This window comes from Phasianus colchicus, chromosome 2, assembly GCF_987193195.1.
Source record: "Phasianus colchicus chromosome 2, bPhaCol1.hap1.1, whole genome shotgun sequence".
NCBI lineage: Eukaryota > Metazoa > Chordata > Aves > Galliformes > Phasianidae > Phasianus > Phasianus colchicus.
The window spans coordinates 86,304,802-86,539,010 of NC_143437.1; the positions used below are offsets into that span (position 1 = coordinate 86,304,802).

A 234,209-nucleotide genomic window follows, 5' to 3' on the forward strand; every position below is an offset into this window, starting at 1 on the left:
GGATAAACATGTCCCTTCCTACTCGGTAGTCACTGCCCTGTAGTAGAGGTGTGCCCACCTGGGTGACCCCTTGCTACTGGCATCCTATTGCAGTCCATCAAAATGGTGCAAACCAAAACATGTGGACACTGCCTCAATTATTCTATCATTCCCGTGCCAGTATGTAGCTGGGAGATTGCTCTACAACACTGAGCACCTTTTAAAGCACACAGGTTTGCCTAGACCTGTAGATACTGTGAAACGGACAATATAATTTCATGCAGAATATAAACTCAGCCATAATACTGTTCGTGTGAAAAACAAGATTGTAATTACACACACATTACAGATCTGCTTCTGGGGGGCATGTAGAAATGAACAGAAGCTAGGATCAGTTACTTCTTCTAGCTTATTTCCAGACACAAATTTGAATATACGAGGAAGTTTTTGCCTTTTAACATTTCCCAACATATTGTTATGGTAGTTTTTAATAAAATGTTCCAAAACTTCAGTGAAATTCTTGCAAGTCCCTATATTAACCATCAGTGCATCATAGAAATGGATATGGTGGGTATCGATATCTTCAGGCTACTTGAAACAAGTGTGCTCTGAGCTCCCTGTCATCTCAGAGCAACAAGAATCTTCCCCAAGGGATGAGAAAATGGTAAAAAAAATGCCACTGATGAAGATGCAATCAATACATTTTAAAATCCTCAAAGGCATGCTTGTGTGATTTATCCCAGATGGGTGCAAATTCTTTTTTTTTGTAGTTCATAAAGGATTTGTACTTCTGAGGAAACAGAAGGTCTGAATTTGCTATACAATGTTATGAAAGATCCACAGAAGTTCTGATGTGCTACTAAACACTGGAACTTAATCTCTGTGTTTCGTCTCATTATGTCTCTGTTATCACTTTTATCAATGACATGTCTTAATTAACATGGCAAAGTTTGTCACAGTACACATTCTGCTGGCTTTAACTGTAGGTTTGTTACTGCACATGCTTAAAGATTCCTTTAATATTGCATATGTTATTATAATCTATATTTGCAAGTCTCAGTCATGACAGGGATTCCAGTCTCATACATTTTCTTTTGGTTGATTCCTGGTTTCTTGTGATAATAAATCATCAACTCAGGAGTCATTGGTTTAAAAACTTGTCTCTTTGATGTGATCAGGTCAGGATAAAATTTGGAAGAAAATGCCATCTGCATCTACTCAGAGACTTCATTCTATTAACTGTCAACCAACTCACCATCTACAAAGGCTGCTCCAAAAATAGTACCTCCTATTTTATTAAGTTGGCCCACAACATCAGAGGTGAATGTTGGTGATATGACAATAGAGGCTGAACCTGCCCATATTCCATTACATTTTATTGCCATGGGCAGCCTGACAAAACAACATCTGACATAGAAGTGCATATGAAGTAAAGATGAGGCACTGAATTTCTCTATGTGGAAAAAAATTGCATCTGCTGACAGTCAACAATTCTTCCTGAATTCTCATGGAGACCAAAGCACAGTGAGGCAATGGGGGGTGCATTTCAGAAATAGCAAGAGTGACAGTGGGTCACCTCTAGTGGGTTTTATGAGCACAGACTGCAGGCTCTTGTTCATCGCTGGTGAAAACGCAGAGCTAATAGTGCTGACTATGTTGAAAAATAGAGTTTTGTAATAGAATTAACTCTATCGAACTGTGTTCTCTTTGTGTCTGTTGCAATCTCCATGGAAATACATAGGAGGCATTATTTTAAGAGCAGCCTATTATCATCTAGATGATGTCCCCTCCAATAAGATGCAAGCACAGTTTTCTTGCTTCCTTCTTTTATTACACGCTACCACAAGAGATGCTGACTCTGACTTGTCAATTCATTCATCTCACATTGTTCTTGATTTCCATCCCAGTAAGTTCTTGATTCCAAAAATCCTTGACTGCCACCCCCTTCCCTTGGCATACTTTTCCTTCTTCCAATAGAATCTATGTTAGTAGTATTTTAAAGAGACATTTTTAATGAGAATTATCTCATCTCCCTCCTATGTTTTGAGATTTCTTCTGCTTCCCTATTCTTCCATATTGGTTACTGGTTTTTATATAAGGATTATTCCTTTAATTTCCCTTGTAGGACAGAAGATATGAAGGATAACTCAAGTTATCTCCTCTTCTAGTCTTTGATTTAGGCAATTTGCATTTGGTATTACTGCATAATTTCCTAGTTAAGCATTATTAGGATTTTTGGCCTTCTTTTCCATTGCCTGAAAACAGGTGTGCACCCAATATATACTATGTTTCATATTTATATGTCATAAAGAAGTCATAAAAGGAACCTGTTTTTTAAGTGCTTACAGACTTCATCTGTCCTTTCCAGGAATGAGACTATACAAACACCATTAAAGCATGGCAATCATTAAAAAAAGTTTGAGGAAAAACAAAGGGTAAATTTTACAAAAACAAACAAACAAAAAAAAAACAAAAAACAAAAACAAAAAAAACAACAACAACAACAAAAACCCTCTCTGGCACTCCCAGTTAAAACTCTCCAATGTTGAATCCAATATAATTTTATTCTTCCATCTATGTGTAGTATACGTGAAGCTGGGGAGAACTTAGAGTAACTAGGTTAGCTTTGAAGTAGCACAGATGTATCTACTGGTGAGAGAATACTGACATATTCATCCCCATAAGATGTTCTAAGAAGTGGGCTTCTTCATTCATGCTTCAGGAGTTTGTATTGAACATGTGATGGTCTTCTGAAATTCATGCACAAAAAATATGCTTTCATTCTACCTCAAAAAAATGGCAAATATGAAAAGGCTATTTGAAAGAGTTGGTGATTTCTACATTTGGTATTATTTCATGTTTTCAGCAAAGTTAAGGTGTTTCTTTTACAAAGTTCTTACCACAGTTAAAACAGCAGCTCATAACTGTGGGGTTTTGACATAGAAATGATGACATATGATCAGCCAATTTAAAATTTTAAAAAAAAATTACATAATATAGGGTCCTAAAATGACCACTGTATCAGATATATTTATCCATCAGTGTTCATTCAGTAATGTTTGGCTAATTTTCCTGGCTATAAGTGACTTATTACTCCTCTGCTATACACGTTATAATTTGGAGGATAACATATCTCAAACCTCAGTATCTCTGTGTGCTCTTGGAGAAATCTTAGGCAAACTAATGATTTTCATTTCAGATTTCCATTTCACTCTGCACTTTTCATTGCTTTGAGGCCTTTGTGGCGATCACGAAATGTTTACCCAAGCAAAATAAAACCAAAATGCATCTAAGGTATTCAGAAGTCTATTGTAGTACACTTGGAAAATGCGTAATTTTATTCAACAATGTTGGCTTCACTAAATGCAGATACTTTTTTACATTCATGTAAGCCTACATTATGAATACTGACACAAAAACAATGTATGATCAGGTCCAGAAATAAAACATTCCTCTTTCTCTAGCTAATCAAAGTCAGCCTAATGTTCATTTTTTAAGTCAAAATCTGTAGTAGGATGTCCTGTGGAGCAAAATTTGCCACATGCTTCATTACATGCAACTGCCATTTTTATTTCATCTCAAAATGGAAATGACTATATGATTTCTAGGTTTTGCTTTATTTATGAAAAGCCGACTTCTGACTTCCTGATGCTTTTGAGGTAAAGTTGTTCTGTATGTTTTATTATTTTTATCAGCCTTTCTTCATCCAAAACCTTCCACAAGTGCATTTTCTGTTTGTATTTTTGTCACTTTGTCATTGTTATCTGTTACACATCAGATTCAATGGACACTAGTATATGTTTCTTAACTCTGAACGAGTATTTTTTTTTTATGACTTCAAGTTTACATCAAGAATAAATCACACAAAACTGAATATACTATTTATATTCAAATTAGTTCATAAAAACACACACACAAAAAAATCTATGTTAAATTTAAAGTTTAAAAATCGATCTGAATCTAAGTTAAATAATAATAATAACCTGCTCAAAACATAACAAATCTTTCTTTGAACCTTAAAACAGATCTGCTAACATAGCAACTAATGACTGTGAGGTTTTTGTGTGTATTATTCCCTGGCTTGCTATTAATAGCAATAGTAACAATTCACAGATAAGCATGATTATAATATTATACATAGTTGTTAGACTAAATCACTTCCAGGCTTTACTAGAGATAATTCAACACATACTCAACACTCTACAAAGATAGTATTGGATACTAATGCTGACATAAAATTAGGTTTCATGTCTAGATAAATGATATGATGAATGTATTGCAGTATTTGTTCTAATGAATGTTGTATATAAAGAAGCAATATAGGAAAGCAATACTAATTAATTAAATATTGCTCAACAGATGTTTGTCAAAAGAACTATGACAAAAGAGGCCAGAATTTCACTGTCCAAGCTACCTTGGCCTGTACGATAAATAAATAGGTGAAAATAACCATAAAAGAATAACACCTCCCTTATATGACATATGTGAACAGTCCTTTCTATGGAATAATTCATCTGAACTCTTTTTATTAGTGATAACTTCAGAAACAAAATTTCAAAATAATATATGAAAAGTAACAAAATGTCCCTTGTACCAACTTCAGTATGTGTATGGAAGAAAGAAACACTGAAGTGAATACAGAGCAAAGAAGGGAAACAGCAGCATATAAGTATTCTGACCAAAATCAGCCATTAAGCCATTAATGAAAGTAGTGTTGCTTTGTTTTCCCTGTAGTGTAAAATTTAACTCCTGAAATGTGCTGTCTTCTAGGTAGCACAATTTGTAAAGCCTATGCACAACAATTTGCTTGGCAGTTACAATTTAGTGATCTATTAAAGACTTATCTTTAGGCTCCAGGTCCCTGAATCCATCAATCAGAGCTAAAGCAATAAAAGCTTGCTGGGGGCAGAAGCTTTGGGGCTCATTTTCAGAACAGCTGAGTACCCTCAGCCATCACAGTCATAGCTACAGGTATCTAGCACAATAAAACAAAATAAAAAGATCTATATTCTGTCTGTTTTATTTCTTTTTCCTGCAATGTCAGTGAAAAAAAAAAAATTGCCTTTGTGTACTTCCAAGTCAACTCTTACATTTCTTCAACTAATCTCATGTTAATTTGTTAAATTCAGAATTGGTCATTCGGTAGTAACAACATATGCTGTGTGGTCACATCAAAGAACTTCCAAACACTGAGAAGACAAGGTATGAGCTAGGAATAGCCAAGAAATTTATGCCATTGTGAAAAAGGGAGCTCACAAGAAGTGGGACAGCTCCTTGTCTTGCCACTGAACCTACATACCACTGAACTGAGCAAGAGAATACTTGCTAATAATTCATGAAAAAAAACTGTGTTTGGAATTGAAACAGAAGACTTTTGAAACAGGGACTAAATTTTCACAAGGGGGAGTTACCGTAGTTAAATTTACATTTCAAATGTGCCTTTCTCTACCCCAAAGATATAGAAGTGTTTATATTTAGGATTATGACTTAAACCAGTTTATGGACATGAACGATGCCTAAAATTCAGATACAAAACTAACAATTGCATTTCAGAGCTTAAAAATATCCAGATGTTGTATGTTTATTTGGTCATTTGGAGTACATGCATGATTGTATACAAGCCCCACTAGCTGAATGTATGAGTGCTGCTCTGAAAGTAATGCCTCCCATTTCATTATGTTGGCCCTTGACATGAGAGGCAGGTGGTGGTGGTATGGCAGTAGAAGTTGAATCTTCCCACCAATTTTCCATTATATTTTGTTACCATGCAACAGATGGCAGCAAAGGGGCAGTCTGACAAAATGGCATCTGACATGGAAGTACATATGAAGTGAAGGTGTGGCACAGTATTTCTCTATGTGGAAAAAAATTGCACCCATTGAGATTCATCCATGCTTGCTGAACATTTATGGAAACCAAAACATGGATGTGAGGACAGTGGTGGTGCATTTCGGCAGTGGCAGCAGCAATGGAAAGACAAGCCCAATTCTGGATGGCCATGCAGATTTTAATGAGCATGGCATGCAGGCTCTTGTTCATTGCTGGTGAAAGTGCATAGCTAATGGTGGTTACTATATTGAAAAACAGTGTTTTGTAGCTGAGAATTTGCTCCATCAAATAGTGTTATTGTTATATTTCTATTTGTTGTAGTTCCCATGGAAATAAATAGGAAGAATTACTTTCAGAAAGACTGAAGCCCCAGTTGCTATATTGAGTTGAAGATGCATTCTGGTCAGCTAGAAAGCTATTCTTTAGAGTGAGTATGTGATTGCCAAAAATCCTGAGACACATGCAAAATTAATGTTGCCAGCTCCTCCACTCTTCCTATTTTTTTCATGACAATAATATTTCTCCAACTCCTCAAATGAGAGCCTCAGTTTTCATTATCTAAAAAAAAAGATTTCCAGTTATTTCTATTGCAAAGAAAAGTTTTAAAAGTTTTAAAATGAGATTTCAAGGCACTCTAACAGTTTAGAACAAATAAAAGGAACTTATTACTTTTTTATTATTTTGATTTTTTAAAACTGGTTAAAAATTCATCTGGGAAATGTGATTTACTGTTTGCTAATGGATAAGATTGAGAGAAATACACAAAGGCTTCTTCATGTCAGAGAGTGGGAACACCAAGAGAGATACATAAGATATTTATAGAAGATATTTTGGTCTTCTATGGAAGGATATCTCTAAACTAAAAAATATAAATAGCAACTGGGAAGAAAGCTGCTGTGACCTGCCTTCACTTTGTTTTATTTTCCTTTCAGCTGAGAAAAGAAAGCACACATTGTAGGCCTGTATGAACTGTGCAGCTTGCATCATATACACGATCAGTAAGGTCCTAGCTGGAGGCTGGCTAAAAGACAGATAGCACATGGAGAGAAGGCTGAAAAGGGATGTAAAGTCACTATGAATTTGTTCCTGATCAGCAGACTGTAAAGACAACAAAGCCAAAGACCAGGAATTGTTCAATCTCTCAGACACTAAATGCCAGGGTAAATAAAAAGGGCAAAGTGGAAAGTCCTGTGGAGTAGAGAAAATGTGATTTAATTGGTAACATTAAATCCAATTCATTTTACTGGAATGTTAGAATCACAAGTGTAGGTCTGGAAAGGAGAGGTAAGTAGGTGTTGTGATCTGTTACATGTCAGAGAAAATGTTTCTTGTAGAATAAACGAGGACTCTCTACAGCAGTTTCTGCATGTTATGGTATATAGATCAACATGCCAATAAAGACCAAGAGAGTCTAATAACAGGCTGTGACATAGTCAACAAAATCAGCTTGGTGAATATGGTAAATCAACCTCTTGTAACGGTATAAAATAGAATTTGGTTGAGCAGGAGGCTGCCACTGACAAATCAGATTAGATGTCCTGTCTGATTAAGATGATAACTGTCCACAGAGCGTACACAAGTTGAACTTTGTTTTGGGAGAAGCTGTGGAATGAAGAGTTAGAAATCACATCTGTGATAGAGGTGGTTGCCTATAGCTAGCTTTCAAACTGTCTAAAGGTTACTTAGGGCTCAGCTGTCTCTTTGATAGGTTCTACTCTAAGTTCTGAAATGATTACAGAATACTACCAGCTTGCTAAACTATTGCTATCAATAGATAGGACGTTCGTGGATGTTAAAATCCATGTTGCTTATTTTATCTTAATCCAGAATGGCAGATGATGGTTGGCCAGTCTATAGAAGAACAACCCAATAAGGCCTGTGCTATAAGCCCTAGATTGAGTTGTGTCTTTGTTAAATCTTTTCAGTTATCACATGGAGCATGCAGGCAGTATACATGCCCCCACACAAAACATCTGAAGACAAAAATATAAAACATCTCTATTTATAAACATAGTCACCTGCCATGAAATCAGTGGTGGAAGAGAGGGGTGGGGGGGGAAGTGAGCAGCTGCCAGTGCAGATAAAACTGGGTATATTCTTGGGTGAAATACTTTCATAATGGCAGGTCTGAAAAACTGATGACACATCCCCAAATCCACGTACGCTGCCAGTGTAAGATGAACAAGGATGACTATCACTGTACCACCTCAGACACTCTTTCCTGACAGTGGCTGGCAGTCAGATGCAGCTGAACATGGTCACTGGTTTATTTTGGTTATGGTGCTTGGCTTATTGTGTCACAAAGTAGATATGGCTAGAGTTTTGAAAACACGCTTGCCTTATTTTCTTATTGCCCTTCTCTTTATTGCGGGCACAGAGAAGCAAAAAAACCATCTGCTTATTGGGAAGTACTGGGAGAGACTGGGGAGTTCATGCAGCCAGTTGCAGTCATTAACTCCTTCTTCTGTGAGTAGATTTGAGGATGCTGTAAGAAGTATGTCAAGGTCACATTTACCCAATTCTAATGAAGCACAGCATAAACTACAAATTGTTAACCATCCACTGGGAATAAAAGTGTAATTTTTTTTTAACAGTCAAGTAATTAAAAAGGCAAATGTGTTCCATATTGAAAGAATGTTACTATATTAGATAAGGGAATGGTCCATGACCATGTGACACTATTAATATGACCAAAAAATGATCTGGGCTCTGAAATTACTTTATTTCCCTTAGCAGACTATTAATTTCAGGTTACTAATTTAAAGTACATTAATATCTGACTGCTTGAAAGTGGCATTTCATTTCATTTTCAAAGTTGTTCCTCTTTTAATTTCTTCTCCTTCTACCAAAGGGTTCTGTTTATTTTAATTGAGAGATACTTATGCCAGATTGTGTACTGACACTCCATGACATTTTTTAAATACAATATTCTTTTCAGATGCAACATACTGCAGAATCACTCAAAACAACAAAGAGAACCCAAAATCCAATCTCATTTAAATGGAGAATCTCTCTCTTCAAGATGGAAAATGACCAAATAATTTCATATTCACCATTTGCTTTTACTTGACTCTGTCTCCCTTTCTCATACTTATTAGCAATGTCATTTGCAAGTAACATCAGGGAAACCAAGGAAGCAAATAATACATTTCCCATAACATCTATTTTACACAATGGAAGAAGACATAGGATGGCTACTTTCTCCAACGTAGAAACACAATATTTGACAATAATTATGTGACTACTCCTATTCTGTTAGCTTTGTCACAAAATTAGAAAATAGATTTACCTCTTTCTCATTAAAGGCAATATTTACATTACGATTTAATTCTTCCCTTGCCACAGCTTGTTTCCTTGGTAACTAAAAACTTCACCACAAACTTCAATGAATGATGAGCAGTGTAATCAATTAACTTACAGTGATATTTACTGAATAAGCAGTACTTGCCACCAGTAGCCACACAGTGATATCTAAAATACCACAGTATTTTTTAATCAAGAAGTAGATGCTGATCATGTAAAAATGATTTGGTGTAGGAAAGAAAGAAAGAAAATTAAAAGTTGTAATCGGTGCTGAATGGGGAATATTTTGCTACCATATGGCTAAAATAAAATGAGTTTTGACTTCCCAGGAGAGATGAACTGGAAGAGAAAAACGTCCAAGAGCTTTGCCACGGAGGTTACTTACTCAGTATTGTATAATGAGGTGTTTACTTTGCACCTACCAGGTGTGCATGCACGTATGGAAAACTACAAACCTGGCAGCAGTGTATCCTTCTAGATTATGAAATATGATGTACAACTCCACAGTGTTGACATCTTGGTTAACTGAGTACTGCAGGCCTGTCTTACTGAAACAAACCTACAGAGGGTTAGAACCCACTGTATCCACATCTTGCATGCTCTAAAGCACACTGTACAAGGTAGTTGGTGAATTACAAGCAGAGTTTAACCAAATACAGCAATATTTTGTGACAGAGGTTTCCTCAGAATAAAAGACTTCAGACCAGTATATACAATTAAAATCAGTAAAGAATTGTATATGTATACGATCATAAATATTGTATGACTTAGCAAGAGCAATAATGAATGAGATGTCATGTATGGTGTCTTTGTTATTCAGACCCTGGTTTTAGCAGCACAAGAAGTCAGAAGGAAAATCAAGGCAAAAATGGTTGTCTTCCAAGAAGACCTTCCATTGCAATTCAGTCCCAATGTATTCATGATAACACACAGGTGAGTAACTAAAAGATCTTTTTTAACCTTACACAAAAAGCTTTCTAGCATTTTCCATTTGTTCCTTTTTTTCAAGACAAAGAGCATAAGAGCAGTTTAAAAATAATAAAACCTTACAAAATAGCACTTGGATATTCTTTAATATTTAATATATAATTGATAAAGGAAACTGATGAATTCATAGAGTTTAGTGCAGGAACTGCACAGCTGTTTGCTTTTGGATAATTATATTACTCATCCTGTTACCACTATCTGATATGGCAAATAGCAACTGCAATATAACATCTAGATATTTTTTGTAGACATTTGTAAGTTCCATAGGAATCAAGGAAAAGAATGTGTAACATTTCCAACACCCATAGTATTCCCTGTTAAATCACAATCTCAGTGTCTCCTCTTATTACAGTATTACTAAAAGAAGCGCTGAAGAAAATTATAGAACCATTTTTTTTTCCAGGCATATAATACTTAGAACAGACCATAAATAATACTTACTGATTTTAAAAATTAGTGGATACAGATGAAATCAATTCTCCTTGTGAATGGCACGATACACCAACACAGCTTTAGTTGCAATTTTAAGGGTTCTCAGTGATAATGGTAAGATTTAGCTAAATAGAAAAGAAAGAAAAACTCCTGTAATCGGCTTACTGTGATTAAATGTCTATATAGGAAGTAAACACATTCCTCCTGCTTTAAGTGAGATACGCTAAAATTCACACAGGATTTGGAATTCTTCATTGATAAATGATGCAATAAGCACATCCATAAAACATGCTCCTTTGTTGAATTCAGAGGCATCTCAACACTCTGCTTTTATTTGAGGAACATAGTAGCAGAAACTTCCCATTACATCATGTGCATGTTACACTGACCTAAAGCTACCAAAACAGAGTGGGCACAACTGCAGAATAAATTTCCCAACATATCATGTTTTGTCAATTTTTACAAAAATTATGACTAAGAATAAATCTGTTTAGCAATCCCAGATCTGAGGAAGTCAGGGTACCTCCAGTGCTAAATATATGCTTCCTCTAAATTCAGTGGAAGAAAGACCTGATGTTACAGCAAGAACTTGACTGTGAAGAATTTTTTTGTTGTTAACTGCTGGTAAAAATGCTATCTGACCAATAGTGAAATATGGTGCCGAATGACCAGATCTGAAGGACTAAAATTGCTCCTTCTAGCAATGAATGAGAAACTGACACAAAATCCTTTAAAGGCTTTGAGTATTACCCAGATTGGAGATTTTGAAGGGACAAACATCTGTTTTCTACCTAGTTTCTTAATTCTTAAAGGAATTATCTTTGGTATTTGGTCTACACAAAATTATACATAGGTCTTTAACTATGTCTTTTTAAGGCCCTGAGAAAATCTTGGTCAATCTTGGTTAATCTTGGTCAAAGTTGTCAAGGATTAGTGGCTATTAAAGGCTGCTGAGTATTGTAGTGAGTTATTGGTCTCTTCATGATTCAGTAACAAGATTTTTTTTACAGCTGCTGGCTTCTTTTCATGAGTTCTTCTGGAAGTTTATTACTTATAGGAAGAAACTCTACAAAGCACCATAGTGCCTAAAGGCTTGAGTGGGCTGGCATCATCTGTTCCTGATGACAGACAGGGAGGATTCAAACACCATATGCTTTAATCTGCAAAACGCCTACTTCCAACTCCAAGTGCCCCATAAAATTATCTTCCTGCTGAATCCAAAGTAATTTGCAAATCTGCTTCTTTTAAACAAGCTCAGAAATAAGATTAGCAGAGTAATGAAATTAACTCTGAACCAAACCAACTATATCTCCTGACTCTTTCAGCAGGTTCTGAATTTCCATGGCCCCTTTGCAACCACATTTTCACAGGACTCTGTTCAAAACCCTTTATCACCTTTCCTGCAGTAAACAAAAGTTCTCTCTTGCAATAGCAGCATTGTTCTTCTCCTGACTTCTGGAGATTGCTTGAAGTCAAACATCATTTAAAAAAAACAATACATATATTACTTGGCTTCATTCTGTTTTCATTGTTTCTTTAATTAGTTCATGTCAACTGATTTGAAGATTTTAAACATATCCTAACAAATTCACAGACACCTCGGGAAAGTGATGCTTTCTTGTCACATCTCCAGGTTTTGTTATTAGCATCACTCTTGTTCTAATTACCAGATGCACGAACACTGAATGCTGCAGAACTGCTGAGATCCTCTGTGGTGCCCGGAGGTGATGCTACAGGAGAAGCACAACTCACCTGTACAGTGTACCCATGTGATCCTTTATCACTTCTCCAGTAATGAAGAAACAGTAGTAAATCAATTAACAGCGTTAAAGCAATTGGTAGACCAGAAGTAAATACTGACAGCACGGCAAACTGAGAATCTTGTCTTGACATCAAAGCTAGAAGGACGGCTTATTGGAAGTGTAACAGAGGGTTCTGCCTATATAGCCAAGGATGCAGCCTCCCTCTGAGCACAGCCCACAAGGAGGTTAATTATTAGAATGCAGAAGTGAAACATGCTGAGTACGTGCTACATTTCTTACAGCTGAGGAATAAACAGTGCAAATGCAGACTTCTGAAATGCAAAATGAAAATACCTATATATTTGTTTCTGATTGTGACAGAGAGGCTAGAACACTGATTATGTAGTTTGCTTTTGTTTTCTTTAACAGAATTTACATGAAAAGCTAATAGTATCTGAAAAAAAACAGGAAAACTTTTCATTCGAGACATATCATCCAAAACATTTTGTAGCTTTCCAAAATGGTCTAAATAGGACAATACAAACATGGAGAAAAATTGCTACTCTTTTCTCTGACTGAAACAAAAGACTTCCAATGTGAAGGAAATTGTGTGGTGACTCATATACCATCAAGTGACTGTGAAATAAAATGGGTTCCATATATCACAATAAAAGAGAGGAGGACAAAATATAAAATAAACAAATTTCATGGCATGATGTGATTCAACTCCTGAAAGTTTTCATTTTTATTCTGAAATCCTAATTCCTCTCTGCCAAATCCTGGCTGGGTTCATCTTTCATTTCCATTGCAGCAGACTCAGATGCCTTTAATGTGTTACACAACTGCTTTCCTGAAACCAAATGATAGAGCTTTGTTAGCAGAACTATGTGCAGAAACACTACTTCAGTCTAAACTTGAATGAAAATCTATTTTCAGTTTTTACACCGAGTACATTTACTTCTCCAGTAAAGTAAGAATACTTATCAGAGACACACAGTGCTTAGAAGAATTATTGATTTTTAGAAATTAAAGCCAGTTTCACATAGCTCTAGGCTTCAATGAGTCATAAAGCCCCATCAACACTTACTTCCAATGTTTTTTGTTCCTGGAAGACAGAAATAGGTGAACTAACAGGTACAAATGTATTCGCTGGGAAAACTTTGGAAGGAATTTTTGAAATGGGACTCTAAGCAGAAAGAGGTTGGTTTTAACTAACCCACAACTAGCTCAGTGCACAGAGCAATTTGTATTGAAATGGGGTCATAACATTAGGGACAGCTGATTCAAACCTGCAGATGTTCACGCAGGATGCATGTCTTAACCCCTGGAGTCTTCAAGGCTGCGCTTTAAAAATGTATTCTGTGAGAACAGGGATTTTTCTTTTCTTGTGACATTTCCACCTCACAGTAGTGCAAAATAAATCCCAGAGCACAATCTCAAGGTCAGCACTTCTTCAGTTTCAAGATATGTAAAGATGGCAAAGGTAGAAATACAACTCAAAAAATGAAAGAAAATATATCTTAAGGAAATAAGATCATACATTTCTCAAGAACAAATGTGCTTTAGCTGTTTCTATCACTATGACTCAATGTATTTCTTTAGTAGATGTTCAATTACAGATGACTGACTGGAAAAAAACATTACTTTTCTCACATGACAATACATATATCAGACCCTGTTTGCATTCAAATGTATTAAAATATGGAAAATGTGTTTTCATATTTAACATGTAAATAAGAAAAATACTATAATTACTATTGCCAAAATTATGAAGTTATTACTCAGACATAGGCTTCTGATTCCCAGTATCCCACCTGTATCAAGAAATCATTAGGCATTATGGTACCACTGAAATGCACAGTTACCTGGGAAAGAGCAAGGAAGAATTCAATGAACTCTCCTCATGTAATTTCTTTATAGTTATTTATCTCCCACTATCAACAGGCAGTGCTTCCCAAACTGTATTTGCAGGGTCTCCACAGTTTTATCTGAAGGATTTAATATCTGGATTGAGTTAATGGATGCGTGTCCTGCCCAATCCGATTGTTTAATTCTTCCCATTTTCCAATTAGAGACTGTACATAGGGTCTTAAAATGAAGATTATTTTTCATTTTCTCATTATATTTGTTCTTGCCACCAAGGCATGAGATCCAGATACAGGATTCTCTTTTCAGCACATAAACCTTTTCAGGCATTTCATACAGGTGAATGCTTTGTATGGTTGTTCCTGATAGGATATTCTAGCAGGTAGAATTCTCATAGGATAATTAAGGTTTGGAGTGACTTCAGGAGATCTCCAGTCTGCTCTAAGCAATATCAGCTATGGACTTTCTCAAGGTTTCAACCAGTTGGGTCTTGAAAATCTCCAAGGCCACAGAGTATCTCTGACCAACTCAATCTGTTACAGAGCTGTCCTCATAGTAAATGTTTTCCTTTTATTTACTTTTACATTATTAATATGTTTATTTATTTATTCCTAATCTGTTTTTCCTATCCTATGCCTCCAGTCTCTCATTCTCTTGCCACATACTGCTGTGAAAAGCCTGTCTCTGCCTTCTATTGTTCTGCACGGTCCTTGAGTTTTAGAACTTCTGGAAGTTCTGTCCTTTGTCCACTCATCTTTCTAAAGGCTGTCTGTCTTTCACTGCTTACAAAAAGAGGACATTTTGTTCCTCTCCCTTGCTGCACATATCTAAGTAATTTTCTGTTGAGTCAACCTTCTCACCTGGGAAAAGTAAAGTCTCGAGTGTATCCTCTCAAACATCAAGCCACAAATTTTAGTCCAGAGTACTGAGCAACACTGGAGAAATCCTGACAACTACCAGGGCCCAGAAGGTGAGGCAAAACTTATTCCTATATCAAATAGCAGGGTGCTTCAGTATGCCTCACTTCACACTGCAGTTGCAGGAGACCAGCTGCTGAGTTGAACTATGTGAGTCACCTTCATGCTTAATGTGAAGGGGGTGTTACTGGAATTCTGTCATTTGCAAACTTCACATGGTAACAGCACTACTGAATATTTTAGTTTAGGATTCAGACATCCAGCTGAAGCTAACACCGTTACTTCTCAGTTAGATGGGTTGAAAGCACAGTCGGACTTTAATGATAGCTCATTTGAGAAGTAATAAGCTGTTTGCCTCATTTCTATGTTTCTCACCCTTGGTTTTATGCTTCAGACCCATAACTCAAAAATCACACCATTTAAAAAAAGAAAAAGGAAAAGCAAGCAATTAAAGTTCAATCCTTGAATAATCTGTATAAAAAATAGATCTAGGACCATCTGTAAAATGAAACTCGAGGGACAGTAGGTTCAGGTTATATACACTGTTTTCAAAAGCTTTCTTTCAGCACGAGTTATTTGCACACCAGTGTAAAGTCATTGCTTTCTCAGCAATAACATTCCTGTAAACTGGTATTAATGTCAAATTTATACTTGTAAAAACATGCAAACTTAAACAATAAATGACAGGCATTGATTTAATTTCTTATCATGCATATATTTGCATGGGATTTACAGATTAATAAATGAGACACAGCTCATGTGTAAATCAATAGCTGCCCTCCTTGTGCAGTGTAAACTTCATTATTCATGGTCTTACACTATGTTGAATGAAACATTAAAGATACAAGTAAAACTGCTGTGGATTGCCTTAAAGGACACAGGGAAGGTCATTTTCTTAGAAAAATTAACAGGGAGGCAGAGCATTTCATGAGTTCTACTGTGTTCTTTTCTCCATTCCTTTACATTATTTTCCCTGTTCCCAATTCTGTCAAACTGAGATGAAAGCATCTCAGAGTCATTGCGAGGTGTTACTAGTATGGCTTTGTAAATGTCTGAGAAAAGGATACTTACTATACAGGCACAGGTTCCTTCTAATTTAGAGCGTCATTAAGCCATTTTCTTAATTAGTAGACTCACATGAAGTGGTCACTTACATTTCATGGAAAGAAAGCTTCATGAAAAACAACAGACAGATATTTCCCATTTCCCCATTGAATTTTATCACCACAGATTGGTATCACATGATGCATTTGTGATTGATGTTACAGCTAAAGACAACAAAATTAGTCCCATTCTGTTCCCTTTACTCAAACAAGCTGTTTTTACGGAAGATGGGAATGGCAGCAGTCTGGTCGTACTGGATTGGGCCAGGAGGTATCACCCCAGTCCTCAGGGCCAACAGATTTGATTCCGGTGGACCAGTAGGTATAAATCTCTTAGATATTAAGATCTCCTAGATACTAGGTCCAGTAACCTTTCCCATGTGAAGAGATAAATATTCTCCTCTCTCACCAGCACATCAACTGTCTGCATGACCCCACGTTATTGCTGGAAATATCATGTCATTCCAGTCTCTCCTTCCCACACAAATATGATGGGAACATATGGTGCCTTCTCATCCTTTCTTCCTTCATAGCTATTATTGTTGTGTTACCTTTGTAAGCGAAATGTACAGAGCTGAGGTTAGGAATAAATATTATGTGACATGGCATGATGTTATTACCAAACTACACTTTATTGAAGCTTCTGTGCCCAGAATCCAAAATTCCATGTATATCGAGTTTAAATTGTTCTAGATTTCAAATCTTCAGTAGAAGCCAGCCCACTGCATCTGGAATAGTTCTTTAATACTCTCTCAGTCAAGGCTGTACTACTTCCAAAGGCTTCCAAAGAGTCTTTTGGGAACTCATCTTTTGTTCGACATTGGTAGATGGGAAACAGGAGAATGGTGGTGAAAAGTAGGCTGTAGAAAGAATGTAGCAGAAGCTATGAGCCCATATTGCTCAAGCCAAGAACAGAAAACTAATGCTATGAATTTATAAAGGTAAAATGAAACCAGAAAACCCTCACCATGCCCTGCCCGATCCTATAAACCCTGGCACATTGTACCAATCTAATCTTTTATAGTTGATAGCACTACTGGTTCTTCATAACATGAAGGAAAATAAATCTTCATGGAAAAAAAAGCTCACATAAAACTATGGTTTAACTTTTGTTTTACTTCTCAAACACCTTTTGCTCACCCCAATTGATCTTTGCCTGATCAAATGGAAAACAAATCTCCACAGAAATAACAGAGCTTTCTGTGTTTTTATCTTATTTCTGGGCTCTCAAGTCATTTGGATAGGAGGTGCAGTCAATCAGAACTGAAAAGTATTGTTTTCTCGTTTTCTTCCCTCCTTCTCTATATCCCCCCAAAAAATAGACAGTGGAAGTCATCATGAAGCACCAAAAGATAGGAAGGGCAAAACCTCTAATCCCTCTAGCAAAATGGAAAAGTAAAAAGAAGGTTAAAGAATACTAGTGGTAATAGAAGCAGAGAGACTCAAACATGGAGCTTTCTAAAAGGGTTTAAATATAAACTTACACTCACGTCTAAATTTAATATATTGTCTTCAGAGGAGATGGGTACAAACTTGAACAAAAGATGCCCCATAGAAATATCAGGAAGCACTTATTTACTGTGCAGGTGATGGTGCACTGGCACAGATTGCCCAGAGAGATTGTGGAATGTTCTCTGTGGAGATCTTCAAACGCCTCCTGGACATGGTCCTGAGCAACCTGCTCCGAGTGCCCCTTCTTGAGAAGGGGGTTAAACCAGATGATCTCTAGAGTTGACTGCCAACCTTTACTATTCTATGATTCTGTGAAATTCTAAGGCCATGAGATGAGGAAGAAACACAGTAAGAGTGTTCAGGGGTTTATCATCATTTATCTATTACACAGAAGAGCAAAAAATGAAAATAGCAAGATGGTAGCCATGCTTATGGCATCCATAAGCATCTACAGCTACATAATTGTGGGAAGTTAAGTAAGGGACAGGGAAGCAGGATGGGAAGACTTTGCTCATTTATTCTTATCACATTTCTCACACAGCATGAATGAAAACTATAAAAGCAAGCAGAAAAAAAATCTTTCTTCCGGGAGAATTACTAGACCGTGCATTAAGAGGAACCTGACACAGGATCTGAAAAACATATCGCTAGAAAACAAGGAAATAAAAGAACAATAGTGTAACACCATCTGTGTCAAAGTAAGAGCAAAGTTAGGGTCTAGGCACCTGAAAGAATAAAGAAATTAACTCGCTAAAGCCTACACATGTGCACAACTATCCTTGCAGAATACCATCTCCACTCAAATAAAGAACAATTGCAACAGAAAGGTGAATAGTAAGGTACACAGTCTGACTGATCTTGTTCCAGTTGATGTGTCATAAGCTTCTCAGAGAAAATACATATATGGTTTTATTCCATGTTTCTAATGGTTATTTTTCTACTGTTTTTCAGCAACAACAGAAGCAAAAACACTGGAAAACTGTACTGAACAGCAAACTAAAACATGCCTGCGGCAAGAGACAGCTTTTTAAACTTCCATCTCACTAGTGTCTGTCTGTGTGAATAATGTCGCTGTGTCACTGCCTTTCCTGCACTGCTACAGTATATTCTTCCCCCACGTTTATTATGCTATTCTATTTCAACTTGATGAATTATCCATATTACTATTTTTTCAGAAACATTCCCTCTAGGGATGGACACACTTAGTTTAGAAAGTTTCCAGCAGAATAAAAGGAAAAGGGGAAAAGAAAAAGAAACTTCCACAACTCTACTGTTTTAAAACAACCCTTGGGAGTAGGACATAATTATCCTCATTCTGCCATTGACAGCCAATTCTTAGCAGAAGCAGCATATTTAGGCCAATGAAAATCAATAGTACTAAGGAAGTGATGCTCGAACAAGCCTAAACAGAAGGAAAAGAAATGTCTGTTAGTAGAGAGCAAGAATGGGAAGCAGAAAACACAAGATAGGGCCCATGCTAAATAGTTTCATTGGCATTAAGGTTTATTTTTCTACTCTTTTCTTTGTTGTTCCACAAGTGATGTGCTTACTCATTCAACCAAAGATAACAGGCTCAGTAACAACCTCTTTGAAAGTAGTGAGAAATAACTTGCCCCACAGCAGCCATTAGCAGATAAGGCATGTTTGCTCTAGGTTATGTAGTAAAGAAGATTTCATGTCTGACAGAAACAAATTTGAGTTCAAAATCTGTGACTCTGTGAATAAAGCTTTCAGTTCATCTTTCTCACCAATATGAGGGAGGAAAAATACTTGCTAAGTTACTTTATGTTTCTAGGTAGAGTTGCTAATAGATTTTGTTATGTTTCTCCATTATAGCAGACTCCACAGGCCAGGTATGCATACTTTACATACTTTAGCTTGTTTGCCCTTTTTTTTTTTTTTTTTTTTTTTTTTTTTTTTTTTTTTTTTTTACAGCAGCCCATACTTTCACATGAATATGAAAATCCATTCCCACAGTGTCAGCCTTCCATAGAAATTCAGTGCTGAACATGTAAGCTTCTGTTCTGTTGGGTTACTGCAGATATGCTTTTATGCACAGAAACCTGTTTTGTCACCACTGTAGTTTTGGACAAGGAGACCCTGAAGATATTTTTGATACAAATAATAAATCATTCTGCAAAAATAAGTTCCACTATTTGAGCTGATTTCAAATAAATCTGTAAGTAATTATACATACATTTTTCTAAGACTAATCAGTCCTCAAGGATCCACAAGTCAACTTTAACATATAGGATGTTGGCAGCACAAGACATCCTTCTTACCATCACTAAATGCTTGTAAATAAGTATTAATACTTGACATTTTGAAGTGCCTATTTGTTTAGAATTAGAAATGACTTCCTATACATACGCATGTTCCGTTAGCATGTAAAGTATTCCAGAAACAGTCTTCCAAATTTCACATAAAACACAACAAAAAAATTCAAAGAATTAATGCTTTTTTTTTTTCCATTTTAAAAAACAGCTCATTGCTGTATATGCTTAAAGGGTATGATCCCCCTAAAAGGTATGTAGATAAGACGACTACATGATTTAAACTGGTATGTGAGAGCATGTGATGCCCTGCATACTGTTACAACAGCTCATTTTGAAGACCAACATTATAAGTTGTAGCCTAGCTATAATTATGTCTCATCATTTACTACTTTCTTCCTGACCTTTCCTTGTGCTTTTAATTTCCCGTGTTCTTCTGGGGAAATTGTATGGTTATCTAATCATCTCAAAATGGATCAGTTGAGTTCTCCACGGATCTGGGTATGACTATGGTAATAACAACACAAACATGATTTCTCAAATGACTTTCATCTAAAAAGCAGAGCTCATGGAGGTTTACCACTTCCTCACTGAGAAAACATGTTTGCAAGTGTCTTAGCTACACATATTGCTTCTTACAAAACTGCAGACGCAGGTCACTTCTAGGATATTATGAGGGACCCCAGGAAAGACTAAAGTGGGAAAAAATAGTCTTCATATCTGGCTGCTTCTCAAAGAGGCATGTCTTGAATGTTCATTGTCAGGCACACTATATTTTATCATGGAACAGCAGAAAGAATCTCACCAGCATTTTGATCCCTGTCTTGCAAGGCCAAAATATCTCTCACGATCAGAAAAAAACAGAGCTAAAAGTTGGTTGAGTAAGAGTTTGGTCCCTGCTATTTATCAACATTAATAACCTTTAAAATACATTTGAATTTAAGAGTAAGACTTCACTGTTTAACTCTGGAATTTCTTTGATACAATCCCTTTCATTCCACACATTCAAAATACAAATATATACCCCATTTCACACAACACTGGAAGACTAAACTGTGAACAGTTTGTATTCTGGAGAAACCCTGATGTCAATAGTGCATTTGTCACCTACAAACCTCTTCCTCACTTTTTTAAAAATCATTCATTTATACACAACCTTGACTCCCTTGGTCTAAGCACCCTTATTTTTCAAAGAAAGGAAAAAGAAAGTTTGGAGAGATTTTACGTTGTGTCTTTTTTCTTGCTGTTGTTTTCCTTACCTAGATGTAAGATTAAAGATTGGGTGTTGAAATATCTTTTAACTCTAACCGGGATTGGTCTGTTCTCAGTTGGAAGGCAACTTGCTTGAGTACTGACACTCCTTGGTGGTGGGTTTTCTTTTTTTTTCCACCCCCAAAACTTTGTACACAGTAGGATTGAGGAAAATAAAAATGTTCAAAGGAATGATTTCTTAACAGGAATGTCTTTCAGCGCTGCACTTAGAGTGTTTCCTATTATATCCAAAGTTCTATGTGCACATGCAGAAAATGTCTTTTTCATGTGTCAAAAATTTAAACAAATACATAAAAATCAGACAGCATAATGAACTGCGGATTTCAAAATGAATGTTCGTTTTTAAATTTACATTTATCTTTCATGCAATGACTACCTCACAATCTCACTGAAACATGAGTAATGGTTGAGTAAGACAAACAGCAAAAACTGGTGGGAAAAAAATTATGTTTACAGGTTCCCAGTCCTATTATCTTAGCAAGAAATTTCATCCACAATAATCAAGAAAAGGAAAAAATAATAGTTTAATACACGGGGTACTCTGTAGTTTGATTTCTCAGCAGTTCCTTGGACAAAAGAAATGAGAGGCACTAAAATTTATGAATTTCTTGAGGGCCTTTAACATGTAATTCCCAGGAAAACATTCAGGTTTTTGACATAACCATTAAGAATCTAAGGTATGACTGTCTCCCATAACCAAATCTGTCCCCTTTCAACTCTATATTCAGTAGCTACATGTGTTCTCTTTTGATCCATGATAAGGTAATAAACTCTCAGATCTCAGTATGGCCCGTGCCGGCTAAAATGATTGCAGTTTTGTAGTAAAGTAATTTTTCTAGAGAAAAAACGCTGCAGATTTAAAACACAGAGAGCATATAAACCAAAGTTAATTGAGCACATAATGGTTCTCGAGCCGTGAGGTTAAGTATCGAAAAACAAGGAGATAAACAAATCCCTTACACCACACTACAGAGAATGCCATGTTGTAATTGATGTAATGCACTTCTCAGCTCTCCTTCAGAATGGAAGAAATGTTAGGGAGTGAAGTGAAGCAAATAATACCATACGTTATCTGAAACAATAGTAATCGTATTAATTTGATAAAGTGCTGTACCAGAGCAGCCCCTCTAATCTTGTAGGAATTTATCACAGAACTATTTCACAGTTAGAAACCACTGGATTCAGCTCCTAACAAGAAGAGACATTAAGTCTTATAAAAAAAACTGACCAAGCTCTCTACAGAAATAACACACTCTGCAATTATGATACTGCACTGCCAACTTTGATTTTTAAGAGTTTTGTGATAACAGAGGTTTTCTCTGCACAAAACATTTCCAGAAGCATGTATTCTGAATGCAGAGTCACTGCCAGAAGATCAAGGTCTCACAGTTCTGGAGGTTTCTTGTCTGTCAACTTTTGCTTCTTCGCAAGATTAGGTCTTTGTACACTATAAAAAGAAGCTGAATCTATTTTATGAGTTTTACTTCTTTTTTCCAAGGCATTTTCAGTTTTACTTTCTTCTGCTACAGCTATATTTTTGCTTTTAAAACTGAAAGCTATTATTTAAACACAGAAAACTTTTTACTGCTTCCTAGTAATACATATTTGAACTTCGCATCCCTTCAGTTTAGGAGGTACTGTAAGTACAGATATTTAGATGCTTAGAAAATGTAAAATCTATTTTCAGAGATTAAGGCATCTGATTTGCAGATACCTCTTTTCAGTCGCCTTTCATCTAGGATTGAATTTTCTTGTTCAGCTTTAAACACAAAACAGCTTCTTATGCTTTCAAAGAACACTCTTGCCAATTAAATATAAATATATATAAATACAATAATTGTCATAACCTCAACTTCAATGACAACAAACTTCCCTCCAGTGAATAAAAGCCAGGAATTTTACAACAGTGTAAGACAAAGCAATATGTTGAATCATACCAGTATGAAAATAATGATTTTATGCCATAAACAAGTGATGTTTACAAAACACTAACTAATTTTGAAAATTTATGCCAAACTGAAAATGCTTTCTACACCTCTAGCATAAGACATTTAAGTTTAAAGAGAGAGCGATTTATACTTTTGTACAAAAAGGTTGCTTGTAGCTGTCATCTTCCCTTATCTGCAGGTTATTTTTATACAGTTTAACATGGGTGACAGAAGCACTGTATTCTAGAAATGCGGATATATGCAGTTTACTACATAAATGTGAGAAGAAGAAAGTCCAAACAGCTCTTAGCAAGCAGCAGGAAGCAGGTATTCCACACAAAATGGCAAAAGGAGATGAAATGCCATAAAAACCCCAGGTTTCCTGACTAAAATTTTATGCACATGTGCACACTGCCTTTACTGTTTAGAAACCCTGTCATTGCACTGAACAGGTTTTCACCTGAATTGAATTCTGTCTTCTTTTGGGGGGGAATTTCTTCCAAAGCAGATATCCCTGAATCCAAGCCTAAAAGGAAAATTATCTTTTAGGAATCAAGTAAGTTTATCACCCACTGTGCTGCAGAATAGCTATTAAATACAATTTAATAGCAAACAATTAAAGAACAGTAGTGGTGCCTTACTTTCGTTTTCCTGTAGCTCCCAGTTCCCAACGTAGAACAAGAAAGTAGAAAGACAAAACACTCCTCTGGCAGCTGCCAGCTTGAAGAGGTACTCATCATAACTCCCTTGCAGAGAAAATACACATTCTTCAGTAGAATCATAGAACAATTTGGGTTAGAAAGGACGTTTAAGATCATCTAGTCCCTACCCAACAAATATAGGCAGGGACACTTCCCTAGACCAGGTTGCTCAGAGCCCCATCCAGCCCAGACATGAATGCCTCCAGGGAGAGGGCATTCACAGCCTCTCTGGGCAACCTGTTCCAGTGTCTCACCACCCTCACAGTAAAGAGTCTAAATCTATCTGCCTCCAGTTTAAATCTGTTTCCCCTTGTCCACATGCTACAAGTCCTTATAAAGAGTCCCTCCCCACCTGTAGGCCTCCTTCAGGTACTGGAAGGCTGCTATAAGGTCCCCCCCCCAAACCTTCCCTTCTCCAGGCTGAAGACCCCCAGCTCTCAGTCTGTCCCCATTGGGGGGGGGGGTGCTCCAACCCTCTAATTAACTTCATGGCCCTCCCCTGGACCCATTTCAACAGCTCAGTGCCCTTCCTGTATCGGGGCCTCAGAACTGGATGCAGTACTTCAGGTGAGGTCTCACAAGAGCAGAGCGACCTTCTCGTGATGCATCTCTTGATGCAGGTGAGGATATGGTTGGCATTCTGTGCTGCAAGTGCACCTTGCCAGCTCATGCTGAATCCTTCATCAACCAACACTCCCAAATCCTCCTCAGGGCTGCTCTCAAACCATCCTCCCAACCTTTGTTTGTGCTTGGGATTGCCCCAACTCATGTGCAGGACCTTGTACTTGACTTTGCTGAATTTCATGAAGTTGGTGTGGAACCACCTCTCAAGCCTGTCCAGGTCCCTTTGGATAATACCCCTTCCCTGTAGTGTGTTAACTGTACCACTCAGCTTGGTGTTGTCTCCAAACTTGCTGAGAGTGCACTCGATCCCACTGTCCACGTCACCTATAATGACATTAAACAACACTGGTGCCAGCACTGATCCTTGAGGAACACCCCTTGTCACTGGTCTCCACTTTGACATTGAGCTGTTGACCACAATTCTCTGAGGGCAACCATTTAGCCAGTTCCTTAGCCAGAGAGTGGATGAAACACTCCTCTAACTAAAACAAACTCATGTTTCATTTGTAGCACAATGCAGAGAGCTACCTAGCAATAGGGAGACTAGGAGAGAGAATTCTGATCTTTGAGGACACTCAGGGATGTTGATCTTGCTTTCAAGTTCCTCCTCCCTTTTATCCTGTTATGAAATACAGGAATAACAGTTGGAAAGGACTGAAGTTGTGTTTTCACAAAGATAAACTGGTCATCTAAAGATCTCATCCAATCATTCTTACACTCAGATGTGGTAGAATCTTTTTGAAAGTTATTATCATAACATTCTTTTAAAGGTACAGATTACAATCACAGATTGCAGGAACGATCAAAAATTATAAGAACAGAAGTCTGGAAAAGCACTTATGCCATTGGGATATTTTGAAACATTCTTAGACCACCCCCAGCAGATATTTGTTTCAACTGTTCTTAAAGATATCTAATTCCACCAGCTCCTTAATGCAGCTGCTTCTAGATTTTCACAATGAGAAAGGATTTCTTAATATCCTGCTTAAGTCATCTTTCCTTCAAATCCGATTGCTTTCCTCTTTTCTTGTTCTCAAGGACCCCAGGGAACAGTTGATCAGAGGCATCATTATAAAAATCCTTTAACATACCACAAAATGTCTCTAGCTCCTCCTTTCTCTTCTCTACTTTCAATAAAAAACACTGCAGTTCCTTCAACCTTTTCCTGTTGCTTAGGTTTCATAAATCTCTCATAATTACTAATGCGCTTTCATGGATGCTCTCCAATTTGTTTACATCCTTCCTGAGGTTCAGTGCACAACACTGGACACAGTTCTCTAGATAACCTCACTACCAACAAGTGGAACAAAATAAATATCCTCCCTGTCTGAACTAACCTCTTCCTTATATTAATTCCTGAACAATTGTAAGCTTCTGGCAGCAGCTTTATTTCTTAGCTTTATTTGTATGCACCTCACATTATAATCCCCTGCCATTATCAGAAGTACTGTTGTCTACTTGTTTTCACCTCTCAGTATCATGTTTAATACTTTCCTCTGAAGAACAATGGATTGTGTTTGCCATTATTTCACATTGCTGATACCACAGCATTTGTTCAAACCACAAATGAAGGATTCTGTTGATGCTGTTTTGATGTCTTTCATTGTAACAGTTTGGATGAAGATTTTATAGATTTTTCTGATCTCCTATATATTCTTGGCATGGTCAAGATCAACGCCGTATTTTCTTACTCTCAGTATTTTTTGTTTAATTCTTGTTCTCTTTTACTGGGAAGAAATCAGAGAACTATTAATAATTTTTCTTTCCTCTGTAGAATAAAGGTCACCCTTGACAACTTAAAAGAATCACAAAAGAATCACAAAATGTACCTGAACAAAGTCAGAAAATAGTAATTTACACCAAAAATGGGACTCTAACCTATTGAAATGATTATATATATATATTATTGAACAGAAATAAGAGAGAATTTGTATCAGAGGACTACTTATTGTAATGTAAAATATATTATCTTGTTCATCAAGGAAGATGTCCAGGAATATGCGTTCCCTAGTCCACCAACAAAATCAACCTGTTTGGAAAGTGTTTTTCAAAGAAGAAAAGGCTCCAGATGCTCTAATGATGGAGCCTACAGAGCCAAGCCAGACCAAGGAAACCAAACCAGAGAAAGACAGACCAAGCTCATCAAACCAAGGAACTGATAGATAACTTCTTTTGAAAATCTACCCTTTGATTATTCTTTTGACACTTGTTTTGAAATTAAATAGCACAGAAACACATTAGGAGTTTCTAGCCAGTGGGGAAAATAGTTGTAAACACGAAAGGAAAGGACATCTGGAAAAAAGTGAGAGTGATTTAAGAGAAAAGGCAAAAATATGAACAAAACCAGCAGGATTTATGAGGACATCTTTCAAAATATAGCAGCAATTTTAAGATAAAACCTTCTAGGGAGACTAAGCAAGGTGCAAAGCTGTTAAAGAGACTGGGTTACTTAAAGAAACTGCATTAAGGGCAAATATGCAAACAATCATAATGCAGAAAAAAGAAACAAAGTACAGACAACAGACTGACATGGCCAAAACTCAGTTGCTTTATGGACTTCAAAGATGAGGTATACAGGAGCAGTGACAAGGTTGGCTTAAAAATGGAAAAAGACAAAAGTTACAATATGACAAGACTCTACATTCCCAAACTTAGCCATATTTCTGTTCTGAACATTTTACTTACCTGGAAGTTTTCTATAGCAACCTTGATCTCCCTTACTGTATTTTACATCATTCTTTTCTATATAGCTGAAAACTTTTAGCATGTTTCTCTTCTGAACAAAACTCCATTTTCCAAGACACCACTCAACTCCTTTACAAACCAGTCAACAGTTTAAGCAAATATGATATCATGGGGTGTAGAAGAACATCAAAAGTTGCAAAAGTGGGTAACCATAACCCAGTATCTTGTCCCCTATTTTTATAACTTCTACAGTGGTCTCCTAATGAGCAGTCACATGCTCGTGCTGTGCTCACTTCTGATACTTGACATTACAGTATCACCAGAAAAAGATGCCTTTAAGTGAAAACTCCTATGATTTCAGAATGAATTGAGTCCTTTCCAAAGCTGCCAATTTACGCAGATCAGTAATAAATTCGGGATTGCTTGAAAAAACTCCCACACTCAGGTAGATTTTCACCAGCTCTGCAATCTGCTCACAAAGTATCAAGATATCCCATGAAAGCAAAGGATTTAGAGACTTTCTGAATGATACTAAGAGAATTAAATGAATATTGCATAAATTACAGTAAAAATGTGCAAAAAGCAGTTTATAGTTTGAATTTAGGTTTCTGATTTTGGTTTAAAGTTATCCAAAAAACTCTCTGTTTTCAACAACAGATACAACTCTCAGACTTCCTAGTATAGTTATTTTTGTATTATAGCTAGACCAGATAAGATTAAGTATTGTACTGGCAGTAGATCTTCATGATGTAAAATTTCCATGCTGATTACATGCCATGATGCCAAGCAGTCAGATTAATAACAGTGTGTCACTGTGGAACAGATTCCTGACTCGAGTCAGAAAAATAATTTACTTGTAGCTATGGATGGACACATTTCTTCCTCCGAGAAAATTTAAACACAGCCAGACACATTCACAGAACCTGCTTATCACATGTGGTTCACAGCCAGCCTGGCACATCTATAAGGTTATCCCTCCCCTCACTGTACTAAATGGGAAAAATGAAAACGTAATGGATTTAGCAAAACCATCAAACATAAACCTTGCAGAAGAGGACAGGACAAGATAAGTCAGTGTGATTGCAGAGGACAGGCTATGCTCCACACATATGGTAGTGCCTGAAGACTGGTGCCATGGTCAGAGTACCAAAGCCTGTCAGCAGCCAAGGAGACACAGTGCATGGCAGGTCAAGGCAAGGCAAACATTAAAAGGTCTGACCAAAGTTCAAGAAATCTGCATTTGACTGCATAAAGTGTATAATTTTCTAGCCATATTGAGAACCACAACCAGAATAAAGTGAGTTTTGATTCAGGAAGAGCAAAAAGGCTTAGGAAGCTGGTTTGGAGATGAGGTCAATAGCAGGAAAAGAGACAGCTCATGGGGGCCAAGAGCATGTTCTCCACATAAACACACCTACCTGCCATCTGTATGCCATCCGCAGTGCACAGTAACCCATCAGCAGGTGTCCTAGCTGGACGGCAGTACTCCTGAGGCAGGCTGTACCCCATGATGGCCCACCCATTAGGAATCAGGTCCTTTTAAGGACCCTTTCAACCCAAGCCATTCTATTATAAGATTCTAACCAGCTGCTGAAACCATCCACACCAGATGGTTTTGATGGTTTTCATTCCAAGGCAACTCAAGCATCACACAGAGAGGAAATACCTGATATTTGATGACAAGTTAGGCTCAAATAGAGAAATGATCAACTACATCACTGTGATGTAAGCAAACCTTAAGCAGATCAAAAGGAAAAAATGTCATAAGAATATGCATTTCACAAGAAACAGAGATTACATTTCTTTCTGCCTTTAAAGAAAGATTAATTCCCTCATTCCTTTACCTTTTTAATGTCAAAACTGACATGCTAAAAGTGTTATTGAATTCTAGGAAAAAAAACCATCTGAAAAACTACAAAAATGAATAGAATTTTGATAATAGCTACATCTGATCTCTAACATCACAAGAGAGTCGGAAAGTAACTACAGTGCTAGAAAAAATATTTTATGTGAAAAGAATATATATTTTTTTAGATGTAAGACTTGCAACATCAAATAGAAGGAAATAACTTGTGTACGGCAAGGAAGACTGTGTGGATGACAGAAAAATGTCTTCACAGTTATTCCCAGGTAAATTCCAGCTGGAGCAGACAAAATCTGAATCGTGAGCAGGGTACAAACAAGAAGTCTGGGACCGGAGAGAGCAAAGCACGTTAAATAAACTCAGTGTTACAGTCAGGACTCGAGTTCTATACTCAGATTTGGCACTTTTTCTTGTAGTTCCACAGTCTGACTGTTCCTCTTTAAAATAGATGCCTCAAAGGAGAGCTGTGCCATCCTGTACACTGTTTATGCTAGTAAACTGAACAATCCCTGCAAATACAACCAAGCACTCAATTATCTCAACAGGGAATTGTTAGCACTGGCACAGATTTGGCCTCTGCTCCCAGATGATTTCTGGGCTTAATCAGGAATTAGCAGAAGCCAAAAACCCTTCTCACTAGGCATGCTGAGTGTTAGAGGAAAAATTTTAGTAGTGCTTTACGAGCAGGTCATTTCAAGTCACATGGTGTCAGTACCATACAACGCTCGTGAACACATCTAATTTACCAGTATAGACTCAGCCTGAGTGTCTGTTAACAGTGTTGATGCAGAACTCGAGGAAGCTGTGCACACAAAAGCACATCAGTAAGTCCATAATCAGGCAGCCCTTGGTGACTCCAGCATAGGTAACACTTGTAGTCCCCAGGTGCCCACAGAGGGATGTGCCAAAGCAAACTGTAACAGCATCAAGACAATCCATTGTCCATTTCAAGACAATCACCCAGACTCATTTCAACTGCCTTCATCAATGAGTTAAATTAATCCAGCTAGTTTTAAACTCCTCTGGTTTAGCAATATCTGAGCCACCATGGGCATTACATTCATTGGAAGAGAAAATAAATCTGAGAACAGGCAGCCTGGAGACGGACGTTTCTGACTGTTCTGACTACATGAAAGGATGCCTCATTGCACTTTAAGATCATTCTGTCCAATAGTCAGAACAGAGCAGAAATATAACTGATCGTAATTTTATGTTTTTCTAATAAAAGATTTTATTTGCTATGAACATGCAAAAAGTGTCCAGGTGTAATTTTGTGCTTTAGCTGTAGAGTGAGGCAATTAAAAGGGGAAGAAAAGTAGATATTAGCTGATTGCCTAGAGTAAAGTAAATGACTTGCATCTTCCCTTTCCAATATGATCATGTCACAGAACCAGAATCTTTTAAGTTGGAAAAAACACTTAAAATCATCAAATCCAACCATCATCTTACACTACCAAGTCCACCAGTAAACCAAATCCCTAGGTGTCATGTCGACATGTCTCTTGAATACCTCCAGGGATGGGGAATCCATCACTGCCCTTGGCAGACCCTGTCAGAGCATGACCACCCTCTCTGTGAAGAAATTCATCCTGATATGCAATTTAAACCTCCCCTGGTATAACTTGAGGTCATTTCCTTATGTCTGTCACTTGTCACTTAAAGAAAGAGACGGACACGCTCCTCACTGCTGCATCTTTTCAAATAGTTGCACAGCACAATGAGGCCTTCCCTGAGCCTTCTCTTCTTTAAATTAAACAACCCCAGTTCCCTCAGCTGCTCCTCATATGTCTGTCTACTAGAAGATTTTAAAAACAGCATTTTAATATTTTTTCCTAATTATTCAGTCTTTCCCCATGCTTCTAGGCATAAGATAGAAGTAACTGAAAACAACAGAAGTCCAAAATTCTACTTTCAGAGTAATGCTTTCAGACAATCCAGAAGAATGAATATTGGAAGCTTTGCAAGTTTTCCTGTGTTGATTCTATTTCAGACTCTCTTGGCACACCACTGGAAAATAAAATTTGTCAACGCAAAACAAGATGAAGATATGCAGACCTGATTCAGTCTCCTGTCACAAACATTAGGTGAGAATTAGATACTTCAGATGGTTTCTCCAACATCGTTTTAAGCCTGATGTTTTCAGTTTTTAAAGCCCTAAAAACTTTTCAGAGAAATGTGGAGACCCTTGTAGAGCAAATTTCATCTATTCTGGGTTGGTTTTCATGCCTGTCTTTTTCAGACTTCTTTAGATGTAGGCAAGTCATCATCAAGTTTTAGGTTGCAAATCAGTGATCAAAAGGAAACAGAAGTGTGTCACCTTCCCATTTTACAGCGAGAGAAAATTGTTTAGGAAAATTACAACTACTGAAACAGCAGTGAATTTTGTCTCCAAATGACCCAGTTTACTTATTACTGATTCACAAAGCTTCTGAATGACAAAAGCATTAAATGTTCATGTGATGTAATACAGATTCATGTCAATTGGTAGTAACATGCAGAAGCCAACATGCAGGCCATGTGAGCAACTACATACTCACTGTAGTTTAGTAGCAGCACAGGATTTACTTAGAAGAGCTATGAAGGAGGCATTAGTATTGCCCTTATGCTTTAAGGTACTTCGGCTTTACAAATCAGAAACTGGTGTTTCTGTATCATAATTCATGTAGTGCATTATTGCTTTATATTACACTCAATTCTATTTCCAGGTTCTACATTAAAAGGTGAGTCCGCTCTCCATCCAATAATATTCTCCAAAGAATTATTTTTTTCCATTGTAATTTATTCACCGGGATGTTTTGGAAGAAGATGCTCATGTACATGTCCTTTTCACTCCAATCCAAAACCAAGAGAGGTTTTATTTCACATATTCACTTGGGAATACCTGTTTGATCTTCTCCTTTCTCTAGGCCATGGTTTCTCATCCAGTTCAGTCCACTTCATCCAGTTCAGCCACTCCTGACATAAATCCTCCTATCTCTTTACATAGTAAAATACTTCCTCCCACACAAATGTGGTATATCCTTACTGTTCCTCAGATCAGCAGCTTCTCTGCATGGCCTTCCCCATCATCTGCCCAGCCACATTCTGTGTCCCCATTTGGCAGACTGGCCCACATCTTCTTCCTACTCCTCTTGTTCTTCAGTTTGCTGTCTGTCCATTGCATCTTGCACTGAAAAATATTGCCTTCTCCTCTCACAACTAGATCTACTCAGCTCATCTCTTGCATTATGACTTCCTCCAGAGCTCTCTACAAATACAATCCAACTTCAAGAAAAAATAAGACTGCATGCTTATGGCAATATGTAATTTGAAAGCAGAGACATGATAAGTGCATTGTTTTAAATAAAGAGCCTGATTTTCTTCTCATCTGCAGAACAGATTAATACTGCAGAACAGGTAGCACTGTAGGAAATAATGTCTCAGTACTGTAGCAACCATGTAGGAACTGGCAATGCAGCATCTTATAGGAGAGGGAGTTGATTTTATTTTTAAACAAGACCAATTTTAGTCTTCCATACTCAGCTTTGCACATGCACATGTACAACACAGAAATGTGTGAGTCCAAACTGTCTGTCCAGCATGCAGACAAGAGCCCACACATATGCATGTGCAGTATCTGGGAGTCCCCGTGGTGAAGTGGGGGACAAAGGGACATCAACTATCGAGTCCTTCTCCTATTTCTAGGTTCCTTTTAGCATAGTAACCAGGTGCTGGCTTTAGATATAACTTTTCATACCCATTAGGAACTGATAATTTCTCCATCCCTATCTTCAGGTCCCTGAGTAATCAAGATTTGCTCATTGCTCCTTGCCTCCATATCTTGGTAGGAAAATGCAGGTAGATACAAGCTAGGATCTTGCTGAGCACAAACTCATGCCATTTTCACAGCCTCTTCCTGACTCTCCCTCAGTGCTTCTGCAACCAGACATTCCCACTCTTAATATTTCTGTAATAATCTGTGCAACACCATCTACAAGAGAAAGCATCCTGGGTTCCAGGTTGGACTACTCATCTGAAATGAAGCTAAGTGTTCAAGAATGGCTATTTCTTCAGAACAGGATACCTAAAATACCAATTTGGCTGTAAGGTGGCTTGAATTTGTGCCCAGAGACTACATAATATGTTCATTGCATCATTGTGAACAGCCTGCTATGAGCAGCTGGAAACTGCAGAAATGCAAATTAACTTTTTCACTTGCTGCTCTGAAAGTTCATTTATAACTCTCAGAGCCTTTGTAAAATTCCATCAAGGCCAATGCATTACATTTAAATAAATCAATTGTTAGGAAATTTCCAGCAATAATCATAATTACTTTATACTGAGTAAGACAAAAACATTCCTAGAAAAACACTTTCAAGCGATTATTTCCAGGGAAGATCACACACACTGGAAAAAAATTAACTGTTGACAGTAAACAGTTATACTTTAAACAATCGACGTAATACAAAGAAACTGTGAGCAGAATAGGAAATATTCTTCTGCATTAACCATATGACATCTAGAAATAAATGATAGATACAGATGATTGTATTTTTCTGGTTTGTTCCAGACCCCCACTCCAGCAGACATCTCCAATTCCTGCTATCAAATCTCACTTTCTCTATCAATCCACCTGATGCTCCTAACCACTTTGGTAAAATGTCACCCACTCAGTATTTTTTTATTTCCTAATCCCTAACTTTGTCTCCCAAATGTTAGCAATAGTCCTGCCATAATAATGAAACTCACTTTCCTGGGAAGGACCAAGCTACCATGGTTGTGCACAGTATCAACACAGCAACAATATTTAAAATAAAAACCAATTTTTTTAAAAAGAGCTTTTAGGTACTTACCTTCAAGTCCTTTCAGATGGATATGGCCTTAAAACAGTTTGTGAATGATGTTCACTCACCCTTTTGTATTGATTTGTTTATGCAGGGAGGTGCATGATGCTTCCATGGCAGAAGGGTCTTCCCTGTGCTCTAAGGCCAACTCATGCGGTTGCTTTTCCAGCCTCCTTGCTTTGATATCCTCAAAAGCCCAACGGTGAGCAACTCTGGAAAAACAGCATTTGCTGGAAGTGAAGGATGAAACAACATCCCTGAAGAAAATAAAAGGGCTTAATCTAAACATATCAGTGGCTCTGTGCACGGCCAGAGGGCTGTCTGCATTCAACCTTCACTGTTACTTTCATGCTGGGACTTCACAATGTGATTGTTATTTCAGAGAGCTAAGGTCACTCTGGGGCTAGGAGGTGGCCTGTGCCCAAATCCCAACTTCAGACTTTTGCAAAAAACATTTTAAAAAGAAGTAATGACATTATATTGGCAAATATCTAAGAAACACACAGAGTGATCCCTAGAAACCTGCAGCCTTCTCAGCTTTCCAGCTGACAACAAATATCACTATGTGAAGTGGGCATTGTGCTAAAATAGTGCTTTATGTATAAAATGAAATGGCCTGCAACAAATTGGTAGTATTTATTCAAACCTTTTTGTATGTAACACAGAGATAATAATATATACTGGAAAATATATTAACGTAACATTTAAATCACTGTGATTTTTTTACAGTAAAACTCTGAGGAATGTGAGATTTTCAACACTGAAGCATAATTATTAGATGACTTCCAAACACTCCACTTCATTGCTGCTTATGTGTTTGTTCAAATAATACACATAACTTGCACTTATATGTGATGCGCTGCAAGTTTATGCCACAAAAGACATTTACAGTTGTGTCAACTGATCTCATGTATTTGATGGCAGCAGATCTGCTGAAGAAGTCTGTCTTCAGATTGCAATCTTGGAACCTCTCCCATGAAACTGTCTGTGATAAGCAATTTACAGTAATGGCATCCAATAACATGCTGCCATCCAGCCATGCAAAATCAGAAGACTATGCACATTAAGGAGATTAAAAGAAAGAAACTTTCAACTCCCCTTTGAGAAAATAACTCAGATTATTGTGCAGCAGATCACACACAGCCCTGCAAAAGGAACCCCCCTGAATGCTATCAATTTCCAAACACTGTGCACGTGAAATTTTCCTGTTTGTTTGGCTTGTGCTTTTTTTTTTTTTTTTTGGATGTTTCATAATGGTGCAGCAGTGGAAATGAAGATGTTTTTGTTTCTGCATAGAACAGGACTGCAGAGCACAACTGCATCTGCCAGCAGTGATGTCTCTGCCTCTGTGTGATGCAGTGACTGCTTGAAAAACACAGACTGTTCTGACAGTGTCACAAGCCCATGCAGGTAGTGCTCATCATGCAGAGCTCTGCTTTATCTGACTGCTGTCAAAAAAGGACACCCGTAGCAAGGCAATTTTGGGGCAACTGCTCACCAGAACCTGGGGAGGAGCACATGTCCTTGTAGCTGGGAGTAATGTCAGTGGCACTGCTACATGTAGGACCTGAGCCCACCTGCCCAGCTCACATCACACTGGCCAAAATGGAGGTGAGAAGAAACCTGAAGGGAACCTGGTATCAATTCCTTTGGGCATAGGTGAATGTTTCACCTCTTATATGCTATCTGCATTAAAACTGTCCTGCAGTCTGGTTGGTTGTGTTTTTCATGTATACAAACACTAAGAAATATCTGTAGGGGCCTGAAGCTAAGATCTTTTAAAGAAAGGCATTTCAACAGAACATCCTGACTGGGAGAGGATCCTACTTTAAATGATGAATATTTTAATAATGTCACTTTTAGGGAGCAAAACAATACAGAGCTGACATTACATACTATGTGGGTTGCTCAGAAATAGTTTCAGGGATGGAAAATTCTTGCTCATATTATTCACTGAAGTAATAAAATGACAGCAGGAAAAGTCACCTTTTTTACTGTACTCTCCTGGATCAGCTTTGTCAGAACACATGGTCAGAAATATTTAACAGTTCAGCATTGCAAAGAGCAGATGGGGGAAAAAAAAAAAAAACAAAAAAAAACAAAAAACATGCCTTTCCTCACACTAGATTGCTTGCAGTGAAATGGCAGCAATTGTGAGAAGGAAATTCCAGGAGCACTGGAGACGTTTCAGACTTGACCTGAGCTTGACTTTCAACTTACATTCAAACTTGACAGACGTGGCTGCAGGATTTTTCCCTCTCCCCCTGAACCCACTGGGCATTAAGGGTGCTCAGCACCTTGCAGGAGCAAACCTTTTTCTGTCTCTTCTTGTCATGTATCTCTTCCTTTCAGATATTTGCTGCTGCCCCTCTGCCTTCTCCCTGCTCCCTCCTTATTTCCAGTAGCATGACTCCTCTATTTAGATATCCGTGCCAGTGCACACTGCAGGCAGCTCCACTCTTAACTCCAGCTATCAGTTTTCTTGTCCAAACAAGTACGCTTCACATTTTCCCTTGCTTTTTTCTAAGCACAGCAATGCTCGCATGTTCAAGTGTCTCAATATACCCTTCTCTGCAGCCCTGCCCAGCTGCTGGAGCAAACATACATCTCTCCTGTAGGAGAGGGGAGCTTGGCAGCATGGTGTTCCAAGCCCTGCTGCTGGCTGAGATGTTTCTCACTGACACTGTCAGCCCACCAAGGGAAGTGGATGCATGGCCAGGAGCAAACATGTGCAGGATGATTCCCTGAACCATGTCAGGCCTCTTTAGTAGTTACATGATACGATTAAATATTGCATGATGGGCAGGTCTACCTTTACCCTAGCATTTGTTTTTTTGTCATGACACATTTGTATGCTTCTTATGTTTGAATAAGAAACATGGACGGCCACAAAGATGATCACAGTGCTGGAACACCTCTCCTATGAAGAGAGGCTGAAAGAGTCAGGATTGTTTATCCTGGAGAAGGCTTCAGGGAGACCTCATTGCACCTATCAGTACTTGAAGAGATCTTATAGGCAGGAGGGGGGTTAACTTTTTATATAGTTTGATACCGATAGGACAAGAAGTGACTTTAAACTAGAAGAGGGGAAAAAATGGTTAGACATAAGGAGGAAATTCTTTACTTAGAGGGTGGAGAGGCACTGGAACATGTCCAGAGAAGTTGTGGATGCTCCATCCCAGAGGTGTTCAAGGCCAGGTTGGAAGGGCCCTGGGCAGCCTGATGTAGTGGTCGGCAACCCTGCCCATGGCAAGGAGGTTACAGCTTGATGATGTTTTTAAGGTCCCTTCCAACCTAAGACATTTCTATAATTCTGTGAAGGAAATCCAGACATCTACAACACCCTAGCACATTTCAGCCTACCTATACTGTATGACTGGAAAAATACCTCTACATTAAAACACCTCTGCAATGATACACAGTTCATGATGTCAAGAACCATGTGATTGCAAATCATTTTGTTCTACAGCTGCCTCCTCTTGTTGGAAGAGCAAAGTCTCCTAAAGCAGTTGGCAGCAGAAATAATTTTAGTCTCAAGTATACACAAGGCCATCCACCCGCCTGCCCTCTAATCCAACAGGCAAAAACGATGCTGTGCTTCTCTGTGGCACTGGAGCTAGCAGGAAGTCCTGAGCTGTAACTAATCCGACACAGCAACTGATTCATTGCGTGGCCTTAGGCAAATCCCTTCACTCCCTTCCTTTCCATTTCTGTAAGTGAGAACAGCAGTGTATACTTCATGGGGATGCTGCCATCATGGGCTGCAGAGGTGCCAGTGCCTCACAGCCCCCTCTGCCAAGGAAACTGGCACCTGCCCACATGGAAAGCAAGGCTAGTTTGTTCCCATAGTGCAGGCTCAGCAGAGCAAAACCAGAACTTTGCAGAGGAAATCTCCAAATTAAAAAGCAGAAATCAGAGCTGGGAAAACAGAGGATAAAGACATTGCATTCAAATGGGTGCCGTCTCCTCTGGGATTCACCACGCCTCCTCTGGCATATCAAAACTTCTGCTTTTCTTAACTCCATGTAGAAGTTTTGGCAAAGTCCATAGGTGAAATATTAACCTGAGGTTGAAATTAAAAGCTGTTTGAAGTGACTGTGATTCTGACTTAAATCTAAAGGGAAATTTTATGCAGACATTAGAGCCAACATTATCAAATCCACAAACAATATCAATTTTCTTGGTATGTCATGTTTCCCTTCTGACTGGTTCTTACTATCACCGAGCAGCCTTCATTTTATAGAGCAGAGCAAAATGCAATAGGTATTATCAAGAAGAAAAACAACAACAATTGAGGCACTCTATCACAGCCTGTCATATTTTAACTGAGGCTCTACCACAGCAAACAACAAAATGTGCCAACGCCAGCAACTGGGGGAAGATGCATTTACAAGATAAAGCTCAGCCTTCTCTATACAAAAGCACCCACCAGAACAGATGAAGGCTGTGCATGATTATTGCTTGGAGCACACGGCTGGTGGGAAGGTTTTCCTACAGCCGCAATAGTGAGTGGTAATTGAAAATGTCTATCCTAGTCTCCATCCCTGTGCGACAGGACAGCTGTGATATGTCTTCTGACTCCGCCATCTTCTGCCAAGTCAATCCCTTCATTAGCTTCCTTAAACACCACCTGTCCCTGTTGAGAAATTGCTCTGAAACAACAGCAGTAAAGTGTCACACGCTACTCTTATTAGGGAGCTAACTGCAAGCATCGCAGATGTAAGAGCAGGGTGTGCAGCCTGAGCCACCTATTTTGCCACCTATTTTGGCCATTCCCCAGTCTTTACTGGCCTGATTTCTTAGAACTAAAATCTAACAGGCCCCTTATTTTCTGCTGGTTGTTGGAGGGAAGGCTGAAATGCATCGTTGTGAATTATTTCTAACTGATAGTCCACTGTTTATACAGCCACAGGATTTAATCAGCAGAGGAAAGATTTTCAGACAAATGTTTTGCCCATAACTGTCCACTTTACACAGAATAATGAAAATCATCTTTGATCAGATCCATTTTCCTCCTTTTCAGGCACTTCTTTACAGGCAGCTTGGATTCCTGTCTGTGGCTTAGATCTTAGATCTTCCGCACTTGCCAGACACATATTGTCATTACTCAGCCAATTCCCACAGAATTATGGTAATTACAGACATTAATCTGCCAGTGCCTCCACAAGCTCATGCTCCTGCGTTCAGTGTAAGTCATCCCATTTATTTACATACTCATCACCTTTTTTCCCCCTCAGCTGAGTCACCAGTCCCAACACAGTGACAATTGGAGTTTCTTTGAACTCTCTTGCTGATATCCATTCTGTATCTGTTGTATGAATTTTGAGATGAGGGCTGACCCATTAGCAGAGCAAGGTGGAGGGTACATTCCTCCATCCTTGACTGCAGTATTCCACAGAATGAACCTTTGCAGGAATCTTAATGCATTAAAATTGCTTTTGTACAGCAGAGAATGGCATAGTGAGTTTTCCCAGTCACACTGCCATTGAACTGGGCACTACACCCACCTAACAACATTAGAAGACAATTACCATGCAAAGTAGGGAAACGTGATCTGGCAGCACGGAGGTTTAACCATCTCTGCAGTTCCCTGTGATACAATGGGTTGCACAGCATCGCCCAGTGTGATGTCTGCCTACACAAATCCCTGTCTAGGCTAAATAGTCCTTCTGCTTTAATTTTGTCTGCAGTGAGATCTCTGTGCTAGATTGTGATAGGAATAAGAGAAAGGGTGAAGAAAGGAGACAGCTATTTCCCCTCTGTTCTCTTTGATGCATTAAGTGTAGTTTTTTCTATTCTGTGTCAATAATTCATAATATTAGCATGTAGTGCCTTTAGGATCCATCTGCAGTACGTACAGCCCCGCAACACTGCCTTTCAGCAAATACTCCTGACACTCCTTTGCCCACACCAAAGGCTCAGGAAGGAGCAGCAGGTCACCAGGACATTGGTCATGAGGAAGCCCCACAGGGATTTTGCAGTAACAAAGAGGATAAGGATGAATCTCCGAGGCCTTCATGCACATCCATTGCAAACCCAGCAGGCTCAAAGCGCAGGAAAAGCTTTTCCAACTGCAACTGGGATTTGAGGCCAGCCACTGCAGCACACGAGGCTCTTCTAAAAGGTTAAGCAATTTATTTTTCATGTCCATAAAAGTACATGGGCCTTGGGAATAACTCCTATCTCCCCCTCCACTTCTGTTCAGCCCCGATACACACTGAAGTACACAACACATGGATAATGCCATGACCAGGCTGGCTCACAAGGTATCTTTTTCCAGTTTCTAAGCATTAACCATCTTGGAGAAACGGGCAAAAAATTACTTGAAACACATTAAAAATAAACAGCTGGAACAGTAAAGGGATGGAAGTGTGCTACTCATTACAGTTACTCCCACAAAATGCCTCGAAAACAAAGAAGATTAAGTTGTTGAGCAATCGCTTCAAAACTAAGATGCAAAAGGAGATGAGGAAACCAGTGCGTGCATTAAAACTGTGAGGTAGCAGCAGGCTATTTTCAGCACCTAAATCATGATCTCCAGTACTGTAGTAACTAATAGCTGCATCCTGTCATAAGGACACAGTCAGTAGAAGGGTGCTGTCATCCCAGCATGAATACTGCAGGATGGGTGCTGCAGCTTACAATAGTTTTTCCTTTTCCTGGAGGAAATGGCTTTACTGCTGGAATGTGTTTGTGCTAAATTATCACACTCACATTAGCCAGAAAGTAGTGGAAAAGCAGTGTGATTTTGCTCATTTCTCTTCCCATGTCCATTTACTCTCAAAGGATAGCAACAAGCAAAATTTTTCATATTTATCCCTGCATGGCTAGACCTAGCTTCCTAGAGAACACCATACAAAGCCTGCAAGGCAGGCAGCCTGTAGTCACAAAATCCAGATCTCTCCAAAGCCTGAGCTGTCTGACACTGTTCTGAAAGAGTTGCAACTCAGGTACGACACTGATGAAATATTACCACCATTCCTCCTGAAAGTGAATCAATTTATCACAATGTTGTTGGCTTTTATTCCAGAAATTCCAGACATTAAGTAAAAAATATCATGGTACTAAACATTTTGTGGTAATAAATTAATATAATTACAAATTTAATACCATCTATAAAATGCATTCCCTGAGGAGAAAACAGGCATTCTTCTCCTATTATGATATTCCTGACAGTTGAGAGAAATGCAAAGTTAAACAACAGAACCGCCTTTAATTTCACAGGCCATGATTCTTTCATAAAACTTTTAAAGATCAAAGATGTCCCATCAATACAGAAGCCAGGCTTAACTGATTTATGCATAAATAGTCCTATACAGACAATGTTGAGAACAAGCAGTTTGTCTGTTAAATATACGTTCAAAGAACTGTTATTCCGGCACTGTACTATACTTTACCATTACATCAGTTTTCCCAGTTCTTCATATTTCTGTCATGGAGGCATCTTGTTTTTCACGTAACTGTGCAACTTTCACAAAACATATGCTGCTGAATAAAACAGAAATTGAAATCGGAGAGCAATTGTTTGCTGATGGAACAGTATTCCAAAAACAAAGTGAAAAAAGGGAATTAATGTTTTACAAAGCCACCTTCATTCTTTAGGTTTATCTCACAGAGACAGTTTCTTTGAGTGTAAGAAAAGATGAATTCATTTTCCTTTTCTGGAGAAGAGAAGGCTCCGGGGAGACCTCATTATGGCCTTCTGGTACCTGAAGGGAGCGTATGAACTGGAGGAGGTATGTCTGTTTAAAAGAGTGGATAGTGATAGGACAAGGGGGAATGGTCTGAAACTGAAACAGAGGAGGTTTAGGTTAAATATTAGGAAGAAGTTTTTCACTCAAAGGGTGGTGACGCAGTGAAACAGATTGCCCAAGGAGGCTGTGGATGCCCCATCCCTGGAGGCATTCAAGGCCAGGCTGGATGTGGCTCTGGGCAGCCTGGTCTGCTGGTTGGCGACCCTGCACATAGCAGGGGGGTTGAAACTAGATGATCATTGTGATCCTTTTCAACCCAGGCCATTCTATGGTTCTCTTCCCTGGAAAACAAAGTTGGCATTTGTTTCCAATAGAATCTGAAAGCATGGCTAAGTTTGACTTTTGAACAAATATTGCAATAGCTTGTTGGGTCCTTAAATTAGAAGGAGGGCTAGACAAAAAAACTAAAGGCACTCTTTCTCACCTGGATCAGAGGTGAGCAGCTGATATCTTGCGAATGACACTCAAACAGGTTCCTGAAAGCCAGTTCTCCAAGAGAGGCTGGAAATATCAACTAGCTAGTGTTAAATCTTGCATGCTCTGGTGAGGGCTGGAGAGAACTGTGTCTGTCTTATTCTCACCTCTACAGTCCACAGGAATTGGTAACTATACCTCTCAGCACTGCCATATGACATCAGGCAGTGCTCATGCTAGTGGAGCATGGAGAGCATCTGGCTTTTCCCTCTTCTGCAGTGCAGAGGAGCAGAGCTGGAGGAAGGATGCACCTCCAACTTTGGCACGATAGAGCCCTGCCCTGCTCCCACAAAAAGCTGTTACATATCTACTCAAACAAGCCTCAGACTACCAGAGCAAAATGTTGGCATGTGCATGCACCTTTGTGAGTCTGAGAAATGGTCTGTATAGTCAGTAAGGAAGCAGAGATCTTTGGAAGTGTTTTTGGAATGGCTTATAAAATATACCCACACACTAGGGGAAATGGTGAATATTTTAATTTCACAGTTTTAACTGAAGAATTAGAATTATCCTCAAGATGACTCCTCAATCAGTCAGAAGAGCCTCTGGGTATTTTGATTTTTGCTGTTAAACAGACCTGCAAGCTCAAACTCAAAACAGTACACAATCTGAATTCTGAAGTAACAAAGAAATCCTACCGCAGAAAGAAGCAGGCAAAAACTATTCAGAAAATATACAACAGAGCACAACAGCAATACCCCAAATTTTTTTCCATATTAGGCCTGTGATCATCCAGTGGAGAACGTGAGTTGAAGTGCATCTTTAAAACTTCCCTGTAAAAAATATAATTGGAGAACATTACAGCAACGTGAGCCTTACTGCATGTCAAAAGCTATTACCTATAACAAAAAGCTACAACACAGTCATATCAAAAAGCCTGTCTAGAAAAACAGAGTAGAATTTTCCACCATCATTGGGATGACCATGGGGGAATCCAGGAAATACATTTCTCTCTGGGCCTGATTTATTATTATTTGCCTGTGGCGGAGCTCCTAAGGAATAAGGCCCTTCGTGCTGCTCTGTAGCATGAGGGTAGATGGAGGGCTCTGCACCCACAGCAACTCCACACTCCCTCTACTTTGAAGTGGAGCTGTGGGTGGAAGACCAGAACACAACCATCTCAGTGCACTGCAGAAAGTTAAGATCAAAACCCCCAAAAATATAACCATAAAGACTTACAATCCTGTACACAGCTGTCACCAGTGTTTAGAAGGAGAATGAAGGAATCAGAGTCTGTTTCTTACAAGGTCGATATTTCCTGGAAAACTCTAATCAAAAGAACACAGTTTATTTTCAGAGGAGGTTTCTCTGTCATGTCCTCACATGCTCTGAGCACACTGTACTTCCAGAATTTCATGTTTTATTGAGCATCCCATACTTGAGTTTAGATAATGGATGGTACTAGTTATTCAGTCTGTTGGTACAGGAGAGATTTTAGTCATGCCTGAATGCAAATATGACTCACAGGACCACAATCTTTGCAGATTTTATGCAACTGTTAGAGCACTATAGCCTACAGTTCAAACACAGAAGAGATTTTTAAAAGCAGAGCAGAATGACTGCCTCCACAGTGCTCTGTATCCAGTAATCTCTTTCTTTCACACTAAATGGGAACATAACACAGTCAAATGAGAGCAGTGGTTTGCATCTGCTTTCCATTGGCATGACCAAGGCACCTGTCCAGCAGATCACCTACAGGCACATTTAGTCTTCAGCACATAATAGTGCAATGCTACCTTTACCCACCCAAGAGGGTAGCAAGAGCTTCTGCTTTGCTGGACTGGGGCATGAAAACATACTTAGCACACACGTCAAATTCAAATACAGTATTTTCTAGTAGATAACCATTTCTACCTTTTCTTTGAGTAAACAGAGCACAAGGTAATGAAGGTTCAGCCTAGCTAGCAGGAAAGCTTGCTTTGTTAGTAATGGGAGTTTAACCTATAGGAACTGTAAGGGCAAAGGAGTGCAAATTAATTTCAAGCAGTTCCATCTGAACATATGATCACAGCTTTCAGAGAGGCACTTTGCTTTGAGGTCCTTGGCACCAAGGAGAAAATTTGTATTAATTTATCTTGGAGAACAGCAGGCACAGAAAGAAAAGGGATCCTTTTGCTTTCCAGCCTGGAAGGGACTGCAGCAAGCAGATAGAGGCAGCTGCAGCACAGCAATCTTTAACAGAGGCTACCTCATGCAGATAAGCAGGCTGAGCATGAAAAGGAGTTTCTGTGATGCTGCCTTGATGGGAGTGCCTACCTTTGTAGGCAAGAGTACCCTTTCAGCTTCTTGTATCAAGAGGCTTCCCACCTTTCTTTGGATGCAGCGAAGGCAGGCAGCCCAGACAAGACAAAAAAAAATGCAAGTCTGAAGACAGAGATGTCAGGAGATTTTGTTAATCCCCTTCCTTCCTGAAAGATGTGAGGCAGGACCATGTGTAAGGATGGTCAACAGCAACTACAGTGAAGAAAGTGTGGGAGGCTTGAAGTCTCCATGATTGTCACAATGCTTGTGTTGCTATACGGTAATACAACAAGACATTTTTGTCATAGTTCCTCTGATATGCTGAGCTTCTTCCTGAGGTTACTCTTCCTCCAAGAATTTTGTGTTGCTGCAGCTTTGCTTTTCTTTGTAAAGGAGAAGAGCATCAGCATCTCCTGTGATTTGGGAAGGACTGCAAAACCCCTGATTTGGAAGGACTTCCAGACCTGCTGCCAGATCATCAGGCAGCAAAGATTTGCATGGTATTGAATTACAATCTTATGTGTACAAAGGAAGCAGCAAGGGAACGCTCACTGGCTGCTAGCACAGCTGCTGAAGCATCTTTTCACAGATTTTAAGCATCAGCTCTCTCTCCTGTAGTGGCTATGTTGCATAAACTGCACATTTGGTGCCTTAGCTTTCAAATTGGCATCCAAATCCCAAAAGCAACTTACCATGAATTATGGTGGTGTCGTTCTAAAAGCATGTGTAAATGTGCATTAATGTTTGTGCATTACAGAATTACGTCATACACGTATACAGAAATGTGATCATCTTTTTATAAGGTAGACATGTTTACATCACAGAACAGCTGCTCCCAAAGTCCTGTGGAGCCATTTGATATAAAGACATATTATAGAGAGGAAATTGGGTTTTTAGTGTTTAAATAGAAAACATTTATAGATTTTCATTTTGTAATCATATGTAGTCTCTAGAAAATGTTGCAGTTATGCACACAAACATGATGGTTGGTAGAGATATCATATGTGTATGTAAAGAAATATGTACATGTATAAAATCACAGACAGCATACATAAAGACATTCTCTGTGACACGAATGCATTATGTAAGAAGAGAACATAACAGCTTGTTTCCAGGGAAATTACAGCTAAGGTCTTTAAGCACATCTCTCCTCTGTGCACATGGAAAGTGTTTGAAGTAGAAGGGGAAAAAAATAAGACTATGATCTTGCATGCTGTGATCTCACAATGGCACGCAAGGCAGAAGCTTGCAGGATGTCAAGGAGGATGTACAATTTCTTAGGCTCCCAGAGGCTGCTGAGGATACATTCCTCTCTCAGTCAAAGCACTTCCAAGCCACCAGTGACTCCATCTCCCGTTAATATGAAGGTGACAGCATTCTGAGGGTAGCCATGAAATGTTTCAAAAGTGGCAGTGAATATGCTCTCTCCACCTCCTTTGATAGCTGTACACACACCACAGAGTCAAATATACATGCAGACTACCTCCCTTATACTTATGAATATATTTCTCTATCGCATGTGCACGAGTGCCCAACATATAGTGGGATTTTAGAACAAATAGTTAAAAGTAGGTAAAAACATAAACACCTCTATGTGTGCGTGGATTATCTAGGACTCTGTTATTCATGAGCAGAACAAATGCATGTGAACGCCTAAAACTGCACAAAGCTGTCTTTCACCTGTTTTATTTATTTATAACATTTATGGAGTGTTTTGCAAAGATAATTCTCAACCGTTACTTGCCATTTTACAAACATGTTAAACATCTGCCACGTCAGGTAAATGTGTAGCTATTTACTCCTCTTTAGAAATGGTGCTGATTACATAAAGGAGCAGGTGTATTTCTTGGGTAATGCAGCTGAAACAGAAATATTTTGTCCCAGGGGAAACCAGCCATGATGTATGAAATGTGCTGAGGATACAGGACACAGTGCTTACTATGAAAGCCTCAGCAAATTTCCCCACAAGGTGCATCGCCACCAGGTACCTGAACATGCTATAATGAAATTACTGCATTAACAACAGCAGACTATGATTTGAAGGGGGAGGCCATCAGCAAATTCCCTTCTCAGCAGGAGAGTAACAAAGCCTTTTCTCCCCCTCTGTCTCTCTCATGCATACACACACACCTTGCACACAACAGCCCCTTATGCACTGTTCTTTCCTTTTGGAAATGTCGATGTCCTGACTCTGCAAGATTGTGCAGCTGGCCAGGAGCCTGCTGTGCAGCCTCATTACTGCAATGGTTATGAAGCACGTCAACACCTAAAGCCTTTTGCTCCTGTGCAGGTGCTGCAGTTAGCTCCGGGTGCTCTCCTCCCATGCTTGATCTCAGATTACAGCCCCTACTCATCACTGTCTACCGTGATGTTGTTCCTCTAAAGCAAAGTTATCCTCCCCTACATTCAGCTCCTTTCTCCATTTTAGCTTAACTTATCTTTCATTTCACCCAGCTAAAAATAAAAGTACCTCCAAGTCATATCACAAATAGGCACCTTGTCTTTCAACAGTTACCCCAAATATTTACTGCACAATTTGGTAGTTCACTCTTTCATGGGCTCCACTTGGACTGCAGGCAGACTTCATCAAGGTGTGCTAATTAATTATCAGTCAGACATATGCAATGTTGGCCTGGTAACTAATGACTGAAATTTTTCATCATCCCAAACTGTTTTCGAGCCCATCTAAATTGCTTCGCATCATCTCAGCAGGGCTGACTCAGAGGTATGACTGTATGATACATAAAGGGTGAATTGCTCTAATGAAAAACTCTCTTTGTGAGTAGTATGCAAATGGAATTTGTTTCATCCTTTGTAGTCAGCAACTCAAAACACTGTATGACTGCCTCACTCATTAGACCAAAGGCATCATGCTGGATATACATGCTGCCCTCTCTCCCTGTTGCTATCTACAGTAAAATTCATGCTCAGGAAGAATTACATGATAAATCTCACTCAGTGGCTGACATAGCACATAGGAAATGAGGGGCTCTTGCAGAGAGTATATAATAGTGTGACACTGCAGCCTTCTCGCTTCTGAAAGCCCAAGTGTTTTCCAAATGCTACATCTTTCCTTGTACATTCTGCTCATGATCTGAAAATTCTTTGAAGACTCTTAGTTTAGAATTCCACAGAAAGGGCAATGAAATATTGTTCTGCTGGCACAGGTCAATGGTAGGATCTCTATTACTTAAGGAATTACAAGAGAGCATGGACTCTTGCCTGATGGAGAAATTCTGTGGATTTCTAACAATCTTTGATCTCAGAACTCACACTATGATACACAAATTGTCTGAAAGACACAGTAATGCTACTGAAGTTGAGTATTGTTGTGATACGGAATTGCACTAGCTCCCCTTGTCACCTATGTCATTTAATCTTCCTTGAGTTTCTTCCCTGGTTTTTCTAATCCCAGAAGATTTCTGTACGGTGCAGAACATCAGATTGTTCTCAACCTTTTGCTAAAGCCTACCTCTTTTGTGGTAGAGCTTACCTCCATACTTTCATCTCATCCATACCAATACATTCAGAGATGAGTGTTCAGAAAAAAACTAAATATATGAGAACAGACCTTGCAGAAGGTGAGTTTGTCATTATTCTCTTTAATGGCATTGATTTCCTTTTCATTTTCCCTGCTGAAGAGAAAGGAAGAACTGTAAATAAGAGAATAATGCTACTGTCACACTGACATACTGTAATGAACAGCACAATATGCCATGAATGAAAAACACCAAAAAGCAGTTCTGCAAAACTATCACTTCCAGGGTCATAGGTGATGTATTTATGGAGCTTTATTTTTTACCTAGCTTACTGTGTAATGGAATCATTGAAAGGCAGAAACATAAGAGGCTCAAGGGGTCCTGTAGGACAGCCCTCTGTGAGACATTTCACCTCCCCCAAGGATGGCGAGTTCAGCATCCTTCTGCACCTACCCTGTTGTGCAATAAGTGGGGTGCAGAATGCCCCATGTTCACTGCAGAGGTGTTCTGCACCTATTTAACACTCCTGTCCCCATGGGAGCTGTAGACCAGTGTAGCAAGGTGAGCTGAGGAAGACTTTGCCCCAAGATGGCTCACTGCTGCACTGGAGCAAATCAACCCAGCAGCTCCATTTTGGGCAAGCTACAGGCACCAGGCTGAAACCTGTCCTCCATGTATCCAGCTTGCACATCTAAACTTAACCCAAGACACTCTATAACAGTGCATGCTGCATTAACTCTAGAGATAAAGCTTTTCCTGATATCTCAACTAAATGGTTTCCTTATGCAAATTAGCCTAATTTATTCTGGTCCCTATGTAGAAAGTAAACCACAGCATAAATGATAAGTACCGACGAGATCATGTTCCTTGCACCTATCATACCACAATCTAAAACGTGACCCTAAGCATTTTGAGACTTACACTTTTCAAACAAGACTGTCATAAACATAACTGAATAAGAAGACAAGGACAGAAATCTTTGCCATTTTGTAATGAGAAGGAAGCTTGGGAACATCTCTTTTGGGGGGTGATGCTGAGAGACCCAGAGTAAGCAACTTGTAACAATGCTATATGGTAGGGAAGATCAAAGACAACCTGAGAAAATGACCTGAAGAATTTGGTTTGGTGATTATCACAAGAGAAAGCAAGTTGCTTGAATGGAATCACTTCCTGACATAACTATTTGGATGTATTTGAGTTCATCAATGAGTCAGACTCAAAAGTGATGAAGCTATTTGGACTCATCCAACCAAATCTTATTGAAAGTGACCTTCAAGAAAAAAGTTTTAAGGCTTTGGAGAAAGGAGCCTGAGGTGGGAGGTGCTGACCACCACTGGAAGGTAGTTAAAAAGGTGAAAGAAACAAAAGGGGGGGTGGGTGGGTGGGGGTGGGGGTGTGTGTGTGTGTGTGTGTGTGTGTGTGTGTGTGTGTGTGTGTGTGATTGCAAAATAAGCCCAGAGGATATTGTGAATTCTTCTAGGTTTCAGCAGGCTACCAGTCATAGCAACTTTGCCCCTCTTTTATCTACCAAACCTGTGCTCATATTTTACTTGATCTTGGTCACAGTTCTTTAATCCTTCTTATACAGCAGACTTTACTGAAACAGATTACTGTACAGCAAGGTCTTTGCTATTTCCCTTGCTGTATTTATCTCTCCTGAGACTTGTGTAGGAAACTAATCAGAGCATCAGCTTCTTTCCATCTGTGCAGAAACATGAGAGGTTATGAGTCTCACTGTTGAAGATTGCCTTACCGCCCAGTATTTTAAATGTGACCATCTGAAAGAGAGCTAAACCTCAGAAAACACTGCAAACTTCTTGTGAAGGATATGTATGCTTCTGCAAGTTAAATTTACTTAGAAAGACTGAATTACAGTTAAGCTTAGTATATACATGCAGCAGAAGGAAGGAGTAAATGCCAAAAGGCTGTACTAAGACAGACCTGTTTGAGAAAGGAAAAAAAAAATACATATGTGAAATGCTGAAGTACCTGGAAGCAGTGAATCTGAGCATTAGTATCCACAGAGGGAATTTTTGCGATACTCAGATTAAGCTGTTCTTATGGGGTCAAATCTTTTATACTACAGACATACTAGTAAGGTTGTAGTTTTCATGCACACTTCAGCTCATGATGTTGGCTTCCGAATATCTCTTTGCCTAACAACCATTCACAGACGGAGTAGGAATAAAGATCAGTGTATTTTTAACTCACTTACATGGTGCATTTGTTACAGATTATGCAGTTTTGAAGACACAAAACAAGTCTGAGAGCATGACAGTGAAACAGACCTTCATCCAGAAATAAGTTCTGCCTATAGCAAAATAAGCAAAAGAAAGCACACTTAGATGAAGAATTACTGTATATCAGACACTAAATGATAGGCAGAAGGAAAGCCACAAGGAAAGCCAGCAATGATTTAACTGTATACCAACAAGTGCAAGCTGGGTCTGCTTGAAGATCTTCCAAAGAAAACCCAAAAAGCCCAACTAGACACCAGTCAGTCACTGGCTCGTACCTAAGTGTGACCACATTTCTATCGAACAAACTCTTCAAGCAGTTGTTTATTTATGTGTATATATGTAAGTATTCATTATCAGAGAAAGAAAAGGGCAGAAAGGAGGAGATATGTTAAGGGTAACTGGGCAACCAGGAGGCTCGTGGCAGCTGCAGGGGCAGCAGCCTGGTCCTTTGGGCCTGCAGAATATGCAGGACATGAGCAAAGAGAGCTTCAAAAGCCTGATCAACATCCAGACTTGAGTCAAGGCAAGTGCTGTCTGGAGCCCAAGCAGCAACCGGAGGAGTTAGGGTGGCCTAGCTGGGCCCAGAGCAGCAGCAACCACTGCACCACAGTCAGCCCTGACCACAGGGCTATGGGAGAAAGGGACTGCAATTCCTGCAGCTGAAGTCAGCTCTTTCCGGGCAAACTTGTTACAAGGAGGGTGAAAGATCACGCTGGTCCTCATTGCATGAACAGACAATACTGAGTTAAAGCACTGTCTTCCTGCTACACCATGTGAAATGGGCTCCAGAGAGCTTCCAAGTGCTGTGGGAGCAGCAGCTCAGGAAGGTGCAAAGGAAATGTCACAGCACTGTGATTCACGCTGACGTACATTGCTGAACCCTCTCCCACACCGTTTGCATCTACAAAACAAGGAACTCAGACTTACAGTTCACATCTTTATTCATTATTTAATTTCTGATGCTTTCCTCAGGGAGCTTCTAGGGTATGAATAGTGCCATTCTGCAGATGAGAAAGACAGTACCTGGAAGGCTGCGCAGTGTTTCAGAAGCAGCAGACAGCCTGAAGTCCAGCTTTCCCTCACAGCCATCACAGCCTTTGCAGGTAGCTTCAGCAACATTAAATGTAACGGACATGAAGATGTAACTGAATGCTGCTAGCTTGTGCGTGCCAGCTGATATCAAACTGTGCAGAGGCGTCACCGAGCTGGTGACCAACGGGAGTACATCAGCACCACCTCCTGGTGGCTGCCTAATTCCATAACTTCATGGAATGAAGAACAGCAGGAGGCGAAAAAACTCACCTCTGCGTGGGAAAACAGCAAAGCTGTGCCCTACCGGTAACATTTCCAATTCCTGTAACATCCCTTTGGTACCAAGGCACCAGTATGTGTCCCTGATATAGAGGAATAACGGGTGGTTCTTTAAATAATTCAGGAGAACATGCTGGGCAGGATGAGACATAACACACCAAGGCACATTCTTGACATACAAAGGCTAAGGTGAAGTAAGCCCAAAAGCTCTCCCCACATCACAAGTTGTCATCTGAAAATCAGAGCATTCTAAAATGTCAGGAAAAAGGCCTGAGAGAGATTTTGAAATGTGTATAAACAGCATTTGCAGCAAGAATCCAAGCACATTCATGCTTTACATGCCTACTTATGCCTCAGCCCATCACAGTAGCCAAGACTGTACTCCGCTTACAGAAGCCAGAAAAGAAATGCCAACGTTTGTCTGGAGCAAAGAGAAAGCAATTCAAAGATAAGTGCTGGCAGTTTCCTTCAAAAGGTGTTGGATCCTGTACTTGAACACGACAGTCTCGCAAAGGGCAGCAGGTTGATTATCAGCACTGCTAAGAGGACGAAGACAGCTTCCTGGCTGTTTCTTTGACAGTGCAAAATGATGATGTAGAAAGGAAATTGCTAAGCATAAAATACTCTCTGACTCTTGACACCTGCATGGAAAAAAAAAAAAAAAAGGAAAGAATCTTGTTAAACAAAATGAAATCATATTACGCTTACACCAGTTTTTCAAGTTATGAGATTACTCAAACAGAAATGCTGGTAACCAGAAGGAGGAGAAAAATGAATTTGGAAGAAACCCTGACACCAGTGTCTCAGAAGAAACCTGCAAACTTCAGCGTTTCATGAAGGCTGAATAATGAACCCTGCACAGAGGGCTTCTAATTAGAGGGTTAGAAAACTCACTGTCTCACTCTCAAAGTTCACTGAAAATCTTCTCAAGAGTCCTCTTCTTTTTCTGGCATATATAGTTCTCTTCACTTTTTTGTGGCCAAATGCAATTTCTAATATACATCAACAGAAGATCTACTTGCAAATATTAGTAAGGATTAATACATTTCTTTTTCTTATACATACACAAAGCCTTTATTTTTAATTAAAATAGTTATTAATTATTAATTGAATAGTTATTTTAATGGTGATATAAGGATAGCTTTTCTAAATTGCTCGTCTATGAAAAAAAATGTCACAAGTGTACTTGTTTTTTGTGGGCAAACAGAATGACACTCCAAGGACAGATTACTTCTTTCTGCTTTTCAGTCTTTTGAGGAAGAGACACCCAGACAAATGTCTCTCCAGTTCTTTAAGAGGAAATCACCTTTAAGTCCAGCAAATATGGGGAGAGAAAAGCTTTTCCATATTTCAGAACTGAATTGCATATTGTGCTCTAAAAATTAAGCTGATCAGGGAATAAATCAATGTCTAAATCTGCTTGGAAGCAGGAGGAGGGAATATTAATGTGAGATGTGTCACAAACTCATTTCTTATCTACTATTCTCCAAGCATACTAATATGTCGTATTTAATCATTACCCAAAAATTGGTCAGGAAGTTACCACAGGGAGAGCCTGGCTGTGCAGCATACATACGTGGGGAAAAAAAAAAAAAAGAGTAGGGGGGGAGGGAGCAGATATGCAGGGCAACCTTAAGAAGAATATTTTCATTTTCAGGTAAGCTTAGTGTCTCAAACGAATGTCACTTTTCTGACTGGACATCCAACACCTGGTTTTCGTCCTAGATTTTCCTGTGATACCAAACCTTTAGGCTAAGGAGAAAGGAATGCTTGCTTCCACTGCTGGCTATGACTCCATCTCAGGTAGGTAGCTATGTTGTGCTGGTAGCAGTTCAGGCTCTAACATAGAAAACGCTTTTCTTTAGCATTTATACCCAACAATCTCCCCAATTGCACAATGTTTCCAAACGCTGTGAGCTCGGCTTTGTTTCAGTCTGTGCAGCAAGATCTCATTAAAATCCAAAGGTTCTACAGGACAGGGTTAAGTCAAGCTTCTTCACTGATGTGCTCAAAGCAAAAACCTTCTGTCAGTCTCCAGATATTGCATCATATCAGATGCATTCTTTCCACGAGTGTATTCAAATATATTTTATTGTGTACCATAAGTTTGAAGAGAAGAACTGTAGTAATTCATGTTCCCAAGCCATGGAATAAATAGTTATTGAAGTCTATCATAAAAAGCAGAAAGCAAGTATTGTATTATTTATCTTCCATATAAAAAAGCAAAACTATTGTTATTAAAAAGACTAGGTAGCTGCAAATTAATTCAGGAGAAACACTGGTGAATAAAAACACAGCCTCCAAGCTCTGAACTTACAGCACTTTTGTAAATTATAAATAAACAAACAATTTCTTAATGATAAATAGTCAGATATAAGCCTGATAGTCATTTTCTCTTGAAAGAGGTCTAAAGATCAATTGAGAAGTTTGGCTTACTAAAACATGGTCATGTTTTGCAAATGAAATAATTCAAGTTAGAAACTTTTAATTAAAAATGCTTTATAAATTACGTTCATTATATATGTTTGCAGTGATATATTTCTTTGCTCTCTGGAACAATCTGTTTTCCTTGGTTTCTTTTTCTTTCACTTAATAAATTATCCTCATTTACACAAAATGTTAGTGCCACGCTTTTATTAATAAGATAAATATGGACTTCAGTAACAACAAATTATGGGGTGTCACTATTAAATGATCTGCCCCTCCCCAACTCAAGTTCACTGCTGAACACCAAGCCTGCCAAAAGCTTGGCAGTTGCTTTTTACAGCACAGCATAAGAAACATTTAAAGCAAAGCTTTCAGGAATTACTCCTTTGGGGTGGTCCAGCACTGTTAAAGGTTTTCTGTGTCTGAGTTCAAAACAAGACTGTGAGCTTTCCCCTCTCTGCACTGACCTTCCTCCCAGTGTGCAGGGGGAGATTAGGATGTTCAGAAAAGCTGGTGGCAGGGCTAACTGACTCTATTTCTTAGATGATTTGAAGAGTTTGTCATTGAAACACATTTAAGACATGAGACTCCATACATTACGTTTTCTCACAGATTTTGTCTGCTATGCCAGATGCTCCATTCTTACAGAGACCACACAAAAACAGCTTGATGGGAAGGGGCAAAGACTCCTTCCATGGTAGCATTAACAAGCTGCAAGGCTTATGCAAAGCTAGCAGAGTATCTTGCTTTTCTTTTAAAACCTTACTGATGTTTTTGGCTATTAAGTACATCATGGCTTTAATAATAATTCTAGCCCAGCTGCTAAGCCACGCAGCTTCAAATCAGAGTGCTCCAAGTGGGATAGCAAAGTCTGTGTGGGAGCACCTGAATACAGATGCCTTTATTTGGTAATTTGCACTCAGAAAGTCAAAGGAAATTAACTGCTTAGTGGAGGACTGCACTTGTCTTGTAAGTTAGACAAGCACTGAACCCTCCTGGAGAAGTCTGGGTGAGACACTGTACCTCTAAATGATTTTTTTTCCTGTGACTGTCATATAAAATAAAGATACGCTCTACCTTGCCTTTTATTGTGCCACTGGTGCTTCAATCAACGTAAAGACTCGCACACTGATGCAGCATGGAAACCACCTTTAAACACCAGCCCAGCCTCCTCCAAACTGACCCAGGCTTTTACATTTCTCACTGCATTTACAGGACTGATCTCAAACCAGCAAATGGCAATTTCCATAAATTTTCCCCTATCACCAACTCTTCTGTATTACTTCCAGAACTTAGAATTCTGTGGAAAAATGAAAAAGTTAGGGCGTCCGTACTTCTAAAATCCCAGGAAAACACTGGCATTTCTTCAAGGATTTAAAAGTTTGTTTGTTTGTTTTTTAAAAAAAGGTAGAATTAAGGTTTTGCACACACTAAGACAGCACCACTTTGCACAAATTCACCATAATATGGTTAACATATTGGTATGGAAACATATGACATCACACCTTTTTAAAGGACCTCCTACATGTTTTAGTGAATAAAACAGACAGTGCTCAAAAACACATTTTGTTTTCAGTGCTCACTGTGATGACTCAGGTCTTGCATTCCGCAATATTGTTGACCAACAAACACCAAGGGATTGGGTTTCATCTAAAATTAAATGCCCTCACGCCTAAGATGGACATCTACATTCTCTTCAAAGCAAAATAGATTAAATATGCAGTTTTAGGAAGGAATTACTGAGATGTTACTATCAAAACATGCCATGGTACGAACATTGATACCTACTTGAATAAATCCCATACTTACATTCTGGTATTTTATCAAGATTCCTTGCACACGACTTTTAATCTCTTCAGGCGTAGTTGTTGAGTTCTTATCAGTGTTGAGAATTGGACCTGGATGTATCCAGTCACGTTTTTAAGAATGAGATATTTATATCCAGTGGTCTTCTGTTTCATGAAGGAAATCCTACTGGAAGATACGCTAAGGCATATGGAAGAGGTGATACAGAAAAACCAGCATGACTTCACCAAGGACAGGTCCTGCCTGACCAAGTTTTTTCCTTTTTATGGTGTAACTTTATCAGTAGACAAGGGAAGAGCCACTGATGTCATCTACCTGGACTTCAGTAAGGCCTTTGACATGGTACCGCATAACATCCTTCCCTTCCAACTCAAAAGGTTCTATGATTCTATGATCTGAGAAAGTAGACAGGCAACATCTGGGAGTCTGTAGCAGAAGTGAGGAAATAACGCCCTCTCTCCAGGGCAGTAGTATTCCCTCAGATAAGCAGCTGTCTTTTCCCTAATTTACAGTTTTCTCAGCTTCAGTTTTGCCATTTCCTATTTTTAGGTGATTTTGCAACTCACTGACCCTTAGGATGTAAGCTGTGCATGTACACAGCAAAGGTGTAAGACTAGAAGATTAATTCAATGTCAATGTTATTAAATGCAAAGGCAGTCTCAGATGCTGTAGGATTGCTGTAGCTGACCTCTGGAGGGTCATCAAACAGCTAAAGCTTATTTGCTCTGCATAGGCAGCAGAGTTTTACAGCAATTTTCTAAGGTGTTTTCTGTCTTCATCCTAACAGAAAAAAGCAGGCTGGAGAGCTGATCATATTGTAGCCTGAGAAAGTATGGAGACAGACAGGATTATTGAGACAAGGGTCAAGATCTTCAGAAAATCACCTGATTAGTTTCCTTAAGGAATAGGGCTCATTTTCTCTACCTCTTGGCAGAACATTCTTTGTCTGTCCTTGGTCTGATCCTACATTAAAAAAAAAAACAAAAAAAAACACATTTTTCTCCCTTTACAGATATTTGTGTTAATGCAATAATGTAATTCCAGTAGCATCCTGTCATTCCTTCCTGAAACACCCTGCCTTCTTTTTTCCTGCAGGCAAGAGCCCACGCAAAGGCAGTATCCCCTAGTGAAGAAATTGTGAAGGTGTGCAGGAAGCTACTAGAACATGAGTGTTGGCTGGTTTGAAAAAGTCTTTTAGTAAAACTCTACAGTCTTCAAATTGAATATGTGCTCAGCCTCACACGTGCCTGAAAATAAGTTACAGAAATGAGCATGCTTAGTTATGGAAAATGAGCTTCATTAAGAGAAAAACTTAACGTATCCACAAAGCTAATGGGTAATAGCAGCATGTGCTTGTTCATATTTCCTAATGACATTTTTGACATGAAGCTTAGTCTGGAATGGAAAAGATATAAATATGTATTTCATTTGTCAGTCTGGCCTAGATAAACAGTTTATCACTTTTGTGGATACAGGATTTACAAATGTCTCTGGAGACCAGAAACTCTTGACAATTCTGAGCACAGTAATTGATCTTACTTGCTGGCCTTTTGCATTTATATCACTTTGGTCTCATATGTTAAATAATTCAAGCATCTTATTTTCTGATTGCAAGGAGTTGGACTAGACTCAGGTTTTTCAACAGCAAAAGCTCGTGGAGCAACGAAAAGGTAACAGCAGGCTCCTGTGTGCTAGATCACTTTTGTGACAGCATTTTGTTCTTGCTGGGAGTGTGAGCTACACTAGTGTCTATTTATATTTTATTGAATAAGTCATAGTGTGAATTCCAAAAATAAATGCACAAATGTTTCCTTCACAGGGAAAAATGCTGGTTGTCAAATACATATACTTATTTTTGAGAATGCGAATGAGTTATCAGCATGTCTAACCTTTATTAAGGAAGAGTAGCCCTGCTATTCAGATGAAAAAGCAGGTATCACTTTCTGTGCAGGAGCCTGATGCAACACAGAAAGAATTGAACCATTAAACGTGGACTCATTGACTGCTTTCCTAAGAGGAGTGGTTCTTGCAGTATGTTTCACACTTGGTTTATAATAACTCCTGTCAAAATAGTCCTCATAAACATATGGAAGGGTCATTTTAATCCCTCTTAAGTACACTGACTTGAAAGTACTCAGCAGAGGAGTGCTGGTGACAACCAGTAAGTAATAAGTGCATTTCAAGGATTCCTCTGATTAGCTCCTGAAACCTGGATGAGCTACTTGAGTAGCTCATAGTAGTAAATGCACTGAAAATACAACTGGAAGTGACCCTGGGATGTCCCTCAGCTTGTGCTACATGGGAGGCCATCTGGCCCTCACCCCTGTGGGTCAGGACTTGCCATACAGAATTATACTCACCTGAAGCATCTTTATCATCAACAAGGAGAGCAGTGGGACACAGTGGTGGCAGCCACAAGGCCTGGCTCCCCTTCTTGCTTTTCTTGTTTCCCTTGGTTACAGTGACCATGCAGCACTGCTTCCTGCTGCTGCCCAAGTTTTCCTTCCTCCTGACCTCTTCACACTACAGGAGAGATTCAGACTGCATGCAGTGGAGTTAAGAGCAAACAAACAATTTCACATACAGCCTAATAAATACATAATAGCCCATTACAAGATAGCAAAAATTCCTAATGCTGCCCCTACAATTCTGAACAGGCATACATTCTGACTGCATATATTAACAACATTCAAGTCTTTACAGTTTTAAAGGATGGCTATTTGAAGTGTACAGTGTAAAAAAGCATAGTGGGAATTGTTACTTGTAGATTTTTTTTTATGGGCTTCTCTTTGCTAGTACATATATGTTTAAGATGTTCAGCTTGTCATTTGGCAAAAGACCTACTTGGAGACATACTCAAGGTTTTCTGCCTTTGACAGCTTTATGTTCTTGTTATCAGCATGTTCATCTTTTCTTGGAGTTTTAGCATACTGAATGTTCCTACAATGGTGTCTTCAAATCAAAATAATGAGACACAGGCAGGCACTATCTTACATATGTCATTGTCAGTAATTGGCAGGGACTGCTTACTTGCAGACCCTCGTGACTCTAACCCAGGCAAAGTGCTTAAACTCTACTGAATCATAACTCTATATTTAAAACCATTATGGTCCTTTATTAATAACAGCAATACTCAGCACTTGTATACTGTTGTGCTTCTATAGGAGAATCTTGAACATGCACTGCAAGCACTAAGGAAGCCACAAAATACCCTTGGGTGATTCTGAATGATTATTATATCTTCAATTTACAAATGAGTTTCAAGAGGTCCTTTTTTTTTTTTTTTTTTTTTTTATAACCACCATTACTGCTGCATCTAAATTTTTGCATGAAGTACCAGGTCTGTCCAGCTAGATTGTTAGTAGATTTTGTGGACCACACTGTTTTCTTTCATAAATGTAAAGAGTATGAGGAATGACCGTGATCTTCTAGTTTGACCTCATGGACAATACGAGACTATTCATTCTGGCTAAAAAACGGAAATTCTCCACTTCTATAGAGCAGTATTATATCCATACATTTACTATACACATAATACACAGATGCCATACTTATTGGCTTAGTAAATCAGTCCTCTCAGAGTCAAATCAGAGTATTTTGTGACATGTCAATCTCTCTTACAAATTCATTTCACAGTTGACCTTCCTCAGCTGAGCGCACACATTGCTAGCACCCACACTGCAGTAGAGTGGCTTATTGCAAGTGGACTCAATTCATCTACCACTATGACTAAACACAGCAGAGGTTTATTGCAATTAGAATAGCATGAGGCTTGGTGACTTACTGCCCAGAGTGAATTACGTCCTCACCGTAAGCGGACTATTTAGTGTTCAACAATAAAAGATGGCTGATGTCTGCAAGGAATATTTTGTAGCCATCACTCTGAGCCACGTGCATTAGCATAGCAATGAACGACTCCCTTTCAAGATAACGTGAAGGAAAATCTACTTCAGAGGTTTTTCTCTTTCTCATGTAATATTTAAGACATTTCAAACTTACAAGATGTGAGAGCAAAACAGAGTGGGCAAGATAGAGTAATTATGGTAATGCATGAGTACATGCATAAATTCACCTGAGAATGCAAAGATAGACACCAGAGGTCCAGATTCACTAGCAGAAGGATGTACATATACCATAATAAACTGTTCCTTTTACCGGTGTACTTAATTCTGTAGAGGAATAATTCTATTCCTATTCTCTTCAAGGGAGGTGCACCATGTATAAATCACTAGTCGGTGTACATTTGATATTCAAAAGCATTTCCTATTAGACACATATCCCCGGTGTTTACTATTCAGAATTTTTTTTCCAGGGAGACTTCTTGTCTAATGTTGAACTAGTGGCTGATGGCATATTAGTGAAAAGATCTGCTGTGGACGTCTGCTGAGCTTCAAAATGAATGTCTTGCCTACCAGAACTTGGTGTTTTTTAAAAGCAATAATGTAAGAATGCATTCCAGACCTTTAGAGAATGTATCTTCTAACTACTTGCAAATAAACTCAGGAATTGGAAGGAGAAGATATGAAGAAATGATGGGGAAAAAATGACTTCTTAACCACAGCATCTTACTAACAATGCTTTGGGAACATTATTGTCCTCAGTAGCAGAGATATTACTGGAATATTAGTTCGTAAGAATTTTTCTATTTGTAGCAGAAACAGAGCAGCAGCTGTTGTTTGTCTGTCCTATCAGGACTCACAAGAATGAAAAAAAATGTATGTCTTATCTACCAATTTGCATTCCAATAAACCCTGCAACAAGAAAAGAAATGCACATTAGGTAGATGTTAAACTCAATAGTTTCAATGTTGTTCTGGTTTAAGCCAACAGGTAGCTAAGCCCCACACAGTCATTTACTCACTCCTCCCACTTCCCAATGTGATAGGGGAGAAAATGGGGGGAAAAAAATGAACAAAGTAGAACTGTTGGGTTGAGATGAAAACTACTTGCTAAGATAGAGAAAAGGAAGAGGGGAAAAAAGGGATAATAGTTATGACAAATATATATGTATGTATATATATAACAAGTGATGCACAAGCTCACCACCTACCAACCGATGCCCAGCCAGTCCCTGAGCAGCAAAAAACTGCCTGATGAAGTCCCTCCTTTTGCAAACTTTCCTTCTGCATGACATCATCTGGTATGGACTATCCCTTCGACCAGTTTAGGTCCTGATTCTGTCCCCTACCAGCCTTCTGTTTGTAAGAGCTGAGAAACTGGAGGGGCCTTGATGCTGCACAACACTGCTTACAAAAATTATAAATATTGGTGTGTTATCAACATTGTTTTTCTCCTAAACGCAAAACATAGCATCATACCAGACACTATGAAGAAAAATGACTCCATCCCATTTGACACTAATACAATACCCGCCCCTTAATTCCATACAATTTACACCATGCTCAGGTCCCACAGTTTGTACACATCCTAAACAATTACCATCACCTATCTTGCTTTTTGATACGTACGCACACATATCATTCCCCTAGTCTACAGTCCATCCATGAAAATTATCCCATGCGTTCATAACCTCAGACTCCATCTGTCATAACAGTCCTTCAGTGCAGAAGGCATGATCCACAGTGTTGGGTTACTGCAGGCAGAAGCTAGTTCTGGTTCCATCAAACTTTATTCTTCTATAACCTGTTCTTATTGTAACACTGTTAACAAAAGATATAAGAACTGTAGTAATGATAACACAGTGTATTAAGTAGTAATTTAATGTCATACAATTTAAATTACTGGCTGTTCTCACCCAGCACCAAATCCCCTTAAGGTATACAACTTTCAGTGCCAACTAGGTATATACAGCCCAAGACAATTCCTCTATACTCAACACAACCTAAGCAAACCAAAAGGTTGAACATCCATGAAGGAGAAAAAGCAGCCCTATCTGTTATTTCACATATATACATCTTTGACTCATCCAAAATATATTGCCTGAACAGCATGGCATTAACCCTTTAAGCCTTGTTTGTGTTAGACGTGGTGGGTCAAATTCAACACTCAGAGTTTAAGACCAGTCCTGTTGTTTCTATGCAATGAACCTGGAATGCACTCTGGCCATTCCTAAGGACATTTCTATCGCAAATGAAGATGAAGTTACTGATCAAACATTCTTTGCATAATCAAACTCACAATGGTTTATAATAACAAGGAAAACTGACTACATTTTTATCTAATACCAAGGAAAGAATATTTCTCTTACAGCTTCCCACTCAAGAAATCCCTTTATATTTTTATGGTAAATTTTCAGACCGTGTGTGTGTGTGTATTTAAAACAAAGAGCTTCCTAGTAATTCTATTTTTAGTATTATTTGACAAAGGACTATGACAGGTATCTAGATGCCAACATATTTTAATCCTATAGAAAATAAATGAACAAACAAAATGCCTGCCACAAGTCACATAAATTAAATAATACACAGCCAAGGAAATCAAGGGTGTTACGACCAAAACAGAGAGGGTATGTAATAAAAGGTGAACAGGGATTATTTCCTATAACAGCTGTTTGAAATTGAAGATATTTTTGGCAAACCAAATTTAAGAAGGATATGAAAAAAGGGAAATAATAAAAAAGCTGTGAGAAACTATGAAGGTTTAGTAAGAAACAGAAATATTCAGAAAGGGAATAAAAGACTATGAAGGTGCCTCTGAAGAAAGGGGAAGACCCAAGGGAAAAAGAAATCTGAGACCTTTTGTTAAAAGCAGCCACAGCCCTAGGTTAAGGAGAAGCTGAAAGAGCAGAAAATGTCCTGTGATTGTCGCTTCAAGTTAATTGCACATAATCATAAGCACCTGCTTGTCAAGCACTTTCACTGCCTTAAAGCACAGATTATAAACCTTATGAAAAAGATAATCTGAATGATTTGGTATTTCTGTAGTTAGCAAAATGTAACAATAATTTCTTTGTAGATCTACAATAAGAGAAGGACCTTTATTAATTGTAGAAATTGTTCAGGACTCTGCAGCCATAGAATCATAGAATGGTTTGTGTTGGAAAGGAACTCTAAGAACATCTAGCTATAGGCAGGGACATCTCCCACTAGACCAGGTTGCTCAAAGCCTCATCCATGCTGGCCCTTGAATGCCTCTGTGGTGGGGCATCCACATCCTCTCTGGACAACCCGTTTCAGTGTCTCACCACCCTCACAGTAAAGAATTTACCCTTCACAGTCAATGCAGTAATTTTCCTCTTACTGGCCTAATTCATATTTCTAGGTCCCAAAAAAGGTAACTAAAGCCAGCAGTCTGTTACAAATAGACTAATAAATAGACTCTGCAGGAATCCGTAGCTCTCCTGGAAAGCGCTGAAGCATTAATGCTTTGAAAAAGGTCTAAGCTGCTGATCTTTTGTCATTTTGCAAAAATCAGCAATGGAGAAAGAGCGACTGTGCCTTTGTGAGCTGTGTCTGTGCCTTGCTAGAAAGCCCAGGGGCAGAGGAGGTCCCATGACCCCCAGGTACCTCATGCCAGGATGCTGCCCACTGCCAGTGCCTCTGTGTCCCCATAGGCAACAGCATACCAATTGGATTAAGAACTGCCTCAGGTCTTCACAGTTTGCTTAATTTCTATGCTTTTATATAACAGGAGACATTATGCCCTTTGTCTCACTCAATCTACACTGAAGACACTTTCCTTGCAGGGCTGGATTTCAGCTAGCACTTGGGATAGAACAAGAGTTTGAGAAGAAATGGTTGCAATATTTGAGAGACTTTCTCTTGTTTTAAGAACTGCAGTCCCAAAAATCGGTGGAGGAGATGATACTATGTAAAAAATATTCATCTAACTTGAAAGTAACTCCAAAAAGCTCTATAATCTATTACCTTTCAGTAGGATGCAAAATACACATGTGCTGGCAGATGTTTGTCTAATCTAATCTAAACAACGTAGCAGGAAGGATCACTCAAAACTTCTCAAAGCAACCTGTTTCCATGAATAACACTTTAACATTAAAGCTTAGGCTGGCTTTTACTGTTGTTGTGTTATTTTTTATTTCATTCTTTTATGTTTTGCTGTCTCATTCAAACTTGCCTTGCTGCAACAAAAGCCCATTTCTATTCATCCTATCTAGAGGAAAAAAAACATTTGGAAGGACTGTTTTTCTCCTATTCAGAACAATGAATAAAACCCTTCTCTCCTTAAGAAGATGAAGATATGTACCAGGTTTTCGTTCCTACAGAATTTTTCTTAGCATCCACAAGTTCCCAAAGACAATAGTGACTCTCAGCCAGTTCATCAAGACAAAGCATTAAATTGCTTCTAAGTGTTTTCCTACCCATCCATCCTCTGGTCTATCCAGACCTGTCATCCATTTATTGCCAGCCTAAATAATGCCTGGCCAAGTGATGGCCTTTTTGTGAGAAATGAAGTTAAGAATGTTTTAAATATTTCTATATTTTAGGTTTCATCTGCCTATAACTTTCCTGTTTGTTGAGTGGAAATTTTTTCTTATTTCTGTTGTAGCAATACAATGAGATCTTTTTACAACACAGGTTCCTTGTTGCATATCTTTCTAAGTCTTGGTCTTTTTGATTTTTTTCTCTAACTCAAACTTTATTTATCTATAGTAACTCCCTTTTCTTCCTCCTCAATGGAATGATTAATACTTACACATTTAATACAGCTTCTCAGGGAAGTGTCAAATATTACTAACTCCTTTCTTCTCTCAGACTTGCCTTCTGTGATTAGCAATACCACTGCAGCAGCCATAAATCTGAAACCACATGCAGAAACCTAACACAACCTTTGCACGTTGCAGGGAATTAATTTCAGAAGTGAGAAATGACTTGCAGAGCAAATATGAACTCCTTGTACATATATGAAATGGGGAAAGTCTCCTTTCAAAGGGTACATGGATTTGTCAGGTTTTTAAAAATGCAATGATGAGTTAATGTTACCTCATTGAGTTCCAGCAGTCAGCAGAGAAGAAAATAGACTTTTATATAATATATGTTATATATAATATGTTATTATAATTCAGGAAGCCACATGAAGAATTAGAACCGATTCAAAAGTTTTAAATGGTCCTTCTGAATGGCAAGAGCAAAACAAAAAAAAAAAACAAAAACAAAACAAAAAAAAAAAAAGAAGGTTCTGTTATAGGACACAGTATTCATTAATTGTCAAGATGACATGCTTTTGCTTTAAATCATAAAATGGCAATTATGAGTTTACTCAACATAGAGTGGACAACGTTATTGCCAATATATCTTTTTCATATAAAATTTGGATGTCCCCATTGGGATGGAAATGGGGCCCACTGCAATCAGTCCAAAGCCTCTGAGTTGCCTTAGTGGGTACCTTCAATCTGATCCACCTTTAAGGTATATGACAAGAGAATGTGAAGGGAAAATCTTGAAGGCAAACAAGCAAAGCATGACTGAAGAGTTCCACAGTCACACAGATTTGTTAACTGAATAAAGGTGCATGGCATCACTGTTCAGATACAGAGAAACACATAAATTCTATCCCATATGTCAAGTCTGGGGAAAGAATAAATAGGTGCTGATGTAGAAAGATCTATAGAGCTGTTTGTCCTGTTGGTGTTGAGCCAACTTATGACTACTGAAAAACATATCATTCAAATGACTTTTATACTGCTGTATAATGGACTGATTAAATAGCCTTATAAAACATTAAAGAATGTTGAAAGACTGCTACAGATAGCAGAAGGTTTGGGCATTTCAACAATGCTTCAGGAAAGGGAGAGATCTGAAAAGAAAGACAGACCTCTGCAAGAATCCAAGTAGTTACACTTCCCAGTCCACCCTCAATACTACAGACTGACAGTGCACACTGGTTGCTTAAAAAACTGAAAACACAGGGATGCACTATAAGATTTGATTGTGCATTTCCCAAACAAAATGACTAGATCTTTTCTACTTGAACTTGAACTGTGAAAAGGTGATATTTAGAGGACATCTTATTCTCTGGGCACCATCACACTTCCAGACAGGAAGGATTTAGGATTTCATAGTGTCACATCTGTTTTTGTGTAAAGCCACTACCCATCCCAGCCACACAAAGAATTTAGTGCCTTTAACAGATAACTGCCTACAAATCAAAAACGTAAACAGTAACAGCAAGACAATGTAACCCTGAGAGAAAAGAAAATAAAGAACTCCATCTGACAGCAGATCAGCTTTCCCACATCAAGTAACCACTAAAATGTATAATTCTTTTCTTAAAAGACAATGTATTGCGAAGTGCCAAACTGAACCACAAAACTGAGCCACATATGTATTCTCCTAAAAAAAAGTTTCATAAATTGCTCTCTCTCACCTAAATGAGTGCTATTATTCTGAGTATTGAGTTTAAAGAGAATACAATCCTATAAGAAGCTGGTGCACAACATGTAGATATTCACTGGCATTGCTGTCACTCACAATTTTCTTCTTAGCTACTCAGAAATAACTGAGTTGATATTAAACAGTGAGAGAAGTAGGGTTTTATACAAATTCAGCATGGAGCTGGATGAGGGGAGACATTTCTCTACCTAAGACATAAATGTAACTGCAAGTGAAAACATCTTAGGAATTACGACAGCTTAAAGGTTTCACTTTCACCTTATTTTTTAAATGTCACACAGGATCTTAGCTTCTCAAAGAAAAAAATCTATTTTACAGTCACTTCTGTGTGATCGCAGTGTGAGGTCTGAGCCCAGCAGCTTCAAGAGTTTCCTTCCCCAGAGGCAAGATGGAAGCCAAACTCCACTTACAGGTATGGAGTCCAAACTTATATATATTGATTGACAGGTTATAAACATACATGAAACTGAAATTTCATTTTGTTCATTGCTTCTAGCTTTGCTGTAAATACTTCTGAAACAGAGAGACAATCCTTAGAGTAGTTGCTGCCCTTGAATGAGTCACAGATGAAACCATTTGGCCCAAGAGGTTTAAATAGTGACTGAACAAGGAAAATGAGAAGACTCAAACACTCTTTTCAAGAACATTCTCTATCCTGCCTGTTCACACAAAGGTCTTCTTTTAAACTTATTCTTCCAGAATAAGGTATTTGAATTCAGCCATAGAAATGGCTTGTGTTCAGCACTCAGTTAGTGCCAGTAGCAGTACCATCAAATGCATGATCCCAGAACTTGATCATCTATTCCTGCAGATAGTTACAGTCCTAAGCATTATGCTACATCATTTGGAAGGAAATTCTGATAGTGCAGACAGTACTTACTCCAACAGATGTTTATGACCAAATTAGGTAAGGACCACACGTCTTGTAGGAATGACTCGTGGAGAGCTCAAGATACTCCCAGAGCACAAAAAGCTTCAGGTTATCTCTTCCCAGCTGACACTTGGCATCAGACCACATGCAATTCCATCCATTTGCATTGCAAAGTGAACAACACGCACATGAATCACTTGACTTCTCAGGCGTTCACATGACAATGCTACAAAGAGTAGATGATTAACAGCACTTAGCTATGGCTAAATTAGAAGTGGCATAAGGTTTTCTCCGTGTTGTACAATTGGTATTTCATTTTTGTTCTCGTCTCTGCTTTGCTTTGCATTGCACTTTGTTAATTGCTTCAGGAAATGGCTAGAGTTTACAGGCTGCCTGGAAATTGGGATGTTTTAAGAGAATGTACTGAAGTGCATTGATCTGAATGATATCAAATCTATTCTTTTCTGACAGTGCATAGCAAGTGACCTAACCTGACTGCAGGAGTCTACTGCTCTCCATTAATAGTTTACAACTCACGGTTCCAGTTTCCATCCATATTAAATATATTATAAGCCTTTGAATTCAGAAGCTGCCAGTCAATATGTAGGACTTTGTGATGCATAGAAAAGTCTCTGCTGTTTGAATTCTGGTTAGCTGCAGAGGATGAATTTCCCTTTGGACAGGGAAGGGCTCTTTGCTGGACACTATGCTATAAAAAAAGCAGTCACAGGTGGATTTCTCACTTAAAAAAAAATAATAAAACCACACACACTAACAACTCTATGCAAGTCATCATGACCAGATGCTTTAGCAAGCATATAGAATATGTTAACTATGACGTTACATTACTTTTGTTCTCTGTTCCCTATTGGATGGTCCCAAAGCCCTGTACAAATTAGTGCCTAAGCAGGTCTTATAAACCCAAATTCAGAATTGTCCTTCAGCATTGCAGTTTTTCTCAGATATATATATATATACATCTAATTAGGTTGATTTTCATCTGACATATCTGTCATTATTGTGTCATTATAATTAACAAACATTTTCAGAAGACAAAATAAACTCTGGAGCTGTTAACTTCTTAATGCAAGTGCCCTCCACAGCATAAAGGGGATTTTTGTAGTTGCCATTTTAGTTTCTTGGAAATAGATCTGAAAAATTTGAGATTGCAGCTTCTCATTTTTCTTTCAAAGCAACAAAGTGTCAGACATCATTAACTATGTGCAACGCACCTGAATACAAATGAGAAATAAAATGTCAAGAAAACCTTAAAGCAGTGCTACCAGATACCGCAGTCATATAATATCCACATAGACAAGAAAAAACAAAACTGTTTCTAATGAAGTTGTAGTGGCAGCCTCGCGTTATAACAAACTGGCAGAATACGGATGAATGTAGCATTATCAGTTTCCTAAAGAAAGAAGTTGATGATAGGGTAGTCATTAATAAAGGAGGTGTTATTCTTAAACAACTCATCTCCAAGATTATAATTTCCAAGAGGGGTTTTGTGTTTACCTTTCCACATTTGTGCCTGGAAATGTCCATGTGGCTGTGGGTTTTTTTTTTACACAGATTTGCCAAGTTTGCCTTGGGGTGGACTTGCTGTCCCTGCTCTGAAACCTGACAGGTAGATCCGAGGGAACCAGGGAATGATGGCTTTGCTGGACTGCAGCTTGCCCCCCTTATGCCCATTAGAATTAAAGAGTCTGGCCTTGCTGAGTGGGGAATGTTTATTACTGGAATAATTTGGGGCTCTGAAAAGGTGGTATTTTGTAGAGACTCAGCAGCCTGCTACAACCATTTCAGTTTTCTAATGTAATTTTTCCATAAGCAAGTTCCAAAAGTTTCTCCATCAAAAATACAGGACTTTTTCTAGTCTAAAGGATAATTTGAAAGATGGCAGGTAAGCCTGGAGATGTCACAAATTCCCATTTTCCAGTTCCAATACCTGCTGTTGGATTAAATTTAGTAGGGGAGCTTAAGCGATGTTTTTCTTATTTTCTGAGGGAGACTTGAACATACCTGGACATGCACTCCCCTGAATTAAAAAAGTCCACCCTTAGTTGGTAATTTGCAATTCTGATTTCTGATGCTGTGACACAAACCAGTTGTCTGCTGAGAAACTTCACATTCGCAGAACTTCCTAGTAAGTTTATGCTGTTCAAATACCCTATATAACCTAAAAAAAATAAAAATAAAAATAAAAAATAAAACCAACTCCAGAGGCTTGCGCAGATTTAGCTCCCTTTCTCACTAACATTGTCAAATACGTGCGGGAATTTCCAGGTCAGCAATTTTAACACCTTTTATTTTTATAGGAGGTGGCTTACTTGTTTTTGCAGTGATTTCTGCATGACACCAAACTCTGTGTGAAGACCAAAACCCAAAACTCTATTTTAATGCAACAGTGCTGCTTTACTACTTCATCCCCTATATGAATGAAATGAGAGCAACAGAGGCTCATCTTTGCCCAATGTAATAATGGTATTACATTGATATGAATTATATTAAAACATAACCAGTAAAAGAAAAAGATATCTGATACATATATATATACATATAGTATGTTTATAAAAGAAACAATTCAGTAGAAAATCTAGACATAATATCATAAGCAGTCATTTCACAAAGTACCTAACCTCAGCAAGCAGTACCTTCCTGTGATTTGAATGGAGTTGCCCTTCAGAATGTAAGATTTCTTGACTAAGTTTAAATAGCTCCTGTTTTCCAATTAGGTAGAGAAAGAGCGGGCAAACACTTGGACACAGCTCAAATGAAAATCCACAAGTTTCTACCCTCATTTCCATTATCTCTAATGTCTGTCACCACTAAAGATGTGACAAATTGCAGAACCAGGTCAATACCAGCTCGAACCACTGACTGAGTCTAACTTCAGCATCTACTCCCAGCTCTCATGTGTAAGGAGAACTACTGCTAAACTCATTTGAATTCAGGAGAACATTTATTAGACATATTCAATCACAAAAAGTGACCTCTTGGTCTTACAAATATACATTAATGGGAGAAGACATAATGGTCTGTTAGGTCATATAACTTTGGGTAATGAGATTTACCTGAAGGAGCTAAGAGAGGTTTTCTTGCAATCTCACTAACTCCTGCCATCAGTAGGTACGTAGGTTATGGTACCAGTAACACTCACTGCCTTTAGTTTTACAGCTCTTACACAGAAACTATGGACTTGCACAAAGAGGACTTTTTCTCAAGGAAACATATGCTGTTCTTTCATGGCCTGCATAGTTCTCTCACTTCAGTATCCCTGCATATCCTTCTTCTCACTGGTGGATGCAATTAATAACAGTAAAAACTAAAAATAAAATAAAATAATAAAAAAAGAACATTTAAAACACCCAACCTCTAAATGAAATACTCCTGCTTGCTGCAGAGGAAATGCTTATAAATGACCTGTTGCAATTTTCTGTAATGACAAGCATATACAAAACAGTGTCTTCCACATGCCTAAAAGATGTACTTATCTTCAAGGTACGGTCTCAGTGCTGTCTGCAACAAAATATTGTTTCAAAAACAATTTCACAAAACAATTCAGCACAAATACCTACAAATGGTTTGTCATGCCTTCACAACAAAGGAAACATAGAATATCCTGAACTAGAAGGGACCCAGAAGAATCATCAAGTCCAGCTCCACGTGGGACTGCCCAAAACCTTATATCTGAAAGCGCTGTCCAAATGCTTGAACTCCTTCAGCTTGGGGCTGTGCCCACTGTCCTGTGCAGCCTGTTCCATGCCCACCACCCTCTGGTGCAGACCCTGTCCCTAACCCCCAGCCTTCCCTCCCCTGACACAGCTCCATGCCGTTCCCTCGGGCCCTGCCGCTGTCACACAGAGCAGAGCTCAGCGCTGCCCTCCGCTCCCTGTGAGGAGCTGCAGCCGCCATCAGGCCTCCCCTCAGCTCTGTGCTTGGCCCACCAAGGGACCTCAGTCATTCCTCATATATCTTGCCCTCCAGACCCTTCATCATCTTAGATGCCCCTGCACATGACAGTTGTTCATTTCACAAAGAAGGAGATGGGTATTTCTCACACCAGATATTTGAAGTTCCTGCTGTGTTACTCCTGACCTCCATCACTGAAGTTCTCAGTCTAAGCTCATTCTCTATTCCCTTAGTGTTCTTCCACAGAGTCAAGTAGGGGCTCCACCTAGCACTGCAAACAGGCCTCATTTAACAGTTCCCTTGTGTTGGTAAAATCAGAAGACTCATTTCAGTCCTTTCCAGATGGATTTGCAAGACTAAGAGCAAGAAGAAAAATAAGAAAAAAAAATTTAGAAAATCATCAGCAATGGGCAAAACTAAATCCAAATCTATATACACAGAGGAAACAAAATTGTTTCATAAGATTCTACTGCTTTTGCATATTAGCTCTCTAGAGGTAAAATGCACTTTAAATATGAGTTATGGAAATCATAAGAAAGCAGAGAGAATGAAATTCCAACCACCTACCTTGGGTGCTAAGAGGAAAATTCAGAAAATATCAAACTGCTTCTACAGTTCATAGCAGACCTACCAATACACAAGAGGCAGAGGGAGCTTCTGATTGAGTGGATCCCTTCCAAGGTCATGCCAGCATAATAGGGATATTTTGCAATTTTGTTTTCCTTTATCCCCAGGCTATTCCACTTCCAGTCACCACAAAAAATAGCATGTTCCTGCTTACAAAAGAAGAGTAACCTAATAGTTTTATTACTAGGTTCTGGTAAACTGGGATGCATAAACAATAACACAAGAAAAGGAGTTTTTATTTACTGAATGTAGACAAACTTATGAACATGAGGGAGTATCGAGTGGAAAGCAACCACCTCCAAACTTGGATCCAACGCAAAACATTACCCCACTGCCAAGCTTGTACCATTCAGGATGTGTCAGGAGTAATAAATGAAGAGCAAGCTATCAAAGTACACAAAGTGCTGATCATCATAAGACTGGGAAAAAAAAAAAAAGCTTCATGTACAAATTAGAAACATACCTGCAAGTATGTTTGCTCAACAATACTAGAAGCTTAATTCACTTGATGATTTTGAATAAGAACAAGAAAAAATTCCATTTTTGGATACAATTGCATTATCATCCAGTTAGTAACACTTGCTGAATAACTATACTGTGCTGCATCTCTTTCTTTTAATATCCTTTTTCTGAAGACAGAAAAAGCTTGTGTGGTATAGTGATTATAGGCAAGCAACCACATCTGGTCTGCTGTATTCCCTACAAAAGCATAATTTATGATGATCATTTATTATTTAACAAATTAGATACTGGATTGTACAAGCAGAGCTATTCAATTTTCTTCCTCATTGGCAAGGGATGAAGAAAACAAATAAGACAGGCAAGAGTTAAGAGTAGCATTGCTGAATAAACTGCATCTGTACTGCAAAAGAGAAGCTCGAGCACTGCCTTGCAGAGTTTGCAGAACTCTTCAAAAGCGTTTGAAAAAAAAAAAAAAGCTCCTTTAAAACACAAACAAGTTTTTGAGCTCTAGTGAACGGGGAGAGGAACAAGGAAGAGGTATCTACACCTGGCATGAGATAGGAGTGACACAAGGGCCACTGCTCCAGGCCCAGACAGAAGAAGATCCAGCATTGGTGGATGTTGTTTATAACTCTCATTTGTTGTTTTCCTTCCCTCATAAATTAGGTAACAGACACTTCATTGCCAGGACACTCCCAACCTTCTTGAGAATTGCTAGCATTTCATAGCTAGAGACAGGAATTACATTATTAAATGTGTCATTAAATAAAGCAGCTGCTTTTATTGTAGTACATTAACTTCTGTGTTATTCTGGAGAAAATGTTTACGGTTGGGCTAAGTGCATGCTCCATTCCTCCAAAGGTAGCCATTGAGCTTAAAACATTTGTCAAGTATTAAGTGAGTCAGATCCCTACCAGAGGTCACAGTCTGCCTCATACATTCATTTCCTATTAAATCATTTTTTCTAAGCATCCAAGGCACTTCTTTACAATAACCTCTACGTGATACCTATCTTCATTCCCGGTAATGTCATACAGCACTTACAGAATCTGTCAAAATCTGTAGTTGCCTAAAGGATAATTTGGAATCACAGAATGGCCAGGGTTGGAAGCGACCTCAAGGATCATGAATCTCCAACCCCCCTGCCACATGCAGGGCCACCAACCTCCTCATTTAATGCTAGACCAGGCTGCCCAGGGCCCCATCCAACCTGGCCTTGAACAGCTCCAGGGACGGGGCATCCACAACCTCTCTGGGCAGCCTGTTCCAGCACCTCACCACTCTCTCTGTAAAGAATTTCTCCCTGACATCCAACCTAAATCTTAACTCCCTCAACTTAAAACCATTTCCCCTTGTCCTGCTGTTATCTACCCTTTCAAAGAGTTGCCTCCCCTCCTATTTATAGACTCCCTATAGGTATTGAAAGGAAGGTGAGGAAGTGGCCCTCTAGGAATAACAGTTCTACTGAGGGAGCAACTTCTTAGGTTTTGGTGCTTTGGGTTTTATTTTTAATGCAAATATAGTGTTGTTTTTATCTGCCAGCCCTGCCAATTTTTAAAACACACACTGAAGCACCTCATGGGATTCTCAGTGCAGGTGGTGGTGTACAGGCAGCCTAAGAAAAGAGATGGAGAATTTTATTTTACAGGAAGAGTCATATAAGATATCTTAAGGAAGGACAACAGGGAAAACAAATGGAGGTAAAGGTGGAGGGCAGGGGCTAGCAATATGAAAGAGCACCCCCACTGCATGCTCAGTGGAAAATCAGATCCTTTCAGCTTACTCTAAAGAGGATATTTTCTAACTGCTGCTTTGGACCACTGAAATGTAAATTAAAATCTCTCAGGGCTGCAGTCTAGCAATTTAATTTGAGCCTGTGCAAAGCTATGGAGGAATGCCAGAGAATAATCTTCCTCCCCTTGTTAAAAGAAAAAAAAAAAGTCAGATTAAAATATGGAAGCTGTTTTAGAGTCCTTTCTACTCACCCCATGCCACCTGTGTCAAATAAATGGCTGGCAACCAGGCTGTCACCAATACATGTCAGAACTGTCCATGATCGTTATGTGCTCTGTATAGAATATCTAAAGCACCTCTCTGCATGAATCCTCCAAGGTGGAGCTGAAGAGCATCTGTGCTTTATACCTGCAAACACCAACCATTGTTGTACCTACACCAGAACAAACAGGTAATACCGGTGTAAGGAAAATGTATTTCAGATAAAGACACTGAAGTTGGCAGAAACTGAGTCTGGGTTCGTGGAAAAAGTGACACTAAGCTATAGACACATTTCCCATTTTAAATCATAAAGAAAAAGAAAAATCTGGATTTTTTCATTATTAAAATAGGTGTTAAGGAAGGGAAGGGGTCTGGGGAGAGCAAGCACACTTCAGAGGCCATTACTGTTAAATATAGGATCAAATGATCAAAGGATCAAATGATTGTCCCTCTTCAACCTAATCCTTTCTTGCATCCAGTGTGCAAGGTGATTGCTGTAGCATCACAGCAAGCACATGAAGCAGAGAAGCAATCCCACACCTTTGTGACAGCCCTGCATGTTGGGTCCTCCAGGCCTCTGTTCCCAAAATGGCTGCAAAGAGGCTGCTTCCCAGACAATGCTTTCCATGCTGTGCAGGATCAGTTCTTTCACTGCAATCACTATTTGTCAGTCCTGCCACAGTAGTAGGAAAGTAGTAGGAACACCGGTATGGAGGTCAGCAAGACTAAGCCCATGCTCCACAACGTGCTGGCCAACCAGTTTCTCCAGAGCAAGCTGAGGTAAATTTGGAAGGGTTTTTTTATTTTATTGTTTTTTATTTAACACTGTTAGAGGAGAATTTCACTATCACAACTTTCACCAGAAGAGGTAGGGCTGTAATCAAGAGTGATTTGCCTGATTGTGAGCTTAAATTAACTATGCTGAAAACACAGCGAGCAACAAACACTCTGATTTATCATAGCAGGCTCCAACCCCCATTTATAAAAACAGGAATTTGTTCTGTACAATGGATCGACAAAAAGCCTCGGTAAGGCATTCGCTTTCCAATAGCTACATTGAGTTATCACACGAGCAGCCATTACTCAAGGTGACAGTCTCGGCACAACAAGCCCCCGTTGAGAGCATTTGAGTTGATGTCAACATGAAACAGATGAACCTAATGGATATACGCCTGGGTGAATCCAGCTTCTGTACTTAGCCACAAGCCCTACTGTACATGGTGTGGTAAATCGACCGAACAGCGCATCTCCCCAACGGTATTCGCTGCACGCATTTTTTCTGCTTTTCTTCAGATAAGCCTGTTTTTTTTGGTTGACGTTTTTGTGGCCTGGGAGGTAAAACTAACTCCCAACATCCACCATATTTCAAGTTCGGGTGGGTAACCTTCCAAAAGCATTACCAGTGATGGGGAAAGCTTGGCTTCCTTTTTATCTAAAATCTATAATCTTAGAATCAAAGAAACATCAAGGTTGGAAAAGAGCTCGAAGGTTGCCTAGTCCAACTGCCCACGCATCATCAATATTTCCCAAAAAAAACATGTCCCTTAAAACCACATCTAAATGTTTCTTGAACACCTGCATGGACGATGACTCCACCACCTCCCTGGGCAATCCATTCCATATTCCTGATCACTCTTTTAGAGAAAAAATTTTTCCCAATATCCAACCTGAGCCTCCCCTAGTGCAAACCAAAGCCATTCCCTCTATACTTATCCCAAGTTATGTGGGAGAAGAGGCCGACCCTCACCTTGCCACAATCTCCTTTAAGGTAGGTTTCAGACCTGTCAAGGTCTTCCCTGAGCCTCCTCTTCTCCAGACTAAACAACTCCAGTTCCCTTGGCCACTCTCCATAAGACTTGTGTTCCAGATCCTTCACAGCTTCGCTGCCCTTCTCCTGACATGCTCCAGGGTCTCAGTGTCCTTCTTGTAGTGAGAGGCCAAGATGGAATGTATTTGCTCCTTGTTCATTCCTAAGACTTCTTCCACAGAATCTGCTCTACCAGCTATGGACTAAGCACTCTGGAGAGCATTTGCTTTCCCTGACATGGCATTGGTGTCTGTTTGTCACACTGGGACAGGGACAAGCTAGTCCATGGGCAGAAATACGATGGCTCTGCTTTGTGGGAAGACAGCCCCTCTGAAGCTGGGAAACCCTGTTGCTGTTGTTATCTAAGCAAAGCTAAAAAAGCAAGAGATAAATAAGGATATTTAAGGATTTACAAGATCAAAACATGGCAACAGATGAAAGATATGCAAAAAAGGAGCAAAGAAGAGAGCAAAAGGAAGATCTATGCCATCTTAGCTCTAGCAAGCTGTGCAAGTACTGCAATGTCACTGGAACACTGCAGAGCTTGTGTGTGTGCAGTACTCTGAGTATAGGCAGCACAGGGTCATGCTATTATATACACTTATTTCATCAGACACCTCAAAAGGCAAGATTTCTAAAGCTACTAGATGAGAATGACCAACATTTCCTGCCTGGTTCTCTCTCCTGATCAGGAAATAGATCTTTCCTGCAAGCAGACATGACTGTTTCTGAGTTGATCCCCAGGTTGTTTCTTTGTCACAAACTATGGCTCAGCCTCTTGGTGCAGAATAGAGAAGTAGAGAACAAACAGAACACACAACAGCTATTTTTCTGATGCCAACATCACTTCATTGTCATTTTCTAATATACAATTCTCTAAAATACCCAAAGAAATTTCCTTCTTTTGCCAAAAAAAAGTAACAATATTCAACATCTGATAGAAGAAAATTCATCTTCTGACTTTTTTACTGCAGTTTTAGGCTTTTAAATCTTGACTGCATATTAGAAGGGAAAAAAAAGTAGCTAGTGAGATTGATTTCTGGACCTGTTACTTAATTCTCTGGGAGATCTGCAGCACTTAATACAACATAGCCACTAGGGAACAGCACTACTTTGCATCCATTCATTTGATGAAGGGGAAAAAGTCACTTCCAAGTGCCACCTGCTTAGCAGGGGATTGGCTGGATTTCTGTGGTGTGAGCCACCAGAGCTGTGCCCTGTCCCCTGCAGGACCATGCAGACAAGGGGAACACAGCCTGGCCCTGCTCCAGCAGCACCCCAAGCCTTGCTGTACCAGCACCACCAGGGCAGCACCCAGCAGGGCCAAGAAACAGAAAGCTGACAGGACGAGAGGTAATGGTTTTTAGTGGCACCAAGATAGGTACCGGATGGATATTAGGAAAAATTTCTTCTCAGAAAGAGTGGTGCATTATTGGAACAGGCTGCTCTGTTCCAATTCCAGGAAGGTGGTGGAATCACTGACCTGAAGGCATTCAAGAAATGTGCAGATGTGACACTAGGTGATATGATTGAGTGATACGGTGGTGATGGGTCAGTGGTTGGACAAGACGCTCTTAGTGGTCTTTTTAACCCTAATGAGTCTATGAAGTTGCTGACAAGTCCACTTTACCATTGCCACTATGGAAACTTCATCACACAACAAGGTAAGAGGAAAACGTGCATCTGCAGCTGTTTGTTTGGATCTTAGTTTAAACAGAACATGTAGAATAAACCTGCAGCAAGGATTGAGCAGGGATAACAAATAAGACGACAACATTGAACTCTGCTTTGGGGGAGCAAGTCAGTAATCTTATCTAACAATACGTCCCTTCAGTGATAATACACTGGAAACAATCCGAAATCATATTAATATAAATAAGGAGTAGCTGTTACCAGAGGTCATTTTAAATGACAAAGCCCTCTGCTAGAATGAGTGTATCATATCCTCCTCCCTAGCTGCGTACCTAATTTGCAACTGAATTATTTGATGGTTTCTGCTGCATGCTGCATGCACCTGTGCTGCAGTGCAGCTGCCCTGGAGCTGGAGGGAGCAGCCTTTATCCAGTACCACTACTGAGCACCGCAGGGCAGTGCTTTCAGTGCCTGAGCAGGCAGAACTCATCTAAGAGGCCACAGGTAGTTGCAGGGAATAAAGAGCTCTGCTCTGCAGCACGTCTTTCAAAAACAACACTGTGCTTCTGCCCAGAGATAGAGAAGAGCACTTGCAGAAACTTTGCCACCGAAACTACAGCAAAATTGGTTGTGTCGTCCTTCATCCATCACAGTGCCCACAGATTCTGAGGTGGGCAGGATGAGGACAAGTACTAAGCCAGCATATTACTCTGTGGTTTTCCTGAGCTGCACGTAAAACTGCCAGTAGGTTCTGCCTCCCCTGGAGGAAGAATAACCAAGGAGAGAGAGAGGCAAGAAAGCAGAGGGAGCTGCTTAATGGAGTGATGCTCATGTTCCTCTGCAGCCATGGTCCTACAGAATGGAGCATGCAGTCCCAATCTGGCACTGTTTACAAACACACTGCAGCTGGCATTGTCCCAATATCATCATAGCAGGTGAGCACATGGAGGAAATAGCAATTTTATTGACAGACAAATTGCAGTAGTGCATTATATTGGACATCCCAATTGAAAAACAGAGCAAGCCCTGCCTAAAATACAGCACTGTACAAAGGTTAGCAGCACAGGAGTCCTCTTTATCATGGCTAAGTGCACCTATAAAGCTTCCTCTGGAACAACCATGTTGATTATGAATGCTTAAAAAAAAAAAAAAATCTTATCTCAGTGCCAGCTTAGCTCTGCCTAGGAAGCCCTCAGGGTAGATACAGAGATGCTTTATCAGCTTAGTTAGGCTTCTTGAGGAAACAGTTAACAAAAGCAGCATGGCTATCTGCATCTTTCCTGCAGGTCTCAGCAGTGCTATCACCACCTCTGCAGCACAGCTGCTACATGCATCTCTGTGTGTGTATAAGCCCTTCAGCTGCTTCCAGGGCAGACACAGCCCCAGCAGATCCTCGTGGTGCTCATGGCACCCCATTGCCACCTCCTCGTGCTTTGGGCCTGTCTCAGCTCAGATCCATGAAGAATAAAAGGGGTAAAAAGTTATTGCGCACATAAAACTTCATCACAAAGATTTGGCAGGGATCTGAACTACCTCTCTGCTTATTATACATCTTGTTCTCTCTGCTCTTGACAACTTCAAGACTGGAATCTTGCCCGATTTCTGCACTTCCATTTCTACAGCAACCAGTGCTTACTTGCTAATCAAACGCCATTACGCATCAAATACCACAGAGAACAACTATTCTGTGTTGTCAAAAGCAACTCCACAAAAGGTTATATCAATTAAAAGCATTCAGGAGATATTGGGGAATAGCCAAATAAGTCTGGATGAGATGACTTCCCTGTCCTGAAAAAAAAAATCCCATTTCTTTACTCTTTGCATCCTGATAAAAGGGGACTTGGGGGGGGGGAGGGGACAGGGGGAACCAACCTCTCAAGACAGGAATTTCTCCAAAATAACTGCTATACCAATCAGAATATGGAACCCAAACACAAGAGAGATGGGAATCAAATCTCCCATCTCTTTCAGATTAGGAATTTCCCTCTAAATCCACTCCCTTTGAGAAACATCTCGCAAATACATAAATAAAAAAATAATAATCTGCAACCTCTGTCATCTTCAACATAAAAACACTTCACTGGACTATCAGACCAGGAGGGAATTGATAGCAGGATGTTATGCCAGCAGCATGTGGTGAACACAGGAGCTGCTGCTCCAGCTGAGAAGCATTTCCTCACCTCAATTTCTGTCCACTTTTGTGCAGACCCAGCACGGCATTTCCCTCATTGCCTATATTGCACGTAGACCCATATTGCACAAAGTCACATAGTCCCTCACTTGGAGCATGGTTGGGAAATATTTTTTGGGAAGAAAGTACATTAGGTATGACATTCCTCATGAAAGAGGACAGAGAATGCTGGTGTTTGGACGACTAAAAAAACCAATTTACTACCTAGACACCCTTGTTCTCTGCAGCTGTAGCAACTCATTTTTCAAGCACTCCTGAGCTTGGGGCTTGGATAACAAATGGACAAGTGGAGAACAAGGCTGAAAGCAACTCACCATCTGGGAAGCTGATTTCTCTACCGCAGAACACACCAATATTTCTTACAGAAAAGAGCAATGCTCTCTCAGCCTCTCCTTCAATATAGCAGAGCCTGGTTGGGGACACAGCAGCAGAGCCCCTGCCCAGAGCTCCGCTCCCCAAGGGCAGTGCTGCCATTGGCTGCTACCATCAAAAGACATCTCATGAAACATGACAACACCTATGTTTACAGCACATGGAAAGCACAAAATTGTGCATTTTAGAAGTGGCAGAGAAAATTATAAACAATTTTTTTTATTTATCAGTGTCTTCCAAAGCCTGAAAAAAGTTATCCTATAATGAATAACACTGCAGTTTCTCCAGCCTGTTCACATTCTCACTTCCAACATACTCTTAAATTTCCTTGAAATTAGCATTTAAAAGGATTTGGGACTTTTTTTTTTCCCATCATGAGATAGAATAATCTGTGCACTACAACAGATGAGATAAGGAGCCACCAAAATCCAGTGCAGTTGAAAGACTTCTCAAAAACATAACTCCAATCTTTGGTCCAGAGTTTACTTTGTATGCTCACCCTCCACCGGTTGCTGGCAGCAACACAATGTAGTTCCTGTTTTTTCACAGTGTGAGCCACCAGAATTGATAAATGCCGCTCATCTAAAATCCAGGTGTTTAGTCTCCAGCTCTAATAACACTCTGCTGAGTGATGAGTGATTAATTGACAGGCATTTTTGGGATACCTGGTGATGAAAGTCAACAGCGGAGGGAAATGTCAGCCAGTGAATGAAATATATTGCAAGGCTTACATGGATTATAGGAAGTTGTATTATCAAACAAGAGAAGGAAGACAAGGGATAAGCAAGCATAGAATCAGAGCAACCAGCAGGTATCCAAGGAGATAATTTTATAAACACTGATTTAACAGCTTTACTTAAATTCTCACCTTTTCTTGTATAACCAGAGTTTTCTTGTATAACCGGTTGTTTATTCAGAGACCACGTCAGTAATCAACTTGAGTAGATGTGGTAATGTGAGTCGGAAAAAGGCTGTACAGTTGAGCAGTTAGGTGGAAGAAAAGCAAAATTATAACTTCCCTACTGCCTGCTAATGACTTAATGACCCCAAATGTGATCCACAGGGGGCTTAAGAAGAAAACCAACTTCTGAAATTCAAGCAGGAGTTTCATATCTATGATGCTAATTCCCAGACACTAATGTGGCCAAATTATATATAAACAACAATTTAATGTGTCATTTAGGGTTCACACTGCAGTCCTTTTCAGCAAAAAAATTATGAGCAAGTAAGTAATAATGTGCCTTGGGTAGAGGTGTGACCTTGCTGCCATCCAGAAAACAAGCTGTGTTAATGGCCCAGCTGCAGCACCACGGAAATAAACACATCTGCTCAAGAGCTATTGCCTGTTTTAATGAACCTGTTACTGGGTAAGTCATAGGCACCATGCTACATTTTTAACAAGGCTGGTGTAAAAGTAAACCCTCTGCTTAACAAAATTGTTTGTATTTTACTACTGATTTTGTTCTAAGGATGAGTGGAAACAACTGTCATGGGTTTAGGAAGGGATAAGAAAAAAAAGCCACAGTGGTAGGATAATTATCCTGGATATCCAGTGCTAAATCACCATTCCTAGACACCTGATTTTCAATCTGTTCCCCAGCCACAACACTGTGCAATCAATACTGCACCCTGCAAGTAAAATTAAACAATCAACTTCCAATTTGAGGTCTCCAGATCCAAAAGGAGCTCATGGAACGACCCTAAGTTGACCAAGATTTAAAAAAAACAAAAACAAAAACACCCCACAACTCTACATATATATATATTCTACATATGGTTGGGTGACGGGTTTCTTTGCTTATCCAAAATTTCTAGGAAGTGTAATTCTCTACAGGAGCAGGCTAAGGAGGTGGAAACCAGCAAAATCCCAAGGGCTGACCTCTGGTCTCATAAACCCAACCCAAGTGCTCCCAAGGGCTTTCTCAATCTTTTTGCCACACAAGCTCCAGAGCTTGAGGAGTTTTTCCAGCAGATAGCTCCTTGAAATGTCTCCCCAGAACTTTTAATTTCAACATGTGAGTTTTCCAACACCAAACACTTTCCCATTACCTGTAATAAACACTTGCGTGCAGTTTGCAGTAGTTCAATCTTTAGGATATTTTTAAGCTTGAAAATAACAATTCAACTGGAAAATTGAAGAAAGCCTCAGTGTAGTTGGAGACTACAACCAAACAGAATGGTCGTGTGAAAATAAATGCATATTCTTTTTAAACTAAAAGTCTGATTTCAAATGTAAGCAATTGTTTTGTTATAACAACACTTAGACAGCTATAATTACACTTTGGTTTCTATTATTCAGACCATTCTGTATGCATGTGTGAGGCAACTGCTTAAGATATAAATCCCAGGCAGTGATTATTTTTAATCGTGCTATTATTTTCTCATCATAATCACTGGGGTCCAATTCCTGTTAAACTATTCAGCATTCCTTGGGAAAGTTAAGTAAAAATCAATCTGATTTACTCTAAGGTAAAGGCTTCCCAGCTCTGCTCCCTCCCCCTTCTCTTCTCAAATAATTATAAATGGGTATTAGCTATGGGGAGAATCAATGAAAATATATTAAACTTGCAATTCAGCCAAGTGTGTGCAAATTCCACTAATTATTTATATCTGAGTCTCGTTGATGCTACTGTTATTGAAAGGCTCAACAACACATCTCTTTAATGTAAGCAATATCCGAGGCTTTTACACTTCCATTTCATTAAAGTTGAAACATTTTGTGGCCTGGATAAGTGGTTTAAATAGTTCTATAATTATTTACTGGAAACAATGAAAAAAAAGTTTGGACTTCCGAAATGCATTTTATAAAGCAGTGCATTTCAGTAGGTGCTGATAGCTTACTATACATGCTGTATAAAACAATGTGGACATTAGATCCTTTTAAAGACAGGAGTGACCACGTGTCCTTACCATAAGGCTTCTCTGCAGAGCTCTTGATTGTGGTTATGGACAAGCAGGTCTCTCCATCCCCTGTACACCATGGCCTGCCCCAATAAGCAAGATAAACAAACATCATTCCCCCCTGTTTCAGCAATTAGCCTGTGAAAGCAATTAACCCGATGCTAGTAAACCCTGACATAGATGAGGAAAGCCTGCCTGTTGGCTTCAGCCCATGGTATGACAAAGGCTAGTGCAAACACCTCAATATCGATTCAAACGCGCAGGGCTGAGTTCACCCCCCCATGGCTGCTAAACTCCTGTGAGGTTTATTGGAAGAGTACAAGTAACGATCTCGCTGCTTCTTGGCAGATTACATTCTGCCTCCATGAACTCACCTGTACAATTTCGAATGGATTCTACATTATTCATTTCCTATTTCAGATGTCCATTATTAGTAAAGATGACATTTCGGTCGGGAGAGAAACGATTTTCATGCAATCTGCAAATCAATTTGTAAGGATTTCAGCAAAGCAATTAGGGTAATTCCTAGACTAAAAACACTATGTAATGTGAGATTTCATCTTGACTGATAGAACTGCCAGGATTTCCATTCAAAAATACAGCTGCTTTTCCCCCTCTCCACCCAACATTTTTATGAGTTTTATCTTGTATTTATTACTGGCTCTTGGGCAACTTTCCCAATTTTAAAAGTATTTTAATCCTGCTGTTGACCCACTGAGCAGAACATATGCCAAGAAGGGCTGGGGGAAAAGGACAAATCAGTGCTGCACCTTGAGTTCCCAGGAGCCACTAATGAGAAGCACAAATCCAGCTGAACCTCTGCCACTGAAATGTATACAATGTGACTGGCAGGGAACACAAAACTGACCAAAGCTGAGTTTAGGTACATCATGTTTGGGTCCCAGCGTTTCCCAGCAAGACAGGAAACTGCAGGACCATAAGCTACAAGGTCTGCCAAAAGGCCCCAGGGTATCATCTTAGGAAGCTATACAGCTTCCTCCCTTTTTGAGCTGTTTCCCTCTCTTTTCCTCTAAGTGCAGTGAATTCATAGTTGTGTTACAGATTATTTTCAACTGCACACTGGAGACATTATAAATAACAACCTTGCTGTCATCTCATTAAGAATCAGAAATTTACCAGCCATTAAAAAAACAAACTCCTCTTACATTTGCAGGTCATGCTTCTCGCTGTCAGCTCCCTCCAAGAGCTTCCTGACACTCCATGCTTACTACAAATAAAATCTGAACCTTAACTCATCTTGACTTCGCCCTCCCTTCTGTGTTAGATGTGTCAAATCCACAATGCTGCATTTCTGGCCCCATATCTCTAAGGTCAGTCCCCAACTCTTCCCTCTCAATAGCCTGTGTTATGCCCAGTTCTTTTCCTCCTTGGAGACAGCCATGTTCCATTATGATTACTGCACTTTTCCTTCTGTGGCCCTTTCTTCACTATTATTTTTCCTAGTGCATACAAAACCAGTCTCTATTTCTGCCTGGTGAATGCTCTCAAGACTAGCTAGTAGGTTAGTAAACTTAATTTCAGTGATTAAATCTTACACATTGTGTATGAATCTTACAAATCATACACAACGTTTTACAAATGTCTTATGAGCAGCCAGTGTCCTAACTCTTCTTCTGAACAGCAGCATCTTATAAAACTAAACCATGAAGTATTTAACCAACTGTACAGCTTCTGATGGACGACAGATTGGCCATGAGCCAGTAGTGTGACCTGATGACCAAGAAGGCCAATGGTATCCTGGGATGCATTAAAAGGAGTGTGGCCAGCAGGTCGAGGGAGGTGTCCACTTCTGGGCACCCTGGTACAAGAAAGACAGGGATCTCCTGGAAAGACTCCAGCAGAGGGCTACAATGATGATGAAGGGCCTGGAGCATCACTTAAGAGAAGGGGCTGAGTGACATGGGTCTGTTCAGCCTTGAGAAAAGACGACTCAGAGGAGATCTGATTAATGTTTTTAAGTATCTTATGTGGGGGAGTCAGGGAGACACAGCCAACCTCTTTTCAGTGATCTGTGGGGACAGGACAAGGGAAAATGGCCATTAACTGGGGCATAGGAAGTTCCACACCAATATGCTGTACTTCTTCACAGTGAGGTTGATGGAGCACTGGAACAGGCTGCCCAGGGACCAGAGTAAATTCTCTTTGTAGAATTTGGTGTTTTAGGTGAAAAACAGGCATATGCAAAAGTGTTACAAAATAAGCAACTTTCTAAACACAACCACAAACCTCAAGCTTCTCAGCCTGACCCTAGGCATGCTAATGCCTTCACTGACCACTCGCTTACACAGAAAACAATGTAAACAAGAGGAAACAGGAGTGAAATTTTGCTGCTCGCACTTGGTGCAGCAGCTACACCTCAGCCAACTCCCCTCAGCTCTCCTCAGATTTATCATTCAGTCTAATGTCACATAGTATGGAATATGCTTTTGTCTAATTTAGGTCAGTGATCTGTAAGATATTATTCTTTTACATCATTGTCTCAAAGCTTGCTGGGGACACAGATGAACAAGGAGCAAGACACCATCCTGGTTCTGTCCCATTCCAGGTCCTTGTGCCCACACAGCCTCCCTTGCTGGCAGGTCAGTACCAGAGCTGAAATGTCCTTGGCTGTGTGTACCACAGTGAGTAAAACATTGGTGTGTTATCAACATTATCGTCATCCTAAATCCAAAACACAACACCCTACCAGCAACTAGGAAGAAAATTAACTCTCTCCCAGCTGAAACCAGGGTAATCTCCCAGTTCACCAAGGCAGACTCTATTCCACCAACTTTTCTGGGACATGAACCTAATTTCCCTGGCAGGTGTACTACCTTTCTCCCATTTACTATGCTTCATCGTGCAAGTTAAATGCTGTAACCTTAATTCACAGCCAGTAGATGCAGTTTTGCAGATTTTCATTATTTTCTCCACAAGTCATGCTGCATCTTTGTGTAATTAGGTAGATGAAAAGAGGTCATTTTCTTCCTCCAGGCTCCCCACTTTTGAAATACCGAGTAAAGCACATGAAACTCACTACTTTTACTAACTCCTACACCTGAGAGTTGCCATTTTGAGGCACATCGGTGAGAAATGAGTGTCAGAATGTGGAAGTCTGCCGGTTGTGACAAAGCATTTCATTCAGTGTTCAGCCCCCAGCTGGTCTCCCTGTGCCACCCAAAAGCTGTCCGTGGGGGTGAGCAGTGCCCATCAACACAGCCCTATCACTTCAGAGAAAAGCAAAAGAGCAAACAGCTCCCACACAGGCACCTTTCCTTACAATTAACATTCAAGGGACAAAGCAAAACAAAAGACAGATGTAAACGTATTTTATATGTTAATCAGCTGCAGAAAGCAAATAAAACATGTTTTGGAAAATAGAAAATTGACTTCTTCCAAATCAGGAGAGCGCGCAAGCATATATTCCTGCTCCAGAAAGCAATGGCAAGTGATCTATGTGCATACAAGAGCAGCCCCAGACAAAGGCAAGGAAGCTCCTGAGCATGGTGCTGCTCAGCAGGCAGAGGAGAACTCCTCCAGGGCTGGGGGGTTTGTGGATGAGGGCAGTGCCCTTCCTCCAGCAGAGGCTTCAGACATCATACAAGGGGATAAGGTGCAAAAATTATTTGGTCTAGTTTTGGTTTTTTGTTTGCTATCTTTTTAGGCTCTTTGATACTATGTACTTGGAACTGAAAGCTCAAAAGGCAACTACAGGAAACTGGGTTTTGTTCTTCTCCAACCTTTTGTCAGGAACACAAGCGTTTGCTTATTGAACCTCCTGTGGAGAAACACAAAGCAGTGTTTCCATCACTCATTGCAAGTCAGAAACATGACACAAAGCCACACAACTGGGAGCCTGCTTACAGGATCATAAATTTCCTTCTGCCACCCCATCACTCTAACAAGCTTCTGTCCCTGAAAGCACTATTTATAAACAAATTTTGTCTCCTTTACTGCAATTCTAGATTGGTAGAAATAAATTAAGAACTGACTGGAATACCGCTTTGAAGAAATCTGCAGTGCTTATGAAATACATTGAAAATATTCAACCCGTAGAAATAAAAATTTCTACCAACAGGAAGAAATGGAGACAGCAGCAGCTCCATGCATCTGTCTTTAACGTATTAGGAGGAATACGTCTAGAGTGAGGAAGATAATGAATATTTCAGTCATTATGTCAAAAATGAATCAAGTATCCAATTATAGGACATGGAGAAATGGTTTCAAACTATCAGAAGGGAGATTCAGATTGGATAAAAGGAAAATGTTTTTTACAATAAGGGTGGTGGGGTGCTGGAACAGGTTGCCCAGAGAGGTGGTGGACATTCCATCCCTGGAGACATTCAAGGCCAGGCTGCACGGGGCTCTCAGCAACCTGATGTAGCTGCAGGTGTCCCCATTCATTGCACGAGATTTGGACCAGATGGCCTTCACGGATCCCTTCCAACTCAAATGATTCTATGATTATGCCTTTTGGATATCCAAACCTTACTTGTCATAAATACACTTTAAACTGATAAGCTGATCACCGCAGAAGTTTTCTTATTCCTTGGACAATTAAATCTGCCAGACAAAAGTTTTTGTTGCTTTACTTACTTGTATAGTAATTTGCATATAAAAAATTTAAACAGTTACTTATGATTATAAAATAATAATTAAACCATGAAGTAGCCCGGTTTTATGGCATCAATCCAAAATCATTTGCCACAGCACATAAGCTGGTGCAGGAAATGTGCTGAAGCTGAAGTTTCACTCTGGCTGTATAGTTACAGCACCGGAATACAAAATACAGCATTCCAAATTCAAACACATTTATGAAGCTTAAATCCCTGTTTTTAAAGACTGTGAGATCAGCAATGCTCAGAATGAGAGGAAGCCGTTACAGAGTATGTACAATCCAATGCCTTGGTCACTCCGTAATGATAAAAACAGTTTATATTTGATGCATTCCATCTCAAGATTTCTTATAGAGGACCACGACGATAAAACATTGGGCTTACTTCAGCTCCTGCAACACTGAAAGCAATCATTCATCTGTATACAGGTAAATAGGATAATAAATTGTGCTCGTCACACCTGCAACCATTTTTCTGAAAACAGAAGATGTAACAATTTACAGAATCTCAGATGCTCTATATTTATCCTTTCCTAGCCCTGAAGGAAGAATCCATCCCCTGCTTTTTTTTTTTTTTTTTAATAGACCACACTTTTTAATAGTAGATTTTGTATTCCAGCCAAAGCTTTGCTTGAGGTAAATGGCGATGGAAGTGGTGGAAGTGGTGCACTCCGGGCTCTGTGGAGTGGCTGAAATATGAATCTCAACATTCAACATGAAGGCTGACAAAATACAAATCCTACCTATTGCATCTGTTTAATTTACCATTTCTTTCTACATATATTTTCTAGTTATGTTTGTTCTCATTGGTAAAAGAGAACAATAGAACAATATGGGAAATTAAATTAGAAAAAAAAAGCACATGCTGTTGTCTACTCTTAGTCACAGAATTACTTGCTTTCACTTCATTGCCTCAGTAATTCACCAACCAATATGCTCTAGTACATACTCAGGCAGGTCAGTCCCAAATACAGGCCCTTACCACCCACAAATGTGCTTGAGGCATCTGTTTCTGGAGCTAACTACACACAAGAGAGCCATTCCTCTACATCATGTCCAGCCACCTTGAGATACTCCCAGGTGAAATTACCAGGTACCAATTACAGGTGAGTTAATTGGCAGCCATGCAGGTTCAACAAGAGACATGAACTGAGCTTGTGACTGAACAGAGGCTCATCAGCCACGTTGCAGCAGAAACCGAGCAGCTGACACTGACAGCACCATCCAAGGTGAGGGCAGAGATGAACCATACACAGAAAAGATGTAGAAAGAAGGAACATCAGAGGTACAGGGTAACAACCACCTGCAGAAATACAGGATGATTCTTTGGTTTAGAAAAGCAGTAACCGAGGAAGGATACAGTTAGGAGCTGTTATATTTTGAAGGCAAAAAGAACAATTAGTTGCTGCTTCTCATCATATAACAATGATACAATTGGGTACCAAGCTTAAATAATTTTTACAAGTGTTTTTTCCACTTTAAATAATAAAAAAAGTTTTTTCCACATAATACATAATCACATCAATGGAACAATTATTACAGAAGTATCGGCAGGTCAAAAATACAAATGACTTTAAAAACTACTGTATTTCAACAGGATTTTTACAAGTCTAGAGGTGGCTACTGACTAGCATAGTCCAACCAGGAACCAGCACTTGGAGGCAGGTGGGGCTGCCCAGAGGAGGGTGAATGCCCACATGACCTCTTTCTTTTCCCAGGCATCTGGCCAGGCGCATCTGCCAGGGATGGGATGCTACAGGACTCACAAACAGGGGCAAAGCTTTGATTTGTAGAAAGTACTTATCTCAATTCAGAGCACTCAGGGATTTCAAGCATCAACAACAAGGAATGAGCAGAATTTGTCCATCAAAATTAAAAGGACACAGAATAGACAATAAGTATACGTCCAGCTTGTTACTGCCATTCTACACTATGAGAATTAGAGCTGGGACTGAGAGACTGCACGGACATTATTTTTCACCTGAAATACTCTTTGAAGCAAATGGTCTTTCAAAACAGAAAGAACCAGGAATAGCTTGTTTGCACAATATTTACTTATTTTTATTCAGATTGAAACAACCAAAGAAATTCAGGCTCTTAGATGCTCTCGCTATCCTAGGGCACAAAAATATTTACAAGTAATTATGATCTGAAAGCCTGAGAGCTGAGGTGACAAGCCTTAGCCCAGTGTCACTCAAAGCCAATGCACTTTTACTCAGATCAGAATTACCTGCTACTGTGGATTTCCCTCTGAATAAGGCATAGGTGAAAGCTCTGCCAGGACAAATCTGACTCTCATGCATTTATTAGAGAGCATCCCATAAACCATCCACCTGCGGGATTCATATTAGACACAGCAGCAAGGCCAAAACATAGAGGTTAATTCCAAAAAGGGCAACATTATGAATGCAGGTCTTGTCAGACATCAAAGCATCCTTTCCACATATGTATAGGCAAAACATAAGTGCAGTATGTGGATTATGATCCTTGGGAAAACATGCAGTCTCATCTCATTCCACCTACTGTTATACCTGTAATCAGCAGTTTGTTGGTCAAAGCTTGTTCTCCTCCTCCTTCCTCCTGGCAGATATCTCGGAATCTGTGTTGTTTTCTCAGATGCAGAAGTTTTCATCCAGCTTTTCCAGGTAGTGATTTCTGAACTGCTATCACCCATAGGCTTCTGCTTTCAACATAATGTATTACTGAGCAGCAATGGAGACAACTATTTTTCTCTAAGCCATTGCTAGTTGAAACCAAGCCTACGAAAGCATACAAAGCAATACTGTGCATGACAGACACAAGCTGTTGAATTTATTTTCATACACAAGCACCTCTTAAACCTTAACATATATATCCTTCAGGTTGTTTATCACCAGCTGGAAAGGTGCAAATGGTTTGCAATACCTTCACAGCTGCCTAAACAGTTAGGATTTGAGCTTTCGTCTTTTGGATTATTGATGTGACATTGCAGTGGTAATGAAGAGTCTGTTCCAACAAGAGTTTCTGCACTGTCCAAGAACCTGCAGAGTTGTGGACAGCACAAGATAGCAAGGCAGGCACAGACATCAGCTCAGGGTCCTTCAGCATCTAATTTGATTTCAACTGTTTTCCTGCTCTGTATTCACTGGTTTCAAATCCTTCCTTAGTACCTATTTCTGCCACAATAGCTATGATAGATGGGCAGCTCATATTGGATAGGCACATGAGATCACAGACATTATTAACATGTCTATTTTAGCAAACCACCTCAAACCTTTAACTTAACGCATCTATGGAAAAACTTCTCTTAGCCTCAGGCCTTGTCATTTTTTGTTTTCTCTTCCAACTCTTTTATTTGTCACACTCACTCATCACAACATCTCAATTTAAACTGCAAAGCACAGAGGAAAAAAATTCTGTAATGACACCATGAAAAATGGGAACTTGTTCCATCAGTACCTCTGGAAGTTAATGTACATAGGAATAGTACCATATTCCAAATGTTAACTTGTCATTTCTAAGTATATTTTTCCTCATTTTTTAAGCAGAATAATGGAAGCTGCTCTGATTGTATTCAGATGTCAACAGGATGCCAAGCCCTGCACCTCTCTGCACTGGGCATTCCTTACAGCATCTATTTTCTGTAGAAAAGGTGTGTTGCAGTGGTGGCAGATTAAGTGAATCCAGGCATTTTGTCCTTCGGGGAAAGATCCTTTGTTTTTGTCACACTCTGATCTGCCAGAGCTCTGAAGTCACAGCATAGCAGTCTCCAGACCAATGGAAATTGTGTTCTTCGGGATCAAATGGTTTTTCAGACAATTTCTGTTGACCAAAATGTTGCAGCTCTGGTAAGCAGTCGTCTTCTGACCAGCTTATGACTTCTCACAAACTAATGGTGGAAGCAGATGGATTCACACGTTCCTGGTGCACATTTCCTCTTTTCTAGATTTCAAGAGCACAAAACATGCAAAACAGCCTGAAGTTCTGAACATTTCCATTAAGCCAAAACTATTTTGAAGAACAAAGCTGACATCAAAAACCCATCTGGGGAGAGTTTTCCACCAAAGCCCCGCTCAGAGAGCACACACACTGGAAAAGGCTCACTGCCTGCCAAAGGTAAAAGGCTCTCAGGGCTGAATCACATACCCTATAGTGGCTGTGAATAGCAACAACAGCCTGTAAAAGTGTGAGCACTATGTACTGAATAGTTCACGTAATACCATTTTGCCTATGGACAGATACATTTTTGATTTTATTTTTTGAAAACAAAACAACCAGGTTCAAAGTCACACTTCTTTTGATAGAGCGATTCTATGGGTTCAAAAAAAAAAAAAAAAATCTGCACTGGATTTTGGTTTTTTACGTTATTCTAGTAAGTTGTAAGCAAAGTTCCCAGAAGCCCTCAGAACTCCTGTTTTCCTAGGGCTATGACAGCTCTTTTGACTACCTGCAGCTACCAGCTAATGTCCTTCCTAGCTCACTATTCTACAACTAGCTCTTCCCACAGAAAATACATATGCTCATGCTTCTAACCCTTCCTTCCCTTTACTATTCCAAAGCCATCCTATGACTCCAAAGAACAAGCTGGGCACCTTTCATCACTAACAAGTACTCTAAGAGCTGGGGCGATTAGCAACTGAAACCAGACAGTCCTCAATCTACCCAAAAAGTGAAGGCTTTACCAGCCACAGAGGTCCAACTGAGATGACTTTTGTATATACACGTTCATTATGCATCAGTCTTCCACCTAGCAGACAAGCAGACACAGAGAAAGCCATGGCTTTACTCATTTGTTATCTGCAGACACTGTCCTGCCACACAACTAATTTACGCTGTAAGTTCTGCTCAGTGAAGCACTGCAAATTATGCACACAAGCAAAAAACATTTCCAGAGAGTAGATATCAAGTAAGTTTCATTCATATATTTGCATGCAAAACTAGCATCACAGAGAACAACAAAGATATTAACACCAAGACACATTGAAAAGATACACTGAAGGCATTTATCCAGAGGGCAAGAACCACCAGCTTTTCATGAAACAATCACTTAGTGACAGCTGAAAATTAAAACTACAAATCTGAGTCTCTTCAGAAGTACTCAGGAATAGAATCATAGAGTTATTTGAGTTGGAAGGGATCCTTAAGGGCCATCTAGTCCAACTCTCCTGCAACAAATAGGGACACCTCCAGCTAGATCAGGTTGCTCAGAGCCCCCCATCCAGCCTGACCATGAATGTCTCCAGGGACAGGGCTTCCACCACTTCTCTCAACAGGACAATCTGTTCCAGTGCTTCACCAACCTTATTGTAAAAAGCTTCTCCCTTATGTCCCATCTAAATCTCCCTTCTAGTTGGAAGACATTTCCCTTTATCTTATCACAACGGACCCTGTTCACAGAAACAAAAACAGAAGTCCCAATCAAACCTCCTTGTATAACTACATATTGAGTATTGAAATTCAAGTAAGATCTCCAAGTTTTCCAAGCAGCTGATCAAGGTGCAGCACAAGGCCCACAAGCCAATTGGAGCCAATGCCACAAGCCTGCACTCAGAAAAATTCTGAGGAACACACACTTCAGGCTACCATGCAGGACCACAGCTTTATTCAGCTAATGCTACAGTATAAACCTTGCTCAGTAAAGCAGAAAAAGCCTGCTGACTTCTTTACAGCATCAGTTTGATAATGTTAAAGATGGTCTTTACAAAAAGTTGGAATGCAGTCATTTAGACTTTTATTCCAGGTGTATGGATGACCTCAGATCTTAGCAATCATTTTCTACAGTTCTGATGGTTAAGAAGGTGACATCTGAACAAGTAACATTACATATGGCAGCTCTGTTTTTAAGATACTGTTCTTTCAGACTACAGAAATATCTTCAGATTAAATTCTGTTACAGAAAAGGGTTCTTCAAGCCAGTATCAACAAGAATAGTGACTCAGTACAGAATTAACACAAAGGGAAAAAATTCTATTCTTGAGAACAAGCTCTCTCACTGGCAGTAGACTGCTGATGCTTTAAGAAACTATCATTAAGAAATGCAGCATTCATTAAAATAATTAAAATGTGATTAAAAAAAAAATAAATCACTGCCTAGAAATACTCAACCACTACAGATGAAGGGTGAAAATAAGATTTTTGAAAAAGCAATGATTTCTAATAAGAAAAAAAAAAGAAAGCATGACTAGAGTTTGTTGTATATCCAAAGGTACAACCAACCCCAAGCCTTTTGGAAACCTGGCTCTGAACCAAGAGCTTCAGCTGCTGCATTTACTGCAGAGATTTGAGAAGCAATCCCTGAGAAAATGCTTTAACGTCTTTTAAATTCTGCACAATGGGCAGTTTAATAAATATTGAATCTGGCATAGACTAAGTCAATCACACAGCAAGAACATCACTTGCAAAAAATAACACAGGCCTGTTACCACTACAGCTATGTTTTTCAGTCATAAAAAACTATTTATCAAGCAGAACCATTTACAGCTGACATACATCTATATGGTGTACAGAGATGATTTTACCCTCTCAGAACTCTAGTAAAGCATCCTAAGCAAGAGTCACTGCTTAGAACAATTTTCAGCTACCTCCAGGAAGCAATGGGCTCTTTGCTCTGCAGCAATCCAGTGCAATAAGTGCTAGGAGCTGAGAAAGGACCCTTCCACATCACTGTCCCATCAGATCTTCTTAATAACCAATTTGGATATGCCTGTTTGATGGCTATATTTCAGATTATATGTGTCCTTCAGCCTGGAAGCAGCTAGGCCAGCTGAGTATTGTACTGCGGACATTTCTGCTGTGGATAGCAAGGTTGGTTTGCTTTTCCCTCCAAAGACTTATTTACATAAGCTGGAAAACAATTTGGAGATCAAAAGCAAAACTCTGCATCTAGAACAGGTATAAACATACTGTCATGAGGCTGCCCAGGTGAAACAGGGAAACAACTCCAGAAAGTTGACTGCTTGTGCTTAGAATGAATTTTGCTTAGACATTTTTTCATCTATATGCACTCATCATTTCAGCTGGGGGAGGATGGCAAAGAGAGGAGTTAAATTAATACAGTCTACAACAGTTCTGGAGCTCTTTAAAATGCTTATTGTGTTGGGACTGTATTCTAATTGGTGCTTGGAAAGAAAATAAAACAGCATTTCTTAATTCCGTCACAAAATCTTAAGGTTAAGGGAGAGGGCTTTATATACCTCATGAAAATCAGTTTAAGCCAAAGTAAGGAAGTAATGGAATATCCACCCCCCAAAAAAATGAGTGATCTATTTTAAAAGGACATTTAAATGCATTTTTCCAGTATATATTTGAAATGTTTACAGTACAAAATTTTAATTTTCTTTAATTGAATGTTAAAAAGGTGAAAAATATTTTTTCAAGGATCACTTCTAAACAAAATGAATAGAAGTAGAGAGAGGAGTAATGATTCCACAGTTATACTGCACACCCTAATATATATTTACATTCAGCAAAACATATCTGCGTTACTGACATATTCTACTATATTACACATTATTCAACTTGTATTACAAATCCTACTACTGATTTGAAGCACATACTCATGCAACTTCCTTGTCCTATGTGTATGTTGACTCAGATGTTTGCATATTCGTTATCCCTGATGTGCCAGCATTGTGATAAATTCTAAGCAGCAAGGTCATGATCTAAATCCAAATGAAAAGTTCTTTCAACTGTCAAAAATTACACTTCTGTTAATGCCAGATCTTGAAAAGCACAGTATTATAATTACCAATTGGGGCATCATAATAAAGAGAAAAATGTACTCAGCTGTAGGCAAAACTACTACATTCAGCCTCTAGAGGTAAGAGAAGAACAGTCTAAGAACCACTTCAGTCATAGCAACAAGGATTCTCTTCCATTCAAAACCCTGTAGCAACAGCAAATATAGCCTATAGGACATGAAGAACTTTATAGGCAGCATATTTTTATTTATTTTCTAAAGGCAGAGATCAGAGTAGAATGTATGCTATTCAGCAGCTTTTCTCATATTTTTCCCCTAAAAGCACTGACACTGCAAAGACTCACACTGCAGCCACGCCATGCTTTGCTGGCTTCTGCCTACTGTCCAACACATCAGAGCTGAACCAAGGATGCTCTGCAGCTTTCAGGATTTGCTTCTTCTTAAACATTAAAATAAATCCCAGCATCACAGGCTTTAAAGTCCAAAAAGGCCATCTGGAGCGTCTACTTTGATGAATACAGCAACACAGATCATTACACTTCATCCAGCAGCTCATGCACCAATTTGACCAGTTCAGGTGGAGCAAAGGCACTCCTCCTGAACTGACCTAGCCTGATTCTTACCAGTTCATTAAGTGCTAGAGTTACACATTGCAAAGATTTTCTTCTGCTTGTAGAACACCTTCCACTATACAGCTCTGATCTTTAGTAGAGCATAATGTTCCTCTAAAAGATAATTAAATAGCAAGGTTGTCATATTTATCTCTCCTATATTAATGCCTATTTCATGATCCCATTTTCCCTTTCTTAATTGAAGTTCACAACTACATGACAAAGCAACTTCAACTTGCCTGAGTCTTTTTGTTTCAGCTAGAACCAGAATCTCATGACATTTTCACTGTGCCTATCATTTTTGCTTTAAGGGATATAAAGAGTTCATACATGTTCCTGCTGGCTGCAGCCGGACCGCCAAGTCCTGCTCTCCCTCAACAGATGACAGATCAATAGCTGGAGATAGGGAGGTTGTGTCAGCATACATCTACATTTTATCTACCCTAAAACCACTTCTGAAGTCTTCCAATATTTCCTCTCTCTTAACAAGTCAGTGCTTACCCATCTATGTGCTTATTTCCCAGCTACAATTCACTCTTGAAGTTATTCCAAGCATTTCTATTCCTGTATTCCACTTGATTTACCTTCATACATACAAGTTCACGTTCCTTGGGGGACTGAATTGCACCCACTGATCACAACCTCTGTCCAATTCAAATGCCCTAAATCCTCCAGCATTTAAGGGATTTAAACAAATCTTAGCAAACAAGCATGCAAAAGAACAAGCTATGTTCCTTTTGAAAAATTCTCCACATTTAATTATGGTACATTTAAGACCATATGTTGTAAAGAGGAGCACTTTCCACATGAACATCATGGCTGTACAGAGCAGTCTTCCAGTGACAGTTGCATACATCCTCTCAAAAATGCAACCACATGTTCTCTTAACATCATCTTTACTGACACAAAATACACAAGTGTCTCATTGAGAACAGTTTCACACTGTCAAAGTTCGAGCTTCTTGAAGACGCAAAATATAACAGAAGTTTAGAGAGCCACTTGGTAGGAGAGCTAAGAGAGCGCATGTTTGCAAACAGATCTGCAGCCTTTTACTTTAGAAATACATGTTCTTGTCAAGCTGTAAAAGAGTAGAGTTTGTTTCCTTTGTACTTCTTTCTTGACTACTGCATGATCATATCAGACTCGGTTGGTTTTCAAAGAATCCTTGTCTTCTAACTAGATGTAATTTTGAAACAGCGTTACAACAATGCAGGAAAAAAGCTTTTCTAAATGACTGATTTACATATTCTTACTGATTTTGCCTTTCCAATCTCAAACAGCTCTACAATCAAGGAACAAGTGATTCTTATTTAAATTACACAGCAGTAAGTTTTCAAAAGCTCTGGAAGACAAATAACTCCTCAGTGTCCAGCTGCTGAGCGGGAAGATTCCCATTTTGGGTTTTTACCAATAACCAAATTTAAAATATTCTGCTTTCAAACTCAAGATGGTAAAAAATTTGAAAATAAATTGCCTTCAATTGTCTTTGAATAGCACAAAAAAGAAAAACACTAATTATATTTTGTAAGCTACTTCTAACTGTATGCACTAATTTGTATGTATTGCTATATTGCTATTCCTTTTTTTTTTTTTAAACAATTCACCTGGCAGTTAACAAAAGGGAAGAAAATACAGTTAAAAGGCATTTAAACTGAGACATAAACCAGCAGTGGTGAAAACTAGAAGGACACAGGCTTTGTCAAATAATGTTATGTTAACTGCATTCCAGATTAAGATTTATCCACTTAACAGAGGATAAGTGAGGTTATATTCTTCCCTATAACAAAGACCTATTTTAAATTCTATGTTTGAATTCCTAAAAATAATTGTATTCTACTAATGTAACAATCAATGAAGATATATAAACAGGGAGCCCCCATTCCCAACATAACAGATTTCAGGGTAAAGGTAAAGAAAGTGCTAAGAATTTTAATTGCAATGTGATTAAAGTGACAATGTCATCATTTAGGAGAGTTAGGGCAGAATAAATTCAAAATTAGAGCACTGTCACCACTTACAAACGCACTTCAAAACCTTCAGGTGAAAATCTTCCCATCATCTATGGATTCCATAGAATCCTTCACCATCAATGGAGTCCAACAGTCCTACGCATAAGTCTGGTGCTTCACCAGCATCACTGTCTGTAACTCCTTGCTGCTTCAATCTTCAGTATCTGGAGTGCAGCTTTTTTCAGGATGGATTTCTACAACTCCTTTGAATATACAGTATTCAAGGAGTAAGATTCTGGTAGTTTACACAGAGCAGTCATTAATTAAAATAGGAATAATTTAAGGAACAATGAACCTTACTAGCCAATCCTCTTCTAACAACAAAAGATACATTTTCTTCTAACACCCAGCGTTGCACTAGGTATGTGCAAGTTACACACGTTTAAGCGAACACATAACATACAAGAAGCAAAGACTGAAGGTTTGTCCAAAATCTTCATAGTAATAAAAGAAAAATTCCAACTACACCATTAATAGTTTGAATCAGTCAGCTGTTGCAAAGAATAAAACCTCTAGCATAATACAACTACACAGGTTACATGCACACCCTAGCTAGGTTCTACCTCAAGTACCATTAACAGGCTCTTGAAATTCAATGCTGAGGTACACAAATTAGGAAGCCGATTTCCTTCAGCTCCTCATGTAGAAAACATGTTCACTCCTTCAGAAGGCAGTTAAGATCATAAGGAAGAAGTCCCACTTAATTACCATATAAAGACAGGTAAAAATAAAACACTGCAATTTTTTATCTTGCAATTTATTTATTAATAATATACAAAAATGACCACAAAATAGGATAAAATAATTATACATCTTAAACAAAAATCAAAAAAGGCAAGTCAGGCAAAAGTCACCTAAGAAACGGGAAGGAATTTCCATTTCCCATCCTTCAAGATGCCCTATGCAATAGCATCCTACAGCAACAACAATAAGCGCTGCATGTGATTACAGCTTCAGTATCCTTCTTTCTTTTCCATCAGCCAACTCTAATTGCTAAATGCTTGTGACTTCTAGGTAGTGAAGTGCATGTTCCTTAGTAAAAGGATGAATTTAGTTAGAGTAGAAAGAGAAAAAAGCTACCATAGTTGCTTAGTCTTCAGTGAAGTATGCCTCCAGTCCCTCCAGCTCTGCATCAGTAGTCATATTTGAAGTGGTGGGAGTAGAATTTGAATTCATGCTTTCCTGACTATTATTTTTTTGTTGAGAGTTTCCCAAATGACTCGGTTCCTTCTTCACTTCTCTACCACCACTTAATATCCTTTGACTTTCTGCAAAATACTGATTAGGATGATTCAAAGAAAATCCAATGTCATCAACCTACAAAAATGAAAGGAAAAGTTACTATTTTTATTTTTAAAAATCATTTCAATTCATATTCAAGAATAATTATTAATTTAATAATTTCAAATTCTGTTGAATGCAGTGGTTTGCCAATATTAGCCCAATAAATATAACCTTGACTTTTTCTTGAATCACACAATTTCTTCCCTCACATTAGGAATAAAATTATTGCTTTGGCATAATCATCAAGCAATATTTTTAATTGTCTTTCCTGTATTAAAAACAAACAAAAAAGCAATATAGGTAAAATAGCATACATTCGAAGATTTAGGACAACTGAATCAATACCTAAAAGCAGCATCATTTTACACAAGAAATGAACCATGCTAAGTCTAAAGTACAAATGGAAATAGAGAAAATAAGTAAAGGTTTTTACAACAGCACAAAAAGAACCCAGAACTTAAAGTATCAATGTGAAGCACTGAACAGAAACCAGGAGCTTCATCTCTTTTCCTTTTTTTCCCCCCAATAGTAATAAATACACTGTTTACAGAACAACAAGCTAAGCAAGCCCAGTAGGTTAAGCTCCAGTGCTAAACATCAGCATCCACTATCTGCAAAATCAATAGCACAAAACAGCTAGATGCCTTTTCAGTGAAAAAGAACAGAATATTAGCATAGAGAGCACTGTATTTGTATTGCTCTTTTCTACTTAGCCAACATTCTTTCAGATCCATAATTATTTGAGTAATGCAAATTCAATTAATGCTCATGAAGTACTTCAACACAGCTTTCAGTTTTAGTAGTGAGCTCCTCTAACATATCCACCACAATCTCTGATGTAACCTTTGTATCAACACTTCCACCTCGCATTCAGGGGAGGTGTACTTTTTAATCTGCCTGTCAGTTCATGTGAATATTAAGAACACTGAGAAAATACTGCTTTCATAGATAGGAGTGGTTCTTGTAGTCTGCCATACAGTAGTGGATGAGGCCTGAAGGTCTCAGACCACGGATATCTCCCAGAAGCAGCCCAGGCCAGAGCTACAGCCAAAGAGAACAGCCCACAGTGGGAAAGGAGAGCTTCAGAGCTGTGTTGGGGGAGTGCTGGGAGAGCTGTAGCCTGGGGGAAGCCCACATGGGATCAGTTGGGGAAGGGCAGCATCCCATGGGAGGGAGCCTGCATGGAACAAGGGCAAAGAGTGATTGTGGAGAAGCAAGACAAAGTGTTACGGACTGACAGCAGTCCGCACTCCCCTTCACTGCTTGGGGAAGGAGGTAGGGGAGGGAGAATGAGTGGAAGATGCTTCTCAGTGTTCTAGTCTATTATCAATAAGCAATGAATTACATTAGTCTCCCTACAGTGAGTCCATTTTTCCCATGACAGTAATTGGTGAGTGATCTCCCTGCCCTTATCTCTGCCCATGAGCTGCTTTCCATCATACATTTTCCCCCATCCGTCTGAGTGGTGTGGCAGTGCTGAGTAACCTACCAGTGAACACCACAGTATTTTTACAAAAAAGGCTCAAGAATATTGTCAAGATTCCCAAATGTGGGATACGATAAGCCAGCAAACACTAAGAGACACAGACTGGTAATTTTCTGCTTCCACAATCTTCCTCTTTACTCAGAAAAGTGGAGTCAATTCCAACTTAACAAGCAACTCTGCACACACCCACACCTCCCTCATGAGGATATACACAGTGGCTGATTTAATATGCAAAGCCATGAGCCTAAATTTCAGCCACTTGTGAAAAATCATCAAGCAGAGAATCAATGTGTGTCCAAAATGAGATCCTGATTAAATGTATTGCTGCAACCTACCTTAGCTCCATCAGAAAACAGCTACACATACAACAAAATCTAATTCAGGCATGAAAAAAGATATTAGTGACTGTAGCAAGTGACCTTGATTGAAAAAAATCTTAAAAATAAGTGGCTGGCCCACCATGCTAATTAGGAATTCAAAATAAAAGACACATTAGCAAAAAATAAATCCAAAACCATGAGTAAATTTAATTTCAGTCTTATCTGAGTGAATTTCATCCAGCCAGCTTTCATCCATGTTCTAATTTCCATTGTGTGGGAAGTACCAAATTACTTCTTCACATCAAAAGGCTTAAAAATAAGTAATACAGTAAAAAGCTGATCTTTATTTATTTAAAGCTCTTAATTGGTTCTTTTTTTTTTCCTTAAAATCTCATTTTTCTTCAGACCAATACGATCCATTTTGTAATTCTACTTTTGTTTTAAACCACTCTCTCCCCAGTAAGTTAGAACATGCTCACCATATAAGTGAAATCTCCAGCCACGTTTCCAAAGGTGACCAATGAATTTTGGCTAAAAGCTATTTAAACACTGTTAGTTTAAACTGTAGGATGAGTCCACGTACTCTCTTTTTCAAACTTGAATGTTACTAAAATAAAGCTGTAGTGGATTAAGTTTAGGCAACATCATTTTTATTAAAAGAATTCTACCCATTCAGTCACCTCTTTTGAGAGTTGGAAGAAATAAATGGGAAGTTTTGTACATAATTATCTCCAGCATTTCTGATAGTGATAAATCAATAATCCCTGTGTAATTTTCAGTAACTTTCAGTGAATATTTCCCTGAACAAAAATATTCTGCTCTGACTGGAAATACACAACAAGTGTTCAACACAAAAATAGAGGTGAAGCATTAAAAAACAATCACAGAAATTTTTCTATCTTAGACCACTCACGTAAGTCTTACAATGTTTTTAGGTAATATTCAAAAAAAGAAACATCAGAAATAGCACCAAGTTGAAAACCATCCTCAGCTTACAGAAAAGTTATCAGAAGCTTACTGCCAGAAACAGATAAACTAGATTTCTCTAACAGTTTTATCCATTCACACCTGTAAATCCATCTAGAATCCACTATGCCCAAAGAAAAATGTATTTTCTGGGCAGTCAGAAATTTAAGCTTGTAGCATGTATTGATTCAAGTGAAGAAATCTGTCACTTCAGACAGAACTCCTTATTCCACCTAGCAGCTGATACTATCAGAAGACTATTCTTGGATTCAACACATGGTGCACACACTGACCTTCAGACCAACTCTAATTTTATAGTTCCTGCTATAACAAATGTTCTAAAAGAAACTGAAACAACAATTTTACAGCAATTTCTTTGCTTGCAGTTTCTTTGCATTTTAATCAAGAACTTTTAAAATTATAGCTGGTATTACAGAAAAACCATGTGGAACAATTATGTGCTAGAGTAAATGACATCAACCAAATCAAGTTGAATATTCTTGAGATTTAAGCACAGACTAAGAAAAAATTTTTATATGTATATATTTTTTAAAATAACTCCAGGTGATTCCTTGGCATCAGAAAGCTTGCTAAGTGTGTTAGATTTCATTTACTTCTTAAAAATACACAATGATTGTAAAACATTAATGGTCTGGAATAAAATTTTGAGAGATTAATATTAACATAAATAATCACCTGCTTATTTACAGCAATTGCTAGTACAGCAATACTCATGCAAATGTCATTATTAGTTCCTTTGGAATACAACTTAACACAGTCAATGGCCAGTTAGGTTTTCTTTTCTTAACAGCTAGGGGCTTAAAACAGCAAATGGTGATTTATTTACAAGCAAATTTCAAAGCACGAATTCTTTTTACAGACAATCTGTCACAGGAATATTAATTTGACTTATTAGCAGCTTACAGCTGATATCAATCTATTTTACTTGACTGCATGTTATGTAGCTCAGATTGCTGAACTGTTTGTCTGATAACATTTTTCTCTATTTTGAATTGAGATCCAACTTTATCAACTAAATTAGAATAAAACCTCAATGCTATTGTAACCTTGAAAGACATTCCTCACTACTGTATTTGCTTGGAGTTCAGGTTATACTCCCTACATTTGTAAGGTGTCTCATTTCTCTTCACTTAAGTTGCCTTGTATCCTCGCATCAGTACAAATCTAACCAATCTAAGAGGGATAATAAACATGAAATAGCTCATTGAGAATTCAAGTGCAAATACTAGAACTTCAAGCAGTTATGATGCTTTTCAGATGTGCCTTATAACTCAAATTAGACCATAAATACAGATGTTAGTAGCGTTTGAATACTTACTCTGGTTTCATATACAATAAAAAATTCTTGATTCTTATTAAAATATTATAATTTTGAAAATATCTAGCCATCCAATCATACTTTTATGATATTTATTCTATCATGCTTCTGCACAGGCTGTTCAGTCATACCTATCAAGTCAAGATACCTTATTTTCATCACACATGTAGAAGAGCTTTTCTTGATCAAACTACAGTACTATTATTTAGAAAAGAACTTTCTCAAAAAGCAGTACACCCTAACCTTACAGAACATGAAAAGCTATTCATGCATTCTATGTAGTGCTTAGTGTGTACCTTTCACACAGTTAGTCAAAGGCTTAAATTGCACAGAGGTGCATTTCTTAACACATTAGTTCCTTCTTGAAGAGAATACACTGGACCACACAAACGATAGCTGCTTTTGTTCTGTGTTGTGAGATGGTGACACAAAGGTCAAGGTGAAGTATAGCAATTAAATTAGTAAAGCCCAGTTTACAATGAATCTGAAGAGAAGCATCTTTTAGGTATGCCTTGAACCTGAAACACTGAGGTGCAAGGACTCTACTCTCAACAGTTGTAAATATTCTCATTCTAATCCAGTTGGATTTATTAAGACAGACTTAGCGTCAAGCATTACACAACAGAAACTGTAACAATCATGAGAAGCTGTAACAATCTGAGAAAATGCAACAGAAACTTGATAAATGATAATGGGAAGAAATGCAAAAACAGTTAAGTAGACATAGCTTGTGACTGACTCTGAACTTAGAAAAGTATCATCACAGGCAATACTGAATATGGCTTCAGAGCATACTTTTGCTGTACATGCAAGCCTTATGATTGCTGGGAATTTGAGGAGACAAACAGTTCCACAAATCAAACGTGAAAACCAATGAGAACAAAAAAGTCAATGGCAAAAGTCATCTAATCCTCATCAAGATCTTTAACAAGATCATTTCGTGTTCTGATGTTCGGAAAGGGATGTTTCAATTTTTTCAGTTGTGGAGACAAGAAAATTAAAGGAAGGGCTGTGCTCCTACTTCTTTCTTGACAGTGAGGAATCTTGAACCAATGAGAAAATTATTTTTGCTGAATCAAGAAATCACACAGGAGATGTGCCAGTGCCTTCTGCTATCTTATGCCTCCTTTGTGGAGGATCTTAATTTAATAGTGTATAGAAGCTTACAATTAAGCAAGGGAAAGGTCTGCTTATCTTGATTTAAAAATTAATCACACATGACAAATGACATGAGAAAAATATCAAGTGAAAATTAACATCAACTCTCTTAAGTGCTGGAAGATTAGAGTTTCGGTTACATTTGTTACATCTATTCTGCTTAAGGTGTATCTTATAATACTAAACTTGCATGACGGGTTAAAAACAACAACTTGTTTAAAAACAGGATATTGAAAAAGTTAAATGGTTTGAAATATATTTAACATTTGAGTGTGTATATCTAAATGAAAACATTTAAACAAATTAATAGTATTGACTATTTTAGGAAGAAAGCATAGATTTTTACTCTATCTTGCAATGTTCATTGATGATGTACACATCGTATATAAATGAAGGGAATTACAAAAGAAATCATTAAAATGAAAACTAAAAATGCAAGATAGCTAGCGCTGGACAGAAAAATTGCAAATAGCCTAAGGATTTCATACACAATTTCCAAGGTCTTCTTCAAAACAAAGTCAATGGTTACAGTTTAACAAAAATTACTACTAGCTACTTACATCATGTGTCAATTCAAAGTACTTCTGACAGGCCAGCTGGTAATGCATGCCCTTCACCAATTCCAGGATCTACACAGAGGAAGAAAAAATGTAAAGGATCCAGAAGTAGCACACACATGCAACACAGAACTTTGCATTTTGTTGATATTTACTACAACAAGGCAAATATCACCTTTCCCAACAGATGCGTGTAATACTTCAAGTAACTTTGCAGCACGTTTCATCTTTGACTTGTGTATTCTACTAATAACTGAAAGAATTTAGACATGCTATAGTTCTTTTAAAATAACCATGTCATATTAAAAACCAAGATAAAACCACAGGAAGATGCACGTGGTGCCTAAAACTTAGTTTCAGTACCTTCATTTCAAGAATAAGTTGAATTTATATTTTGTTAGTAAAATTGTGACAACTATTGCTAAATTATATTGTGACATCTCTTCCATAATAGCAGATGTAAATCTAGTAATTCAAGTGTTCAAAACACAAAACAATCAAGTACACTATTTGTATCTTTATTTTCCATATTACCAGTTCATACAGATGCAGAATAAAATAGTACAGTGCTCCCATCATCAAGAAAATTTAATGCAAACCCTTCAGACAAGTATCTCTGAGAGGGAAATGCTTCTAACCTTCAATCATATTTGTCCTTTTAAAATGAAGCTATTTCTGGCCAAGCTCAGCAGAATACGTGAGTGAATAGCCTGCTTTGAACACCTATTAGGAAAATCATGCCATCTTTTGTAAACACAATTTGCGTCCCAATTCTACTGCCTGTAATCTCTTCTGTGCTGTACAAAGTCCCATTCTTATCAGCAGAACACAATGTCAGCTGACTTTTTTTTTTTCCTTTTTTTTGTGTGTTAAAGTTTCATCACCTCCTCCCTCCTTCATATTATCAAAATATATGCTCTCCCTGCTTATCAAAATGAGAAGACTGCTGGAATTAAGAGATAACCTCAGTGGATGGAAAAGTAGTTTTCAAGAAATGTTAATTTCAAGTCCCTTTTCCAGGTTTGACCTTTGTGTCAAACATAGCAACGTACTCCAGCTTAAATCCCTTCTGTCCTCATTACTGGATGCCACCTCATATTTATTGACAGATGTATAAATAAATTACATTTGCTGAATGGATAAAAAAATGGCAACACACTGCCAAGAAAGTACTTAACCACATACTTTCTCTGTTATACTCTAACTGATTATGCTTCTATGCTTCTTGCCAATTCCTGTTAAATCTTCTGTAAGAGTTCAAGATCAAGCCAACTGGGCAACAAAGTCTGAAATTCAGCTCTCTGACATACATGCATATGTATGCACAGAAACATGCACACTTCGATTTTTTTCTCTCTCTCCTTTGAAAATGACTGAAAAAAAGAATAGCGTTACATTAAGGAAATGGTTGAAGAAACCTGTTCTAAATGCTTCGACTGTGCTTTGCCTTACATTTTTCTCTTTCTATTCCTTACAAAAAATATCTGTATTGTGCAAAAGAGCTATCTCAACTTTCAAATAAATGCTAACTACATTGTATTAAACACTAACAACATTGTATTGTTTACTTATATATATTACAGATAGATGCAACACATATTTGAATAGGTCAGAAACATTATACCAGCTTTCATTATTCCAAAAAGCCATTATGTTTTTCTCCTAATTCGGAATACTGATCAGAGACCTATGTGCCCATTGGCGGGTTGAATGTTTTATTTTATTGCATTCAGATTTTTCTAAATCAATCTTTCCAGCTGGAAGAGTCAATTAATTCAATCTAGTTCATGAACACTTCAGGTTTTCTCAGATTTATTAATTTAACCAAGATTACACTTCAATATAAATAGTTCTAATCCTCAGCTGGAAATGTATTCTAAGACTCAGAATCAAGTGAGCAAACAAAACCTTTCTAAAGCCTTAACAACTTCTGTGTATAAAATCCAAAAGTTTAAAAGCATCAAAATTCTCTTGCAAAGTTTTCTTCTAGAAAACTTTTAGGAAGAGCTGTTCAGTTAAAAAGTTAGTCATGCTGCAGGTTGTTCTACTTTTCCATTTGAGACCGCAACACCAGAGCTACTTTTTGTATCAATTATGCCAGTATCCAACTATCCTTAAAAGCAGAAATGACAAGATCCACCAAAGCCAATGTTTGATTTACTAACTCACAGTGACTCACAGGATGTAAGATCACTGCTGTCCTCTCCGGCAACTTCAAGTGACAGGTATCACTGACAAAGCATGGATGATGACAGAATAAAGGGACACTTATAACTTCCAGTCTTGTAGGAGAGATTATTCAGAACAAACTATTCTGGTATCGTGCCCACTTAAGCCCTTGACCCATCTATGAGAAAATCTTGACCCATCTTTTAAGTGAAGAAGAGTACTCCATTCAATCAATACTGTTCACATATACATAATGTTATCAGAGCTCTCCTTGAGGAACTCAAATTTATAAAGAAAAGCTTTATTATTTCGTAGCTGCTCAATCCTTCCAATTTCTTTGCAGATCCAACTTCCTCAAGAATACTCCAACCTCCCTGAGGTGACTGCTGTGTCATCACACAGACAGTACAGACCAGATACTTTCATCCAATTTCCCCAAATAATGTTATATGATCGCATCATTAACCACGCACTGTTCTAACATACTTATCCATAACTCCTTTCCCCTCTCCACCAAATCATCTCTCCAACTTCGGCTGCTGAGTTAATTTCAGCCAAATTTGTCAGATAGAGATGACAACACTATACAATTCCTACACGGTGATTAAAAACTGTGGTTGGACAAAAAAGCCAGACAAACTTTTGTAACTTATTTAGGGAACAGCAGTTAAAATTCAGTTCCTATCCATACTGACAGGCATCCAGAAGGCAGACAAGCCATAAACCTGATAATTAGCATATAAGTAACTTTAAATTGGTCACCTCACATGGGAAAAGACTCACTTTTCTGTATATGATGGAGCTGAGGAATGAGGATTACCATAAATATATCCTAGGAAGAACAGGTTTAGCAGATTAACGGGCTTTAACAGGAGCAAGTTGCTGTGAGAAAAAAAAAAACAGAAAAGACAACAGTGGAGCCCAACTAGGAAAGTCTTCTGTGAGAGAGGAACAGTATTCTATTTCAACAAAACAGAATTATAATTCATAATAAAAATCACCATTCCTACTCATTTGTGCTTATAATGAAAGCAAACTTGCAGCTGCTTTTCACTAGTGTTATCCAGAAAGAGTTCTCCTCTCAAAACTACCTTAATTACCCACAACAATCTTTTGCCTCCTCGTATACTCAGACATTTACACTAAATTGCTTTACTTTGCAAGGAAGGGTAGACACTAAAGGACTCTTTTTGTTACTTCTTACACGCCTTTCCTTTGCTGCCATCTGCAACTTGCTTTTCTGATGTTGCTTTACTGACTACTAATGAGGTTAAGATGATGTTTGGCAGCTGCATGCAGCCACCTGCTTTATAGATCTTCATCTTTTTCAGCTGAGATGCTGCCTAGCTGGATAGTTTGAGCTCTGCAATTATCCATAGTTATTTTCATTTACTCCAAGTTAGTTTGTTTTATTTGACAGCTGCTAAACTACCTCAGATTTTCAAAACCAAATTCTGTTGTAGATTCAGTTAAGTACAACTCCTTTCTACCCTTCGTTGTATTCCAAAAGTGGCTAAAGATACGGCTGCTGATATGATTACTGGCCACCTTAGCTTCAGTCCTGCCCCAGGAATCCATACTGCATTTCACTTCCTGACTAATAACAATATATTCCCTCCCCAGTCTGCCCATTTTTTTTTTTTTATTTTGCATTTTCTTTATATTCTAAACTGATTACTAGCAATTTTTGAAGGTTCTACTTGTATAATGAATACATATTGCACAGTTTTCCACACGTTTTCCCTCTCTGATTCGCTACCAGCTAGAAAACCATTGCTGCATCTTTACCAGAGCTTGTGTTTCTCCTACACTCCCCTTCAGTTGTCCTTCTGGAGCTGAGAGCACTTCATCTCACGGCACTCAGCATCACGCTCGGTAATATTCAGGGTAGCATAACAGATCAATTTCTCTCTTGCAACTTGCGTCCCAACAACAAATAACAAAAATTAATTGTATTCCAAATTGTATTTACAAAGGTAAAAATACGAGGCAGTCAAGATCTGGGTGGAACCTGCGGCAAAAGGGTTGGAGATTCATGATCCTTGAGATCCCTTCCAACCAGGCCCATTCTGTGATTCTGTGGAATTACTTTATTAATTACTCTTTAAAATTACTTGCTTTTTCCCCTTTTCCATTTTTAATGTAAAAGAAATGTGAGGTTTTCCAAATTTAAGTTTTTATTTTACCTATGACAGTTAGGAACTCATTAAACACTTAAGAATAAATGACAACTGAACGAAAAGCATTTCTCAATACACAACTATATTTGCTGCAGCAACCTCTGGGCAACTTATTTAGCAAAATCAGACATGAATTCAGGCTGAGTTAATCATCTTAAAAGGAAACAGCTCTAAAGCTATGCATTTCTTTGCTTTCTTCAGAGTTATTTTCCAAAGTTTTACACTCTGCTGGTGGAAGTTACTGGTGTGAACATTAGGTGCATTAACTCTACACGCACTTTAGAATTTCATTTCTACGATTTTACCAAGTTTTAAAATACCACTTCAGTAATATAAATTTAACAATCACAATTTTGGGGGCTATTTTTAAGTGACACATTTTCATTTTTCTCTGGCAGATGCTGTATCAGTCTGTGGCCGCTTATTTTATAAAAAAATGTACTGCCTAGTTTTAGATATGGTAGATAACCCACATTCCTGCATAGCAAGGAAATGCTCAAAGGCTACACTGCTATCAGGTTTCTGAAATACGTAAAACTAAAAAAAAAAACCTTACAAAATTGAAGCAATTAGTATACATTCTAAGTTTACGGAACAGTTTCAAGAATAAGGAGCTGAAACATGTTTGCTTCACATTGGTTGTTTTCCTGCTTTCTGATCTTTGTGTTTATGCTTTTGACTTTCTCTATGTCATTCTTCTTTCCTTTGTTTTCTTCTGAATAAAAATTTTATGAGCACTTCCGAATAACAAAAACTGAAGCTACTGAATACACAGATGGTAATTCTATCCACCCCCCATTCCTCCCAGTTCAGTTCTAATGACAGGCTGAAAGTGAACCCTCCCTCCTCACTTTCCCCAGGTTCACTTACAGCTGGATATTTTTTTTTTCACCTATTTAACCACGTAGTCTAAAGGTCAGTAAAAGGAAAGGAATGAAAACTGAACAAGCAAGGATGAAAAAACCTCACTGAACTGAAGTCTAACATTTGACTAATGACTGTAAATACTTTACATTGAATTTGCTTAAATTAATTCTTCTCTAACAGTCTTGGGCACCCCGTTCTGGGTGTCCCTGCTTGAGCAGGGATTGGACCAAATTGAGCCACAGAGGTCTCTGTTCACCTCAGCCATTCTATGATTCAAGAACAGGCACTCTCAGTAACAAACAGTTTCTATTCCATCCTTCTGGCAGTTAGAATACCAAATTCAAATTTAAAATATATATATTTTCCAGTCCAACCTTCACTAGTTTCTATCTTAGCAAAACATCTATGTTAAGCACTTTAAATCACGTTCTACACAAAATAAAATCCACACATACTCTAAAAATATTCTGTATTACTTTTAATATTGAACAGATTAGCTATTCTGAGTAACCACAAGCAAAGAGCAACGTCAAAATACCAGGTCTATCAAGTATATGAGAGGAAGTGCAATCTCACATAAAACGGGGAAGACACACTCCCAGCACACAACTGTTACTTTCAAAATCATGGCTGAATGCTATCTCCAGTCAATAAATGATTCCCATCTATGGGTGGGAACAGTCAGCACTCACATTCACACCAGAGTACCAAAAGAATTTATTTTCACTACAAAGATTCCTTGACATAAGCTTACTTTGAAGACACATACTATCCACCTTGAAACCTTTAATCATTTTAAAGCATTTGCAAGTTTTGATGTAAAGACGATAACAATGCAATCAATTTTGGAAAGCAAGTGGTTTTAACCTTCCACTTGAGAGATCTGAACCATGTACAATTTCTAGATTGAAGATCTAATGCTTTTTAAGATTTTCTTGACAGCCAACATGTAGCGCTATCCTGTTTTAGGACTTGAGTTTTAACCACTTACTTTACTAGAGAATAACCCCACCACAAAACACCGAAACACTCAGTGTCTTTGTTCTGAGTAAAATCTTAAAAATATTAAACTGTTTTCAAAAACTGGCAAATATGAAGTTCTACATGGTATCACTAACAATTACATATTTAATATAGCCACAAGTCATAGAAGACTAGCAATTGCTAGAATTAAGAAACGTTAATACTGAATAATATTACAGTAAAACTGTAATAATAAAAATCAGTCTCCCACAACATTTGTCTGTATCAAGAATTTCAGCTGTTGTTGTAGTTTTCTTCCTGTTTTATATATTTCCACAATAAATAGTAGTATAAAAACTATTAATAACTATCATTGAAATGGTATCCTCATAACTTAAAAAAGCACTACTAACACTAACTGAGGATAGGGCAAAATTCTTCAGCTGCAGAGAAAACATTTTTACAGCTAAAGCTTCTCTAATATGAATCATCAGAAGAGTGAGTATGGTTTGCCCAGGCATGGCTTGGCTAATTAATTTCTCTATCTGTAAAGACTCTCCAGTCCACTAAAACACCCAACTTGACAGAAAACAATAGCCTCATTTCAATGACTTATTTGGAATTTTTAAATTTGATCAAAATCTGGAAAACAGCTTTTTTTTTTTTAATTAAGAGAACAATGCTTTTAGAAAGAAATACTATTCTGAAGTTACCTGTCTTCTGTTCATTTACATGATTTTTTTCTTATTTTTAAGTGGAAGTAGTTGGAACAAAAGCAAAAATAAATGTGGATATTCTATTTCTCCTGACTGTAGAACTGTAAGTGTTTGTACCATTTGCTATTGTGAAAGCAGTGAACTGGGAAAAGGACTCAGGCAATTTCTTCAAGAATAGATTTTTTTAAAAGTAATTCTAATTCAAAGCCAATATCTATTCTTCTATTTGAGTTATGTAAACAACACATTATAGTACATTTAGCACAGCACAACAGATACATTTATCTGATATATGCTTTCATCTTCATATTCTTCAAACTGATCAGCCATTCTCAGATGTTATTTTACCTGATGAGCATTATACCAAATACAGAAATGAAATGTGATTCAAAATAATATAAATTCAAATACTATGCAATCACACATTAGATGCTCAGCTAACCATATTACTTTTCCAAGAAGCAATTTTTAAGCAAACAAAAAAATCTAATTTCACAAATAAAGAAACAGCTTAACCTAAGGAAAATGTGAACTAAATACAAGTCAAATAATTCAGCTCTTGAAATAAACATCAGGATTAATTCTTTCTGCTTCAGGGTATATAATAACTAGGTATGACCTGGAAATCACTTTCTGTATTAGTTCAGAAAGACCGTTTTAGGGGAGACAATCTCAGACAAGGCACAGCCTCAGAAAATCCAGACTGAGATAGCAAGCTGGATCTTGATACTTTACATTGAGGAGATTCACATATTCAAATGTTTTCATCTCTTTTTTCAATACTACCTGTACTACAAAATGAGTGCACTGGAAGCAGCACTCACACTATTGACTCATGGGAAGCCTGGCACTCTTTACTCTGTATCACAGTCCCAAAGACCAGCTTTCTTGTTTAACACCTCTTCCATGCACAGAAGCCACTTGGAAAAATACTGTGATTACAACATTTGTTCCCTCCACAGAACGGCCTAATGCTTTATTTGCATGGAAAAACTTCAGCAACTTCCTGGTCCTGTGAATCTTAAAGGAAAAAAAAGGAGTACTTCTTATGTAAAGGGTATGAAGAACAGCCCTAGAAACATAAGGCTGAGGACAGCACTGAGAAAGTAACCTCCGTGAGTAAGAACTCAGACACATATCTTTACAAAGCCCAGCAATATTTATTAAATTTAGAAGCCTTCCTTCTAAATACACAATATCCTTTAAAAACTTGATCTAAGGGGGATTATGAGAGATAGAGTGCAGTGAAAGAAGAGAGACTGCTGCTTGGTGCAGTTCAAAAGCAATAGTGAACACACTGCAGAGTATTTTGCTCTTCAAGCAACGTTCATTTGCTTCTTTATTAGTCATTTTTAGACACAGTGTCCAGTTTGAAAATGAGAGCAGTGCTAATCTGACAAGATATATGCATCTGCTAGAATTGATCTACCAACTTGTGGCATTCACTGACTTGGTGTCCAACCTCTCTAATCTCTTATTTTTTTTTTTTTCCTTTTCTGGAATTGATGATCATAGAATTATAGAATCACAAGGTTGGAAAGGACCTATACATAAGCTAGACAGTAGCTCATATTTTGGCCCACACAACAGCATTGAGGAATAAGCTTTGTAAACAAGACAGGGTAATAATTCACTTGCTTGAAGGCAAGACATACAAGTACTCTAAAACAACAGATTGAAATCCCAGAACTAAAATCAAGTTGGAGCACAGGTGATTTGGAATGAACCCAAGGAAACAGAAGGTATAAACTAAACAGGATGGAAAATGCATCCAAACCAACAGGTTGCTGCTTGCAATTATTCGTGAAACAACAAAACCCACCTGCAGCCATTCCAATCAACCTGGGATCAATTAAGACAGTAACCCAGCTTTCATGATTCAAGGATCTCTTCAGATGAGTCATAAAAGTTGCAGGAGAACAAGAAAAAAGAATCACTGATGTTGTTGCTGATATACTACAAATCCAAATCTGATGGTCTAGAGCACTGTGAGCTCACTTATTTGAAGATAAGCCACCACTATTCAGTTTATATGATCTTGTTGAACACAGTATAATCAGGAGTAAACCACAGGGGTTTTTCTTGCACTGACAGCACAGATGTTTTTGAAGAGAAACACAAAAGAACATCAAAATGTAAAAACCTTTGGTACTCTAATCAGAAAAAAAAAAGTCCTCAACATTATCAGATTATCCTTCATGGATACTAAAACCATTTTGATCAAATGGAAATGAAACACCCCAAAAAAGTAATAGTTCTGATCCAGATCACTCTGTATGAACTGGAGATCCAAGATTGGATCTGTTGGAGGGTCCAACAGACTGCTATGAATAACAGTCCTCCCAACTACAAAATGCAAATCATGATGCACTGCAAAGACAGTGTTAAGTCTCCATCAAGCTCAAACTTGAACAGCTGTATTCATACTTGCACAGATTAAGGTTAAGCAGCTTTATTTTGGGCACAAACTAGCTGTGCCAACATGAAACCCTCTGTGCATAGCCTTAGCTACCACAGCTTCTCTAGCCCCTCCAGCCAGGACAGTATCAGAGCTCTGATGAAGGATGTTGATACGTGTGGAAGGCCTGATGAGTTTCCAATCAACCTCATTTTTTGGAATGAGAAATTAATTTCAGTAGCCGACAAACTCTTGACCTTTCAATCCCTTAAAACAAACTTCTTAGTAGAAGAGAAGCATCGACAACTGTTCATTAGAGCAACATAGCATGATGCATGCTCTCGTTCACCCCTCTACCAAGGAGAGTGATTGCCTTGGAGTATCTAGTACAACAAAAACCACAGGACCACATGGCAGTTTCAACAAGAATACTTGGCAAGCACATTAACAGAACTCTGGGTGGCAAGCTTGAAGATCTCAAGCCCTTGCACACAGAGATGCACCTTGAGACTTATCATGAAGATGCCTTTTGAAAAATCTCATCTGTCTCCATAACAACAGCTACATAACAAATGTACACATTGTCAGAAAAACCTCGAATTTTACAGCAGAAACCATCCACCGAGGAGGTCTCTTGGGTATAAACGTAGACACATTCTTAAAAAGAAGAATTTCTTATGCTTACAGCATACAAAGGAATCTGTAGTCCTCTACTCCTCAGAGAAAAACCTAGAAATAGTGCCTTCTCTTCTGCATAGGGTAATGAGTTCTCAGCTGTAGATCATATTAACGCTTACGATAATCCAATTAACTCGTCACACCAATATAGTTGAGAATGATTCCTTGACCTCCACAGAAATCTGCTCAGCCACTGCTAACCACTTTTAGAAACAACAGAAAGGTTACTTATAAGTAGTTGAACCTAAAAACATCTGTACATAAGAAAAAGGAACATCTTTTGGCATTGAAAATATGAAACATGGGCATGTTTTTCTGGGATAGGGGGAAGATTCTAACCCAGAAAGGGTTAATTTCCTGGGAAGTTGGGGATGACTCTGGAGACTAAAAGATGCATGGGGAATGCTCTAGGACCACAGCTTGTAATGCCTGAGGCTGAAGCAACTATATAGGTGCTGTCATGACTTTCTACATGATCCTCCCAGATCAGTGATTTCAGCTACTTTGCAAACTGTTTTTTTTACCAGGTGGATGTGGAATTTTCACATCTCAGAGTCCTGAAACATTTATATAAAATTCAAGTTGGCTGTCCTTATCACGAGGCCGCTTGAGCATCCCCTCAGTTCAGAAAAATGCATTTTTCACTATGACAAAGCAGGCAGAACTGAAAAAGCATTGCAGTACACACATTGATCTGGTTGTAACAACACAGAAAGAAATTTTTCACTTTGTGACAACCATCTAGAACACAAAGCAACAGAAACAAAACAAAACTTCATATTTGAAGACAGCAAAAGAATTTCAGTAGAAGATAAGGAGCAGCTGTGAGAAGCCATGACCCACAGGTCACACACTGTTTATTGAAATAGCTGAAAGGTCAAGTTCTGAATCATTCATTCAAACTAGGAATCTGTCAGATTTTAAAGGAGGCTCTCTCTGATCTGAAGTTAGGAGAACATCTAACAGATTCAGAAGGTACATACACTTAATGAAAGTCAGTTCTGAGGCCAAGCAACTACATCAGAGATTCTGAAAGATGGATGAACCATTCACCCCCTGCTCACCCCATTCACTTAGCTTAAGAAAAACAACATTGCTGATACCACTGGAAGATCAACAATTGTTACGAGCACTGGAGAAGACAAGTCACAGCCTGGACTGAAGGACTATGAACTGTTATTGGCCGTGAATGACCAAGCAGATGTGTAAGAATATTGACGGTAATAAGATCAGTACAATATCACAGGAGATTTGAAACACTCTCTCCTGAATATCTCAGCCTGTCTGATATAGAAGATGAATATCTGAAAATTTAAGATTTGTACTGAGTCCCAATCCTATTTGACAACAAAATTGATAAATAAGAAAATTCACAAGTGAGCTAAGGAACTGTGTTAAATATACAGATCCTGCCTCACTGTGCAAACGCACTGAAGAAATGGCCTCAGCTGAATCCTACCCATGTATAGTAAGGCAGCTAATACATTAAATCCTTACCAATCTTTCCAATGATTAGCAGGATAAAAATCTGAGAGCAGTGCGATTTTTTGATGCATATAAAAAGGAAATATGCAGAAAGTATCTCTAGATACTGTCAGATATATGAAAGACAGTTACATGTCTATTTATGGACCAGGAAGGATTGAAAAAAAAAAAAAAAGGAAATAAGACATTTCCAGGAAAAAGTATTAGTATTTCTTAAATTTGCAAAAAGTTAATTGTCTTCACCAATTAAAAAATATAAAATATTCTCTTTAATTTTGTATCCTAATTACTTCTTCCAAGGGGATTAAGTGAAATTAGCACTTCTTTTCTAACTTTTCTAACTGGTTCAGCACTCTGTTGCTGCCTGATCAGCAATGGTGATATTCCACATTAACAAGAAAAAAAAATCTTTCAGACTGAAAGTAGTTTCAAACAGTTCATATACATGACTTTTCGCTGAATTGTCTCGCCTGAACTTTAACCTGTATATCTCCCTTCAATGAAGATGACAACACACGTATAGATCCTTTAAACTCCTGCAAGAAGAATCAATGAGATTCGCCGTCCTTCAGTATGAGTGTGAAGAAGTTCCAATTTCTGTACTGCTCTCGCTATAAATGACAGGTTTTCAATTTACTGCTACCACTCAAAAATCTGATAAACTCTGTCAAATTTCAGTAGGCATCTCATGCGTTCTCATTGTCTCAGGGAAGTTAGCACTATGCATGATTAAGAATGTATGGGGTTTAGAAGTTTATTACAGAAAACAGTGACACCAACTTATGACGCACAGTACTACCTTCCACAAGTTGGTGCAAAATTAAAAAATAAATTCTCTAAAAATACTGCCAGATTCATTTGATTTTTTTCTTAACCACGATGAAGTAAAATGAAGTAAAACAAAATTCTGTATTGCATTCATTATAGTAATAAACCAATTCATAATATTAAACAACAGAAGGTGATGACAACAGTCAGCACATCAGTGGGAACACTGGAACAAGACAAGATTCTGGCTTAGATCCTTCCTAAGAGATATTTAACACACATATTGACAATTTACGTGTAGTATTCCTACATCAGTATGAAATAAAATTAAAAAACAATGCCTCATTAAAGAGAGTTCCAAACAAATTATATCTTACCTGAGTTACTCCACTGGGAGGAACCTTGTATGACTGCAGCTTCTGCTTCAGTAGCTCAGGATCGCTGTGGCGGAATGGGCATCCTGACAGCAAAACACACAAGCTCACAAACAAGGTTGTTTACCCAGAAGGGAGCACAGTAACACACTCAAGAGACCAACTAAACTGCTCCTAATTGTCCAACAGCTTACTAATATACAAGTTAATTGTCCATATGTGCAATTATTTTTTTTCTTTTAATTTTTTTTTTTTTATAATAATTACTCCACTGCATTGTCAGCAGTGCACCAGAGGCCCAAGAGTTACATAAAATAACCTAATATAAAGAGGCCACAGTTGTCACTCGCTGACAGGAAAGGAGATTTCGTTAGTAGCTTACTTACAGTGATAGCACTGGTACATTTAATTGCTGTGAAAAACCAGGAAGAAACAAGTAATAAGAGTCAACCAGTCTTTAAAGCATAGCCCTTTGTAAAAATATTACTTTTAAAAGTTCCAGCACTTTGAAAAAGCATTGCTTTTCTCATGTCCCAGAATTAATCTTGGGAGAAAACTAAAGGAAACAACCTTCAGAACCATCCCAGGAGTTTTCTAGAAAAAGGTAAACATTGCACTGAGAAAAATAGTCTAGCAGGCATGGTGGTGATGGGTTGATTGCTGGACTAAATGGCGTTGGTGATCTATCCAACCTTAACAATTCTATGACTGTGCTAACTAACACTAGAGTTACAACAGTGAGGCTGGTGCACTTTTTTCTCACTTAATCACACAGAAATAGGAGGTTTAAAGTACTGCAGCAAATGTAGGAACTCATGTTTGATTTAATTCATATCTCAGAGCCTCTATAAGTGTTCACACTCTATACTGTGTGACACAATACATACAAAGCTAGAAGCCACCAAGTGTGATCTAGAAAGATTATTGCAAGACCACTGTAAACCTGAAATTAAAAACATAACTTAAGAGACTACAGGGGTGAGTAACGTGACAGACACTGTAGAAAAAATCCTTCAGATAATTTCTCAATAGAAAACTAATACTTATGAAAATATGATCTTAATCTGAAGTGAGAATTTTAAGAAGACCAAAACATAATTTTTGTTTGAGTAAGGAAACTAGTTTCGTAAAACTGGCTTTGCAAATAAGCTCAGTGTAAAAGATAACACTCAAATACTATGCATGCTACATAGTCACTATTTGGACCTCTGTTCAGCACTACACATCACTGCAAAACAAATTGCTGAAATATTTATTTCTTTCTAATATTGAAAAAACATTGTCAACTCAGATCTCATTAAGTTTCTCTTTGCAGTATCTATGTAGTCTGGGTTACATACATGTAAGCCATGACTTCCACAGTGATAACTTAAACACTGCAGCCCCCAGTAAATACATACATCAATACTTGGTCTTTTTTTTTTTTTTTTTTTTTTTTTTTTTTTTACACATAATGGGAGAAGAGGAGGGAAGGAAAAAGAACCAAAGTTGAGTACAAAAGTGAACTTTACTTGCTGAATGATATCAGCCAAGAAAGACTGACCACAAGAAGAGTAACAGAGAACAGCAGTGGCTACCTTAGTTAGCAGTCAAACTAACTAACTTCCACTTTAAATCAAATGCAATCTCTTTGGTTCTCTTCTTTAGCCAGGGGCTTCCAATATTTTTGAACCTGTTGGTTTTAGGAACTCACCATGATAATCCCCTTGACTTGGTGGATTGGACATGATAATCTTCATGCAGCTGTATGGAGTATAGTCAGTTCTCTTTCCTTCTTTCCCATAGTTGTGGCGAATGCTGTACGCATATCCTTTGTCAAACTAAAACAACAAAAGAATATATTTTCATATACCGTATCAAGTCATTATTCTCTCTACTCTGCCAAGAGAAACACTGGATTATAAAGCAAATCTTACAAACCTACTCAAATGTAGAGAAATGGAATTGCTTACTGTTACCTTTGATTTTTTTATTATAAGGAGTTGTATGTTTCTGTATGCATGTTTCATACACACAAAAGAAGAGAACTAATATTAAAGATCTTCTAAGCAGATGAAAGAATCATTAAAGTTAAGGTGATTTAAAGATCAAAACTGTGAACTGTATGATCTTAGTTAATGGAGAAGATGTTGTAATATTAAACCTTTCATAAACGTCCACAAATCAATGGCTTTATCAGTGAAAAGCCAAAATTACAGACTTCTTTACTGAGGTTCACATTTTTGTTCTCCTAAAGCATAACAGTTCTCCTACATTTTGCTTCAGCTCTGAAATTCACTGTTTTTGGTCTAGAATTGTGTATTTTTGCTTGAAAATTATAAGATTTTAGCAAATCTCTTCTGTCTAACAATAGAGTGTCAGCTCCCACTAACTCCTCCAATAAAATTAAGAGAGAAACTAATATAGGCATAAACAAGCATTTACCTTGGCAACTACGTACGTTGCTATATCATTTTAGCTAAGTCCTGTGAATAAGGACTTAGCTAAAATGATTTCAAGTTATTTTAGATGTAGCCATTCAAGCACACAACCGGTCACGTCCACTAGTTCAAAATTACCCCCATTTCTACACATAAAATTAATTGCCTGCTAAACAATTCAGAATATTCAGACGACTGTGGAACATCTTAACCTGCTAAAATTAATTCAAAATATAACAGAAGTATGCTTTTCATAATCTAACATTTGAAAAATTTAATTATATAGAACTTAAAACCTACAACATAATAAGCAAATACATAAAATGTTTAAATAAACTTTTGAACATAAACATTGAAACATACACTGCATCTGTCAGATGGTAGAAAAAGAACTTCTTTATCAAGATGCTGTCATAAACAAGTTAATTGTGTTTTCCAGCGCAGACAAGACAGGATGTAGCACACAGGGATAACCTAGCTAGTAAATCCTATTGAGCAGAGAGGGAAAAAACATAGCACATTTGTTTGCTTGCAAAGGAGAGCTGGGTTTACCAACAGCACTAACTAAGGACAAGGAGGAAGACTGTACAAGGATCTCCCTTCAGGAAGGGCAGGTAAAAGAGGTGTCCTCCCTTAGTGACGCAAGCAGCAGCTGTTGGCTGAGAGTTGCTGCTGCAGGAGCTGCAAAATATAAATACAGCCTTTGCAGCTGTCAGCTGTAGAGAAGCTTAATACAGCAAAAAATCAATAGTTCTGTGCACTACAGCAACAGATAGCATTACAATAGTGAAAATGTGATATTAGTAACCGCCGTGTGAAACCATTAAGCAATGCGTGAAGCCCATGAACATACAGCCACAAATTCTTCCAACCAGAAACTCTGGAACCTTTCTTCCTTCTTCATAAAACAATGGATGAATACATATTTCATTTGATTAATGAAGGATATATGTGTAAGCAAGTCAAAGTAGATAGCTCTTTATAAGGGAAAACTAAATCCTTACTGCTTCAGATGTATTGCTTAGTTTGCAAAACAATAAATACAGCCCTCTAACAGTGCTGCATACTAAAAACCTGAGCTGTGCTTTTCTTATCACTTGTCTTAATGCTCACAGAAACTATTACTACCCAAAAGGATTTTATGCTGAGATGTGACTTTTGTAGTAACAGCTGCAGAGTAACGCAACACGGCCTTGGTACAAGTTGGGTATCTTCACACTGCTTTCTTTACAGACCTCTTCGGATCTTTTGTAGCCATTTCCTATCAGTTCCACTGTATTTCACCCAGATGTTCTTTAGGCCAAGCTTACTTATTTTAATTCTTCCTTTTAGGAAGACTTTAGTAAGACTACAATAGAACAGTATTTTGAAAGCTAACACACATGCAAACACAAACAGCTGCTGCACGTGAACCTAAAATCCTAAGATATCAGAAGACTTTTTATCATCTACACACTTGGGTGAGAATCTCTTAAACTGCACAGAACAGAGAAGCCTTAAAAGCTTAAAAAATAGGAATAACTTTATAAATCTGATTTTACTCTAGCAGTGTAATTATAACTACTTTACTTTTTAATACAACAGAAATACTAGCACTAAGGAACGGAGCAAGAAATTGCAGAGGCTTTTTTGCTTGCTCATGTTTCAATAGTGGCCATTCTTCTGAAATTGATACTATAAGGATAAGGTCATGACAATCTGTTGAAATTACCACGATCTGCCTAAAACAAATATTGTTCTAGCATTATTTTTTAAACTCAGAAAACACATACACAGTATCTTTGTGGCTACTTGGCAGAATTAATGCTGTCCCATACAAGCACTGTACTACCCAATCCATATTTTCTATGTTGTATTTTGGGAATTGAGCATAAACGCCCCAGTGCTCCTCCTCAGCAGTCACTTTCAAAATGCAGACTCCACACTGCAGAGCCTTCACGTGCAAACTATTCATTTCTCTCAAAGAAAAAGAATTTGTCTAATAGCAAAGGTTAGCAAAATTTACATCTGTAAGAGAAAGTATTTCATAATGACTAATATTTGCACAGCTCAGCACTTGCTTCAAGTTTTTAACTGCTTCTTGGAGTCTTCACAGCAGCAGATGGAAGGAAAGAAGTGGTACAAGTCAGCGTGTGCACATTTAGATGGTTTGCCTCCTGACCTTTTGTTTCTGTTTCCGATTGTTGATCATGGAAACAGACTTTTAGCTGCACTGATTTCCAGCAGGCTGTGCAGTACTCCTTGATGGAAAAAAATCATGAATTGAGGAATTCCATTTCAGAAAGCACATCCTGAAGAACAGCCCTCTGTACTGGGGGATGAACTCAATGACCAGAAAAGATCCTTCCTAATACTGGTGCTCAACAATACGCACAAAGAAAAATCACCCACAGAAGCAATTTCTGCCAGTGGATACACACATATGTATACAAGTGCAGATATAACTAGACATGTTTGAAATCTAGACATAGGGAATTGTCCCTTCCCTTTATCCCAACTTTCCACATAGATGTAGTATGATTCTCCCACCTACTTAAACAAAAGAGACTGTATGCAGAACACATCATGCATGTCATTGTTCGCAGGGTTGTTCTAATTGCTCATAAATCACTTGCTTTTAAACTATTCCAGAAAACAATGTTTCAAAACTATAAAATGCCCATTAAAGTATAGACCAACTACTACATACCACAGGATTATTATGGCAGAAGACTATAAAAAATAAAAGCTCAGTGACTTGGAACACGAAAAACAAAGAAACCTTTTTTGTGACAGCACTCTGAGAAATTAAGAGTTTTCATTGAAGCCTGATATGAACTGGCTTAACAGTAATGACGTACCATTATTGAGTACATCACCTCCTACTGTGTGACAGTTTCCATCAACACAAGAAAAAAATAATCAGGCAAAAAGCAATTCTACTAATGCAGAAAAACTATGTATATACATCCACCACAGCCTGCTTTGGCACCAAAAGTTATTGCTGAAGGTACAATATAATAGCAGTCCTAAAGGAACATCCTCATATTATTGAGCAACTACCTACACTAGATCACCTGCTGCTAGTAGTAGTTTAGAACAGTGATTTTTTGCAACTTTTAACAATATAGTCTCAACTACCTAAATTGTTTTTCCTCTGTTCAACTCTCAGAGCTTTCCAATATCTGCCAGGAATTTGTAACTTTTTTCCCAGCATTGGGCTGAAGACTAATGGCTTTAATGAGAGAGAAAGGGATCAAGAAATGAGTCCGATTTAAGCAATGAACCATTCAACCAAAAGCCAAGAAGCTGAGAACACTACTTTCTATAAAGTCTGTCAATTTAGTGCTGGCATGTGCAAATGTTAGCACCTATGTAATTTTTTTAATTTTTTTTTTTTTTTCATTTTAAAAGAGTGCAAGTAAATTGCTTGATCTGTAACCTGTTTCCTGATGACAAAAAATTTTTGAGAACTTTTCTTTCCTCTGGACATAGCTGTAGGATGCACACTATGTCTGGACTGAGATACACCACAGAAAGAACATAAGTAGGCAGTTTTTCAGATTACTATGTTTTGGATAAGTATTTACAGAAATTTTATTTTCAGTAGACCTTGATTACATAAATACGAGATCTTTGGATAGGTTAATTCAAAGTAGTAATGGTGTTAAATTATAATTCATATAACTCAATCAGAAATATGAAATTTGCTACAGATGTAGCTTAATTGGGATCAAAGTAATCCTGGACACTTTTTGTTCATGAGGGAAGGAAAGCAGTAAAAGAGAACAGCTGGGAGGGGAAAGGGAAAAAGGGAAGTTGAAAGGGCTGTCAAATGTGATCAGTGCTTTTCAGTGGTCTCTGTCAATCAGCCTTGTGCCTGTAGCTTGTAGCAGGAACAGTTTGTTTCCACTGTACTCCTCTAATCTGCCTCCATGGTCAGCAGGTTCCTGGCAAGCTTTCCCTGCCATCAGTGAGGATTTGCTGGGATCCTTCTTCCTAACACCAAAAGGGAATGGAAGGAGGGCACCATCTAACAGCCCTATCCTTCCCCTACCACCTTGAACAGTTCCTTTGAGATGCCTGTGATCTCAGAATATCCAGCTCAATTTGGAGTTGTTGGGATGCTACTGATAAAGCTCTCAGTTTCTGTTTACTCTTTAATAAAAAATATAGGCATCTAGAGATGCCATTCAGTTGTGGGGGGGAACCACACACTTCCAGTATTCCATGATTTACAAGCACATCACTGACTCTTCTGTTGCTGTTTTTTTCAAAGCATTTATTGCATTTCAATATTCAGAGATGTCAGCTGATGTAGTTTTTAAGTGTTTCTTTCAGCAGAAGGTAATAAGTAAATTAACAGCATTATTAACTTTATCAGAAGTGGTACTCAGAGAATAACAGTATCCAACATGCTTAATTCAGTGATAACGCTTCGTGTTCTCTGCAAGAGATGTAAGAGTGTTAACAGATTGCAAAGCAGACAGGAATTTGGCATGTAGTACAATAACAAGGACTAAAGAAGTTAAACAGAAGCAGAATAGTAACAGACTTTGTGTGCATCTATAGGAATAAGATTCAGCTCCAGACATCTAAATTCAGACATCTCCCGTTATTGTCAATGGAGGTCGATGCAATCAGAGGAGTCTGGGGAGCAATTCAATTTACCCTAACAGAGGCACCAAGAGGCTCACTAAATAAATCATTATCTAGACACTATTGACTGTATTGGCTAGAGCTCTATTGATCATAATGGCAACCTGGGATCCTAGAATAAAGAATATGTATACCAGAGAGAAATTAGATTCAGTAAGCTTGTATCAGAATTGATAGAAATCCATATTTATGTATACCACTGCAGCAGGTATTGCATATTTCAGGCAAAGATGGATAAATACTAGCCAGGGCCCTCTGCAGAGCCTGAAAAGTAAATTCCTACTGCTCTGTCTATACTCTAAACAACAGAGCCATCATATTTTATTTAGTTTAACTTAAGCACAGTAATCTAACGCATTTGGTCTGGTATAGCTCAGGATCCTTTATATTATTCACAGTAACCTGGATGACTACGTACAATAAAAACTTAAAAAGGAAAGAAATAGGGAAGAAAACAGATTAATTTTTCATAGAAATATCAGCATGGAGTCACGCTGTTACTTTGTGAAAAATTCTGAAACATATCCAAATAGATTCTCTTTTTGAACAGGCGATAAGATATGCAATAAAAAGCAGCACTGGGAAACAAGGTCTAGATCGCACAGAAGGAATATTTGTACTAGTCTATCATAACATTTTAAAGCTATGGATGAGAAGACACAGGGATTCAGGGCAGGGACAGCAGAAGAGAAACTCATCAAGATCAGCTCTGAGGAAAACCAGTCTCAGCTACTCCAGTCAATGAAAATTAGACAGGTCCTCCTACAACAGTGTTCAAAAACAAGACCAAAAATGCATGTGGAGGCACGATGTACAGCCATCAGCTCTTGAAGAAGAGCACTGTTGGTGGTATGGTCTGCACTTCACTTCTGCTATGATGTTCCCAGTTTCAAAGACATCGCAGGAGACCGGAATGAATCCAAGAAAGTCTGGTTCACCACCTGGTGTGACATTTCTGCTTAGCACACCTGCCACAGAGTTGAAAGACCTAAGCACACTCAGCACAGAAGTTGAAGCTCTCTTAGAATCATAGAATTATCTAGCCCAACCATCAGCCCACACCTGTGATCGCTCTAGACCACATTCCTCAGTGCAATCCCTACCCTCTTCCTGAAAACCTCTCCTAAAGAAATTTGAGACTCAATGGTTTGGGTTGGAGAACACGCCTTCATATCACTATATGATTCTATTTTCTTTTTTTTTTTTCGCATAATCATAACAAAAAACAAGATGTTTGCAGTTACTGAGATACGGTTAAATCTCTTAGATAATGACAATGGTGCCAGAACAGAAGGACATCAGGTGTCCAAACATGTAATGTTCTAATATATCAGCAAATCCCTTCCCTCCTCAAAAAAAAACTGACTAATGAACACGTTTCCTCAGATAGATACATAAACTTTATGTCTACTCTCGAAACATCTTATCTGTTTTATGCTGGCATAAAAGAATGAGAAAAAACAAGGGATTTAGAGATTTGCTATTTGCTTAAGAATACTACCATCCTCCCTGTAAAAACTCTGCCATAAAAATACTTCTTCCATTACTAGCAGTACTGCAAAAGGCAAAAATCACATTTTTATATGATGATCAAAGGAAATTGAAAAACACAGACATCAGTCCTTACTGCCATAATAAGCATAACTGCTTACATACAATAAAGAAGGGTACTTATATCTTACAGTGTAGTCCAGTCAACACTTACTTGAACTCTCTAGACTTTGTGTAACAACTCCTTCTGCATTCAGTGGCAGAAGTTTTGTTTGTTTTTGCTTTTTCTGAAGGACATACGACTATTTCCCCATCTTTTGTTTTGTTGTCGTTCATTACTCGTTAAAGGATGAACTGACTAAAGAAAAAAATGCAAACTGAAAACTAAAGAAGCTGTACTGCCAGATTGCTCTGAAGTAACATACATCTCAATTATTAGTGCTGGATGCAAAAGTCTAAAAATTAATACAATTTCAGGGAAAATAGTCTGGTAACAAAACATAAGAAGGACAACTCAACTACTGTAATCCATCTAAAACCCAATGTTTTTAAACAAAGCTATTTCCTCATTGGTATTTAACACTCATGCCTCAAATCCAGCTTCAATAAGAAAATTTATGAGAAAAATAATGAAATTCCAATCCAAATTCATTGCAAATCCAAAGGAATTTGCACTTGCTTAAGATCACTAGATTCTGTTCCCCATGTACAGCAGAGTACATCTGAGCCAGAGATCTTCAGTAAGGACAAAGGGAACACAAAAAAAACAGAGCATAACACATTATGCAGAATGTAGGTTCTCAGCTAAACAGCACAGTGTATTAGAATATAAAATCAGTACCTTACTTTCTTTCAAGAGGCAGTAACCTCTCTAGTGTTGAAATATTTAAATCTGATGACAGTAATTCAACTTTTCCAGATCAATAAAGTAAATTTCTGAATCCTGAAGCGTTGATAGCACGAATTAGATATAAAAAAAAGATGTCTTTATTCATGAGATTCAATACATTTCAAGAGACATGAGGCACAATGCTAAATCAATTCTGAAAGTAAAAATACTTTCTTATTTACATTTAAACCTACGTGGTATATCAGCAGATTGCACATTTGATACAACATGCTGCTTTTCTGGATGACTGAATATGAGATATAGCCACAATTTGCTGCTTGAATATAGACATATGGAATACAACACTGAGATATAACAGGAATTACTCGGACCTTATCAGAAGAGAAGACAGTACATGATTCTGGATTTTAGTTTGGAAGTCAGTTTATAAGACTACAGCAAATCTGAACATTTAATAATTTAAAAATATCATTTCAAACAATTGTATCAACATTAATTAGCTTCTCTACCAAAACCAGTGCTTTTCTGTTCTAAAAACACAGGAGCACAACTGGAAGAGACCAGTCATGTCATTCATCGCAGATGTTAACAAAAGGATACAATTGAGCGGATTTGCTTCTAAAAAACCTTGACTTCTGTATCAGAAATTAGGGTAAACAACCAAAAACGTTATACAGCAGGTATTTCTTTTTCAACAGATGGCTATAAAGAGAAAGCTATATCGTTAGGAAGATATCAAAACAGCCTGCTAAAGCACATACTGCCAAAGAACATATTGATACTCAGATCCTTCACAATCATTGAACATAAAGTTGGCAACCAGATAAACAAACCTATTACTTTTCTTAAAATATCACTGATGTACCTACCACCCTGCTGTTGCTGTAACAGCCAATGAAACAGAAACTTCTAACAATTACAGTGTTCCTACAGTGATATTGAAGTCTGACAAGAGGTTTAAGTCTACAAAAGAATTATCAAAAATTAAATGACTTGTTTTCCATTCATTTTTATACATAAAATTCTATGAAGATACTACAGTAATGAAAGTTATGTCCAAAAATGTGCGTTTATTAGGAATAAAATGTCGTAAAATCTAATCTTTGATGTAGTTTTAGAACAGGAAACATTTATTGCTTTCATACTAGTCAGTCTAAGGACCTTATCACCAACCTGCACATACTGAAATCTGTTTTACTATTCAATGTGCCTAATATGTAATTAAGAAAAACCAACCCTAATTCTCTTTACTTTAGTTAGCACAATTTTAAAAAAACAAAAACTGTAATTAATGTCCTGGGAAATAAATTATGATCTTTTCTGCCCTTAAGACACACCACAGGCTGAAAGACAGTCCGAACCTTCCCTTCACAATACAAGCCAAATGCTGAAAATTGAAAATCAACATTAAGGTAGATAAGTTTTGAACAGGTTTTTTAAAAATTAGGCTGAAGAACTTGATTATTTTGAAGTGAGTGATCACAGGAAAAATGAATGCAATTAAGAAATTTTGTAGCAATTCTAAGGAGGATTTCATGCTTTCTAGTATATCATCATCAGTCATGGTCTCATTGAATAACACCCATGAATCAAAAACATGCTGAAAAATAACATGTTTTTATACTAGCTCCCTTTCATTTAAAAAATTGTGCTCTAAGATTTTTCACCTGTTACATGAAATGGAACTTTTTATTACTTTAAATTCTAAGGGTTGGTTTTTTTTTTAAACAAAGTATCCATAAGAAAAATACTGCCTTATAAAAACTATGTTAAGATGTGGAATGACAATTAATGAAACGGATTCTCGTCAATATTCAGTTGACTTAGACAACCTTAGGGTACACCAACATGCTGATTTGTAATTTAAGGCCTGAGTAAAGACGGTTTCAGAGGGAAATGCACAGAAGCCTGATTGAGTTTAATATGCATCTACATTTGCTACCGGGCATAATTAAAACTACATCTCTCTCTCAATCTACATAATTATGTCCCAAAGACACTTTTTCTTTAGTATCCTTAGCTTCGCTGTTAAACCAGGAAAGGCCTCAGGTTTAAGAGGTCATCCAGTATAGTTTTAAAGTAAAATACATCCTTCAACAGAAAGAGTTTCCAAAATAAAACAAAAAGTTCCTGTTAGGCTTTGTTCATTTTAGTGCACAGAATTCCAAACACGTGGTAGGTAAAATAAAATTTTAATGCACTCTTAAAAAAAACACTAAATGAGGTTGCAGCTTACTCCCCTGACAAAGGTACAGGGAATTGACACAGCTCCTGCTACTGGGAAAAAGAAAATTGAACACTGCTAATTTTGGAAACGCCATTAATTGATACTAAAATGAATCATTTATTCACTGGAGGGAATAAACCCTTTACCAGTGAATATTCCATCCGCAAATGTAAATGATAGCCAGGCTAACCAGTTCAATAAAACAGCACAACATTATGCACCACTTACAATGTATTACTATTCTTATTTGAACTTTAAGAACCTCTGAACACAGTTAAATCATGTGCATTTTTAATACAAAGTTGTAGGTTAACTACTATTTCAGTGATGATTACATACATTGTGCATTGGCAAAAAAACGGTGAAAGATTTATTACTTTCATCTTGCTTTGCTGAAATAAGTGGTAAGACTTTCTTATGTATCACAAAGAAGCTACAGAGGGCTTAAACATCTTGTCCTCTATTCACATCTAATTTCTCATCAACTGACTGATAATGCCAACTGGAGCTATGAAGTACTTCCTTTAATTGCTTAATTAACACATATTACATTCGATACAGTCAGTAAGGAATCTTATCCTTCCTAAGACTTCGAAGCATTTGCAAGAAGTTGTTTGCATTGGAACACACTTCTTAGAACAGAGCCAAATGCAAGAAAGGGGAGCATGCTTTCCAAGTCCTCTCCCTTCCAAATTCCGTCGCAGATCTCTTTCCTGCTGTTTTATTCAATAGATACACACAGCAAACTGAAGAAATCAAATCATGTAGACTAGCATGTCAGAAATACACAGACAGTACTCATCTGAGTTTCAAAATGCTCAAGTGCTCCACAAGAGAGAATTGAAGAAGAATACTAGAAAGCATAAATGAATACAGGACAGAGAGCAAAAATCCCCATTACTAAAACAACTTCAAACAAAAATAACATAACAGCAGGATTCCTGCACATATTTAATATATTCATTGTGATATACTTATTGACAAAAAATAACCAAATTCCAACAGCAATTGAAACATTTCCATTCAACAGAAGATACCATGATTCTTTGGGACTAAACTCCATAACCAGAGAGCAGAAGTTTTGCAAGAATGCCCTGGATTCAGTTATCACGATTTTCAATTTTTTGTGTGAAACTTCTCACTGTTTCTTGTTAGGAAATTATCAGAGAGAAAAAAAAAACAATCCTTTTCAAGCTACCACAAACAGGAAAGTTGTACTAATTCAGCTTGATTCAGACACAACAACAGTAATCCATCCACTCGTGGTTTCAAGTTTTAATTCTCATGTCTAGCTGCATAAGTTTTGACTATAAAACAAATTCACTCACAATACCTCTAGTGCTAATTGTTTATTATAAAAACACCAGACCATCCTGAATTTTTCAGCTTAGACTCCTTCAGCTAATTAACCTCAGCAGCCCGTAACTATGACCTTCCCCAACAAGGAAGTACCATTTGAAGAATGCACCTCTGAACACCAAGTCTTCAATTTAATACACATAAAAGATACCAAAGCAAGCTATATGAAAGGAGATCTCTTGATGATGGACTCAATGCCACAAAGCTGATTTCTGGAAAGAAGCACCACTAGGGAATTCAGATTGGGCATTTTTCTCATGATAAATATCAATGCTGCAATGGCTGTTCAGCTACTAACAACAGGTATCTTGGTTTATTCACTTCTGTTTTGTAAAATATACTCATTGCACAGACCTAGCTCTTCAGAGGAATGACATGAAGTTCTATAATAAAGAAACATAAATAAAAGAACTCAGGAACAGCAAAATCTGGAGTTCCTTCTCTTCAGCTTTTGAGGTTGCAATTTAAATTAAATACTCTTTTAAAAAAACTCTAGTATGCTTTGTTTTCTTTAAACTTGCTTTTAAAGAAAAGATGCAATACATTTTCATGTTTCTTTTGATTATTAAGTCATTTAACCTGCTGTTAAAGCAGCTTGAAGAGCTATCTTCGTTCATAGAACATAAAAAGCATTTGAAAACATAGCATGAAAGTATTTTGACCTTCTTTACGCTCAGCTGCCCTATGATTCTGTGAAAGCAGTCATTCAACATATGTGTTAAGCAACGTCATCTTTGCCAATACAGATAAAAATCATTCACCCAAAAAATCTTTATTTTGGTGTAAAAATGCTCTCTCTCACTACACTTAGAGAATGAAATGATTTCCAAACTATGAGAGGAATACAGTCAGTGATTCTACTGAAGCTAATTTCTGCAGCCAATAGCCAAATCTGTGGGCGTTTCATGTAAAAATGCAATTTGTTCAAGATCCTGACTATCCAGTCCTCCAATAACCAATGAAAGCAAGGATGCTTAACTATAATATCAATAGTTCGTTACCACAATGCACTACTCTACTATTTTCCACAAACTTCAGGGGGATAATATTTTATAGGTAATATATGGAACACATCTGTTCTGGTTTTGCAATCCTAAAAGACAATAATCATTTCCTTAAAGTTTTACTGTCACCTTTAGACATCTCCAGAGAATTCACACCTATCCATCTATTTGCATTACAGTACTACTGATGTACAATGAAAAATAAAAGTTCAAATGTTAATCTGTATGAAGGAATTTCAGTTAGATTCATATTTCTATTTCTTAGATGTCAAATATTGTGGTTCTTTTCCAATGTATCACTAGGCTTTGGCAGTTTTCTAAGATTTAAATAACTCCAGAACAAAAGCAGCAAGTTTCATCCAACTAGAGAATTATAACTGTGACAGAACAGAGATCTTCCTTAATCTCATGAATCAAAAAATGCTCCAAAAATAGTAGGTACCATTATTATCCCAATAGAAGAAGGACAGGTAAAGCAAACCTTGCTGTAAATCAACTCCCAAAGTTGAAACAAATGAGAAAGTAAAATACCAAAATTAAATGCAATCAGCTGACTGACAGTATATTCCAGGAGATTTAAGGAGGTAGAGGTTGTTTTAAGGAACCACCATGCCATTTTGTGCATTAGAAAAATCCACTGTAGAATGCTCTGTATGATTAAAAGCACTGCTCAGCTTATTAGCAGATACCTATTGCTATTTTCATTCTAAAGTATCGTTTGTTTTCACAATGTAAATATACAAACCTGCAAAGCATTACAGTATAAGCACTTTGAACTTAGATCTACAGGTTGTATTTGTTCATTCTTTATGATCTTGTCTCCCTCTAGTGGCTAGCTCCCACAACAATTTAATTCTACCTATAACCAGATGCATGTGCAGAATCACAGAACTAAAAAAGAACTTCAGAAGACCTCCAGACCAACCTCCAGCTTCAAGCAGCAGCAGACTGCTCAGCACTTTGTCCAGTTGGGTCTTTGAAACTTCTTAGTACAGAGATCACACAACATCTCTGAAGAAACTGCTCCAGTGCCTCCATGCTGAGCTCTTCACTACATCCAGTCTGAATCCCTTATTTTAACTTAAGCCTCGATGCCAAGCTATTAGCTACAGGAACTGAAAGCAGCAGGTTTCATTCTTTTCTTTGCTCTAAACTCACGTTCCTTCAAGTCCCCGACTTCACATTCACAGAACACTCATATAAACAGATCATATAAACAACAGCAACCAAGTAACAATTTCCACTGTAAAAAAGGAATTTGTTTTCAACTATCCTGCCTTTTTACCTCGTTGCAACTATTTAACATGTCTTAGTTCACCTTACTAGTCCTTTGTTTCAATTATTTTAAAAGTATATTGAGTATTATTGACTATTTGGATATATACTTTTTTTGGGGGGGGGGAGAAGAGGGAAGGCAGGTTGGGGAGGACGGTTACTCCAGAAAAGAATGTAGAAAAATATATTGGGACTAATGTTTGCTTAGAGTAATATCACATATTTCATAGATAAAAAACAAAAAATACCTTAAAATAACACTGAGGTTTTGAAGCCAAACAGTGTAACCGTTCAGTCACACCTATCACAATTTAACAGTCAATCCTATCATCTGAACAACAATTTAACATTAAGGCATTTTAGCCTAGCAATTAGCAAAATCATTTTCATTTCAGTGCTGCAAGCAAAAGCACGTTTTGTTTTGTGCTCTGCTTCTGTCTGCAGTGAACATGTCACTACTTGATCACTTTCCCCACAGGATCACCACCAGTTTCGGGGTGTTCTTCCTAGGTTCCGCTTGACTTCTTGCATTAAATGAAGTGTGAAACTTTGTATTCATAACGCACCATAGTTTCCTCTCAAGAGAAAAAGAATGTGCTTTCTAAAGTGGTTTTTCATCACTGAAATCTGGACTATGCCCCCCTCACTGATTTAAGAGCACAGGAGGACTTACTCTTCGGTGCAAATTCTCCTTGCACCTGTGCTTAGGCTGTAATATTCACTTCACTACACTGTTCATGTGGCTAAGGTGATTCCCTTCCTGCTGAAAACTGAAATTGGGAACTAATCTTAAGACTGAAAACCATCCTAAACGTTATTGCCATTCAAGACCAATGTGAACACACAATTTTAAAATAATAACCATTTGCAACAAACCAAACACTCCTTTTTCATAATACACCACCCAGTAATTAACACTAATCTTTAGCAAGGTACCATCATCATCTACCTTTGCAATGCTCTGATGGGACAAAACAGTGTAATTACCTCAAATCTACAGGAAAGGAAACACTGCACCAGTGTCAGAAAATAAAAATGCCAAAAGAAAAAAAGTAACAATTAGAAGAGCATTCATCTTCATTTCTGGGGGACTTTAAGCATTACTGAACATTTTGCTGTGAAAGTCACAGCCAGCAAAACCCAGGGTCATAAAACTTAGCTGAAAACATGATACAAACTGCATGCATATTTTCATAAATGTGCACACAGCTGGTATCAACGTGCATGTGGGTGGAATGGGACACATTCATGCAATATTTTTTTCATCAGAAATAATAAATGTACATATTTGTATTGGTGTTATGTGGCAAGGCTTTCATCATGGGGACTGCATGAGTGGCTTCTGGGAAGAGTCCCCATATCAGGTCAGAGCCAGCTCCAGCTGTTCCAAAAGGGATTCACTGCTGCCAGCAGTTAATTGATATTCAACTGCAAAATTAAAATTACTACCTAGATTGAAATCTCTTTTTGAATCTTTGTAAAAAATTACGTTTCAGATTTTTCTGCTTTTATGAAACACATTCTTCCTCTTAAATCATGCATCAATAAAGGAATTAGATTTACACAGGTCTAAGTCTTTATTAAAATGCTGTTTTCATCTCTCTTCTCAAAAGATTTGCAGATCAGTTCTCCTATCTTCTGGGACTTGGAAGAGAAGATGCATACTGTAATTCATTATACCCAGAGCTACATTTTTTTTTGTTGAAATAGCCAAGGCATAGGAACTTGAGCTAATAAAAAAGAAAATCATCTGCCAACCTTCGTAGTACTCTGGAAAGCTAAGATCTCATAACATTAATGTAAAATAACATAGTCCAAACAAAAGTGATGCAAGGTCTGAAACTTTTGCTCCAAGAGAACGGTCCTGAACTCTGCCTGTATGCCCTAATGACATATACCACAGGCCAACCACATGGATAAAGCAGGGCACCTGCTTGATTCAGCTGGTTAAAACACTAGACTGAGCAAAACAAGGAGCAAGTTTCTTTTTAGACTGTGAATTTGCTACAGCAAGCTCACCTCTCACACAGTTGTTCAACTAATTTTATTTTTATTAATGAACAAAAAGACTAACCTCTCCTTACAGACCGTAATGTCACTTACCTACGCTGTGAGCTAATTTAGTCACTCAGCACTTGTTTCACAACAGCAATTTCCCACTGATTTGAGTGGTAAAATAAGATTTCCTAGACCTTACATAAAAAAGCCTCTGGTTCTGTGGCTAGTCTGCATTTTTCCATGCTTCACAAGAATTACCAAAACGTAATGAATAAAATCATAATGAAAAAGAAAAAAAAAAAACAACCAAAGCTTTAGAATACGTAACTGTGTTTTTGTACAACTATCTACTTTAACAAGCACATACCCAAACCTACAGCACACATGTACACTAACTACACCCTCACGCTCACATTAGGTCTTTTTCACTAGTTGAATTACCTTGTCTGCGTCCACTTTTCCTTTGATAAATTCCTTCTTCCAAAATTCCAGTGCCTGTTCTAGAGTCAGACCAATTCCTTTTAAGAAAAGTCCATATTGCATACGGCCTCCATGACGAAGGTGATGGTTCTCACGTAGGGCTTTGTGCAACTGGCGCATGCAAAGAGGGAATGATTTCACAGAAAGCTGTCAAGAGAAAAAAAGGCATAGCAGTCATTTCATTTGTAGGTGCAATCAATAAATATACAGATATTACAGTATACCATAGAGCTTGGCTACAAAGTCATTACACTAAAGCAGAAAAGACAGGACAATTACCCATATCCTGGGCTCACTTGTGAAACTCCAGAGGAGGGGATCTACAGAAGAGATCCTTCTCCGCTGGTAGTCAGCTCTTAAATGGGTCTAGGAGAGGTGGAGCCAGGCTCCACCCCTTCCAGCAGCACAGGTGAATTGCCTTCACCTGTGCTCCCATGGCTGACTCATTGCTCGCCTCAGGTGATCAATCGGAGGTTCAGGCTGTGATTCAGCAGTTCCCATACAGTAGGATACAAGCTTACTAGGATCACTTCAAAATGTGAATGGCTAGAAGGAATAATATGCATGTACAGGGCATCCTTTAGACATCATCTCAAGAAAAAAGTCCAAAAGACAGTAACAGATAATAATATTAGAATGCCTTCTGTCCCAAGTAACAAAGGTTTAATTGCTGTCAGGTTTCCAATACTTCTTTCTTCTTCCTTATTTTATATTCTGCAATAGCAAGGTGACCTTTGTTAGAGGGTTTTTGGTGGGGTGGTTCTAGTTTTTTTTCTTGTTTTGGCTTTATTTTGTTGTTTGGATTCATCTTGGATGTTTGTAAAAACATCTTCAAGCAACTACAAGCAAGACTAAAATTGATTGCAGCTGATCTGCAGATTCTTTATCTGAAGAAAATTATTTCTTATGAAACGAGATCCCCGATAGAAAAAACAACAAAACACTTCAGTTTACTTGGGCCTTGCATCTTCATTTTTGAACATCTGAGTCATGTCGCGGAATTCAAAACTAAAATGAATGCTGTTGTGTTTAAGATAGATACTAAAACCTATTTCTACGGTTCAGATAAAAGACCTGTAAAATGTTTAAGCTGAAAAATAACTAAATAAGAAAATTTTATTAAAATCTGCTTATAGTGGTTGCTTTAGGCACTTACGAAAATACACAGAATTAAGCAACAAATTAGGCAATTCATTACAGCTTCAGTTTAAATCCTGATTAGATACATTTTCAGTTAATTTTGTTCCATTTTAAAATCACAATTTCAATCAAGTAGTTCTCAACAGTTACAAAACAAATACCGAATAAAAAATGAACAGATTGTCTGCATATAAGGCGTTTGGCTTTAAATCAGAATTCATCAACATATTATAGAACTCAATAAACAGAGAGGACTTACAGCATCGATGTGCTCTAGAGCAATTTTTCCAGTGTTTTTTTGTACGCTGTAATCTGGGCCAACATAAGAATGGCTGAAAAACAAAGCAAGCAATACAGCATCATTTAAAATTATCTCCATTCAACTTTTTTTCTTTTTTAATATTTACAAATTTGGGAAGAAATTATTTTACCAATTAAGGGCTAGATTTACAGCAGACAAAACCAAAAAAAAAACAGTTAACAAGTCATGTAATTTAGATTTAAAGAGCCAGCATGAAGAAACCCTCCTTTCCTATATCGTAAGGGAATGTTGCATCATCATCCAGAATTTAGATCACAGAATCACGCTATTGTTGAGACTTCTGAAGATCAGCTAGTCCAATCCCCCTGCTTAAAACAGAGTTAACTAAGCAGGCTGCTCAGCATCTTATCCTGTTGGGTTTTCTGTACTTCCAAGGGGAACTCCACAACCTCCTGGGCAACTTGATCCAGTGTTCAAATTGCATTAAAAAATGTTTACTTATGTTTAAATAGAATTGCTTGGATTTCAGTTTGTGCCCACTGCTTCCTGATTTATCACTGGATATCACTGAGAAGTGTCTGGTTTAATCTTCTTTACACCCCTTATACAGTACTTACTTGTCAGTAGGACATACACACCTAAACCTCCACTCTACGTTAAACAATCCCAGCTCTCAGCCTTTCCTTCTAAGACAGAACTGGGCCCAGCACTCCAAATGGCCTTCAACAAAAGTGAGCAAAGAGGAAGAATCCTCCCTTGACCTGCAGGCAGTGCTCTTCCTAATAACACCCAAGAGACAGCTGATTTTCCTTGATTCTGCGGTATGGTGGCTCTCAGTTTGTTGTCTACCATGACCCCAAGAACTCCTCCTGCAAGTCTGTTTCACAGCTGTAACCCCCAGACTGTACTTGTATACAGGGTTGCTCCTATCCAGATGCAGTGCCTGGCATTTCCCTCCATTAACTTCATGGAACTTCTGTTAGCACATTTGTTCAGCCAGTCCAATTTGTTCTGATTAAGTCTGCACAACCCCTGGTGAGGCAAACTCCTCTCAGTTTTGCATCCGCCATTTTTTAAGTGTGCACTCCATCCCATCATTTAACTTATTAAAGGAGACACCGAACCATACAGGATCCAACACTGACTCCTGAGGCTCTCCACTAACAGCAGGCCTCTAAACTGGTCTTCAACCCTCTGAGCGAAGCACTCTTCAGACCACCTCACTGTCCATACACCTAGCCCATGCTTCATCAGTTTACCAATGAAACTGTTACTTGAGAGGGAGTCAGAAGTCCTGCTAAAATCAAGATAAACATCCACTGCTCTCCTCCATCAATTGAGCTACTCATTCTACCTCAGAAGGCATTAAGATTGGTGAAGCATAATTTCACCTTCTGAAATCCATGCTCGTGATCTCCTCCTTGTCTTTCATAGGTCTGAAACCAAGATGAGAATGACCAGCCTGTACTTTCCTAAATCCTTATCCTTTTTAAAGGTGGGGTGCTTCTGTTTTCTTCTAGCAAGAACTTCTTGTACCTTCCTACTCTTCTACTTCTGCAGCATTTAAGGAAAAAAAAAGCCATTACTTACATATCACTATATGAACATCTGCTGGGATGGAAAAGGAAAAACTGAACACCTGCTTCTTCAGAGTATCAACAAAAAGCTGAAGAGGATTTATTGCAGTACTGACATAAAAACTCCTGACAGTAGCTGTCTAACCAAAATAGCACAGGATTCAACAAACGCAGCCTCATCTCTCACACATAATGTAGCAAAACTACTTCTGGCAACTGAGTTTAGCTCAGGCAATGCTATACTATATCAGAGCAAACATGTAAACACCATCAATGAAGTCATTTCAAATCAAATACAAGTATGAGGTGCCCAGGTTTTGCTTTTAAATATACAGCTTTGTTGTTTGAGAATATACAGTACTGCAGAACAGGCCAAGAGAAATGCTTACAGCAGAACCCTATAGAAATTAGGAGCTGACAGTGCAGCAGGCAAAGCAAGCACAAAGATACATCTAGTTTAAGGGATCAAAAATCATTTTTAACCTAGTAAGCTGTAAAGCCTGGGTAAGAACAAATTTCTTTGTGCCAAAGGGATTTTGCAAGCGACGTACAGAGATCATTTCTCAAATCCTCTGGACAAATAGAGAGATAAACATCAGAAAAAAAAAAGAAGAATTTAACTAAAATGATGATACTGGGTGCCACTGATTATTTTGTGACATTTCAATGCTGTAGTGTCTGAAAAAACATACAGTTACAAGTTGATTTTACCCTGGCACAAATCACTTGTTTTATTCTACATGCTACTCATTGGTCATTTAGGCTTATTTCTGGGACCAACTGAAACACAGCACTAGTTTGCTTGTTTTCATTAATACAACAATGCATAGCTAAGACAGAGAACTGAAGTGGGGGGTGGATGGAATAAATAATACTTTCCAGACTCTGAAAAGTTTAAATATCCTCAGTAGGCAAAGAGGGAACGTTTCAAGTGTGCTTCCCAGCTTTTACATTAAGAAGTAGTACATGACCATGGCAAGGTCATGTGGTGTACTGTACTTGTACACGGTGTTGTTCCTACCCAGACACAGTGCCTGGCATTTTCCTCTGCTGAACTTCATGGAACTTCTGTCAGCATATTTGTTCAGCCTGTCCAAGTTGCTTCATTCCTGACACCACAGAGCTGAATTTTACACACTGCATTCAAAGGTGAACAAAACCAAAAGAACACTTTCATCCATGCAGAGTATGTGGTAGACTGGGGCTGGACATAACAAGGGCAGAACTGCTTACATGGCTGTAAGATCCCATGGGACAGGAATTTGTGGATTTGCAGTTTTATGCATCAGGTCTTTCATTTTCAACAGTAGAAATTCTCTAGATCCCTTGATCACAATGAAACAACTCTTTATTGCCTTCCCAATTGCTATTATTTTCTCTACTTTTCTACTGAAAATCTCAACAACCTTGAGGAAAAAAAAAAGACAATCCTTTTTTCTATAAATAACAGCACTTATTTCTTCACACTATTACACATTGTCAGATAGCCTCATACTACTGATTTGGAAATGCTTTACAACACATCTTCTGTGGTTACTCCGCGATTTTGATAGTTCCTTACTCAGTTAAAATCCATATAACTCTTCACAATTTTTTTTTGTCTGCTGGCATTCCAAGAAGCCACAATGTCTTCATTTTTTCACTCTTAAATAGTTTTATTTTCCCTCCATACAGAAATTCCTCCATCTCTCCATTCAGCATGCCTCAATCACTCAAGAACTATCCACAACCCGACAACCACAGACACTAAAATAATTCAAGCCTATCTTGCAACTAAAGATTAACTGCAGGTTCAAATTACAGCTCTAAAATCTCATTAGTCTTACAATTCCTCAGTAAACATCATAGCACCGTTTCAATATTGTTTTTTCAATCATCAGATGTAAAGCTTTTGGATGTAATCTATTTCTAGAGTTTCTTTCAGAAGTACGCCCACATCATCCAGATGAAAGACCAGTATTCCTTTCTACAAAACATGTATAAAAAGCAGTATTTAAGAATAAAAATGTGTTTCAATGTATGCTGGTAGGCAGACTGAAATAAAAATAAGGGAACAAAATGCAAAGTCCAGCATAGGTGTGAAGTACTGTCATTTGAACGCAAAGGGGTCAAAAAGTGGCAACAATCAGCAACTACAAGAACAAAAGCACCTCTGTCAGTGTTTATGCATTTTTTTCCATGCAAGTTTATGTTGTTGCACAGAACACAATTCTAAAGACACTCTTACACACATTTTCCACAGGAAAACAATTAGAGATATGTATTTTCTTAAGCGTTTCTAGCTGGCAAAAAGTATTAAACTTTGTAAGGATTTTCAAAGAATCACAGAATCGTAGGGGTTGGAAGGGACCTCTAGAGATCATCGAGTCCAACCCCCTGCCAAAGCAGGATCCCTACACCAGGTCGCACAGGTAGGCGTCCAGGCGGGTCTTGAATATCTCCAGAGAAGGAGACTCCACAACCTCCCTGGGCAGCCTGTTCCAGTGCTCCGTCACCCTCACCGTAAAGAAGTTCTTGCGCACATTGGTGCGGAACTTCCTATGCTCCAGCTTCTGGCCATTTCCCCTTGTCCTGTCTCCACACACTGCTGAAAACAGTCTGGCCTCGCCACTTTGCCCCCCACACCTTAGATATTTATAGACCTGGATCAGGTCCCCTCTCAGTCTTCTTTTCTCAAGGTTAAACAGACCCAGCTCACTCAGCCTTTCTTCATAGGGGAGATGCTCCAGGCCCTTCACCATCTTTGTGGCCCTCTGCTGGACTCTTTCCAAGAGATCCTTGTCTTTTTTGTACTGAGGAGCCCAGAACTGGACACAGTACTCCAGACGATGCCTTACGAGGGCAGAGTAGAGGGGGAGGATCACCTCCCTCGACCTGCTGGCCACGCTCTTTTTAATGCACCCCAGAATGCCATTGGCCCTCTTGGCCACAAGGGCACACTGCTGGCTCATGGCCAACCTGTCATCCACCAGGACACCCAGGTACCTCTCCGCAGAGCTCCTCTCCAGCAGGTCATCCCCATGACCTGCATGCAATTATTCCTCCCCAGATGCAAGACTCTACACTTGCTTTTGTTAAACCTCATCTGGTTCCTTACTGCCCAGCTCTCCAGCCAGTCCAGGTCTCACTGAATAGCAGCACAGCCTTCAGGTGTGTCAGCCAATCCTCCCAACTTCGTATCATCAGCAAACTTGCTGAGGGTGGCCACTATCCCCTCATCAAGGTCATTGATGAAGATGTTGAACAAGGCCAGCCCCAGCACCGACCCCTGGGGAACACCGCTGGTTACAGGTCTCCAACCAGACTCTGCACCGCCAATGACGACCCTCTGCGCTCTGCCAGTCAGCCAGTTCTCAACCCACCTCACTGTCCACTCATCTATCCCGCACTTCCTCAGCTTTGTTATAAGGATGTTGTGGGAGACAGTGTCAAATGCCTTGCTGAAATCAAGGTAGACTACATCCACTGCTCTCCCCCCATACACCCAGCCAGTGACAACATCATAGAAGGCAACGAGGTTGGTCAAGCACGACCTCCCCCTGGTGAACCCGTGCTGACTACTGATTTTGGAACTGAGTCACATTCAGCAAAATTGTCAGAATTGTAGTAATGCTGGTTTGAACAAACAATGCTAGGAAACAGTTAAGCCATTAATGTAACACTGAATGCAAAATAATTTTAAGAATATGAAAGGAAGAAAAGCTTAGAATTTTTTATTTTACACAGGTTGCAGTAAACAGATCATATCTGTATGATGTAATTTATTCTTTCATTGTCTGCTTTTAGGAATTCAACGAATAAAATTTTCCTGTAATACAAAATCCTATTTCCTATATTATTACATGCCAAACAATTTAAATTTGACACCATTAAGTCAAAGAAAATATGTGGACTTAAAAAAAAAATACAAGATAACCAAACGCCAAAATTGTAGCAATGAAATCTACTTGCAGTATCAAGAGCTCTTAAATGAGTGCAATTCATGCAAGAGAGACTCACTGAGGAGTACTGGCAGCAGAAACCACTTCTGAAGGTGCCGAGACACTCAAAGAAGTAGGAAACCTGAGCTGGAAATGTCTGGAGTTTAGGAAACTGCTGCAGATGAAGGAAGAGAGGTGCTACATTTGCTTATGTATCATGATTTATGGCAGGAACAGAACACTTCAGTTGCTGTCTTTCATTTAGACCAAGTTAAGTTGTTCTAAAATAGTCTACACATCTGATTACATGTGAATGGGTTAAAATTCAAAAGCTGGATTACACACTAAACTGAGACAGAAAGTGAGGAGGAAGACAAAGATAAACATGGGCTACTTATCATAAGCACTCAATTTGCTGGGACTTAAATTCCCTATGACTGCTCATACGTACATATGCATTGTTGTTGACCACCAAGAAGAAATGACCATACCCACATTCCCAGGAGTAGGATATGACTTTCAAAAAACATCTGTTAAACCATTCTGACAAATAAAGCAGTTAGTGTACCAGGAGATTCAGTAGAGATAGGAAGGACGTTTTGCTGATGTTGAGGATAGGAAATGACAAGTCTATGGTGGTGTTCCTTCTTTACAGTATGAGTGTAAGGAGAGTAAACATATCTGCACAAGAACTGTGCAGATTCATTTAAAAAAACATCTAGACTTGTAAAACAACTCGTTTCAGCACCAACCCTGAGAACTATCATTTGATAACAGAACAAACAAAATTATACAAATGTTGCCTGTGAGAGATGCTAAAAGACCATGTAGTTCCACATTCAACTTAAAGTGGTACTATGACCAACTTCAATCAGGTCAGCCCTGGATTTTTTCTAGCTTGTTCCTAATAATTTCCAAAAACAAAAGATTCCCCATCTCTGGGTTACATGCTGCACAATAACCCTAGCAGAGATATTTTTGCTAATATCTCATCTGAAACTCTGAAGTTGCTACGTGTAACTGCTGTCATTTATTATATCCTCTGGCACCATTAAGAACTCTGAACCTGTGAGTACCCAGGTCTCAGATAAAATAGACATTTAGTCTAAACTAGTCCAACCACAAATATGCCCATTTTAAAAGAAAATGAGCAGGAATTTAAGTGTCTATGCTGACACAATCCATAGTGAAATCAGCTTTGAGGACTAGCTAATTTAAAAGTCCCATACGGTCATGAATATATGCAAACAAATGTACACAGCATTAACAACCAAACAGTGCTCTGCAACTATCAATTGTGTTCTCTTTTCACACTTTTCTATCTGAGCCTCAGACAAAGCTCTATTGACATGTGCAAGAAATAAAATGTTGCAGTAAGAATTCACACGCTGAAGGAACAGGAAAGCCAACAACTAATATTCTCTTTTTTTTCCTGAGTAAGATGAAGCAAAAATGAATCTAGATTTGTGGAAATAAGTAACAGAGAAGACCTATTTGATCATTTGTCTGTTCACTGCCAGAGCCTGTTTTTCAAGTTGTAAGGTTTTATGTATTCCGCCTATTTTAAATGAATTTGCCAAAAGACAATGATTTTTGCATAATTTTTTTAAGTGGGGACAAAACGTACTGGGAACAGCTCCTTCATTATCACAACTGTAAAATAAAAGCAACTCAATGGTTGCTTAACACAAAAACCCAAATTAACATCAGAATGCAAAAAAAAAAAGCCATTTTGCATAAACATCAGATAACGTCTCTGTTAGTTTAAACAGGCAGCGTTAAACTCTATGTTTTTTATGTAGGCTTTCCTTTACCAAAGTTATTTTAAAAATGTGCAATGTTCTGTGATTGTGTGATAGTGAAGACTGTTCCACATATGTGAGATTTCAGATTTCTCAATAATGCCTCTTGGAGAGCATAATTCAGAAAAAGCTGACCTAATTGCTCTTCAAAGTCGAATGGAGAAAGGTATGCCACAGAGCATATTTGGAACGTCCCACTAAGATGTATGGTAATAAAAACATGAAAGACTCGCAGTTATTAGCAATCAGAAGCAGTCCCTGAATAGTAAAGTAACAGTTACGGTGCACTTTTTCAATTTACTGCTCTGAAACAAAATCTAAACATATGTCAATAAACAATTTTTCTTATTCTCATTTACACTAAAGCATATAAGAACATCTTTATGTATTATTAATAAAAATGATGAAAAAATAAAATGCTGTGATTTTTTGGTTTGTTTTTTTTTTAGGTACAGATATCTCAAGCAGCAGAGCATCATAGGAAATGAACTGCATGCTGACTAGATCTGCATCCTAAATCAGGTACACTGCTGTCATGATGGAGCCTCACTGTTTCCATTTCTAATTCATTTAGCATCATTTCAGTAAACTTAATGCTGCATAATGTTAAAAAGGGCTTTTGTTATGGACATTCAATATTTAAGTAAATTTATACTCTTAACAAGAATTCAACAATTCAAACTGGTATGTACCTGAACCATCCAATCTAATTGGATTTGCTTTGAGCAGGGGCTAGATAAGATCATTTCCAGAGGTTCACTCCAAGCTAAATATTTCATTAACTCTAAACCAGCGCACCTCCTTCTTGTTGCATGGTTTAGTCTTACTGTATACTACTAAGAGAATTCTCCAAACCATATAAAGTGTGGGGGGGAGGGAAATAATCATACATGGATGAAAAACCTATGCCTACGTGAAGAATATCAGAAAAGTATTCTTACTCTTCAACCTCAAATACTTTCCAAAAAACTAGAATATCTCTATTCTTCCAGCTTGTCTTTTTTTTCCAGTCAAAGCCAATCACACAGCTAAAGTACCTGAAAAAAAAATTCTACCCCCAAGTGCATTCTATTTACGCTACCTGAGATGATTAAGCAGTGGTTGTAGTCTCTCATCAGACTGTATGGAAGGCAGTGATCTTGCTGTCAACTAGAAGACAAGAGAAGTGCAATGAATGAAATATAAGCTTCAAGAAATACACATAGCACAAAGCCAGAATGATGCCATAAAGTCTTCCTGCGTTGCTAACACTGAACAGCATTGGCTAAGGCATATTTTCTCCTATGAAAAATAATTAAGTCCGGCCTTACACAATCTGAAGTTAGCAGAAATATTTATAAATTAAGAAAGTTAAACAGTGAAAAATAACAATGACAACATTATCTGAAATAAACAGTAAAATATCATTGAAAGTTTTTTCTAAACATATTTGGGCTGGAAGTCATATTCAACCTAAACAACCTTCTTGCTCTGTAATATATAATGTAATACAGCGTATGTAATATATGTAATACATATTGTAATACAGTCCATTAAGCCTTAATATACACAATTTACACCTGCATATAAAAATTTACATAACATTTATAACTATATAACTTTTATGTAGACATGTCTCTGCATACACTGCTGCTACTGTTTATTAAAATAACCTGTATTTTGTAATTGGACTATTTTAAACCAAATATGAACTGTTCTTCTTGTAACAAATGACTAATTAAAGCATTAAAACATGTCATGCAATTGAGAAATATTAGTTAATTATGTATTAAACAATATACATTTGCTTAATACTATATATGTATCTGCCTTTCCTATAAAACTTACAAGCGTAACAGCTCTGACATTAATCTAATATAAAATATTTAATGTAGTATCCATTTCATTATCCTAGTGCTGTCAAGTTAGGCTGTATTTTGAAAACTACCTTCAGACAAACGTAAACTAAAATGGTGACAAATCTTACATGATATACATCACCATCAAGTTCTTAAATATTTTTACAGGTAACTTGAATATGTTTAATGTTACACATACGTTTTTTTTGATCTTTAAAACCAAAACGTTTAGGATCAGCAATGCAGATTCTCTTGGCTGGCTCCAAGACACCAGAAAAGCAAGCTCTGCAGTTGAAATCCAAAATACAGATCTTCTTGGTATACAATAACCCAAACATGATCCAAAGGGAACTCTGAAGTGCCAGCAATCCATCGATATTTAAAACAGGCCAGAAACTTGGCAATTTACAAAATCATAGAATCCTTAGTGTTGGAAGGGACCTTTAAAGGTTATCTAGTCCAACTCCACTGCAATGCACAGGCCTTGAAAGTCTCCATGGACAGGGCATCAACCACACCACTGGGCAACTTGTTCCAGTGCCTCATCACCCTCACTGGAAAAGACTTTTCTTTATATACAACCTAAATCTACCCTTTCTGAGTGTCAAGCCATTTCCCCTTGTTCTGTCACCACAGGCCCTGCTAAAGAGTCCATCTCCTCCTTTCCTGTAGCTCCCCTTTGTATACTGAAAGGCCACCATCAGATCACCTCGCAGCCTTCTCTTCTCCAGGCTGAACAGCCCCAGCTCTCTCAGCCTGTCCTCATAGGAGAGGCATTCCACCACCCCTTGGATCATTTTTGTGGCCCTTCTCTAGACACACTCCAACAGGTCCATGTCTCTCCTGTACTGAGGACTCCACATCTGGACACAGTACTCCAGGTGAAGGCTCACCAACACAGAGCAGAGGGGCAGGATCACCTCTCTCAGCCTGCTGGCCACACTTCTTTTGACACAGCTCAGGATATGCTTGGCTTTCTGGGCTGCAAGAGCACTTTGTGGCTCACATCCAGCTTTCCACACATCAGTAATGCACAGGTATATATTAAAGCATCAGCCACATCACCTTTGTATTATCAAGCTAGGCTGAGATACATACAGCATACTACAAATTCCATATGCTTCTTTTAAATCAAAACTCATTTTCTTATCACTGAATGCTACAGGCTCATGAAGTGCTAAGTAACCAACTACTTATTCTATATTCATAACCTATATAAAGCAACAATCCACTTTGTTTGAAACTCACCCAGCCAGAAATTATTTCTGACTGGAATTTGGAAGCCCTCTAAACACTGCCAAGCTACTTTGCTTGGCTAAAAACACAGCAGTCTGAATTACCTGAAACGCCATCTGCTTCTCTTGCTACTAATATTTGACTCATATACATACTTGACAGAACAGCATTTGCGTGCACATGCTCATGTACAGACTTTCACATGAGACAAGGGTGCAGTATTTTTCTCTACCCTACGTAGCACCAGGAGAATAAGTTTTCTTCATGTCTGAATCCATTGGTATGGCTCAATTATTAGGTCCATTTTTTATTGTTTTTAGAAAATGAATTCTAAATGTTACATTTACTCAAAAACAAAAACGATTCTTCTTCCTGTTGTAAGCACCACATTTCTGACAAGACAAGGTTTATGAAAATCAAACTGGACAGCGGTGTAAAAAAAAGCAAGACAACTTTCAAAGAACAGTAAAATTCAAAAGCTACAAAAATACAGAGAGCTTTGGCATTAATATCATTATGTAATAAACTAAGTTGCATGTAACATTAACTGAACAGAAATACTGTTTTAAAGTTAACCTAGGAAACTTGTAGGAACTGAGATAGAACCACGAACTGGTTATCTCTGTGTTTAGCCAAGTTTTACTTTGATAGTACAGTGAAAGAATACAGAAATAGTCTATGTTGCCCAGTTCAGGGATCACTGCAAAGGGAAAAACAACAATCACTTCAAATCACAGGAGAATCCACACACATAGTGTTATTCCTCCACTTTTTCTTTCTTTCTTACTGTCTTTTGTTTCGCCTACAACCACGTTTTATCAGCAAAATGAATCCCTCCTTTGTGTCACTTGGAATAGCAAGATAAATATTTCTATATAATACACTCCCATGAAAATGGGATCATCTATCTTTCCTGAACACAAACTTTGTTAGGTTGATTCAAGTATTTATTTTCAAGAAGAAGAGGTATCCTCACAACACAATTCATTTCCATTTAAAATGGAGCATCTCCTCAGCACAGCTATTTACTCCGCAATCACCAAAAGCCCTTTTTGGTTTTCCATGTTCTGTTTAGAACTGCTCTTCCAATACCACTACACATTTTTCCCTTACAGAGGCATTCAAGAGCTACTTCAAAGTCAGGCACTACAAAATCATAAAGAATAGGAAAAAAGGGAATACGGGCATGACCAAATAAATCTATTTAAAATGGTCAGATATGCTGACCATTACACCCTTAGCTAGAATGTTGTACTTGCCATCAGTACAAATCTTCAACAAAAAAAGAGGGGGGGGGGGGGGGGGGTTGGAAATCCTCAGGATACTCAAGATATCCAGTTTTAATTATTTATTCTAGTAGATAAAAAGATGTTCATCAATCATGCATGGAAAACACCGAAGAAATGAGAAACCACTTGAAGACTTCTGTATGAGAAATCGTATCAGGCAAAGCCGATTTGTTCAGCTGAAACTTAGAACAGATTAACAGTGCTAAACACTGTAATCACTCTTATCTTAACTTCTTTACAGGAGAGAAAGAAGTTTTCCTGAATGTTATTGAAAACTTGCTACAATCTCATAAATAAATAAAGCATGCCTGACACAAAACCTGAAGTTAAGCAGCAGCTCTACATGCTACCAGGATGGCATTTATATACATGGCAATTAAGAACAAGATTAGTGTGACTCAATTACCTTGTCTCCATTTTTTAGGGGTATGAATTTTTTTGACTTTGAGGTTACAGTATGAGAACTGTTTGCTCTCTAAGAGATTTTCTGTGCAAAAAGGATAAAAGATTTTTATTGTCACAAAGAGCTTGCTTTCTGGACAAGATGTCCTAATTAGCTAGAGTGCACAAGAGGATTTTAATGCTGTCAACACTTGATGAATATGTTTTTTAAAAGACATATTAAGTTGGATGTTATTTTGCAAAATTACATGGGAGGTTTACAAGGAAGCACAGAAAAAAAGGACTTAGACAAAGGTTATTTTTTGCTGAGAGAACCTACTGAATCACTCCAGGCTCCTCCTACATCTAATCAGAAAAATCAAGATCTGTTTGGAGGATGCATTAGAGAATCTACAATGTACATCATTACCTAGAGTATCTCTTTATCAGCTGTAAGTGCTTCCAGAACCCACTGTCCACGTGCACATCTACAGCTTGTACAGAATTCGTCAAACTCTTTTCTTTTTCCCCCTTAATCTAAAAACTACCTTTGCTGGAACAGACTGTCCAGGACGGTGTTGGAGTCACCATCTCTGGAGATGTCCAAGAAATGTCTAGATGTGGTCCTGAGGGTAACAGTTTAGTGGGTGGTAGGTGAATGGCTGGACTGGATGATCTTGGAGGTCTTTTCCAATCTTGACGATTTTATGATTCTGTGCTGGTGTACATGCTGTTTCTTTCATGAAAAGACTTCTTCATAAACATTTATTTTAAAATCATTAATGAATAGGAACATACTAACTTTCAAACATCATTTTTAACAAACTCCTAACTTTTAGGTAGTGATTTCCTTAACAAGTGGTTTTAAAGTACATGAACTCTGCAATGCAACAGCCTCTTTTTGTATCCTAAATGCATCAGACACCGTAACAGTTGCTTTAGTTTAAATTTAAAAAAGAAAATAAATTCTAAAAAAAAATCTCAGAAAGCCTCAGACTTCTGAGAAAGCTCCACTTTCTTTTAATTAAGAGATCTGTGAGTGACAACCTCACATCACCTTCTAAAACCATACAATATCTTTGCCACTAAGAAGCTATGAGACTCTCATATTGCCAAAACCCAAGAATTCAATTTAATCACATCTCCCAGAGAAGTCTGCACCATCCAACAAAACTTGCAGGCTGCCTCGTATCAACGGATTGATTTTGAAACATCAACTGTCTCGCTAATGGGGTAACAAAATGTCACCATGCAAATGCTATGCAGCTAGGGAACCTGAGTGAGGAGAGCAGTGTTTGCATGCCGGCGTATTGCTGTACCTAGACGGATGACATTTGAGCACTGATCAATTTTCCTCTGAAAAAGAAGTTGTGTTTAACCTTTCACAACATGTTGCAAATCTCAAATGCTGTAAAAAAAATTAATAAGCAATTTTGCCAATGTTTTTTCAGCTATTAGAAGTTATTTCAGCAGCACTGACACTGAGATACGCTCAAGAAAAAACAAAGAAAATAATACTATATTTATTCCTTATTCCATGTGAATTATTAGCATAACCCATAGGAAAGATGGTAACATTTTTCAAAACCAATGGAACTATTTACACAAAATTGTTTTTGACATTAGAAAACATTTCTGCAATGAGCCAGATGGATTTAGGACATAAAACATTATTTTTACATAGCACCAAGTTCATGAAAGAAAGGAAATAAATAATATAGATTGGAGTTAGTGGGCTTTTAGTACAAAACTAACAACTCAGTGACATTTTCAAATGACAGGAGACAGATTTCTCTCATGAATCTCTACTGACTGACACAGGTATCAATACAAAACTGTACTTTGATTCTTTTAAATAAATAACACTCCCAACCCCTCTGTCTCACACTTCCACAGAAAATGTAAAGTGGGCTTTTATCTTTTAAGGAAAGCAAAGCCAACAGCAAAATCATGATTAAAAATTCAGGTTACAGTCTTAGCATTTTCATTTTATATATACACACACACACACACACAGCTTAAATATATATATACACACAGCTCAGGCAGAAGGGAGCAGAAGGGAGTAACAGTAGCATAAGCGTTGCTGAAATAGTATATCCTAGAATGCAAAAGATATATACAAATAAAATTATATTTTTCATGTGCACTATAAGATTCATATTCTTATCTACAAATAAAAATTAATGTATGTTTATATTTAGCTGGTTAATTCAAGTTGCCAAAGGACAAATGTTCCATAGCAGAAACAAATCAACAGGAGTAAAGAACTCCATTGCCCGCACGTCCTACATATTTACCTAATAGAACTTCAGAACTTTGAAGAAACTCAACTCCACTAATTTCAGCTCAGCATTTATCAAATGCATTCAGAATAATAATTTATGTTTTCCTGAGGCATTTGCATCTGAAAGTAATTGATTTCTTTTTTCCTGTTTGGAAATGTCTAGCTTTCACATTGCGGTATAAATAACATTTGGGTTGAAGATTAGTATTTAGTCTTTGAAGCAGAATTTTTCAATAATTAAACCTTTTTTAATTGGTAAGTGAGCTGTTGCAGGTTTTTGTATCATTATTACTTGTGGAAATATTCATTTCACTTGCAATCAGGGTGGAAGTATGTAAATTAACTCATCTCATGTATTTTTTTTTTGCATTCTGGTATAAAGCTAAAGTTGACAGTTACCAAGATTCTCATTAGATATTTCTCCCCCTAAAACAGATTACAATATTGCAAGAAAGATGGAATTAATATAGTCTGTTCCAGACTTTAATTATATGTAGATTGAAGTAGCTACTTTGAAAGCTACCTTGTCAGCAAAATCCAAATCTTCTGTTAAATAACATTGCTTTTCATAACAGCAGAGCCTTCGACAAATTGATTTCACTGATTTGGCCCTTACCAACAGCTTTCTCCAACTTTTGATGTAGTCCTCCTCCTTTTTTGCTATCTAGTTCAAGATATCTATTCTTTTTAAAAAGAAGACAACAGCATACTGGAACACTGCTCTTCACAGCCAGGCTGCCAAGTCATGCCATTTGCTTTATTTCACTACCAACTTGATCATGCAAGTATTCCATTCTGTCTTCAGTACTGCTCACTGTATTTCGGCTGAATGAAGATTTTGTCTCTTCTTCTGGCAGTATTTGCTGTCTTTCTCCCACTCTCACAGACTAAATATTAATTCCAGTAGTCCTCATACTGGGATCTGTTGTTCAGTCCATTTAAGCACTGCTGATATAACGAAGCTGCTTTAATAGCGCTTTGCAAAGGGGTGGAAAGGAAGGTGGTTTCACTCAGAAAGTCGTGACTTCCTTAAGATCTTAACATTATGACTCTGAATTTTTGCCTTCTTCCCATTATTCAAGAGAAGATAATTAAGAAAACAAATATCCCTGCATAACCAATGCCACACAAGAAACAGTTAGCTAGAAAGCATGAAAGACTCATTATTGCTTCATTAAGCACCCTCATAAAAACACCATCAGAAATCATGATAGGTTTTCCTACCAAAAACTTTATTAGTCTAACACTAATGCCATGCTCAGCAGAACTAGAACAGTTTTAAGAACAGCCCTAAACAACGTCAGCAAAACCTCTCCAGCGGTGAAGACTGGGAGAAGAAACTAGCACGTCCTCATCTAACTCATGTAATTAAAATATCATTTTCCCTAACCATTATCACTACTACGTGGCTTTATCTACTGTTCTACAAAGTTCATCATAAACATACTGAGTTAAAAAATTATGAAGTATTTATTATTAATCTTTACAAATGCTGTTACCAAAGCCCTGTGCCACTGCAAAGGCATGGCAGGAAATAAATAGGTCAGCCATTGTAGAAAAGTCACAGCTTTATTATCTTCAGAGATTTCATTTTCTTAATAGGATTTTATTACTAGGAACCAATTACTCAGTACCAGTGTTTTATTACTGCACTCAAAGACAGTTTTCCTGAAGTGTCAAAATCTGATGCTGTTTATCCCACACAAGAGCTGACCTGAATTTCTTGGCAATTTGCTCTACACCACTATATGAATTTATTATAGCTACAATCCATAAGTAAAAACCATGATCTGTGTACTACCATTTCGGAAACAGCCTCAGAACAGAAAGCTGTGTCCAGCATAATGCTTAGAAATAAAGAAATAAAAATGAAAACCATCACAGCTGTACAAGTTCTGCCAGTCTGCAGTTACCCAACTATCAAAGATAATCCCAGTTGCTTAAACCAAACACAAAATACATAATATAAAATCAACATACCAAATATTTCCTCACAGCTAATTCCAATGCTCTTCTCCTTAGAAAGAATTTTGCTTTCTCATGCATTCTCAGAAGTGCATTTTAATCTGCAACATAGCACAATTTTCGAAGTTACCTGTGTTCAGCAATTCTAGAAAGATCATTAAATCCTTTCTCAAAAGCTACAAGCACTAAATGAAACCTCTTCTTTTTTTTTTTAGAAATAAGACAGCATCTTTCTCTAAGCAACCTTAGAGAAAAAAGTTAACAAAAATCTCAACAATACTTGTTGTTAGGGACCAGGATGATTCACCAGTCTATACTGCTTAAGGCTGTGTTCCCATTCAGTCTCCAAGCTATGGTAAAGTCACCACCATCTAAGGAAAAAGACTCCAATTCCAAAGCTTTTTCTCTGTATTTAATGAGCTAGTCAAATCTTCATTAAGTGACATTCTTGTTCCTTGAGAAAGTTACTATACAACTTCAGATACATTTAAGTAGTCCTTAAGAAAAGATTCTATCACAACATCCCATGTAATGCCAACTTCTTACTTTCAAATCTCTAAAGGTATGAATTTCAGTGTTTCAACTTCTCAACATGTGGTTCCTGCTTGGAAGTAACTGTTGCAGTTTCTAAGAGTTAGAAAACATCCATATTCTAAAAATAAAACAGTATTTGGAACACATTTACTCAGTTATTCATATTTTACAACATTGTCTTTTTTAAAATAAGTAAAATCAAATCTTGGCAACACTTCAAAGAGTTTTAAGCCCTAGATTCCCATATGTTCAAGTATCAGTGATTACATTCTTATCTGTAGAGAATAGAGCTAAAAACATGACAGGCATTCACATTTCATCGTCCTAAAAAACCAGCATTAATCTGAGCCTACTTATCAGCATTTTCAAATATTTTACTTAATCTTAACTCTCATTGCTTGCAATGACATTTCCCAAATACGAGTAGGAGCTAATGCTTAAACATTTTCTCTTTGAATCCGAAAAGGATATTCACACTAAAGGAAAATCACTAGCAACACCGAAAACATGCATGTTTTTAATTTCTTTTGTGTGTGGATTATCTAAGTTCACAAATCCTACAAATATCTTACTTCTGAATAAAAACTGATGCAAGAAACACTTCCCCCAGGACTCAAGTGCATGAAGCAGAAAACCAAGACATGAAAAAAACTAATTAATGGACATTTCAGAACATAATATCGTTGCCTCAGAACGTAATTGTGGAAGTAGGACCTTCCATGTCAAAACAGAACTGCACCCAGCAAGCTGAACTGCAGTCTGAGAAGGGGTTCTGAGGCCCAGGGATGTTCCCTCTCCAGTGATTGTTCAGGAAAGAGAAGCAGTTAGAGAGGTGTACACAGAATGATCTCCCGTAACAGAACCTTACACACAGGCTAGCAAGTCCATTCCTACCTAGGGTATAAATCCATTTTCTTTTCCTAAGGACAAATGAAAAAAAAATAATAATACAGATAATATCACCAAGACACTGGATCTTTCAGTCTCCATTTTCCCTCTGGGCAATAACTAGCACAGTCACTCTGGCAAAGACACAATTTTCAACCAATGCAAATCAAGAAAAATCAAAAGTTAAGTAAATACCATAACAACTTTTCTGCACATTTTTCCCAGAGAAAATGAAGCTAGGGGGATCTTGCTATTTACACTCATAGATGAGTGCTAGAATTAATATTGTAGCCAATCTCCCCATGTTTAATAGCGAAAAGAATCTGAAAGACACTAACTCCTGGCAACTTTAACAAGGAAAACATTAGGTGAGAGACACAATTATCACTCAGAGAAACACTACCAAGAAAGAGCAGAGTTGCACAGCACAGCAGACTCTGTAAGGAAAATGCACTGTATGTCAATTACAAGAAAACTTTCAGAGTTTACAGTTTGTTTGGTATTTTTACCTTAGTTTAACAACTTCAAGAAAGCTTCCTGCTCAGATAGCAATTAAGATTACTAGACAAAAATAGAACCATTAACTAGTATCTGAGCTGTGATGCTGCTTTTCAAGGACAGGATGCTAGTAGAATATCAGAGAACATCATAAACTGCAAGATCCGAGCTCACACCAGCGTGTATTTTTTTGTGACTAAGGGCTATCTGGAAGAAAGCCTGAAAGTAGCTCTTCCTACCTATTGTATCTTACTTAATGTGAGATAATTAATGAAATAACTATATCCTGAAAGAATAAATGCATTTAATTGCAGCAGAAGACTATAAAGCCCAAATACAAAGAATTCTCAGGAAAGGTACAGGAGACTGTTTGAAGCCAGATGAACAAGCAAGAGAACACCCAGGCTAAGGAAGTATCAAAACAGGTACAATCACTGCACTATGTAAAGTTATATTAGAGTATGAGGGCATGAAAAAAGTTCTTATGATGAACTTGCTCGCAAAAGCATTCATTTTTGAATAGCATTAGTATCCATATTTAAAAGTAAGGTCAACAAATTGTAAACCAAAATCTGCAAGTAACTCTTTTTTCTATTATTTATATTGGCCCATTGCATGTTGCAGCTTATGATCCACTGGAACTATGAAAAAAGATCACAGGTATTGGCCAAACGTTTGAGTTTGATGGAAACTCAGTGGAAGTTTGTTTCCTCCTGAATTACAGCAGTTCACTACCCCTGGGGCACAGGAACACAGAATGTGATTACTATTGGCAAAGCACTGGGGGCTATAATTACAATCATCATAGAATTTTTTGAGTTGGAAGGGATCCTTAAGGTCATCTAGTCCAACTCCCCTGCAATGAACAGGGACACCTACAGCAAGATCAGGTTGTTCTGAGACCAATCCAGCCTGACCTTGGATATCTCCAGGGACAGGACATCCTTCACCTCTCCAGGCAACCTGTTCCAGTGCTTCACTACCCTTACTGTAAAAAAAAAAAAAGAAAAATAAGAAAATGTTCCTCCTTACATCCAGGCATAATCTCCCTTTGCTTAGTTTGAAACCATCTCACCTCATCCCATCACTCTTTTAATGAAAAGATAATGATGCATTCTCCCTCTACACTGCTAGCTTTACATGACAGTCTTTACATGCTCAAAAGAAACAAGCATTTCTTTCAAAAACCAGGAAACTAAGTTGTTTGAGAATGTTTTTGATCTTCTTTTATGAGGTAAATCTTGCTTTAGAGCAATGGCACATTCAGAACTTCACCATTCAATCACTAAACTAATCTGTCCCATCCACAGCAACAGTCTGACTGCAACAGCAGCAGATATAATCAACTTTAAATTATTAGTAAATTCAATAACTATACTGAGAGCTGTTTCATTTTCCCAAGTAAGCATTTTCTTTCGATTCATGTTTTAAATAGTAAAACAAAAATGCCTGAACATACAAATTTGAAACATACAATAGTATAGTTCCTTTTCAGGTAGAGATTACAAGTATTTCAATAAATTGTATAAAAAAACAACTAACTCCTGTGCAAGCAGAAAGAAATATTTAATTAGGTCTAGGTTGGAAAGTTTAGAATACCTTTGCTTCAACTCACACAATGCAGTACTATAGTTAGTTTAGAATAATTTTGTATACTCACAACATTTCAACTTATCTTGCAGCTAAAGAAATTTTATCTTCTGAAGAACAAAAAAAGATATCTGGTAATGCCCTTCATGAACAAAAGTTTTCAGTTAATAAGTCAAGATGGATTTTTTCATGCCCATTGCTAGGTGTTTGAAATATCTCCAGAAACCCATATAATCTAATCTAATGCTGCATAACTGGATTGTAACGAGGTTGGTTGTATCTTCCATTCAGCTCAGAATATGAGTACAGATAGCACAGAAGTACTCTCTGACTCAAGCATCATAAATATGGTTTATAAATGCAAGTTGTTAACAAAAGTCAGGTTTTATTGCTAAGAGCTTATGGTTATGATTTATAAAGCCAGGTCAGCTCTTGAGGAAGTACTCATTACTTACACTACTTTGAGAAAGACTGCCACAAATTGCATGAGGAAACTTCATTACCAGAGGAAAACAGCTGAACTGAGCTATACAAGATGCGTTGCTTACAGATAGATTACGTCAGAAAACATGTCAAATATTTTTCAAGATATTTTATTGCTTTGTCTTGCCACAAGGGTGGACAACTGAAGTGACAGACAAAAATATACAAACACCAGCAGATAAACACATTCCAAACAGATGCATTTTGTTATTTAAGCCTCTACCACTTAATGGGCTTACCAAGTAGAACACCAGCAGTAAGAGGGTTTCAACTCACTCCTGATGCACAAAACAAACTGAATTTATATTCTCATTTGAATTAGACAAACAGAAAGCAAATCAGAACTACATTTTTGCACTACATTCAACTCCATAAGCAATAAAACCATTATACATAGACTCACGTTCAAAACATAGCTGCCTCCATACAGGCTAGACAAGCACAACCTTCAGAGATGCTACCACAAACCCTAAGGATAAAATTATTATGCCAGCATGGAACTACAACTGTTACTACTTTTTTCTTCTATCAGCCACAGCATGACTTAACACAGAAGTGGCTCTATTATCTCCAGCTCCGTATGTAGCTAACTCTGTTACCTCTGCAGTAAGCTCCTAAAGCTTTGGCTCTATAGAGAATAAGCAGTGTAATTTTTCATTATTGGTTTTTTTGTTGTTGTTGTTACTGTAGGCATCTGTGCTTAGAGTTGTACTTAGGATTTGAGTTGGGATTTTTTTTGTGTTTAAGCTTACTACAGAAATTGATTTGTTGCCAGGTGGGAAACATGCAATGCAACCTAAGACATATCTGACAAGCAGAATCCAAACAGGACACAAGTCTGTAGGAAATAAGATTTTATCATTAACACATTATTTGTTAGTTGCCTTGGTAAGCTGATTTCAAATATTTTTTATCGGTCTAGTGAACAAAGATCTGGTTTCACAAACAGACTGTCAGAAAGTAATAAAGTATTTGGAAAAACAGATGTAGAACTTTGCAACAGTGACTTCCAAAACTGAGCATGAGAAAGATCACTGCAACAAGTCAGTTGGTACCTTCCAACCCAAGCCATTCTGTGATTCTATTACTACTGCTAAGGAAGCTACATGAAGTGATCACCCAAGCAGCATCAACAGATCTCTCAGCTATAAGTATCAGAATGAGGAACAGTGACCATTTCAGTGTGCAATCACACTGAATGTGGAAACATGGTTGTACACAAGTATGCACAAGCACACCAAATACTGAAATAATGCTAAACTCTTAAAAAAGGTTATTTCAAGCTTTAAAAAACCTGTTCAGTTGCCAGCCAATATGACTTATTTAAAACTGAACACCTTTGGCAAATTCTATGGGTAAAGGTCTTTCCTGACCATGATGTGTTGAAGATAAGGGACTGGAAATCAGCTCAGTGAAAAAAACAAACAGCTCAGAAATTGGGGATATTAATGTCACATCCTCTGCTTGAAAAGTTTTAGACACAATCTTGTGGTATTAGCTAAAGTCTATAATGCGTCTAACTTTTCTAAAGGAAACATGACACACAATTTCATATCAGTTCGTGAAAGGAATAAGAAAAGCAATCTGAGACCAAGGAAAGAAGCATCATAACACTACAGCATTGGCAACAGTCTGAGTTCTTCATACAATCTCAACTACAGTACAGCCAACTGGTGAAATGCTATCTGTAGAAATCCAGTGTGCTCCATTTGAAGAAACATCACACACACCTTCAGCTACTTAAAAGCTGTCTAGACTGCAAGTCCCGTGAAGCTTAGGTGAGATGATCAGAACAACATCAAGGTCATGAACAGAGCTCTAAATACAGGGCGTTCCTTACAGCCAGACATCTGTGGGTGACAATGCATCAGCAGTAATAACACTGCAGCACAGAGTATCTCAGGATACTTGAGGGAGCCCAGAAGGATACTGAAGGAAAATGCCCAAGTAACAGTTTTAAACAATAAAAAAAGACAGTAGTCTAGATCTTTCAAAATGAACAAACTGTTCATTTGTTAACAAAGTTAACTAAGACACAAAGGAGAACAAACAAGAACAAGGAATGGCCCATAAAAAGCAATGCTTAGCAGGCTAGACAACAATTAAAGAGAAAAACACAATTGGTCATTAATAATTAGACACTGGCTTTAGTTGATGTTGCACCTTATGGCAAGAAGTCTCACGACACTAAGATACAGTCATAACACCAACAGGACAGAAATAAAAATTGAAATCTTCAAGCATACATTTGATATAGCAAATTAAAAACCAGAATGGGTTAAATATTATAAATACATCAAAACTGAATAACTGGGAATGACAAGCACGCAGATTCATGAGGCTACTATTAAGACATCTCTAGAATTTTTATGTTAGCCATTTTTTAAAACTTTTGTTCATACTGACAGATGCAGAAAAATTAATCACAGAACTGAAAATTAATGACATTTAGTGAAATGCTTACCAGCACTTGGTGTATATGAATGGAATAAAATCAACCTCATTTACATCCCTTCTGCATTACATATTTTTCTTCAGAATTAAGAAGTCTCATGCCTTCTCCTTCTACGGCACACAGTTGCTGTACAGAGAGGCACAAAAGCTCTGCATTCCCTCCTTCAGTACTCCTGCGGTGCCCTCTGATGGCCAAGGCCACAAGGTGCAGCTGGAACCCCTCAGGCCAACTAATATGCACAGGTAATGATCGTGAGCCTGACAAAAACCACTACAGGAATGCACTGACAGTTTGATTTTAGGCCAGATTAAATGCAACAGCAAGCTAGAATCTTCTTCCAAACCTCAAGCATTAACTCTGTTCTGATCAGAAGTAGGATGGCCAACAGACTTCAGAGACACAATAAGTTATTCCAAACTCAGCAGCAAAACACCTGCAAGAGCTAAGCTGTGGCGCTGCAGTGACCTGGATGGAAAACTGATACAAAGCATTTGCCTTCAGCATTCTCTCTGGGTTTGTATCTGCCTTTCTGAAAGCTTCCTTAAATTCAAGCTTAACGCAGTAAATGATACTTTCATTCAGTTCACTTTATAGAACTAAACAAAGACTTCAAACAAAACATCTTTTAAAACATTTTACAAACTAACTGAAAAATTGACAATTACCCAAAAGTATTTTGCAGTCTCCATGCTTTGCAGTTTGAATATCATGAATATAGAAGAACTGCTTTAGCCCAAACATGCAAAACCATTCCCAAGTAATACTAAAACTGCTTTGTTTAATAATATTTGCTAAGTGGCAGGACACAGTAAACAACAAAAAAGAAAGGAATATTTCCTTTGTAAATTTCCAAAAATATAAGGAATTAATTAATTCTGAACTATTTTAACTTCAAAGAGTACTGCTACAAATTAGAGACAGGCATTTAATACAAATGCATTTTACAGAGCAATTCTACCCTCTATGTTTTCTGCTCATCTTTACTGAGTTTTCTATGCCTCAGAGATTAGTCAAGGAAGAGAATGACCATGCAGTCAAAAAAGGACTGAGTACAGGATCTACCAATCTACCAAGCAATCTCCTGTCACACGAGTTGATAAAGTCTGGTGGGACGTAGCTGAGGGTGCTGAGAGAACTGACACTGTGAGCCTGCTATCATCGCTGAAAGGCCACTATGATCAGGAGAAGATTCTATTGACCTGAAAGCAGCAAGTCATGCACCCATATTTTGACAGAGCAATAAGGATGGCTGGGGAAAAACGCTGGTCAGCCTTACTTTAGACCCTGAGAAAATTGCAGAGTATGTCTTCTTGCAAGCATTTTCAGGTACACACCAGCAAATCATGTGCTGGCTGTACTTGGTATTTCATAGAATGGCTTAGATTGGAAGAGTTCCTAAAGACAATCTAGTTCCACACCCTTGTGTCATGAGCAGGGTTGCTGCCCACCAGATCAGACTGCCAAGGGTCCCATTCAACTTGGAGGTCAGTTACAAGCAGAGTTCCTCAAGCCTCTATCCCAAAATGCTGTTCAATGTTTTCATTGTTTTCATTACCTTAAGCACACAAAACACACCTTCATTAGGATCATTAGCAACAAACTGGGGAGCACAATTGATACACGAAAGAGGAGGGCTGCCCTTTAGGAAGATCTAAACAGGATGGAGGAATGGACTGAGAAGACCCTCATGAACTTACAGTGAGGGTGGTGAGGCATTGGAACAGGGAACCTAGTGTTGTGGTTGATGCCCCATCCTTTGAGATTTTCAAGACAAGGCTGAGCAACCTGATCTAGTTGTGGTGCTGCTGTTCATTCCAGGGGAGTTGGACTAGATGGCCTTCAGAGGTCCATTCCAACTCTAAGGAATCTATGAAATAAACCAGAGACAACAGAAAAGTCCTGTGATAAAGTAAGTCCCTGCATTGGTACAGGCTGGCAGCCAACTCCTTGGGAACAGCACTTTTGGAAATGACCTGAAAGTCTGTCAAACAACAGGCTCAATTTTGTCAGTAGACAGGCAAAAAATGTAGAATTGCATTAAACTTGTCCCAGTTGATCAGCATCTATCTGGTAATGGTAGCCTCAAAACCGGGCACAGTATTTTAGAGACAGTCTAATGAATGCAAAGTAAAAGGTAATCCTTTCTATCTCACAGAGTTCTGTTGATGCAGCCCAAGATACTGACAAACCTCTCTTCTGCCAAGCAACTCAACTGGCTCATGCTGAGCCTGCTGCTTGTTAGGCAGTAACTACACTACACACAAACAGTGGTTAACATAGAAGTTTAAGAAGAAGGATAACAGAAGCCTAACTGCATCTCATTAAACTCAGTCCCACTGTGGTTGGCTGTTTCTACATGTCATTTAAGTGGATGTAGAAACAGGTATCAGGAGCCTATGAAGCCCTCAGTGCCAATGACTTAGATTTCAATAGTCACACCCAATATTCACAAGAAAATAAGAAAAACATCTTGAGCTTGAAGAAATCACTTGCTACATAAAAACATTTTACCATCTGCTTTACAAAACAGTGTATTTATACGGTGAAACATATTTAACATACGTAAAAGTCTTTTCTATTCCTGGGAACGTTACTCAGTGCCTTCTAAACAGTGTCATAAAGGCAAAGTAGGTTATGAGAAATTTAAGAAAATGCATTTATTTGTGAATATCCAATACCCTGCTACTACTTGTAATGGAATTCATGCCTAAGGAACAGGAAAAGATTTCCCCTCAAAGAAATGCTCACAGTGACCTTCATAAACTGCTGCACATGGCTGCCAATGCTGACAGAGAATCCTGCACAGACCAGGACAGGAGTTTTCATTCTCCAGCACTCCCCAGCTACATTTTATCCCACTGTGCAGAGTGCAAGTTTATGGCACAGGCTTTGCGTAATGTATTCTTTGCATTAACTGAATTGAGGAATTTCAACATCAGCTCCTGAAACAATACAGGTTTTTAAACAGGCAGGCAGGCAGCAGACCGTGGCCTGTACTTCACAAGAAATAACCTTGCCTCTGAGCTATAAGTTGTTGCTCAAAAAATCACAGATCCAGTCACAACGCTGACTTCAAGCACTGCAGCTTAGAAGAACTTTCATTATTAATAGCCCCCCTAATTACTACTCTGAGCATCTCTCTGCCTTTATTTCAGGCTTTACCACGAATTATTTTATAATGTAGTGGAACTGCAACACCTAATAGTTTTCCACAAGAACCTGCCCTGACTGAAAATTAAGCCTTATTCCCAAATCTAAACTTAGGCAAATGTACATCAGATAATCCAAAACACCTCTTTCTTCTTCCCAGTATAGATTCAGGTCAAAAGCTCAGATGAGAATTTTTTAATTATTATTTTTTTAAAATCATCTATGCATTGAAAGGTTGGAGTAAGAAGCCCTAACTTTAATGAGGGTAACAAAGCTGGTAGAAGAACAATTTTCAATTTATTTTGGCAGAATAAATAGGGGAAAAAAAAAAAAAAAAAAGCAGTTGAGTTTTTCCTATTACACAAGAAGCTTTAAGCACTACATCAAAATGTATTCCCTTACATCAGTATGTACCTATATAAACAAAGGCTGTAGTCATTAACAAATCATGTCACTTTGCTCACCTCATGACAGATGATTAAAATAACTTTGCCTTCTGATATTTTTCTTGAACAAATAGATTATTTAAACATCAGCCCTGAGAGTATTTAAACAAAATGGAATTTGTTTACAGATAATTAAAATAAAAAAGATATTTCACAAGCTACATGTAAACCAAAGCTACATACCTGCATTCATCTGTATCTGCATTCATCTATTTGCTGGTATTTCACTGTGTTTTCTACTGATCCATAACTCAGACAATGAGTAGCTAATTCAGTGTCCCTTCGAAACCCACAAAGCACATTTTTCACTTATATCTGGAGACTCCCCTGATACTAATAATCCTTTGTCACCTTTCAAAACCCATTTTCACTGCAGAACGTGCATATGAGAGCTTTTTGTTTGTTTGGCCTCTTCCCTTATGCTAGTAAGGCATCAGCAGACAGCAGAGATGGACACCAAACAGGAAGGCAGCACTTAATGATTCCCATGACTGCCAGCACAGGTTGCCTGTAAGACCCAGGGATGTTTTTATACAGCACTCACAATTTTTAAAATGTTTACTGTGGCTAAACTCTGACTAAATCTATCACTGTATTTTTTTGAAGCAGCTGCAGGAAGCTTGGCCACTTTAATACTAAAATTCTGTTCAATTTCACTGTCTCTACAACATGCCTTACCTTCCTATTACCAGCAAAAATTATTCTGACAAATAGTCTTCTTTAAAGAGATATTCCACAAAGTTCCATTTCCTCTCTAGAACACACACGCAGCAATTGTTTGCAGAAGAAATGCATTAACAGATGAATTCCTCTGTGAAAATTTGCAGGAAAAGCCACACAAATGAAACCACCCAGCTGTAGCAACACTGACAGTGACCGATATTTCTAAAAAAAATATTTATTTCATCTATATTTAAAGTCAAAATGAACTATTCCACAAGTTCAAAAAGTATATGACTACCATTTTTCTTAAATGCTCACTGTTAGCGTTTATTCTAGAAGTCTTACAGAAGAACTTCTTTTAAATAAGTCTTGAGATAAGATTTCCACACACTTCAAAGTTTTTCCTGCTGCTTAAAGGAGAAGTGCTCCAACCTGTGGAAAAGTTCTGCACTGCATTAACCTCGTGTCATCCGATATGACAGTCACTTGTTCAACTTATTTCACTTTAAACTACTGGCAGTTTCCCATTCTTCCTGCAGATTAAAAAGAAAGCGTTTAACCTTTAGTCCTTCCCTGAGAGTCAGATGATCTTTATCATCAGTAAGAATAGCCAAAACACGTCAACCTTTCATATATAATGTACATTCACTAGCTTGGGAAATCTTAGTTACTCTCCATATTACAAGGAAAAACATGCAAAACAAAACCAAAAAACAGCACACAATTGAAAGTCACTTCACAATTTTTAGAGAGATTTAACTTATTCCTCTTTGCTTGTTCCACAAACTCACTTAAACATTTTAAAACATATTTTCTTATTCCTCTACATTCTACAGTTATTACAGCCTTCTCTTTGCCTGCAAAGTTTGCCATACACAGGTAGAGCTGTAACGAAAATTTAAGATATTACAGCTTAATTCAGGTCTCAAAATAGCTTACAGATTAAGTCTAGTAACTTACACGACTCCAGCTCTTTCTTAAATGCCTAACCTGACACTCACTGTACATGCTGCTTTCAGCAGCTACAAGACTGTAATTTCACCAACACTATTTGCAACAAGTCCTACAAGCATCCATATTTGATATGCTATTAAAAATTGTTTATTAAAAAGGCAAAACACGGGATACTCGTAGATTAAGTTTATGCAAATGTGTGATATGCTATCTGGAATCTAACATCTAATCAAGGATGGTAAGAAACATGGGTTACAGACACAGGAGATGATGAAAAATCACAGTGATGAATGCAGGTGCATCCATCTACTCTTGCCCTGTCTGTACGCTTCTCATAACTTTGAGGCTTGTACTGCAAATCTTTCAAAATACTCCTCTTTACTTCATAACAGCTCTTAGCTAGCAAGCACAGCAAGAATTATTTTGAAAAGCAGACACAGAGTGAGCACTCAAATTTAATGAAGAAAAACAAAAGAAAAAATACATTTCTATGAAGTACTGAGTAGCAGATCAGAAAGGATGATGAAATGGAGCAGGAAAAAGTCCAATTTTAAGAAATGGGCAAGGGCACGTACTCCACAAAGCTTTCAGAAATTTTAGTTTCTCCAATAGAAGCAATGAAATGTATTGCTAGAGTGACAGAGCAAACAGGCAAGAGCATTATTTCTACAGAAACAGGAAATTTAGTCTAAGAACTGGGAGAGTTCAAGTCAAACTTTGGACAAATCTGGCAGACATCTGAGAGATGGCGAAAAAATCGAGGATCGGGATCACATCTGTTCAAATGCTTCAGTGAGGTAGCAACAGTACTTTTCAACAATCAATTTAAGAATCCACTGACTAAGCCCAGTAAGTAAGTGTTCTCTTCTAAGAGCAGTTTGCTACCAACTACACCTTTTGAAAGAGCTCCTTTAGACTAAGAATATCCAAGATTTATGCTCCTTTACAGAAATCTGCAGTTGTATGCAAATATTCAATGTAGTCAATAAAAATTAATGACTGAACATACATTACAGCAGAAGCTAAATCGTACCACTTGAACCATTTATTAGGCCTGTAAGCTCTTTCAATCATAGAACCCTTAGAGTTGGAAGGGGCCTCGGAGGGCCATCTAGTCTGACTCTCCTGCAGGGAACAAGGACACCACAGCTAGATCAGGTTGCCCAGGGCCTGATTCAGTCTCACCTTGAAAGCCTCCATGGATGGGGCATCAACCACACCACTAGGCAACCTATTCCACTGCCTCACCACTCTCTTTTTCCTTATATCTAACCTAAATCTACCCTCCTTGAAAATGAAGTGATTCACCACAGGCCCTGCTAAAGAGTCTGTCCCCTTCTTTCTTTAGCCCCCTTCCAGATACTGAAAGGCCACAATCAGGTCACTTTGCAGCTTCCTCTTCTCCAGGCTTAACAGCCCCAGCTCTCTCAGCTGTCCTCACAGGTGTTCCATCTCTTGGATCGTTTTAGTGGCCTTTCTCTCACTGGGGAGAGTTGGATCTCAAAAATGAACCTTCTGAGGTAGAGTGGTGGAAAATTCAAATCCCCACTAGAGTAAGTAGGATTTAATTAGCATTAGTGAAACTTAAATTTCTAACAGAAAGTCATACTAAAAGACACACTTGGTTTTACTTATTGACATCACATGTCACTACAGTTCTTTCTTACTGACTTCACTGCATCATTCTCAAGTAACATTATAAAAGGTATTATGTTAACTGAAGCATTCCTAGGTTACTAACTCTATTGTACAAAATATAAATAAATTGCATTTCCTACTTTTGTATTCCATTCCAAAACAATTTTTCTGAAATCTAAGGAATTGCTAAGAGTTAAGGAAGCCTTCCACATATTTCAAATCCCATGCATTCTGCTGCATGAGTTTTACTACCACAACACGCCATAGATGATTTGGAGACAGAATTGCTTCAGTACAAATCAAACCAAACAGGACAATCCAAGGATCATAGCAATAGTTTCGACAGCAAAAGTATTTACAAAGAAGCTGTACTCTGCAGTAGATGCAAGCAACAGAACAAATGTGAAGACAAAATACTGAATGCATTCAAATTTCATTTAGAATTCTAGCATCACTTACTTTTACTTACATTACAATTACTTTACGCTAGCAATCTATAATAATCAACAACAAAAGGACAACTGAAAAGTCATAGCTCTTTAAGAAAAACAACCATTCCATAAAGAAAAGTCTAGTAGCTTACACCATCTTGCAGGTGACCATTCTGAAGGCTTAAGTTCTCTCTGACACACAAGCACACACTCAAGTTGCTTCCTTTAATTTTGTTTCTGCCACTCCACACATCACCATTTTCTTCAGCAGAACTGTGCCTTGGACAATAACCTTACAATAAAACACGAAGAAATGAAGAGCAGCTGCTCCCCTGCAAAACTTACAGAAATGCTTTTATCTGGGAAACACAGAGGACAAGAATGAATGTAATCACGTTTTACACTGCAGTGCCAAAGTTATTACCTTACTAACCTTGTAGGCGCATATTACAAAAATCATCCATTTATGTTACAGGGAATTACTTAGCACTGGGAACACAATACCTGAAATGAATTTCAAGTGGCAAGACCATCATTAATCATACTTTCTCAACATTAATGCCATGGAACAAAGCCTTCTGCTTCACTGCTTGAAAGCACAGGTGTTTTAGGAAGAAAACGTTTAACAGATGGTGCTATGCATGCCATACCTGAATAGAGGTTCTTGGAATATATGGCATATACAAACCAGAAGACCATGCTTGACAAACGTTTTGTTTTAAAAGACAAATCATTACAAATATTGGTAAAAATGAAAGCAACACCATCAATATTTCTAACAGTTTCAAACATTGATCCCAAGAAGAGAGAGGAATAAACAAAAAACACATCAAAATTGGAAAAAGCCAGTGAAGCCTTTGTGCTAAAGCTCCAAAATCTAGTAAATTGACTTGCAGACATCCGAACAAATTAACAACATCACTCTGCAACATAAAACCATGCTCTTAGCAAGTTAAGAAGAAATGCATGCTATTAAAATTGTATTGTAACACACGCCAGTAAAATCATATACAAAATTGTACATCCTATTAAAATGGTATTTATCAGGACTAGAATCTCAATTTCTTAGAGTACTGGAGTTTATTTTTTTATTTAATTTCATTTGCAGAAAGTTTAATCTTACATCACATTCTCACAAAATATTTTCACAAAAGCAACTTACTGCAGTGGATTTATAATACAAAGACCAACCAAGCTGTAACTTCAACTGATAACCATAGGATGGGGGAATCATGGCTGTGTTTAGATCTGACAGCCCTACTGAAAGACCGCTGTCAGGCTCTGATTGTAACGTACAGCCATTGCTAACAAAAATAATTGCAGATCTTTGCAAAGTACTCTTTAAACTGACAATGAAAGAACTCATGTAAAATGGGACTGTTTACATTCAGAAGCGTTTGTCGATCTGCAAACAAGTTATGTTTAACAAGCACTAAAACCTAAAACATTCTTTGAAGAGTAACACTGTAACTGTAACATATTAAGATAAAAAAAAGACATACACAATCCTAGAATCTGTAAGATGGTTTGAGTTGGAAGGGACTTTCAAGATCATTTAGTTCCTAGTTCTGCCACAGGCAGGGACACCTCCCTCTACACCAGTTGCTCAAATGCCCATCAAGCCTGGCCTCGAAGGCCTCCAGGGAGGAGGCATCCACAACCTCACTGGGCAGCCTTTGCCAGTGTCTCACCATCATCACAGTGAAGGATTTCTTCCTTAGAATTAATGCACAACTACCCTCTTCTGGTTTAAAGCCTCACCTCACTGAGGAGCATGAAGCCCCACTGCCAGCACCTTGCTAAGCACACAAAATAGACAGGTTTAGTCATGACTGCTACTGTTTTTTAATAACCAAATATAGCATTTCACATGCTCAACCTAAAAACATGATCTATAAAAAGGATTTTCTGTTCAACCACACAGGAAGACAGCCTATATCTGACACTAAGTACTAAGTAGTACTACTGTTCAAAAAACCTTAAATGCATTTTCAAAGATAATGTCATTTCTGGGGATGAGACATGGTGTGGCAGCTCTCACTAAACACTGCAACAGATCCACCATGTGAGAGATATCAGCCAACCCTACAGCCAGTTCAGCTAACTACACAGACTGAAACTGCAGAGGCCAAAGGTTGCTCAGCATAAACTCCAGTCCAAACAAGTTACAAAACTGCCAAAGCAGCATTAAGTCAAACCAATGATTCAAAAGCCTCTTCTTTTCCCTTTTGTGCCACTTCTGTACTTTTTTTTTAAAAAAAACAACCTTTCATTGTGCAGTACAGAGTTTAACAGAGCTGTGATATTGGTCTGACATTCCGAGCAGCATCCCTAACCCACACCTTCTGTGGAGAATCTCCTGATTTCAAGAAATCAGAGGTTAAAACAACTATCCACAAAAAAGGACATTTAACACTAGTAATAATTTCAAAACCGAAGTTCTCTATGTCACTATAACTGAAATTAACATCAAATGCAACATAACATTACTGCAGAAAAGTGTGTTTGCTTAAACTCAGTAGAATTCTCATGAATTAAATATAATGCAATTTGAATTAATAAAAGTTTGCTTTATGTTATAAAAAATTGTAGAGCTAATCTAAAATGTACAACAGAAAATATTTATGCTTTCTACTGTTTAGTCATTATTAGACAAAATTATTTACCAATGAATGGGTGAGAGAAAACAGAGAGAAGGTCTTTACATGATTGATTTCGCACAAATAACGAACTTCAGTTGTATGTGCAACCATCAAGGAGGCTCCCAAGAGTATTGACTCCCCCTGTGACAGAGCTTTGAAGAACAGATGCATAACTGAAACATTAGACTTGTTTTTAAAAAGGATGAAATATATATGACTGCTTCACAGGGCTGACTAGTAAGCAAGTGAAGCATAAATGTGACCAAAATTAAATTGTGCCAGTGACAATGGCATAGAATCATAGAATGGCCTGGGTTGAAAAGGACCACAACGATCATCTAGTTTCAATCCCCTGCTATGTGCAGGGTCGCCAACCGCCAGACCAGGCTGCCCAGAGCCACATCCAGCCTGGCCTTGAATGCCTCCAGGGATGGGGCATCCACAACCTCCTTGGGCAAACTGTTCCAGTGCGTCACCACCCTCTGAGTGAAGAACTTCCTCCTGATATCTAACCTAAACTTCTCCTGTCTCAGTTTAAAACCATTCCCCCTTGTCCTATCACTATACACCCTTGTAAACAGCCATTCTCCCTCCTGTTCATACACTCCCTTCAACGTAAAGCCTTTTAAAAAGTATGTACTATGAGGTATTCACCATTTTCTGAAATGCCAGTATCAAAAGCATTCATTTTATCATTTCATTCACATTTCATTATTCTTCCTGTAGAAACCTGGCTAGAACCACTCCATAACACACATGTAGGCAGAGGGCTGAGCCAGCAATGTAGTGGGCAACGTGATGAGGCAAGGCCCACACCCCAAAATCTCAGTGTTTTGGTGACCTAAGAACAGTACCTTTAGCATTAGTGTACCTCAGATTATAACAGCTTCAGAGCACCTTAAGAAGAGAGGGTTATTAAATAATTGCTGTATATGGATAAGTCCTTCCAAAAACGCATGCATGCAATTTCTTGGGATAGCACCAAAGAACCTCCCAGAAGCACAACAACACATCACAGCACACATAATCAATAACATCACTCAAAGAACTGTTAGAAAAGAGCTTTTCTTTATCGCTGAAGAACTAAACCACTGAAGACAACTATAGACAAAGAAAGATTCCTCATACCTACATGTCTGAAAGACCATCTTTTAACTATATTCAGAGTGCTTTGTCATTTAGAAGCTTGTAACAGCCAGTCCAAAAGCCAAGACTGTTTGCCAGAGGCAAACTGTCTCACAAGAGATTAAATACTACCCAGAGAAGACAAGCCAATCTTTAGAAATATCATTTGAGTCTAATTTGCATTATCACAATATTATGGTATTTAATCATCAAATCTTAATAAAACAAAGACTGTGCAGTGATGACTGACTTGTAAACCCTACGAAGATTCAAATATAATAAATCTAGCAATTCTTACAATGATCTCTGCATTATTACCAATTTACATACAGTGTTAACCACAGACATCCTCTGATACTTCAGCATTCATACAATGAAGACCTATTTTTGCTTGACAACCTCAAACTTAGTACTGCTTCTCCTTACTTTAGTTCTCACTGACAGAAGAAGAGGGGGCACAGAGAACTTCTTTAAAAAAGAAAGTTGCAAAACCTCACTGAAAGTATATGAAGATACAAAAAACAGTCACGTTACTCTTTATGTAGGAAAGCTTTTAAATCCTCTAGTAAAAATTATTTACAGTGAGCATCGTACGTATCATAAATGTCAATTAAAATTAAGAAACACTCAGCTTATTAATGATGGTCTTTTTGTTTGCTTGCTTTTAGCTATGTGAGCACTTCTCATAGGTAAAATCAAATTAATAAATTTAAAAATCAAAATAGCTTCTGTTTCAAGAGTGTCATTAAATGCCACAAAATTAATAAGAATGAAGCTTGAACACTTACCGCCAGTGCTTTAGATAAGTTTTTTCTATAGTTATTCAAAACAATAGCATCAATGTCCTTAGCTGGCACAAATGCAAAGCCATCTTTAATAAACACTCTTCTTGCTCTAAACAGATCAACAGCATCTGACAGTCCAACCTGGGAAAGGGGAAAAAAAATAAATCAAACCGTGAAACAGCAAAACAGTGCAGTAACAATTACTACAACCCTAAGATTCAAAACAGACCAGCGAGGCTTTAAGTTATTGTGTGTCCTTTAATAAAGCTCCAGGGAAAGCACAAAGATTCCGGAAGCAAACGCCGACTTCATTTATAAAAACTTATTTACTTACAGTATCTAATTCTAAGGACATGTAAGTAAGCCAGGCAAAATGAAATACCTTAAAATTTCTGTCTGTAACAACCTAGCCTGATCACATAGCTTTTATCACTAACTGATTTGATACTTAAAACTAAGCTTCTGTAAACCTTTAATTTCAGACATCTCAAATTTTTTTGTTCTTGCAAGCTACATATAAAAGGCCTTGGAAACAAAAATGGTTGAAATCCATCCATCAGCAGGCTATACTACATATGTCTTTCTTCTCTTCTTGCTTGCTACCAAAAAGCAGTTCACACTAACACAGTCAAACTAAATCTAGTTTTAGATATTTGAGAAAGTATCCATCCTCAAAGTCTGTCAGCCAGTTAAGCCAAATGATTTGTCTGGGAGATGTTAAAACTGAAGATCTTTTTCATGGCAAGATAAGGGACAACAGAAGCCATTAATGACAGCTGAAGCTCCCTTCATACTCCCAGTCCCTCCTTCTACCCTCCTACCTATATAATAAAGAGGAACTCTCATTAGTCTCAGTATAATAATAGTAAAACCTTAAAATAATTTTGAAAGAGAAATAATGCAAATTTGCAGCATATTATTAATTCCAACTTACCTTATAGAACATTTGCTCTTTTACTTTAGTCATACTGAGGCCAGGAGTTGACATAGACAGTTCATTTGCCAATTCATTTTTCAGGTCTTCACTAATCTAAAATAAAGAGCTAGTTTAAAAACCTCCAAAATACTTCAAAAATACATATATATATTTTTAAAAATAAGCTAGATGATGACTTGGTCTGTAAATATGTGTATGTGTAATGCTATAATACTATAATGAGATGAAAAGTAGAATCATAGAATCGTAGAATCAGTCAGGTTGGAAAAGACCTTAAAGATCATCGAGTCCAATCACAACCTAACCATAGTACCCTAACTCTAACAACCCTCTGCTAAATCATGGCCCTAAGCACCACATCTAAACAGTTTTTAAATACATCCAGGGATGGTGACTCAACCACCTCCCTGGGGAGCCTATTCCAGTGCTTCATGACCCTTTCTGTAAAGAAATTTTTCCTGATATCCAACCTAACCTTTCCCAGGCGCAACTTGAGGCCATTTCCCCTCATCCTGTCACCTGTCACCAGTGAGAAGAGACCAACCCCGCTCTCAGCCTGGTGAAGGCTTCGAGACGACCTTATAGAGGCCTTCCAGTACCTGAAGGGGGCCTACAGAAGAGCTAGGGATGGACTTTTTATAACGACAGGTAGCAACAGGACAAGAGGAAGTCACTTTAAACTGGAAGAGGGTAGATTCAGACTAGATATTAGGAAGAAATTCTCTACTGTGAGTGTGGTGAGACACTGGAACAGGCTGCCCAGTGAGGTTGTTAATGTCCCCTCCCTGGAGGCATTCAAGGCCAGACTGGATGGCGCTTTGAGCAACCTGGTGTAGAGGGAGGTGTCCCTGCCTATAGCAGGGGGTTGGAACTAGATGATCTTAAAGATCCCTTCCAACCCAAACCATTCTATGATTCTATGATTCAACCCATGTTAACTTGGAAACATCACATACACATTAGGGTCACACATGACTGAAGAGTTAAAGGAAAATTCTTATGAGAAACACAGCAATAAGTTTTCTTCCATTTATAAATCAAAAAAAGACAAATTATACAGAAACTTGTTAACAAATGTTAAATTTTAAACATTTATTTAGATTCAATCATTGGATTAGCAGGAGAGAGTATTTGTGTTTGCAGAGGATTTTATGATGCTTATAGCCAAAACACCAGCCAGTAAATGATACCTGCAGTACAATTATTTACTGTATAAACCATCCTATCAGCTTTCACGGTGCTATGCTAAAAGGAACAAAATAAACATTTCCAAAGTTACTGCATTCACTGCTATGTGAAGAATAAACTCATCATGGAAACTCTTAAACTCAACCACAAAATAAACTTAACACGTTGATTATCATTTATTTTCTTCTTGAACAACATATGGATATCATGTCATGGTTTTGTGATTTTTGGTTTTCAGTATTCCACATCATAACATCATGTGGGGCACTGGGAGTTTAACTGTTAATGCTCAAGTTCTGGGTACCTGCCCAGAAGAGAAGAACTACATTCCCCAGGGGACTTTGCAGTCACACAGAGGAGACATAACTCCTGGCAAGGTCACCTGATGCACTCTTCTTCATCTGCTCTTCTTCGTCAGCTCTCCTCCTGTCTCCCTGCTGCTCAACTGCACTGCGCATCTCACCTCAGCGTTGTGGTGAGGCCTATCCACCTTTCGGACATTCTCTCTCTCATTATATTTGATTTATTAGCTTCAATTTTAATTATATTGTATTATAGCGTGTAATCTTGCATTCCAATAATATACTTAGTAAATTAGTTTGTTTCTCCTCAGATCGTTGCCACTGCTTTTAATTATTTTGGGGTCCCCTGTGCCCTTTTTCCAGAGGCGCGGATTTTGCAAAATCCCTCCGCCCCGCTAGTCACGGAACCGGGCCGAAACAACACTTAAACCATTGACATATCATTAGGAGGAAATAATTAAGTAATATCAGTCCTCCCAGTTTTCTCTTTCTTTATGGCCAAAAAAAAAAAAGAAGGAAATATTTGTAGAAAAAGAAAGGACACTTGATGAGACCATCCTTCTTGTCCATAGTAAGTTTCTTCCAAAAAAATCTCTAATTATCAATTGCTAAGGACTGAGGATCCACAAGGACTTGCTATTCTTTCATCATTTTCAAGTTATTAGATAAATGGTACTTAAGTGTAACCTCGTCAACCACAGAATGCTAGAGCATGTTAACACAGAACTAGTGCCTCTGACCATTCCACCTCTTCTAGCATCAGCTGAAGACCAAACACCAATTCCCACAGAATGGCCAGCTGCCATTTCACATCAGCTTTTATTGGTTAAAATTGACTTGTGAAACTATCTTACATAGGCCCATTTAGATTTCTGCAGATAATCAGCATCTGTTGCTAATCAAACTGAGATGATTACTAAATTAAAACTTTTAATTAGAATTTTGCATAATTCACATAAACTGTTGTTCATTGTGTTTACGAAGGTGAAAAGGGACATCCCCAGTAGCTATATGTTATTCAATCACATTCATTCCTTAGTTAATTCCACAACTTTACATTACAGCACCATATGTTCAAATAAATACACAACTAGAACTACTGCAGCAAAAAGCTTATTTTTAAACATGGAGAAAACTAAGTCATGCTTCTAGTTCAAGGGTCCATTAAGGAAGGGTAAATAAAGATCTCAGGCCATCCATCCTCTTGGCACATGAAATAAGTGCACATTCTCCCCTCCTTCCTTTCAACTATTCCACCTCTTAGATATATGAGACATGCCTATATTTTTCTACGAATCAAGCTTTATTAAAAATTGCTGTAAGAAAACACTACGATCAGCTTAAACTCTATTAAAAATTCGCATTAAAATGTTTAAAGTTTGCTCCAACTCCACATTCCTTATAATGCTCACTCATTAAAAAAACAACCTAACATTGCTTTGAAGTCAGTCCAAACCCTTTAAGATCAGCTAAGAGCAAAGCTTAAAGCCAGTCAATTTCCAAACTGCTTTGGAAATACCATTGCTTCAGCATTCCTTAGCAAACAGACCTGCCATTTGGCCTACCAAGCCCCAGGTCTGCAGTACAAGAGCCTGAACCTCCTACTGGCTGAGTAGAACCCACTCTGCCAATTGTTTTGAAAGAGGGCTCCTGGGGACTTTCCCTAATACCTAAGGCCTTTTTTCCTTTGTCAGGGACAAAAATATATTTATTTTTTATTTTTTAAAAGAAACAACCTATTTTCTCTGCAGCGAAGAGGGCACTTGGTTTCACTTGAATGAAATCAAATCCATCTTCCAAAGCTTGAATGATTAAAAAGAAATTTATTATTTCCTTTGAAAATAAGTACTTTAGAGTGAGTAAACCTGTTACCTGTTACACTTTAAGTGCTGATAGTATATATTTCATTGTGTTTCTTAAAACTCTAGCACTTAAAATTAACTAACCTTCAAGTAAGCCTTTCCATGCAGAATTTATTTCTATTACGACTTTAAGCATACAACCAAGTGGCAGAACACATCTTTTTAGCTTAAAATGATAATAAGGCCCTATTTCCCACTTATGCATCCTTTCTGACCTTTACTGTCATCTATAAGACAAGTATTGTTGGTTTTCAAGCAAACGAAAGATTCAAGGAGGAGGAAACAAAGATAAAATTCAGAACCACTTTCTTCATAAGTGCAAACTGAAAGCTCCCTTGAACACAGCAACTGTTCTACCTTGATGCAAGCTCCCGTACAATAAGTTTAGGTCTAGACAGTTCCTGCTTTTAAAAAGTTTTCTTCTTCATTTCCCAAGCAGGGTGAAATGTTAAAGTTTGTATGGCAGAGGATTGAAATAAACCCAAACAGAAGAACAGTATGGTTTATACACTTGGCACTGAAGAATTACAGCCATGGCCTTTTAGTGAACAGACAGTGTCAGGTATTTACTTTCACCTGTGTCTCTTTTTCAGGACACAAACCTGTCCTATTCTCATTAATCCAAATCTGACTTCAGGATTTTCCATACCTTCTAAAAAGGCAGTCAAAGCATTTTTTCAAGAAGCTACACTACAAATATTTATACAACTGCCCCACCACTGAGATAAATGCTTACTGAAGAAAAAAGCATAATAGTTATATCAGAAAGTCTCTCAAAGGAGTGCTCTGATCATAAAAATGGAAATTAAACTTTAATTTCTAGCACTTAAAGCTGCTAAAATAAAAAGTATTTTAACTGCAACATCAAAGAAGTGCTACTGTGAAAAAAATTAACTCCACTAATGAATTCTGCTTGTTCCTTTTATTTTGCAGTTCATACTCTTCCATCCCAAATGCTAATAGATGCAGTACAGAGCATTAGCTCCCCCAGCTGAATATTCCCATCTGGTGTTCTTTCCCCATGACTGTGATACAAAGTATTATATTAAAGACAATCCATTTCATAGCAGCAATAAAAAAATTAAGATAGTTTATTTTCCAACAACTGGCAGCTACCCAAAAAAGATGACATCTAACCTGGAAGCTGTAATATTTTTTTTTAATTTCAAGAGGCTTTTCAGCTGTAAAGACTTCTAAGATAATTCAAATAGGATCTTTTATGCTCTGTGGAGAGGTAACACTAACAGAGAAAAACACATTCAAGAAAAAAATATGCTGCACTTTGAAGTTTCTCTCTCTGCAATGTGCAGAATAGAAAAGAACAGAAGCATTACACGGAATCCAAATTCAATCATACATCATCTTACACAGCAGATTAAGTCATGATAACTCAACGCTTATTTCTTGTGGAAGCAACAAGGAACTGCGTCTGCTTCAGGAAGAAGCTAACAATCCAAAGACAAGTTGGAAAAAGTGTCAAAGAAGAACAGATCAACCAAGACAATCAACAAAATGTAAAGCTTTATCCCAAAATTGTATTTCAGTGACATTTTATTCCATGCTCCAAGGTATCAAATTTAATTCCTGGAAAAATATATCAACAAATCAAAGCATCTGATAGCAAAAACAAAAAAGCACGGCACACATGGATATGCCAAAAAACAACCAGTACTAACCCAATCTCACTGCCTGACAGTACAACAGCCCTCTGGGACAGAAGAAAATGATCTCATTTTGTATCAAAAGCCTTTAAAGTCATTCACATAAGACACTTTCAGAAGCAAATAACTAAGCAGTTCAAAGACAGCAGGACATGTCAAAAAGCAGAGACAAAGCTCACTGCTAAAAGTTACAGCACAAAGCAGGACCCAGCCATAACATCAGCTGACGCCAAACGGGCCATACAGCATCACCTGACAGAAATCAAACCAGCTACTCCTAAATTAAACAAAGGAAAACATCAGATGCCCACCGCTTGTAGCAAGAAAGAAAAACTCATTTTGCAGTTTACTCCTTAAGTGCCATTTACCTCTAAAGCTGTTAATGTACCTTCCCAGTGTTGAAACGCTTTGAGACTAACATATCTCCTTCCATGATTATAACACTGAAAATATCAGGGTATTTCCCTTTAAATATCTTTAAAATACATTAATGGCTTTTGCTGTCAGAAACTGACATAGCTGTCATTATTCATTTCTAATATGATATTAATGCTTAAATCTCCTAAATTAATGTGAATCTCAGTTGCACACCTGTGTTTGCATATCCTCTTTGATGGGCTCTGAATACTTAAATGTCACCACTTAATTCTCCTGAGAACTGCATAAAGAAATCCTGTACTCCCTGTGTGACTGACTTTGCACAAAGACTATTTAACATGCTTTCAGAGCTGAAAATTACATGCCACAGGTAAAAAGCTTTGGTCTTTATCTAGTGATAACCAATAACAGGACAATCCCTTAAAACCTTTATTTTTCTTTCACTTTTCTTTCTTGTTTTCAACATACACAAGGCATAGAATAAACTCAAAACACTCTGAAAGTGTGAAATTTCTTCAATGTCTTTCTATTCACTGGAAAGAAGTTTATATTGACAACACCACTTTTGACAGTTCAACTAAAACATACTTTCTGAGAAAACAGAGGCTAAATTCTAAATTGTTTGAGCTCCCAGCACAACAACTTTGAGGGTGAAGCTATTAAAAGTAATTTATATGCCTTTCATTAAGATAGAATCATCATCTTCAAAATTGAATCAGTTTTGTTTTTAAAGAGATATTGCTATCAAAGTTTAAAGTGCCTGAGCAGCACAAATCTGAAACCATTTATTTTCTAATGCAATACCAGCAGCAATAAAGCTGTTTAGTTTAAAGCTGTTGGTATTGCATTAGAAGGTAAATGAAGATAATAAACAAATTAAGATCGTTACATGGCCAGATACCACAAAGTAGACTTCTCTCTTACTACTTGCAGTCAAATAACTAACTGGAAAAGTGTCAGTTTTTAAAGGCTCCAGTAGGGTCTCAATCAAAATAATCATCTACAAAAGAGTTTAAAATTAATTAAAATATACAAAGCTTACAACAAGGGAACCATATGAGGCTGCCATTTTATACCATGGTTCAAATACAAATAACAGCTCACCACCACCAAAAAACAGTGAGAATGAGGTCCATCACTCCTGCTTACCCACTTGTATTCCTGCTTTGCATTTACCCTTTTCCTTTCTTGACATTTCAGTCAGTACCATAAGTACTACTTCCTGCACGTGATGGAATAAAGAGGTGGGATAACATTTCAGAGCAGCGAGTGTTAAATCATTAAGTTGTTGAGTACTAAAGCATTCCAGTTGTGTGAGCAACTTCAGTCCAAGCATCTTCTACACTTACCAAAAAAACAGATTGGCCAAAGCTATTTCCAACAACCGATTACAACACAGTCTGTAAGCAGTTCAAGAAGAGCATCTCAAGGATGCATTCAAATCAAACTTGCAGTTTTTTGAGAAAGTCCAGGTCCCAGTGGCTTCTCACACAAATACTGAAGTTGAATGGACTGAGTAGTAGCAGGAACTGTTTTGTAAAAGCCCTAAATCATCTCAAAAACTTCAGGTTTCAGTCTACACAGTTTTGGTATTTCCAAAGTTTTTCATTAAGTTAGCAAAAAACTGCAGTGAGTTTAAGTCAAAAGGGAAAAAAGCTTCGAAGCCAATTCTAAGGAGAACACAACAACTGTGGAGTAAGAGCATTTACAGAATTTTGAAAGCAAGTTATATTCTCTATAGTGTGTACTCAATGGGTGAAATTCAAATTGCTTCTTAAATAAAAAGATAAAACATTGGCTGTATTTAAAATATTTGCATACAACTAGGCATTTGTACGGAAAAGAAATTGGTGGTTGGTGGCCCTGCCTGTGATGGGGGAGTTGGAACTTGATGATCCTTGGGGCCCCTTCCAACCCAAACCATTCTATGATTCTCTGGTTCTGTGAAGTTAACGCAAAATGAACCTCTTCAAGGTTTACAAAATAGGGTGGAAACAGAATGAACCGAAGACAGCAAAAGTTTCCTTTCATCCTATAGCAATGTAGCAACAGAGAACACTTGGAGAGGATCCAAAGGAGAGTCAGGAGACTGGAGCATCTCCCCTGCAAAGACAAGCTGAGGGAGCTGGGCTTGTTCAGCCTGGAGAAAAGACGACTGCGGGGTGAAAGGCGTTGCAGCCTTTCAGTACCTAAAGGGAGCCTACAAACAGGAGGGGAATCAACTCTTTGAAAGGGTGGATAACTGCAGGACAAGGGGAAATGGTGTTAAGTTGAGGGAGGGAAGATTTAGGTTGGATGTCAGGGGGAAGTTCTTTACTATGAGAGTGGTGAGGTGCTGGAACAGGCTGCCCAGAGAGGTTGTGGATGCCCCGTCCCTGGAGGTGTTCAAGGCCAGATTGGATGGGGCCCCGGGCAGCCTGGTCTAGTATTAAACGGGGAGGTTGGTGGCCCTGCATGTCGCAGGGGGGTTGGAGCTTCATGATCCTTGAGGTCCCTTCCAACTCTGGCCATTCTGTGATTCTGTGAAGGTAACAGCTTACCAAGTGCCCAGCACCAAGAGGAATAACTGTATGCAAGTTAGACCCTCAAGTTTCATCACTTGCTAAAATATTTGGATTATACAAACATCAAGTCCTATAATTTACATTTATGTGTGGGTATAATGTTTGTGTAGTGCTAAAGCTTACTTAACTGAGTATTACTACTACTTGTTTTAAAATTATACACAAATTCTTCAACTATTGCATCTAATACTAGCTTTTTAAACTAAATGATAGCTTTGGTTACACATCTATACCTCCAGCAAGTTCCATAACACGCACAAACAAGCAGAATCCAACTGATTTTAGCATGCTTAAACATACAACCATGTATACAGATACACTTGCACAATAGAAGCCTATTATTTTCACCCATATTGAGAATTATGCAGTAAGTTACATTCCTGAAGAATTTCATAAGTTCATTCTTTCATTTTAATGTTCTTAAGAGTTAAGTACTCTCTGAATCTGGGTTCTATGATACCACCTATAACCTTTTGTAAATACTGTTTGTTAACTTGCTTTTGTAATTACAGTTTTCAATTAAGTGTTAGTTAATGAAGTAGACCAAAGTTTCTCTTATTCCAGCACCAAATTACACCATTTAACCCTCATTTCTGCAAGTTCAGAACCACAATTTAACAACAGTTCTCCAAGTTTAGGAGTTACGTTTGTTTTGGATCTTTTTCAAAGTACACATTTCATGTTTAAAACAGAAGAATTAAAACCACCTTAATGACAATTTAAAAAAGCATCAGGCACGCCCTATGTGATACAGATCCAGAAAGTAACACACTTACAGCTTCAAATGATAAGTTAACATGATCCAAGAACTTCTGCCTCAGGCCGTCAGTCAGTTCGTGGAAGCGATATCGAAATAGATCCATTTCTTGTTGAAGAAACCAACGTCTGAGTTCCTCACTGCAGAAAAATAATGTAAACAATCATGTTTTCTGATTATGCATTCTCCATTCTCTCACCACCATGTAGATGCCAAACCCTGTGAATACAACTTGAAATGCAAGTCTGACTTTGTCACGGAACCCACAAACTAAGAAGCTTGGAAGAGAAGGCAAAGAACCTTCAGAAAGGAGAGGTTAAATAAGAAAGGATACTGTAAAAACAGCACTGTACATTAAGCAAAGAACAGACTGGAATCAGCCTAGAGAAAAAATGTATATTTCACTGAGGTTCAGTGCCATACAAATGCAACATCTAACACATGACAAAAGAAAAAAAAAGAGTTTAGCAGCTGCAGGTGAGCAAGGAGAACCACAAACAAGAACACAAGGACAAAATATCTACTCAAAATATAGGTTGGAAATGTAAGTAGCTCTTATTCAAATTACAGTTTCAGACAGAAAGGCTTTGGTAATGTGTTCTGTAAAGTATAGCCCTGTGTACTGATAGATTTGTTACTATAGATGTATCGATAATCTATGCAACCTATGGAAGGTGATGAACAAACTTCTGCAGTTCCTCTGTGGTCATCCTGGCCAGTAACAAAATTCTATTACCAGACAATTTTACTCTTGTCCTTTACGTTGAATTTGTTTCCCTAAGCAATAAAGAAATAAATAATGATATCAAGAATATGGGATGCCAGGCAGTCTCTGGTTCTGCCTTTCCTCTGGAAGAGCAGATCAAAGGCTGTAGTACCCACTTACCCACTTAAGGTACCTAAGCAAAGTCACACTGAACTTATCTCTAACATAATACACTTATTTACCTAGATTGTTCCTATAGCTGACAGACTGACTTAAGAGATTGCTTACATGAATAACATTACCGTACCTATAAAGCACACACTTCAAAATGAACATTTATGGAAACATCATCTTTAAAGCATCAATCTTTTCCTCACATAACAGGAAAATTGTACTTCATTTCCAAATCCAAATGACTTACATTCCTTATTACCACTTAGAGAAACGTACATTCTCATTACAGAAACACATTAGCAATAACATTTATTATCAAAGCCACAAGTTTAAGTGAAAAGCAGTGTTGCTGTGATCACATGGTGAAGCGAGCTGCTATAGTTGCAGGTAGCTGAAATACAGAAGTGAGGAACACCTCCCACCTTTTTTAGTTGAATACTCAATTTTCTGTTTGTGAATCTGATGGTCTAATTTAGTATGAAAAAAATAACTCCTGCATACACATAAAAAATCCTACTCATCCCACAGGATGTGTTAAGAAAAACAGATGTATACTGATGCTTCAAAGTAGATACAAGTACTTTAGAAAGACTTGAAAATGCTCCTAGAGCTAGCAGATCACTTTCCACCATTAAATATCAGCTCAGTTACCAACCCCTTCAGTCAACATGTGAAGTCAGAGCATGGGCCAGAATTCTATCTTGCTTGGCAGCCAAAACCAGAAGATTGCAGAAGGTAAAGGAAAGGCCTGCATTTAATAGCTCATGTTTATGTTGTGTGACAGAACACAAAAAGTAAACTTTTGTGCTGACTGAAAAGATTTTCACTATCAGAGAAAAGGCAAAGATTTTCTCTTCCATGTTAAACAGTTAACATGAAGTTTATGCCCTCACACCTGCTGAGGTTCTTGCTAGCTGAAAAAGTGAAGAGAGATGCAACAGAAGCAGAAATGCATGGTCATGGCCTGCATACAAAGTAAAGTTCTTTTTATAGCTGTGCTTGCCATGGAAGTGAATGAAACAAGATAATTCTGTTTCTTGGTCTTGCTGGATATAAGTGATGTTAGAGGTGTGTATGAAAGGTACGAATGAATCTGTTCACTCAAGATTGCACAAATCATATCTTAGGAACGTTACACAGGAATAAGTTTTAAAGCCTTGGATTTCAGAAGGCAGAAGGACAGCGAAAGGTTACGACCGTGTTACCAGTTCAAACAACAATGTGCAGCTGACTGCTTCATGCCATTTTGGCCATGTACAAATCAGTACAAAACAAAATCCACATTATGAGAGGCATGACAGAGAAAAAAGCTGATGAAGACTTGTACCCCTGGGTGGCACTGTTGGACTGCTAGAAACAAGTGGTGTAGCAGAACAGGCCTGTCAACACCCCCTCTGCCAAGCCACTGGAAACTGAAATCAAGCAACTTTGCAGCTATGTTAAGCACACTTTTCAAAGACTGCTATCTTAGCAGCTTTCACCACCTAATGTAACAATTTGTGCCAGGTTCATTTTTTCTGACCTAATACAATACAATCGTGCAGAACTAGGTATTTATTCTTTTTGACAGATTTATCTTTTGGGGAACATCTGGCTTTAGAACGTAAGAATATTTCATTTCAGAAATAGCCACTCCTCAAGAGAGAACACACACTTTGTACTTGCTAGTTTTAACTATAAAAGCAGGACTGCAACGGCAAGGAGTCAGGATAATGCACAACAAAGCTGCTAACAGACATAAAGCACTGACAACCTCTGTAACTTCATCCAGAGCCTATAGCTGAAACTGAATGAAAGCACTTGGCAGGACAAACAACATGCCTTAGATTTCACGTGACTAAATAAATAATTAATTAAATATCAATTACTTTAAAAGAAAATAATAGTCAAGGGAGAAAACCCCAGATTCAGTATTTTTAGTTTCTGAGAAATAAGGCTTTCTTTAGACAGTACTACAAAGCTTATTCACATAATCAGGTTATTCTCTTCATTTGGTCAGTAAGCAACAGCTGACAGAGAAGTTCACTTAAATTTTCTCTAATTGGGTAAATCAATGACTGACAAGACCTTTTGATTTCTTTCTTGAAAATAAAGAAAGAGACTTATATCAATGCTCCATGCACAAAATCAACAGTTTCTATATTACAAAACTTTAAAAATAATCTGGATATTAATTTTGATCCTGAATATCTCTTAACATCAGAGTTGAAATTGAATTTCCAGAAAAGTAAGCCTCTACTTGAACCTACCTTTATGTTTAGTAGCCAAACAGCCCTATACAAACTATAGTAACACATATATACATACACACACACTTAAACTTACTAATAAGATAAAGAGTAATCCAAAAAGTACTTACGACTGACAGTAAGCAAGGCGCAATATGAAATGAGAAATATGGTCCTTTCTTCTTGCATCATAATCATCCTCAGCCAAAGCCTACAGAAAAATTTATTATTTCAGAGATCTGATCCCCCCAGGATTAGAAATCCACAGTTCATTCACCTCTGCTGTTTCACATCATATTAATACTTACATCTATAACCACAAACACAGGACTATTAAAGAAGCAGACTGCCCAAAAGAAAGACAAATCCTGACAAACTGCCAGAATTTAAGCATTGGGAATAGTAATCTGTGCAGAATTTCTGAAGAGTGTACAGAAAATAGAGTGCAAAGGAAATAGTTCCTTGTTTTCATTTATACTTACTCTGTAGGGAAACTTAAGTCTCCGGAGCTCAGCCTCCAGCTTAGTTTTGTACGCATCACCACTTTTTACATAGCTCACACCAAGGTTTTCAACTACCTTGAGCACTGAAAGAAGGGAAAAAAAAAGTCCATATAGTTACAATATAGTTAGTTGTAGTCCATAGTCACAGCATGCAGGTAGTGACAGGATGAGGGGAAATAGCTTTAAACTGGAAGAGGGTAGATTTAGGCTAGATATCAGGAAGAAATGCTTTACTGTGAGGGTGGTGAGACACTGGAACAGGTTGCTCAGTGAGGTTGTGAATGTCCCCTCCCTGGAGGCATTCCAGGCCAGAGTGAATGGGGCTTTGAGCAACCTGGTGTAAAGGGAGGTGCCCCTGCCTATAGCAGGGGATTGGAACTGGATGATCTTAAAGGTCCCTTCCAACCCAAACCATTCTATGATTCTATGATTACATATTGAAAAGAAATCTAACTCTATCATGACTTGAAAAAAGGATTAAATAAAGGCCACGCAAACTCCTGTTAGCAGCACAGGGAGCAAAAGGGTAAGAAGTCAGGAGGACAAAGCATGGCCCAATTCATCCATAGCCCACAGGACCTATCATAGAATCATTAAGGTTAGAAGAGAACAGCTTGTCCAACCACTGACCCATCACCGCCATGCCTATTATGTCGCTGAAACCCAACAGCTCACCAGCCCTGAAATCCAGGCAGGGAGCAGAGCAGGGAGACACCCAATACACAGGTCAGCCCCAGAACACCCAGTTACACTGTAGTGACAGACCCGCATTCTGTGGCTCTCTAGGGGCACTGTTCCAAGCCATGAGATCAGTGCCTGCACAGAGAGACACCCAATCGAGATATCCAGAGACACTGAAACACTCTCATGAAAAACAAGGTTATAACCCAAAACCACACAATTCTGACTGCTATACACTGAAATTGAACTGTGAAATCATTCAGAGCTCTTTAAAATAGCTACAGCTACAAACTCTCCTTTAACAGGCCTTCATTTTAACACGAGGGAGCTGCTAACTTAAATCAGCAACAGGCAAAGGGCACCTAGGCCAGTCCAGAACACAATCTGCTAGAAAAATAAAAGCTTCGAGACGTCTGGACCGGAATAGCACATTTAGGCGGGCTCCCAGGCCGAGGGCTGCCGCACACTACTCACGCCTCAGACGGTCCACGGCGAAGCTCTCGAACTCGACCAGCGAGATGCTCTCGGTGGGTGGCTCCTGGTAGAACTGCAGGCTGTGGGGGTACGGCTCCCGCCTGTCCCCCGCCAGCCTCAGGTGCCGCGCTCTGCTGCTGAACTCCATCTGCCGACAGGGATGAGGAAAACAGAAAGGGGCGAGGTGGTCTGAAGGGTCACACAAGACCCCGCCAGCCCCAAGCCAACATCCCGACCCGCTCCCACGCACCGGCAGCTCTACCCCTTCCCGCGCAGCGGTCGCCCCGCCTACTTCCGGCTCGCTTACTTCCGCCCTGTGGTACCGCGCCCCCAGACACGCCTCCCTGCCCCGCCCCGCTTTTGCCCACAAACAACATGGCGGCTGCGCTCACAGGCGGCCATGTCGTCTGTGGGCTCTCCAGCCGCGGAAGGAACTCTCTGGTAGTTCTCCCAGCACCTGCAGCGGGAAGGCTGAACCTGCAGTTCCCGAGGCTGCAGTGAGGCACAGCAGGGCGTAGCCCTTGGTCTGACTGAACTTCATGAGGTTCGTGCAGGCCTTCCTCTCAAGCCCTTCGTGGTCCCTCTGGATGGCATCCCTTCAGTGTGCCAGCTGCACCGCTCAGCTTGGTGTCATCCTCAACCTGCACTCGGTCCACGTTGCCGACAAAGATATTAAGTAGTGCTGGCCCTAGTGCTGACTCCCGAGGACACCAGTCATCGCTGGTCTCAGCCTGGATGTTGAGCCATTAATGGCAGCGCTTTGAATGTGATCAGCCAGCCAGTTCCAGCTAGTGTTGGAACCAACTAAACAATTAGAAGTTGGTGGATTGTCGTGTGAGAAATTCAGATTGCTAACGGATGGACAATCAGAACTGGCATTCAGGTTATGCCTACAAAGTCAGGAAAATCCGTGTCTTAGGCTAGCAACCCACTCCAATTACTCTACAAAATAAGGCAGCCACATCCAAATTGCTGTGAGAGTAGTGCTGTGCTCATGCTACCCAGAACGAAGTGTGCCACTTGCTCTGGGCCAGGCCTCTGCCAGGGATCATTTGGACAGTTTGAACAGATCCAGGTCTGTTCTCTGGGAGAGAAGAAAAAAATAAAAAAACTATTTTTCTGTATATTTTTCTATTTAACTCAAAGCATCTTTACTTAAATAGCCAATGTTCATATCTCCTTTTTTTTTTTTTTTTTTTTTTTTCCCCCTTTCTCTGTATGCCACTAATGTTGCTCTGGAGTAGGAGTAAACCTGCCAAAATCCATCCAGACATTGCCAGAAGGGAAGAGGTTTTGCCTCTGTCTGACCACTGCGTTGTTTGATACCCAAGAGCTGTTGTTCAAACTGTCAGTGCGTGGTCCAGGACAAAATCAAGGAGAAAAATGAAGAGTTTGCACATTTTCTGAGTGCTGTATGTGACCAGGACAGGAGGGGGGGAAGTTTAACAATGCTGAGAGACCCTCTGGAGAAACCAGCAATGTTTTTAATTTTAATTTAAAATGATGTTTTAGGGTTTGGCATGTAGGCGGTGGTACCACCACTGTCTGCACTGTCTGTCACTATTTTTTCTACTGAGCATGTCCTGCTGCTTTTTAGAGTCAGCAGTTATATCTGTGCCCACCGTTTTTTCCTTTTTTTTGTTGGTTTTTTTTTTTTGTGTGTTTTTGTTTTTGTTGCATTACTAATTTTTTTTTTTTCCCATCTAATGCTGAGTACTGATCCTCAGTTGTCTGAAGTTAGGTAAAAATGTAATCTGCTTTAAAAAAAAAAAAAATCAACTGTTTCCACATACATTATTGCAGCATATTGTCATAATAATAAGCATCTCTATTACTAAACTCAAATCTTGTGAGGGGGCTGCCAGCTCCTTTACACTGAAATCCTTTTCTTGGGAAAAGGAAGCAAAGAAAGAAAAATATATCACCTTGGGGGAAAACTCCCCAAACCGCTATTCAATAGGTGTCATGACCCAGACTTTCCTACTGACTTACCAAAACCCATACACAACTGACAGTTTTCACAATAACATTTTACTTTTACCATTTCTATTTTCACCATTTCCACAGCAACATTGCCAGTAGACTCTGACTTTAGAAGTGTTTTTTAACAGAATCGCTGGTGTTCCAACTACCCACCTCACAAATGTTTTACAACATCCATATGGCCAGCTGTCAAACTGTCCCCACCACCCCAACCAAACACAGTCCGATCCAACGTACCTCAAACTCCTAATGTTGTGCTACCTAATTAACAGAAAAACAAAGCCCTTATTTTGCAATAAACATGATTGCACATTATCTACTCCCCTGTTGTACTGATTAGCAGTGTCCACAGCAGCGCTAATTCTTTGGAGCCCAGTTATTTTCTACTTGCATAACTACAGCTGTTAAGAAGGTAAATATGGTGTTGTCTCTTTTTCAAGCTACCCCGTGATCTCACTATGTCATCTCACAAGGATGCTTGGAGCCCTTATGGTTAATTTATCCTTAATCTTATTTACTGCTTCTATCATCAGCTTGAGTGAATTCTCATATAATATAGTCACTATACATATTGTTCTCATAACTTGTTTTCTTGATATTTCAATTTCTTCAAATATTCTTCAAATATTTGAATATTTTTAAAAGTTATTGTTTACTGAGTCTTCAGATTTCTCCATCTTGTAGCTCAGTTCCTTTAGTGACCTGGCTTTCCCAGACACCCTAACTGCCTTAGTGCTGGAGCGTATCTCTGTCCTTACTGGCCCACCCACTCTTTGTATGACTGTTCTGCAGTAACTTTTTCTGCTTTATGCTTTTTATTACTTTTTTAAATATTTGCCATCCAGGTTATATTGAGGCTTTTTTCCTGACAGTGATAAGCAGACACCTTTCTGTTAACTATAAAAAAATGGCAAATGTTCTGAGCTGGCCTTTAAATTCCTTCAGTTTCCAAAGTGAGCAAGGCATGAATCATGCACTGAAGAAAGGCTCAGGGGGCTATTTTGGTCAGAATACATTCTTGGTCTCTCAGCATTAATATATTTAAGTAGAAGTAATGATGGTTACATCCCTTATGACATTCTAAGTCAATTATCAGAGCTTTTGGATTAAGGATTGTGTTCCCATATTGCCTGTCCAAAACTCTAGTACATAGGTGGAGGAAATCTAGATACGTCTCACAGTCATCTTAAATTTATCCTGATAGGTCTTCTCACTGCATGCATCTTCAGAACACTTAGGCTGCTGTGGTGAACAGGGTTACCAGCCCTATGTTCTGTTAGATATCTTGTTTTCAATCCCTTAGCATCATTTTTCAGGGTACTTCTCAGGGAAGGATCTGTCCTGCCCCTGTGCAAGGCTTTTTTGGAAGTACACCATTCTTATACACTGTTACAAGATGGTCATGTGCTTTAAATATTTTTGCCTGACGTTCCGGGGCTTTGGGGTCTGTTTTGTTGTGGGTTTTCTTCCTCTGACAATTCTTGACTATTTGATTAATGTTAGAGAGAGGCTGAAGCATCAAAGATAGGACATTCCCAAAATCAAAGAAATTAGAGCCTGGAAAAAAGGAGAGAGAGACTGAAATTCCTACCATGTGAAAGATCAGCAGAACTCAGCTACTTTCCTGTGCGGAGCAGCAGTGACCAAGCAGTTAACACAAACATCCTGCCCAATCGCCATAAATACAGCTTCAGCTCATCCGCTGCATAGTTGTTCCTAAACAAACAGACAAGAAGATTTGAAAAATAAAGCATCAGAGTTTAGAAAGCAGATTAATTTGTAGACTGAGCGTATTCTGCTGCACATGGATCTTCTCCTTCTTTTTCCAAGCATAACACACCATATTTAAATGTGAGCTTCTGAGATGTGGAAACCAGTTTTTCAGTCTGCCTACCCATGTGGATACTGACATTTTCTTTTCTTGGAAATTGTAACCACTGAACTAATCTACAAGAAGAAAATGCATTTGTTACATGTAACACATTTGCTCCATTTCTAATACTCTTTCGAGATTAATCCATTTTGTACCTGTACAGTAGTAAAGAATGGGATCCTCTCTTATCAAGTAATCTGTAAGTAATTGAAAAATATCATTAATTCCAAAAATACTGCTATCCAAAATAAAACGGTACCATGTGAAACTTATTCATGTGTATGTATCCAAGATTTCAATCATTTTTAAACCATATAAAACATTAATTATAAGGACAGAGAATAATACAAAGAAGGTTTAAAATATTTTTATAAGGAGAATCACTACTGTCTGAAAATTTCGAAGTATGACTCTGTCTGTAGCAAAGGAAACTCACCGCTGTTTAAGAATTTTCTTTTGGGTGTTTATTTAGGGGTAGTGAATAACACAGACATGGCCAGACAGATTTCCCATTTTGAGCTTATGACCTGATCATGAAAAAATGTTCTATTCAGTACTGACAAATGCTGAGTTTTCTAATGCCCAGTTGCTGTGCAAAACAGTCTGTAAAATTCCAACCTAACCATAATTGGCAGTTGTGTTAGGCTTACCAGGAGCACTTCCACTGTTACAAGTGGAAGCCCCAAAAATAAACACCAAAGGAGACACGGAGATCCAGTGTGCCACATCTGGAGCCACTATGCCTGCACCTATCTTTCAAGATCTCCTTTAAAAAGGAGTCATTGCCTATGGGACTATTAAAAATAGGTAAGTGCTCTGCTGACCTCTAAAAGGACATCCAGTCTGCATAAATTTATGTGCCTGGGTAGCTGATTTATTTTCCTTTTGTTTGCCTCATTTATTTGTTTGGTTTTTGTTTTTGTTGTTGTTGCTGTTTCAAATGCAACATTGATGAGGCACATTAGTGAAAACATAAACGTTATTGCAAGTTTTGGGAAAACATTCTCCCTTACATGAAATAGTAAGTCCTGTTCCCTATTATGAGTTAATACCAACATAAGGAGTTCAAGGTAACTCTCATATTTCTCATGCAAGCACAATTCCAAATTAATTGGAAGCTGTTGCAGGCAAACATGCAATATCAAGATAATGAGCATACTAGCTAATTCTTTATCCACCTTCCTACTAGAAACAAAATACTTGCATCACTTTGTCTTAGATTTTAGGATTTTGTCTTTATGTTACTTCTGTTTTATTATTGCCTCACCTTTGGTTGAGTGTCTGTGGAAATGGTGTTCAAGAAGCCACGCTGACTAGTTTACCAAAAACCAAACGTGAAAAGTTCAAATAAAGACCCCTCTCCCTACTAAATATTCCATAAAACTGCATTGGTTTGACTGGAAACAGAATCAAGCCTCAGAACTTAAACTTGAATCCCCACCCTGCAGCACTGATGACATCAGTTCCTACTGCAGCTCTCCTTGAAACTCAGAGCATGCTGATAAACTGTTGATTTATTTTCAGACTGCTGAACCAGAATAACTCTTGGCAGCAGTATCTTCGCAATCTTTCTTCAGACAATTGACATGAATATGTAGAAATCTCACATGCATATTGTTGTCTGGAAAACTGCACAGTACCATTGCAGAAAACAAATAAATCACTTTGAAATAATCAGTAAAAATTGCCCACAGTATAGCCACAACAAGTAGAAGGGACTACTATGCTTACACTTGAAAGGAAGACACAAAGTGTATCAGTTTCATGGTTATTAACAACATAGAGCTTTCAAAATAAAGCATTAGACTGTTGAACACCTCATGTTTTGTAACAAATCCAGCAACAGTTCAAGGGCACGAGCGAGTCATAATTAATCTAAATGAATCCAGTTGCTTTACGGTATATTTACATTTCAAGTGGGACTGAGGTACTATTATAAAAAGCATAAGTTTTTGTTTTGTTTTGCTTTTTTTTCTAGCAAAATGTCCCAAATGCTTTCAACAGTGAATGCATTCTCTTTATAGATAAAGTATTTTAACTTACCTACATGGGTGTCTGAATGGTGTTACATGCTTCAGTGTGTATAGTTTTGCATCCTCAGTGAAATGCATACAGTTGATCATGGGCACAAATGATGGCAGATGTGTAATTAAATACTGAGCATGGAGTACATGTGCAAGTATTGAGCACCTCACAAATTCATGACAAATATAATGACCTCTGTGATCATCTGATACTCCATTCTGGTGTTCTTCATGCTCATGTTGATGCAGCGTACAACCACCATCTCAGAGACTTTTTTTCAAGAGTTGTAAAGACTGGAAATCTCAAAGAAACAAAAGTCCTTTGGGTTTTCTTCCTACAATTTCCACACATCATAAAAAGAACTTTCTGAGTAAATTTGTTCAAACAAGATTGAACTTTTTGTTGTATCCCAACAGATTTAATGATATTTTATTATTTTTTAAAAAAAGTTTCTGTCTTATATTTGTTCCTGTAGAGGCTCTCTATTGAATGCAAAATCTTTCTCTTACTCTTGAGGCATAGGCCTACGGCCTATCTGAGATTTATAGTAAGACTTTGCAAACAGCTCTTCAAAGCAATGTTTTTACACATGACAACAAGAGTGGGGCTGGTACAGACTATTGCTTATTTTCTTAGATTTACCACTCAGTAAAATGTAGTACTTATTCTTTATAGTTCAGCTGTAGTATCTTACAAAGCCAAACACAGTTGTCTTGTTCCTTTTAACTAAGGGCAGATTTTTATTTTTTTTTCCCCCCAAGTATAAGTTGCTTTCCCCTTCTCCTTGCAGCAGAAAAGCAGAATAATTATAAAGGGTTGCCTGGTTGACAAAGATGCAGAATATTTCTACTATGGTCTCCACAAAGAAGTTCTAAAATAGTCTGTAAGTTTTCCAGGTTTCTGTTTTTTTTGTTGTTGTTTTCGTTGTTGTTGTTGTTTTGTTTTCTGATGTTTCTGTTTTGTTTTTCATTTTTCTTTTATTGGGGCTAGTTAGTTCTAGATTTCATCCCTTATTTTCCTCTTTATGGGTGTGGACACTTTTACTTTTTTATGTCTACATTGATGTGACCTCAGCCTGACAGTACATTATGGGAAGCTGGAAGATTTATTGGCAGAAGAGAACCTCTTGGAAAAAGAGCTGGGTAGTGGTAGTTGGAGAATGAGTCAGTGTCTGGAGTCCAGCTGTGCATTCCACACAAGCCTGACCATAGCTGGGTTACTCAGATCTGTTCAACTGCCTGAAACTGGCTGTTTAAGAAAGGAATAGGTTTCATGTATCCAGGATACATTTTTGGCTAAGAACATTCTAATAAGGCAGCAATTTATATTTCTTTCTTCTCATTGTTATTAATATTGCAGTGGAGAACAGGAACTATGCTCTTGGAAAAGCAATTTGTGATACATACCAGCATGTCTTAAGGATGCTGTGGCATCAACATCTTAAAATGCACCAAGGGTAGTTGGATCTGTAATGAGTTCTGTGACTATTATTGTAGAAACACCTACATCCAAACCCTGGGAGGGAAAGTAGCATCATTCCTTATTGCACTCTTTTATAATGGTAGGACATTAAGTAGTACAGCATCAGCTCCCAATGGGTATTATTTAACTAGCAGGTTGAGCTACAAGGCTTACTGCATCAACATGCCAAACTTGAAGTTCTAACCTTTGAACAATACAATATGCAAAGGAAAAAAATATCCTTTAAATGTCTTAAGAGATTGTTGACAAATATTGAGTTTCATAGCATTTTGTTCAAATTAAGTTCTCACAAATTTATCTTCTTAATCTCTTCCACTAAAAAACAATTACTTCTAAAGGAAACATTCCTCACAGATTACAGGAAGGACCTCAGAATGATACAGGAGATACATCTTACCTAAGTTTATTGTCAAGACTGAAAGAAAAAGAATAAATTAATTCTGTATTACTTATATCTTTCCATTTCTTCCTATTTAATAACCCTGAAAGTTTTAAAAGTGTACTTAAGGAATTTTCTTTTTACTTTTAATGTAAGATCCATGGAAATAAATATTTAAAATGAAATAATACCGAGAAGCTATGACTCTTTGTCATACACAAAGGCCAGGATGAAAAAAAAGCCAGGATTGAAATTTAATCTTATTTAGTATAGAAAAACTTTTGACAGTCAGCTGGGATCGGAAGAACATTTGGAGGCAACATACATATTCAGGCTGTGATGATATCCAAAGCAGTTTCAGCTCTTTGAACATGGTTGCATACTTTCTCCTCAGTTTTTGACTTAGTCGCTGCCATTGTAATTGTAGACAAGCAGACCTGAAGCTGAGGAGGGCAAACCTGACAAGGTGACGTGTCTTGAATCTCATGGGCATTAATAAGTCTTCTAGAATTTCAGATCCACTTATAGAGCAAGTGTAAAGCTAGTGTACAGCTGAGTTTCTGAATAGCTTTGTTTCAGCTGGGAATGGAGAGTGAACCACACAGGTCATTCAAAAAAATCTCTTTAAAGTATCAAAGACCTGGACTAATTCCTGAGCTCTGCATGGCATTAGAAATAAATCCCTTAGTATCAGAACACATGCAATTTGTCTTCCTATGTATCATTGTCTTTTCTGTCCCCTATGCACTGCACACTGCTCCATGCCACACACAGTAACCCCACATTTTCTCCACTCTTGTTCCCTGGCTCCTTTCTTCTTCACTCCAAGAAAAAGAAAAAAAAAACAGTGCAGGTACAGAGCCTGGCCTAAAGTCTTATTAGCTAAGACATGGCAATCAAATATGATGAATGATTTCTGTCCTTTGTGAGCATACTCACTTATCTAGGTCTTTTTCTTGTACTTAGTTGCCACTTTTCAGACATGTTGAATGTTGCCATCTTTAAGATGCTTTCATATATTATTATTTGTTTTAATTTAGCCCACGGTTTCCAGAGTTACTGGAGAGAGCTCTTCAATTTCCTCATGCATTAAGTGGTTTAAGGATGACTAGGTACTAAAGCATCATAATTACAGATGAAGTGGAACAGGAGTTTATATCTACAAAAATCCAGAAACAACAATATTTATCATCCAGAGCCTTTATGTATGGTGAAGAAGTAGTAAGAGCAGCACAGAGCAGCTCTCAAGAGAGTCCCTTTATAAATTTCAAGAGGATCAAGCTAGACTGACAGTTCTCAGTTAACAGAAGATCACTAGAGGATGACTCTCACGTGAGGTGAGCTTGAGGCAGTCAGCAATCTCCTCAGGACATTAGTTACATATCATCACAGTTATTCCATCTTGAAGGTAGAATAAGCTATCACAAATTCATATGAGGAGGAAAGCAATGATTGAATCTTTTTTTCTAAGCAACAAAGACATATCCTCTTGACATATCTTTCACAAAAAAGTTCGAGCTACATGATGGTTTAGGAAAAAAAATCCTTTATGTATATTTTTCAAAAGCAAGGGAAAAAAGGCTCTAAAGTCAACACAATAAATAGAAAAGATACAAATTAACTCCCACCAAAATTAAGGTGACTGATAAATAGTCAGTAGTCAGAGAGGCTTGGTACTCAAGAAAATCTGAAGCTTTTAAAGTGGAAAATATAAATCTAAAAGAAGAGTGCCACGGGTCACTAGCCCTGTAAGTGGGACACTGGATAAAATGCCAGTATCCTTTCATAGCAACCATCACCAAGGACATCAGTTATAGAACGTGAAGTGAAAATACAAACAGATAAATATACTTCTGACAGTGGAGCAAAAATGGGCTGTTTTCTGTCTGTAGTGCTGATTAATGGAATGTTGAACTATTTGGTGAAAAGCATCAATAGCTGTTGGTAGATCTTTTACAGTCACTGTCCATCACTCTCAGGAGTATTCTACAAGAAATTTACCAACCTGTATGCTGGCATATTAAAGCATTAGCTTTGCCTGATGGACTATCAGTAAGTAAAAGCAATCAATTAATTTATCTTTCTATTCACTAAGATCAGAACAGTACAGAACATAGGTTGCTTGTAGATCTTTTTACAGAAATACATGCATCTATACAAAATGCTGGACCTGCAAATACAGGAACAGCCCAAGAATCACAGAATCACAGCACCTAATTAAGGCAGTGTTTCTGACAGTGATCGGTACCAGAGGTTGCAAAGGAAATTACCACAGAGAACATGAAGCAAACAGCCATGGAGGAACTGATATATACAAGGACAGTTTCTTCCTGACTTGACATTTTAGCTAGTGTATGCCCTGAAAGATGCCATATTTACTGAGAACTACTGGCGATAGGTGGACAGTTGGACTGGATGATCTCATAGGTCTTTTCCAACCTTGGTGATTCTATGATATTACACCTTTTCCAAATTCAGTCTCTCTTATCACCTTAGCAATGTGCATTCTGTTAATAGAGCCCTACCTCTTTCTTTCTGTTAGTCCTGGTGGTAGGTGACGTCTCAGCAGCCCTGTATGTCTGTGGGAGAAGCCTGCCCTTCCCTGGCCATTGCTCCTGGCTGGGAGCAGGGACCCTGAGTGTCGTGTCTAGAGAAATGAGTGCATTAATCCTTAACCTAAGAGGCTGTTAAATACAAGCTGATTTTTGTATGAGTCAGAAAGCACTTACCACTTGTAAACTGTGCACATTCTGTTTGTGGAATATCATAGAACATAGCTGCCCATGTGCCCAAAAGACAGTTCAAAATCTGGACCATAAAAATTGAGATCTACTGGGTTCTTACTCTCAATGAGTCGAACAACCAACTCCATTGATTATGTGTTGTATAAAATGAGACGTTGTGTAAAATGGAGACAAGTTGGACATTTTAGAGTCTGTGCTGCAGATTCCTGACTGAAGCAAGTCTTTTTCAACATGACATTTTAATAATATATTTTTTTTAATCTCTGCAAAATCAGCCAATTCCTACCACCAGATTTGCTCAAACTGCAGTGATTCAGCCCTTGACATTTTTAGCAGATTCACCACAGGTCATTACTTGCAGCATACGTGTGCAGTTTGTTGAGTAGATTGCCCACAACCGTGCCTATTTTGTTTTTACAAGCATTTTTGTTCAGTTACATTGGACAAAACAGTCAGCTGTATTATATTTCATGAGATCATATTTTGCAGTAATAAAAACGAGAACTTCTGAAATACAGTACAGTTGATAATTACTTTCACTCATCCAATTTAGCCATCTAAAGGTTGTTTCTAACTTCAGCTAATGGATTTAGTTGCCTCAGTGGTCGCTAGAAAGAAACAGACATCTCTGAGAGTGAAAGATCATCAATGTATTTTTGCTACTTTAACAAAAGATGACTCACATATTATTTTAGGGACACAGGACTCATGCTTAGTATTTTCTCCTCAGAACAAAACAGTGCCTCAGGTGTTTGTCTTCTGCAGTGCTAGATGAAAACTGGATGTACCTTCAACAAATTTGGTTAGTACAATGAGTCAGCTATCCAGATCAAGATAGTTGAGCTTCTTTTTGTGAGATGAGAGGAGTTGAATGTCAATAGGCAGCATCACCAAAACCCAGTGCACAAGTCCACAGGTGAGGCCAGTCACATGGTGAACTACATAGAGGGAAAGGGAACAATACATTTAAGACGCCCACTTGCAGAAAAATCCCATGCAACACAGCCATAAAAATTTGGACAGAAAAATGGATGAAAGATGAGAGTTCCCAGGATGAGTGCTGGGACCTCAAGCAAGCAAGCTGCTTCCTGTTGGCTCATTCTTAATGTCTTCAAAATGGGATGCAGTCGTTGTTTTTTTTTTTTTTTTTTTTGCAAATGATCAGGATTTAAACTAACTGTCCCATCAGTTCCTCTCTGAAGTAAAGAATTTGCAATGCAGACAACCTGCATAAAATTGATGAATAAATTTTTTAAATCTTTTTTTTTCCTCCTCTAATCAGAAGACTGGTCAGGTGAGAGCTGTGTTAGGTAACAGTTTCAGTGAGATGTAAAGAAAGTTAGTAAAAAAAAAAAAAGTGAAATCCTTTATCTCTTCCATATTTATTCAAAATAAACAAATGCATCACTTAGCCAGAAACTGCAATAAAATAAAACATGTCCTTACAGGAAGCTGCTACTGTTTTCTTCCAATCCCACAGCCCACACTAATAGCTCTTAATTTATCATTTCCCCATCTCCTTTGAGCATTCACTTGTTCTGTGCCACCTTTCTTTAACAAAGTAAACCTAATTGAAAAAAATCCTCCAGTCCTTTCAGATGCTGCAGCACAATGTCATCAGGATTAGTCTCTTTTTCACAACCTATGAAGCAAAGTGACAGAAGAGACTCTATTCTAAATCTTCTTCTAACAGATGCTACCAAGACCAGAGAATTCCTTTTCAGATCTTTTGTCCCTACATAGAAAGCTTCAAGGAAGTCAGCAGATTGCATTCTGTGCATGTCTTTCATTTCACATAGTCACCCCCAAGGAATTGAGGTTTTCTAGTAACAGTCAAGGGATTTGTTCATATAGGCTACTCAAATCACTCCCATAGTGATACCATATCCGTGCCTCCTCTATTTACTCACGTTTAATGTGTTCTTCCAGCTCCCAAATCTCTGGCTTGTGGTGTTGGTGGAGGTTCCTGACCAGATTCCTTTAGCCCTGCTACAATACAGCACCAATGAATGGTGTGCCCAGAATTGGATCTTTTGTTGTATAATATTCAACGTTCTCAAAGCTCCTTCTCAATGCATATATGCACTGTCAATTTTTTCTCCACATTAGCATCACATTACTCAAGTTCAAACTCTAAATAACAGAAGGAATTTAAAGGAAATTAATTAAAATTCAAAATCTTAACAAGTTGATATGATTGCAGTGTTTGAAGTGATCCAAGACATCTAATATGCAAAAAATAAGGGAAAAGACCAGTCCACAAAGCCAGGATGTCCTTAAAACATTGAATATCGTAATTTGTAAGGGCAAGATCTTACAGTGTGGCTGTTTGGATCAGGCTTTCATCTCCACAGAACAGGATAATTGTGATAAGCAATATCCATAAGACATTCCTCCATTCAGTTTCCACATTTAAAACTGGCCATATTAGTGTTTACTCTTCACAAAAAAGGTAGATCAAATTGCCTTGACACCAAAATTCCAGTGATTTAACATCAAACGAGAACCATTACAAGCCATTTCAAGGAACAAACCATTTCACTAAATTGCTCTTGCATTAAATGGGTTGATTATAACTCTTTTCGCTACTCTGCTTCTAACCACATACTATCATATGTTACTTTTGTCTGCAGTTTATTTGTTTCGTTTCTTAATAGTCTTCAGCAACATGTAGGTGTTTGGTAATATATAGCCTGCATTGTAAGTTATCAAAACCAGCTTAAGGATAAGTGAACCAAACAGTGGCGTGCAGTTGGCACCGTGTGGGCTGGAACCATAGGAAGGGGATAGCACAGGGCAGCGTTGACCACCTCCCATGCCCACTGCACACACTCATTCTATCAAAAGAAATTTGGAGAGTAAAGCTGCTAATTTCAAATGTTACGCTTCGGCAATAGACAAAAATACGGATGCTACAGATACAGCTCAGCTTGCCATTTCCATTAGAGGTATTGATAATGAATATAACATCACTGAGGAAATGGCTTCATTGATGCCATTAAAAGACATAACTAAATCTCTTGATTTTAATGTAATCTTTACTGCTTCATAAAAGTATTTTTCTTTAACCCTTGTCAATGTATCTGGTACAGCTACTGATGGTGCCCTGGAGATCGTTGGTGGAAAAAAAAAAAAAGGAGGGATTTATAAAATTAATAGAAGATGATGCAATTACCACCAGTAACTCATGTTTGATGTAATATGGCCACATTGTATTCATCAAGAAAATTCATGTGTGAAAGCTTTAAAAGAGGATAATGCCATGCAAATCATCATCAAAGCTGTGAATTTCATAAAGTGCAATGGACTGAATAATCACCAGCTCCAGGAGTTCCTTAAAAGCACAGATGCTGATTATGAGGACATCATTTACTTTCCTGAAGGAAGGTGGCTAAGTAGGGGTAAAATTCTAAAAAGATTTTATGATTTGCAAAAATGAATTCTAGTTATTTATGGAATCAAAAAGAAAATCTGTGCCAGAATTTGAAGACAAAAAATGGCTCACAGATTTAAGGCTTTTGGTGGATTCTACTGCTCTTCTTTTATCACTGGACCCATGTGGGACAGACACCACATATAACAGACACCGTGTCAGAGGAAAGGTGTTTGGTACAGTAAGCCACAGCTTGGGTCCAAGAACCAGTTCTTACAGTTTTCTAACAATAGATTATTAAAGGTGAATTTCTCATTAGCACAGATTATACAGTAGGACCTGAGTGTTCTGCTCCTGTGTTCTTTGGAAAAGTTAAGAAGTGCAGTGCGTCCCTAGGATAAGAAAAGTAGATTTAGAATGTGGATCGTGTGGTACCACTGTACAAAACAGTACACTTTCAAGATAAAGAAATCTCATCTGCAGACTAGCAAAATAACCACATAGTTATGATTGGCTAAATATAATCTTTTTATAACCCAACTGGTATAGATGAGGGATAGTTTTTTTTTCAGCCTTAATTACTTGACACGTCAGTGAATGGTGGATTTTCACAAATTAGTTCCTTACAGCTCCATCAGAGGTCTGCTCATTTAGCAGGAGGTTGGTGACTCACAGTGTCACTAGGAAGCTAAGCATGACTTGTACTCATTTCAGCAAAGCCAGCTGCAATGAAAGTTGACCCCCGCGTTGACAGGCACTATAGACAACCTACTGTAAGGCAAGCTGCAGCATCATCCCAGGTTACCACATCTCACCATCTATGATTTTCTTCTCTTGTCAGAGACAGTTAACATACATTTTGTCAATGTTTTATCAATATCTTCCTTTGAGAGGCAAGTTTTATAACTGATTCCTACAGGCATTTGGGGAAAATACTTGAGAGCTTTCCTGAAATTTGTCATAAGTTAGCAACACAGATGAGCATCTGAAATGAATACTAAAGACCTCTAACACAGTCTCAGCTGCAACCAGCCATGTGACATAAATAATCAATGCATGAATGTGAAACAGAAAACAGGAGAACTCTTCAGTCCAATGCTCAGGAGTGACTTATGCTGTCATGGGTCATTTTCCCCTCCGCTGTGATTTCTTGGTCAGAAATTTGCAAAAGCACTTCAAAATCTACTTTACTTATACACAACAAATGTTCTATATAATTATACATTATGAATTATTATGATTATTTTCCTGAAACGAACCAGACAGATATATCTTCAATCACAAATAACTCAGTGTCTGCCTAATCTTAGGCAGGAAATGATCAAGTGTTGGAGAGTAACACTTCTGGATGGGGATTTGCAGCAGTCAGCACCTTGAAAGGACTCAACAGGTAATAACAAATGCCCAAGAAAGAAGGCTGCATTTTATCCTGCATGGATCTATTGTCATGGATTCAGACACCAAAGCTAATTTCCATTGTAAGGTGTGTTCTTCAAACTAGGCTTCAAAAGAACAGCCTGCTTTGGGGAAGACAGTCTTTTACATAATGGTTTATGTGAGCACTCATCCACATCTTAGCAATCCATATGTTCCAGCCATGTTGCAGGTGGACAGGATCCGAATTCATAGCACCTAAATCTTCTAACTATGTCTGCGTGAGTTTTCAATGATCCCTTTTGAATATCCACTACCAAGAAGAGGCTGGGAAAGAAGCAGACCAAAAAAAGGACGGTGCAGCGAGAACAGTACGCACCGTTTGCCCTAGGAGTCATCATGTGGTGAGCTTACAACCTCACAAACAGCACGAGGCAACATTTTGGCAGTCCTTTACGCTTATTCGTCCACTACTTAGTGTTATCATTTGGAAAAATGGAATCTAGCTCACATTTCTCTTCTGCTTGATTGGTCTCAAACCCCAGTGAAACTGAGGATGAAACCCCAGCAGGTGGGTAAAAATATCAAGTTACTTGGTCAGAGAGGGGAAGTTTAACCAAATGACATATATTTCCCAATTAATGCATCTCCCCACATCAAATTTTTTCTTCATGAAAATTCATTTTTGATGAAATATATACATCAATTTTAATATACTTTAATATAAATAAATTACTCTCCCAGCTCATAATGTTGTATAATCACAGAGGTTGCCCTGGAGCAATCACTTCCACCTAAATACAACCTAAAGGGAAACTGTGAATCCTTTTAACTGTAAATATTTAAAGATTAACATCTTAATTTTTACATTCCTTTTACTACATGTTCTACCAAAAGAATTGCACATCTATATTACTATGTAGTCAATAATATAAAATTCCTCCAGATCAGTACTAACCTCAAAATATACATCCATAATCTCACCATTACAGAGTTCAGCAGTCACTTCTCCATTGATCTTGAGTAGAAAACATGGCATTTCACTGTACAAACCAGGTGAGATATCTTGTAGACAAATGTATAACATATGATAAATGCAACTCTTCCTGACCATTCCTAGATCATAGCTACATTTTTCCCAAATGCTTGTGTTTTAGGTAGCAGCCATGCAATATTCAGATTATCTCTGTCTCAATTTCAAAAAAGTATATCCTGAAATACAATTGTTCGATCTCTGACATTCAGCTTCTTCATGGTATTTTCAGCTGACATGGGCTAAATTTCACAGACTGAATCAGTGTAACAGTTCCTAACATGGCAGCCCACGCATGAACTGCATTCTAGTAAGAAATATCTACAGAGTACAGCAGACAACATCTGTAATGTGCAGAACAGTGCTTTCAAAAACAAGGATACAAAGATGCTGACTTCTCAGTACAGTGAGGTGATACCCTCTATCTTAACAATAAATTTAAAATGGTTACATGATTCTCACACAGGATGTAAATTTAATTCAAAAATAGTTTGCATACATACGACTCCTAGACAAAGCTGTAGTTTTCTGCTTCTACTAATGTGACAGCTATGAGTTGGTCCACTCCTTGAAAATTTTCTCCTATAATAAACATCTGGCAACAACATTACAAGACCAGTTACAGGGATCCACATGTGTACTCTTTATTCTAGCTCTCACCACTGCAAGCTTCAAATGCCACTGCATGGTAAGGATATCTCACTGATTGCCAAGGTCAGGCCACAAAAGAGAGAAAAGGTCACACAAGCTATTTCTCAAATCATGTATTTCCTACATAGCCTTCAGGGAAATCCAAGAAGAAACCTCAAAAAATGTAGGGGAAACTAGATGTAGATGACAAAACTTCTAAGTGGAGCCCTTAACTGCCAATGAGAACCACTTCACCTATGTGTAGTGTGCCAGTGACTGCAGCTCTTGACTGGCAGTGGCTTATCTTCAGGAAGATTTCACTTCACGAGAACATTTCCCTATAATTTCAAGGATTTAAGTACAGCACTACAGGAAGTTTGAATACCCCAAATGAAAACTCGCAAATGATGGAAGGTAAGCAGCAAGAGAAACTATTTACAGTAGATGCTTCTGGGCACCTCTGTTTCAATTCACCATTCTTATTTTCATTCCAAGCTCTCGGGACTGAAGCAACAGAAGCATCAGCTTTTCCATGACCTTCTGGGACTCTGACTTAACCCTGTTGAACATCAAGCTAATTTCCTCACAGAAATTGCTGCCAATATTTCAAATGGTTTCCTTTGGACGATTCACACTGCTTGAAGACTGGGTAATTGGAAACTTTTAATTCCACAGTATCTTTGTCAGCTTCCTCTCATTTCTGTCATACCTGCTTAATCTTTCACAGAAAAGCTCTCAAAATGTATATTCCCAAAACACATCAAAGCTAAAAAAAAAAAAAAAAAAAAATTGCATTTTCCCACAATTCTTCAGTCAACATCTGCATCTGTTCTGTAAGGTGCATACATTGTCTATCCCTATTTAAGTTTAAAGATAAGAGTTTTCCAGATCACTTGGAATTCAGATCCACTGATTTCCAGGCAAGCTGTAAGTTTTCAGCATATCTCAGCAGTAAGCAATAAACTGAAGGACACTTGGTTTGTTTCTTATTTCCATATGATTTCCACCTGTTGTGTTCTTCTTTTTGTCAGCTAGTCAGCAAAAATTTAGTGAACACTGTATAAAGAATTGATGAACAGTATTTAGAACCTGCTTCTCTGTAGGAATTTGGCTGATATCGTAACAAATTAGTTTCAAGCTCTTTGTTGATAATTTTGATACGGTCCTTCTTTCCTTTGCTACCTCTTTGTACCTCTGTTGTCCACCAGCTGTTAGGTGATCATTTTACATGATACAGGATAAGGGAAAACAGCTTTAAGCTCAAAGAAGGTAGTTTTAGGCTGGATATAAGGAAAAAGTCTTCTGCAGTGCAGGTGGTGAGGCTCTAGAACAGATGGCCCAGTGATGCGGTTGACATCCTGTCCCTTGAGACTTTCAGGAGGAGGCTGGATCAGGCCCTGGACAACCTGATCTGCCTATGGTATCCCCATTTGTTACAGGGGAATTGGGCTAGATGGCTGTAATGCTACAATGTGATAGAAAGTATGGCAATAATAGTGGGGTGGAAAAGTCTTCAGTTGCAGCAAATAAGGACAAGCCCAAGTACAGCTACCATAGACACAGAAATGAACAACAACAAGGAGCTGCTCACCTTCAGAAGCAGGGATCTCCAACAAGATACCCTCACATCCACTGCCAACCCTTAAATGAGGTCTGGGAAGAGGTGGATCCTGACTCCACCCTTTCCAGTCACTCAGCTGCACTGCATGTACTTGAGCCCCCATGGGTTGGCCCTGTCTTCCCACCAGGTGCTCAGTCACTGGTTCAGGCTGTGACTCAGCATTTCTGCTACAAACACCTTTAGAGGTCCCTTCCAACTCTATGGATTCTATGATTCTATGAAATATTTTCAAATTGTGACCCAATTAAGGTCAATGCCTTCATTTCCTCCTCGTTTGGAGGCAGACCCCTCCTCAACCAGCCATTACATTTCTTTCATTGGATATATAAAGTAGCAAGAGCAGAAAAGAGAAGCAAGTCCATTATTGCAAACAACACTGCTAATGGCAATTTATCAGAAACTCTGAGTATACACAATTTTAAACACTTTCAGCATTTTCTTCAGCTAAATGCACTTCCTGATGAAGTAAGCCAGAGCAAGTGCTAAAACAACACGATTCTCCAATACACAGAACTGAATTAGCTAACGTGTAGCATTTCAATCTTGATGTTGTCTCCATTTATTTCCGTTTTTCTCTCCTTCACACACAGCACGCAGATCAACTATTTTTATTGACCTTCATGGCGTTAATAGGAACAACTGTATTTAGAAATTCAACTTTGCCATCACACGATGTACTGCCTGCACCTGATAATTCTGACTGCATCACTTGGCAACTGATTTATTTAACCTGTTTACAACCAAGATTCCAAGCACACCATCTATTGCCTTTAGCATGAGAACTGTTTTCAGAACTGTTGATGTTTCAAAACTTCAACTTATATATCCCTTTTATTTTTGATGGGCACATCTAAGATTTATATAACACTGCATTAATGGTGGTAGTAATAGATGTTAGGATGTTGAGAACTACAAGAATTTTGATGCAACACAACTTAATTTCTCTGATTCTGTTGATGAAAGGAAATACACTCATCACATTAACAAATATAGTGACTTAAGTACAGCAAGCACTGCATTTTCACAGATGTAAAGAAAATGCAGTTTATTTTTTTTTTTTTCAGAATTGTATTGGTTGAAATGTATATATTTTGTTGCCAAAAAAAAACAAAAACAAAAACAAAAAAAACCACCAGAGCATACAGCAGATGCACTGAATTGGCTCCCTGAGAGATGTCAAAACGTAGTTGTGGTAACAGAGAAGTCAGCAACTGGAGGCACTCCAATTGGATTTCCAAGGATTCTTACTGAAAGATTATTTAACATTTTTATTGATAATACAGACAGTGATACTCAAGTAAAGCTTGCTCTTTAACAAACAGATGACCATATTAAAGGTTGCCATTATTTTTCTCTTATAGATCAATCTGATGTGCTTTGCAGTCAAAGTAATTTAATTGTAGTTAAGTATAATGTAATACATCTGGAAAAAAATTATTATGGCTTATATGCTTATGTAAAATCTGCCTTAGAAAGCAGTAATCACAGGAGAAATGTGGAAAAAATTGTCTGAATGGGTGACGTAGGTTGAAAAAGTACAGCAAAAAGGGATTAATGTGACTTCTCACAGTTCTGTTAGGGGGAATACAAAGTAGAAGATAAGATGCTGTCTTACCTCAGCACATCTACTACCACAGCACTGATTTGCTTCCCAATGCGCATAGCTGTTTATGACAGATTACTTCAGCATTATGTACATAACTTTCTCTTAAAGTTAATGGGAGGGTTCAGTAACTCAAGGCCTTTTAGCACACAAAAGCTCTGACATGGAACAGACCTTGAGACTAGCAGCCTGGACCAGTACAAACAAAAGAGAATACATATACAGAGTACAAAAGAGAATAAATATAATGCATACAACTTTGCTGTTCTTTTGAAGTACAGCAGCAAAATGTGCTCATCCAAAAGGTATTTATTCAAGTATACACAACATTGACTCAGTCTGGGGAACAAAAATGTAGCCTTGGGAGGGGATAAAGTGACTTCAGTTGTGCAAGGAAGCTTTTAACTGGTAACACCTGAGTGTTGTTTGGTAACACATGAATAGCAGAAGTGCTGGCTGGGTATTGGGAGCAGTCTCTGCAGCCAACCAAATGTGTCTTGCAATACAAAAAGGGTGTGTTAAGTCAGGGAACGCCTTTTAGTACGCTAGCTGAAAAAAAAATGGAACATCCTCAGATCTTAAGACTATAATTAAGCTAAAACATACTCAATTTCATAGCATCATAGAATGGTTTGAGTTGGAAGAGACCTTTAAGATCATCTAGTTGCAAACCCCGCTATAGGCAGGGACACCTCTCTCTAGACCAGGTTGCTCAAAGCCCCATCCCACCTGACCTTTAATGCTTCCAGGGAGGGGACATCCACATCCTCTGGGGGCAACCTGTTCCATGTCTCACTGCCCTCACAGTAAAGAATTCTTCCTAATATCTAGTCTAAATCTACCCTCTTCTAGTTTAAAACCATTTATCCTCATCCTGTTGCTACCTGCCCTTAAAAAGGTTTGTTTATATATATTTGTTTATATAAAGCTTTGAAAACAGGAATTCAGCATACAGTAGACAGTAAGATTATCTCACATCTTGCACATTTCCCCACTTTATTTTCTACCAAGCTCAATTCATGTCTGAATTGTGGGCACCAGGTTTGTTGAATATACCAAATACGAAAGAAATGATCACCACAGATAAATATACAGACAAAAGTAAGCACTTGAAGAGCACACAAATACAGCCTCTTGTCCACGTCTTGAAAAACACAAGTGGAGTATGTTTTAGATGCAGAACAAAACCTTTAACACTTTTGTTTTGAAAAACAATGCACATTAACAGTTTATAACATTCAATGGCTTCACAAAACAGACTTCTTACAACGGGTATGTAGTGATAGGACAAGGGGTTATGGCTTTATTCTGAAGGAGGGTAGGTTTAGATCAGATATAAGGAAGAAGTTATGTGCTACAAGGGTGGTGAGGCAGTGGCACAGCCACCCAGAGAGCTGCGGAGCCCCATCCCTCGAGGTTCTCATGGCCAGGCTGGGTGGGCTCTGGGCAGCTGAGCTGGTGGGGAACTGCCCTGCCCACAGCAGGGGGGTGGCACAGGGTGGGCTTTGAGATCCTTTCCAACCCAAACCATTCCCCTGTCCTAACGTCTTACAGACAAGGAAAGAGTTCTAGACATCACCCAGAACGTCACGCACAGGAACACCATCTGCCTACAATAATTACCCTGAGAGAGGAAAGCCTGAGGGCAGCCCCTGATGCTGACAGACCCCTCGGGACATGGGGCAGAGGCAGGCGGTGCAGCGCGGATCCAGGCGAGCTGGGGCCGTACCACGGCCCGACACCCAGCCCTGCGGGGCTGCAGCACCGAACAGAGCCGGGGGCGGGGGCTGCGGGCGGGCACCTCCCAGACAGGACCGCGGTCCTGACGGCGTTTCCGGGCGGGGGAGCCGGGATGTGCGTCCGGGTTGGGTCGGCCCCAGCGAGCGGTTTCCTCTCGCCTCCCTTCCTCCGCCGCCTCCCTCCATCCCTCCCTCCCTCGCCGTCTCCGAGGCGGAGCCGCCGCCGCGCCAGGAGTCGGTGAGAGGGAGAGTGGGGTCGGGGGGGAGCGGGGCAGGGCCGAACCCTGGCGGGGGTGCCCGTGAGGTCCTCGGGGAAGCCGGGCTGCCTGGGTGGGCGGTGGCTGCGCTTCCTGAGCGAGCGGACGGCGGTGTGTAGCGCAGCGCAGCGGGAGGTAACGCGGCCATACGGAAGCTTTGGCCGGCGGGAGAGGCGCGGGCTGCGGCGGGAGCGCTTCGCGGGCTGTAGCCGGGACAGTGTTCCCGATTGTATCTAAGCACGGAGAAGTGCTGGTTTACGTAAGCCTCTGTCCGATGTGCCTGCCCGCACCGTGACCTTTGGCCGCGTACCTCAGCGGTTTGGGTCTGTCTCTGGTTAATGTACAGGTGGGCACGGACGAAAGGAACGGGAGGGAGCGGGGCAGCCCCGCGTGTGGGGTGAGATCCTGCGGCTGTGGGGCGGGAGCCTCGAATGTAGAGCTGCGTGCATCCAGCGGCGATCAGGTGAAGATTCAAACGTTTTTAAAAAGAAGCATTTTAGGGTGGGTTCTTGTTTTTAAAAGGTTTTGGAGTGGGTCCGGAGGAGGCCACAGGAGTGATGGGAGGGCTGGGCTGGGCTGGAGCGGCTCTCCTGTGCAGTCAGGCTGAGGGAGCTGGGCTGCTTGAGGCTGGAGAAGCTGCAGGGAGGGCTGAGTGCAGCCTTACAGTGCTTGAAGGGAGCTTACAAGCAGGAGGGACCAACGTTTTTACACAGCCTGATAGTGACAGGGCAAGGGGAAAAGGCTTTAAAATGGTTTAATTCGAGGTTAAATGTTAGGAGGAAATTCTTTACTCAGAGGATGGTGGCACGGCTACCCAGAGAGCTGTGGAGCCCCATCCCTGAGGTGCTCAGGGCCAGGCTGGGAGGGCACTGGGCGGCTGAGCTGGTGGGGGGCTGCCCTGCCCGCAGCAGGAGTTAGAAACTAGATGGTCTTTAAGGTCCTTTCAAACCCAAGCTGTTCTGTGATCTTTGTGAATCCTAAGATGAAATCATCTTTCCTCTTCTGTTCACGGTATTTTTATGAACGCAGCTGTTTATTTTATTTACAGGATTGATAGATTGGTGAATAAGCCAGAGAGTCACCTGAGCTGCAAAGATGTTGGAAGAGGACATGGAGGTGGCCATCAAGGTGGTAGTGGTAGGAAATGGAGCTGTTGGGAAGTCCAGTATGATTCAGCGATACTGCAAGGGGATCTTTACAAAAGACTACAAGAAAACTATTGGTGTGGATTTCCTGGAAAGACAAATCCAGTATGTATCAAACAGATGTCATGCTATGCATTTTTACATTACCCTCTATTTCTTTGTTCTCTTGTAATCCTAAGATTGACAGATACTTGAAACACACATTAAATTATTTTTTGTTGTAGAGATGGAAATGCTTCTATGCTAATTGCTTTGTATTAATTGCAGAACCGTGTCATTTATTTCAGAGTTAATGATGAAGATGTCAGGCTAATGTTATGGGACACTGCAGGTCAAGAGGAATTTGATGCGATAACTAAGGCCTACTACAGAGGTGAAAATACCACGTTTACTGTTTGGTAGTTGGTTGGGTTTGGAACCCGTCTTTAAGATATTTTCCTATTTCTGGATTAAGAGTTTCAGTAATTCTTTGTGTTTGCGAAGTATGTTTAGCTCACCCTTTTCAGTTTGTGAATGTATTTCCCCTTCACGTAAGATCCTCTCCATGATTAAGTGCCTCTTTATACAGTGTTGTCCTTTGAAAAAAACATAGATCAGAACAAGGCAAATGTCTGTACAGAAACTCCTACATAGTATTTCAAAGAATCTAACTCAAAATCAAACTTAATTTGTTTTATGTGATGACCTATTTTTGATCCGATATGCTCCCTTAAAATAATTGAAGGCAGTTGTTGTGGAGTTTTGGGTGGAAATTCAGGTTGTGACTGATAGTTATGCCTTGATGTTTTTGGGTGCTACAATTTTCTGAGCTTTTTGTATTCCATGGTAGTTTTGGTTAACTACTTTTTTAAAAAGTAGTATTTCTTGCTGTCCCTTGTAATTGTTACAATTGCTACCATTTCTTCAGCAAAAGAAACTTCTATTCCTTTTTATCCTCCTGTGAAAATAGACCATTCTGTTATTTTACAGCTAACAAGTTGAGCGTATGAATTTTAGAAGATAGGACTTGATTATCTTTGGGCTTCTTTATCACTTGTTTCAAACTAAAGCAGTGACACACTAAAGCTTGGAGTATCCATCTCTTCTCTTAGTATCAAAACTGGTGGTTTAAGAAATAATCTGCCTGAGGATCTTGATGTCTTGCTGATGACTCATGGTGCAGGTAGAACTCTGCCTTCACGATTTTTGTACTGCAGAGGCTGTTGTGGAGCAGAAGGTGGTCACCCTGTGGATACATGTTGTAAATTATGTGATGGATATCTTAACTATGCAGAGCTGTTAGATGCAGTGACTATTCTGCACTAAACTTTGAAGGACAAGGGAAATTTTAAGAGGCTGGAATGGAATTTCTATTTAGCAACAGGTCTGCAAGCACAGTATTATAAAGCAAAAGATCAAGTTTACTTTGTAAGTACAAGGATTTGGGTGCATTCTATTGCTGATAAGGGGAGGATGCCTCTAAGGAAGATAGAGCAAGTGTTGGCTGTTACTCCAAGGTCTGCATCTCCTTCAGATCTCTGTCCCACTGGCTGCTATCATTACAGTGAGGGTTACATACTCTCGTGGAACGTTGTGCATTGTCAGTTCTTCAGGGATCAGGTGCTTATCCATGACAACACAATAAATGCTTCAGAGTCTGTTTCCGAGCCCTTGTCCAAGGACTGAATTTATTCAGCCTAGCAGAGAAATAAATTTAGAGCTGACACCAGATCTGTCACGTGGTTTTCATGTCCAGGTGATGGTATGCAGCCAGCACTGCTGCATACCTATGATCATACCATGCCAGGACTCAAACTGTCCAAAAACCTAAATTGAAAGAGTTGAAGGAAGCTTTGTGTATGTATGTTTTTCTATTTTGTGCTGTATTCGTGCATCTTCTCACAAGTTATACTTTTTTGTGTCCTGTGTGAACCATGCATTCTCTCAGCAGGTTGGTGCTTCATTTATATGCTAAGCAAATACACAAGTGGCTGTCATTAGCAGAACCATGCATTGTGTTCACACTACAGATCTTTCAAGGTAGTATCGATGACTTCTTAGTTCTTGCATTCTCCTCCAAACACTACCACTGCTGCCTTGAGCAGACACTTGTTAGGTTTTTGATGGAAGGGATGCATTTTACTCATTAGTCTGCTATTCAGCTGCTTATAAGTAAGGACAAGAACAGAAGAGTGAAATGAATAGGTTCCAGATATAAATTCTTGTGTGTGTGTTCATCCTTATGTTCATCCACGGCAAGAAATTTCTTTATATGTTTTCTATTATATAATCAGTGTATTGTTATCAAAGGAGAAAATATGGTTACATAGTCTACGAGGACGGTGCAGTTTGCTGAGGATCTTTGAGGCCCCTCAGCTGTCAGGCTTTTGCTCTACTTGCATCAAGTAGAGATGCTGGTACTAGTGGTTTTTTTTTTTCTAAATTAGTCTAGGTATGGCTATCTGATCAGTGACTCCAGCCAGCTGGAACCTTCTTAAATAATGAGATGGGGATTATCAAAGCAGTAATCACACAAAAAGAAATCCAGTGTCCTTTTTCCTTAGTACCTGACAAAGATTTATAAAACAGTTCCTTCCAAAAGAACTTTAATATAAAATATTTGCAGAAGACCTGCTGGTTTCAGCTGTTCTGTTTCTGTCTGATGTTATCCTGTGCCTTTGCTACTGGTGTTTGTTGTTGTATGCAATCTCTCAAGTAGTGTAGGATTCCATTTGGTGTGGGTCAGTGAGATACTGATGTTATTGACCCTCTCAAATGCTGCCATTTACTAAATATAGAATGGTGTTTATATGCCTAAATCCTGTTTTTTGTGGCTTTTTTTTTTTTTTTTTTTTTAGAGCTCCTACACGGATATTATAGTTTCTTAAACTTGTTTAAGGAAATCGATAAAATATTGAGTATTTAGCAGTATTCTAGTATTCTTGGAAGATGAAAAGTTAAAATTTAAGTTCTTTACTATAAGAGTGGTGAGGTGCTGGAACAGGCTGCCCAGGGAGGTTGTGGATGCCCCGTCCCTGGAGGTGTTCAAGGCCAGATTGGATGGGGCCCTGGGCAGCCTGGTCTAGTATTAAATGAGGAGGTTGGTGGCCCTGCATGTGGAGATTCATAATCCGTGAGGTCCCTTCCAACCCTGGCCATTCTGTGATTCTATGAAAAGAATGGACCTAGTAAGGCCTCTGTCCTGCAGCACCTTTTGCTGAGATCTGAAGCCATATTAACTTTTTAATTCTCTTTTTAAATAAGTATTTTTCAGGATTATTAATTAGTAAATTCTGGCATTTCTTGTAAACCAGTAATCATAAACCTCCAGCAGAAGTTTGGAAGTACACCATTACATGCATGTGTATAATTTGCCATTGTTGACACTCAAGTATACTTCTTGATTATGAAAGATGCTTCATTGAAATAACTTCCTGGTAGAAACCTTCAAGTATCAGAGTCTGGAAGGCCTCAAAAGCATCTCACTGTGACTCTTAGTTAGAGACCATTGTATGATTCTTTTTAAAAAGCAGTATGGCCAAGCTGACTATTATTTTTACTGTCCCTGTCCACTACACTGTAGAAGCATTACATATAAATTGAATAAGGAAATATGATGTTGTAAGCCACCTTCTTTTTACTTACAAACATGCTAGAACTTCTCCCTCTAAACTTTATTGCCAAGTTATTTCTGTATTTTAGCATTCAGAAGGAATGAGTGGAAAGAGGTGGAGTAAAAGTTCCTGGAATGGGAACTTCACAATGGATTTCTTAGTCCTAAAACTGAGCAAGGAGATGCTTGCAGGTGGTGAGAGCCCTTCAAACATTCCCGACTCCAGCAGATCCAAGAGCTTGAGAGGCTTTATTAATCTCGATGGTGAGATGATGTGCAAATTCAGTAGTGACAAAGCAACCCTGCCTTGGAAGGAAAAATAGTTTGCAGATACCTTGCAGGGTGTTCAGCAGAAGTGCATCAGGTTAGAATATGGTGTGAACACTAGGGAAAACAAGCAGAATTTTAAAATACAAGTAATGAGATAGAGAGGATTATGAAAGACCGCATTGCTGCATTTGCTCTACCACTGCTGGTAGAGCTTAATTTGGAATTCTGAGGGTAGTTTTTATTCTGTATAAAACAAAATCAGAAGGGTCTTAAAGACATATGAGTGTTTAAAGAATATAGGAAAACTTCCATTAAGATAGACAAGTTGGGGTTATTTCAAGTTCTCTGATTTACAAAGTCCAAATTACTGTAGCATAAAGAATAACATGAACTACACTTTACAGATATTGAAGAATGAATAATATTTGCTGTTTTGGCACCTACTTAAGCTATCTGAAAAAGTGAGCAGATAAAACTTTCCCTTTTTCCAGTCTTTTCCAAAACCCTTCCTCTTCCTTCCCCTGCACACGTGCACCTTGTTGGAAATGGTTGAAGGGTAGCTGAGTCTGGGCATAATGATGGAAATAACATGGCAGCTTAGTGCTTTTCATCTGGGGAGTTTCCTAATCATTGGCTCATCACAAGCTGGTGGCAATAGTGGACTTTTAGTGGAGAAACCTCTCATACTTTACATACGTTCAATATGATTTTGTTTTCATGTTTGTTTGTTGATTTTTATGCATTTGTAATCGGTCTGTGTATTTTTAGGAGCCCAGGCCTGTGTTCTTGTGTTTTCCACAACTGACAGAGAGTCCTTCAAAGCAATCCCTACCTGGAAGGAAAAAGTGATGACTGAAGTTGGAGACATTCCCACAGTTCTTGTGCAAAATAAGATTGATCTTCTGGATGACTCCTGTATAAAGAAGTAAGATTTTTATCTCCTGCCTTTAAAGAGCAATGTATTGCCCCTCTATACAAATGCTTAAAAAAAGTCTGTGGGAGTTCATAAAATGAATCATAGAATGGCCTGGGTTGAAAAGGACCATGATGATCATCTAGTTTCAACCCCCCTGCCACAAGCAGGGCTCCTGGTGAGGACTTCTGATCTGTAGATTATCAAACCAAAGCCCAGCATCCAGACATGGATGCACAGGTGCTGGTATTCCTGCAGGAGTGCAGTTACTTGGGCAGATGTTTGCCCAGGTAGGAACTTCTCTTAGCTTCATTCCTTCTTCTAAAATAACCTGAAAAATGGAGCGAAAGCACCAAGAGTTTCCTTGTGCCACGATACGATTATTTTTTTATCTAATCAAAAGTCATAAGACTATAAACTTCCTCTCCTGCTAAAGCTTACTTCTACTGTTGAACTGCTGTGCGTTGTGCAGTTTGATTAGTGAAGGCCTGCTGAAATGGTCAGGAGGTTTGAAACAGGCTGTTTGAATACATATCTTAATATTCTTTGCTCTGCTTTCCTTCCGTTTGTTTTTATTGCTCATTTTTATCAGATGTTGTAACTATAGAAATCTGTATCTGTTAATATTTTCAAACTGACTGTTGCTGATTGCTTCTTGGTTATATTTTTTCTTTACAGATTTTACTGTCAGTTCTTTTTGCCTCTGTATATGTGTTCAGTTTCATAACTGTCATAAAATCAGCTTAACAAATGCTAACTTTTATTTGCCACAATATAATATTCTTTGGAAAACACGGCATGATTCATCATTCTCCACTTTGTTATTTCTACCATCTTCCTGAGAGGTGTACATTAATTCTTTTTCTCATTTCCTACACCGGCTTTCTTTATTCTGTTTGCTCTCACTGATGATGTATGTCAGCTTCTACTCCTTCTGCAAAGAATACTGAGGATTTTTCAAACGAAAAGCAAAATTACATTTTAACTGCTCCTGTATTTCTGGTACATCACTCAGATTTTATTCTCTGAACACACCCTCTGCCTCAGTAACTCCATCTTTCTGATGACTTGATTTCCCTTAGTGAAGTTCTCATGTTTCCTCAGCTTTTCCTTAAAATTTAGTACAAGTTGCCTTTCCCTTCACAGGAAACAAATAACTCTTCTGCTTTATTAAAAAAATTAAGAAGCACTTTTTGGTTATTTTGACTTTACAGTAGTAATTGTTCTGTTGTAGTGCTCTGTTAATTGCAGCCTCTTTCTTTTTTTATTTCGCTGACAGCTGCCTTAGTGCCCTTGGGAATAAAGTCAGTAAACACTGCAATGCAATTGTTTTTGTTCCTTACAGTACTGCGTGTAAAATACTACAAAGAAATTAAGAATCAGCTGTTTTTTGACTGAGCTTCTTAGTCTACTAAGTTACCACGTTCATTCTGACACAGTGTGTTTTGTCTGTAAGAACAATAGAAATTAATGTTTATGATGACAACTGATAGAAATTAGTATTCATGAAGTCATTTTCTGTTGTGCAGTGAAGAGGCAGAAGCATTGGCAAAAAAGCTAAAGTTAAGGTTCTACCGAGCATCTGTGAAGGAGGACCTCAACGTAACTGAAGGTAGGAGACATGACAGAGGTGGTGTCTGTCCTGTCCTTCACTATATCTCTTTGTTGCTTTTGCATGCTGTTAGCAATCCTTCTCTCTTCAATTTCTTGATATCACTGAGATGTGGCAGTTTCTTTGTGTGTGTCTTTCCCTTCTATTTCGTGAATAATGCAGAGCTTCGATATTTAGAAGTGCCAGTGTTTTTTGGGTTTCTTGGCCCTACTGACTGTCAGTGAGAAGTGAGCTTTTAAAAGTGTATACATAGGAGTTCAATTATTACAACGTATGAATTGTTGAACGGATTAATTTGTGATTGGTTGTTAATAGTTAAGGAATAATTTGTATAAATTATTTCATAGTTTAGTTATATTAAAATAAAGTACACTAAAATTAGAATCTGTTGCAGTGATTGTCTATTGGTGGTACCTTAGTAATTCCCAAGTCTCACTATTTAATGCATATATTTAAATCTGGGTTGGCATTGACTCATTTGGGTCCTGGCCAGGTACATGGGCCTGCCAAGGAAGAATCCGTAGATTGTATGTGAAATGGGCTTTTGTCAGCAAGCAACAGTTAATGTGGGGGTGCTATTATTGATACAGGTATTATTTTTAGGTGTATTCTGATGTACCTTCTTTTACCATTCCAGTTTTTAAGTATTTGGCTGATAAATATCTTCAAAGGCTCAAGCAGCAAACAGCTGAAGAACCAGAACTAGTACATACAAGCAGTAACAAGATTGGTATGTATGCTGTAAGAAATCACACACATGCACACAAACACAAAAAATTCCAAAGACAATATTTTATGCCATCAAAATTTGTGATCTCATCTGTTGCCTTAAGGAGCTACATGGTGGTTGGGATCTGATAACTACCCTCCTGTCTTAATATGTCATCTCCTTTCCTTTTGTAAAATAGCTTTGTGGCTGCACAGTTACAAGATTGCCGAATAGCTGGAGTGAAGTTTCTAGCTAATGTTTGGCTACTGTCCTTTTATTAAATTCTTTTAAACGTTGTCTGAGGATTTGAGAAGGGATACTTGCTGGGTTTCTTTAATGCAATTAGTGTCGGTGTTACTTATTTTGGTAAGAGGCTCACTATGAAAGAATCTGGCACATAATAAAAAGGTCTTCGTAAACTTTGTCTTGAGTAGAACAGCACCAAACTTCTGTAGCCCTTCAACAAAGCCTTTCTGAGTTTGTTCATTTATTTTCTTTAAATCACTTCATTTTTATTCAGTCTTTCCTCCATAGCTTTATCTCAGCAGTTTCTAACTTTAAAATGTCTATGTTTCTCTGTATTACTCAGCTAAGCATAATTGTGTTGTAGTGCAATTAGTAGCATGCATTTACTTGGATGAGTGCACGTGCTCCCCTTGAATTACACAGGTGTTGTATACTAGCTTTAAATACTGCCTGCCTAGTCATACCACTTGGCTCTACTTCAAACTTAGTTGCAAAATTGACCAGAAAAACAGGTAAATGTTTTGGTTTTTTTGTTTTGTAGATGCTCTGAGGTGAACTACTGTGATTTAGTAACTGGTGCATCTTAGGTCTTAATGTGTTACACTGCAGGGAGGGAAGAAATACAAATGCTCTTCTTGCCTTCAACTTTCTGTAGGTGTTTTCAATACAGCCATTGGGAGTCACCCCAACCAGAATTCTGACGCTCTTAACGGTGGAGATGTTGTCAACCTCAGACCAAACAAACAGAGAACCAAGAAAAGCAGAAGTCTTTTTAGCAACTGCAGCATACCTTAGACTGCTTTCCGAGGGAAAAGAGAAGAGTAACCGTGAATTGGATCAAGTTGTGCAATTGAATACAGAGTAAAGCTTTAGAGGTATTTTACCAGTGCTTTAGCAAATCTTGTGCCTATGGGATCCTTGCTTGGTGGATTTATCTAAAATTGCTGATGCAGTGTTTTTTGGTGTATAGAGTGAGACACCTGGTGGCAGCCACGGTTCTGTGTTTTGCCCCGTGCACTTTTTAACAATTATTAAGCAAACTTCTCCATTTTGAAGGAATTATTTATAGAGCTATGAACTAGGTTTTGCAGAATTGAGAAGCACATTTAATGTAAAGATAACACGCACAGAGGTACAGACCATAACAGTATGGCCCAAGATAAGGTAGCAACCTCATAACTAAATTTCAAAAGAAATGTTAGCATTGGTTAGCCAGGACACTAAGAAGTTAGCAGAAGAGCAATGTGAAGACATCACATTTTATGCCTTTCTCTGTTAGTGTGGATTCTGGTGGTTCTGTCAGTTCAGTATACTCCTGTTATATGTATGTCTGTGCAGGTATGTATGTGAATGTTGGGTATGAATAGTTTTGCTAAATTCAGGTGTATTCAATATGTGGAGGTCAGCTACTGATGATGAAATAGCATCTTCACAAGAATTCTTCCTTTTAAGATGTTACCTTTCAGATGAGGCTTTCCCAGCTGCTGCTGTGTGTGTTGAACTTGCTATACTTGGGCCTGAACGCTTAGATTTAAAAATGGACAGTGCCAAAAATGCTCGTTCTTTTTACCTAATGCTGCATTGCAGATGTTTTCGTAAGTTTGGCTTTCCTCAGTCTTAACAGTTTGATCAAATAAGTGTTTGACACTAATGGATATCCAGATGGAACAGTCATATTTCTGTCCAAGTGTGATTGCTGTATCCTGTATCATCCGTGAAAAAGGAACTTGCAGGGTGTCACAAAAGACTTATCTTCTTTGGAGAAATTTCTCGTAGTCCTGCAAGCCAGGTTACAGAGGATCCAAAACACACAGCTAATAACTGATTTACAGTAATGAGACATTCCTTAACGTTGTTGCTGCTACTTACAGAGAATCTAATTCTGCAAGATCGGAGACATGGCAAAACAATTTTCAAAGTACGTAAGTAATTTTATAGAACTGACTTAGACATTTAGGAATCCAAATCTAAATTGAAGATATTTGGGTTTAGGTTCCTAAATCACGACGGTGCTTTTAAAAGTGCTAAGCAAGATATCTCTTAATTACCAAAAATAAACACTTTTTAATCCTCTACAAGAGCATGCATGCCTTTTAGATATACCCATTTTGTTTACATGGTTTTGTATTATATAATTTTAACTTTCTAGGATTTCTATATAAAACCTGCCAGTGACAAATGCAAAATATGCTGCTTGAAAAAAATCAGAATTTTAATAGTTTTTTAAACAGTGTATGAGAGTGAGAATGACTCGACTGATCCTGTATATTTTTGGAGGAAGGACTTTTCACTGTGTGAATTCATTTAGGAAGCTTGACTTATTTTATTTTGAAGTCAACGAGTATGAGAACTGCAGTGTACTCTTGTCCCACTGTCCGCAGGGAAAGAAGTGGGTGGCAAGTTGTGCACAAACACTATAGATTTCTGAACGCTGTATTTGATGTTTACTCTATTAGACTCTCTACCGAGTACCTTTTGTCTCTGGCAAGCTGCCTCAGCATCTCCAGTTGCTGGCAAGAAGGCGGTCCTGTAGGCGCTCGGTAGCCTTGCTGTTGCAGCAAAATGTGTTCTTCACCAGAATGTTTCCTGTATTCACTCTTGGATAGATGCCTTTATTTTTAACAAGTGCATTTAATCACTGTACGTATGTATAAATGGAGTCAAGTCCTACTTGTCATAATGTTTTAAGTAAGGTACTTAAGGTATGGAAACAAAAAGACCTATGATTGTACATAATGGGGCCGTCTTACAACTTCAGGATGTAGGGTAGAAGGTGTGCATTAAGAATTTTGTCAACTGTTTTTAATATGGAAACTTTTACATTTCATTGTCTGTTTGATAGTTTAACCTTTATATTTGTTTTTCCTGAAAAAGCGTATGAACTCACAAAGTGTCTGAAGCATTTTTCTTGCCTTGTTCGACTCTGTACAGAGTACTGAGAAATCTTTATGTATAACAACCATTTGTACTATGACACATCATTCATCAGACATTGTATGATTACATAAGCCATTTGTATTGAAAGTCCTTTGCTATAAACTACTATTTCAAGGAGTGAAAACTCAATGGAAATTTTCATAGATGAGAGACTTGCTAAATTTAGGATACACTGAAATTTAGTACATGCATGCTTTAATCTAGGAATATATATTTGAGGTTGGGCTTTAGTTTCACTCCCATCATAAGCTAAAGTGGCTCCTTCTTTGTTGTGATTTGCAGTGCTTAATTTCCAGTATGATGAGGTGGAGACTGTCCAAATCAGCATTTTTTCTGGAGATTACTCTGCATACGCACTGCTTCAAAATGTACTTTCTATCCCTGTAGTTTTAGTGTACAGATGTGAAGCAGATGCCTTGCAGATGTCCATATGTATCCATGTCACAGCAGGAGAGCCATTTGACTTCTGGCTGAGGAGACATGCCAATGCTTCTGGCATTCATGTTGTGTGTGAACAGTTTTAGTTACAAACACTGCCCCCTTCTCCATTCAGTGTTCTCATGAAAATCCCATGTTTTAAGCATCCGTCTGTGCCTACGAGGTGGAAGAGAATACAGTCCTCTGTGACACCTGCAGTAGGTCAGCATTCTGTGCTTTGTGCACATGTGCCTATCACAAGTCAAAGTTTTATTCTGAGAGCCTGAGCTAATTGCACTCCTCTTATATCCATTGACATCTCTTGAGTAGCTCGTTGGATATTTTATTTAGCTCTCGACAGAATTCTTTGCTTTTAGTTGATAAAGCTAATGTGGGTAGAAAACTTCAGTGAAGTAAGCATTCACTAAAAGGCCTGACACTGAAGCGTCTGCTGCTCCCACATGGTATCCATTCAGTGAATGGGTGTTCTCCTGGTGAGTGAGGCATCGTTGGGTGCTCAGTAGCAGTGCCAGGGATGTATTTCCAGCTGGAAATAACAAATCTCAGAGTTGTAAGATTGGGCACGTTAAGATTTTTGGGCTTGTGTGTGTGGTTGACTTGAAAAGAAATATTTCACTTCAGACAATTCTGGAGTTTTCTTATTTTCAGCATTACTTAAGGTGACATTTACCCTTTGTGATCGATCAAAATGTCCAAATTACTGTCAGTCTAATTTCCTGATTAATTTTGTTATATTTTGGTAAAATCAGTCTCTTTATTTTCTTCAATGTTGGGCACATCTGATGTTTTTCTTTGCATCACTTCTGTAGATGTACGTTATTCTAAAGGGAATTGAGTGGCTGAACACGCTGTATGGCTTTGAGGTTACGCCTGGGTACGTGCACAATACCAGTGAATGTGCTAATAACTACCAGTTAATGAGTAACAGAATTAATTACTTGCACTGCCGGACCCTCTTGCAGGAATTCAGTCATGTATCAAATGAACAAACCTGCTGCTTGGTACCTCAGTCCCTAAATCTAATCCCAAGCCTCTGGCTAAGGCTGTAGTTCCTGAAATCAAACTGTATGCAAAACAGGGAGCAAGAGTGGTCCAAGAAGCTTGACTTCATCAAAACCACCACCTGTGGTAGGAAGTGACCATTGCACGTATCTTTTTTTTATGCTCACTTAGTATCTGACTGAAGAAAGTACTTCTCACTGTTAAATGGAGCATCCTAAAAAGTAATCAGACTCATGGCAGAAAAAAAGCAGAAAGTACCAAGATGAAAAGCGCTGTGGTAAAACATGAGGAACTCTCAGTTCCGTGCTGAAGACAAGGTCTAACTGAGCCACCTCCCGACCAGGTGAGCCTTTGTGCTAAGCTTGTGCTCAGGTTTCTGGTAGGAGGGTGACACTGATTAATAATTTGTGGAGTGAGTGGTTTTTCCTTTCCTGATGCAAGCACTGCTCTGCAACCACCTGAAGTTGCTAAAAACAACAACAACAACCCCAAAGATCTGGACCAAGAGAAATGCTGTTCTCATTGCAAAGATAAGGACACACTGCTACTAATACATGACTGAATCTTATTGGCAAGTTCATGTGATCTAAATGGCTAAAGCAGAAATGTACATAACTGTGTTTATCACCTTCGCAAACTCAAGTAAATGTATTATATTTTTAGGAAAAAATGTATCTTACAGTAAATTCTCAAGTGGTAAAATAAATGTTTAAAAATGAATATTCTGTGTATGTTGTTCCTGTAAAATTCCTACAGGTTAATTCTGCTGCTCCTGTAAGTGACACTGGTTGTTGTATGGGCGACTTAAATATGTTTCTTTGAGTACTGCTTGGTCTGATTACACATCACTGTTTTTGCGGTCACATTAAAGTGTCAGTGTATTAAATAGCAAGAAATTGTCGTAACCCCTCAGTTGTGCAACCAGAGTCTGCCCAGAAACCTGTGCCCACGTCTGGTTTGTACACTGCCAGCAGCTAGGATCCAGGGGAGCACACGGCACAGGCACCCACCCACCTCCTCAAAACAGTGTGGGCATCCCCAGCTATTTGAGACACGTTTGCTGAGCTTTTGCCTCTTTGTTTTTATTCACACAGAACTCCAATAGAAAATATGGATTCTGTTCTGCTCCCTGGGGACTTTTTAGTTTTCATAATTGATCTGGCTAACATGGTGACAGGGCTTAAATTAGCAACCTATTAATAGGTCTGATGCATTTTCTGAGCGCAAACAGAGGTAACCAGTACATTGATTTTCTTGCTTAATTTCATCTAAAGTAAAGTAGAACTTGTGGCATCTGTGTCTGCCTCTTACCCAAGTATCTCAGGAATCTGGAAAGTAATACAGTGCTGCTTCCTCTTGCATGCAATTTAGCACACAGAAACCATTTACTTGCGTAACACCCCAATAAGAATTATTTAGCAGTGTCAGTGTGTTTAGCAGTGTTTTAGGGAAGCAGAAATGTGAGAAAACTCACCTCACAGTGCTGAGCGTTTTGAGGTCAGAGGTGAGTGCTCACCTGCTGTTAAGCAAAGGCCCCGTGAAGACTGAAGCTGTCGCACTGTTGAGGTGGGGCTTTTGCGTGCAGTACAACAGCACTGTGCTCAGCTTTGGAAGCCAGATGGCTGCTTGGGTCAGCTGCTACTGCCAGGCACAAGGTAACCACCAGGAACAGCCGGGTGCTTTCAGTCTCGTTTTCAGGACTGACATAAGCTGGAAGGTAGAGCACAGCCTTGTTTGAGTGCTCAGGAAAGAAAGGGCAGCTTCACTGCCTTTCTTACACCCAGTTGTCTTATGCCTGCTGAGCCTCATCTACTGTTTTCATTTTGACTACAGATAGTCCTTAAAAAATAACAACTTTAATGCTTTTTTTGTTTGTTTGTTTTCTATCACCTGTGTTGCCAGCTATGTTTGGCTGCGTTAAGTTACGTTAAGTTAAAAGGGATGTATGTTGGAGAGCCAGTATGAAAGGAGCAGAACGCACAGCAGATGTTTTTTGCCATGACTTACAGCTGTGTAAGAGGCACTTCAGACAGTACTGCCAGCCTTAAAGCTGGATTGTTCCGTACCATGGGATCTGTAATGGATGAGGCATGTCTGCTTATAGCAATAGTGGATGTGTTCCTGACCTCGTGTGGCGCAGATGACACAGGGTTTGGGAAAGTGGGAGGCAAATCAGAAATGATTTAAAAAAATAACGAGTATCTTAAGCCAAAATAAGTTGAGTCTACACTATCATCTCAGCCGCTGAGCTGCAGACTGTGATGGTGACTTCATTTTGTCCTTGGGTTGCTTTGCTTTGAGTTGCTTGGCTTTGCTAGCCAGTTTTACCAGTGAGTGAGCGCTATAAAAACACTTGTAGCAACTGATGCAGGGAAGAAGGTTTCAGTAGGAGAGGAGAAAAAAACCCCTGCATGTCCTGAATACCCTATAATGGCCATAAAAAAAAAATATATATATATATATATATATATATATATAAATAGAAAAAATATTCTAAATAACACTATGCTATTTTCAATGTTAAGTATTCCACGTTGCAATTTCTCAGAGTCTTTCATGTACATTGCTATAATTATTCTTGGGAAGTAGGCACAGTCTCATAGCTGAAGACATTTGGAGGTCCCCACCTCAGTGCCGCTTTCTGCCCATGAATGGCAGCAGTGATGCCCTTGCGGTGCTGGAAGCTCCCAAAGCACAGGGTGGGCGTCCCCACACCATGCACACAGCACAGGTCAGAGGCACAGAGCTCGGTGGCTGTGCAGAGGGACCTGAGGTGAATTCCCAGCTTGGGTGGGCACTGTGAGAGCACTGCTTCAGCTGTGAAGGCTGAAGGCTTCCTCACACCCAGGGTGTTTCAGCTGCCCACACTGCTCTTCCCTCCCATAGCACCAACAGCTGGGCTTCAATTGGAGATCAGGTCAGCGCTGAGCAGTGCAGCCCCTCTGCAGCACCAGTGGAATGCTGCCCTTCAGTGAACTAACAGCAGAACGACAGGCTGCTCAGTGGGGGCTCTGAGCCTCCTCAGACACACACAGGAGCTGTCGTTCTCTCCCAAGTACGATGAACAGTGCTGTAATGAGTAAGACATTGTGTTGGTTATGAAAATACAATATACAGTTTATTGATTTGTTGTTGCTGTTGTTTATTGCCAAGATTTGTCTTTTTTTTTCCCCAAAAGTCTATTTCACACACTATGTATAGAGCAGAGAAAAACTGGTATCTCAGTATATGACAAAACAACCGTAGTTGTTGTTTTTTTTAAAAAAGGAGGAGAATGAAGGACAGGCAAGATTTTGATTGATTCTGACAGTTCAGCAGAAGCACATTACAACTTGCAACAGAGCAGTATCAACTCTACAGAAGAAATCATGATAGCATTCCTTATTGCTGAAATAAAATGCCAACGCCAATGCTACCGAAACCCATAGAATGCCTGCACCTTGCAATCCAAGATACCGTGGAGCATGTGTATGTGTATATACGCGTGGACTTGTAAACAGGGATCTTCCTTAGCTTCCGTGTGCTTTTATGGAGACTTGATCACTCTGTGGTTTGCCAGCAGTAGCCACAAGGCAGTTTAATCCTGTTTGGTGTTGCAAGACTGCCGCAGAGAGGATTTCTGATGCTCCAGCAATGTGATGGACTTCTCAGAATTTTCCAGGTTTCGGAGCAGAGTCTCTAGCCTTCTTTTGATCTTCTTCTGATCCTCAATAGCACATCCAATGACAACGGACTGAAATTTCTGATCGATGGGTCCCGCCGGCACGTCAGACGTGCACGCACCGTAAAGTGACAGTAAGCGGATTTTGGCGTCTTCCAAATCATCCAGGAGCTTGTTGACGATTTCATCGATCATCTTGGTGGCGTGCAGAAGGGACTCCTGCTGCTGGGCGTTCCGGATGGTTTCGACAGAAACCTCCACAGTGAGGGTTCGGCCCATCAGGCGGTTGGCGGTCAGGTTAAGTTCTTCTCTCTCACCTAAAGCAGAAGGTATCCTACGTTACTGGCTAACATCTTCCAGTACCAATTACACCACCGAGACAAGCAAAGTGCTACCATTTTCCAACATGGATGGTTGTTGGTTCTTTTTTTTAAGAAGCGACAATCAGTGAGATTTCCAGGGGCCAGAGTTTTTAAATCTATCTGCCTAAGTCCCACCCATGTCACAGAGGCTGCTGTCTTTTGATCTGAAATTAGGTCGTAAACTTTACGAAAGGTATAAGCAATGTTTTTCCACTGCTGGTACAGTGCTTGCTCTGTCACATTAACGCAAAACATCATATCAGGAAGCATTAATCATTATGAAAGCAGGCACGTGAGGGACGGACCCACTCAATACCACTGTGAGGAAGAGTATAAATATACAGCACCATGTAAGGCCACAGACGGAAGAGTTATTTTGCCTACCAGATGCACTTAGGGGCCATTAACAAAAAGGAAAAGGAGTGAGTGAGGGAAGGCTCTTCGGTATCCTCAGCCAGCTCCAGCATGGTGCCCTTAGCACTGGAGCAGCCTCCCTTGCTGTTCTGCCTTTAGCGCAGTCAGGAGGGGATGGCAAAGCAGTTTCTCACCTTCACTGATGTGCCTCATGTCCTGGCTGTTTTGTATGTTGTGGATCATTTCTAGCAGGGTTTCTTTCTCTTGTTCCATAGCAGATGCTGCGTCACGGAAAGCCTCTACCCTGGGCGTAGTAAAACCAAACAAAGTTTTTCAATAATAGAACAAATTTTCCCCCCATACAACTGCCAAGATCTTTCAATTAAAAAAAAAAAAAATCAACAAAAGAACCCCACTGCAAGTGCAATCAGCTCACAAATATCTGTGGTCCAGGCTCTCTCACTCCATGACCTCCTCCTGTATAAGAACTTCATTTTTCAGGGCACAACATCATTTAAAAAGTGAACAAACGAGCCAATAAATAGAAAACAACCAGCAATTACAATCTTAAATCATTTGTTTTACCAATAGCATTGTTGCATCCTACTGCACAGCCAGTCCGAGTACTGAGCCCAGCTACACCCATCCCTGCATCCTGGCCCCACACCAAACTGCAGACTGCCATCAGCTCTCAGCTGAGAGGAGCAGGCTGGTGGCTGTGTCCTGGGCTCTGCTCCCATAGGTCTTCCAGGGAAGGAGCACTCCCACCCACCTCCAGGTCCTACGGCCTGTCAAACCCAAGCATGGCTTTGGAACCATATGGCTCCTTTGTGAGGAACCACAGGGAGAGAGGAATGGGAGAGATGGGCAAGGTGAGCGTGTTTTGTTGCCTTTATGGGGCTGTCCTGCCAAGCGCCTGCATTCACGTCACTGTGGTTTGTTTCTCTCCATAAGAGATGCAGCAAACTGGCAGGAGGCTCTGTGACTCACAGAGGATGAAGCTCCATTCTGGTCAGCTCCTATTTCTGGGCTTGCAGGAAAGTACGCAGCTGAGCCATCCTGAAATCAGACCCTTTCCCTGCACGACTCACCGTGCTGAAATTGACACGTGGCACAGTGCTGCCAAGGGGACAGACATGGGGCACCACTGTGCCATGAGCTGTTCAGCCGGAGAGCTGCCCAGCTGTGTGCTGTGGCATTGCCACTCGTCACCATGCACAGTGCAGCAGTCCGGTCTCCAGCATATGACAATATCACAAGAGAAACATGGGTCTCCATCCATAACCCATGGCTTGTTCCCTGCCACGGCTTTTAGGAAAGGGCTTTTGCTCAGAGCGATGTCACCTGGAGCAGCACAAGGAGAACAGCTGCCTAGGAGAGCAGGGCCAGGGGAGGCACCTTCTTGACTGCACCTGCAGAACAAGGCTGGGCGCTTGCAGAGACCCCAGGTCCAAACAAAACATCACACGAGCCTGGCCAATGGCTTGGGCTGCTTTCAACACAGCTCAGAGACACAGCAAACAGCCAGGGAATGAACCCAGCCTGACACATTCATTAAGTCTGGCCAGACAGCAGAAGCAAACCAAAGCGCTGGTAACCCAGTTCATTCCTCTTCCTTGCTTTAGAGTGCTCTTCACTGGCCATTTGCTTGACAAGCACTTCTCTTTCCTCCCAGCACCGCTAACTCAATTGCTGGGCACCAGTGAGCCGTGCTCCTCTCAGCACCACAGCTGGGCACGGCCACAGGATGGCAACGTCATCGATGGCTTCTGCTGGACAAGACAAGCCGGGGCTCCTTCCCCACAGGCTGGCAAGCAGCAGGGGTCGTGAGAAAGGCAGTGGTGGGAAGAGCGAGGAGGCAGGTGGGGCCAGGAACTCACGGCCTTCAATTCTCACACCTCACACACACTGAGCTCATGGAATGGCTCTGTTTTACAAAATCTTTAAGCTGAGTTACCCAGTGAAAGCACATGCTCCAGGCCCTCCCTTTCATGTTAATGTGAGGAGGAATGGGAAAAGTTAATGCAATGCAAATTCTTGCCAACGGCAAATATTCTTAATTGTTATTTTGGATGGGTTACTAAGAGTAATAAGGCAGGTGGAGTCACTTCATACTTCAGATGTCAGCGCTTTATAATTTAGGAAGTCTAGCTATAATTTCATAAGTGCCTCACCGTGCCTTTTAAAAAAAATAGCACTGTTACAGCTTGGAAAGTCCATTTTTGGTCCCCAGAAAGCTTCAAATTAAAAGTGCAGAATTTCACATTTAACAGCATTTTTACATCAAATCAGGTCTGGCACTGCCCTGACTTAAAAAGCAAATGTCTGCCCTCATTGAGTGGGCTGACCCGCAGCTCCTACCAGCTCTGCTGGGCCCTACGAGCAGTGTGAAAGTGGCCCAGCAGCACACGGTCTGACCGGGGTTATTTCCAAAGAGAGTGCCTAAAATATTGCTGCTTTCAAGATCAAGATCCCAGTTCATGGCCTACAAAGCCAGACTGTGAGAGACAATGATTGTGTACAAAAAAAATTACCAATCACACCTTTGATTGACGGAAGTTTATAACCAAATCTTGAGAACTGATTTATTTGCAATAACGACTTCCTGGGAATTATTCTAACCGCTCTGCACAGTGCCCCTGCGATTTTCATGTTTTAGTGTGTTTGCATCCACGTATAGCAACCCCACAAACACCTGCTCTGGAACCAAGCACATCCCAAAGGAAGGGACAGGAGAGCAGCATCTCACAGCTTCCCCTTTCCCGTGTCCAAAAATGCCCAGTTTGACCAATTGCTAGCAGCGTGCCAGGCCTGGAGAACCCTACAATACAACCTCAGCTTTGACAGACCTGCAGGGCCCAGCACTTTGATCCCCACCTGGCTCCCAGCACCACTGCTGAAGAAATCACAGAATCACAGAATGGCCATGGTTGGAAGGGACCTCAAGGATCATGAAGATCCAACCCCCCTGCCACAGGCAGGGCCACCAACCTCCCCATTTAATGCTAGACCAGGCTGTCCAGGGCCTTGAACACATCCAACCTGGCCTTGAACACCTCCAGGGACAGGGCATCCACAACCTCTCTGGGCAGCCTGTTCCAGCACCTCACCACTCTCATAATAAAGAACTTCCCCCTGACATCCAACCTAAATCTTGGCCCCTTCAACTTAATACCATTTCCCTTTGTCCTGCTGTTATCTTCCCTTTCAAAGAGGTGACCCCCTTCCTATTTATAGGGTCCCCTTATAACCACCCAGCAGCACCAGAGGAGCAGGCCATGAGAATCTGTGAGCATTCACTCAGAAACATGCAGAGCTGGCTTCTGGAGTTCAATCATCAGCCTGAGAGATGCACTCAGAGGACAGGAGAAAAGGGCTGAGAAAGGCATGGATGTTGCTATGGCGAGCTGGAGCCCAAGCAGGGCAGGACTGTTTGAGGAACCAGCAGCCTGGAAGGAAGGAAACAAACAGTACTGTACTGGCCCGTGCAGGCAGGAAGACAAGTAGGGATAATGTTGAGGAGATGCTGGGCAGGCTTTGTCAAGGTGATGGTTTGAGTTCCTGCCACTGGATATTTCAGTGAATGACTTTCTTAAAAAAAAAAAAAAAAGAGAAAGAAAGAAAATAAATCACCATATGTCAATACAATCTGAACTGGCAACATATAGACTGCCCACAGAGAAAGGGGCCAGGAAAGGTCACAAGGGGGTATCGGATTGACAGACAGGATTACACACCCAGTCACGCCAGCGGCCATTTCTGTGGGCTCCTGCACTGCCCCTGCCCAGCCTGCTCTCCTGGCAGCGAGGGCACAGTGCCTAAAGCAGACCCTGCTCCTGGCAGCTTCCTCTCCTTGAAGAAGGCTGTCAGGTCTGTGCCTTGCTGTGGTGAGTGCAGCAGTATAGGCTTCTTTCTGCTGGGTGAAAACATCCAATCGCATCCTTACTGGAGTGTATCTGTTGCTTTGAGCATTAGCTCAATATTCCGTGGATCATCTGAGACTAAAAGAACCATTCTTCACTTCTGACTTCCCTTGGTCTGAGAACGATGAGATGTGCCATGCCGTTCTTCCCTGCATGCCATGGACATGAGCAGAGCATTCCCCAGAGGAACAGGTGGGCCAACCCGCGCTTTGTTCCGCGAGCAGAAACGTGATATCCGCTTTCCTGGGACAGCTGCAATAACGCATCAACCATGGGCTTGCAGAAATAGCGCACTGCAGCTCGCTTGCTGGAGGTGGAGGTGCATTTCCAAAAGGAATCAGGAACACTCAGCAAGGCCTCAGCTTTTTCCCTGAAACAGAGCTCAGCCAAAGCGCCAAGGCCAAGTGGGACCTTTCAGCTCGCTGTCCTCAGCTGCTCCTGCTGGGCTGGGGTTCGTGGAAATGAGCAGTGGGGAAAGAGCTAATCCGGGAGAGAAGAGGACAAAAGATCCAAGAAGTTATAAAGGGAAAGAAAGAAAACAAAAGCAGGTGTCTGTGTTTGTGCCTGTGCATTGTTAGACCTGGAACTACACGTCCATTTAACGTTGCCATCGGAACACAGTGACTCATAAACAGAGAGCTGCTTCCAACAGCTTTGAGATCCCTTGGCACTGCACAGTAAGCTGGGGCAGCGGCACATCCTTAGCCTTCACCGACGCCTGCAGTGCCCCTCTGCTGCAGCAGGGGCCCAAACCCGGGCACCACCCAGCAGCAGCTCCCAGAGGTGCTTCAAATATTGGCAGGAACTGCAAGGCCCCAGGGAGCCGTGCACCCCTATGGTGCTGTGCTGGCAGGTACCAGCCCATCACAGCCCTGGGGGAGGTAGGGAGGGGAGGGCAGCTCGGAACAGCTCTTCCCAAAGGGATGTGGGCTGCTGAGGCCCAGCCAGCCTTAGGTCACCTCATGGCCAAGTCCTTTGTGCAGCCCCTCAACAACCCCGTGGTGTGCTATGGCAGTCCTCACCGGTGACATTCACAGGTCACATCCCGCAGGGCTGCAGCTCGGCCACACCATCTGCAGCCTGGGCAATCTTCCTCCTGACATTCAAACAGCTTGAAAGTGAGGCGCCTTCACTACTCACACACAGAAAAATCAAAACTTGGCTGACTTCTTTAATCAGAGCACTTTGCCTCTATTCTGCCATCATTCCACACTTAGAAATACGCCTCTCTGGAAGGCCCACGGCAAGCAGGAGGGTTTCATTTTGGCCTTCATTTCTGGCTAATCAAACAGTCTGCTTTGTGTCAGAGTTGCTCAGCACATTCAAAACCCACTTTTGCATACTGTCCTGCTTATCGAGCACGGCATTCTGTAATTACACACTACCGCACTCCATCTGGATGCCAGCAGTGAAACTTGTTTGCAGGCAGTGACTTTGTTTAGTCAAATCCAGAGAAGCCTGAGAAGAGCTCCGAGGAGATTTAATCGGTGAAAGGATAACACGCTGCTCCGCGGAGCTGCCTCCTGAATAATGCAAAGCTATGCGCGCAGAAAGGGAAAAACCCAGCTCTCACGGGGCTCTGTAATTACAGAAAGACCTGGAAGCATCCCGGGTGGCTCTGAGAGCCGATCAATGCAACGCGGGCCGTGTGTGGGACTCGCTGGGCGATCCGCGGTGCCCACCTCAGCCGAGTGGTGGTGAAACACGGATTGTATCCCGAGCTCCTTAAAAAACAACTCTGCCACGGCGTGCCGCGCTGTCTGCATCGCAGCCGAAGGATTCAGAGAGGCAGACGTCGGTGCGGGCAGCACGGCGCGCACACGGAGGCTTTGCAAGCGCGGAACCTCGCCGTGCGCGGTGCCCGGCCTGAGCGAGGCACGATTGTTACCGCGCTTCTTTACCTCCGAGCTTCCAGCACCTTCCCACACAGCAGCGGCCTGGCGTCAAACCCACCGGGCCGGGAAAATCCGTTTCTCTCCCAAAAACGCCTCTTTCCACGCACCCGTGCGCACGCCCCTGTGCGGCGGGCAGCCCCTCCCGGCAGCGGGCGTCCCGCCGGGCCCGGCTTCCCCTCCCTCCCGGACCCGCGACCCCCGCCGCCCCGGCCCCACCTGAGCTCCAGCTGGTCCAGGTTCTCGAGCAGGCGGCTGGAGCGGTCCGCCATGGAGGTGGAGCGGTAGAAGCGGCCTCGGAGCTGCCCGGCGGACGGCTGCTGCTGCTGCTGCTGCTGCGGCGGCGCGCCCTCGCTCGCCTTGGCGCTGATCTTAGCCTGGGCCATAGCGCTCGCCCGCTGCCGGCGGCGGCGGCCGCTCCCTCCCCGCGTCCCGCAGGCGGCGGCGGCGGCCGAATGCCGGCGTCCCGCTCATGGCCAAAGAAGGAGCCCGCCCGCCGCCTGCCCCCGCGGCACCCCGCCTCCGCGCCCCGCCTCGCGGCGCGGCCCGCCGGGCACCGCGGTGCGGCCCCGCGTCCCGAGGAAAGGCCGCCCCGCGTCCCGCCCGCGCTGACGCCCGGGGTCGCCGCGCCGGACCCCGCAGCGGCCCGCCGAGCTCCCGCAGCGCGTCCCGCGCACGGTGCCCGCCCGGCACGGCCTCAGTGCCGCGCAGCCCTCTGACAGCCGGTCTTGCTCTCTCCGAAACCGGAGCTAGGGGGACGGAAGGAAGGCTTTCAGTGTCTACACTTTTGACGATGGCCGTTATAGAATCATGCACTGGTTTGGGTTGGAAGGGACCTCAAAGCCCACCCAGTTCCACCCCCCTGCTGCGGGCAGGGCAGCCCCCCACCAGCTCAGCTGCCCAGGGCCCATCCAGACTGGCCTAAGCGCCTCCAGGGATGGGGCACCACAGCTCTCTGGGCGGCTGTGCCACTGCCTCACTGCCCTTCAAGTAAAGAATTTCCTCCTAATATCTAACACAGAATCAGAACGGCCAGGGTTGGAAGAGACCTCAAGGATCATGAATCTCCAACCCCCCTGCCACATGCAGGGCCACCAACCTCCTCATTTAATGCTAGACCAGGCTGCCCAGAGCCCCATCCAACCTGGCCTTGAACACCTCCAGGGACGGGGCATCCACAACCTCTCTGGGCAGCTGTTCCAGCACCTCACCGCTCTCCCTGAACCTAACCTCCTCTCTTTTAGTTTTAAACCACTTGCCCTTGTCCTGTCACTACTGGACCATGGAAAACTCAGTCTCCCTCCCATTTATAATTTCCCCTTAAATACTGAAAGGCTGCAGTGAGGTCTTCCAGACCCTTCTCCAGATTGAACACACCCAGCTCCCTCAGCCTTTCTTTATTGGAGATGTGCTCCAGCCCTCTGATCATCTTCATGGCCTCCTCTGGAGCTGCTCCAACAGCTTCATATCTGTCTTGTGCTATTAGTAGGACTGCAGAAAATCTGGAGGTCAGGGAAATCAGACTGAAAGCAGAGCCAGAACTGGCATTCTTGGGGATCCTGACTCACTGCAAACAGCAGTTCTAACCCCTGCAGTCTAAGACAATGCAAAGGCTTATGTTGGAAATTGCTTCTGTTCTCCCTCAATGCCTAACCACAACTGTATGTACATTTAATGGTAAGAAACACAGTGGAACTGCAGCCAGTAATGACGTTGGTGGGAGATCGCCTATCACTTCTCCACGTGGAGCAGTACCTTCCATTGGAGGAGCTGAGGAAGCGGCTCCCACAGAAACCCCTTGTTCCTTGAGTTTCAGCAATTCAAGGCTTACACAGGCTTTGCTTGCCTTTGTTGTGACTGTTTAAAAAGGAATTTGCTTATCCCTAACTCCAGGTTTGGGCAAATACTGCATGGCTCCAACAGCCCAATTTTTGGCAGCCAGCTGAGAGGGATTGAGTTGCACAGAAGTAGTGCTTTGCGCGCCTGTCTTGCTGGGAATCCAAATAGCTGTTTTCTCAGGCTTGTCCATTCAGAGTGCTATCATGTCCCAAGCCCTCTCGTTAAATTAATTGCCTGAATTTCTTTGTTTTACATAGATGGATAAGTGAGTTTCCTTGCCTGTGAGCTTGTGTGAACAACCTCATGTAAACTGCTGCAGCCCTCTGACGACAGTCTATGTAGAACAGATTAATACCACTTCCCACCCCAAACACAAAACACAGAAAGCCTTTGTAGCGATGACACAATTTGCAATCATTTCTTCCTAGGATCCTGCTATTATTTCTATGTCAATATATTACATATCGGTCAGGCTGTATTTAAAAAGTAAAAATCAAGTAACTGGCAGCTGAATGGTTATGAACACTTTTTTTTTGCAGGTAGGAGCTGTAACAAAATCCAGGCACAGAAGGCTTCTTAGCTGTGTACAAATGCACCCCACGTGACCTATCCTCTGATGGCAAAACTTTTACCCTGGGAGTGACAACAGCACAATGGAACCAAAATGCACATTAAAAGCAAAAATGGTCTTCCTGACAAAACTCATGACGACTGTGCAACCTAGAGTGTATTTCCATTTAGAAACTCGCAAGGACTGTGGAGACTGTTTTTCCTGCCCCGGAGAGGAGTAGATGTCCCTTTTTCTCCTCAGGTGCTCTGTTTCTTGGTGAGATATAGAAAAGGGTCAGTTGTCACCACTCTTCCAGAACTGTAGGTGGTTGGGAGGAAGGCAGGGGTCAGTCTATGAGGAAAGGGAGGTGGCCCACAGCTGAATTGTGGCAAGAAGAGTGGCAACACGCAAGGCAGCAATCAGATCCTGCAGGGCCAGAAGGCTGTAGGAGGAGGAAGGGCCCTCACACACCTGAAGCCAAGCACAGATTTCATGGTTCTCATTGTCTGTAATGAAGAAGGTGATGGCCAGGTCAGGGCTGCTTCATGCTGATGTCCCTCTGTCCCTGTCTAATCCACAGCCCGCACAGCCCAGCCCCATAGGCACTGGGGAGAGGTCTGCAAGAAGGTGTGCATCCCACAGTGAAGTAGCAGCTCTCTTGTTTAAACTACAGCATTGTGAAAAGTATGTGTCACTGACGAAACAAAGCAATATGTAGAGTTTTCATTCACACAAACAAGATCTGTCAAGGCAGCAGAAAAAGCAGCTTTCCTGGGCCTCAGACACCTGATCCGTGGAAGTCCAGAGGCAGCGTAATGATCCACACCAAAAGCAGCAGCAGTCCATTCCAACATTGCCTTATTCCAGACCTGATACATACCTTGTCACATACCTGAACACTTACATATGAGCTGTCATGGAAGAGGATCAAAGAGAAAGTCCACACCCATGGAAATGCCACGACAGATCCTTTTCCTTCCTTCAGATGCAGGACTTTCATCTGAAGAAGCTTCTTTATGCACAGGTGTTATAGAAACACAACAGTTCCCATACACACCATAGGGGTGCAACCACAGCTTTGGCCAGCCAGCCAAAGTTAGCTTGAAGCACAGGAAACAAGATGGGCCAACATGAGCTTTTAAGGTACAACTTCAATCAAAATATGTGCTGCCTTGTTACAGGAGGCTGGCCCCTCACTTAGCACCTGCTGAACCTGCTACTGTGTCTCCTGCTATTGCTACCAATGCTAATTAAAGCTAGCTTGTGTTTGCCTATACGCACAGTCATCTCACTGTGCAGG

General features: G+C 39.0%; 3 protein-coding genes and 2 long non-coding RNA genes across 13 annotated transcripts; 1 reads left to right on the top strand and 4 right to left on the bottom strand.

Moving 5' to 3' along the window:
* Nucleotides 1–8,208: 8,208 nt before the first annotated feature.
* LOC149919166 (uncharacterized) lies at nt 8,209–28,590 on the bottom strand. Its single transcript, XR_016464827.1, has 3 exons — nt 28,512–28,590; nt 10,563–10,655; nt 8,209–8,293 (listed from the first exon to the last, which is right to left on the bottom strand). It is a non-coding gene; the product is annotated as an uncharacterized LOC149919166 (long non-coding RNA).
* A 69,635-nt stretch (nt 28,591–98,225) lies between these two features.
* On the bottom strand, nt 98,226–195,717 carry PRIM2 (DNA primase subunit 2). Of its 4 annotated transcripts, none has more exons than XM_090136220.1 (15): nt 195,616–195,717; nt 188,923–189,047; nt 185,349–185,496; nt 184,173–184,276; nt 183,822–183,901; nt 180,602–180,722; nt 171,868–171,963; nt 170,937–171,074; nt 144,737–144,804; nt 136,354–136,426; nt 134,916–135,101; nt 118,906–119,032; nt 117,216–117,298; nt 104,618–104,686; nt 98,226–98,821 (listed from the first exon to the last, which is right to left on the bottom strand). In XM_090136220.1, the coding sequence occupies exons 2-15, from the start codon at nt 188,923–188,925 to the stop codon at nt 98,594–98,596; spliced, it is 1,524 nt and encodes a 507-aa protein (XP_089992346.1). In that variant the 5' UTR covers nt 188,926–189,047; nt 195,616–195,717; the 3' UTR covers nt 98,226–98,593. The 4 variants fall into 4 exon arrangements, with proteins under 4 accessions (XP_089992346.1, XP_089992347.1, XP_089992345.1 ...); XM_090136221.1 differs by lacking the exon at nt 195,616–195,717 and adding an exon at nt 190,472–190,660; XM_090136219.1 differs by lacking the exon at nt 195,616–195,717 and having other exon boundaries at nt 188,923–189,436.
* Nucleotides 189,817–221,048, top strand: RAB23 (RAB23, member RAS oncogene family). 6 transcript variants are annotated; one of them, XM_090136223.1, is made up of 8 exons: nt 207,308–207,445; nt 207,811–207,965; nt 208,513–208,714; nt 208,897–208,982; nt 213,240–213,396; nt 214,914–214,996; nt 215,634–215,726; nt 216,607–221,048. In XM_090136223.1, the coding sequence occupies exons 3-8, from the start codon at nt 208,560–208,562 to the stop codon at nt 216,744–216,746; spliced, it is 714 nt and encodes a 237-aa protein (XP_089992349.1). In that variant the 5' UTR covers nt 207,308–207,445; nt 207,811–207,965; nt 208,513–208,559; the 3' UTR covers nt 216,747–221,048. The 6 variants fall into 6 exon arrangements, with proteins under 6 accessions (XP_089992351.1, XP_089992350.1, XP_031466772.1 ...); XM_090136222.1 differs by having other exon boundaries at nt 207,811–207,927; XM_090136225.1 differs by lacking the exons at nt 207,308–207,445; nt 207,811–207,965 and adding an exon at nt 189,817–190,011.
* LOC149919167 (uncharacterized) lies at nt 196,392–207,200 on the bottom strand. The gene is made up of 3 exons (XR_016464485.1): nt 207,092–207,200; nt 197,745–197,823; nt 196,392–196,772 (listed from the first exon to the last, which is right to left on the bottom strand). It is a non-coding gene; the product is annotated as an uncharacterized LOC149919167 (long non-coding RNA).
* A 2,359-nt stretch (nt 221,049–223,407) lies between the features above and the next one.
* On the bottom strand, nt 223,408–230,999 carry BAG2 (BAG cochaperone 2). The gene is made up of 3 exons (XM_031610986.2): nt 230,740–230,999; nt 224,900–225,009; nt 223,408–224,306 (listed from the first exon to the last, which is right to left on the bottom strand). The coding sequence occupies exons 1-3, from the start codon at nt 230,904–230,906 to the stop codon at nt 223,906–223,908; spliced, it is 678 nt and encodes a 225-aa protein (XP_031466846.1). The 5' UTR covers nt 230,907–230,999; the 3' UTR covers nt 223,408–223,905.
* Between the last annotated feature and the right edge of the window lie 3,210 nt (nt 231,000–234,209).

Bases quoted from the DNA above. Each gene is read 5' to 3' on its own strand.
- PRIM2 (XM_090136220.1), bottom strand. The intron at 184,277-185,348 runs GTGAGTAGTGTG...CCCTTCTTTCAG, and splicing joins CGCCGTGGACCGTCTGAGGC to TGCTCAAGGTAGTTGAAAAC. The intron at 135,102-136,353 runs GTAAGTCCTCTC...TTCTCTTGACAG, and splicing joins CTCTAGAGCACATCGATGCT to CTTTCTGTGAAATCATTCCC.
- RAB23 (XM_090136225.1), top strand. From the start codon at position 208,560: ATGTTGGAAGAGGACATGGAGGTGGCCATCAAGGTGGTAGTGGTAGGA. The intron at 208,983-213,239 runs GTGAAAATACCA...GTGTATTTTTAG, and splicing joins AACTAAGGCCTACTACAGAG to GAGCCCAGGCCTGTGTTCTT. The intron at 213,397-214,913 runs GTAAGATTTTTA...TCTGTTGTGCAG, and splicing joins GATGACTCCTGTATAAAGAA to TGAAGAGGCAGAAGCATTGG.
- BAG2 (XM_031610986.2), bottom strand. From the start codon at position 230,906: ATGGCCCAGGCTAAGATCAGCGCCAAGGCGAGCGAGGGCGCGCCGCCG. The intron at 225,010-230,739 runs GTGGGGCCGGGG...TACTACGCCCAG, and splicing joins CTGGACCAGCTGGAGCTCAG to GGTAGAGGCTTTCCGTGACG. The intron at 224,307-224,899 runs GTGAGAAACTGC...CTTCTGCTTTAG, and splicing joins CATGAGGCACATCAGTGAAG to GTGAGAGAGAAGAACTTAAC.